The sequence below is a fragment of the Callionymus lyra genome, chromosome 4, assembly GCF_982586985.1.
Source record: "Callionymus lyra chromosome 4, fCalLyr1.hap1.1, whole genome shotgun sequence".
NCBI lineage: Eukaryota > Metazoa > Chordata > Actinopteri > Syngnathiformes > Callionymidae > Callionymus > Callionymus lyra.
In genome coordinates, this window is record NC_141821.1 from 36939599 (window position 1) to 37226901 (window position 287303).

At 38.8% G+C, this 287303-nt stretch overlaps 18 protein-coding genes and 1 long non-coding RNA gene across 35 annotated transcripts in view; 11 read left to right on the forward strand and 8 right to left on the reverse strand.

Annotated features, from left to right (window-relative positions):
- Positions 1-70, reverse strand: part of LOC148082841 (protein phosphatase Mn(2+)-dependent 1K-like) — a 4490-nt gene extending 4420 nt beyond the window's left edge. The window contains exon 1 of the mRNA XM_087788296.1: positions 45-70. The gene's annotated coding sequence lies outside the window, so the exon portion shown is untranslated. The remainder of the gene's footprint in view (positions 1-44) is intronic.
- A 5226-nt stretch (positions 71-5296) lies between these two features.
- LOC148082842 (protein phosphatase methylesterase 1-like) lies at positions 5297-8291 on the forward strand. Its single transcript, XM_087788297.1, has 13 exons — positions 5297-5325; positions 5406-5595; positions 5658-5715; positions 5799-5850; positions 5924-6078; positions 6152-6242; positions 6474-6539; positions 6603-6747; positions 6836-6953; positions 7369-7413; positions 7990-8054; positions 8129-8196; positions 8270-8291. The coding sequence occupies exons 1-13, from the start codon at positions 5297-5299 to the stop codon at positions 8289-8291; spliced, it is 1104 nt and encodes a 367-aa protein (XP_087644423.1).
- Positions 8292-9213: 922 nt separating this feature from the next.
- On the reverse strand, positions 9214-30256 carry rnf150b (ring finger protein 150b). 2 transcript variants are annotated; one of them, XM_087790110.1, is made up of 6 exons: positions 29319-30256; positions 14182-14432; positions 12711-12865; positions 12380-12476; positions 11544-11790; positions 9214-11443 (listed from the first exon to the last, which is right to left on the reverse strand). In XM_087790110.1, the coding sequence occupies exons 1-6, from the start codon at positions 29773-29775 to the stop codon at positions 11307-11309; spliced, it is 1344 nt and encodes a 447-aa protein (XP_087646236.1). In that variant the 5' UTR covers positions 29776-30256; the 3' UTR covers positions 9214-11306. The 2 variants fall into 2 exon arrangements, with proteins under 2 accessions (XP_087646236.1, XP_087646237.1); XM_087790111.1 differs by having other exon boundaries at positions 9214-11425; positions 29319-30255.
- Positions 30257-32010: 1754 nt separating this feature from the next.
- LOC148082844 (type II inositol 3,4-bisphosphate 4-phosphatase-like) lies at positions 32011-53154 on the reverse strand. 3 transcript variants are annotated; one of them, XM_087790108.1, is made up of 25 exons: positions 52884-53148; positions 47423-47481; positions 47266-47347; positions 46484-46702; positions 46343-46390; positions 46172-46278; positions 45981-46100; positions 44077-44156; positions 41900-41981; positions 41766-41835; positions 41268-41415; positions 41076-41206; positions 39723-39830; positions 39553-39661; positions 38280-38445; positions 38051-38224; positions 37848-37992; positions 37581-37789; positions 36034-36157; positions 35408-35534; positions 35205-35345; positions 34053-34150; positions 33295-33392; positions 33055-33209; positions 32011-32485 (listed from the first exon to the last, which is right to left on the reverse strand). In XM_087790108.1, the coding sequence occupies exons 1-25, from the start codon at positions 52981-52983 to the stop codon at positions 32365-32367; spliced, it is 3021 nt and encodes a 1006-aa protein (XP_087646234.1). In that variant the 5' UTR covers positions 52984-53148; the 3' UTR covers positions 32011-32364. The 3 variants fall into 3 exon arrangements, with proteins under 3 accessions (XP_087646234.1, XP_087646233.1, XP_087646235.1); XM_087790107.1 differs by lacking the exon at positions 32011-32485 and adding an exon at positions 32522-32860 and having other exon boundaries at positions 52887-53154; XM_087790109.1 differs by lacking the exons at positions 32011-32485; positions 33295-33392 and having other exon boundaries at positions 33066-33209; positions 52884-53154.
- Positions 53155-53412: 258 nt separating this feature from the next.
- LOC148082845 (Fc receptor-like protein 5) lies at positions 53413-56281 on the forward strand. 3 transcript variants are annotated; one of them, XM_087788300.1, is made up of 7 exons: positions 53413-53494; positions 53741-53773; positions 54633-54751; positions 54828-54948; positions 55379-55624; positions 55903-56034; positions 56144-56281. In XM_087788300.1, exons 1-7 carry the CDS (start codon positions 53464-53466, stop codon positions 56182-56184), a joined length of 723 nt encoding a protein of 240 aa, XP_087644426.1. In that variant the 5' UTR covers positions 53413-53463; the 3' UTR covers positions 56185-56281. The 3 variants fall into 3 exon arrangements, with proteins under 3 accessions (XP_087644426.1, XP_087644427.1, XP_087644424.1); XM_087788301.1 differs by lacking the exons at positions 53413-53494; positions 53741-53773 and adding an exon at positions 53782-54067; XM_087788298.1 differs by lacking the exons at positions 53413-53494; positions 53741-53773 and having other exon boundaries at positions 54294-54751.
- Positions 56282-58037: 1756 nt separating this feature from the next.
- LOC148082846 (arfaptin-1-like) lies at positions 58038-64285 on the forward strand. Of its 4 annotated transcripts, XM_087790113.1 has the most exons (9): positions 58038-58201; positions 59415-59495; positions 60683-60752; positions 60859-60977; positions 61980-62165; positions 62232-62389; positions 62454-62628; positions 62687-62866; positions 63766-64285. In XM_087790113.1, the coding sequence occupies exons 2-8, from the start codon at positions 59439-59441 to the stop codon at positions 62840-62842; spliced, it is 921 nt and encodes a 306-aa protein (XP_087646239.1). In that variant the 5' UTR covers positions 58038-58201; positions 59415-59438; the 3' UTR covers positions 62843-62866; positions 63766-64285. The 4 variants fall into 4 exon arrangements, with proteins under 4 accessions (XP_087646239.1, XP_087646238.1, XP_087646242.1 ...); XM_087790112.1 differs by having other exon boundaries at positions 62687-64285; XM_087790116.1 differs by having other exon boundaries at positions 60686-60752; positions 62687-64285.
- A 1819-nt stretch (positions 64286-66104) lies between these two features.
- LOC148082847 (uncharacterized) lies at positions 66105-90031 on the forward strand. Of its 4 annotated transcripts, XM_087790118.1 has the most exons (15): positions 66134-66228; positions 74813-74954; positions 75384-75744; positions 75824-75991; positions 76104-76165; positions 84710-84812; positions 84880-84965; positions 85145-85245; positions 85420-85490; positions 86320-86427; positions 86819-86889; positions 86994-87111; positions 87168-87332; positions 87823-87915; positions 87975-90031. In XM_087790118.1, exons 3-15 carry the CDS (start codon positions 75574-75576, stop codon positions 89919-89921), a joined length of 3264 nt encoding a protein of 1087 aa, XP_087646244.1. In that variant the 5' UTR covers positions 66134-66228; positions 74813-74954; positions 75384-75573; the 3' UTR covers positions 89922-90031. The 4 variants fall into 4 exon arrangements, with proteins under 4 accessions (XP_087646243.1, XP_087646244.1, XP_087646245.1 ...); XM_087790117.1 differs by lacking the exon at positions 74813-74954 and having other exon boundaries at positions 66105-66228; XM_087790119.1 differs by lacking the exon at positions 74813-74954 and having other exon boundaries at positions 66160-66247.
- A 445-nt stretch (positions 90032-90476) lies between these two features.
- Positions 90477-100263, reverse strand: txk (TXK tyrosine kinase). 2 transcript variants are annotated; one of them, XM_087790122.1, is made up of 16 exons: positions 100122-100263; positions 97549-97600; positions 97249-97327; positions 97067-97192; positions 95916-95980; positions 95782-95841; positions 95662-95716; positions 94838-94917; positions 94638-94762; positions 93574-93648; positions 93323-93494; positions 93049-93265; positions 92470-92534; positions 92075-92193; positions 91833-91990; positions 90477-91743 (listed from the first exon to the last, which is right to left on the reverse strand). In XM_087790122.1, exons 1-16 carry the CDS (start codon positions 100138-100140, stop codon positions 91669-91671), a joined length of 1542 nt encoding a protein of 513 aa, XP_087646248.1. In that variant the 5' UTR covers positions 100141-100263; the 3' UTR covers positions 90477-91668. The 2 variants fall into 2 exon arrangements, with proteins under 2 accessions (XP_087646248.1, XP_087646247.1); XM_087790121.1 differs by having other exon boundaries at positions 97549-97621.
- A 2282-nt stretch (positions 100264-102545) lies between these two features.
- cfi (complement factor I) lies at positions 102546-108287 on the reverse strand. Of its 2 annotated transcripts, XM_087788303.1 has the most exons (18): positions 108216-108287; positions 107997-108052; positions 107202-107355; positions 107047-107110; positions 106359-106521; positions 106047-106234; positions 105218-105325; positions 105024-105137; positions 104925-104960; positions 104790-104810; positions 104612-104730; positions 104435-104538; positions 104333-104377; positions 104155-104259; positions 103331-103514; positions 103155-103263; positions 102949-103097; positions 102546-102886 (listed from the first exon to the last, which is right to left on the reverse strand). In XM_087788303.1, the coding sequence occupies exons 1-18, from the start codon at positions 108261-108263 to the stop codon at positions 102818-102820; spliced, it is 1836 nt and encodes a 611-aa protein (XP_087644429.1). In that variant the 5' UTR covers positions 108264-108287; the 3' UTR covers positions 102546-102817. The 2 variants fall into 2 exon arrangements, with proteins under 2 accessions (XP_087644429.1, XP_087644428.1); XM_087788302.1 differs by lacking the exons at positions 102546-102886; positions 102949-103097 and having other exon boundaries at positions 103196-103263; positions 103339-103514.
- A 2603-nt stretch (positions 108288-110890) lies between these two features.
- Positions 110891-126871, reverse strand: ttc39b (tetratricopeptide repeat domain 39B). The gene is made up of 19 exons (XM_087790123.1): positions 126603-126871; positions 119844-119878; positions 119660-119764; positions 118414-118545; positions 118274-118344; positions 118129-118196; positions 117995-118059; positions 117340-117436; positions 117175-117240; positions 116840-116948; positions 116710-116777; positions 116576-116635; positions 115335-115496; positions 114248-114339; positions 114009-114129; positions 113827-113938; positions 113442-113559; positions 113107-113223; positions 110891-112690 (listed from the first exon to the last, which is right to left on the reverse strand). The coding sequence occupies exons 1-19, from the start codon at positions 126639-126641 to the stop codon at positions 112594-112596; spliced, it is 1734 nt and encodes a 577-aa protein (XP_087646249.1). The 5' UTR covers positions 126642-126871; the 3' UTR covers positions 110891-112593.
- Positions 126872-129751: 2880 nt separating this feature from the next.
- psip1b (PC4 and SFRS1 interacting protein 1b) lies at positions 129752-135917 on the reverse strand. Its single transcript, XM_087790124.1, has 10 exons — positions 135818-135917; positions 135396-135483; positions 135271-135335; positions 135048-135183; positions 132443-134347; positions 132099-132196; positions 131282-132032; positions 131103-131204; positions 130613-130921; positions 129752-130543 (listed from the first exon to the last, which is right to left on the reverse strand). Exons 2-9 carry the CDS (start codon positions 135477-135479, stop codon positions 130622-130624), a joined length of 3441 nt encoding a protein of 1146 aa, XP_087646250.1. The 5' UTR covers positions 135480-135483; positions 135818-135917; the 3' UTR covers positions 129752-130543; positions 130613-130621.
- A 1340-nt stretch (positions 135918-137257) lies between these two features.
- On the reverse strand, positions 137258-140030 carry wdr55 (WD repeat domain 55). The gene is made up of 4 exons (XM_087790125.1): positions 139473-140030; positions 139037-139143; positions 138669-138938; positions 137258-137876 (listed from the first exon to the last, which is right to left on the reverse strand). The coding sequence occupies exons 1-4, from the start codon at positions 140004-140006 to the stop codon at positions 137561-137563; spliced, it is 1227 nt and encodes a 408-aa protein (XP_087646251.1). The 5' UTR covers positions 140007-140030; the 3' UTR covers positions 137258-137560.
- Positions 140031-140425: 395 nt separating this feature from the next.
- ccdc171 (coiled-coil domain containing 171) lies at positions 140426-158630 on the forward strand. 3 transcript variants are annotated; one of them, XM_087790129.1, is made up of 24 exons: positions 140426-140500; positions 140884-141038; positions 141114-141306; positions 141406-141556; positions 141629-141798; positions 142430-142576; positions 142638-142730; positions 143133-143293; positions 143802-143928; positions 143997-144200; positions 146873-146962; positions 147028-147240; positions 147485-147640; positions 147708-147875; positions 149036-149495; positions 149560-149661; positions 154654-154784; positions 154863-155000; positions 155585-155752; positions 156504-156649; positions 157203-157257; positions 157333-157452; positions 157513-157656; positions 158325-158630. In XM_087790129.1, the coding sequence occupies exons 2-24, from the start codon at positions 140989-140991 to the stop codon at positions 158421-158423; spliced, it is 3486 nt and encodes a 1161-aa protein (XP_087646255.1). In that variant the 5' UTR covers positions 140426-140500; positions 140884-140988; the 3' UTR covers positions 158424-158630. The 3 variants fall into 3 exon arrangements, with proteins under 3 accessions (XP_087646255.1, XP_087646252.1, XP_087646253.1); XM_087790126.1 differs by lacking the exon at positions 158325-158630 and having other exon boundaries at positions 157513-157848; XM_087790127.1 differs by lacking the exon at positions 158325-158630 and having other exon boundaries at positions 142433-142576; positions 157513-157848.
- A 5749-nt stretch (positions 158631-164379) lies between these two features.
- Positions 164380-167158, forward strand: LOC148082854 (zinc finger protein basonuclin-1). The gene is made up of 7 exons (XM_087790247.1): positions 164380-164386; positions 165041-165210; positions 165272-165337; positions 165418-165548; positions 166280-166332; positions 166891-167056; positions 167122-167158. The coding sequence occupies exons 1-7, from the start codon at positions 164380-164382 to the stop codon at positions 167156-167158; spliced, it is 630 nt and encodes a 209-aa protein (XP_087646373.1).
- Positions 167159-168542: 1384 nt separating this feature from the next.
- On the forward strand, positions 168543-171613 carry LOC148082855 (uncharacterized). Of its 2 annotated transcripts, none has more exons than XM_087788304.1 (6): positions 168543-168778; positions 169096-169174; positions 169265-169377; positions 169573-169805; positions 169882-169958; positions 170164-171613. In XM_087788304.1, exons 1-6 carry the CDS (start codon positions 168586-168588, stop codon positions 171371-171373), a joined length of 1905 nt encoding a protein of 634 aa, XP_087644430.1. In that variant the 5' UTR covers positions 168543-168585; the 3' UTR covers positions 171374-171613. The 2 variants fall into 2 exon arrangements, with proteins under 2 accessions (XP_087644430.1, XP_087644431.1); XM_087788305.1 differs by having other exon boundaries at positions 170178-170352.
- A 4274-nt stretch (positions 171614-175887) lies between these two features.
- On the forward strand, positions 175888-186014 carry LOC148082856 (uncharacterized). The gene is made up of 3 exons (XR_015710948.1): positions 175888-176265; positions 181378-182098; positions 183412-186014. It is a non-coding gene; the product is annotated as an uncharacterized LOC148082856 (long non-coding RNA).
- A 39796-nt stretch (positions 186015-225810) lies between these two features.
- Positions 225811-242509, forward strand: LOC148082857 (uncharacterized). The gene is made up of 20 exons (XM_087790130.1): positions 225811-226135; positions 226456-226556; positions 227290-227359; positions 227442-227572; positions 227655-227740; positions 227817-227916; positions 228068-228111; positions 228262-228339; positions 228820-229016; positions 230928-230992; positions 231083-231189; positions 231329-231431; positions 234376-234475; positions 235307-235346; positions 235533-235584; positions 235815-235923; positions 236802-236885; positions 236973-237090; positions 241057-241147; positions 241903-242509. The coding sequence occupies exons 1-20, from the start codon at positions 225910-225912 to the stop codon at positions 241975-241977; spliced, it is 1977 nt and encodes a 658-aa protein (XP_087646256.1). The 5' UTR covers positions 225811-225909; the 3' UTR covers positions 241978-242509.
- A 4285-nt stretch (positions 242510-246794) lies between these two features.
- Positions 246795-249150, forward strand: LOC148082858 (lecithin retinol acyltransferase-like). The gene is made up of 2 exons (XM_087788306.1): positions 246795-247399; positions 248513-249150. The coding sequence occupies exons 1-2, from the start codon at positions 246839-246841 to the stop codon at positions 248663-248665; spliced, it is 714 nt and encodes a 237-aa protein (XP_087644432.1). The 5' UTR covers positions 246795-246838; the 3' UTR covers positions 248666-249150.
- Positions 249151-253360: 4210 nt separating this feature from the next.
- On the forward strand, positions 253361-265490 carry rbm46 (RNA binding motif protein 46). Its single transcript, XM_087790131.1, has 10 exons — positions 253361-253490; positions 254017-254199; positions 254355-254535; positions 254649-254805; positions 255134-255263; positions 256141-256238; positions 258194-258596; positions 260847-261046; positions 261880-261982; positions 264012-265490. Exons 1-10 carry the CDS (start codon positions 253478-253480, stop codon positions 264254-264256), a joined length of 1713 nt encoding a protein of 570 aa, XP_087646257.1. The 5' UTR covers positions 253361-253477; the 3' UTR covers positions 264257-265490.
- Positions 265491-287303: the final 21813 nt, after the last annotated feature.

Below are 287303 nucleotides of genomic sequence, written 5' to 3' on the forward strand. Positions count from 1 at the left end.
CTGAAAACAAAAGTCAAATACTTAAGACAGAGTTGAAGACTCACCTACTCTCACTTTTCCCGCTGCTGATGTCTGTGGCGACCACTGACGTGAGCTCGGGGCTCGTTTACAAACCTCCTCACGCCTCCCTACGGAGAGCTGCTCAGAACCTGTGGTGTCATGACGTCATCCCTGGAACGTTTCGGCGCTGAAGCCAAGTCAGAAATACACACTCCAACTTTCACGCGCAACAATAACACCATGAGTGAAAGAGTATAATAGCTATCATGGTTATTGATTTATTGAATTTCAAATACTAAAACTTATTTTATTTACATTTTATTAGCAATGCATTAAAAAAACAAAACATTTTTAATTAATTAAATAATTTCTATATTGAAAGGTTACGTTTTTTTTATTGAATAATATAATTCAATCATGTATACATGTTTTTGGTTTAATTAAATTATTATTATTTTTTTTAAATTATATTTGTTTATTATAATTCCAATAAACAAAAAAATCATCCCTTTTAAAAATATATATATAAGTTTAATATGAAAATGTTAACATCAGCCAATATTAAAGGATTAACAAGTTAAAAAATATTGAATTAGGAAAATATATTATTGAATTATGGTAATTAGAATATCAAAATCCATACCAATTCTCCTTATTTAATTGTTCAATTGTTCAATTGTTCAATTGTTCAATTGTTTAATTGTTTATTTGTTCAATTGTAAAATGTAGAAATGATTTAATCAAATTATTAAATTATGTAAAAAACAAAATGACAATACCAAGTTTCAGCATTTGGCACTGATATACTTACATTACACTATCTTTAATATTCAAGGTTCATATTCTTCCCTCATTTAGTTTACATTGATAAACCATGTAAAATGTTATATAATAATATAATATGGACTGTATTAAGCTGTATTTAACAATGTAAATTAATTTAAAATTCTATCACCCAATGGACAGGTTTACTATGGTTTATTGTGGTTTGTCAGGGGTTAAATAGTAGGGAATTTGTAATGATAAAGAAAAGTTTAAGAAGAAAAAAGAAAAGAATACAACAACATTTGTGATGATTTATTTAAGATGTATTACATTTCATGTCAAAACTTGATTAAATGACATATGAAACAGATTCTTTATTGTTTATTAGTGTAACTCATAGTTTATTTTTACTCTCCTCACTTTAAGAAGATTAATAAAGGATGTAAAGAATGCAAGACAACATTTATTTACATTGCAGTAACTACTAAACTACATACAAGAATAAAGGCAACAGTAACCCAACAGTAGAGGAAAGGAGTTAATTTATAAATTAAATAAAGCATCTTCTTTTTGCCGAATATTAAAAGAGTAAGGCTGTTTTTCACTTAAAATTGTTGAAAGTGAAATGAACAAATCACAATGGTCACTAATGGTGCTGTACTGGAGTGCTCTGTGCCAAAATTGAATTTGCTAAAATATTAAGCACCAAAGAAGATTTAAGAGCTGCTATATTTTCCTTGTCAGGGAGCTTAACTTGTTAACTAATTTAAAATGTGAAAATTAAAACGTATTTACTGGGACATATTAATTTTGTTACGTAAAAAGTACATGGAAATGGTATTTTTACTGCCACTACTGGAAGTAGTCAGCTTCTGTGGAAAGGATTGGTCCTATTGTCTAAACTAAAAGACTGTTCTATGGCTTTTCCACCCAAGGCTGTACTGAACAGTTAACATTTGTGATTTTATTTCTAAAATACACTAAGATACACTCCACAACAAGTAAGAGCCTTAACAGTAGTAGTTGTTGGTGCAAGAGTGAATCAACTTGACCTGATGATGTTAGTAAGAACCTCACCAGAGTACGTTGACATCTTAGTCTTCTAATGTAACTGCTTTTGAAAAACATCCCAGAAACCTTCCTTTTCTTTTCTTTTTTCTTTTCTGGTTATCTTTCGGACTGCTTGTTGAGCAGACGGACATCCTGAGATTACGGATATGTTTCTCCTGCTCGCGAATCTTGGACTCAAGGTGGGACTGTATGGCAGCCCCCAAAGACTCCAGGTCAACCGACGCCCCGTACACCTCCCAGGTCATTCCTTGCTCATCCCAGGCCACATCTTGTGGCCTTATCAACACCTGTGCTCCTTTTTCTTTGTTTCCATTTGGGACATTTTCCTCAAGCTTATTTTCTTTTAATTTGTTTTCTGAGCTCTGATTCTTTCCAAATTCGGCCTCTGGACTGCACAAACTATTTGGTATGCAGTTGGTATTGTGGGGTATAACAGCGGGTGGCACTGATTTTCCACACAGTTCAATGTCGATTTTGCCCGTGTGTTGTAAGGGTGGATTTCCTGATGGCACACAGCACAGTGATGGTAAATTTGGTAAGGTGACGTGACACAACGCCTTGCTTTGAAGTGGAACCAAAGGGAATTCTCTGCTCGGACTGGGACTTGTGGAAGTACAGCGATCCACAAACTCTATCTCCACCTGGACTCCAACTTCTCTCACCTCCACTTCTCTCCTCATGTTGTACGGCTGAGTGGCATAGGAATGATGGAATGATGAGGAGGAAGAAAAGCTCCTCTGACTCTTTGTGTGAGTTTCATCCATGTTGGTATTCACTTCTCCCTTGTGGTTTGTTTTATTTAGAAGAAGCATCTGCCCGTCTTCTGGCATCCAACCGACAAAACTCCCGCCTCTAATAGCCTCTGGAGGCCTAGTTAGCCCACCAACTGTTTTAGTCACAATAACTGCAGATTCCCCTGAAGCAGGATTTGGTAATTCCAATGCATCAGAATCAGGTGAGCATTTTAATGTTACTGATGGTTGTAGAGAATTAGAATCCATCAAGGTGGGATTTTGAAGATCCAATCCAGGACTTAAACCTTCTGACCCAGATCTATGTGAAGGAATCTCTCTGAGATTCATAAAATGTCTAGGCCCAAACTCTCCTCCGGCCTTTGAATCCAATCCTTCCATTTTAGGGTCATCTTTAGACTGATTGACGACAACTTCAAGTGCTTGTGCAGATCGAACAGACAACTCAGTGTCCTCTATGCCGTCGTTCTCAGATCTTCCCATGCATAACATCCTAGATGTAGAATCTGGACTGATTTCAGACCCAAGCAGAGATTTGGAGCTTGCTATCTTTGTCGAACTGCAAGTGGTTTGGTAAGGATTTGTTGGATCAAGGTCATTTGGTTCATTTGAATTCTGACCAGGGGAAGGTGGTCGGATGGTGCTTGTGTTGACCAGTGAAGATTCAAGCTTGACACAAGGATTAACACATGACTGTGAAGGGGTTGAGTACTCCTTGTTTTCTATTTTGTTTGGTTGCGAGTCACATGTCACAGTGAGAGAAAAAGAGGGTAATTTGGGACCTCTATCACGGGAATCGTGTTGGGTGTGGCTTAAAACCCGCACATTTTCTGGATCCCTAAGGCTCTCCTCAATGTTGAAGTCATCCTTTCTGTTCAAGTTCTTTTTGAGGCTAACAGTTATTTTGCTTGTTGTTTTCGTTGTCATCTCAGTCGTCCACAGAACATGGGGTTTAGTCTTTGATGTTCCATCTCTTGGCTGTTGGGCTCTGAAACCACGTATTTGCAAGTCATGTCGTTGACCTACTAGTTGTTTGCTCCAGTCCAGGTTTTCGTGTGACCGAAAAGTTGAATTGTATTTGGAGATAGGGGATTTTCTTCTATAGTCAATTGTGCTCATGGCTGATGTTGATCTTGGCGGGTAAGCCAAGATTGGGATTTTGCTATAGTTCTGTGAGAATTCCTCTCTGCCAACCAGGGACCTTCTTATGCTCAAAGATTTACTCCGATCATCTCTTTTCATACCCCCTGGATGGACGTGGGGGCTCCTCAGTGAGGTCTTGTTCACGTTAAGATTGAAGTTGGGCTCTGTCATGCATCTAGCCTTCGATGCGGTCCTTTGGGGGGAACATACGAAACCCCTTTCTGCAGACGCTCCTCCTTGAGCCTGTTCCCTGAGGCATCGTGAAACATTGGCGGTTTCCATGGTGACACTGACTTCCTTTAGGATCGGGGAATGAGGATCATGAAATTTGTCACTGAACCTGAGAAACACAAAATATCAATGCAGCTTTTTTCTTTGAGTAGGGTTAAGGTTTATATTAATTTTCACACAAAGAAAAAATCCTTGTATTCCAAAATTAAGCATCATTTTAAACAGGTTTTCAATTACGCTATGAAAAAGCGTCACACATTTAAATGTTGTATAAAAATCATACATCACCAATAACAAACAATAATATTTTTCTTTTTAAAGCATTGCAGAGAAAGAAAAGCACATCAGATATTATTAACTTTAAATTGTAACTGTAAAAACTTTTTTTTACCTCACTGTACAGTATATTCTTCCAGTTGTAGCTTAAATCTTCTTGCCCGACAAATAATAACCGGTGAGGAGTTGAAGCGCATCAGTGCTTCTGCATCATCTGACGTGGTCATGAAAAATAAAAGGGGAGAGAGAGAGGGAGAGGGAGAGAGGGAGAGGGAGAGAGAGGAAGTGAGAAATCTCCTCCTCCACATCACGTCATCGTGTACATGCAAGAAAAAAACTTTTTCAAAGCTAAAATAAAACCACATATGCTCACATATGATGATAATTGTTTGTAAATCAACAAGTTTGGATTGTAAAATGAGTTGTTTATTTTAACTAGTTGCACAACTCTGGTGATAAAAGTTTCTGATTCTGATAAAGTCAGAGTAATACTTGAATTTGTAGCACAGTAGTAGACTGAGTAATTGACTAGTTAATTACAATATTAATAACAAGTTACAAGTAATACCCATTATATTAAAGCGATCTCAAGAGCTGATGTGTCATCCGGGATCAGTAGTACGGTTAATTTCAGTGAGACTGAGAGAAACATCTCAATAGCCAACACAGATAAACAAGATAAAGAAAAAGTACCAGAATATACTCCTGACTTGCATGTCTGAAACTGGCAGGCAATTGATGACGTGATCAGAACCTGAGAGAACTTATGTCGACAGATTTCAAGAGTTGAAACACTTCACGGTGTCAAATTGTGGGGGTTTGATGCACACGTTGGTGGTCTCAGCCAATAGAGAGCCACCATGATAATGCTACCTGACAAACACAGCTGATGCCTTATTGTCCGATGGTTAGTTAACATAAGCAGTCGGCTGAGTCAGTAGAACAGACACGGACAGGAACTAGTACTGGTACTACGGCGTTGTGTTTTCTTTGAATTACACATATTTCTTATTTAGGTACAAGATTGAAGAGCACGTTGTGAGTGTGAACCTGCAGAGATGTGGGAGGAGAACTGTGAGACGGAGCAGTAAGTCAACTTAACACTTGTTTAGAGTGTATCTAGGGGTTTAATTGGTGTGTGGTTCTGTCCATCTACCTGCTGACCAGTGATGTGGGCCAGATGCTGGACTACTCACCAGTGTCATGGCAGGTGTACTTTGACCAAAGGGAGGATGTGAGCGTGGGGGCGGCCGAGACCGGGGACGTCTTCAGGGTCTATAAAGCTGGACATGAGGGGCCATTGCTGGTTCTTCTTCATGGAGGAGGACACTCTGCTCTGTCCTGGGCCGTCTTCACGGTCAGTTTTTTATGAAGCTAAGTTTATGAACGATTTCTTATGAGGATTTTTTGTATTCACAGACCGCTATTGCTAGCAAGGTGAAGTGCAGGGTGTTGGCCATGGACCTCAGGGGTCACGGTGAGGAAATAATACAACTTTACACTAATAGATGTGCATTTGTTGTGTGGTGTTAACTTTAAATGGTGTACTTTTTTTTGAAGGCTCCACTGTTGTCCGTGAGTCGGACGACTTCTCCACCATAACAATGTCCAGGTAAGAATGTAAAAGATTTTTTACTATTAATTGATTTCAGTCTTTAATCTTTGGTCTCTGCCTCTTGCACTAGTGACGTGGCTAACGTAGTACGAGCCTGCTATGGTGAGGCACCTCCTGACCTCGTTCTGATCGGCCATGGTGTTGGGGGTGCAATTGCAGTTCACACAGCCAGCAACAAGCTGCTGCCAACCACAGTGGGCCTGGTGGCCATCGACGTGGTGGAAGGTAAACAGGTTAGTCCCGGTCTCAGAGCCACCCATCCTGACTCAGTCTCTGCACTGGTCTACTCTTGGTGCAGGCAGTGCAACGGAGGCACTCCATAGCATACAGAACTTCCTGAAGGGAAGACCCAAGTCCTTCAAGTCAATGGACCACGCTATAGAGTGGAGGTGAGAGTTGATCAATAGCTCTTAATGCTTCGTCTCAAAACATCTCAGCAAATTCTTCACTTGTCCTGCGGCACAATCCATGGTTTGCATTCTTGGTCTTTACGTAATTTCCATAGAAATTCTCCTCAATCTTGAGTCAAATGAACAAGGAAACATTATTTCACAGATTATGTAAGATGACATAGATTGTGACCATTAAACATGATTTTCTTTGTTTTTGGATCAACTTAGTGTCAAGGGTGGACAAATCAGGAACCTGGAGTCAGCCAGAGTCTCAATAGTTGGTCAGATAAAAAGGTGAGATGTTAAAACTCGACCTCAAAAATGTCCTGGAAGGTCCTTAAGCTCTTGACTCAATAGGTGTGAGGTTGCGGAGGTGGACCCTCTAGAGCCGGCCAGTCCTGTTCCTGATGCCCTCGTGGAGCGTAACGAGGAGTCATATGATCAAAGCCACGTCAATGACAAAGAAAGCGATGAGTCGGAGGAGAACCTGAGCATCTCACAGGTCAGGAGCTCAGTAACGTGAACCACTTTTTGAGGGACATGTTGGACCTCACGCCTGTTCTGTTCTTCACTGTTATGCTCTTCCATAGAGCGTGTATAAATGGCGCATTGACCTTTCAAAATCAGACAAGTACTGGGATGGATGGTTTCGTGGAACCTCCCAACTCTTTCTGGCCTGCAAGCTCCCGAAACTTCTGCTGCTGGCAGGTATGTGCAACACTTTCCAGATGTGAGGGGCCAAAAGAAAGAAGGGACAAAGAAAAATGTGATAATAGGATGAGGGAAAATAAAGAAAGAGATGAACTGTTAAAACAACCATAATCACACTGTTAGATTAAAGACTAAAAAATATAAATTATTCATCAAGTTTAAATGGTAAAAGAAGTATGGGCAAAATTATAAAATAAAATATAAAATATAAATTCTATGTATGAGAGGAAGAAAGTCCTAAATTCTTTCTGAGAGTAAAGAATTTGGTTAAAGTGTGTCAAGGCCAACCATTCTCTCTCTGACATTTTTAAAACCATACAAAAGGTGAAATGAATCAGATCGAGCCTGTCGTTAACCAAACACTCTTTTAAATGTACATTCAATTTCTTGTCATTTTTCAACTGGTTTCCAGGAATCGACCGACTGGACAGAGATCTGTCCATTGGACAGATGCAAGGTGAGACTTGATTTATTTACAAGAATTTGATTGATTCTTGAATGTTTTTTTCCCAAGCTCTTACATTTCTGAGCTTGAATGTTGCTGCCGTCTGATAAAAGCCTCTTTGTTCTTTTGTTGTGTCTCCACTTGAAATGATAATCACAACCAGTTTCAGGAAAGAGCAGAGCAGCAACATGTGATACCAATATTCACATCATGAGACCTGCATGTGTAGGTCAAACTCCCCACAGTCTCCTAGTGTTTGGCCTAGTTTTGGAGTGTTTGGTTCTTGATAAATAACTTGGTTGATGTGGAGATCATTTGATTTGTTGCAGTTTCTGCAACGGGCGTTGTACCCCTCTCTCTCTCTCTCTCTCTCTCTCTCTCTTTCTCTCTCTCTTTCTCTCTCACACACACACACACACACACACACACACACACACACACACACACACACACACACACACACACACACACTGCTCTTCTTCTGAGGCATCTGCTTCTGTCATCAACTGTGCTGGAAGTGACAGCTCAAGCTGCGTGTTGAGGAATCAACGTCACAAATATTGAACGTGTCTTTTTGTCTTTAAATAGGTAAATTCATGATGCAGGTGCTGCCCCCGTGCGGTCATGCGGTGCAAGAAGACACACCAGACAGAGTAGGTGTGATTTCCTAATATATGTCATGTGAATGTGAAAAAGTAAGGAACACAAAAACATCATTTAAATACAGGTAGCTGAATCAGTGGCCTCCTTTCTGCTGAGACACAGGTTTGCTGAAGCCAGGAGGGAGACCAAGAGGTAGTACTGATGTTGTGTATCAGGAAGTATTCTTTTTTCAATTTTATTTGGACAATTTTTATTTTTCTTCCAGCTCAGACTCACCTACCGAATAACTTTTAAAGGTATGTTATAGATTCAGAGCACTGATTAATATACATTCTTCTTAGGTCCATCTATATCTTTAATGAGTTGCAAAATTTAAAAACACTTACTTGAAGTTACTTTACATAAAAAAGTAAATCCTAGAAAAGGACTATGGTTTACAGAGATGCTAAACCCAATGATAATGTGAAAAAAGGAAAACATTAAAAAAAAAAAAAAAATCAAAACTACCCAGAGCTAGCATTTTAACTTTCCTTTTTTGATCTGTATTAATAAACTGGGGATTGAAAAACAAACACATAATTAATAACTTGTTTTCATAAAAAAAAGATTAAATTAAAAAAACTTTTAACATATTTTTTTGTGTTCTCAACAGTTTTATACATGAATTAAGATTGTTATCTTGATAACTGTTGAATAATTAACCCTTGTTACATTTCAAATGAATGAAGTGATACTTATTATTGTTTTATCTCTTCTTTATTTATAGAACCATCAATCCTGGCTCTTTGACTGAAGGCCAACTGTTCTGTCCTCATCCAGTAATTGAACTTGTGTATTAGTTATTGTTTGTTTCTACATGTAATAAACTCTTGTCCAGCCAAATAATAATAAAGAGTTATTGTCCTGCATGCTGGTGAAAGATCTAATCATGAACAAACAATTAGCAAATTATTTAAATGAATCATTCAGTTAGCTACAGCGTGCTAGAAAAGTTGACGTGAAATAAACCCCAAAAAGTTGGTAAAAAAGTCAAAAATATAAATCTTGACACTAAACTCTTAATACTAAACTCTTTGGTTCCTGTGAATATTTATTTGCTCAGAATTATGATTTATCTGACGTTTTTGGTTGTTAGACCGTTAAGTAATGGCAAGTTTTACTTTGTGACAAGAAGAGAGATCATTCATTTACTCTGGACACAGGTTGTAGGATTTTGCTTTTATTTTGATGTCTGCAGAAAGAAAAATGTCGCACAACATTGAAAGTAATGAGCTCCACGTTGAAATAAAAAAAACAAAACAAAAAAAACAAACAGATTTATTGTATTTTGTCCTGAAATGGTGTCAAGAGATTAATTTAACTTAGAGACTGGCACAAAATAATTTCAGGACACAAGTGCAAAAAAGAAGAAAACAAAAACAATTATTGAATCTTTGTCAAACAACAATATTTGCTTGACACCAGACTACATCAACAATACCAAACTCCCAGTGTTTGGGTTCATGAGATCCAGGTCCTGTGCACACGATCTATATACAATTAATCAACATCGAAACGGGCCTGATCAGAACTCATTCGCACCGAGAATCAGCAGGCTGCAGGTCAGGGAGAAGGGATTCAGTCTTTACCGCTGAAGGCCATTGTTACAAAAATAAATGTCTTCTCTGGTATCAAAATAGACGACAATCTTTTATCCCTCTACTCCAGGAAACTCTTGTGTCAGTGACACCACATCACAGCTCAACATTATTTTTGCACCTCGGCAGACCGACACCGATGCCATGCAGTGGGACGTGAACTTGAGAAACTATTTACACGCAACTGTCACAAGCAGTTTGTCACGTTGCTTATTCTTTAACTAAATTCATTATATTCATGCCAACAATTTTAAAGTGGTTTCGTTTTAAACCACTTGGAATTTCTCTCCAGAACACTTGAGTGCTGATTGTTCGAAGGCATAAGAGGGCGACAAGTGGTCAAATTGTTAACAAGTTTAAAATGAAAAATCAAAATTCATAAGAATTTCCCCCCAAACTTAAAAAAGGTTTATTGTGGTTTAAATACTACATTTTGGAAGTCCCTTGAAGCATCTAATGATTGTCAAACATTGATAGAGTAACGTGGGCAGTCATTTTAAAATGGCCATATATCAGTTTCATCAGAATATTGAAGGGATGTATTTCAAATGTTGAACCTTTGGTTTAATTATTGAAACCTTTTTTTTGTTATTATCATCAATTTTAAATACAACCATTAAATAATTGAATGATTTAATCGAATTATTTGCATATTACAATTTAAACAAATTAAAGTTCTAACATATTCAAATTTTCTTTTCTTTTTACAAGGCGTTTGATATTTTCATTTTAAATTAAGTTTTTAATCAATGTCAAGCCAGGCAAATACATTTTTACATTGAATACATTTAAAGGTTACAGTTTATTGGAATTAGAATATAAGGCTTTGTGGTAAGATTAAATCCATTTATTGAACAGATTTTAAATTTTAATTATTCAATTATGCAAATACTACCTTTTGATAAACAAACTTCAAAAATATTCAAAATATAATTACTCAATTCTCAAAAAAACTAAACAAAGTTTAAATGAATCTATGTTAACATTTGAATTAAACTGTTGAATATTCTAATGGCACTGATATACCTTCACATTATTAAAAGTCAAATTAAAATATAAAATAAAAACTGTAAAAAATGTGAAAAACACCTAAAAAGTTTAATACTTTAGCAAGATTTAAAAAAAAAAAAAATGAACAAGGATCCATTTGAACTTTAAGTTTTGTTTGAAATATTCTTGGGCCTAGGAACGTCTTAAAGGGACCAAAACAAACCACTCTTCATCTAAAAACACACAGTGCTGTGAGATCAAATCTGGAATATTTTACACCTAAACAAGATCAAACCAACAGAAGAAAAAACTCTTCCAAAAGAGAAAAGATTTAAAAAAATAAAAAAAAATCAGATAATTTGAAATGTTTGTGAAACTGCATGTTGAGCACCAAACAAAAGAGATTAAATGAAGTAGAAGTGAAGTGAAGGAAGTCACTTCTGTGTAGAAGGTGTGAAGGTCGGAGCAGAAGACATGTCTAGACGGATCGTGCAAAATCAGCGGTTATTCAGGTCGCATTGGTGAGATCAGAGCTGCTGCCAAAGACGGTGGAAGAGCGACGAGGAGGAAGATCTGCATCCATGTTGACTCGCCATTCATCCACCGCCACAGTCGTCTGCTCTGCTGGATTCTAGCTACCCTGTTCCTGTCCAGATAAAGACGAGTCCACTTCTCTCAGGACTTCTCTCCCAAGCGAGAATGTTCAGTCGACCCCTCCTCGTCTGATAGACCCGTTTCCACGGCGATAACAAAAGAGGCCACAGATGCGCTGCCGGCCATTGGCTGGTGTTCGCCTGGAGTAAGAAGAGAGACTGTGAGAAGAGACAAGTCAATATTGGTGTAGTAACAACGGAAACCACTAGGTGTCGTCGTAACACTAGTTTGTGTTTGTGTCGAGTTAGTGCTGCTCACCCGTGTGTGTGTCAGTGGTGGCCGTCACAGGGCTGTCTCGGAGGGTGTCGGGGTCTTGATAGTCCTGTGGGAGCCCCACTCGTCTAACCCCTGGGTCAAGCACGACTGAAGACCCTCCCTCGCTGAGCGTGCCGTCACTGGACGCCCCGGACACCACGGCCTCCAAAGCCAAGGCCCCGACTCCCCCCACTCCTCCCAGAGCCAGGTCATAGTCCAGTGGCATGTCGTCCAGACAATCTGCATTGAGCTGAGGGACGACAAACCGTTTTAAATCAAAAAGGTAATTTGTCACACACAGCCTCAATTATATAAGTAAATAGGGTGTAAGAAAACATTAATATGCTTAAATGTTGTGATAGTTCTTTACATGATACTGTATCAATATTCAGCAGCATTGAATTGAAATATTTTTTCTTTAAATGATATCATGTTTTATTCTATTTTTTTTATCATAGTCCTTTTATGGTTAAAATAAAACTATTTTGTTCACAACTGAAGAGCGTTAGTTAATTTATCTGTTGCAATGAAACAGCACTCATCACCTCCACCGCCGCTTAGAAACAATCACGGCAATAACGGAGTGTATTATAATACTACAAATATATCCTTGTTCCTACAGTATCACAATATATCGTATCGTCGCCCCTGTATTGTGATATGCATCGCAGATACTAAGCCAGTACAATCCTCTCGTTAAGGTCGAGTTTAATAACATTCTCAATACTCTATTGTATTATGAAGAAGACAATGTTCAAACTAAAGAAAAAAAAAAATTGCACTTCATGTTTCATTTTAATCTACAACAGATTCCTGCTGAGGAACAAGCGGAGACTTACAGCAATGCCCAGAGCTTTCAGGATGTTCATCTTGCACATTGGGCATGTTCTGTGGTGGAGCAGCCAGGGATCCACGCAGCTCTTATGGAACAAATGTCTGCCGGAGGAAAAAGTGACGTTAATCCTCCATCGTGGTAGAGAGACCAAACATCTGCTTTTGTTTTGTGATGTTGCACAATGAGAGAAGTGATCAGAGTAAACAGGAATTTTCCTTCATTTACCATCCATTCCCAAAAAACCCTTCTTTTTTTTTTAAACCAAGACTTGCTCTCAAAAACCGACAACAATCTTTTCTAGTGACTTATATCCTCATGGTGATTATGGATCGCACCTGCAGGGAAGGATCCGGACCACATCGTTGGGTTTGTAACCTTCGATGCAGACGGCACAGTTGTCGAAGTCGGCCTCCGTCTCCTGGTCGCCCTTCCTGATGGTGCGGACCTGAAGCTTGCTGATCGCTTTTTTAGCTGCGTCACCAAGACGACGCTGCAGCGAGAAGATCAGATTTAGTCTCCCTGAGATAGAGAGGGCATGGATGAATATTTCATGTTCAAGTCGAAAACTTGTTGACCTGCCTGCCGAGATCCAAGATGTTGTTGGTTGGATTAAATGGATAACTAAAATCCTTTCTTTACAAACTCACAAAGTGTTTATAAGATATTCAATTCCATGGCATTTATTGGTTATTAAAGGTGATGTTTATAAATATAAAAATAATGATGTGCGAAAATGTTAAATCTATTTTTTTTAATGAGTAAGAATAGAATACATTCCGAGACACATGCCACATGTGACAATATGGTGCAAAAGGACAGGATTTATACGAAAATACATTTTTGGAAATATCTTATGCTCTGGATGACAAGGTCAGTGAACACAGCGGTATGTTTGACTTTAACATGAATTGTTAAAATTCTTTCTACTCTCTTTTCTTCTCGTCGTGCACAGACATGTAGGACTTCTTACAATGTCAGAACCTACCAAAGATCTGACCCCTTCACCTTTGACTCCAAACCTTTTGAAAAAAGCTCTTCCTGGGATTTATGATTGTGACTAATTATATTTTAGCTTTTTTTTTTTCTCCTTCCTGGTCTCTCCCAAAGAAAGCATCTTAACTCTTACTCTCCTAATAATGCATCAGAGCAACTTTCTATAAATCGGTCATGTTAAGTCTCATTTCTTTGCTAAAACTTTAGCTACTACTATTTTCAGAGAAGAACTCTGACAGTCCTCTCCATTCATTCCACCATGTCTGCACTCTTTTCTTCACCATTTTTTTTTTCTACTTATTAGCAGAATTAATCCCCCTCACTCTCACAATAAAATCACTATAGTATCTGCAAAACATCAAGGTCTGCTGTGATCCAAACACCTCATATCCTCACCTTGAAACCCTGTCACCCTTTAAGGCCCAGTTTTGTTGAGTCCTCATAGATGTCCTGTCCCTCACATACCCACCACAGATCTACAAACACCTCTGTGACATTCTTTGAATGGAATCAAGTTCGGACAGAGTACCACAGATTCAACATTTACTGTGAAGGTGTTGATAGGAAAATAGTTTTGAGTACAAATGGATGTTTAAAAAGTTGCAATCATGCGCCCATTTGAAAACAGAAAAATGTGATTAATAAGAGATATACTTCACACTTGTGTACTACTGTTGCGTACAATAACTAAAATTAAAAGTTCACTCATGTACCAAAGCAGAGGTCTCTTTGGACTTGGGATTTAAATACTAAATGGGATTGCAATCAGCGAACCGTGCATTAATGAAATTTAAAACAATAATCCTTTAATACCTGGTTTCGGTCTCGTGCGTTGGCGTATCGGAACCTCTGGATGTAGTAGAAGACGAGCCAGGCCAGGGAGATGATCATCAGCACAATGAAGGAGATGGACACAAACACCACCGACGTCCTGCTGACGTACTTCTGCAGGTTTCTGGTTCCGATCGTAATGGTCATGTTCACCGTCACGTTGCGCTCCAGCAGCGAGACCACCTCTCTGCCTTTTGGCTCGGGGATCATGATGGCGATCACTTCGCCTGTGCCTGGACCAGAACATTTAGAAATAGTTTAACAAAAACACGTTTCCTTTAAATTCCATTGTGAGCAGTGACATTTTGAAAACCTTTAGAACTTTGAAAAGAATTGTGATGACTTGCAGTTTACAGTCAAGATAACGGCTTAATGCATACGTGTTAAACTAAAGGGCTGGGGGCCAAATTTGGTCAGACAATTTAATGTGGCTTGCCGGGTGATTGGTGCACATAAATAAATATGTCAGTTTAAGATAATGGACAGATATAATGGATGTATACAAGATTTCCAATACTGAAAGACTGGCAGAAATGACAAGGAGACGCGGAAAATTCGGATTAAGCCTCTAAAATTGTTCAATAAAGAAATCCAGTGGCGGGCGGTCAGGGCCAGCAAGGCCTTCTCTGCTGGCCTAAACATAACCGGAAAACAAATTTAATTTTTTAATCAAAAAAAAAAAAAAAAATGTATACAAGTTTAAATTTGTTTTTTTTTACATGGATATTAAATTATTCCTCATATTTAAGCTGTCACGTATTGCCAGAACAAATCTGCCCGAGGCCTTCAGTCGTTTCAGAAGTAGCTCTTGTACATTGAAATCAACGGTGAATCTGACCCGCTTAATAAAACCAAGTAAAAATGTCAGTAGAAGAGCTATTAAAGAAAATCTAATTCAAATAAATCTAAATCAAATAAATACTACCATTGTAGAGGACAGGAGAATTAAGTGTGGATTGTTGAATATCCGATCCCTGTCCTCAAAAGCTGCACTAATTAATGAACTTATATCAGATAAAACCATTGACTTATTCTGCTTAACCAAAACCTGGCTGTCTATAGATGATTACGTATCCTTAAATTAATCAACACCACCCAGCCACACCAACTTTAACGCCCCTCGACGCTCTGGTCGAGGAGGTGGAGTCGCAGCCATCATCAACTCGTGTCTGTCAACCTTTACTAGACCACAATGTGATTTCAACTCTTTTGAAAGTATTATACTTAGCATATCTAATACAACCTTGAGATCAGGTCAGTCACTTCTCTTTGTTGGAGTCTATCGTCCCCCTGGACCTTATTCTGAATTCTTGTCTGAGTTCCCTGAGTTCTTGACCAGCCTGGTGCTTAAATCAGATAAAGTGATTATTGTTGGTGACTTTAACATCCATGTTGATATGGTCCAGGATAGCTTAGCTAACAGGTTGAACTCTATCCTGGAGTCATTTGGTTTCTCTCAGTACGTACATGAACCGACTCACTGTTTTAAGCACACATTAGATCTTGTCCTAGCGTACGGACTTGAAATTAAAAATGTTATTGTCTCTCCTCAGAATTCAGTTCTTTCTGACCATCAATTAATAACCTTTGACTTCATTTTAAATGACCCAAGTCTACAGAGCAGGAGCACTCTCAAAAGATGTCTGTCTGAAAGTGCCGTTACCAAGTTTATGGAAATAATTCCCTCAGTGCTCAGTAAAATGCCTACCCTCAGTGTGTCAAGAAACTCTACCCATAGTCACCCCGACATTGATAACTTTGTGGGCAGTTTTACAGACTCGTTGCACAATACGCTTGACTTAATCGCACCACTAACTCAAAAGACTGTTAACAGAAGTAGTCTTGCTCCCTGGTATACTCAGGAAACACGTAAATTAAAACAGGATTCTAGACGACTAGATAAGAAATGGCGTTCATCAAAACATAATGAATTCTACCAGGACTGGCAGGATAAGTTAAAAATATACAAGGCATCTCTTCGGAAAGCCAGAGCCAGCTACTACTCATCACTTATAGAAGCAAATAAGAATAACCCCAAGTTCTTATTCAGCACTGTAGCCAGGCTGACACGGAGCCATCAGTCCATTGAGCAGTCCATCCCTTCTCATCTTAGTAGCAGTGACTTCATGAACTTTTTTAATGAAAAAATTGTAACTATCAGAGGAAAGATTCAAGACCTCCTAGATTTTTCTAATACAACCAGTGCAGCCTCACCGGACACAGACACTATGACTGATACATATTTTGACTCCTTTCTACCAGTGAGTCCTCGACAGCTGTCCTTGTAAACAGGTAGGAGATGGACCAGACAGTGGTCAGCTCGTCCCAAAGGAGGAAGGGGGGGATGATAAATAAGCGTCTTTAGTGTTCGCATAGAAAAGGTCCAATGTGTTATTGTCTCTGATGGCACAAGTGACGTACTGTGTGAATTTGGGCAGACAGGAGGAAAGAGATGCGTGATTAAAATCACCGGAGATGATAAAGAGGGCCTGAGGGCTCTGAGTCTGTAACCCGTTCACTACTCCAGTGATGACGTCACATGCTGCCTCCGCGCTCGCCGACGGTGGAATGTACACAAGCACCGCGACAACATGTGAAAACTCCCGTGGCAAGTAGAAGGGTCTCAGACTCAGCGCCAAAAGTTCAATGTCAGGACAGCAGTGTTGATCCTTTAAAGTGACGTGCCTGGGAAGGCACCACTTCTCGTTGACGAACACTGCCAGTCCTCCGCCCTTTCTCATCTCCGTCCGGTCCGCGCGTAATAAGCAGAATCCATCCAGCGCAGCAATCGCGTCCGTGTGGTTCTGGTTCAGCCACGTCTCCGTGAGCATCAGCATGCTGCACCGTCGATATTCCGGGTCGAACCTGGTCGCCGCCGCGAGTTCGTCCATCTTGTTTGGCAGAGATCTCACGTTGCCCATGACGACGGACTGCAGCGCTGGTCGATAAGCTCTCCTCAGCTCCCGGCGTTTAACTCCGGCGCGGCATCCCCGTCTCCTCTTCATAATATCCCGGGGGATGATGGTTCGCTCCTCCGGCCGCACCGCGGAGAAACGCAGTGCCAGCAGCTGATCCCGACTGTAGACGATGGCCATTACGCGCGCAGGACGCCCGTTGCGCACCAGAAAAGGCGATGAAAAACTTTCCTTTTTCACTGAAAGTTTCCAATTTTTATAGAAAACTGTCCGCGAGTCTTAAAGAGACAGTATGATGAAAAGAAAAGTTTGAAAAGACAGAGGCAAACCTCGGAAAAAAGTAATAAACCCAAAAAACACTCGGAGCTGCTGTTAAAGTCGCCGTCCTGTCGGCGCCATCTTTAAAATCATTCTCACCTCTACACTTACCTTCTTCTCTCCCCCAAGCCTGTCCCTCACACCTCTCCAGGTGAGAAATCAGCTTAGGAGAACCAAGACAACAAAGGCCCCTGGACCAGACGGCATCGGTGGCAAAGTACTCAGGACGTGCTCTGACCAGTTAAGTGAAATTGTTGGACTTCTGTTCAACATAAGCTTGGGAAGAGTTCCACTACTGTGGAAGACGTCCTGTGTGGTACCGGTGCCGAAGACTCAGCACCCTAAGGATCCCAGCTGCTACAGACCTGTGGCCTTGACATCCCACCTTATGAAGGCTCTGGAGCGGCTGGTCCTTAGTTACCCGAGTCCTCTGGTGCGCTCCTCCATGGATCCGTTGCAGTTTGCCTACCAACCTGACATCGGCGTGGAGGACACCATCATCTTCCTTCTCCACCGAGCACTTTCTCACCTGGAGTCGCCTGGAAGCACTGTGAGGATCCTTTTCCTGGATCTAAGCAGTGCTTTCAATACCATCAGGTCAAACATCCTGAGGGACAAGCTGGAGCTGTCTGGAGCGGACACTCACCACTGGATTGTGGACTCCCTCACCAACCGTCCACAGTTCGTGAGGACCCGGGATGGTGTTTCGAGGACTGTACTGTGCAGTGTAGGGGTCCCCCAGGGAACAGTGTTAGCACCGTTCCTCTTTTCACTGTACACTGCAGACTTCCAACACCTGTCTCCCACCAGTCACCTGCAGAAGTTCTCGGACGACTCCGCCATCGTCGGCCTCATTAGGGACGGGGATGACGGGTCGTACCGGGGACTTGTCAACTTTGTTGACTGGTGCCTGGAAAACCACCTTCAGATCAACTCCAGCAAAACTAAGGAGTTGATTGTGGATTTCCGGCGGTGTCCCTCCATCTCCCCCTCACCACTGAACATCCAGGGACAGGACATTGAGATTGTCACGACTTACAAGTTCCTGGGTGTTCACCTCAACAACCGCCTGGACTGGGTGGATAACACTGCTGCTCTTTATAAAAAAGGGCGGAGTAGAATCGACCTGCTCCGGAGGTTGAGGTCGTTTGGTGTCCGGGGGCCACTCCTGAAGTCATTCTATGACTCAGTAGTGGCCTCTGCCATCTTCAACGGTGTGGTCTGCTGGGGGAGCAGCATGACAGCAAAGGATAGGGCTAAACTCGACAGCCTTATTAAGAAGGCCGGTTACGTCCTAGGGCGCCCCCTGGATCCTGTGGAGGAAGTGACTGGAGGGAGGATGCGGAGCAAGCTGGGCTCCATGATGAGGAACTTGTCTCACCCTCTCCAGCACACACTGAGGGCATTGAGGAGCTCCATCAGTGATAGGATGCTCCATCCCCGGTGTGTGAGGGAGAGGTACCGCAGGTCTTTCCTCCCTGCTGCCAGACTCCACAACAAGAACACACCAAGATAACTATTTAACTGCACCTCTTGTTATTTATGTAAATATGATTGTGTATATATTATATAGCGCAGATTTATCTTTTATTCTATTTAGATTTTCTTTCTCGTTTTTATTTCTGGGTGTTTTTATTTCTCTTGCTGTTGTTAAACCGAATTTCCCCTCGCGGGACTAATAAAGGTATTCTGATTCTGATTCAGGTTGTTTCCTCCTCAAAGTCCACAACATGTCTTCTCGATCCTATTCCCACATGGCTACTTAAAGAACTGTTCCCCTTACTTATCACTTTCATACTTGACATTATTAACTTGTCAATAACATCAGGCTATGTGCCTCAGATTTTTAAAGTTGCAGTAATTAAACCTCTGCTTAAAAAACCCACTCTTGATCCAGAGGTCCTCACTAACTATAGGCCTATCTCTAATCTTGTCTTCATTTCAAAACTTCTGGAGAAAGTGGTAACAAGTCAGCTCTGTGATTATCTCCAGGACAATGATCAATTTGAGGTGTTTCAGTCTGGTTTTAGGGAACACCACAGCACAGAGACCGCCCTGGTAAAAGTAAGTAACGACCTACTGATGGCCTCTGATCAGGGCCATGTTTCAGTTCTTGTTCTTCTAGATCTCAGTGCTGCATTTGACACTGTCGACCACCAAATCCTTCTACAAAGGCTAGAAAACCATATAGGCATTCGTGGAACTGCGCTTAACTGGTTTAAATCTTACCTGTCGGATAGAACGCACTATGTACATGTCAACCACCTCTCATCGACACACACTAAGGTCAGCTATGGTGTCCCACAAGGTTCTGTTCTTGGTCCAATACTATTCACAATCTATATGCTCCCACTAGGGGACTTGATTAGAAGACACTCTATAAACTTTCACTGTTATGCTGATGACACCCAACTTTACTTGTCCATGAAGCCAGATGAAAGAAATCAGCTAACACAACTACAGTCCTGTATTACAGATATCAAGTCCTGGATGACCAAAAACTTCCTCCTACTGAACTCGGAAAAGACTGAGGTTTTACTAGTTGGTCCACAAAATCTCAGACAATCATTAACTAATGATCTAGCTTTACAAAATGGACTTGCTCCTGCTACTAGCACCACTGTAAAGAATCTGGGTGTATGCTTTGACAAGGACTTATCATTTAACTCACACATAAAACAAATCTCACAGACTGCTTACTTCCACCTTCGTAACATTTCAAAAATCAGGCACTTCCTTCCTTTAGATGCTGCTGAGAAACTCATCCATGCTTTTGTAACCTCCAGGCTGGACTATTGTAACTCTCTTCTCTCAGGATGTTCTAAAAAGTCTCTCAGAACTCTTCAGCTCATTCAGAACTCTGCAGCTCGTGTCCTGACTAAGACTAAGAGGCGCGAACACATTTCCCCTGTACTGTCTTCCCTACATTGGCTTCCTGTAGAACTTATAATACAATTTAAAATCCTTCTCCTAACCTATAAAGCCTTACATGGTCTAGCACCAACATACATTAAAGATTTAATCCAAACTTACCAACCCTCAAGGACCTTACGATCCTTAAACTCTGATCTATTAGTTATACCACAAATCTCTAAATGTAGATTTGGAGCCAGGGCCTTCAGTTTTCAAGCCCCTCTGCTGTGGAACAAACTACCGGCTTCAGTCCGGAGGGCAGACACCCTCTCTATGTTTAAAAACAATCTTAAAACCTTACTTTTCGATAAAGCCTATAACTAACTTAACTGTTTATCTTAGCTGCTATAGGCTGAGTATGCTGGAGGAGTTTTAGACACTGAGCTCTGTATATCCTTCTTTTCTGCATTACATTCATCACCTGTGCAGTTTAAACCCACACCTTTTTATTTCTCTCCCGGAGCCCCAGGGCTCCACCTCCAGAGCTGCTGCTGATCCAGGATCTTCACCACGTCATCAGATCCCGAGTTCTCTCCAGCACCTCCATGGACTCTCCTACACTCTCCTCTTTTTTTTTTCTCACTATAATTTCCCTCACTCCTCTCCTTATCCATCTGTCTACCCCCCCATCCTTCCTCCCAGCCGGTCAAAGCGGCAGGCCGTCAACAATGAGTCTGGTTCCGCTCGAGGTTTCTGCCTTCTAAAATGAACTTTTTCCTCGCCATAGCTCACTGTACAGCTCACTGTACAGTGTTTTGTTTCTTGCTCTTTGTTGAATTGCTGGGATCTATTTTTCCTTAATCAACTATAGTCTTATTTCAACTGTATAGTGTCTTGAGATAACTTTGTTATGATAAGACACTTTAAATAAAATTGAATTGAACGGCAGCCGAAGGATTGTGTTAACAAATCATATTCGAGTTAGCAACACCTACGTCAACGTAGGTATATACGTTAATGTCCTCTGATTGGATAGCACTGAGACAAGTCACATGAAGCTGAAACGTTGATTTGATTTTCAACACAATGGCTGAAGAGCTAGATCTGGTTGTGGATATACTTGCAAAGACATTTTCAAGAAGGATATTTCAAGAAAAGCTGGACGTTGTAAAGAAAGTTATACTAACTCCGAGACAAGTCTTTCACAAGCTTCAAAGGATTTATCTGCCACATTTCCTCCATGAACTATGTGAGTAAATGCTAAATAATGTTGCACTTTATGAGATCAATAATGGTGCGTGTGTGCGTGTGTGACTTTAGTGTGTGTGTGTGTGTTTGTCTCTGAAGCGCGTAGTGTGTGTGGGGGGGAGGGGAGCGATGCAGAGCGTGTGTGTTGTGGCCATGGAAACCAAACAGACTGTAGTCGGAGTGATATTTTGATATAATGTACTGATGTTGTGTTCATCTGATGATGATCTAAACGTCTTATTGACCTATAACAGTACACTGTCAGATCCCTGTGGGGTATATATAGCCTTAAAGTAGTGATTGAGAGGTGGATTAATTCCAACGTGCGCCACTGAAGGCCTATGTGTGAAATGCACGGCCCGCCACTGTTGAAATCTCACAGATTACAGCCGGCAACAGAATAAGTTCAAGATTTTGGCCCCTGTGTTTGATACTCTCTGTAACCTTGGCAAGTTCTGTACCTTGTTGGTTTATTTTTCTTTTCGTTAAAAAGAAATCGAAGGAATATTGAAAATAAAAACATTTTTTAAATAAAGTGCTTTAATATCACGCATTCTCCCTGTACACCTTGTATAACAAGGACATTATACACACTTTTTTATAATGTCCTCGTATATTGAGAATAATCTAATAAAGTTCTTTCAAGGTTTAATCTCCTTTAAAGTTTTGTCCAGTTGAGGTGGTTCAGATATATTCCTCAGTTATTCAAAAATATGCTTCAATATTTTCCAAAGAAGACCAGGATCAGGTAAAAGTCGCTGCTGCGATAATTAAACAATCAATCTTACATCTTATTCTCACATAAACCTTCACCGGTTCATGCCAAATAACAGTCATACCTTCTTAATGGAGCTTGTGTTTACAACAGAACACAGTTGTCAACTGATAAATGTACAGCTATAAAGATCAATAAATACTTTGGATTCTTTTTTCTGTGAACACGAGTTCAGACTAGCAAGAAGTACCTGCAGCTCAGCACGGTTCAAAAACATTCCAAATAATTGGTGACCTGCAACTGTGAACTGTGTGCGAGTGTTTGTCAGACTGTGTCCTTTGATGACCCAGTTGACCTGTCCGAGCAGTTCCCCGTGTGTTGCTCAATGACGGCTAGGATTGGTTCCACTGCCTCCTGACCCCAGATTGAAAATAAATAAGTCCATTGCCTTCTTATTTGGTGAAATATTAAGGTGTGCCAACAATCATTAGTGCTGAAGTTTTGGTTGTGTGCTGTTCACAACCACAGAGCTGACTTTCAAAGCTGCCGATGATTGGAAAGAGATACAAAAACACACCACCTAGGAAGTGTGAGGACTTCAACTGTGAGGGTGTTCTTTTGGCTCAGTCAGTCGGGCTTGCATCCAAAGCATTTGTGTTTTTTTCCTTTGTGACTGAGGTCTGACTCGCACCCTCTCGCACTCCAGCGAGAACAGTGGAGGTCGGCTTGATGCCACAAAAGCACAACTTAAGTAACTTTGAAGTTTAGTTTACTGTTGTTTACGTGAATTGGATTTCCTAACAGCAGAATGTTTTGGAAATTCTGGTTTGAGGAAGAATGTATCACCACATTCACAAGTTATTATTGCAGCCATATTCTTTAACTGTATACGAGTCTCCATTTCAATCATTTTTGACATCTTAAAACTATTTGACAGTGTCTTATCTCAGACGGTGTACATAATCTCAAGCTAGCCATTCTTTTATGTGAATATTAATTCTTTTTTTTGGGGGGGGGACTGTGGAAATCAAATGCAGTTTAAAATTTTCCTAAAAGATTGAATTGATATGAATGTTCAGACCTGTTCAGGAGGTTAATTAACACAGGCATTGCTCTGTGAACTTTTTAAAACGAGCCCCGAGGTCTGCATTGAACTTCCAGAGGTTCCCTAACAATTAGCAGAGACTAAAAATCAATGCTTCTGAGCCTAAAATAAACCTGGATCAATAAATACAGCAAAAACACAACAGAGCACATACGTAAATACCAAATTCGACCTAACTAAATGAACACCTGGCTGTGTCGTTTATATCTTCGACTAAACCCAAGAGTATTTGATGCATTTCATAAAAAACACCTTGTGTACCCTTGAAGTCATTCTCACATTTTTCTTAGATCTCTCTTTTAGAAGGTAGATAAATATAACCTTATTGAAATTGTTTTTCCAATTAGCACCATTAGCGTGATCTCTCTGTAACTGTCACCAGTGAGTCCAGCTTCATGCCAACCACAGAGCCAGCCCCACCGAGGTACTTATAGTTGTCAACTATCTCCACCTCATCACCTCTGATGGACACTGGATGTGGCTTTGTCCTGGACCTCCCAAAGTCCAAGACCTTGGTACTTTCCCCAGCTGTAGACTGAGGTTGAAGACATGCTGGAGTGGCTCAGCTAGTTCAGCAGCGCAGGGATTTAGCAGTCAAACAGACACCATGTCAGGACCAGCAGCCTTCCCTGGACGAATCCCTCGAAGTACATTGTGCACCTGGAGTGAGGTAATGCTGGGAAGAGGTTGTGTGGAGCTGAGTGGGGCACAAAAAGGTGGGGCAGGTTCTGAAGCGGTCTTGTTTCCAGTGATGGTTTTAACACCATCCCAGACCTCACTCATTTCTTCCCCACTCAGCTTCTCATCCAATCTCCTCCTGTAGGTGTCTTTTGCCTCCCTCAAGCAACGCTTCACCTCCTGCTGTGCTGATCTCATGGCGTCCCTGTCCCTGCTCCTGAAAGCCACCTTCTTCCTGTAAAGGACATCCTTGACCTCCTTTGTTACCCACAGTTTATTATTAGGGTAACAGCCGAGAGTCTTAGCAGGGGCGACAACATCTAAGCAGAAGTTTAGATAATCCGTTAGACAGTGTGCCAACACAACACAAGACAGTCTTCATAGTAACATGTCCCGGGCTACACCAGCATTTATTAACATACATGATCAGATCTCCTCCTCTGCGCTTCCCACAAGTGCATGCGTCTATGTCCGCTCTTACGGTGGTGAAGCCCGGCAGGTCCACGTGAGCATCCAGAGTCAGCTCACGTGGCTGTGAAGATCAACAAGTTGCTCTCTCTGTAGATCCGCTGTTTTTTTGAGGGCAGTCAGCTCGTCAATCTTGTTGGTCAATGAATTGACGTTCCCCATCGTAATCGTGGGGAACGATTGTCTGTGACGTCTCCAATTGTCCTTTAGCTTAGCCTTTAGCCTCATGCCTGCTCTACCACCACGAAACTGGCGCTGATATCTTAAAACACTTCTAGTGTCAACAAGTAGGGGCCAACGATGCTATGTATTATTTCTAATAGTGAACAATCAAATATAACCAGCTGGTGAACAGATAGACTCAAGGATGCTCTTCTACAAGTCAGGAATATATTTGTAGTGTAAACGTTAGAGGTGAATGAATCTATGGTTTCACTGGTTTGAAAAGGACGAATGGTTAAAGTGCCATTAATAAATAGTGAATATAATCTAGAATTGTATGTGCTCTTAATCATGGATTGAGGGTAACATTTTATTGATCTTACAGATCAAGATATTAAAAAGCAAAATTACAAAACTGATTGACCACAGTATGTCAGGCTGAAGGACATCACGTCTGACACTGTGGTGTGCAGTACAGGAGCACCTCAGGGGACAGTACTGGCCCCTCTCCTCTTCACCATCTACACTTCAGACTTCTGCTACAACTCAGAGCTCAGTCTCGTCCATAAGTATGATGACGACACTGCCATTGTTGGATGCATCAGGGACAACAGTGAGGACAAGTACAGGAGTCTGATACGCGACTTTGTGAACTTTGTGAACACCTCAAAGACCAAGGAGCTGGTCTTGGACTTCCAGGACAAAGCCACGTCCAGTGTCCATCAGAGGCGAGTGGTGTGTGGCTGGACAGTAAACTGGACTGGTCCTGCAACACAGACCATGTGTGCAAGTTCAGAGCAGACTGTACTTTCTGAAGAGGCTTCGATCATTTAACATCTGCAGGAAACTCCTCTGCATGTTCCATCAGTCTGGGGTGGCTTGTTCTACCAGTCTGTGGTGGCCAGTGTCCTGTTCTATGCTGTGGTGTGTTGGGGTGGGAATGTGTCCAAGAGTGTCAACAGGTTGGACAGATTGATCAGAAAGGCTGGCTCTGTGGTTGGCATGAAGCTGGACTCACTGGTGACAGTTGCAGAGAGGAGATCACTGGACAAACTACTGTCAATCATGGATGACGACATCATCCTCTGAACACTGTCATCAGTGAGCAGAGAATCAGATGAAGAGCACAAATGTTCCTCATCAGATGAAACACTAGACTCAGGGACTCATTCGTTCCTCGTGCTATTAGGTAGGTAGGTAGAACTTTATTGATTGTTTAAATAGTTTTTCTCCAATTTGACAAAGCAATACAGCAATTATTCATAAAAATAAAAAAATAAAAATAAGAACAAGAACAAAGAGAAATAGAGAAAGAGGAAGATGATGCAATCTAAGTCTAAAGATAAAGAACATAGATAAAAATAACAAAGATGAAGAATACAAAGATTAACATAGAATAGAATGTCATGAAACTTTCGCTGCAGGAGCAGAGTCAAAATATGATTCTATTCTATGTTAATCTTTCCATCCATTTGTGTTATTTTTCTTTGATCTATGATCTTAATGCTTAAGATGCAAATTTTTGTCATTTGTCTTTTTGCTCCTTTATTGCACTTTTTTCTTGTTCTTGTTTAATGAATCTATCGTCTGTGTTGCTGTAGGCTGTACAATGAGATCTGAACACTACTAAAGACATACAATATCAATTCAACTTGCTGCTTTTAGTTAGAACCGACTCTGAGATTCTTCAGTGAAAAGGCCAAATGAGACTGTGCATCTAGATCCCAAAACATGAATCCCCTCTACACTGGAGTGAAGAAAGGGACAGTATTTCCAGCTGTGGGTCCGATTTGCTCACAATGCAGCTGAAGGAGAAAACTCACTGCTGCTGCTTGACGCTCAACATGTTACATAAGTGCACTCTGCCGATAACAGACGACGCAGTTCCTCTGTTTTAAATCTAATTAGTAAGAAAAAACGGTTTGTGGCATGTACAGATGCAGGAATGAATGTCATGACCTGCTTAAAGACAAACTCTGAAGTATCTGAGAGGTTGTTTACAACAACAACTGTCAGCTTTAAATTCTTGTTCAGTTAAAACAACAAGCCAGATGGACTTTCCTCTCCCTGAATGAACCAGTTTCCCCTTCCTACTGAGATAACACATCCCTTTGTGAAACTATATATATTACTGGCAACCTCAGAATTAAGTCATATCCATAGCTTGATCATTTCATTTTCGATATATGTTGCTACTCTGTGACTGGTTATGGTCAAAATGGGTGCTGGTGGTGCTTCAAGCTATGGCGCTGGTACTTTTGTAAGAAAAATAAATGAGGGATGCAGAACTGCAATGTTTTCCCAATTCTATTTATCAGTGAATCACATTTTTTAGGAACATTTATTCCAGAATTTGCTTAAAATTGCTGAATATCGATACAGTATCATTACAAAATAATTGCTTCTATGCATGCATGTATCAATATTATTTCTTGCACCATTATCACAAAAGGGAGTCTTGATTTAACCTTTAAAAATGAAATTAGTAGTGGTCAGAAAAAAAGGAAGTTATCATACCGCCTCAATCAGTTAGTACAAGTCTGAATGCGATATTGTATTCTCATTCACTGAGGCTCAATCCATCCTAATGAGCTTTCTGATCGTCAAACACTCATTGAATTCCCATCCTTCAACATAAGTCCTGGTATTTTATTTTTTACATTCAGAGGTCGCAATTCTAACATAAACATTACTCTAATTTTTATCCAACTATACAGTGGGCTACATGAAATGACTGGCCAGATTTGCCCCCAGACCTCCGGTTCATATGAACTTGTTTTGTTTGGTTACACAGCAGGAGACTGATCATCTTTCGCGTTTAGATGCATTATTAAAAAGAGAGAAACTGTCGGTTAGCAAAGCCCAAAGAGCGGAAAGAAAGTGTAAAGTGACTTTCTCAGAACAGGGTCACAAAGCGCTTAAACAATCAAAACAATACTAATTTAAAACACATACGTTAAAAGGCCATGACAACATAGAGACAAACACAACAGCCTGGAGAAAGTTAAGAAAAAGTCTGTACAAATAAGAATGTCTTCAGATGTTTCTTGAAGGAGTCAGTAGATCCATCAAACACAGAGAGAGAGGAAGATCCTCCCAAAGCTTAGGAGCAACAGCCTGGAAGGATTTCTCTCCTCTGGTCGGGTGCGGAACCATCAGCAGTAGTGATGGTTAAATTGAAAATGGGGTACAAACCTTTGCAAGAGCCAATGGTCATCCATTAAAAAACAGAATCATCTTTGGAAATTGACTATACCCCCCCCCCACACACTTCATATCATGACTCATGAGCTGAGTGACTAAGTGTATTGGGAATTTGCTGCCAAAATAGTCAGCCTTTGTGACCACATTGTCCATATGATATCAAAAAGGTTTGATTAGAGTTAATTGATTCAATAAGGAAAAGCTCCAGATGTGTTGACACCCAAAAAAGTATTGTTATAGGTATACTTACAGAAAATGTATACCAGACCAGTCAGACCGTTTATTACTTTTTTGTTTTTCTTGCTTTTAATGATGGCCCAGTTACTGTAAATGCCAACCTTAATTTAAGTCCAAATAAACTATTGAGTCTCCAAGTATATGGTGAACTTTCGGAAAAGCTAGATTCCACACTATACATTTCAGTCAATTTTTTTTGTTTAAATGCCAATAATTATGAATTTAAAAATAGTTTTTCTATGAAAGAGGTCCCACGAGGAAACATAAACCCTATAATCCTAGGTGGCAACCTTACTTTCAAAAACAGCAAATCAATTTTATAAAGTTGTGTGGAAATTTTTCTACTACTCTCCATCATGGATGATGACAGTCATCCTCTCAACACTGTCATCAGTGAGCAGAGAAGCAGAATGAGTGCACGAATGCTTCTTCCCAGATGCAAAACTAATAGACTCAAGGACTTATTCATTCCTCGGGCCAATTCTGCGATTGGGGGCAGGAGTGGAGTGAAAGTATCATGATGTTCTATTCTATGCAAGTCTTTGTATCCTTTGTCTTTGTTATTTTTCTTTAATCTATGTTCTTTATGTTTAGACTTAGAATGTATCATCTTGTTCTTTCTCTTTATTTACCTTTGTTCTTTATTTTTATGAATAATTGCTGTATGCCTGTGTCTAATTGGAAAAAAACAATTTCCCAAAGGAGACTTCCTGAGGGATCGATAAAGTTCTACCTACCTTACGTAACCTACTTGATTATTTGGCTCCTGTAAGACTTTGACTGATGTCATCTGCTTTCTGTGACGTCACACAGTCTTTATAACTTTACTGTTTAATTATTGAAACAAAAACATTGTCAATAATCTCAATTTGTAAAGGCATAACAGATCATAGGGCTCGGAATTATTTTAGGAAATTGTGAAACTCCAATTCTATGAGGGACATTTATGGACACGGATGAACTGACTTTTGTAAATATACTTCATGTCGCGCACATCTTTCAATGAGGTTGACAGATGTAGGATTCATTTTAAATAAAAAACAACTACATTCAGGAGTTTTGGCCCATTTCTTAAATACATTTTAAATCAATTTGGAAATAACGTAATGGACCAGAAACAAAGGGTACAGATATGTATTCTAGCCACCGCTGACCCATTTAGAGTGCAGGTACTTCGGAAAGGTACTGCAACAATCGCACGCGTGTCACACTGTACCTGGATGAGGCATGGTGATGGTGTCGTTGGCGTTGGCAGAGCCCACATTGAAGATGACCACGGCGGACGCGTTGTACTGTGCCGCGTGCAGGATCTTGTCCTTGTAGGTGCAGTTGCCCCGGGCGATCAGCGCGATCCAGGCCCCGGCCTGCGCGGGCACCAGGAACCGGGTGTTGGGGTCACAGGCCTGGCGGTCGTGAGGGGACGCAGGCAGGACGAGGACTCCCTTGGCGTCCCGCTTGGGCGAGTGCTCGCCGTAACGCCCACATTCGGTCTTCTCGGTGCGGAGGTCCGAGGTGGCGGGGTCCTCGTAGGTGATGTTGACGAAGGCGGTGTACCACTCCTCCCGCTCGGCCACCGTGAAGTCCAGGCACAGCAGGTGCACGAAGCAGAAGGAGAGCAGCCACGTCGAGAGGGCCAGGCTGCGGCAGGCCGCCACCAGCGAGCACGGAGCCATGACGAGGCTCCGCGCCGAGGATCAACCGTCGTCTGGAGATCGCAACACCGTCAGCACCGCCAGCTACTCCACCATGACTGCCGGCCCACCAGCGTTAACAGATCGAATCCTTTTTTGACACAAACGAGTCCCGTGTTCAGCCGCTCCCGAGCCGCAGACACCGAGCAGCCGTCTTCATCTCCAGCAGAGAGGCAGCAGAACACCCGCGGGTGACGACCTCAACCCACGCTACTGGCTAACATGCAGCTTCTGGTTAACAAAACAGGTTCTCTTGTCACATAAACGTGACTAGAAGTCAGCTGTGAGGCGGGTTCGTCTGGAGAGAAGAGTCGTTGTTTAGAGACGCGGCAGGACAGCTAAGCTGCATTGTTTTGACTGGGCCTGGACTTTAAAGCTAGCGTTCATGACCTCCAAACTTCCGCTTTTGCTACTAAAAGATAAAAGCTCGATAACGTGTTTACGCTAACATCGCAGCCTCGAATTAGTATACCGTTTATCAGCACACATTTAATAAGAATACATCAAATACATATTTTTACTGAACTAGGTTAAATAAAACGGTTTTCACTATTTTACCACTATTACTGCTTTTATTTTGAATGAACACATGACGGACTCGTTCTACCTAGTTTGACGCTCGTGTTGTGGCAGAAGCGTGAGACAGCGACCTCCAGCGGTCCGGCAGAAAAACGTTTTAAAATAATGTATTTTCAACGATTTCATAATTATGATTCTCCCGCCGTGTTTTATTTTAAACATTATTTCAAACAACGTACACATGGAAAAATAGAACTGCTTGTTACAATTCAGTTAGCTATGTTAGCTGTTAAGGTAAAAAAAACAGGAAGTGTTTATAAGATTCCGTTTAGACTAAAATATGTTTTTCTTTATTTCAAAGTAACGTATATTTCTTAAAGGTGACAAATTAATACTGTTCATCGATGATAAAAACTAAAACGACTCCGTCCTACTCCAACAATATCCTAGGTTTTCCTCATTTTTCCGGTTAATAGAAAACATGTGGGTTTGATGTTACAAGATAGATTCAACACAAGGAACTGACAATTCAGCTTTTATTTACAGTTGTAAAAATTGTGATCTTACACACAATTAAGCCCAGAAGAGATTTTGGTAGAATTTTGACTGACAGACAGACGAAGGGGCGGATGGATAGATAGTTTTTCCAGCCAGCACACAGACGATAGATTCATAAAACAAGACCAAAGTGGAATAAAAAGAAAGTCCAAGATGACACAATCTATGTTTTAAGATAAAGAGCATAGATCAAAGAAAATAAAAAAGACAAAGGATACAAAGATTAACATGGAATATCATCTTTTCACTCCACTCCTGCCCCAAAATTCAGAATTATACAATATAATAGCACGAGGAATGAATGAGTCCCTGAGTCTATAGTGTTGCATCTGGGAAGGAACCTTTCTGCACTCCATCTGCTTCTCTGCTCACTGATGACAGTGTTGAGAGGATGACTGTCGTCATCCATGATGGACAGTAGTTTGTTCAATGATCTCCTCTCAGCAACTGTCACCAGTGAGTCCAGCTTCATGCCGACCACAGAGCCAGCCCTTCTGATCAAATGATTTTAACTCCTCAGAAAGTACAGTCTACTCTGAACTTTCTTTTATACATGGTCTGTGTTGCAGGACCAGTCCAGTTTACTGTCCAGCCACACACCGAGGTACTTATAGTTGTCAACTATCTTCCCCTCGTCACCTCTGATGGACACTGGACGTGGCCTTGTCCACATCTGTTACCTAACCAAGATGCCAAAAATAATGTTATTATATTTTTATATTTTAAGTAATATAATATTAATGTCAATTTCTTCATCAAAAATCTTTGTTAGTTCCGCAAGGGGAAATCTAGTAATTTCATGGTGACAAACTAAATCTTGTCAGAGATAATAAAAACTGAAATGCTTTTGATAATAAAAAAAGGGAAATGCGTGTTAAAAATCAGATAGCAAACAGGAAGTGCTCATAAGATCCAGTTTTACAGATTCAATTAGTGTTTTTCATTTATTTACAAGTAACATAGGCTAGTTTTGTTTATTTTTTTATGGTGACAAACTAAATGTCATCATCGATTATAAGATTTGCTCTCCGCATCAACAATACAAGAACCGTAAGCAGGCACTTTATTTTTCAAGTTAAATTTAAGTTAAATTATGAAAATGTTGGTTTGATGTAATAAGACAGATTCAACACAAGAAACTGACACCTGAGCTTTTATTTATTTTCATGTTTTAACATTTGATCAGCCACAAAACTTAGCCCAGAAGATCTTTTGGCTGTGTTTTTTGGTCGTCAAAAAGTCTTCATGTTTATATTTATTTAGTCCATTAGACAAAGCATAATTCACTGGTCAGAAAATATAAAAAGTTGAACATTTTAAGTGGATGTTGAAATATATTTTATGACATTTGGAGAATGTAAAAAGTTCAACTTAAATCAGACATAAGAACTAATGCAAAATTAGTAAAACATACAGTACATTCCTGCATTATATATAGTTTTAAATTTACCGTTAAAAAATATATGTACAATTCTTCAGAAATGGTCAGTGTTTTCAGCCATAGCTGCCATCTGGAGGTCGGTACAGTTTTGGGAAGGTGAGGAGTTGGACACTGCTGAAGGCAAACTTCCTGTTTCCGATATTCTTCTGGACATTCTCCATCCTGCAGCCGTCCCTGCATCCAAAAACCCACACATAAAAACCTACATTATGAGGACGTCTAATGAGTGATGCAGCCTTTAAGTTATATTTTTTATCAAGTTCAACACAAGAGAAGATGATGATTCCCAATCAACATTCCGGTAAGAGGTCCTACTGGTATTTAGAAAGCAGAATAACCAGGCTGAGAATGAGCCAGAGGACCAGCAGGTGAGAGGTCACCAGCAGGAAGACCACTGGGTAAAGGTGTTGCCTAGGCGCTTTAGGGACAAAGCACTCTGGGACCCAAGAGCTCTGCAGAGCCAGGGGCGGCTCCATGTGGTCAAACCCACAGATGGTGGCCTGTGAATTGGGGTAACAGCCGAGCATCTGCCCCCAAGTCAGATGAGACCTGTGGTCGGGTAGGAGGTGGAAGTGTGTGAGAGGGAAACAGAATGAAGGACCATGCACAAAAAAAGAAGTTTGTAAGTAAAAGTAAAAAAACAAAAGCAGGAAAATGAGCTGGATGGATGAAAATAAAATATAAGTATGAAATAAAAGCTGTTGAATATTGCTACAGAGTCATGTCTCAAAATCAAGGTTCACCTCCTCATGCAGTCCAGTGCAGTGCTGAAGTGGTGCTGGCTGAGCGTGTGCTGCTCTCTCAGTAACACACACTGCTCCAGGGTCACCGACATCGCCGTACGGTCCTTCGCACTCTTGCAGCTGGTCAGACGCACGCCGTTGACTTTTCTACACACCTGCACATGAACACAATGTTGCAGAGATTATTTTTGAAAGCCAAAAATGCCACAGCCTGAAAGAACGTGTTAAAAGGGAAATTACCAAACAAGCAAGCCAAAGAACTTCAACGTTCTTCCTTTTTTTGGATTCTATGCTGCGATCAAGAGACGTCAACAAGTCAGACAGAGACTGTTCGTCAGCTATGAGGAGAGAGAGAGGATTAGTGAAGCTATGAGTTTATTATTCATCATTTGCATCTCAAAGAGTGAAAAGAGGACAAGACAAAAGGACATGAGATAAGAGCACAGACAGGCAAAAAAAATAGCTGAATCATCACAATAGCACCCACCTGACAAAATACTTTTTTATGATTCAAAACCATTTCATACACTTTAATTTGAATCCCATTTTACTTCTTCTATTACATTGTTATGTATATGTTTATATTCTGTACTATTATCCTTAATCCTCAATCCCCCCTAAAGTAATAAGATATTGAAGATCTTAAATCAAACTCATTTGGTGGGATATGTGTTTATGAAAAAAAAATCAATAAAAAGAAACACAAAATAACAGTTTATATGGAAAACCTTAACTGATCTAATGTTGCCTCCATCATTCATTTCTCATTTATTCTCTCTCTCTCCCTTTAATCTTCCATATACTATCATGAAATATCTTTTTCTAAAACATTTTAAAACACCATATTAAGTATACCCTTGCTACATATCAGCTACTATAACCAGCTGCTGAGGTTTCACATTTTGCAAGGTAAACTTTTATTTCATTAAACTTCCCTTGTCTGTCTCTATCTTGTTTATTATTGTGACGATAAATGCCAGCAAAGTGTGAAACATTACCGCCGCCAGGCAGCCGGTCTCTCAGCGTGTTGCAGTAAACCTTCAGACGCTCGCAGCTCAGGTGGTTCACTCGCTCCTGCAGGGAGCTGTCGCCGAACCTGAAGCACAAACATGACCTTTTCACAGACTGTGTTTCTGCAACAGATCTCTAACAGGGTTGCCAAAGTCATTAGAGACTCTGAGCTCATATTCTAGTGACATGAGTGTCACAAGCAGGAAGTGCTTGTCAAATATCTGAAAACTACTAAGCATGAGAAGTTTAGCTTGATGTTTGGTTATGTTAGCACCTCAAAGAGCAGTACACATGGTATGGAAGTACTTGAGTGCCATACAAATATTAAATTGAAATTCTTTAAATATTTTTATTAATATGTTGTTGTTAAATAATTGGATTTTTAAAATGTTTTAAACTAAATAATAGAATATAAAGGAAATTATTTTGTTTGCAAAGAAAACAAATGAATTCTAATATAAATAAAAAATAAACAACCTTTTTCTGAACACAGAGAAATTGAGAATGAAATTCCAATGATGCAAAAATTAAAATGTCTGAATTCATTGTTTTTTAATTTGTAACTTGGTCATCTCTGGTGCCACTATTATACTTACATTCTATTTTCATTTAAAATTCTACAAATAATAAAAACATTGAATTCATAAAATGCATTTTTGAATGATTGGAAATAAAATATGTAAAATATATATATATTTTTTAAATAATCAATAATGAATAATAATGAATAATAATTTAAATGGAATTAAAAAGAAACAACTGTTAAATATACTAATTATTGATTTCACAAACACATTAAAACTTTAAATATACAAATTAAGTTCAATTATAAAAAAAAAAAAAAAAAAAATGCTTAAAACATTTCAATACAAACTTGTCAAATATGACATTATAAATGAAATTCAACCATTCATGATTCAGAAGGCACTGATATACTAAATTACATTTAAAATGAATCAATGTGAATATGCCACTTTAAATGTATGTCTATGTATTTTGTATGTAAATAATAAATAAATAATTTAGACTTTTCTAATTAATTTTCTAGACCAGGGTCACAAAGCGCTTAAACAACCAAAACAATATTCAATAAAATACATACTTAAAAGGTCAAGATAACACCGAGAACAACTCAATACCTCTCAGCCAAACTCTGTTGTTGGTTGATACCAATGTTGAAGAAAACAGGATGAATTTGTATCAAACATCCATCTTTCAGTTTCTCTGGAAGCCTTTGGAATATTTCAGAGGGCACGGGAATGTGGACAACAAAAGATCCCCTGAAGAGAAGAGGAACGACTTTGAAGATTCTCCCTCCGGACATCCGTGGTGTCTCTCCTACCATGTTCCGGTGAGTGAAGGCAGCATGTCTTTGGGCTGCTCGCTTTTGGCCACTGTGATGACAAACGACACTCCTGTCAGGTCAGCGACGCCGACCTCCATATCCTCCAGCATCCCAAGTTCGTCCCCTGATTCACACAGACACACATTTGGATGTTCAAGTCTGCCCTGATATGGATGTTTTATGTTTTTTATGGAAGCACATCAGTGCCATCAGAATATTAAATTGTATAAATTATTGTTTATATTTTGTTATTTCATTTATTGTGTGATAAATGTGGTTTAAATTGAGTTTCTGAATGAATGAACTTAATAATAACTATATTGAAAGGGTTATCTGTTTGATTGGATTAAATTTAATAATTTGAAAAGACAAAGACTTTTTTCTTTCTAAATAAATTAATCAAAAATCGAATATTTTCAAAATGATAACCAATAGTTTCACACATAAAGTTTGATAGTCTAATTTCAATAATATTAATCATTATTAGAATTTTAAGTTAAATATAAAGTTTTTGGTATAACAGAGACACCAAGCAAAGTTTTTACATTTGAAGTGTTAAATTCAACCATTTAATATTCTCATGACACCAATGTACTTCCATAGATGTATCTGCTCTCTTCTACCGTAAGTGCTGAGCAGCCCCTCAAACTGCATGACGATCCCAACACTCTGCAGCTGCTGCAGGAAGTTTGAGTCGTCCAGGCTTCCGTACAGTTTCAGCAGGAAGCCACAGACGGCTGCAGGGAGCTGAAAGATAGACATAAGCACGTACAATACCAGGGCCAAAGATAGACTCCTGAGAACCCCTTGATCTCTGTCACAACAAAAACACATTGAATTGAAGAGGCTGCTTCACCACATCTGAGTGATCTTGTCTACTCATACAAGAAACTTCACACATCAAAATTTGATGACTAATTTGAGTCATTATTCTCGATTCTTGCTAAATCGTCTTGTTCATGAATCTTAGATTCTCAAGAAAACTCTGAAGACCTCAAGACAAGCACTAGCAACAGGAGGACTCACATATGTTCTCCTGGCAACAGATTATTCAAGTCACAGTTAAGAGTGAGTTGTACGTTCATTTCTAGGGTCACATTAGTTTATAATACTGTTGGCAGTAAGGCAGCGATAAATAACACGTGTGAAATTGCGGCCAAAGATAGCAACATTTCTAACCTTCAAGAGAAAGAGCATAAAAAGCTTGAGGGTAAATAACCCTATTAAGTCTGATCACTTAGCTTAGCATACACTTATTTATTATAAGATAAACATTGTTGGGGAAATATACAGCGTATTTTTTGTATTGTGTCTAACAGGGGGGGCAGACAAACAGTAAATTGACTCTAATGACAATCTAATAGACACTAGAGAAACTTAAGACTTAATCCAGACTTAAAGACTCCCTTTGCAAGTTCATTTCAAGTTTATTTTTTTAATTGTGTCTGTTTTTCTTTTTTCTACTTTAAGATATATGGGAAAGATTGGTTTTGTTTGCAAAAAACACAAGAATGAAAATAAGTGTGACCGAACTATGACACCATCAAAGTGTCTGTATGTATGACATGATTTAATAACTTTAAAGATCCTCAATATATGTCAATAAATAAGTATGTAAAGATCTTATTTTAAGAAGTACGATCTTATCTACAATCTAATTTATGAGAAAAGTTTTTTGTTTTAATGAATATATAAAATGGGAAAAAACAGCAGACAGGAATGTGTCTCCTACAAACACAAACATACGTACAAAGATTTGGACACACTCTTTCAAAGTTTTTGCATTATTTCGGACTGATCTTCATTTCCTAAAGTAATGATGGCCACTCATTTCTCTTAACTTAGATGATTAGTCTTTCTATAAAATCATTATAAGGTTGTCCAATAGGACTGAATCAAGATAATTTCACAACACAACTGATGGCCTCAAGTCCATTAATAAGAAAAACAATAAACACCTCATTTCAGGTGACTATAAGTTGAAGGTCATTTAATACACAGACAAACACAACCACGAAGTTAATGGGATGCACTTATTAACTTACTTATGGTACCAACAAAACAGGGAACTCCCATGATGCCTTTCTACACACGACTCTAGTTTGTGATGGTTGATTGGTCTCTACAATACTGTTCAACTAAACCAGCGATAAATTCAAAGCGCTCTTACCGCTTGGCTAAAGACGGTGTGTCGTCTCTGTGCGAGTAGCGCAGGTCCGTTGGCAACAGTGGCTGCCACTGCCCTCTGGAGCACAACAAAGGCCATAGCGGCCTTAGCCCTCGTCACTGCTTCACGCACACAATCCCGCAGCGTGACTACCAGGGGAAGCAGCTGCTCCTGCCAGGAGGCCGATGAGGTCAACGAAGACGCGGAGGAAGCTGTAGACATCAGGTTCTTAAGTTCTGAAAATAAATTCAAATAAAAGTAAGAACCTACGATCGTCGGGGTTGTCGGAGTCTTCTGTGGCCTCCTGATGTTTTGAGGGCGTTCTCGCCTGAGGTTGATTCTCCCGCTCGTGGATCCGATCGACCATAACAACGATGCAGTTGATGCTTTTGGCGACATTTGCCCAAACCCTGTCCTGCACAAACACACTTGTTACAACATGAATATTTCAAAGTTTCTCTTGCTGGACTTGCCCACTCTTCCTCGTCATAGTCATCCTCCAAGTGTCCGACTGGAATGATTCCCTCGTGATTGGCCGCCACGTTGTCACAATGGCCGTTTATTTGGACGTCGCATCGTTGGCTGTGCATCGCCATCAGAGCGCTCTTCACCAGCTCGTCTTTCAGCGCGTGGACAAACTGCTCCGTCTGGGGAAGAGTGTTTGATGCCATCGCTTCAGAATAGACGCTCCTGCCTCCTCACCTGTTGGACCAGGCTGTCCAGGACCTGCTGCAACTGAGCCACGTCGTGCTCCAGTGAGACTGCCAGCAGCTCCTCCGCATGTCCGAAGATGAGGGGCTGCAGGTGGGCCACACTGACCAGCAGCTCCCGAGCCCTGGAGTTTTCTTCCTGAGTGTAGTGGATCGAGCTTCACACAGAAGACGCAGAACTATGTGAGTGTATCAGTGCAATCAGAATAATTCATGCTTGAATTTGACATTTCAAATAGACATTTTCTGTATATTTTTATTGTATTTATATATTATAGAAATAATATAATATTTATTTATATATTTAAATCATATTAAAATAATATGTTTTCTTTTACACATAGAGTTTCATATTATAATTCCAATAATTCCAAGATACAATTTTCTAAATTCAATGTTTTTTATTTGTAGCCTTCAATTCAATATTTCAATTTTGGTAGAATAGTGTTACCAATAATTTATTTAATTGATTGAATAATGAAAAAAACAAACAAATTTCACATTTTAATTAAAAAATAATTTCATTCAAATATTCAATAAAATTATTGAATTGATTTATTCCAAAGAATACATTTTTTTTAAATTCTTCATGGCACTGATATACTTACATAAAGATTAATGTTATGTAATTCATGCTTATTATACTACAATGAAAATGTACAAAGAACTTAGACAGCAGCATCATCTTGATATTTTAATTTAAACTTCGTGTCACGTTAGGTGCCAGAGAACAAGCTGCGATGTATTCGTGTATTAATCTGCCCGGCAGCTTCACTAATCCCGAAAGAGCTGGGATTATAGAGATTACCATCATAGAAAACAATATATAAAGATGCTTGAGGGGGAGAGATTATGGAGGGAGTAAAACCTCAGATCAGTCAACCTGAATAAAAGGAATGAAGGCGAGCATGTAACCGTTGCTGGATGAACAATGTTGTCAGTTGAGAAGCCGTTTTACGAAGCCTCATGAAACAGCAGATGAGGTATCATAATATAAAGTCTTTATTTATTTTTCTTCAAGAATTAGGCATACGTTACTTATCACAATACAGTTTTAATTATACAATACTGTATACAATACTGATACTCTAGGAACAAGGATATAGTTGTAGTATTGTCCGAGTACTTGACTCTGGTGTTGTAAAATGTAACGGCTCGTCATCTGTTTCATGAGGCCTCATCAACCCATCACTTGTTATCACCCTTAGAAAACCCTCTGATCAGCGTTGATGTTCAGGTGCATGAGTTAATATCAATATCAATACCCGTCTGAAGGGTCCGAGCGTTTTCTGAGAAGTCTCTGGAGCCCTCCGTGCTTGAAACCATGGTGGTGATTGGCTGGTGCACCGAACGTTATGACATCATACCAAACCCCTGAAAGATGGAAGTTGAGATCAATTTCAAACTCAACAAGGAAAACAGTAGTGTGACACACCTGTGGTGTCTGGACAGGTGACCTCCATCCTCTGAGTGTGCAGGTTCGTCGGGATGAACTGGAGGTGTCGGTCAGACTTGCTGAGGCTTGACTTGAAGGAGGACGAAACTGTAAAGTCAAAAGTGGCAGACTCTTTTCATCTAAAGAACTTGATAAAGAAACTTTATTTTTCAGGTTTATCTTCCAGAAAAAAATGTAAGGAACACCATGTAACATTTGTCATTTTTTCATATATTCTGTGATGATTGGTTTAAACATTCATGACTACTTTAAAGATATTGGGTGTGACCCAAATCGCAGACTTCTGAACTTACACTTAATATTTTGAGTGCACAAGTGCGTTCACACTGTGTGGTGTGAAAATGTAGTGCGCTGTGCGTGCTCAATTGGCGTACTCAAAGAGCCAGAAAATTGAGTGTGGACCGATGGAGACTTTCTACCCTTAACGACCGCCATCTTAGTGACGTGGATGACCCTGAACAGAAGATATACATCACTGGCGATGTGACTTCGGAGCAACATGACAATGATCCTAAACACACATCTAAGGCCACTGTTGGATTTGGGAAAAAACAGGGTAAAAGTGACTGAGTGGCCAAGTATGTCTCCTGATCTGAACCCAATTGAACACCTATGGGGAATTCTGAAGAGAAAAGTTGAGGATCACTTCCATCCAGCATCCAGTCTCTAAAAGATATCATTCTTGAAGAATGGTGGATGTAGATAAATGTTTTCAACTTGTTCATTCCATGCCTAGAAGACTGTTATTAAAATCCATGATGGCCATACAAAGTACTAGATATAGTAGTTTTTGTTGTGCGGTGTACTCATTTTTTGCATCACCCTAATTTGAGGAAAACTAAAAATGCTGTTCTCTAAATTAGATTATTAACCTTATTTTCATGTTATAAGTTGAAAATATGTTAAATAAAACTTGTCTTAAGTTAACATTTTGGAAATTGTTTTTGTGTGCCTTGAGATAGTTTAAAATGGTACTTTTGGAAAGGGGTGTACTCATTTACACACAACCGCTTTCCCTCTTATTTTTCTAAGACGAGTGCATTCAAGGAACATCTGAATTTTTTGCCGAATTTGCTTAATTTTTTCTTAATCATCTCCATGTTTGTCGTATAAAATATCTTTATTGTTATTGGAAGTCTCTGACATCTCTACAGGACAATATATCAACATAATTATTTATTTCTGTTGAATTAGCAAAAGTGTGGAGCATTTAGGCTTGAGCACCCAAAGAACCTCTTCCTATAGAAAAATATACATATATTTAAAGCCAAATATTAAGCTGTTAATGAGGTCACATCCTAAGTATGTGCGGTTCTTAAGTCATGAGCTCACCGAAATGTTGTTCGAGCTCGCAGAGCGTTTCCTGATAACTGGTCACAAGGAGGTCACAGTGGTTGATGACGTCTTGCCGAAGCTCGTCCAGGTCAGGCAGCAAGTCTCCGAGTTCTGTGGTTTCCTGAATTCTTAATAAATAAAAAAAGAATCATGATTCAGATTTTAAGATGCAGGAGAGGCACCACTCACCTGCTCCGGTACTCTTGGATGAGTGTGTTCAGAAGCTGCTTGGGTAGAGAGAAAGATAGCGGCGACTCTGACATTTGTTCCCTGACCAAGAGCCACCGCTGGTTCTCAGTCTGAAACCTGTACAGCTTACACACCTGAGCACACAGCACTACACCCACACATGCACATGCACACACGCGCATACACATGCACACACACGCGCACACACATTCACACACGCACACACGCACACACAGAGACACCCACACAGACACACACACAGAAGTATGTCAGATCAGTGCTCAGCAAGACATTTGTTACTGGGCCATACAGTAAGACAAAATATTTCATAACACTCTGTTCTATTGATTATTATTGTCTTAAAGGTGTGAAAAAAATTCTATGAAGTAACATTTGTCAAGACGTTTCTTTCAATCAAGTTTTAACAGATTCCGTTCCTGTGAATAATTCTGACATTAAACTGGTCCACGATGCAAAACAAGATTGGTGTGATCATACCTGCTCTCATCATGGGACTGTTTTCTTTGTCATGGATGGAAGTGTGAAGACAGTCGCACAGAGCTGGACTCTACAGATAAGAAGCACACATGACAGATGCCGGTCTGAGAGAAACAAACAGACTTTTGCTCTACCTCTTGTTTACCGACACCTTCTCCCTCCATGTGGAGCAGGGTCAACTTCAGCTCTCCCACTTTGTTAACTCCATCCATGGACCTGTAGAGGACAAAACATGTGAGCAAAAACAATATGAGAGTTTGAACTTTTGGTTGGGATCTGCCTAGAAAACAACGACCAGAACATCAGCGTAAATAAGCAGATAAAACAACTGAAAAAACCTCATTGCAGACACTTGATGTACATTCAGAATCAGAATCCGAACCAAAAGTGGAAATTGAGTTAAAGTTACTTTGTTCTCAGCACTAGAAGACAGTGGGTAACGTAAAACATACATTATCTTTAAGATTACAAAAATATACAGTAGAAAAAGAATCTTAAAAATATCAAATATACAGTACATTCTAAAAACATATCTATAAAATAGTAAAATGCATTAAATATCTTGCATCAGTAGATGTAGATATGAATATAGATATGTATTCCTTATCTATTTTGCAAATGTGGTCATTTTACTCCGCATGTTTGAAGTAGGCCTTTGAAAATAATAAGAGTATAAACACACAGTGAAAAAAGTGAAATAGAGGAAACATTATCTGATCACATCCTCACATGAAAGAGAAAATGAAATAAATCAGGCAGGACATTAAAGATTATTCCTGTACAGGAAACATATTTAAGATAATATAGGGAAATCATTGTATAATTTAATATATAAACAAAACACAATATTAGTTCCTTGATTTGAATCTTCTGTTTCATGTGAATTTAAACCCTCACCCTGATAAAAAACAACTTCCTAAACCACTTTTAAAAGATTCTGCCTCACACAAACACACCACATTCACACAGAAAACAGGTCAACAAAAAGGAAAGGAAGATGATCACAACACGGTTTAAAACTAAAGTTAAGCATATCAAACACATCAACATCATTGGAAATAAAAAGCAAAAGAAACATCTGGAGGCTCAGGTATGTCTGCCTGAGACATACCTGATCACGACCTGCCGGCACAGGCCCACCTGCCGTTCGCTCCCTCTCTCTTTACTCGTCCCACCTCTTTGTCATCTTCTTTAACAACGCTGTGTTTGTGTCAACCCTTCCTCCATGCAGCGGTTTTTGAGTGAAAAGCAGGAAGAGGTTGAGGTTTGTACTTAAAGTGGAGGTGGAGCTACAGACGTCTTACTTCCCCACTGAGGTGACATGGTAACTCGGCAACAGCCAATCAGAACAAACCAAAACAAACATGAGTTTTACTTCAAAGAGTGTGTTTTACTTTAACCAAGAGTGCAGAGATGAAAGCTGTGCTGGACAATGGGAGAAAATAAAAGCATGTCCACAGACGTTGACTTCAAAATCATCAAACGATACAACAGAAATAGATCTGACGCTGAGTTTGGTTTTAGCTATTTTAATTAATAAAACTCTTCTTACATCACAATAATCCACGGTTTGGTTTTTGTTGTTTTGTTTTAAACAAAAACATCTGTTAAAAAAAGGTACTAAACGATGTTTATTTTTAAAAGTATATGGAAAAGGAAGTGTGATAACTGAGGATGATGAGGGGTAAATCGAGAAAAAGAATATCGTTGATGGTTATATTGCAAGTAAAATAGTAGGTAACCTTATAACATATTCATGAGTATATATGGATATTTGTGAATTATTATTGTGATATTTGTCAATTTGCTAAAAAATTAACGAATAATTAAAATGTATTTCTACTTCTTCCTACTCTTTTTTCAAACTACAGTATTTTTTTTAAATAATTTTTAATAGTTATTTGTCTCTTTTGTATATACAAATAATAACATATTTCCAACATGTTCAAAATAAATGCATTCACTCATTCATTTAATCAATTAAAAGGAAAACATAAATTAATTGAGTTTATACTACCTTTTCGGGTCATATAACAATTTTTATTTAGAATGTTTCAGAATTTATCTTTCAAGCAAGAGGGGGGGACAAACAAGGGCCAAGTAAAGGACCATTTACAACATCCCAAGGAACATTATGAAATGCATTTTAGGATATTTTAATGAATTCACTGTTTTTTAAGTGACTTTTAAAAGGTTTCAGTTTTCACTAAGCCACACCAGGGGAGTGTGGAAACTGTACAACAACAACAATTAAACGTAACTTTAAAGAGAAAGTTCAATCATTTTTATCTACATTGGAAAAATGATTTACCTGAAACTTGTGGAGACATGAGGCTCTTTGGTTTTAAACAAGTCTGCAATGGAGAAAGAGGTGAATCCAAGTATATTTCTCTGTTGAGGAAGAAGATATAGTTTCAATTAAACACAATAAAAAACATGATAAATCACATTTACAATCGTCATTTTTTTCCACTTAAGATTGTGGGATTTAAGTAAACTTAAATGCATCTTGGTTGTTGGTGTCGTGCAAAAGTATCTACTTGGATTTTCACAGATGAGATCAGCAGCAGCTTTTTGGGCTTATTTTGGCACCAACTTGTTGACGCATCACAGCTGATCAATGAGGACCTCAGGAGGAATCTGAATTCCCACGGTCTCCCTGATATAATGCTGACTTAAAGCAAACAAATGTATCCAACTGAGGGCAGAACATGTAGCCAAATCAGAAATGTGTGCTAGAAGTCGGACTGTTATGTGAGGCTGCCAAGCTAATGTGTTGGATGTCATTGAAGGAACCAGTGGGATTATTAATCCCCCCCTCTACCACAAAGATGAACACTTGTATAGAAGGATGTTGGATTAAAGATGATAATTTAAATTTGGTGTTTTAATAAGTGTATAATAGCAACATTGACCAACTTCATGTTACAGTTACTTGTATAAAATATCTGCTTAAATGTTCCTAAACAGCTTTAGGGATTTGCACAATTTATTGCGGATGTAAAAAAAAAGAAAATACGTCAACATGTCTGAACACAAAGTAAGCAACAAAAGGAAACGATTTGCAGACGAGATTCAAGAGGAAATTGGGACATTACCGCCACATTAACTCGTGGTTGCCACATTTCCTGATCTGCACTAGTGGCTTTAGACAATAACACATATAAACTCACTCAGAGCTAATCTCAATCAGTTCTTGGACAAACAGGAAGATTTGGAGATTACATTCTAATCCAAGTTAAAAAAAACAAAAAAAAACAACACACACTCTCTGATGCTGCCTGGACATGTTCAAGAATTCTATAATGTTTGTGTTCAGTGAGTGCGTGTTGACACAATTCCTTACCAATCCAGCGGAGGAGCCGTTTTCCTCCACTGAGTTCCAATACTCGGTGATCGTCAGCATAGCTCTACGCATCATTGTGTCCAGAGAAAGCTTCTAGTTCGAGGCTTCATTGATTCCATCATACTCCAGTTAAACATTATTTTAATTTCTCCAGTAGAAAAAAGAAAAGAACTAAAGAAAACTAGCTTACTAGTAACAGCATTGAGAATACAAAATGAACATTTGTTTCTTTAAAGCCTTTCCCACGAAAGAAAGAAATACTAACAAATCTGTGGAATTGAATCAAGACAAAATACAAAAGAGAAATAAAAGCTCAATAAAGAAACCCAAAATATACAACTAAAGAAATCTTTGTACCAAAATAAAACGAGGAACATGGAGAAAGCCTTGGTAGATCCAGAGGGATATTAAAAACAAGGAATCCGAAAAAATAAAGCAGAGGTTGAGGTTTTAGGTTTCAGCTGAGAAGCTGAACATGGCTACAGTATCTCTGCTCCCTCTCTAGCCTCCTTCCCTCCATCCTCCTCCTCTTTCGTCATGGCCGGCGGGATTAAAATCCCTCTGGCATCATGGGAAATATGCAGATTACAGAAACGCCTGGTTTGAATACCTCAGAATAGGAGCGTTTATCAAATCCTCAATGTATTTCTAAGGCTGCCCTCATTTCAACCTCACTATTTCCTGTGTGTGTTGCAAAGTGCAGTTATTTGTGTGTAAACATGAAAGGTCTGTTTCAGTGTGTGACAGATAAGTCTGACTTCAGAGAGGAATTGTCCGTTTGTCGACAGCCACCACTGGTCTCATTTCTTGCAGTAAACTAATCCTCTTTATTTAAACACGTCGACAAACACCAACACACACTCACTTACTGCAGTGTGTGCTGCTACTTCCTCCTTGTGGTAAATGCTGACTTCGATCCTGCTGTGATAGTTCAGTGAGTAGTCACCATGGCAACACAGCGTTGTTAGAAATGCATGACCGCCTGCAGTCTAATAAAAATACAAAAGAATGAATAAATATCAAACACAAATGTGTTTTCTCTGCATGTGTGTGTGTGTACCTCCACTTCTACAGCACAGCTGTGCTTCCCTACTGTGTTGGTGTTTGCGTCGGTGACACAAACTTGCAGTTCAACCTGAGCATCTGCAGAAGCAACACCTACGTATTCTGACAAAGACAGAAAGTGTGTGTTAAAAGTCTGAGGTCATATGTGCGTGTTCATCCTACAGACCTAGTTTCAGGCGTACACAGGAGTTTTCTGTAAATCGAATGGCTCCATCTAGCGGCAAAATGACATTATAATATTAAAAAATATATATATATTTTTTTAATCAATTACACAGATGATTGTGTAAATGTTATTAATACGCACCTGTCACATTAGCATCATCACCCTCTCTGGAGCAAGATACAGCAGTGTGTGTATGTTCTAGTGTGTGTATGGAAGTGTGTTTGTTTAAAAGCTTCTGTAGATATGCGATGCGATGACGTAGTGCTTCCGTGTTGGCGTCTCTCAAAACAGTAAGCCAGGACACACACTCCGCAGATGTTTTGAACTTTAGAAACAGGGGAGGGTCTTGGCTTTCAAAGTCTGGACAGACAAATACGCAAATATATTATCACACAAAATACAACAGACTGTGTTTCTATCTATCTGTACGATAATTAACAGCACTGTTTGACATTCTTTTTTGGGGGTTTTAGATTTTACCATATTTATTTCTGGTATAAAGTTCAGGTATGAATTTTAATATTAACAGCATTTGTTTATTTTTGTGTTGCGATTAGGCTTCTAATCGTTAAATGGCAGCAGATATTATGTCCTCCACAGCTAAAGAAACAATGAAATCCTGCTGGTGTGTTGCAAAGGACTGAGGACAAGAGGATACAGCTGCTACAGTAGCTTTTAAAGTTAATCTTTAAACATATTTTGTTTGAAAGCAGTTACGAGTCACAGCACAAGAAATAGATCAATAGTCATATATAATTGTTCTTAATATTAGATATTAAAGATATTCCTACAATATTGCAATATATCTCAATATATCAAATCCTTGTCCCTGTATTGTGATATGTATTACAGATTCTTGGCAATACATAACCCTACGGTCTGTCTGTCTGTCTTTTTTTATGTCTGTCTACGATGCTACGCACCAAGTTTCAGCTTTCTGTTGTTCTCCGGATGGCTCACAATCTTGCATCTCTCCAAAAGTAACACCTCTTCAAGTTCTCCCCCCTAGAATAACAAAACACATTTCATTATGTACTTTATTGTGCTGAGCTTCATGCTTTTGCTAAAAGTGAATCGCACCTTTTTTTTCTGGATGAACAGAAAGTTTCCCCTGACTCGACAAAACTTGTCGGTGAGAGCTGAAAAGTCACAAGCAGGCAACATGTAATAAAAACAATGTAGACTTTCTTAAGACCCTTTAATACATACATTATATAGGTAGATAGGTGGATAGGCGGACAGACAGACAGACAGACAGAGAGACAGACAGACTATTAGTGTTGCATCTGGGGAGGAGTATTCATGCATTCCATCTGCTTCTCTGCTCACTGATGACAGTGTTCAGAGGATGACTGTCATCATCCATGATGGACAGTAGTTTGTTCAGTGATCTCCTCTCAGCAACTGTCACCAGTGAGTCCAGCTTCATGCCAACCACAGAGCCAGCCCTCCTGATCAACCTGTCCAACCTGTTGACACTCCTCTTGGACACATTCCCACCCCAACACACCACAGCACAGAACAGGACACTGGCCACCACAGACTGGTAGAACCTGCAAATGTTAAATGATCGGAGCCTCCTCAGAAAGTACAGTCTACTCTGAACTTTCTTATATACATGGTCTGTTTTGCAGGACCAGTTTACTGTCCAGCCACACACCGAGGTACTTATAGTTGTCAACTATCTCCACCTCGTCGCCTCTGATGGACATGGCTTTGTCCTGGACCTCCCGAAGTCCAAGACCAGCTCCTTGGTCTTTGAGGTGTTCAGCTGCAAGTGGTTCCTCTCACTCCAGTCCACAAAGTCACATATAAGACTCCTGTACTCGTCCTCACTGTTTTCCCTGATGCATCAACAATGGCAGTGTCGTCAGCATACTTCTGGACGAGACTCAGCTCTGAGTTGTAGCAGAAGCTGTCCCGGGTTGTTTCCTCCTCAAAGTCCACAACATGTCTTCTCGATCCTATTCCCACATGGCTACTTAAAGAACTGTTCCCCTTACTTAGCACTTTCATACTTGCCATTATTAACTTGTCAATAACATCAGGCTATGTGCCTCAGATTTTTAAAGTTGCAGTAATCAAACCTCTGCTTAAAAAACCCACTCTTGATCCAGAGGTCCTCACTAACTATAGGCCTATCTCTAATCTTGTCTTCATTTCAAAACTTCTGGAGAAAGTGGTAACAAGTCAGCTCTGTGATTATCTCCAGGACAATGATCAATTTGAGGTGTTTTAGTCTGGTTTTAGGGAACACCACAGCACAGAGACCGCCCTGGTAAAAGTAAGTAACGACCTTCTGATGGCTTCTGATCAGGGCCATGTTTCAGTTCTTGTTCTTCTAGATCTCAGTGCTGCATTTGACACTGTCGACCACCAAATCCTTCTACAGAGGCTAGAAAACCATATAGGCATTCGTGGAAGTGCTCTTAACTGGTTTAAATCTTACCTGTCGGATAGAACGCACTATGTACATGTCAACCACCTCTCATCGACACACACTAAGGTCAGCTATGGTGTCCCACAAGGTTCTGTTCTTGGTCCAATACTATTCACAATCTATATGCTCCCACTAGGGGACTTGATCAGAAGACACTCTATAAACTTTCACTGTTATGCTGATGACAGCCAACTCTACTTGTCCATGAAGCCAGATGAAAGAAATCAGCTAACACAACTATAGTCCTGTATTACAGATATCAAGTCCTGGATGACCAAAAACGTCCTCCTACTGAACTCGGAAAAGACTGAGGTTTTACTAGTTGGTCCGCAACATCTCAGACAATCTTTAACTAATGATCTAGCTTTACATAATGGACTTGCTCCTGCTACTAGCACCACTGTAAAGAATCTGGGTGTATGCTTTGACGAGAACTTATCATTTAACTTACAAATAAAATAGATCTCACAGACTGCTTACTTCCACCTTCGTAACATTTCAAAAATCAGGCACTTCCTTCCTTTAGATGCTGCTGACAAACTCATCCATGCTTTTGTAACTTCCAGGCTGGACTATTGTAACTCTCTTCTGATTAAGATTTAATCCAAACCTACCAACCCTCTAGGACCTTACGATCCTTAAACTCTGATCTATTAGTTATACCACAAATCTCTAAATGTAGATTTGGAGCCAGGGCCTTCAGTTTTCAAGCCCCTCTGCTGTGGAACCAACTACCGGCTTCAGTCCGGAGGGCAGACACCCTCTCTATGTTTAAAAACAATCTTAAAACCTTACTTTTTGATAAAGCCTATAACTAACTTAACTGTTTATCTTTAGCTGCTATAACTAACTTAACTGTTTATGTTAGCTGCTATAGGCTGAGAATGCTGGAGGAGTTTTAGACACCGAGCTCTGTATATCCTTCTTTTCTGCATTACATTCATCACCTGTGCAGTTTAAACCCACACCTTTTTATTTCCCTCCCGGAGCCCCAGGGCTCCACCTCCAGAGCTGCTGCTGATCCAGGATCTTCACCACTTCATCGGATCCAGAGTTCTCTCCAGCACCTCCATGGACTCTCCTACACTCTCCTCTTTTTTTTCTCACTATAATTTCCCTCACTCCTCTCCTTATCCATCTGTCTACCCCCACATCCTTCCTCCCAGCCGGTCAAAGCGGCAGGCCGTCAACAATGAGTCTGGTTCCGCTCGAGGTTTCTGCCTTCTAAAAGGAAGTTTTTCCTCGCCATAGCTCACTGTACAGTGTTTCGCTTCTTGCTCTTTGTTGAATTGCTGGGATCTATTTTTCATTAATCAACTATAGTCTTATTTCAACTGTATAGTGTCTTGAGATAACTTTGTTATGATAAGACACTTTAAATAAAATTGAATTGAATTGAATTGAAGTCTGAAGTGTAGATGGTGAAGAGGAGAGGGGCCAGTACTGTCCCCTGAGGTGCTCCTGTACTGCACACCACAGTGTCAGACGTGATGTCCTTCAGCCTGACATACTGTGGTCAATCAGTGAGATAGTTTGAGATCCAGGAGACCAGGCCAGGGTCCACATGCATCTTTGTGAGTTTGTCCTTGCAGCAGAGTGGGCTGGATGATGTTATAGTCACTAGAAAAGTCCAGGAACAGGATCCTCACTGAGCCGCTTCCTTTATCCAGGTGGGAGTAGGTCTGATGCAGGAGGTGAAGGATGGCATCTTTTACACCAGGGGTCGGCAACCCGCGGCTCTGGACCCGCATGCGGCTCTTCCAGCCTCTGATGCAGCTCACTGAGTTTTTGGAAAATAAGTAATTATATTTTATTTAAATGTTTCGTATTGTTTTTCAATAATGCTTGAAAAACGAGCAAACCCCTCCTTCACTTTAACTTCTATTTAACCAAAACTGTTACTGTAAGACGTATTTTTGCTGATATAAGAACAACATTAGTTCTTCACGGTCGTCAGAACTCTGACTCCTGGCTCCCCCCTCACTCACCTGTCTCACTCTTAAAGGAACAGTAACAATGAAAAACATTGAGTGTTATAGTATTTTACTTCAGTTGTCAAATTTGTTCAGACCTAAAAAAAACTAATCTAATAATCTAAAATCTTGTCAACTAAATTTTCTTTCAGCCTACATAGAAACGGTTTGATATTTTTCAGAAAATCAGTTACAAACGTGTACATTAATTTAAGTTTGACATCAAATCATTTAGTTTTTAATGTCCTTTTATTTTGTATTCTGCATTGTTGAAATGATGGCAATAATAATACTATAATAATGAACAATGATGATACAATTATGATGAATATTAATGTATATATAAATAACCCTCAGTCACATAGAGCTTTACATAAGAGAAAAACAACCATGACTCAGTTAAACAACTGCAGTAAATATACAGTACAAAACATTGTTATGATAATGAATGCTTAAAGTGATAGTTCACCCAATATTCAAATTTCACATATGTTCCACTCCCCCTCATGTCAACTAAGGGTTGAGATTATTTTCAGAGTAATCTGTTCTTTTTAGAGTTATAGACAAAAATGTTTGTTCATTTCAATGTAGCAACTGGAGCTCAGTTGTTTTTTTCTTCCTCTTCGTCCAAAAATATCGTCGTTACAGACGAGCACCAAAGAGGTATTTGGATGTTTTTAAGTGTCTTTTTGGACGAAGATGAAGACAGAGACAACTGAGCTACAGTCGCTACATTAAAATAACTCAAAAAAACAATTACTCTGAAAACAATCCCAACCCTTAGTCAACATGAGAGTATAAAATGAAGTGATAAAAGTGTGAATTTTGTGAATTTTGAGTGAACGATCACTAACGTTTTATTTATATATAGTTTATTTATATATAGCATAAAGGCAAACAGAGAAAGTGAACATTACGGATTTTTTTAACACAGTCCCAGACCTCTTTTATTTGTTCCCCATTCAGATTCTCCTCCAACCTCCTCCTGTATTTGTGAACACACTTACAAAAAGTTCACCTAAAAAAGTACTGAATTGGATTATTTTAGGTTTTTGCTTGATAAAAAAAAATGTCATTTATATTTTTACATTTCTTCTCTTGGTACTGACACTGCTTTAAAAAAAACATTTTAACGAAGCAGACATTTAAAAACCTGTGAGGTTTGAATATCTCAAACGGATAATGATACCTGCTATTCAATAACAACAACCTTCTCTTCTGAGAACACAAATAAAATTGTCATGTTTCAGAGGACAGTAAAACTTTTCTGGTCGTCTAGAGTACAATGAAACCTAATGTGAAAATAAAGGACCTTTTTATAGCTTCTCTAGTCAAAACTATATTCAGTTTTCCAACATAGACGGACAAGGGTAATCATAAGCTTGACCATATGTCTCAGTCCCAGGGTTCACCTTCAGCCCGCCAAGTCATTTATATGTTTATAGTCATAAACACCTATTCAATAATAGTTCAATGTTCACAGTAACTCAACATCATTATACTGTATGTCAGCTAAATGACCCTTGATATACAACAGGCTACTTTTAAGAAAGTGATAGAGATTAAAAATGTCAATGATTCATTTGAGACATGCAAATGGTAGCGAATTTGTTAGAAGCGAAAGGATGTTTTTCCTTTTTTCCATCTGAGACAGCAATATTTGTATTTATTTTTATTGGACTGGGTTAATAAATGTGTCGCTGTTAAGCTTAATCTGATTTATTGAACATCAACTACATGGAAAACCAGTATCAGTGTGAGACCCGGTAGTGTTGAACATTTAAAGCTTCTTTTTTTATCTTTGCTAGGAAAAATTGAGCAAAATTTATCGGCCCATATTTGGATATGACAATAAAAAAGAAATCCCCTTATAAACGTTGATGAACTTTATTAGTTTAACTTTAACTAAGATTACTGCAGAATATTTAATCAATAAATCAAAGGTGCCAAAATCTCTATAAGTCTATGCTAAGGGATAGACAACATGTATACTCAACAATCTTAATGGCAATGGTAATAAAACGAATTCTGATTATTCTGACATTTTAAATAAATTAAGAGCGTTACTCAAAATAGCATGCCAATAGCATTAGTAAAAGACACACAATGGAAGTGAATGAAGATGGACTACCTTCCTGCTGTCGTCCTACACGCAGCTTTCCTTGGATCTGGAACTTCTCAGATGTTTCTCTTGAAAGAAAGATCACGTGTCTGTCGTTGCAATCCATCCTCCTCACATTTCTGCGAGCAGAACAGCATCAAGTTCAAGAACAACCAGCGAGGATCCAGATTCATTCCATGACACCTTCTCTACCGTGAACAGCAGACATAACGGCAGAAGTGAAAGTAATGACCGGAGGCTTCATCTGAACCCACTGCTTCATTGGTTAGATTATTTACGGCCAGGACAATAAAAAGGATAAATGACGTCCAAAATTAGCTGATTCTAAAGCATCAAATAAAAACTCCATTCTCGACGTTTTAAACATACTACATAGCTACTTGTTGTGTTTTAAAAACGTAGTCACATGGATAACCTTTGGACGAAGCTAATCTCGCGAGAGTTGACTGGAGTGTTCCGCGCGCTACAGTAGACGAACACAAGATGGCAGAAAAATGCTCGAGAAACAAGTAGAAATTGACTGTACTGTACCTCCTTTCTGTCTATTGTTCTCACCATTCTTCATTCCCTTTCAGTTCGGTTTATCATGAAGGGATCAACTCTTACTCTGCTCCACTGTAAGACCTGGTTGTATCTTTTGAAATCTTTTTTAATCTTTGATTTTGTACTTTATCTTTAGCCTAATAATCTAACACCACATGGTTTAAATAACAGTTTTGTTAAATAGGCGATGTTCCCACTATTTAAGCGTCTAGTGTTAAAGCAAATCGAATAATTGATCTTCTCTATTATTCTTATTTTGCGAGATAACTGTTTATTGTGAATGTGAAATTTTAAAAAAGTTCAAACTTTTTTTTTTTTAGTTATGTACTTTTTGGATGCTGTCCATACTAAAGGTAAGACACCTTTTTATTAAAGATATATCTTTGACGGGTAAATGAACAAAACAAACACACATTTTTTTACTTGACAAATATTTCACCTAAGCAGAGATTTTCTCCCGCAACCGCCAGTTCATTTACTTACTGCTCCATTTGCCAACTGATGGAGATCAAAGGTCTTACCTTTTTTTTCAGGAGTTGTTTTAGAACATTCTAGAAAATTACTCATAACTACTACAACTAATGTAAAAACACAACTCTCCAGACTCACTTACATGATTCAAAAGTCCAAGTCATATCCAAGATGCGGTAAGTCACTCGTCATGACCATGTTTTGAACTTATTACTTTATAAAGTTCTCATCCGTATGAAATCTCGGCGAACAAGAGGTTACGAAAGCAGAGTCATTATGATGTAATAATGTTCTTCCCTCCACCTTCGGCCAGCTGTAATCACACCCCGCTTTGTTTACACAATGATTCCCTGGGAGATGAAGACTTCCATGATTAATGATGTGCGCTGACAAACCTTGATGCTTTAAAATAAACTGAATTGAACTGAACCGAACCAGTCATAGTCGTGTGGTTATGACAAACAAGATTCAGTCTTCAGAAAACAAGTGTTTTCAGTGGCCAAAGCTTAAGCACATTTCTAGTGCGTATATTTCAATGAAAAGAGAGTTTTGTATAAACAGACTTAAATGTGCAATATCTATTAATAAGACACTTAAATCAACACATTAGTTGCCATTTTAAAAGACTAATCTGACAATGAACGGATGAAGATTTGTTTTTCATTTATATGAATCATGTTAATAATTGCTTTGAACTGTGTAAAATAACTGAAATAAGCACAAACATTTTTCCCATTTCAGCAGTGTCCCTGACTTTCCATCCCAACCGCAAGCAATTCTTTAAATATGAAGAAATCAAAGTAACCTGTGAAGGGAAATGGGCCTCGTGGCCTGTGAAGAAGAGAACTGACGATGGAAAGGTTGGTCTAATGAACATTTTATAGCATTGAATCCATTATTAAATAATGAACGTGTCTTTGGATTCTTGCTGTCCAGGTCCATCTTTGCTCAGCACCTTGTTCGATCGCTTCAGCCTTTCCTGCTACTGACAGCGGCGATTACTGGTGTGACACTGATGTGCAACAAACCAGTAGTTCGGTCAACATTGTCGTAACTCGTGAGCTTTTAACTAAATATCTCCTGGTAGTAGTCAATGACACCAAATAACTTGACTCTCGTATTGTTGTTCTGTTTTGTTCTGTTTCGTGTGAGATGTATGCACTGTCAAGTGGAAAACAATATAATTTTCGGACTAATAAATCTAATCTAATCCAACCCCCTTTAATGCTTTTGTTATCTTTGGGTCAATGTGTTGTCTCTGGGTCAGAGTGTACGACCTCCACCACTATTTCTGGAAGCTAGGGAGGTCGTTCACTCTGACCCAGAAGCAACAGGACTTCGGGTCATCTTGACCCTGAGATAACACAAGGGTTAATTGTACTTTTAACAACAAAACGTAATACTAAGTCAGATTTTTTCTTTTAATAATTCACATTTATCCAAAACAAAAATTGTAAAATACTAATGAACATGTATGTTTCACCCAGCGTTTAAAATTATCCTAGCCAGTCCAGCTAATCCGGTCTCTGAGGGGGACCATGTGATCCTGGGGTGTTTGGTCCTTAATACGAGAACAACTGGCACTGTGACCTTCTTCAAAGACAACCTGCAAATCTACAGCAGTGTATCTGCAAACCTGACCCTCAACAATGTCTCCAGATCGGATGAGGGCCTTTACAAATGTGAAATACCTGGATATGGCACATCTGCAGAGAGCAAGCTATTGGTCAGAGGTAGGTTGAGAATTTTTCGGTCTTAGAAAATCTTGAGAATGTAAAACATTTGAAAGAAGAAGGAGAACGAGAGCTATACTACTGACTGCTCTGACTTTAAACCTTCTCTCAAATCATGTGTCAAACATGTGCTTGGGGAACAAATAATAATAATTTTAGATTAAATACATTTAAAGAAAATATTAGTTAATTCAGAAACGATTAAAAAATGAGTAGCCCAAATACAATCAGAACATATTGATGCGAGTGCTCCACTTCTTTTGTTTTAATCTCATCAGGAACAGCACTGTGCCAGGATTCCTCGGTGTCAGTACCATTTTTGGCAATCATCATGCGCCGAGTACTTCTGATCGCTTTTTATTTCCTGTCCACTATTGTTATAGCCGTGAGGTTCCGACCAAGACAAAAAGGTGAGCATATCGAACAGTACTTCTCTAACCCAGGGGGGAATAAAAATTGCCTTTGCATTGCATTTATAGTCAATATTATAAAAAATGGAAACCCTTTCTTGCTTTGCAGAAGTACAACCTTCTGATGATGTCGTGGAAATAAGTTCATGAGTCGCCTCAACACTGATCTCAAGTCTTTAAGAAAGTTGATCTTGTTATATTATTCCGCTATTATCCTCTTTGAATGTATTAAAGCAGTTTGTCTGTCTGTCGTGAGTTTGTGTAACTCGATATGGAAAAGTCCACATGGTCAAGAACAAACGCTTTATGTTTCAGCAGGTTTGACAAGAAGTCAATGTGTCAGAGATGGCAGTTCAGATGGAGGTAAAAATAATGTGGTAAAGCATCTCAAGCAGAACAGGAAGCTGTATTTTAGATGTGATTTTTGACATTCTTAATGTGTAGCTCTATTTCAGCAGATTAGGTTTCAATCTATCATTTACATATACTGTTTATTGGGATTTTTCTTATCTAGTTAAGTAAAATAAATCACAAAAAAACAACCAATGGAATTATTAAAAGGTCATGTGAGAATAGAAACTGTTGACTTGTTCTCACCTCAGAGTACAGGACACTGCATGTGGTTTCAAGACACTCTTGCAGGAAAGTACACAAAACGGAAATAACTTTCTGTGAATATCATCGCACAAGGCATGACGGTTGTTCTTGTCTAGCATGTTCAACATGTTTTGATGTACCTTGAAAAAATATTTACTGTGACTGATTCATTTTTTAAGATACTATAAATATATACTGTATAGTATAATTATATTATACTATAGCGTAACTTTAATATTAAAATAAAGATAAGTTGTTTACAACAAGTGAACTGTGTTTTTTATTAAACTGAGTTATTGACAGTAGTATAATAATGAGAGTTATACTATAAGTATACTTAAATATAAGTAAGTATACTAAAGTATATATGTACTTTTAGTGTATATATAGTGAAAGTATACAAATTTGATACTTCTTTGCTCTAAATTGAAACAAGTTTACAGAAATTACTTTCAAGTATACTCATCTCTATACTACCAGGGTACTAGGTATACACTGCCAGTAGTTTAGTTCACAGTATATTCAATAGGTGTGTTAGTATTTATTTATTTTTTTAATCTTCAAATCATATTTAATTTCTTAACATAATTATTTAATGGTTAGCAGTAAAATAAAGTGTGTTTAAAATAAAATAATTTTATTTTTTATTCACAACATGCAAACACTCACACCGTGTATTCATGTTTGGGTTGCAATTAAACTTCTGGCCGCTAGATAGCATTACATCCACCGCAGCTAAAGGAACGACGGAATCCTGCAAGACATATTTTGGTTTCAAATCAAATTGAATCAGTAACGTTTTTTATTTAGATTAATAATGGAGGCAATACCTCAAAGCAAATGTGTATATGTAACAATAACACCAAAAGTCTATTTTATGCCATCCATTACCCTCTCCTATGATCGTTTGCACAGTTTATTTTCGGATCAGCACAATAATACAGTTGAAGAGAACGGTAGTATACTGTACTTGAAAAAATGTCATGAAGTACGTAAGTATTATCTAGTATAAAGTAGACACTCATTATTATTATTATTAAACATTTTCCCGAAGGAGACCTCAGTACAGTCCGTCCATCCATCCATTATTGTACACTTCAATATACTTATTTTTGCTGAGGGTATTACATTTTTATTTACCTACTATAGCCGTTTTGATAGCCCTCATGACTAAAGTACCTTCACAACACGAACTAATAACAAGGATAATACCAACAATCCCTATCCATTATAGTAGTAATGTAGTTCGAACGCCCACTTCTGTGTAACCTCTACGAAAACCTGGTGGTAGTTGTTTTCCTCACCGGATGAACCCGTATGCATTCCAGGTAACGTGTCTCACCCCTCCCCGCCTGTTTGTTCTGTTCACATGTTTAAAACGAACTAACACTAATGAAATAAACCGACACTTCCGGGGGGTGTTGGGACTTTTCTTCCTTTAACTTTTTACCAAGTTTAACTTTATTTTTTGTTTTGTTTTAAGAGATGACTATCTGACTAATAATTTCTCAGAGGCGGAGAGGAAAGTTGTAGGACAAAGAGGACGTTCGATTTTGATGCACACGAAGAGGTAAAACAAAGTGTCTCTTCTTGTTCGGTTTTGAGGCAAAAACGTCAAGATTAGGATTTTAAAGCTCGTACTTTCACATTAAGCGTGATGGCCAAGAAGTTACTAGGTTTCTATTATAATATAAGGAATTACGAACGACAATGGGTGACACGTCGCTGTCAGTCAATAAACAATTGGGCTGTTGAAAAAAACAAAAGCTTTTAAATGGTTGCAGCTGTATAAATGCACGTGACAATTCAAGATGTTTAAAGTTATTTGTCAAAATATAGTCTAGGATTGTTTAGATTGAATGTAAATGGGCCTTTTTTGTAATTCAAAAACTCTTCATCTTCCTTTCACTTCCTCCTCTGTACCTGTCAGGTCTGATTTAAAAAAATAAATAAAAATAAAACTCATAGCATTACAAGATTGAATATGAAAATAAATGTATCATTTCATGATATATTTATTTTCATATTCAATGAGTCGTTGGATAAATACTCTCTCTATTCAAGTGTCTTATCTTATTCAGGGTAAAGATTGACAATTTTACTGGTTCCCTTTGCACTTTGTGTTTGTGGTCATTTAATCTTTTACATGATATGAGTAGCTTCTCTGTCACATGCCTTTGACCATGTTGGTTTTTAATGCTGAATGAATAGTAAGAGTATGTTTAACTGATAAATTAAAGTAAAATGAATCAAAACCATTTTAATGCATAATAAAAACCATATAATAAACTATTGCTTACACGGCTTTCTCTTATAAATTGAGTATGTTCATATTTCTATACAATTCAGACAACTTATATATATAAATATTTAATTGCATTAGACAGCTTATCTATAAACATTAGAAGTAAAACTACAAGAAGAAAAACATATGCAGCTTTGAAATTGACAAATAGTTGACGGTTATGTCAAATTGAGTTAACTTGAATTTAAATTTTTATTTATTTATGTTCTATTACATTTCCAGCAATAAAAACTTATTTAAATGAATGGGTTCCCAACCCTAGAATCCCAGTTCCTAACCACTAGATGGCACTATACTGTAACTTATATTTGAATCGTTGTTGAAACGCCAAGTAAAAGTTACGCTGTAGAAGTTGATCCTCATTTTATGACTGAGTAAAGTGAGAATTTGATTTTTAAGACAAATATTAGTTTTCGTTTTTATAACGTGTTTTTATCTTGTTTAAACCTATGATAAATAATTATTTGTTTTTCACTAGTTATAGAGGAAGAAGAGAAAGAAGATGATGGAAGAAACCACTGAAGTTGCTTTAGATCCAGAGGAAAGAAGTCAACACAGAGTAAGTCAAGTAAACACATTATTCATTGACTGTTTCATGCGTGTATACTTACTCTGTTTCATTTAAAGGTAGAACTAGTGTATGAACTTGCCCTGATACATTTAAACAAACAAAGGAAAAATAAAAAAGATGCGATAGTCTGACTATAAATCCTTCTTGCTCAAACGTCTAAAGTTCATGTTTGCAGTAGAGCCACCGAAGAGAGCAAGTTAAGCAGTGTTACATTGTATTCAGAAAGTCACATTGTAACTTAATATCTGCTGTCAGTAGATGGCGCTGATTTGAGCTGAGACAGATCTAGACCTTGTAAAGTTGTCAAAACAGAAACGAAGTCAAAACACAGTTGACTGTTTAACAATTATTATTATTTAAAAATCGAAACGTAATCATGTTTTAGAAATGTATCTTAAATTACCTCATAGTATCATTCTTACATTATTTCGGATTTTCCACATATTTTTTAAAAACACACATTTTTCTTATTAGTCAGGCTCCATGTTTTCAAAATATTTCGGAGCAAATGTTTTAATCTGCCGAGTTGTCTAACCTTTAAAAAGAGCAGAGGTGAAGTGCGTCACTGGATGTCGCTTCAACTTAGAGCAGCTCTGACTCTAAACCCTGCTGCTGAACCAACCCTCTCTCTTCTCTGACTAGTCACTGAAACCTTGTGCTGTTATGACACACGTTTCCACGAAGTCTGCACACAAGTTTTGAATCTGTTAATAGAAGTCGACACTTCATTTGTGTGTCGTTACTGCTCATCTGCATCAGGTGACCATTTCTTGTCTGAACTGACCTGGTCACCTCTAACCCTACCATTCCTGATGGGGAGCTGTAGTCTCCCTGGTGATCCTATCCTTTTGAGATGTGGCCCCTCGATTGGCCACTGAAAGATCTATTTCCCATGGCGATTCCAGTTATGCTTTGATTTCTGACCTCTGACCTCCTAACTGGTGCTTCTGTAGTGATGCATTCAAGTACAGGGGAAAAGCTCAGTAAGCACAGAAGTATACCAAAAATCTCCTTTTGTTTATTTTTTTAAATAATTTCTCAGACCTTTTTACACTGTATTTGTTATTTAAGATTTTCTAATAAATCATATATTTCGTCAAAGGATAAACTGTATCAGAAATCTGAAAAACACTAAAATAAATATTAGTTCATAAATGTGTATATTTTTCCCTCAGCAGGACGTGCACAATGACAATCACACAGTCAGCGAGGTCACCTCATCTCCAGCTGCCACCGCTGAAACAGGTTACTGCTGTTTTTACTGAACTTTAGTTACACAAAAAAGTATAGGTTTACATATTCTGATATAGTGTTGCACATCTCATGTTTTACAAATGACCATAAACATCAGACCTTCCGGAGGCCCAGCAGGACCAAGAGCATGGACTTGTGGTCGTCCACGGCAAGAACAAGAACATCGCCAGCGAGGCACTGCAGAGGGTTCGGAAATGGAGCATCCACACGTACAAGGTAAGAGAGACCACCATGTTCATGTCAATATGGCCTAGAAAAAGGAAGGAGTAAAATTTGAATTTGCATGTTGAATGAAGGAGTAAAATTTGAATTTGCATGTTGAATGAAGGAGGACAAATAGAGTTTTTTTGTTGTTGTTGTTTTTATAAGCATACCTTCACCAGTTACAAACGGATATAATAATACAAAAAAACAAAACAATCACAGGGTATAATAGTATTGTGTTCATCCTGTGGTGAGCTATCATTGTCCAACAGCAGTTTTTCATAGATGGCAAATTAAAGCTTAGTTGTGGTTGTGGTTCATTAAATATTGGACCTGATGGGACCAGAGCTGCACAGGCTGCATTTATATGTTTATAAGTGAGTAATCTTTGTAATATTTACAAAGATTTAATCTGTGGATTCATGGTTTATTATTAACATTGTTAGTTTAAACTTGCTCTAAGACAAATAGTGATATTTAAGATAAATGGATCTCTCGAAAATGCAAAGACAATGTTAAAATCAGACTCTTATGTCCTATGTTTGGTAAATATAGAGACTTTTAGATGGATCAGAAATCATGCCGCTTTGTGTGATTTAGTTCCCCTCAGGCTCCCTCTAAATCAGGGGTGTCAAGCTGGTCCAGGGGGGGGGGGCAGGTTGGTGTAGGTTTTTGTTCCAACCAGTCAAGCACACATGAGTTAACCAATCAGGTGTCGGCTTAAACAGACCACACCTTACTGACATTTAATGGATTACTGTCTTCAGATGCCTGATTGGTTAACTCATGTGTGCTTGACTGGTTGGAACAAAAACCTACACCACCCTGGCCCTTTTCTGGACCAGTTTGACACCCCTGCTCTAAATGGTCCACAAATCAAACACTTATCACACTCTCAACAACTATTTCAGTAACGGTGACCTGAACAGCTCCCATAATGCTGCTAGTATACTGCAAAACATCCCCATTAGAGTTGGACTTCAGGACAGAGGTCATGGTGATAGCATTTCTTAGGGCTCTAGGACCGTCGACCTGGACCTGGAGCCTCGTGTCGATCTGCTCAAAGATGACCGGCAGCGCTACGAGCACGTGACCAAGCTAGCTCAGACATTAGCCGGTCAGCTGGCTCAGTTCTCAGTCACGCAGAAGACGCTCGGGGAGGCTTTCGCTGAGCTCAGCCTCAAGACCCCGTCCCTGCACGTGAGCGATGATGATGTCACTCATCATATGGATGAGGTCACTAACTACTTCCTGTGAATCCAACAGGTTGAATTTGGGATGAACGCTGAGGCTCAGATATTCCTGTCAAAAAGTGGGGAGACTCTAACAGAGTCCATAAACGCCTTCACGACAGACACGGACACGCTGGTGAACAAAACCATCGCGGACACGTTGATCAACGTCAAACAGTACGAGGACATCAGGTCAGAGAAGTGATGGAACAACAAGGAGCACACCAGGATGACCTTGTGATCTCTTCCCAACTAGAGTGGAATATGACGCATTCCGTGTCGACCTGGAGGAGCTCAACCTCGGACCTCGGGACGCGGTCACACTGCCCAAGCTTGAGCGGGCCCAGATTGAGTTTCAGGACCAAAAAGAGCGATACAAGAGCATCCGGGACGATCTGTCGGTCAAGCTGAAACTTCTAGAAGAGAACAAGGTGAGATGAGGACAGAGGAGTCAGATGATGTCAGAGGCTTGAATGTTTCCCTTTGCAGGTCAAAGTGCTTCACAAACATCTGTGGCTGCTGCACAACGCCGTGGCGTCGCACTGTATTTCATGCAAAGCATTCTTAGAGGAAAGCATCCAAAAATCGAGCCAAGAAATCCACAACAGTGGTTTGAACGCCCCCTCCTGGCTGGAGGACTCCTGACATGCGTTGTTGGGTTGATCTGAAGTAAGAGACTTACAGACATACGTCTTGATTTGGGATCCAAAGTTAATTTACACCAAATCGTGTTCTCTCTTTTTTCAATATTGCATAATAAACCTTTTTTTCATACGTGTGCTGCAATTTAAAGATTGAATTCAAAGACCAAAAACTGCTGAATATATATATATATATATATATATATATATATATAAATATGTCAGAGCTTTATTAGTTTCGTGTTTTTTCAACATGAGATTTATTCTGTGAAGGAGTTAATTGAATTTATTTTTGACATCAGAATTTAAGCTTTTTTTAAATAAAGTTTGCCAAACTAGAATGTGTTGTTTTGAGAAGAATATTCTAAACAGTATTCTGAAAATATGTAAAAAACAAACCAGTTGTGTCCCCAGGAAGTAATTTAAATGAATTAGCAAATTATTCACAATAGACTTAATAATGATAAACTCCAGAAAAATCCCAGGAGAAAGATATTTGTTCAACCATTACTTTCGAATATATTAAGAAGAACATGTAGAATGTAAAATCAATGGTTTAGTTCTTCTCCTTAGACTGATGTTTCCAGATGACTTTCAATATGACAATCATTTTTACATGGTCGTGATTCTGTTTTTGTTTTTTTTACCGTTCTCACTGTGTTGAGGAGAAAATCCATCTAATCCGTCAGAGACACTAAGCCTTTCTTTGAACTTGAGAAATCCTCCGCCACTGTAGTCAGGAACCAGCAAGAAGAAGTGCTTCTCCTGCACTGAACAAGACATGACAATAAAAGTTTAAATTTTTGCTTGTTTGATTCACGGCTAAAGACCATGATGACGTGGTTGTGGCACAGAATATGTTGTTGGCTTTAAATATTCTGCAACTGAGCCAAAATTACCTTTTATTTCATGTTTTTTTATTTATAGGTTAGTGCGGATGATTTGCTGTAGCGATCAGTAATGGGGATTGTCGAAGATGCACATTTAAACCATCTTATACCGCCAAAAAAAAACGTTTTTCCATTGTCATAAGAATGGCTGTTCAAATCAAATTCATGTCGGGAAATACTTTGTTTGGAAGTGTTTTTTCTATTTTACCCATCATCTTATTCAATGTGAAACAACCAGTGTAACAACTTTAGGGAAACAGAATAAGTGGTCGGTCTTAATGATATTTGTTCTTGAAGATATAGTGTCGCCTGTGATTTTCCACCAAGTTGTTCTTGGCTTTTCCAGCTGCAGCGGCACTTATCAAACATTTGGTTTCTTCCATTACACAGGATTTCCTTCATGATAGAATGTTTGTTTTAATCCTTCAAATGGAGACGCTGAAGTCACTCCACTTTTTATTTTTGCTATTTGTAATGTTGAAACTTGTGTACTTGTGGAGATGAATTCAAAATAAGAACGGCCTTATTTGTAACGTGTGCAATTAAAGTTGATTTATTTAAAAGTGTTGTTGGTTTCATGTTCATCCTACATTTGACTAAACATCTCCTTCTGGATTGCTCTGTGTTCGTAAATGCACCTTAAGTCTGTCATCTTAAGTCATCTTAAAGTCTGCTATAAGGAACTTTCATTTGTATTTATTTGTATGCATCCTTGCCTGATGTTTCCTACATTATTGTTGAATGAATTAATGCATATTTTGTGCCACAAATCTTTTTTTTACAGTTTAGATTTGCATTAATGTTTATCTATGAACTTCAATGGATTTTTGGAGAATCATTGCCATTTTTTCTCCAACACATTCTAGATTCTAAGATTCTCTGATTCAATTCAAGTTCTGAACACAATCCGTTCTTGACCACTGTTGAGTTAAACCGGATATGTTTCGTCTGTTGCTCGGAAGGTTTGTGATGACAATACTTATTCTCTGAGCAACAAGAACATAATCATGACTCTTTTGTCTTCCAAGATAACGTATCATGAACCGCAAATCTTATGTTTGAACATATGATTGTGGCTAACTCTGTTATAAAATGCTAAATAAAATAAAAAACTACACATTAAGCTTTTTTTGGAATCAAACAGACCTAGAACCATCAAAAAAATGTTCGGAATGCTCAGGAAGATTTGAACGAACCTTGAACCTTGATGTATGAATGAAGGAATTAATTTTATTTTCTAAAGATTTATAAACCAGAGTACAAATATAACAGAAAAAAAACCACTCTAGTTTAAAAAAGGTAAAGTAAAAATGCCCTCCTTTTTACTACAGTATTCTTCGGTTTGTATATATATTTCTAAATTGATATCCATAAAATACATAATATATAAACACAATGCATAACCTATATCTTATCTTGTCTCCCATTATCAATATTACACACTATAACAGTATATAGTGTAATGCATATACTAAGTGAAAATCCATTTAAATACATCATGTATACACATATATACTGCTATTTATTATGATTTTCTCCATACATCCATACCATTTACTAATTTAATTGCTTTAAACTCTACTTATGACACTTCCTATTTTATTTACCTATTTTATTTACTTATTTTATTATATATTTTTTGGGAGTAGGCATGCACACTTGCGCCAAGTTCACCATCAGGAGCAATCAGGGTGAAGTGTCTTGCTCAGGGACACAACGACACAAGCTTGTCTGGAGCTGGGATTGAACCTGCAACCTTTTTGGACTGCAGGCACCCACTCTACCATCTGAGCTATGTCGCCCCTTTCCTCTCACATATCCAATACATGCTAACTGATTGTTAAATTGATCACGAGTGTGTTTGCAATTCTATCCCCCATTTATTTGTGTGCCCTGCAATTGACAAACAACCTATTTCCCTGCCTCTAACCCTCTGTAGCTGGGACACGCCCCAGTCCTAAGTGGGCCCCAGAATAAAAAATAAAATCATGTCAGGCTAGTTTGTTGTTTGGTTGTTTTATTATGAAATAAAGTTTCATTGTTCTTGTCTTTTCCCCCACTTGATCAGTTAAGTTGCTGATAAAATAATCAACAAAACACCAATTCTATTGGTTTTATTTGATTTTATTTTATTGTTGATACAATGTTTATTTATTTCACCGTTTTAAAAATGTTTTGTCCTATTTTTGAAAATCATATCACAGGCCGTGGAAAGAATAAGATTGTGATGTAAAATGTAAACTGAAGGTGTGAGTCATCGCTGCACGTGAAGGGAGGGGCAGGTGTCTTATCACTCCCTAACAGAACACACACACACTCGCCCGCGCGCGCGCTCACAACGACGCGTGCATGTAATCGTATCCACCTGATGGATCGCGCATGCGCAGTGTCCCTCTGCTCCAGGCTCACTCGCAGCTCAGCAGCAGATGGACAACAAGACTGACTCTTCTGCATGAAAGTCACTCTTATTTACTCGGAATCCAGTGAAGATCCGTCCGGGGTAAGAAACCACCTTTTCCGTGAGTTTCAACAATGATACACTGTAATATCATGTTTATTAGCATCTGTGGCTGCTGGTGAGAAGAGTCATGCTAAATTCCACCACGATTTCTGCTCCTTTAAGAAAGTAAATTAAAAGAATATTGTAGGAAACAACGTGTTTTATTACACATGTTTCTGGTGATTAATGAAGGCTTAACTCTGTTTCGGCAATATTAAATATAATATTTAAAATGTAATTATTGACTCATATGTAAATAAAACAGACATTCACATCTCGATGGTTTATTTATTTACAGTTTACAAATATTTGCTTAATGTATTATATCATTCAAGTATCTGGAAACAGCTTTTTTGTCGCCTTATAGCCATCAGAAATTAATGATATATCGTTGTTCTCACGATGCAGGGGCAACAATATGATATATTGCGGTAAATTGTAATATATTGTAATATATTGCCGTTGTGTTGGAAAAGTATTTAGGATTGTAGACTCGACTCCTTTCTCTGGTGTTTCAGAATTTACAGAGCACGTGACTCCTGAAGAAAGTCGTAACATTTTCTTTTTTTTTTTAAACCAAAATTAGGAAAAATATATTTTTTTATTTTAAACACACATTATATAACTATAAAACATACAAACTATGGTTACATTTAAAAAAAAGATCTGCAAGCCAAAAAGGAAAAAAAAATGATACACATTTTTTGTTTTTCTTAATAATCCATCTTTGCTGTCAAATATCGATTCAGTATCGTGGAAAAAAAAAATCTTGATATATCACCATATCACCATATCGATATTTTCCAACACCCCTAAAATACAGTATAGTATTAAAGCAAGTATATCCAAATCGTGGGCTGGGGGCCACTTGTGCTTCTTGAGTAGATGTCATGCTGCCAATGGACCAGGATGAATAAGAATCTGCATGGACATGTTATTAACATTTTTAATTGTAAAAGTAAAACTTTTAAAAGGTCCCACAATTCATTTTAAAGTTTCCGTCCTACAAACGGAGTTGAGAAGTTCTCAATTTTGTGCTAAAGATATAAGGGCTATTATTTTGAAGTCCTGAAAAAGATATCTCTGGTTGTGATGTTATACATTTAACCCCTACTGTTTTTCATGTGGCCCTTTACTGAAAAACGGAGCTGCAAAACTCAACATTATTTTTAATTATTAATTGATTTCATACAGATATTTATACCATGAGTTCAAGACGCGGGATAAACTATAAACAACATTTACAAACTGGGAATATGTTAATAATAAAGCAATATTAACCTAAGTTATTCAAGCTTGGATTTTATTATTTATTATTTATTATTTATTATTTATTATTTATTATTTATTATTTATTATTTATTATTTATTATTTATTATTTATTATTTATTATAATTATTTTAACCTAGCAATGATGTTTTTGGATAAAGAGAGATTCATGTTAACTTACTTTTGCCACACAATACATTTTTATTGAACTTGCGAACAGTACCCACTTTTGTTATATTATAACATTAGTACTTTCTTGTCATTTTCTTTGGTCATATTTAACCCAAACACTAATGTCCAACGATGGGTATTCATTACCTGGTGCACCGGTATACAGTATAATACATAATAAAATATGCTACGCTTCCCGTTCTTGTCCTCTTTCTCTCTGGTAGACGTTATATGTGTGCAGGCTTGATGATTGAAACTGTAGCTTAAAAAATATTTTTTCGTGTTTTTTGAGGCTGTAGCTGTTTAATTTACATTTAACCCTCTATTGGCATCATTTGATTTCAACATATTTTCCTTGGCGATCATGAATGAGCAGAATCAAGTACAAATCAAATCAACAACAAGAAAATTGCCTTGTCTTTGTAATGCCGCACACTTAATTACAAAAACATTTACAACTTGTGGCTTATGGATTGGGTTGTCACTTACATTTAAACTTGACACTGATAGTCATGAAAATACTAGATTTTTTTTTTTATTAACAAGAAAAAATGCAAAACCAGCCTCTGTTTCAACATGTAACAATAAACTGACGCTCATGTTATATGTTAATAATAAAAAACAGTTGTTCAAAGAGAAACTTCAACTATAATGACAAGTTTAAGGTAAATAAATGAATAAGATAAACAATTTGATGATATCGATACCTTTTAAATTAAAAAAATTTAAACATTTTAGTATTACCAATATTTTTGTATTTTTTGTACTTTTCAAACCATAGCTCTGAATAAATTCAGAAGGAGAGTTGGAAAATGCGAAAGACTGTAGGTCACTAATTGAGGATTTTCTTACCTTAAAAAAAGAAAAGAATAGGCTTTGTCTGATTTATTTGGTTTCAAACATGCTAACTAAATCATGTTACAGTACCTCACATGTATTTCCTGCCAATCATGGAATCCAGTTCCAGGAAGTGGAGCAGCAAAAGTTCAGCACATTAATTCAATCAGAAAGTAAAAAGCAAGAGAGACTCTCAAGTCTAATGCAACCTTCTCACTGTCTAAATGTGTCTTCAGCACTGCACAGCGAGCTGTCAGGTTGTTAATCTGGTCCCTGTGAGCTCCAGAGGTGTAAATGAAGTCTTTGTTCAGTGCTGTCATGTCTTCTTCTTCTTTATCTGATGGCATGTAAATAACCCGCTACAATTGTATTATTGCTTATTTACATTTAACTCTTATTTAACCCAAACCATATTCTATCATTGAATAAAATGATGTTTGTTTTCTACATTGTAAGTCAACTGCAACACAACAGGAACACTCCCAGTGTTCTGATATTAACTGTGAAAGATCTTTCTAAGAAACATACTGTATCACGCACATACAGTAACATAAACCTCACATTGTGTACTATTTTTCTTTACGCTATGAATTGGGGAAGTATCATTTGTGAACAGGATTAAACTCTAACTCTTTTTAATATTCATTTTGTGAACAGTCCCATTCTTTTTATTAAGCCGCCAATAAATCTTGTACAGTAATGGTTCTACTACACGCCCTCTTATGAACTATCTTGACAATCTTGTAGAAATGAATCTGATTAAAATTCCTGGTACATTATATGGGAATTGTTTTTATTCGTAGAAAAAGAACGCTTTAGAGAGTGTAGGAAGTCCTAACCAATTGCACTCCCCTCAGCACAAAAAAGCGTAGTGGGGTTGACACAATACGACGGTTGTGGTGATCTTATGGAAAAGCTTAATCACCAGACGCTTCAGGTACCATGATACTTGAGTGTTTGTGTATGCTCACGTCTGTGAACGTGTTTGGAAAAGGTGTGTGTGTGCAGGGTTCACCTCTTCTCTCGTCCTTCGTTGGTTTGTGTGTGTGTGAGAGGCAGATGAGAGGTCAGATGAATTTGTACTGTAAATATTTGCAAGCTCATTAAATGTCTTACAGCTTCACAACGTTTTCTTAAAGCAGAGGCCATTGCAACAAGTACATTTCATTTTTAATGCAACAGTAACTAAATATTGTGTTTGTTTCATCTATTGTCTTCTTAAGGGAATTTGGCCAGTAATTTATTAATGAATTGTGTGTCCTGACATTTTACAAGCCCAAACGATTTAAATGTTTGTTCTGTTTTATTGGCGATAGAGTTAACAATCCAACAATCATGCCCAGTTGTTCTAATAGTAAAACTCCTTAGGTGGATGGGTGTTTGAGCAGCTCATCTGTTTCATGATTTAGTTTGATACAGTGTCTTCATTTTTTAATACGACACGCTCTACTCCATAATCTCTGGCTATTCACCACTTGTTCAATAAAGACTAGTATCATTTAAAACATTTGAAAACCACCTGGTGAGCTCTGAAAATTAGCGCTGTATCATGAAACCTCATGAAGCCTCAACACCAATATGAACATTTATTTTAACTTTAACTTGCAAGAATGGAAAGTAAACAATAACACACATATTGTATTTTATTTTGAACTTGTAATGGACTGATAATGCCTCATGAAACAGCTGATGAGGTATCATTATACAGGGTCTTCATTTTGAAAGACCGCTAGATGGCACTCGTTACTTAATAATCTTTTGCTCGGATCAACTAAACGACAAAACCTGACATGATTTCAAACTTACAGTGACATAGGTCATTGGCTGTAAATAAGGCCTCATCAACACATCACTACCTACAAATCTAAATGTACTTTTAAGCTTCATATGTGAGCATGATATCTAAGAAGCAAGTTAGTTCGGTTTACTTTGAGCAAGCTAAAGAGTAATGGTTAATTTTGTTGATCAGTGTTCGTCTTTTAATAATGATGAGCTGCTGAACTGTGCAGTTTCCTCTGCATTCATAGCACAGAAGGGCTGAGATTGCACAGTTCAACATATTTCAACGTAAAAAATGTCACAATCTTACAAAGTTATGCTTTAAATGAAAAGTGCACTTAGTCGTTTTCTTTATTCAATCCAATCTGTTTATGAAAATGAAGCCTATTTAGCGCTCTAATAGAAAAGGAACTAGATACAAAACCAGTCCAGCAAGCTCCTGTTATTTTCCCTAAACAAACTGTTCCCTAATGTTCCACCACGACAGTGACAGATTGCTTATAAATTAAAACAGCAGCTGGAGAGCAGAGAGATCATTAGATGGATCATTACAGGAGAAAAAGGGAGGAAATGAAGGGATGCTGCACTGTCGCTGTGAGTTACTCATTCAGTCTTTGTCCACTTATTTTCACCACTATTCGTTCACAAGTCCTCACTTTATTTTCTGTGCCTCTCTCACTCAGTATTGAGGTCACTGTTGTGGGAATGTGGAGGGAATAGATGGATGTATGGAGGGATAATAAATGGGTCGTCTGAGGGAAGCTAACTGGAGGTTTTTGTCAGCAGCTTACTTTCTGGAAGGCTCAGCTTCCTCATCTCAGCTCCACTGTCGGGTTTCTGGTTAAAAGTTCTTGCCAAGTAAACATTTGCAGAGGGATTAGTAAAGGTTAGCTTTAACAAAATAGGAAGGTTTCTGTGCCCTAGTGCTACCAAAAGCAAAGTTTGACCGCACCAAAACATTTTACACAATAATAGAATATTGATTGACAAAAACTGTAAATCCTAAACTCTTGATTGAACTTCATGACCTATGATGAAATCTGTTTGATTTATGTGTATAAATTGGTTGAAAGTTGTTATAATGCCGGGGTTGAAATTCCCCACAAGCACAACAATCTTATGACATTATTTTTTACGTTTGTATATAAAATAGAGATAGTTTCTTCTTGTGGATTTAGAAGCTGTAAGATTACAACACTCCAGTAGGAATTTAAACCTGTTACTTTAGTTCACCACATTACTTCTGAGCTGGTCATCTGTGATTATGGACAATTAGTCCGATGGTCAAACACACACACGCACACACATACACACACACAGTTACACACTTTCACTGTCACTGACCCCAATTTCTGTAAGCCAAGTAAACAAACCGTCATTGTTTATTACACAGTGATCAGTAACCTGCTGATCAGTTGCCATAGTGCCAATAGCAATGCCTGGAATCTGACCTCTCTTTTTCCTTCCATCTGTTTATCTTTGATGTATCTGACAATTCAACACTGACCTGTACCTGTAATTACATTTACAACAATGAATATTGAAGCACAAAACCAGCTAGAACAAGTCAGCAGTCTCCACAGTGCTATTGTTGCCAGTAATGTAGTAAATTGACCAGAGATCAAGGTTACATGCTCATCATTTATTCATTAGTTAGTTGTGTATACTTTGCTGATGTGCATTTATTTTATACAGATACACAGATTTCGGTTGACACTTTGTCCACTGGTGCAATTGAGTTGCAGTGGTTAAGTATGGTTGAGTATGCTATTATGATCACATTGTCTAATGAGAATATTATTATTATTTTGATTGATTTATTTTGTATCATTATGTTTTGCTGCAAATTGATAGTTCTAAATGAAACAAATGCTACTTATGGTTCCTCGCACACGGTTCAGGACCAGAGGAGAGAGATCCTTCTTATTCGTGCTGGCTTTTCCCTGATTTTCTGGAACTCCTGTGTTATTCTCTGAGTTATCTTGATCTTTTAAGTATATATTTTATAGAGTATTATTTTGATTGTTTAGACGCTTTGTGACCCTGGTCTAGAAAAGCGCTCTATAAATATAAATTACTTACTTACTATTTTATTTCTTTACATTATTTTCACTTTCATACTTTCTTATATTTGTTGCCCTTTATGTTAGAACAACAACTGTACCCAAATGCACAACCTGATACTATACAGTAACTGACTTAATTTAATAAATACATTATTAAATAAAAAAAGAAGACAGGACTCTTCTGAAGAAGATGCACAAAAAAGAAAAGTAAGGGGGAACAGATGGAAACCAGGCAAGCTAACAGAAAATTACAGTAATAGCGATTTCAAACTTTTAAACCTGAGAGATAATGAGATAATGAGAAAAATATCAGACAAAATCTCTGTACAAATGATATGTACACACACAGCATGTAAATAAAGAAATTCTTAACCATGGAGATGAAAGACAAGTACACTTTGCCATGATTATCAGATAAAACCTGATAAACAATAATACAATCAACAAATCCAAGTAACAACATACTCTTTGCATCAAATCTAAGAGTTCACACTTTCAGGTTTGCTTCAAGGCGTGCTTGTAAAGCTATAATTAGAGGTGAAATTCGTTAACATGGATCTGGCACTCGGCGTTGAAACTGTGAAGTCAGCGACCTGTGAAAGGCAAGAGATGAGGTGTTAATCTTAGATATCTTAGATAGATGTTGCCAACGCTTCTCCTGAAGGTGGCAGAATTAATTAGGATGGATTACAAATGTTTGAAGAATGGCTTGACAAAAAAAGTTGTAGCATTTAATACCATGAGTTAATTTAACTGATTTAAGACATATTTTTTTTGCCTTCTTTCTGAAGTGTGAGTTACAGGAGCTGTCACATCTTGAACCTGCAATGTTTGTTGACAACCTTAACCAGAACCCAAACATGGTACAACAATGTAGGCTGGCCCATTTGTGAGTGTTGAATGCTAGTATTTAAGAGCAGAAGTCATGTCTATGAGGCTCACTGAATTTAACTGTGCAAACACAATGACACCACCTGGCTTGATGTTTTATTATTTTAATATTAGGTACTTATTATGTTCTATGTGTAAGAGAAACTCAAAAGTTTGTCAGTTTCAAGTCTTAAACTTCATCAGTATGTAATTTAGTCAACCAAAATTGTTCATTCATTAAAAACTATTCTTTGAAAACCTACTTAGATTTAAAACATCTAACCAACCTTTGTTATTTACTTTACTTTTTATGTGAAATTAAGGGCAATTATTTTGTCTGTTTTATAAAGCAGCTGACAAAGGAATTTTCGGCAAACATTTACTGTGCACGTCTATGAGAAAACAGAAGCGCCCCAAAGCAAATTTCAAAATGAAAGAAGACTTGGGTTGAGAAGAAGAAGACAGTTGCTGTTTGATGAGCAAGATTGTACAAGATAGTATGTCGTCAATGTTTAACATTATGTGAGAGTTAAGAGTTATGAGAGGACGTCTTGTGCTCCTCTACGAATATGGTGGTTATTTGTATTTACTTATTGACATTTTCTATGAGAAAAGTGTTAGCTTAGTTTAATTTTTTAATTGCCATATTTTTACCTTTGTTTTTCTTGAATTATGAAAATGCCACTCACATCAGTGAATAGGGCAGGGTAAATCATTTATTTGATTTGGAATCAATTTCATTTACATTTTTGCATTAAAGATTATTAGAGTGTGTGATCCAATTCTTTGGACATTATTTGCAGCAGCGTTTTACGTCAGGTTGAAGCTTACAAGGCTGCATACCTTTCTGGGCACAGTTTTAGTGTATCTGCCAATCAAATGAGGTCTGATCGGCAGATCTGTTGAGTGAAGTCCCCCAAGGTTCTGTGTTCTGGGTCCTTTATTGTTTTTGCTGTACTTGATTCCCCTGGGTAAAATCATTCAGAGATTTCCTGATGTTTCTTATCACATTTTTGCTGATGACATCCAGCTCTACTGCTCTTTTGATCCAACTGAGCCCCAGAGGCTGAACAGCTTAGTCAATTGTTTGCTAGAAATCAAACAATGGCTGAGTGAAAACACTTTGCAGCTAAATGTGGACAAAACTGAAACTTTGGTTATTGCTCCTGATGATAAGGTTCCATGGTTTAGTCAGTACTTGGGAGACTTAGGTCGGTCTGTCAAACTGAGCCTGAGAAACCTGGGTGTTGTATTTGACAAAGACATGTCTCTTGTTCAACACTGCAGAAAACTGACCAAAAACTGTTTCCTTCAACAGAGAAAAATCTCTAAACTTAGGAAATTGTTGTCACAACATGATCTGGAGCTTGTAATCCATGCGTTTGTGTCTTTTCGCCTGGACTATTGCAACAGTTTGTTTTCAATGTCTTAACAAGAAGGAGCTGTCTCGCCTGCAGTTGATACACAACTCTGCAGTGAGAATTCTGACCCGCTCAAGTAGAAGAACTCACATTTCTCTGATCCTTAAAACTCTTCACTGGCTTCCAGTTTCTTTCAGGATCAACTTTAAAATTCTGGTTCTTAATTTCAGATCTATTCATGGTCAGGCTCCTCCTTATATCACCGATCTGATCCAGCCTTACACCCCAGCTCGGGCTCTGAGGTCTGTGGATCAGAATCTACTGATGGTTCCTCGCACACGGTTCAGGACCAGAGGAGAGAAATCCTTCCAGGTTGTTGCTCCTAAGCTTTGGAAAGATCTTCCTCTCTCTTTGCGCTTGATGGATCTACTGAGTCCTTCAAGAAACATCTTTACACTGACCTCAAACTAATTTTATACCCATCATTTATACTTGCAAGCATATATATATATATATATATATATATATATATATATATATATATATATATATATATATATATATATATATATATATATATAATGTTATGTGTGTAACTGTTTACTTTTAAGTATATATTTTATTGGGTGTCGTTTTAATTGTTTAAGCACTTTGTGGCCCTGGCCTAGAGAAGTGCTCTACAAATATGACTTACTTACTTGCACTACATGTGTTGACGTTGATTCCCCAAATAACACAGCCAATAAAAATTTCTGTTAAGCTAGCTGCCGAGTAAATTTCAATTTTCTTGTCCCCTTCCAGATGTTCTTCTATGGGTAGTCAATGCAGTGGAACAAGAGTCTCTCATAATGGAGGTAGACTCCATTAATGGTCATCAAACAATTTCACCTCCCTGCTCCTGTCAATTCTGCCGCTGGGATGGGCAGCACATCATAGTGTTTCCCATGAGGAGGGCGAAGTAACTTATAATCAAGTGGCTCCAATCGACAATATGGACGAAGACCAGAGAGTGCAACCCCCTCCTCCACCTCCACCACCACCTCCTATGGGTCCTCCTCCACCACTTCCACCCTTGCTTCCTGCGTTAGGAGACCTCATGGACAGTTTGAGGAAGAAGAAGAGAGTCAGGAGTTTCTACTGGAAAACTATTCCAGAGGATCAGGTGAGAAGAGTTAAATGTCTCATCAGGTCTGTGGTTGTGGGTCTAAAAAAGTCTTCCATCACTGAGAATCTTCCTTCAGGTGAAGGGCCGGACCAATCTGTGGACCCTGGATCGTGTCCAGGAGAAATACCAGATCGATGTCCAGACGATTGAGGAGCTGTTCGGGCAAACTGAATCTACTGAATCCACCCTGACGCTGAGCAGAGGAGGGAAGACCAGAGGCTCTTTCAGGGAAAACAAGGACGAGGTGTGTGATTGTGTGTGTTGCACTTTGATGCTTGTTGAAGGTGTATCACAAGCAAATAGTTCAGGGTGTGTAAGTCTTCCTTTCATTTTGTTTTCTTGTTTCTGTCAACCAGGTCTGCATTCTGGATTCAAAGAGGGGGATGAATGTTGGTATTTTCCTCAAACAATTTAAAAGGTAATCAACTCTGTGTCCCCAAAAAATAATAACACTAATGTCACTGCCCGGGTACAGCAGAGAGAAGAAAGAAATTCCTTGACCTTCTTAAATGAAAAAAGAATAACATACAACATCCCATTATGTTTCTAATTCTTGCCAAATATCAACGACTAATAAACATGTCACAATGTTGTTCCAATACCAACTGCAGTCACATGCATGTGAAGTCACTTGATGAATATCAAACTTATTTATTTAATCTGTTTGCCTCTCAGAGAAGTGTCATGCTACAAAAACAAAACTTTTATCAAGTTGGACACGCCCATCAAACATTCTCACAATATCTTTATTTGTTCACCGGCTTGGAGATGATCACTGCAGTATTGACTCGGTTCATTGCTAAATGCTAATGCAGCGCCGCTGGAAACTAGACTCCTGCTACGATAAATTATTATATTTATCAATATTATTACAATATTTTCTATTCATCATGTTGTTTTTGTCTATATTTATGTATTTTGACCCTTAGACTTAACACCAAAGATTTTTTAGCATTACCATGGTTGCTTACATTAGTTTACATAAGCTATGAAATTTGTTCACATGCTTTCAGCATTAATCTTATTTATAATAAAGAGATCAAACATTATCACAACGATTAGACTTTTTCTGCATCACTACATTTATTGTAATATATTATGTATATTGCGTTATTGAGATGGAGTACTTGATTATTGGTGTAATTTAGAATTTACAAAAATAAGTTATAAGAGTGTCGAAGTGTTATATAACCATTGGAAAAATATGTTGTGCAACTCGTGATGACGCCCTCATCTGTCATTGTTGTCACTAAACAGTGAAGTGTGCAAGGATGCAGACAAAGAACTGTCATGATCATCTTAAAAAAAACACCTGAGACTGAAGCTCAAATACACAATCACTGCAAACCATATTTGAACTTTAGAGTTTGTTAACTTATCAGTAAGTTCTACCCGTCTATCTCATACATGCAGTATTTTACAAAATATTCCAGATGGACACTAGAAATATACTTTTATTTCATAATAATAATAATAATAATAATAATAATAATAATACAAGTATATACGTTTCTATAGCCCTTTTCAAGGTACACAACGATTATTTACATAAACCAAAAAATAAAGATAACATACATACAGTACTAATAAAAGAACAGAGGTAAAAGAGAGATGGGGGGGAAATGAGTAAACAGCTGATGATGGTGGTAATAAAAAGATGGGTGTTGAGTTGATTTTTGAAAGATGTCCCCAATGTTTGGCTCTGATGATGTGGGTGAGGGTATTGGTCTCTGTAGAGCGTGTTCAGTGGGGGTGGGTGGGGCGCTGGATGAGATGGGTCAGGTACAGGGGGCAAGGTTGTTTATGGTTTTGTAGGTGGTGGGGAGGATCTTGAAATGTATTCGCTGTTTTACAGAAAGCCAGTGAAGTTGGCGGAGGACGGGCCTGATGTGTACTCTGGAGTTTGTGTGGGTGAGCAGTCTGGCAGCGGAGTTTTGGACATATTGCAATTTTTGAAGGGCCGTGGAGGGGAGACCATATAGGATGCCATTGCAATAGTCGAGTCTTGTGGTGATTAATGCATGAATTTGTTTTTCAGCTGCAGAAAAGGACAGAGTGGGTCGAAGGTTTGTTATGTTCCAGAAGTGAAGGAAGGATATTTTGGTTCTGGGAGGCGGGAAGGGTTGATTTTGGGCCAAAGATTATGATTTCGTTTTATTGCTGTTGAGTCTGAGAAAGTTGTTGTTCATCCAGGATGAGGTAGGAGTGATGGATTGGTGGTGATATAGGGTTGTCAGCTTTGTAGAGGAACTGAAGTCCATGGCGGCGATAACGTGACCAAGTGGGAGCATGTAGCGTTTGATTATAGCGATATAGTGGAAAAGGATGGTGGATAATCATAGCTAAATGCTAATAAAGCTCTGCAGGAAACTAGACTCATGGTCCGATAAATCATTTTATTTTACACTAGTATTCTTTAGGTTTCTTTCATTCCCTGCTGTTCATTCTTTTATATTTTATTACTATTTTAAGTGTTTAAAACCTATAACAAAACACCTAAGGGAAGTGGAATTGTTATAAGTGTTTTTGCATTAGCATTAATGATTAAGTATGAGGGGCCGTTTGAGACAAAATTCAGTTTTTCTCTCACACGTACTATCAAGACCTCTCACACTTACTATCAAGACCTCTCGCACTTACTACCAAGACCTCTCACACGTACTATCAAGACCTCTCACACTTACTATCAAGACCTCTCGCACTTACTATTAAACCCTCTCACACCTTCTATCAAACTCTTTATTAGAACTTAATAGTACATATGTCAGTACTTGATTTTACGTGTATGAGTATTTGATAGTGAGTGTAAGAGATCTTGTACATAAGTGCATGAGGACTTGATAGTACGTGTGAGAGATCTTAGTAGTGCGTGAGAGAACTTGATTACACCGGATGCCGCCCCTTTTTTAAGCAACTTCAAAATAAAGTTGTTCAATCAATACTTAATCTCCAGCAGTTTAATACAAATGTTTGGATTGTTATCATGTTATTTTTGACATGATCACTTTATTTAATGATATCGCAGCATTAATAACACAATTATTAGACGTTTCTGCTGATGTACATCATTTCCTCCTGAAGTCCGTCTAAGCGCCTGACTTTTTATAAACCAGTGGAGCCTGAAGAGTGAATTCAACGCTCAGAAGACGAGCATGTAAGTTGTTTTATAATTATCAGCTCTCGTTGTGCACATCAACGTTATATTGTCTCTTTTTAATATACTATTGCAGCAATATTATTGCTTTCGCTAGGAATCTTTTGCATGGTCCGGTAGGACCGTTACTTGTGTGAAAAACAGTTTAACACGCTTTAAAAGTTTGTTCCTCCAGTTAATGTTACACGGTTGGATCTGAATTCGTTCGTGAAGAAGTAAGTGTCATACAGTACCAGTGTGTGCTTGTAGAATGTTATCGAGGTTTTAATATTTAGACGAGTGTTTGTTTACGTTTGTTTAATATTTAGACGAGATTTTGTTTACGTTCGCTCCGGTGCATTAAGTCGAAGATATTTCCAAATGTATCTTTATTTTAACATCCATGTCTGTCTCTGACTTGTTTCTGATCATTTATCAACAATCTAAAATAGTATAAATAATAAAATATAAAGTCCTAGTTTGCAAATACAGTATTAAAACGTGACTTCAACACGGAAAACGAACTTCTCATCCTTTTTTCTTTTTTTCAGATTGATGTCATTCGAAAAGAAAGAAACCAAATCATTCATTAACTAAAGGAGGATATGAAAATGTAGAAAGTTTAGATCAGTCCTATTTCTCCTCAGGTGTGACACATGGTAATGTTGTTGTAAATATTAATACTTCAGGTACTCATCACAGTAGATGATATTAGGATCTGTATGAGAACACTGTGAAAAAAGGATCCTTTAAAAGTTGTATTATTTCTCCACAGATGACCAGGACATGCGACAGGAAGATCTGCAACATGTTCCTGATCCTGGGACCACAATGTAACTCATCTGGTGCTGGATCATCTCAAGAGTCTCTCAGGAAACAAGGAACAATTTCAAACACACACAGAGGCAGATGAAGCAGCAGAACTAATAAAGTAGCAGAGTTTATAAACTAAATTAACCATTTAAATGTTTAAACATCAGGTGATTATTGTGGTTCTCTCTGTTGAATTATCTTCAAAGTGTGGTCACTTCCAGAAGCTCATTTGACTTTATCTAAATACACTGAACAATAAATAACTTTCACTTCATGCACTTTTCACTTTTACAACTTGAGTTTTGTTCACAGACCTTTATACAAAAGAATGTTTTTTGAGTTGTGTTAAACATATATTTTGTAAGTACTGCAGTACTTTTGACAAGACAACTAGCGAACATCACTCATAGTACAGACATAGAAAAACATGACAAAATTGTTGCTGTAAATATTTTCTTCTACACAATGAAACATGAAATGTTTTGGAATTGATTTGTCCCAATAGTTTGACCCCTGACCCTTCAGAAGTGCTTCACCAGTGTGACATGATCCCGGTAAGTAGGAAAAGCCAGAGAATCAACCAGGAATGCGATGAACGTTGCGTCAATCTGGGGGAAAGAAGTAAATCTTTGTGTAGTATTTTCGTAATGTAAATGTAACATGCTCACCTTCCAAGCATTGAATTCATTCTTCAGAAACTTTTGTTAAAAGTGCATCTGTGATTTATCAGGTGTTTGTGCTATTTCTACTGAATCTAGACGCACTTCAGGCAGATGTACTTCATCAGAAGCGTAAACTACCTTAAAAAAATACCGTTTTAACGTTGATATCATTAAATAATGTGATAATATAAGAAATAACGTGATGCCAAACCAAACATTTGTATTACACTGCTGGCAGCTCTGAAATTCAGTAATGATTAAACAACTTTATTTTGAATTTATTTTTAAAAAGGGGGCAGCTTCCTGTGTAATCAAGATGGCTTCCTGTGTAATCAAGTTCTCTCACACTCACTACCAAGTTCTCTCACACGTACTACAAGTTCTCTCACACGTACTATCAAGACCTCTCACACGTACTACCAAGTTCTGTAACACGTACTATCAAGACCTCTTACACTTACTATCAAGACCTCTCACACTTACTATCAAGACCTCTCACACTTACTACCAAGACCTCTCACACTTACTACCAAGACTTCTCACATTACTATCAAGACCTCTCACTCTTACTGCCAAGACCTCTCACACTTACTATCAAGACATCTCACACTTACTATCAAGAGCTCTCACACTTACTACCAAGACCTCTCACACTATCAAGTCCTCATGCACTTATGTACAAGATCTCTTACACTCACTATAAAATACTCATACACGTACAATCAAGTACTTATACATGTACTATTAAGTGCTAATAAAGAGTTTGAAAGTATATGTGAGCAAGTTTGATAGAAGGTGTGAGAGGGTTTAATAGTAAGTGGGAGAGGTCTTGATAGTACGTGTGAGAGGTCTTGATAGTAAGTGCGAGAGGTCTTGGTAGTAAGTGGGAGAGGTCTTGATAGTAAGTGCGAGAGGTCTTGATAGTAAGTGCGAGGGGTCTTGATAGTAAGTGCGAGAGGTCTTGATAGTGAGTGTGAGAGGTCTTGATAGTAAGTGCGAGAGGTCTTGATAGTAAGTGCGAGAGGTCTTGGTAGTAAGTGTGAGAGGTCTTGATAGTAAGTGCGGGAGGTCTTGATAGTGAGTGGTCTTGATAATAAGTGCGAGAGGTCTTGATAGTGAGTGCGAGAGGTCTTGATAGTGAGTGCGAGAGGTCTTGATAGTGAGTGCGAGAGGTCTTGATAGTGAGTGTGAGAGGTCTTGATAGTGAGTTTGAGAGGTCTTGATAGTGAGTGTGAGAGGTCTTGATAGTGAGTGTGAGAGGTCTTGATAGTACGTGTGAGAGGTCTTGATAGTAAGTGCGGGAGGTCTTGATAGTGAGTGTGAGAGGTCTTGGTAGTAAGTGCGAGAGGTCTTGATAGTAAGTGCGGGAGGTCTTGATAGTGAGTGGTCTTGATAGTAAGTGCGAGAGGTCTTGATAGTGAGTGTGAGAGGTCTTGATAGTGAGTGTGAGAGGTCTTGATAGTGAGTGTGAGAGGTCTTGATAGTACGTGTGAGAGGTCTTGATAGTAAGTGCGGGAGGTCTTGATAGTGAGTGTGAGAGGTCTTGGTAGTAAGTGCGAGAGGTCTTGATAGTAAGTGCGGGAGGTCTTGATAGTGAGTGGTCTTGATAGTAAGTGCGAGAGGTCTTGATAGTGAGTGTGAGAGGTCTTGATAGTGAGTGTGAGAGTTATTTCTTATATTATCACATTATTTAATGATATCAACGTTAAAACGGTATTTTTTTTAAGGTAGTTTACGCTTCTGATGAAGTACATCTGCCTGAAGTGCATCTAGATTCAGTAGAAATAGCACGAACACCTGATAAATCACAGATGCACTTTTAACAAAAGTTTCTGAAGAATGAATTCAATGCTTGGAAGGTGAGCATGTTACATTTATTAAATCAGTCCCCGTTGTGCACATTAACATTATATCTTATTGATAATTCCACATTGTGCTTCACTTTTTATACACACATAACTGCCTATTTGAAATCTAAAGAATAAAAGCAATTAAGAACTTTTGAGTGTTGAACCTATTTGACCCTTATAGTAAGTACGAAAATACTACACAAAGATTTACTTCTTTCCCCCAGATTGACGCAACGTTCATCAAATTCCTGGTTGATTCTCTGGCTTTTCCTACTTACCGGGATCATGTCACACTGGTGAAGCACTTCTGAAGGGTCAGGGGTCAAACTATTGGGACAAATCAATTCCAAAACATTTCATGTTTCATTTTGTAGAAGAAAATATTTACAGCAACAATTTTGTCATGTTTTTCTATGTCTGTACTATGAGTGATGTTCGCTAGTTGTCTTGTCAAAAGTACTGCAGTACTTACAAAATATATGTTTAACACAACTCAAAAAACATTCTTTTGTATAAAGGTCTGTGAACAAAACTCAAGTTGTAAAAGTGAAAAGTGCATGAAGTGAAAGTTATTTATTGTTCAGTGTATTTAGATAAAGTCAAATGAGCTTCTGGAAGTGACCACACTTTGAAGATAATTCAACAGAGAGAACCACAATAATCACCTGATGTTTAAACATTTAAATGGTCAATTTAGTTTATAAACTCTGCTACTTTATTAGTTCTGCTGCTTCATCTGCCTCTGTGTGTGTTTGAAATTGTTCCTTGTTTCCTGAGAGACTCTTGAGATGATCCAGCACCAGATGAGTTACATTGTGGTCCCAGGATCAGGAACATGTTGCAGATCTTCCTGTCGCATGTCCTGGTCATCTGTGGAGAAATAATACAACTTTTAAAGGATCCTTTTTTCACAGTGTTCTCATACAGATCCTAATATCATCTACTGTGATGAGTACCTGAAGTATTAATATTTACAACAACATTACCATGTGTCACACCTGAGGAGAAATAGGACTGATCTAAACTTTCTACATTTTCATATCCTCCTTTAGTTAATGAATGATTTGGTTTCTTTCTTTTCGAATGACATCAATCTGAAAAAAAGAAAAAAGGATGAGAAGTTCGTTTTCCGTGTTGAAGTCACGTTTTAATACTGTATTTGCAAACTAGGACTTTATATTTTATTATTTATACTATTTTAGATTGTTGATAAATGATCAGAAACAAGTCAGAGACAGACATGGATGTTAAAATAAAGATACATTTGGAAATATCTTCGACTTAATGCACCGGAGCGAACGTAAACAAAATCTCGTCTAAATATTAAACAAACGTAAACAAACACTCGTCTAAATATTAAAACCTCGATAACATTCTACAAGCACACACTGGTACTGTATGACACTTACTTCTTCACGAACGAATTCAGATCCAACCGTGTAACATTAACTGGAGGAACAAACTTTTAAAGCGTGTTAAACTGTTTTTCACACAAGTAACGGTCCTACCGGACCATGCAAAAGATTCCTAGCGAAAGCAATAATATTGCTGCAATAGTATATTAAAAAGAGACAATATAACGTCGATGTGCACAACGAGAGCTGATAATTATAAAACAACTTACATGCTCGTCTTCTGAGCGTTGAATTCACTCTTCAGGCTCCACTGGTTTATAAAAAGTCAGGCGCTTAGACGGACTTCAGGAGGAAATGATGTACATCAGCAGAAACGTCTAATAATTGTGTTATTAATGCTGCGATATCATTAAATAAAGTGATCATGTCAAAAATAACATGATAACAATCCAAACATTTGTATTAAACTGCTGGAGATTAAGTATTGATTGAACAACTTTATTTTGAAGTTGCTTAAAAAAGGGGCGGCATCCGGTGTAATCAAGTTCTCTCACGCACTACTAAGATCTCTCACACGTACTATCAAGTCCTCATGCACTTATGTACAAGATCTCTTACACTCACTATCAAATACTCATACACGTACAATCAAGTACTCACACATGTACTATTAAGTTCTAATAAAGTTTGAGTTTGATAGAAGGTGTGAGAGGGTTTAATAGTAAGTGCGAGAGGTCTTGATAGTACGTGTGGGAGGTCTTGATAGTAAGTGTGAGAGGTCTTGATAGTACGTGTGAGAGGTCTTGATAGTAAGTGTGAGAGGTCTTGATAGTACGTGTGAGAGGTCTTGATAGTACGTGTGAGAGAAAAACTGAATTTTGTCTCAAACGGCCCCTCATAATTAAGTTTACATATGCTATGACACTAAAATATACATTTATTTTTAGACTAGATAAATTCTAAATAATTTTCTTGTACGATAGTATTGCTTCGTTTCCTGCTGTTTATTCTGATGTTTTTGTTGATGTTTATTTCTTCCTACCCAAAAACAAAACACCAAAGGAAAGTAGCATTACTTTTTAGCGTTTGCATGGTTGATAACATTGGCTTACATTTGCTATGAAACTAAAAACATACATTTACTTCCAGATCCTGTCAAACGATAGTAGACGATATTCGGAGTGGCAAAAGTGAGGTTTACGGTGCGGAGCCTCTTAAAGAGCTACTGAAGCTGCTTCCAGAAACAGATGAGGTGACATCACACACGCGTTAATGACCTCTTGAACGTGGCCTGACAGTTTACACTCAAACCATCACAGGTCACCAAGTTACAGGCATACAGGGGGGACGTCTCCAAGCTCTCTTTGGCCGACACTTTTGTATATCTGCTGATTCAACTTCCCAGGTGAGACTAACCTTTGACCACTTACTCAGTGTTGGCTAATGCTCAACTGAACTTTCTTTCTCCTGAGGGCTGAGCTAAACACATTTTTTATAATAAAGACTAAACTTAGTCATCACAAATGATCCTTCAAAGCAATATGGAAACGGTTTGTTAATTTTTACATGATTGTCATCCTCAAGCTACTCTGTGCGAATCAAGGCAATGTTGCTGAAAGAAGAATTTCCTGCGGCATGTGAAGCCATGAAACGAGACATCAGGATCCTTCGTTCTGCTACTGAAGGTAATAATGTGTGAGTTTTTGTTTCTCACCTCTTTCTTTCAACTAGTCATCTGCTTTTAAGGATCAAGAGATACACTTTATTGATCCCTCTGGAGGTCTCATTGGGAAATTGTTTAGGGGTCATGACGAGAACATGACAGAGGTTGATGTGTTCGTCCATGTTCTCTCTTCCAGAGGTGATGAGCTGCGAAGAGCTTCATGCTGTTCTCCATCTGGTGCTGCAGGCCGGAAACCTCCTCAACGCTGTGAGTAAAGCTAAAAAAAGGAAACTTACTCCACTTTTATTTTAGTGAAAAACAAAACCTGTCATTTTTTTTCCCTCGAATGTTATGATTAATACATGTATGTATGATTGATACATATAACAACGCAGGGACAATGATACAATATATTGTGATACTGTAGGAACAAGGATATATTTGTAGTATTGTCCGAGTACTTGACTCTGGTGTTGCAGAATTTACAGACCACATGACTTTTGACAAAGTCCAAACTGCTTTCATTTGATTTGAAACCTAAATATGTCCAAACATCAGCTTTAAAAGCTGCCAGAGTCAACTGTATCCTCTTAACCTCAGTCACCGCAGGAATATTACTGGATTTCATTGTTCCTTTGGAGGACAAAATGAGTGTTTAAGTACAAAAAAAAAGTATTCATATCATTAGTGATATTCCAGTCATGGCAAAATGCTATTGCTGACCATCGATCAAATAGATAAAAAAAACAAAAAAAAAACAATGCTATTTAATCATGATTATTCATTCAAATCAATCTTTTCATGGTATAAACCACAACCACTACAATCTTATCAATACTATACAGTAGGTGTGCATAATGGAACAGTGTTAAGAGCTACTGCCTCACAGCAAGAAGTTTGCAGGCTCTTCCAGCTTGGAGCAATCTCTAACTTTTCCCTTTGAATGTTTGTTTTAGTTACACAACATGTACATCTTAAATGTTTAATGAGATTTTATTTTATTTTTTTTGTGTCCCTGTTGGTGCGTTTTCTCCCAAACAATCCTGCTGCAATGGTTTCACCATATGTTCCTTAATACTGTGTTGTTGTGTTGCAGGGTGGATATGCAGGAAATGCTGTGGGCTTCAAACTTTCATCTCTTCTGTCTCTGGCCGACACCAAAGCCAACAAGCCCGGCATGAACCTGCTCCACTTCGTTGCTCTGGTCAGTTACACACGTGTACACACATCACAATACTTTTACTTGTATTTCTATAAGTACTACTTCACCACTACTTCTTTTTTCACTACTAGTTTGACTTCTACTTTGACTTCTATTTTTACTACCACTACTACACTTATACTTCTATGTGTACTACTACTACATCAATTCTACTACTCCACTTCTACCTCTACTACTACTCCACTTCTACTTCTACTACTACTCCACTTCTTCTTCTAGTACTACTTATGCTTCTATTCTTTATACTACTACTTCTATTCCTTCTCCTTAATATTCTACTTATACTACCACTATTACTAATAATAATGCCAATAATAATAATGATAATAATCCAAACAACAAAAATAATGAAAATGGTGACGGTTTTCTTCAGGAGGCAATGAAGAAAGATAAAACACTTCTGGAGTTTCCTCTAAAGTTAAATCACATTGAAGCTGCCTCCAGGTCAGTGTCAGTAGAACACACTTGTAATGTTGGTATGCAATAGCCTCTCTTGATGTGAATAAATAACTGCAGCTTGAGCTTCACATCTTTTATTTACCGACTAGAATCTCAGTGGAGACGCTGGACAACGAGCTGCAGAGTTGGATGTCACGCACCAGCTCAGTGGAGGAGAACGTTGAGAGCAACACGGAGTTGCTGCAGCAGCTGGAGGATTTCTTACAGGTAACAGACGTCAATACAATATCATCATCAAAGTACAAGAATTCTCTCTGCTTCAGAGCGCTTCGATGTCTCTTGGCTCGCTGCGAGATGCACGTCGGCGGCTGAACAACGAGGGCAACGCTATGATAGACTTCTTCTGTGAGGACAGAGACACAAGCAAACTGGACGACTGCTTTAGCATCTTCCACAGTTTCTGCTGCCGGTTCAGTGATGCCGTGAAGGTACGAGAAGATAAATCATGATCCTTCTGGATTATAAGCCTGCTAATTATAATGTGTAACACGTGCCACACAAGGCCTAGGGGTCAAATCTGGCCCACACAGGCATTGTATTTGGCTCGGTGGATGGTTGCCTGCAGTTAAAATCATAAATACACAGCGCTCAAAATTCAAAATGTATTGGTGTGCTACAAAGACTTTATTGCTTAGTATTACCCTGAAAAGGCTCTGTACTCCTTGAGGCATCGTAGGATCATTCTGCAAGACTTCATAGTATTACTCTATGATGAATCTTAATATTACTCCATGATGCATCGTAGTATTACTACATGATGCATCGTAGTATTACTACATAATGCATCGTAGTATTACTCCTCCTGCAAAAATCGAGTATGCATTTTTCACAAGAACCTAAAACTTTGGAAAGATTGTGGCCTTTTGAGCATGACAGCCCTAGAAGAAAGTATTTTATAATAGTTGCTGCTATTTTCAGGACAACAAACACAGGGAGGCTAAAGATTTAGCACGCCGTCGCCTGCAGGATCTGGAGGAGCAGAAGAGACATTCGTGGTCTGGTGTTGAGCAGGTACGACGGCCACATCTTTGACGTGACATTTAAAGTCTAAAGGAGTTCTCATGTTGTAGGTTGGAGGAATGTCCAAGACGCGCTGCAGCAGTGACACGGACATGACGGCCAACAAGGCCGGCCTGCTGATGGAGCTGTTGTCCAGCAAGACCAGGTCACCCTTGCCCAGATTCCACAGTCCGTTTGGGCGCACAGGGAGCACAGCGAGCACAGCAGGCACACGGAGACCCCGCAACTCGCCATCTATCTTGCAGGCGCTGAAGGCCGACCATGACCTCTCCATGCTTCTAGACATGGCGGAACAAGAGCAGCAAGTCAGTTCACGGCGTGGTCGTCGAGAGGAACGGACTGCGTCTTCACAAAGACATCAAAGTCCAAAGCAAAGAACAGACATCTTCCCAAAAAGCCCGAAGCTGGAAGTCCCTGAAGCCTCACTGGCCGGCATCATTCCTGAAGTAACAGTTACTACACCTCTGAACACGACAAGTGAAGACAAGCCTACCTCTTACATGGACCCGCAACCAGACCTCAACAACAACTGCAGCGAGGGACTCGAGCAGGAACCGAGCAGGAACTCTGACGAATGTTTGACGACACAACCTGAGCCCAACATGGTCTGGTATCGGGGTCACAGCGCCGCCAGCAACAACAACATCTCGGTGGTGTTGGAGCGACATAAACTAGTTCCAAAATTACAAGCCTTTGATCTCCTTTTCAGGACAAACAAACCTAGTCATCAACGCAACAGCCCACCGGAGGACGTTCAGGTCAGAGAGGAGGAAATCCAGAAAAAAGATGCTCAGTGTGAAGAGAAAGAGGAGGTGAAGGAAGAGGAGAAGAAGGAGGACAATGTTGCCGTCTGGTGTGTTACAGGAGTGTGTGAAGACACACAAGTCAAACAGACGGAGGGTGACAATCAAGACGTCTTCACCACAGCCAATCACACTCCGGCTATGACTCATCCGACCAATGAACAAGTGCCTTCTTTGCCAATCAGCAGTCAACCAGTGCCTGCGCCCCACTGCGAGGACTCCCCACTTCTGCTTTCATCTAGCCGGTGGGCAGTGCCAGCAGGTGAGTCGTCTTCAGATACCGTGTGTCAGGAGAAATCAGAGGATTCAGAGGCATCACCATCTGTTACGGTGACGGACAAAGCAGGTTCCTTGCCAGAAGACTCACTCCAGAACCCTCTTGATGTCTCTAAATCTGTTGGCAGCCTGGACCAGAAGCACAAACATGTCCGGACTCTCACCACCTCTGAGAACCAGGGCATGAGACGGGTCGTATCGATCAACAGAACCAGCAAACCCGCAGCCCCACAGGAGAGAAAAAAACTGTTGAACCCGCGTACGCTCCTGACGTCCGCCAATCTCAGACAAGTGGAGCGACCCTCCTCCGCTCCGTCCTCCCGCCGCTCCAGCCTCAATAACCCGGTGGATCCAAAAGACCCGGAGAAGAAGGAAGCTGTAACCAGAAATCAGAGCTTTCAAAGGAAGCAGTCCGTCCGGAAAGTTGTAGAAAGACCCAAACCTGAGGAGAAGATGTGCCGATCCACCCTCCGGGCGCTGGCTCGGGCTCGAGGGGCTGCTGGCGAAGGTGGAAGCGTCAGCGCTCCCGTCACACCCGTTCACAAACAGACGACTCTGTCCTCATGTCCTAGCTTCGCTCGGAATACTGCCTCCTCGTCCTTCCGAACCACCTCCTTGACGACAAACTCCCAACAAATTGTTTCCCCAAAATCCTCCTCTTCTTCATCCTCTTCTGGCACCACCCCAACTCCGACCCAAACATCCTCTAAGAAAGTTCCTTCATACGTCAGGCCTTCGGTGCGAGAACCTCTCACCTCTGCCTCCCTCAAGAGGACGGAGAGCACCAGAGCGTCTCCGCTGTCTTCACTCCTCAGCTTAGCTGCTCCTGTTAGAGGCGTGAAGCGTAATGAGAGCGGCAGTTTATCAGACAAGTCGGGTCACTCTCGGGACTTCAGTCCAAAACCTGTCTGGAGATAACATAGAGAGGTGGTATGAACTTCATCTATGGAAGTATATCAGTGGCATCACAAATATAATTGAATAAAACATTTAAAATGTTGCCTGTGGAATAAAATGTTTTATTGAAATTTTCTTTTCAAATCTTTTTTTAAAAAACCTTATTAAATAATTGTGTATATTAAAAGGGTACATTTTTTTTAATTAGTATTTTATGTAGAATATAAAATATTTTATGTTTTAATTTTAATTAATAGAATATTAAACTCAATGTAATTAGTTTTTAATATTTTCAATTATTAAAAAAAGGAATTTATACATGTTTTCTTAATAAGCAACTTAGTTCCAACCTTTGAATAAACTAATGATTTAATTCAATTATTCAATTAGAAAAAATTAAACCTTTCAATGTAGAAATGATTGAATCAAATTATTTAAAACAAATTACAACTCAATGCTTTAAAACCCAATGAAATAACGTTAAAAATGTTAAAATGAATATGCCGATGGATCTGATATGCTTCCATATTTAGCGCCCCCTAGTTTCTTGCAATGAATGAAATCCACACCACAATGCAACATTATATATTTTTATTGACCGAAGTACAGAACATTTTTTTGTCCGACTCTCATTCATTCACGTTTTCTGTTTCTGTTTGTGGGTCGCTGTAGCGCCCGACAGGAAAGCAAAAGTGTGTAAACATGCTGCATCAATTTGAATGTTTTGCTATTTTTATTCAACAAACAACAGCAATTTAGATCATTTTAATTAATGATACAAATATAATCCAAGTCATTCAGTTTAGAATATCAAAATATAGACACAGTTATACATTTTATTTTATTTTTTATTTTTGACCTGATTTCTGATCGGGACAAGAATCCTCTTGATTGAGGGAAAAATAAAAAAAATGAAATCACTCACAAATATGAAGATTCTGATTTGATGCCAGGTTTGTGATTATTAAACAATGTATATTTATCTGTGTAGTGGAAAGTGTGTGTATATGTAATATAAATTTGATCAAAGATTGCAATATTGTTTATACATGTATATTACAATTGTGACGATTAAAACCTATCAGTTTAAAAATCATTTATAAATCTCACTTTCAAATGTCATCTACCAAATGACATTTAATGTGATCTCAAACAATCCTGTCATTTGTGAAAAAACTTTTATGTAATCCACAGACAACAATGTATGGGTGTATTGGCAAAAATCTGGACATATACGTATCACGATACAGGGTCAACGATACAATATATTGTCATACTGTAGTAACAAGGATATATTTGTAGTATTGTCGAGTACTTGACTCTGGTGTTGCAGGATTTACAGACCACATGACTCTTGATGATGTTGTAACTGTTTATATTGTTTTGAAACATCAACTTGTGGGATTTCATTGTTCCTTTAGATTTGGAGGACGGATGGACAGCTGCCATCAAGCGGTTGGAAGTTTGAATCAGAAAAAATAAACACACTGACTTTATTTAAATGCAAACCATAAAAGTACTATGATAAAATAAAATATAATTTAAAAGCAAAAATAAGTGTTTATTTCAAAATCAATAAAGTGCTGCTGAATATCGATGCCGTATCATGGTAACATGTTTAATGTCGGATTTATTCTTACAACCCGAGAATTTTGTCTAATTATTCATATTTTATCTTATTAAAGAAAATTATGCTACAATTAAATTAAATACATTATTTTTAAAAAACAGGTATTATACGTTTTAAATTCTTTACTACAGTGATACTTCACGTATTTGGTTTCTCAGACAGTTTTCTGATGACATCCAGCATCTTGGAGAATGTGGGTCGACACTGTGGCCTCTTGAACGACAAGATAAAACAGGAAGTAGAAGGAGATGTGGTTAGCGACGTGAAGTTTTGTTTTCACTACAGAAGAAGCTATTGCTTACCTCGTGCCAGCAGTCGTACATAATAGTGTAAACCTGCATGTTTGCTTGCTGGGGTCGGTACAGACGAATCCCTCTGGTGACATCCTTGACCACGTCAGGGTTAGACTGGTTATCAAAGGGAACCAGACCCCCAGAGTAGATCTCCCACATCAGCACGCCTGCACACACAGAGCCCAGTTCTACATCCGGCTTGTGTCTGTCAAACGTTTACACTTTAGTAGCTACCACAAGACAAAACTTACCGAAAGACCAGACGTCTGACTTGCTGCTGTATTTACAGAAATGAAGAACTTCTGGAGGAGACCACTTGACCGGGAACTTGGCTCCAATGGAACTTGTGTACTGGTTATTCAGAATGTACCTAGTAGTGCCGAACAATGTCATGTTAAAAACTGTAGAGTTTTAGTGAAACAGCTGATGAGGTATCATGGTACAGTGTCATTGTTTTCTAAGGCCACTAGATGGCACTGTGAGTTTGAAAATGATGCCAAGTTTTTTTGAATTAGTAGATCAGAGGCAAAGATTATAAATCAGAGAGTGTTTTATAAAGACACCGTGTCATGATATCTCATCAGCTGTTTCATGAGGCTTTTTCTCCCATCACTACTAAACATGAATCTAGGCGTTACAGACTCACCTGGCCATACCAAAGTCGCCAACCTTCACCACATTGTGCTCACTGATCAGACAGTTCCGGGCTGCCTGGTGGATAAAAACATGAGGTAATTGTCTACAGTGTTATGATGTGACTTCTATTGACAAACATGGTTTTATATTAGTGAATATCAGTTTTACCAGAATATTTAACTGTTGAATTTAATGTTTCAAATGTTGAAAATGGATGTTTTTTAATTGAAATGTTTTTTAAGCATTGTTTTTTTTTCGTAATAATTAATTTTGTTTCATTCATTTTATCATTTTTTTTACCGCTTATTCCTTTATGAGGGTTTGCGGGGACTGTAGCCTATTCCAATAATCAAAACATTTTTCAATCAAAGTTTTTGAAATATTTGAATTAAAATATCAAACTCATTGTTTAAACAGAGCAAAATTGGTTTTGAAAATATTACAATTTTTAAAATGAAATTATTCCATGTTTCAATATAGAAATGATTGAATTACATTTTTTCCAATAAAAAAAGGTTTCAACATCTAAAACGTAAAATCCAATATTTTGATGGCACTTCTAGTGAGCACCTGTCATGTGGTCACTCACCAGGTCTCTGTGGATGAAGCTGTTGGCCTCCAAATATTCCATACCCTCGCAGATGTCCTGGCACATGGATAGAAGCCAGTTCTCACTCAGACTCCTCCCACTCTGCCTAAGGAAGCTCAGCAAGCAACCTTTCTCCACGAACTCGGTCACGATCAGCAGGGGGCGCTGTTTCAGGCAGACGCCATAGAGCTGCACCAGTTTCGGGTGGCAGAGTCTCCTGAGAAGAGAAACAGTGAGACTGTTGTGGTGGTGCTGGCCCTGTCCTGCCGCATACATCATGACCCTGGCCTCCTCGATGAAGTCCTCCTCGTTCATGGCCCCCTCTCTGATGGCCTTGATGGCAACCTTGGTGTCGCACCTCCAACTGCCCAGATTCACCAGACCAAACTCGCCGCTGCCGACCTCCTCCAGGATGGTTAGCTCCCCCGGGTCGATCTCCCATTTATCTGAAGACACAAGACACAGTTTGTTCTTGTCTGCCCTTTGGCTCAGCTCTTCTTTCACCAGGACATTTTTTTTATCTACCTGAGCTAAAGCCGGCTGTGGCAGGAACACACTCCAACGTTGATCCAACTGCACACCGTAGTCTGGTGACCAGTCCTGCACGTCAACATGAGACAACTGTTGCATCATGACAGCAACACTGTGGTCATCAGTAACAAGTAGTGATGGGTCGATGGGTTGATGAGGCCTCATGACACAGCTAGTGAGGTATCATGATACAGTGTCTCCATTTTGAAAGGTGGCACTCTACTTTATAACATTTGAATGGTCTACTCATTCAATGAAACATGGCATCATTTTTAAACACAGAGTGACATCTAGTGGTCTTTCAAAATGAAGACACTGTATCATGATACCTCATCAACTGTTTCATAAGGCATCAATTATATCTTTTTATATACTTTTCTTTTATTGAAATGTTGTTGTTTTTTTTTTTTTTTATATATTTTATTTCAACAGTTTATGTATTGAAGAATTTTGTTTTTGTATAAACTAAAATTGTTGTTTTTTTTAAACATAGAGTTTGATATTTTAATTTTACCAATGTAAAAATAAATGTTTTAAATAGAACATTCAATAGAACATCAATGGCCTTTTAAAATTCTATAGAAAATATTTGTATAATTGTGCCACCAGACAATACCACAAGTGTACCTATCTACTTGAACTTGAACTTTCAGCCAATTAAGGTGGAACTTCAATACCATCATTTTCATAATGAATTCAACATGCTACAAATGAAAAAATAGTACATTTAAAACATTTATTTTTGAATTATTGGAATTAGAATATCAAAATATATGCGTAGAAAATCTGTGATATCAATATTTGAATTTTCTATTTATCAATATTTGAATTTTCTATTTTTCTAATTTTCTATATACATAGAAATAAATAAAATGTAACATTTCAATATAGAAATGTTTGAATTAAAATATGAAATAAATACAAATTCAACCTTTTAATATAGAAATCATTGAACTAGAATATTCTAAAGAAATAACTAAAAGCCTAAAAATGAATATTTATTCAATACTTCAAAGACACTGAAATACTTTCATCATTAGCAACGAGATTTGACACACCTGCGGCGTTGTGTTCATGGTAGTGTATGACTTCAGGAATGCTGCTGAAGGTGTAGTTCTCTGCCAGGTAAAACTGACCGCTCTCGGTTTTTCGGATCAGATAGTGACGAACATGGCTATCTGTGCTACAAACCCACAGAAAGCATAGAAGAAGAGATTTAGATAAGTTGTTGAGAGATTCTAACGCGTCATTGAATCACCTCAACATCTTGGTGTAAACGGAGACGGTGTAGATTCCTTCCTGACTGGATTCTCGCACCACAAACCCTCCTTCTTTGTCCTGGAGACTCACACACATCATGAATCAATAGTGTACTACAACAAATTAAAAAATGTCGGGAAGGACTGAAGACATGTCTATGAACATACCAATGATTGTTTTTACCAAGACTCAAAGGGATTCAAAAAGTGCATGCCTCTGCCACGCGCTGAAATTTAAATTTCTATATGGAACAGGGCTAAATATGAAATCAACAAAACAACTTTTGAGTTTCATGATTTTTACTGGCTAATCGGGAATTAAACCCATGTCAATGATGTGCAAAATTGAATTTTGGAGTTTAGATGTGAAATAAATACAATATTGGCCTAAAATTGATTTATTTAGTGCTGTGCTTTATAGACTCATGTTTCTTTGTTTTTCTGTTCTGGTTGAAACCAGAGTGCATGCACAGCAGAAGTTACAAGCCATACAAGTGGATGACGCAACCTTCAAAAAATCTCCTGACCCAGATGGAATTTTAAAATACCCCACTGGTAAACCACCTGTTCCTTGATGAAAATAACCTTCTCTGGGGGAGAGACCTAACCTAGCAGTGATGGGCAGATGAGGTTTCATGACACAGTGTAGTAATTGTTAGAGTTCAGTAGATGGCGCTCTCAGAATAGAATATGATGTAAGGATTCATTGAATTGGTGTTTCAAAGGTTGTAAAGCAGAGAGTAAAATGTAGTGGCCTTTAAATTGATTACACTGTGTCATGAAACCCCACCACTATTTATCAGTCGATCATATGATGGATTACCGCTTGTCTGAGGAGCTGCTCGGCTTCTGTCCTGGTGATGTTCCTGCAGTACCATCTACGTCCAGCAGAAGATATTTTTAATAAAAGCCCACAGGGATGTGTGTACGATCTCTGACTCACGGGTTAGCTTCTATTTTGTTCTTCTCCGTCACATAGTTACTGGGGATGAAGCCGGCGTTCCTGAGGCAGAAACCAAAGTCAACATGTCTTCCACTAATGGTGCAAAAAATATTCTGGGAGCGGTCCACACTGACCCGTGTTGGTCCTGAGCCCTCCACCACTGCTGGTCCTGCTTATGGAGGACGATGTATTCTTCACCCTGAGGTCAGACCGAGAGAACATCTGTCATGTCTTTGACTGAAGGAATTTTGTGTATCTTTAAATTAACTAAAAAGTAATGAATATGTTTGATATAAATATGTAAAGGGTTAAAAAAGTTATAGGTCAAATCTCAACAATGTCATATTTGAGGATCGTGTGTGAACCTATACATTGATAAACCATCTAAGATAAGTTCTCTCTACATTCAAAGATGGCGGAAAGTGTGCTTTGAACCACAGGACATTTAATACATAAGTATTTTATGTTAAGAAAACTTTGTTTGCAATGTATTTTAACACTTTTATTATCTGTGTGTTTTAGATACAATACAAAAATAGAAATGCCCAGTAAAAAACAAAAAAGAAAGCCTTGAGTGCGGTGTTTTTTTTTTTTTTTTTAATAATTAGATTCAACAATTTCTAAATTGAAAAATTGAATTAGTTTATATTGAATGATTGAATTCAGTAATTTGTATATTGAAAGGTTACATTTTTTTTTAAATACTTTTTTTAATAATTGATTTTTTTAAACTATTTAAAAAAACAATTAATTTTTGCACATGGAGTTTGATTTGCTTATTCCATTTGTTATAAACAATATTTTGTTTACTATTTTTCAATTCGTATTATTAGTATTTTTACTTTATTAAGTTGTTTTAATTGTATATATACTGTACATGCCACCAGAAAATACCAAACTGAGGTACTGAGGTATCAAACTTTGAGCCAGTCATGGTGACACTATTATACCAACATTTCTATGTACTAAAAATGATAGATTTTAGAGAGATTATTTTGGAATTATTGGCATTAGAAAAACAAATTATATGTGTATATTTGAATCTTTAAAATCAATTGTTAAAACCAAAAACAAATTCAACCTTTTAATATATATATTATTGAAATTAGTTGTTTAATTAAGAAATTAAATGCTTAATTAAATGCTTCAAAATGTCAGTATTTTGCAATTGTTAAATTCAACTATTCAATATTCTGAATACTGATATATTTCCATAACAGAAAATGCTCCCATAAATTGTGGTAAAACAACCACAATGCACTGCGACTCCTCAACAGGACAGCACCTTGGTCAGCGTGAGGTCAGTGTCCTCCTTGGCGACGAAATCGTACATGGCGACGACACTCTGCCAGCTTTTACAAGCCCTATTCTCCGGAGGAGTCAGAGGAAGCTTCTTCATGGACCGGTCCACCTGACAGAGACATTCATGAGTGAACTGTGTGAAGGCATCTCAGCTGCGATTCTCACCCGACGGGCTTTTCCTGGATATCGCCTGGAGAAACACGACGTGCTTTCTCTCTCCAGCTGCAGGCTGGTGCTGATCTCCCTGGACATGGATGGTCCAATGTAGAATACAGACATGATTGAATAATTCAAAAATAATTCAATTCTTTAAAAAAGAAAAACTATATTATAAACCATAATATCTCCCTTGTTATCAGTCAAATAATTGTGATTCAAATTTCAAATATATTATTCTCAAACTAAATAAGTGCATCATAACATTAAAAGTGGTGAAGATGAAACTTGACAAAAGTGCGACTGTACCTGGTCTGGACGACGCAGCAGCAGCAGCAGAAGATGGAGTGTGTAAAGTAATCTGGTGAACGAGACACATGTCCTCAGACAGAACAGAAAACTTCCATTATGTGAGAATTTACCTCAATAATTTAATCAGATTATAATGTTGAAAAAAGTATATTGTTCAATGATAACATGCATCCAGATGTTTTTTTTAATACCAGAAAGAAACGTTAGTGACCATAAAAGCAGTGGGAAAATATAAAATAGGAAAACAACTTCAATGAACAATTTAAACAATGAATTAACATTACATTAGTTTCTTTGATTATCACGTAATTTTTTTGTTGAGAATGTAAAACAATTTCCCAAAGGAGACCTCCTGAGGGATCAATAAAGTTTTACCTTACCTTACCTTACCTTAAAAAGTAAATCTTTGAAGAGTTAAAAAAAATACAGACCACCACAAACTCACTTGCTGCAGAATAAGTAAGTAAGTAAGTAAGTAAGTAATATTTATTTATATAGCGCTTTTCTAGACCAGGGTCACAAAGCACTTAAACAATCAAAACCATACTCAAAAAAGTATATACTTTAAAGATCAAGATAATACTGAGAACAACACAGGAGTTCCAGAAAATCAAGGAAAAGCCTGAAGAAATAGAAACGTCTTAAGATGTTTCTTGAAGGAGTCAGTAGACTCCATCAAGCGCAGAGGGAGAGGAAGATCGTTCCAAAGCTTAGGAGGAACAGCCTGAAAAGATTTCTCTCCTCTGGTCCTGAGCCGTGTGCGTGGAACCATAAGCATAACATAATAACATAACATAAGAAGCATTTATATCATAATCAAACTTGTAACTTACTAGAACTCATTCAGCCACAGTCCAGCACCTTTGTATATTTTATTCAGCAATTTTAATCATTTTTATGACATTTCTTGAAAGGTTATTTTGAGAATAAGGCAGAGAGGGTAAGTTCAAGGATAGAAAAACAGTCTGTGTAGATTAACTCTGTTCCAAAAATAACCTTGCAGGATGTCAGTGGTGGAAAATAAAGTTGCTTCATATTAAAAAAAAAAGCTGATGCAAACAAGGGTTCAGACTGTCAGTTTTTTATGGAACTTGGCTGCGGGTAAAACTACTTCCGGTCTTTATCTGTGGCAGAACATACGTTTTCTAACGCAAAACTTGCTGTTTCTGAATAATTTCAACTAGAATAAATTATCAATTTCATTCTTTTAACTCTGTTTTCAACTACAATAACAATAATGTTAAATTAGCCAGCCTTAATCAATGCTATAAATAAACAATATCACAAATCAACATAAATCAAATTATGTAACCCAAATAAGTGACAACATCCTGAACTATTGTCTGTGAAAGTTGCTTCATTTAGAGACAATGGAAGTGATGGGTTTGTGAGGTTTGATGAAACAGCTGCTGACACATTGCAGCACATTTTAACACCAATTTTTTTGCATTTGTCTAACGATTCTATTTGATACGGTACACCTGTTTGGGTGCCTATTTTGCGGCAAAATATCATTTTTTCTAAACTTTGATTTTTTTGTGCCAACTTTGTGTCCTGGTAGCAGCAGCCTCGAACAACCAAATAACTTGTAACCTGACAAAGTCCAGACGACGATCTGTCATCTCCAAAAATCTCGGCGGTATAAAGTCTGCCCATTCGCAAAAATCGCAAACATTCGGTCTAGATAGCGACCGCTACCGACCTACTTTTTGGCCGTCTGATCCACCTACCACCACCATTTGGGGTCCAGATACATTTTCCCCACTTGACCCTAGGCCTCGACTCCTTTCCCCTCAAAATCGTGAGCCATCCCTCTGACCAACTCTGAAAACGCTGTGGGAGGCATTCTTCTGCGTGACAGACAGACAGACTTTGTTTTTATTAAAGCAAAGAAAAGGAAAGTCTGGTTCTGCTTAAGGTTTTGTCATTGTCACACACTGTGATTTAATATATGTTGATTCGATGGGACCTGCTATTCTTTTTCTCCCTTATAGTGTTATTGTGTCTGGAGATAACTTTGTTACGAATTGACACTTTAAATAAAGTTGAATTAAATGAATGCTGTCTTTTGTTATGGAAAACACAAAAATATCTTTCAAAAAATAAATGTTGTGGAACCTGTCTAATAAAGTAGAGTAATCCTAAAATTTCTTAAAGGGCAACTCATTTATTGTTTTGAGTATCTCTTAAATTAGTCTTGGTGTCACGATTTCTTGAAATTGTCTTTCATTTTTTTTTTTTTTTTCCTGTTTTGGTTCTTGTATTTCTTTTTTACCTTGTCAGGAGGAGGAAGTTGTGCTCGGCCGAGGTGGTTAGGGTAAAGGAGACCCAAATATCAGAAAAAAACGTGTTTATGGTATTCCTTGTGTTGTCTCTGGGTCAAGGTGAATTACGTTCTTTGTGCCTCTGACATTCATTTCAGTGGAATACTACAAGGTTTTTGTCTCTGTAGGAACAAAAGTATTTCCGTTCGCTAAATAGCAACAATGTGTTTACCATAATGATGTCATGGCAGTTCCTTAATAAAACTCTTAATAAAAGTTCAAATGAAAGAACGTAAAGTAACTTACTGGAGTGAAACATTCTCATCCAAGTCCTCCTGTTCTTCAGCTGAAGAGAAACCAGGTGGTCTACCAACCAGAGTGTTCTACAGCTTCAACCGTCCAACACAACATCAAGAGCGAGAAGAAGCAGGTGTAGGAAGTAATGAAGGTACAGGAACTTGTGAGCGAGAAAACCTTCAGGTGTCAGTCATCGACAAACTAAGGACAGGAAATGAGAGTCACAATCTCACTAAAAACCACAAGAGCCACATCCCCATGTGAGGAGTTTTAGGTAGGAGGACCAACACGTAGTTATGAAGCTTTTAACAACTTATTTGAATTATTCATTTTTAGACAAAATGGTCTCCATGAGATAAAGAACTCAAATGATTAAAAACAAAATACATTATTGGCTGCTATTAAGCATATATATATATATATATATATTTATGCAACTACTTATCCATAGGTATATCAACATTAATATTAATTCCATAATAATTGATGAACTTTGGACAATCATTTGGAGCTCCGTGTGGATTGTAGAAGGTTCGGAAGTCATACATGATCGGTAAAGAGCAGTTTCGCTTTCTTTGTTGGCTGTGTTTGCAAGCGAGCGCTAGTGCCACCAACCGTCCAATGGAGGTACTTCAGTTACATTAGAATGTTGAATGGTTGAGTTTAACATTTAGAATGTTAAAACTTTTTTCAAGCATTTATTTTAATGATTTGTTTATTGAAAGAAAAATGTCTTATTATTGTTTTTTAGAAATAAGAATATTTACGAAATATATTTTTTTTCACACATTATAATTTAAAGATAATGCAATGATTAAAAAACGCTTACAAGATGTCGATTAAAAAAAAAGTTTCCAAATTTGAAATGTAAAATCTAATCATTCAATATACTGATGGCACTCGTATACTTTCATGGTTGGAGCTCATTGCTTTCAATGATGTTTTAATTACTAGCTGAGCCACTCCAGCATGTCTTCAACCTCAGTCTACGGCTGGGGAAAGTACCAACTCTGTGGAAGACTTCCTGTATCGTTCCAGTCCCTAAAAAGATCCGACCGAGTGTGCTGAACGATTACAGACCGGTGGCACTGACTTCGCAGCTGATGAAGACACTGGAGCGGCTGGTCCTCAAACATCTCACGCCACAAGTCCAGCACGCGCAAGACCCCCTGCAGTTTGCCTACCAGCCAGCAGTTGGTGTGGAAGATGCCATCCTTCACCTCCTGCATCGGACCTACTCCCACTTGGATAAAGGAAGCGGTTCAGTGAGAATCCTGTTCCTGGACTTTTCTAGTGCCTTCAACACTATCCAACCCACTCTGCTGCAGGACAAACTGACTAAGATGCATGTGGACCCTGGTCTGGTCTCCTGGATTACGGACTATCTTACTGATCGACCACAGTATGTCAGGCTGAAGGACATCAAGTCTGACACTATGGTGTGCAGTACAGGAGCACCTCAGGGGACAGTACTGGCCCCTCTCCTCTTCACCATCTACACTTCAGACTTCTGCTACAACTCAGAGCTGAGTCTCGTCCAGAAGTATGCTGACGACACTGCCATTGTTGGATGCATCAGGGACAACAGCGAAGACGAGTACAGGAGTCTGATACGTGACTTTGTGGACTGGAGTGAGAGGAACCACTTGCAGCTGAACACCTCAAAAACCAAGGAGCTGGTCTTGGATTTCGGGAGGTCCAGGACAAAGCCACGTCCAGTGTCCATCAGAGGCGACGAGGTGGAGATAGTGGACAACTATAAGTACCTCGGTGTGTGGATGGACAGTAAACTGGACTGGTCCTGCAACACAGACCATGTGTATAAGAAGGTTCAGAGTAGACTGTACTTTCTGAGGAGGCTTCGATCATTTAACATCTGCAAGAAGCTCCTCTGCATGTTCTACCAGTCTGTGGTGGCCAGTGTCCTGTTCTATGCTGTGGTGTGTTGGGGTGGAAATGTGTCCAAGAGGAGTGTCAACAGGTTGGACAGGTTGATCAGGAGGGCTGGTTCTGTGGTTGGAATGAAGCTGGACTCACTGGTGACAGTTGCTGAGAGGATATCATTGAACAAACTACTGTCCATCATGGATGATGACAGTCATCCTCTGAACACTGTCATCAGTGAGCAGAGAAGCAGAATGAGTGCACGAATGCTCCTACCCAGGTGCAAAACAAATAGACTCAGGGACTCATTCATCCCTCGGGCTATTAAATTGTACAATTCTGAGTTCGGGGGCAGGAGTGGAGTGAAAGTATCTGGATGTTCTGTTCCATGTTAGTCTTTGTATCTTTGTCTTTGTTGTTTTCCTTTCCTTGACCTATGTCCTTTGTCTTTGTCTTTAGACTTAGATTGTGTCATCTTGTTCTTCCTCTTTATGTTCTTCTTATTTTATTTTTTATGTATTATTTTTTATTGTTTATGAAAAATTGCTGGCTATTGGTAAAAAACAATTTCCCAAAGGAGACCTCCTGAGGGATCAATAAAGTTTTACCTTACCTTACCTTAAGAGCTTGAAACTATATTAAATTATATAGATACAATGAATTTAGGGCAATGACATTGGGGTTGAAACAAAAATAAATCACTTATAAAGGGGTTTTGTAGTTATTGTTTTTATTTGACCTTAATTTAAACTTCTTTGATTCAACCTTTTCTATCCATTCATATACATGAAATAAGTGACTTAAATCGTGAAGTTGCTTAATCAGGAGTTGAACTTGGTGACTGCAGCCCAGCCAGTATGTCCTCTGATCCACTCGAAGAAGTGAGCGATCTGCAAAAACCACATTTGGATGATACAACGCAGCAAACATTTTCCCATCATGTTGGATTAACCTCTGTGTAAAGTCCAGGTGAATCCTGGTGTCCACATTTCCTCCCCCCGCTGACGATTCCCCACAAGTACGACACCCCCAGCTCATCTTGACAAACTAGAGGACCCCCGCTGTCGCCATGACAACTGTCCACCTGTCCTCCCAACTCACCTGTCCAAAACAAACGATGCATCACTACATGCTCCACTCACTTTATCGGCAGCTCACCTGCACAGGTCATGCCCGGCCTGAAGCTCTCGCCGTAGAATCTCTGACAGTCATGGATCAGAGTCACGTTTGCCCACTGAAGGACCGAAGAGGAACAATCAAGGACCACCTGATGAGCAGGTAAATTTTCATTGTCATCTCATCATCTCACATGCTCATTCTTCAAGAATAAAGACAGAGGTACCAGCAGTCTGTCCCCATCCAGAGATAGTGCAGGTGTGGTTAGGCTGGAAAAGTTTGGGCGACCAGGGCACGCAGATCGGGGTGATGGATGGATTATCTGAGAGACAAGCTCCACTGCTGTGGTACCTCCTCATCTGCACCAGGGCGATGTCATTCTGTAGGGTTTTTGGGTTGAAACTATTTTGTGGTTTAAAAAGGAATGAGAGGAAGAAATGTTTTTTTAGTGATATATAACTTAAAGGAGAGTTTTATTGGAAGGGGAAAGGCCAGTAGAAGATTATACGAACAGTTCTTCTATTAAAACAGAAGGAAAACTGGTTATGGACCCCATCCATCAATAGTCTGTGAGCACAGACTATTGATGGATGGGGTCCATAACCAGTTTTCTGGTTTCACTGGCCTTTACTTCTGTCTCTTTGGTTCCTAGAATCCTTTCATGTCAGTAAAGTAAGAATATACAGCACAAGAGGTATGGAAGTACAATACTTTCATCAGAATATTGAACAGAATTTAACATTCTAATGTTGTTTTTTTATTTTTTTATTCAATTGCTTTTTTCAGTATTGAATTATTTATTTGAATAATTTAATTCAAAATGTATGTACTAAAAGGTTGATTTTGTTTTTATTGAATTATAATTTTAAATATTTCAAAAGTTAAGACATTTGTCTTTCTTACATGAAGTTTAATATTCTAATTATTATATTCCAATAATTCCAATTTTTTTTTTAATTTCTTTTTGGGATGTTAGAATCAACCGTTGAACATTCTGATGGATCTCATATACTTCCATAAAATTCAAAAGTCTTGGACGTACTCCGGGTGGATGTGGACGTCTTCAACCAAGGCGATGTCAGTGGAGGCCTGAACTGAGTGTCTTCTCCAGAGGGAAAGTTTAACCTTCAACGTAGCCAGGTTTGGTCTGTGCGAGAAAAGCTCAAATCTTTACTGGATGGATCAAAAACATCTGAAAACAAGTGATGTCGAGAATCTACTTAGGTTGAGAATGAGGCTCTGCTGTGGTGGAATCGGAGGGAGGCCTGGCACAGAGATGGAAAGTATGATAACACGAACCAAGTGAATTCAATATCTCAGACCTAATGCAGTGTGCAGTGGTGATCACCCAGCAGTCGCCAAGATATGCTCCTCCACAGTAGAACCTTCCGCTCTTTGTGATGGCAACCTGCCACTGGATCTGAGTCTGCACACAAACCGGGACCATGTGAGGGCAGGTCTGCCATGTTGTCAGCAACCTGCTCGGACCTCAAACTCACCTTTCCTGCTGGAATCCCACCCACCACTCTTTTGACTCGACTTGACATCAAATCCTCTGCACTCGTTGACACTCCACATGAAAGCCGTGACTCCATCTTCACTCTACTCGCTCTCACTTCTGTTGTTCAAAGAATTACTCATTGAACTGAAATATGAACACAAGCTGATACTACATACCTTTCTTGGGAGAAATATACTCTGAAAGAAAACATGTTGGACTTTGAATGTTTCCAAACTACTCATGAGCATCAGTGTCTTCTTTGATGCATTTAAATTGTGGAATATAGTGATTCAATATAACAATAAACAAACCTGTACTCATTGGCAGAGAGTTTGATGTCTTAGTTGCTGAGGGAAATTCAAAATAAAAGTAAAAAATATAATAATGCTGCGGATCTGATGGTGTATTACCAGTATGTGTAGCTGCTTCATCAGCTCCATCCAAACAGTCCAGTACACCATCACCAACAGACTCTCTGTGCACACACACACCTGTGCTGCAGCGAAATGCATCGCCTCTGCATTCTCCATCGAAACATTGTCATTTTTAATTCAGAATCACTGATCAATATGCACCGTATTCTTGTGTCAGAGTCCAAACTCACTCTTGCAACACATCTCGTCGCTGCGGTCGCCACAGTCGTCAACACCATCACATGTCTGTGGCACAGACACGCACTTTCCATTCACACACCTGAAGTCGCACAAGTCGCCTGAAACAAATGAACACAGTGCCTTGAAATTTCCAAATATCTTGATGATTCAATTTTTGTTTAAATAAAAAACACAGAAAATAGAGAGCACTAAAACTGAAAAGAATTAGCACGATAATAGTACAGTAAAAAAAAGTAGTAAAATAGGGAAAGAAATTGTCCAAAAATACCAGTAGAATTAGTTAGCGAGTAACTGACAATAAATATTTTTGATTTTGAAAACCGTAAACAAAAGCAATGGAAAAATAATGAATATGTAAAACAGCACGTGAAACTGAAAAGAAGTATAATTAGCATGTAAAACTGAAAAGAAGTATAATAAGCATGTAAAAAAGAAAAAAGATAGCACGAAATACCGAACATAATAAGCAGATGAAAGAGAAAAGAATAGCAAGAAAACCATTAAACTAATTAACACATAAAAAAAAAACAATTAGCAAGAAAAACTGAAAGATAATTAGCAGCTATGACACAAACGTATGCACAAAAACAAAGAATCCAAGAAAACCAAAGAACCAAGAATTAGCCTGCAAAACTGAAAACAATTAGCACAAAAATCATAAAAATAATGAGCATGAAAAGAAACAATAATTAGAACATAAAACATAGCACAAAAACAAGAACGAATAATTAGCATGTACTTCACACATTAACTTCTTCAATGAAATGAAATAAAGGTGTGTATAAACCCTGTTAAAACTAATGTTATGTTTATGCTAACCTTTAGTTGGCCAGCAGGTTGCCGTGGCGACTCTCCTGTTGTTAGTGTCAGTCTTGTCAAAGATGGCGCATTCAGCCAGTGAGTTCTCATATCCCTGACATCGCACACTCACACACCTGCGTGGTGGTGTGTAGCCTTGTTGACTTGTCAGAGACGTGTGCGACACAGTTTCCGCTGTGAGTGCGCCACTGTGACGAAAACAACATGAAGTCAGAGGATTAACCTACACGTTTAGATAGAAGGTTTCTCTATCATTTACAGTGGACTGAAACTAAACAGAGGACTAAAGGAAATATAATATTCCGGTCTCACTGTGGGTGACCGGCCTCCCTGCAGACCACGTTGGCAGCAGCCATGTCCCACAGCTCCTCACACACCAGCAGCTCCTCGCCTTTGTTGTTGGCACCTCCTGGAACAAACACCTGCACCACTTCTACGTGTTTCTCGATCCAGGTTTTGAACTTGGTTTCTTCGCCTGCACACAAGAAAGTGGTTTCTCCTTGACCCTTGTTATCTCAGGGTCAAGGTAAACGATCTAACTGTCTTCCAGAAATACATATGCAGTGGTGGAGGTCATTGACCTTGACCCAGAGACAACACAAGGGTTTACTATGTGTATATACTGAATGTATTGATACAATTTCAACTAAATGAATTTCAAATTTACTTCTGTAGCCACTTCTTATCTTCTTCTAAGGTGTTTTTTGTTTGAAAATGGAATCTCATTCATTAGTAATATTTCTTGTTTCTGGGATATTTATTATATATCACTATTTTTCAAAAGACTCATTGATAATATATATATATATATAAAAATAATAGATAATATATAGCTATATTGTGTTTTAAACTATTTAATTGACCTTAAATTAAATGAATGTATTCATCTTTTGAACTAGGAAGATCAGATTATTCTGTACTCTAAAACAAACTACCAGCCTGTCGAATATGGTTTGCTTGAGTCTAATTATCTCACACACACCTTTTTAAGTTGAGTTACCTGTGCATGTGTCACTAAAATGAGACATTTCAGGAGCTTTTGTCCGACAGGAAAAGACCATTGCCTAAAATGTACATATAAAAAGACGGTCAATCTGTGTAACTTGTTAAAATACTAATATACATATTATCTTGTTATTTCACAATAATGGTTACCTGGCAATAAGATAAGAGTGTCCTGTTGCCATGACTACAAACTGGGGTCACCTGATCACTTGAACACAGGTAGGGGGGTTTACAAGAACACACGCCGTGAACGCAGTACTTCCATGGTGGACAAAACACCAGGTCACATGCTTCACGAGTCAACCTGACATTGTAGAGAAGCAGATTATATATATATATACAGTGCCTTGCGAAAGTATTCGGCCCCCTTGAACCTTTCAACATTTCACCACATTTCAGGCTTCAAACATAAAGATATAAAATTTTATTTTTTTGTCAAGAATCAACAACAAGTGGGACACAATCGTGAAGTGGAACGAAATTTATTGGATAATTTAAACTTTTTTAACAAATAAAAAACTGAAAAGTGGGGCGTGCAATATTATTCGGCCCCTTTACTATCAGTGCAGCAAACTCACTCCAGAAGTTCAGTGAGGATCTTTGAATGATCCAATGTTGTCCTAAATGACTGATGATGATAAATAGAAGGCACCTGTGTGTAATCAAGTCTCCGTATAAATGCACCTGCTCTTTGATAGTCTCAGGGTTCTGTTTAAAGCGCAGAGAGAACCATGAAGACAAAGGAACACACCAGGCAGGTCCGAGATACTGTTGTGGAGAAGTTTAAAGACGGATTTTATATCTTTATGTTTGAAGCCTGAAATGTGGCGAAATGTTGAAAGGTTCAAGGGGGTTCAAGGGGGCCGAATACTTTCGCAAGGCACTGTATATATATATATATATATATATATATATATATATATATACTCAATAACAAAAACAGACCTCTGTTCCAGACACTGGATTGGTCCCAGGAAGTCGTCTGTAGTGTGAGTATTAATCTGAAGATAAAAGTACAAAACAACAATTATGGTAAATATCCAGAGAGAGACTTGACATTGATATAACATGTAATGAAAGCGTTGTTGTTTTTTATTTTATCAGCACTTGAAAGTATGTTGTATTAATTACATTTATTTCAATAAATATCTTAAACAAACTCACCGAAACGGAACCAAACAGGAAGAAGAATGAAACTTTAATAAATCTCATCCTAAATCGAAAAGGAGTAACTTTTCAAAGGACTGGTCAGAATCATTTGATTTAATGACCGTTGCACCTCTGTTTTCTGTTTACTGATGATGTCAATCAATATTTAACTCCTCCTCAGTTCACGAGTCACAAGCTAACCAGAAGTTGTCGGTGAAAGTTTTTAAAAAAGGTTCCACTAACAGAATAATTGAACACAATTGAACAAGGTAACCGTTAAAAATGAATTGTTTTAATTACAAGTAGTAGCAGTAATCAGTAAAAACAACAGTATCAAAAGTGCATCCTAAAGTAAAGCGCAAAGTTCAATTTCAGAGTACACCACAAATATGTTTCAACCAGGAGAGACTTGGACACCAATCTAAGGAAAACAGGTCGCAGTCAATCACAAGAGCAACAGTGGCAAGGAAAAAACTGCCTCTGAGGCAGAAACCTCACACAGAACAAGACTCTTGCCTGACGTGGGACTTGAAGATGACTGCAGGCAGACTGGAGGTGCATGTGGAGGAGGAGGGATGTGTTGTGCATTTGCAAGATAGATTGACCTGCATATAGATCTATGTGCTAACTAAAGGCAAAGTCCTAATGTTTAAACCCAACTCTCACTCACATGTTTCAGTTGTCGAAGTCTTCCTCTCCAAGATGCAGTGACTGATCATGATGACACCCCCCAAAAAAGTTTAAAAAAAAATTCAAGATGCAAATAAAATATTTATAAACCATGCATTTTAATTATTATTATTTTTTAAATAATACCTGATCTCAATAAATAAATACAAATACACTTTTAGCTGTCAAAAACATTTTCTACATCTTCTTCTCTAAACTCATGAGGGCAGCATTAATATAGTGAGAGGGCCACGTTTGATCCAAGGGTTGATCTACATTTCGGTGAGCTTTTTTGCAGTGTAGCGTGTGTAGTGCTAGTGATGAGTTAAAGCAGGCCTCATGAACCAGCTGATGAGGTATCATGATACAGTGTCTTCATTTTGAAAGACCACTAGATGACACTCTCGAGTCTTGAAAATGACACCAGGTTTTATTGAAATCTGAAGATTGATAGACTTTAGTAGATCAGAGCCAAAGAAAACAAGTGCCATCTAGTGGTCATTTAAAATGCAGATACTGTATCATGATTCATCATCTGCTGTTTCATGAAGCCTCATGAAGTATTAATGTGTATTAATAATTCAATTCAATTCAATTTTATTTAAAGTGTCTTATCATAACAAAGTTATCTCAAGACACTATACAGTTGAAATAAGACTACAGTTGATTAAGGAAAAATAGATCCCAGCAATTCAACAAAGAGCAAGAAACAAAACACTGTACAGTGAGCTGTACAGTGAGCAATGGCGAGGAAAAACTTCCTTTTAGAAGGCAGAAACCTCGAGCGGAACCAGACTCATTGTTGACGGCCTGCCGCTTTGACCGGCTGGGAGGAAGGATGGGGGGGTAGACGGATGGATAAGGAGAGGAGTGAGGGAGGATATAGTGAGAGAAAAGAGGAGAGTGTAGGAGGGTCCATGGGGGTGCTGGAGAGAACTCGGGATCTGATGACGTGGTGAAGATCCTGGATCAGCAGCAGCTCTGGAGGTGGAGCCCTGGGGCTCCGGGAGAGAAAATAAAAAGGTGTGGGTTTGGGACAAATGTATACAATACACAGGTATACAGTCTCCGGTGACGGGTGAAGATATATAGAGGGGAGAGGGGGGGGGGGAGGTTGAAATAGCCAGGCCAGAGGGCACATACCTAGCACAGCAGATCCCCCCCCGGCAGGCGAGATAACCACCAGAGCCGACCCTAAACACCAGCGAGAAGGCGGACCACCACCGGGGGCGCGAGAGGGCAAGCACAGGCGAGGACGACCGAGGAAGCAGAGAGGGGGAGGCACCAGGCGCAGGCACCGGGGCAGAGGGGCAGCCAGAAGAACCAGTCAGGGGATAGGGCCCCGGGGCCAGGCCGGGCGACGGAGGACCCCCAGACCGTCAGGCTGCCACCAAGTCCATAGCAGGGGACCGAGTCAAGGAGATAGGGATCCACCACAACCACGGCGGCGGAGCCCCCCCCAATACCCTGCGGACACGGCCAGTAGCCGGGTCGAGTGCCACTGCATGAGCCCGGGGGAGCAATGGCCAGGCACCGGCCCAGGTCCCCCGGGTCACAGGGGGGCCACGGTTGTGCGGGCAGGGCGGGGGCAATGGGGCTGCAGCCGTCCGGGAACGGCCCCCAATCTTTGAACTGTAGACCGTCCCCAACAGCCGCAGCCCACCTCCCCCATGAGGGAAGTTTTAATAGTGTTTTCTTTCAGCTTGTGCCTTTAAAATTCCTCCCTAACTTCTGGCAACCATTGATGATGAGAAGGGCCAGTGATTGTGGAGGCAGGTCAACAGTTGGAAATGTCGGTCTGTTCCTTTAAAGGTTTATGTAAGCAGTAAATAAAAGATTACGTTTACTGCATAAATTGTCAATACCATCAATGTGAGCTAAAATGTATTATATTATCGTGACTATCAAAGAAATTTGGGCAGTGTGTGACTGTCTTTATTAAATGTATTCATTTGTTAAATAAACAACAATGTTCTCAATATTAAGTCATTCAAGAAAATGCCACCAGTAATATTCCTCAAACATGTTTTATTGCCTTTGTCAAGGAAAAAGTGTTCACACAAGCGACACATAAAACTGACACCATTAAAACACCACAAAAAATAAATAGAAATGATTTGGTCTTCAGTTCGATACATTCTTGATCAGAATCGTTTTGATCTTTGCTACTAGATTTTCCTTTAAATATATTTATAGCATATCCTTCTTCCTGCAATTTCTTTTTAACGATTTAATTTACATATTAAATGACTAGATGACGTCAGACAGTTCTGTAAGGGCTGGTGAAGCTGAAGTACTGTCCTTATTATCAGAGCCCAGAATGTGGCGCACTCAGCTTTCAAAGGATGTGAAGTTGTTAAAAGGCCAACAACATGGATCATAGCGTGTTAAATGGACAAAAAGAACTTAAAGTGCTTTTTTACCTCATCAATTTAATAGCTTAAAAAACATTTTGTGTTTTAATGTGAAAGTTGCTCATTTGATGCTATAATGTGCAACAAAATAAATGCAGGCAAGTTGCAATACAACGTTATCTGGAAAGAATAGTATTTAGGATATTCAAACCAACAAAAGAAAAAAAAAGAAAAACTTTTTTTTGTTTAAAATAACTGTTAATTGAAGCAAACGTGGGTAAATTAATGGTTCATTGCTATGTTTTAATACATTTGTCAGACTGATGGAACATTTAATTAGGGAACATTTTGATTAGTGCTGATGACTTCAAAAGGCTCAGGTAAAGAACCCTGATGAACTCCCTAACTGACATTTACACTGTGACACAAGATGAGCTATGAATTAATGATGCGTTTCCTGCATTGGTCTGAGATGACGTTTAAACATTGAACCCAATAGAAAGGAGGCAATAACGCTTCGCCTTTAAAATGATTGCTGTTTATCTGCAAGTATTTTTGTGATTCATATGTGATGCATATTTATATGTTTCGTGCTCACTTGCAGTGTGTCATACATGTATATCCTGGGTGTATAAGCCACTTTTGGTGTCAAGGCTTTAGCATGCATGTGAGACAGGCTGCATGTAACACCTGTTCAAAATTGTTTAACTTTAATCCTGTACAATGAACCTTCAATGACAAATAAAGACACAAAAGTTAAATAATAAATAAAGGCAGAGGTAGAATAATACAAATGCACAAAATTGAAAAGTAAAAAAAGTATACACATAAGGCTGCTTTTTCGTGTGGATGATTTATGATCATGGTAAAGTTTAAATTTTCATCTTAAAAAATGTCTTAGATGAATAAACTTTATTTGTCCCTCTGGATATCTCCTTTGGGAAATTGGGTACCGGTTTACCGGTCGTTTTTTCAGAGGGTCACTAGTCTGACTTTTAGTTTCTGTTTAAATGCACAAAAGGTTCAATGGCAGCAACAAATTAAATAAATAAGCAAATCAGATAATTGTTAGAAACCAATAGAAGCCTATTTTGTCATTGTAATTATTCCTGGTGTGTACTGACACTAACTGGTTTGTTCAGTTATCAAAACACAAATGTAGCGAGGAGGGGTCCTGGAATAGTGCAGGCAACTACAGGATACTTGCAAGAGGCACTGAGTGCAGCCGTGACATTGTATTTTCAAGTGTAGCTTGAGTCTAGCTTGAGTCTACACTGAAGCTATGATGGTCTTAGTTTAGCAATGACAAGCCACGAATAGATCTGGAAGATTTCCTAGTTTTCCAAAGAACAAGTATTTTCAAGTGTTCATTATGGCGTTCCCACTGGTGTTCCTTTGAGACTGCCAAGGGCGGCGTGGATCCTGAAGTGCAGCCGAGACTCCATGGAGTAGTCTTTGTAGTTCGTCCTGGGACAGAGAGGAAGGGGGTTTGAATCAGGTTTTATAGTTCAAGTAGTAAATGTTTTTATGTTGCTGAAAAGGAAAAATCTGCTTTTAAAAATAAAACATTGTCTAAAAAAAATATATCTCAGATATTTTCTGGTCTGTTGAGCTACAAATGATGGGGGCTCCTTGGCCAGACTTATGACATACCTTAGTACAGGAGTGTCAAACTCAATCCCACAGTGGGCTAAAATCATTAACTGTCCAAGTTGCAGGCGTCGGAGCTAAACATGTGTTTTGCTCAGTTGAGAATGAGGCCAAGACTTAAGTGGCTTCAAGAGTATCCAGCTAACTGTACAGTATTTATTTATTTGCATGTTAAGGGTTTGAACAACATTATCAATCTTCCTGACCAGTACGTGGCGACGAGGAACACTTACTTGGCTTTCTCTATGAAGGCGGCTGCTTTGGCAAAGTCTCCCTGCTGTTTGTAGAGCAGGCCCAGCTCATACAGAGTGAAGGGGATCAGGTAGTGGTCGTACTTGATGCGGCTGTCACTGTGACAAACAAAGAACCGGTTTGAATCAGGATGTGTAAATGACTGTGGTGAGTGTGTGTGTGTGTGTGTGTGTGTGTGTGTGTGTGTGTGTGTGTGTGTGTGTGTGTGTGTGTGTGTGTGTGTGTGTGTGTGTGTGTGTGTGTGTGTGTCTGTGTGTCTGTGTGTCTGTGTGTGTGTGTGTGTGTGTGTGTGACTGTGTGTGTGCGCGCTAGTTACCTTGATAGAACCTGTGTGAAGCACAACTCAGCCTGCAGTAACCTGCCCAGATGTTTCAGACACAGACCCTTCAACATCTGGAGCAAACAGCTGTCGTCCTGGTGAAACTCAGACGGATCTAAAGCACAGGGAAGACAAAACACTTACTCAACACATTCAAGGTGCAGTTGACACACACACATAGAAACACACAAAGAAAGAAACACACAGATAAACATGCACAAACACACACACTGGAAAATATTCACTAACACGTCACAACTACAAACACTGCCTACAGAAACCATATATATAGATATATATATATCTATATATATATAGATATATATATATATATATCTATATATATATATACAAAAATAAAAAAGCATGTGAGGAAACTTACTGGTGTCGATACGCAGCTTCTCCTCCGACGCCTCAATAGTGACCAGTAAAGACTCAGTAAAGTCTGATCTCTTCCCAAGGATGGTGAAACCATTCCAAACATACATCATCTCCTGCAGGGACATAAAGATCAGCATGTGCAGAGGCAGAATGTGGAAGAGAAGAAGTGTTGAGCTGCACTACCAGAGCTGGGACCACCAGAGGGACTGGGTTTGAGGACTTGTACCGTCTGGACTTTCTTACTGCAAACTTCTCTGTTGGAATGGACTTTCCTGCAAGTCGCTGTTTCAGACCTTCCACCTGCCTGTAGCACCACATCAAGGTTTTTTCATATTTTTAATCATCTTATTAGCAACAACAACAGCTAAAGATCATATTTTTCAAACATGTTTGTACATAAGTAGATCGTCACTAAAAAATACCTGAACAGCTCAGTGATGTTTTCTCCAGTCTTCTTCACCTCCTCCTCAGACATCATGCTGAGGATGGCTGCCTTCTGGAACACATAAATCGCCTGACAAGAAAATGACAATAAGATTGAAAACTAGAAAAAGCTCAATGGCTCAAAAACCTGGAACATGCATGCATAACACACTGATCATTCCATTACGGTTTTAATTGGTCGTATAGAAACCTAAACAAAAAAATAAATAAATGGACGTCTTTCTCGAGAGTCTTCAACTCAGTATATTGAATACAGGTTAAAATCATGTTACAAGAAAACAAATGATGCCTGTTACTCTATGTTACACCAGTTTTTAAGATCGATATATACCGGTTACAAAATACTATTTTGTTATTTTTGGTTGTGGGCAAAAGGCAAGCAACACTAAACAAAATTATAACAATTATGCACTGCTACTGTTAGTACTTCAGGCTTCAAATATAATGAAATTATATCAAAGAGGGAAACAAAAAGACCATGGGTGTGAGTAAAAAACGAAAAAAAAAAAAAAAAACACTTAAATATTGCAAAATATTTTTTCACAATACCGCAGCACTGAATCAATTTAAGAAAGGCTTTCAAATCCATTTTATATTTAATGGTTTATATTTCAACAATGGGTGTATAAAATTACTGTTTTGACAAATAACAACCAAATATTTTTACAATTTTGTGTTGCAATCAAACTTCCAGCCACTAGATAGCAGCAGTTATTACGGCCTCTGCAACTTAAGGAAGAATTAAACTCATGAGATACAGGCAATGCCTGAGGATGAGAGGATACAGGTTCACTCCAGCAGCTTTTGAAGCCGATGTTTGGACATATTTTTGTTTCAAAACAAATAGAAATCTCTTACGACTTTTTAAAGAATCATGTGGTCTTTAAACTCTGCAATACCAGAGTCAAGTACTCGAACAATACTACAAATATATCCGTGTTCTTGCAGTATTGCAATTTATCACGATATATCTTATCGTTGCCCCTGTATTGTGCTATGTTTCGATATTGGTGCCCCCAATAAAGACTCCGTCTACATCTGTGAATGAGCTTGTGCAGAAGGTACCTTGGACCAGCGGCTCTCCCTACAGAGCAGGTCTGCATAGCGGTACGCCTGCTGCCACTCCTGCTGGTATGAGTGAGTCCACATCAGCTCCCAGTAGCACAAGTGATGGATCTGCTTCCACTCCTGCTGGCTGCTGATACATTCCTCGTAACGGGCCCGGGCCTGACACACAGAAGAGAAGAGTTGATTTGTGTGTATGCAGATAAAGAGACAAATTAACTTTCTTTTAACTTTATAACGTCTAAATGGATTTATTGGCTGAACAAAAATGAGGCATCAACTGACTTCAAGTTTATAAATGATTCCAGGTTCCATCAATGTTTTCATAAATGATCAACTTATATAAGTTAAAAATGTATTTAAAAGTATCAAAACGGAAGTTTACTTAATGTGTGTTTCAATATCATTGTTAATATAAATCATGCAATTTTAGTAATTTCCACAAATGTCCCTCATGTTTAAGTCAATATTAATTCAAATTAACCTTAACCAAATTTGGGTCCATACTAATGTACTACTTCATATTACTTACATGTTCTTCTGACCATGTAAAACAATGTTTCTTTAGGTGAAATCAAAAGCTTCAACTTTCATCACTCAAACTCTCCAGAAGCCAAGGTCTCAAGCAGGCAGACTTTAATTAGATTTATTTGATTTCTTGGTAGTAAATAATGGTCAGTTTAATAAGTTTTCTGTCCTTTAAGGAACAGATAAAAGTACTGGTCTACTTGTATATTCTGAACATTAAATCTGCAAAAAAATGAAAATAAAAACTATAATTTCCAAAAGTTTTATTTTTTTTGTTGCAAAAAGAACACAAATAAGTGCATCCTCTTTTTCTTTTACTAACAATATAATTGCAAACTGAGCTTTTGGTGCTAGTTCCAATCACACAAAGGATAGGTTTAGATTTACCAGTAACACCTTGAGCATTTAAGAATGCAAATTTTGTAAATTAAATATGCACATTGTTTAAATAAATGTATATATATATACAAAAATGTAAACAATTTAAGCAATCAAGATTTTTTATGTTTTTTTTATTTTCATGAAGGGTCCTGGGTCTTGGTTGGGTCTTAAGTGTTTTGCATAAAGTGAATGTATTTAAATATTTAACAAAATGCAAACTATAAATGGCAGGGTTATGGTAGAGTTTAGTTAAATAAACCATCCCTTATTCCTCTTTATGAATGATGGAGGCACAACTTTTTATTTTAACACACACAGAAAGAGCACCCAACCTTCTCAAAGTTTCCTCGTAGTGCAGAGATTCGAGCAGAGTAGAAGAGAATGATGGAGCCCTGAAAAAAGCAAACAAATCATTGATACATTCGGGGAAAATGTCCATATTCATTTGTGTGTGTCATGTGCTCACTTTGGGATATTTGTGTTGGTATGGCTCCAGCAGAGCTTCTGCCTCCACCAGGTTTCCCTCCCCAGTCCCTGTTCAGACACAGTGTCTTTGTTAACTTTTAGTTTAAAACAAAAACAAGAAGTTATCCTACCAAGTATGAGTGAAACATAAGTGTGATAGAAGAGTAGAGTCAGAGCGCTGAGGATGGAGCGTAGACTCTGGCTGGAGGCTCCTTCCCGAAGCTGAGACAAACCAAACTCCTGCAAGATAACAAAGTGAAAACATTCATACGAGCTAACCATATAATCATTCCTTTCTTTCTCTTTAAATTGCTGATTTTTCATTCAACAATGGAAGTCTATTATTGACTTGAAAGTTTCAACATAAACGATGCAGAACAACTATCCCAGCCACTAGTACTGCAGGAAATAATCCCAAAAACAAAGAGTTTGAGGTTCTTCCTCATATTAACCGGGAGTTACGTACCCTGTTTCCTGAAAATCCAATGAACTCCAACAACCTAAGAATCCTCTGAGGGAGGAGGGACAACATCTGGAAGCACAAATTTGAATTGAATATTTTCTCTACTTGAGGTTTACAGTACAAAAAAAAAGTAGCTTATTTTCTAGTTCTTTGTTTTGCAAAACATACCAAGTTGAATGAGCCGATTCCAAGCTTGACGCCTCCCTCGAACTGTTGGAACGAATCAGTCAAGTTCTGAGGCACATTAAGAACGTTCTGACAGTCCCTGTGTTGCAAACAAAAATAATAAAGTGGAGTTAGCAAATACTGTGTGATCCATGCTCAAGAACAGGGGTCTCCAAACCGGTCCTCAAAGGGATGGTGCAGGTTTTTGTTCCAACCGATCAAGCATGTACAGTTTAACCAATGAGGTTTCGTCTTAAACAAGCAACACCAGACTGACAGCCAACCGATTACACTCTGCTCTGGATAGGTTGGAACAAAAATATGCACCACGCTGGCCCTTTGAGGACCGGTTTGGAGAACCCTGCTCAAGAACCAAGACAAGGGATGTCAAGCTCAATCACACATCAGGCCAAAATCGTTCAGCAGAAAAATGTATTCTTGTTGTGACATTATCTTTTCCTTTGAGGAGGCTAAATCAAACTTTAATTTATCTGAATTGTGTTTTTTCTCTATCATCAATAATCCCTCTATAATTGTTGATGACGACAAACTGTTCCTTATCTTAAACACTGGTATAGATACGATATCAACATTACATTTAATCTACTTTGATTATAAGCTAACACTTTGCCATTGAGCAATTCAATTGATCACCTACTTGTAAATTTGGTAGCTGGTGCGAATCTTGATGCCACCTTTGATGAAACTGATCATGTTCTCATCCTGGAACATAAACAAACATTATGACCACCTGTCGTAACTACAAGTAAAAATCATGATAAAAGTGATTACCTGCACAAATGTCAGAGTGGCTTTCTGCAGCAAACACTCGGCGTAGCAAATTTCTGCGTGCATCTCCACTGAAAACAATTAAACAATTCATTTGTTACTCCGCTTGAAAGGAACAAAACACACACACACACAATCAGACACACACCTTCTTGTAGGTTTGACTGCTTGTTGATGAGGCTGGACAGAGATCCTACCATAGAGTTCTTCTTCCGGAACCTGCAGAAACACGTTTCATTTCAGTCGTAACACATCTCATCCATCATTAAGGGACGGGAAGATCTTCACCTCTGACACGTGTTGAGTGCCTCCTTGATGGTTGCCATGGCGGCCAGGATGTCTTTATGTTCAAAGGTCATAGTTGCCTGCATCACCAGGATGCTGCTGTAACCCAGTGCGTGGTACATGCTGTCTTTCCACCTGCACACAAACATCGACACAATAATGAGCAGCGAAAGCATCAGGATCAATTAGAGGATTGGAATAAATAATTAATTAACACATTTTGAGTAAATATAGTGAGAAGTCACTTTTTTAAGCCCACAATATTAGCACCTGAAATTTTAATGTACCTGTATATCAATGTATTCTATTCTATGATAATCTTTGTATCCTTTTAAGATCATTGTGTTGTTCTTTGCACTTTGTTCTTTTTATTTGCATTCATGAAACTTCTGGACCTTCTATTGTCTGCTTTGAACAGGAAACCTAATTTCCCCAAGGAGATGTCCAGGGGGATTAATAAAGTCAATTAAATCTAATCTAATCCTAAATTATATATTTTTTAACACAGTGTACATTTATTATTATTCATATGATATTGTATTATTAAGAATCTATATTTCTATCTATACTTGGTAGTTTAGCCTGTCAATAACAGTTACAAACCTGTACCATGTTTAATGAAAATTAGCATCTACATTTTTTGAATATCCTATTAAATAACAAAAGGACTTCCATAAAAATGACACCCAACTCCAAAATAGAAAGGAAAATATTATTTCATCCCTGTGGTTGTTACATCATATTTGCCTTAGATGAAGTGAATGTCTTAAATATGCCTTCGTCTAAATAGCATGTGTAAAACTGCAGGCACAGGGGACTAAACCGACTGCTGAGTCACTTTATGTGGCCTGCCGATTGCTCAGAATCAAAGTAGATTATTCTTTATGTTTATTGTGAGCACAGAGTTTAAGATAAGATAAGGAAAATAAATTATCCAAGAGTAAAACTGATGATAAAGGAAAGGTATTGGTGAGAATGTTTGGTATAGGAGAACAAACATGGAAGTAATTAAGAAAGATCAAGCCTCAAAAGACCTTGAGTGCAAACATTGTTGGCCCCTTGTTTGATTGAGTTTGACACCCTGTCCTAAATGATAAACAAAAACAGCACTGGAGTCGTTGAACTACATGAAGAAACAACCTATAATCTGTCTTGAATCTGGAACACGCAGTGGTTAGTGCTCATTTTAGGTGTCCACAATGTATTGGGTGTTTCTGGCCTGTCTATGTAGCTCCTGGTATGAACTCACCATGGCTTTAGAAGGTCCAGGGCTTCGGAGAACTTGTTGTTGAGGACCAGATTGAGAGCACACTGGGTCTCCTGGATGGCTGTCTGCAGGTCCATCTGACAGGCCCTGAACAGAAACACACCACCAGGCGTCAGGTTGTGATGATTACTACTCACTTGTTGTGTTACTGTGCGGTGGGACTCACGCTGGTATCCGATCAAAGGCATCTTCAAAACAGTCCTAGAAGTGAGAAAAAGTTTAGATGAACGAGAAAGTTTGTGGCAAGAATAGTGACATTCCTCACATTCCTGCCCTCCAATCTAGCTGTGTTTTTTTTTATCCAAACCCTGAAAACTAGGGGTGAGAAAGAAATGGAATCACTATGACTTTTAAATGATCTTGGAGTCTGCCGAAGATGTCATGCCCTAGATTTTAGAGTGAAAATCCAATTTTGGGCCACATTCTGTTATTTATCTCCAAGCGGAAACAGGAAGTGAACTGGAGGGTAACAGTGCATTGATTTCACACACACAAGCACGCAGTGGAGACCCAGTAGCAGGCTAATAATAGCCCCACTAGATCCTTACATAATACAGTACAGCTGCCACAAACACACACAAAGCGCCTGCAGGCCATCGACCCACTGTAGCCACATCCAGAAAGCCACCCTGTTACACTCACTGGAAACTATGAAGCCCCCAGATTATCCAACAAGTCATGCATCTCAAAGAAAACCCGACATGTTAATGATAAACAAAAGGAGCCACAAAACCAATATTGCCTACAAAAAAGCCAACTCATTTTAAAATGCTGTCATGGATATGATGTCGGAGTTCTCTTTCATTCCAGGTAACGCCTAATCAGCTTGTTTTTGTCCCATCAAGAAGCTATTTCATGTAAACCAACGACAGCCTTCATGCACAAACTCCTCTGTCATTTTGGACAAATGCAGAAGAACCTGCTGGGTCAGCATTTTATCCTGCAGCACAATTGACTTTCTTAAATGCTGCTTCAACAGAAGAGAGTAGATGTTGTGTTTGCATTAAATCTTCTTTTAGTTTATTACATTAAAATATGATTGAAAACGATGATTCACAAACTTCATCTTTACAGGAAAGATAATTAGGCAAAAGGTCAAGTACATCTTTTTATTTCACGTGTTTAAGCTATTTTTTATTACTTATAGTTGCTTATAGTTTACATCTTCTTCTTAGCTCAGCCTGTGAGTTAAGACTTGTTTTTAAGATAATTTATTTTTTATACTATAGGTATGAAAAACAGATGAAAAGTAACTATGACAGTATAAAATTAGTATTTTAAGGAAAAGCACATTTAAATTTGGGTCTAAACAGGATATTAAAAAGAGGTATTTTAGATAGGGAAAATAACATGAACATAATACTTTTTTTTTACCATAAATGTGTGCTGAAAAAAAGCATATCAAAAAAAATATATATAAATATAAACAAAAAATAAAGAAAGAAGATAATTATTTTGCCTGTTTGTCCCAAGTATGACACATTAATGGACAAATGAATCAATAAAAGCTTTAAATTGTGCCTAAATATATTAAAATCAATTTAGCAATTCTATAAAAGGTTAAATTGATGTGATAGGGTGCTCTTTATCTTTATTTAAAGCTGGAATGATGTTTCTACGTTAATGTATGCCAGAGCAGATTTTTGAAAAGACCTTGTCTCATTCATTCCTTTTGATAGCAGTTTTTCTGACCTTACGCCGCCCAGTAACGATTAAAATTCCATTTAAATACATCTTGATGTGTCTTCTGAATGTCTTAAGTTACTCATAATGATCATAGATCTCGACAAAGTCGAACATTACATTGGCATTCCTACAATGAGCAGAAATAAAAACATGCATCTTGTTTTAAAAAAAACAACCTCTCTCCGTGGAAAAACCCCCATGATATGCTATTACACACACACAAGTCAGTGTCAGCCACCTCTCTCGTGACAGATCCTAATCAATTAGTCAGGCCTTCACGTTGTGTCTTGTTACCAGACGAACACCAACACCCATCCAGGACAGTCAGAACAACACAACAGCAAAACTCAATTCACACATAATCCAAGTCATGCCCTCGAGAGTATAAATAGATGTTTGAATCGTCAGTTTTTACAGCAGTGCAAGTAGAAATGAACGTAACTGAACCACACATAACTTAAACAACATTCCTATCGAACACCAGTTGAAATAGAAGGGCAGAAAAGTACCTGCATCTGAATTAAAAAATAAAAGTTTGTCTCACTGATGCAAAGCTCTCTGGAGCACTGCCAGGTGTTCAGTTATGGCTCTAGATTAAATTTCAGCCTGAGGAGTCTTAAAACTCTAAAACTCCTAAAGTCTAAAAAGTATTACCGTTCGACTGGCCAGCACTTACAACCAGGAAATGTATAATACACAAATCAAGTGGCAAACTGTAAGATGCTCATTTTGATGTATTCATTTGAATTGTTTTTGGGGTTACACAAGGGGCCAAAACCCTTTATATGTCTAACCTGTGGAATAACAAAATGTCAATTCACTAGGAAGTACGAGTCCGATTCCAAATAGTGATTGTCCTTCTCCAAACACTTAGTAAATGTATTTACCTTTCTTAAACATCAGCATCTTGATACAGTAGGTCACCATATTAATATCAACATTGTTTTACTTTTGAGCAATACCATCCAGCAGGCCCAATAAAATGATATGGTGGGCCAGATTTAGCCTCCTGGCCTTGATTTTGTACGTGCTATATATCATGTCAAAAACAATCATGAGAACCGGTCGGACAAGATTTTTAACCAAAACTGCCGCTGGGATTGTTTTTTGTTTTTTTTACTTTGCATTACAATTATGAGAGATTTTGTAGTTGGACTATTTTTCTAAGTTACAAAAGAGTGTCCAACAACAGGCAGCATAGATTTTATAAGTTACATGTCATTTAAGTTTTTTCACTCTTTTGGATTTCAACTGATTTTTCTGTTGATTTATATCTTTTATTTTGTCCATCCATGTTTTTCTGAACGTCTTTGTGTGTCGTTAGTTTCTTGTTTTTTATCATCATTATAATTATTTTTTGTTTCTGTCTGTCTGTCTATTTAAAGATTGGAAACTAAAAGTTTCAGTCTATAAATACTGGTGAGAAACGCAAAAAACATCATAGTCATCATGTTTAAAACCTGAAAAGCTGCCAAGTAGGTAGTTCATAGTTAAGAGAGTTCATTGCCAGGTGCTCTTTTTTATCATGTAGCAACCTTTGGTTCCACATTAAATGAGAGGGGAAGGGTGTGTTCTTTTGTTTCTCTTGCAGTCATGTCTCAGGTATGATTCAGCTACGTAAATCCAGACAAACCTTTAGATTTGTTGGATTTTGTCTAAAAGTAGAAATATTATTAGGCTTTGCATGATCTCCTGTTAATTAATGTTTCCAACAGGTCCTGTAATTTCCCATTTAAACCACAAGTATGAAAATGAATTGGGAAAAACAGTGACTTAAAAATAATTAACCAAAATACTACCAAAGCAGCTGAGACTACGAGCACAGAAGAGAAGCAACAACAGAGAACATAAAACAATAATAATACAACAATACTACAAAATGAACACACAATTTGTCGTTGCATCAATCAATCAATAATAATTTTTAAAGGAAATAGTAATTAGTAGACAAAACCCAGCAAAACAGGAGCGATCACATGGCGAGATAATTGAGCAAAACGTGACCCAGCAGGAGGACATTATCCACCACAGAGCAGAGATTAGACGTGTGGCAAATATGACAACGGTAGAAGGAAAAGACTTAGCAGGGGCAATGTTATCAAGGACCTGCTGCGTCTTCAACTTATTCCCTTCACTTGTGTGTGTCAGACTTAATGTGCTTGTTGTATTGTGACGTTAAAAAAGAAAGTGATCGATAGCTGTGATTGGTTGGTTGGGTGGCAAAGCATTCTAATAGCTGATCAGGGTCACCTTTACTGAGATGGTTGTTCAGAGTGATGGAACCTCTATTGCAATGTTTTCAAGTTAAAATAAGAGTTAATTACATTTTTTAGTTAAAACAAGTTAAGATTAAAAGGTCACTACTTTACAAGTTTTGTTTAGCCAACAATAAAGAGTACTTAAAGCTTTTGGTCTCCTGAGTGATTTATGTTAAGCAATAAGTAACTTTTTAAGACTCTTAAACAATTCCTCCTTCAGGAAGGACGGGAAAATGTTTACCGGTATTCAGCAAAAAGAGTAAGTAACTTGGTGGTACCATAAGTGGCTCCAAAACCAGATCTTTGTCCACGCATGAGGACGATGGAGAATAGAGCGATTATCATTGTGACACAAACAGTGGTTACAGAGCTAGAAACTCTGTCTCGGATCATTGCTGAGTTTATTGGTCCGAGGAGCCAAACTCACATCATCTCCTCAACATTCCTTGGATAATTTTGAGCGGCATTCCTCTCTAATAAGATAAGTGAGGTTGGATGTTGACAGAGGACTGTTGTGTTGGACAGGAGCTGGTGTGATGTGACGTGACATAGAGGACACCAAGCCTGTCCACCTCATTTACATGTAACCAAACTAACTCGCCACCAACACGACATCAGGCAACACTCTGCACAACTCCTACACATTCAAAAAACACTCAACAACTTTTCTACGACGTGTACTGTCTAGGGCTGTGTATTGGCCAGAATCTGGCGATAATATACAATAGGTATCATGATACATGTGTGACGATACAATATATTACAATACTGTAGGAACAACGATATTGTTTCTTTAAAATAAACAACAATTAGCAAATACTTTCTCTAATCAAATCCGAAACGCACAATATTTGAGTGTTCATTGTAAAATAAAATATTGAATGATTGTCTTTTAAACACACACTATTAAAAATAGAAACCATTAAATAACTTTGAATTAAAATAAATGTTACTTTGCCATTGAATATATTATATTCCATAATATATAATATATAATATATATTTATATTATAATATTGCCATATATCGTTATATCGATATTTTCTTACACATCTAGCCGTCACTGTCATGATTATTTAAAAATCAGAAGTATAAGAGAGGAACCTCGAGACAACCAATAAAGCCATGGATGAGGTAAAGGAGGATAGGAAGGCTGATTTGATCTGGCAACCCTTGATTGGGAATGACAAATAAAAAAAGAATGTAGAAAGATCAATTCTCTAGGCTAGAACAAATGTTCCTATTTTACTACAATAAACTTCCTGGAAAATAAAACGGCAATTAAAAACCACAACTTCAAATCCATAAACATTGAGGAAGCTCTCTAAACTCTCGAAGGCTCAGATTGACCATTAACCGCCACACCCAGCAACAGCCATATCAGATGCATGTGATCAGATTTTCAAAATGGAGAAAATCTGTACAGAGTCGCTAAGCAGCCCGCTAAAATCTGATATGTCCTTTGTGCACACAGAAAAACTACATTATCGCTTGATGCTGATCTTTACTTTAGGTGGGAATTATTTTTAAACACTTTGGCAAAAGCTTGTAGAGCGAGGATCACTCAAACAGGTTGGATTAGTATTTCAACACCAAGAAATGACCTGAACATTTTAGCAGTAAAGTTAATGTTTAATAGAAATTACACGTTAAAACCAGGAGAGAACCGTTTTTATAGTGTTTTAGTGCAGAAAGAGCATCATAAACGTGTTCCTTCCGTCAAAAGGTCCATCCAAATCCCCTCCCAATGTTGCTGCTTTTATCGAGCGAGAATAACAATGATTGCTGTGGTGTCAATATGTGTCTCTCTTTTGCATGGTGCGGTTGTTATGATACAGACGTCAAATAGACGTCTTATCTCTTCGCTTTCTCTGAAGAGTAAACTGTTTTTTAAACTGAATTTATTATGACACCTTTCATTTTATTTTTTTTATAATTAAAACATTTAAACTCCACCTAGAAGGGTAGCATGTTACCTCAAATTTGAAACAACCTGCAACCCAATACAAATTAAAAATAAGTTATATAAAAATGATTGTTTAAAATTTGTAAGAAATATTATCAATGTAAAAAAAACTCTAATGAGGCAGATTTTGCCTCCATTTGCTTAAACTGAGAGATAAATGGACTCAATAACATTTGATGCAGATGATAAGACATTGAATAGCGAATATAATGTAACATAAGAAGGAAGTATTCAAAGTATGACTGCAGGCCACATTAATAATTAATTCAGACATTCAACTTTTTCTATTTCATTAAGCTTAGAAGCTGGATTTAGAGTTTTTACAAACTGCTAGATGGTTTATCTGTACATACATAGTACAGTATTTACGTACACATGACAAAATGAGGAGTTAGTGAGGGCCTCTCGAGGGCATGACACATATCATCTAGCTAATAATGTTATTAAAAAAAACATGATTTTTGTGTATACAATTAAGTGCATTTTATATTACTATATATTTATTATTGTAAAAAAAAAGAAGCATTGCCTAATATAGTAATCTTACGCTACACTGGTGTGTCTTGTTTATGAACGCCTACCATGCTTTTATATTTAATGTTAAATGTTTTTTTTTCCCCCGAATTACGAACTGTATCAAGTGAGAAAAGCGTCACGACAGTTGTATCCAGCTGTGGCTCCTGGATAGAATCGCGTATCGTATCTTGATCCAAAAATAGTAATAATAATCTTATTTCGACCTAACTTGGAAGAAAACTGAAATGTTCTGCTATTATACACACAATATGACCTCATATAATTGAATTTGTTTGAAGACATTTTAAACATTAACATCATATCGATGTTATTTATTAATTGTTATGACTATATATTTAATATAAGGATGAAACAGTAGTAAACTGACCTACTAGCATAATTCCTTTGGTCGGTTTTGTGAACAAAAATCTAGGCATTTTAAATCTAGTTGCCGATGACATGGATGTCGGGACAATAGTGTAAAATAATGGACTCCCACCTCCTCCTCGACGGTGTCTCCGTTGCCGACGTGGGCCATGTCTGTCTGTCCCGGTCCGCCTCCTCCGTCAGCACCGGCTGGTTCGGGTTCAAGTCGGGATACTACCAGGAGAACCGCAGTCCCATTCACGTCCCCTCGTCCAGGTCACGAACCAACCGAAATCCCTCTCTATTTTCTGAGGCGACGTGAGCGTGTTGCCTCCAGCTTCGAGCCGGTTCCGGTGCTGAGTCCAGTGGACACCTTTCCTCCCCCAGTCTTCCGCGACGAGAACCCGGCCAGGCTGTGACGGAGCTGGAAACACACTGGAAACACACCTCCTTCCTTCTGCCCGCCCCTCCACTGCTGACACTCCAGATGTGCGAGGACACGTGGGAAGAAACGCTCTTTACTTGTCATAATAATAACAATTAAACAAATGTCATTGTGTCATGTATGTATATACATTTGAACAACACATGTCATTAAAAAACAAGTTTGCTTTTGGAAAGAAAAATACACCATCTCAAGCCTTATACTAACAGCAATTACAATTAAAAATGCTATTTGTCTATGGATAGTTCATATATAAAGCACATTTTATTGTGTTTAACAATTTGTGTATTTGCCTTGAAAGGTATTTTCAGCTTTGAGCCTGAATCAGCATCTGGGAAACAGCATCCAACATGTTCGAGGATGGCATCGATGCAAGGAGAAATGAAGGGAGGGTTCCACTGGTTGTCCATGAGAAGAACATTCCCGTTTGTTTACAATTGTTCTTTCCACTGAGTCAAGATACAACTGGAGTATGACAAGTGTGATATGTAGCATTTTGACAAACCATACACATTTTAAAACCTGATCTAGAACATCTAGAGCCAAACCTCTTCCTCCACTTGGTAGGTCCGATCGTAACCTGGTCCACCTTCAGTCACAGTACATTCCTCTAGTGCAGAGACAGACTGTGACCACTAAGACAATCAGAAAGTGGACACCAACTGTGGAGGACGCCATCAGAGACTGCTTTGAAACAACAGACTGGGATGTGCTGCTGAGGTCTCATGGTGAGGACAACGAGGGACAGACACACTGTCTAACGGATTATTTTAATTTTTGCTTGGACGTTGTCGCCCCTGCTAAGACTCTCTGCTGTTACCCCAATAATAAACCGTGGGTAACAAAGGAGGTCAAGGATGTCCTTAACAGGAAGAAAGTGGCTTTCAGGAGCAGGGACAGGGACACCATACGTCAGCACAACCGGAGGTGAAGCGATGCTTGAGGGAGGCAAAGGACACCTACAGGAGGAGGTTGGAGGAGAAGCTGAGCCGAGAAGAAATAAGAGAGGTCTGGGATGGTGTTAAAACCATCACTGGACACAAGACCAAGGCCTCTCTGACTGCAGTGGACACGGTGGAGGAGGCAAATGGACTGAACAACTTTTTCAACAGGTTTGAGCTGGTCACCTAACCCTCACTGCTGCCCGCCTCAGGACCTGCCCCACCTTCTTGTGCCCCCCCCAGCTCCACACAACCACTTCCCAGCTTCACCTCACTCCAGGTACAGGATGTACTTCGGAGGATTCGTCCAGGGAAGGCTGCTGGTCCTGATAAGGTGTCCCTAAAAAGATCAGACCGAGTGTGCTGAACGATTACATCTTCCACACCAGCAGTTGGTGTGGAAGATGCCATCCTTCACATCCTGCATCGAACCTACTCCCACCTGGATAAAGGAAGCGGTTCAGTGAGGATCCTGTTCCTGGACTTTTCTAGTGCCTTCAACACGATCCAGCCCACTCTGCTGCAGGACAAATTGACAAAGATGCATGTGGACCCTGGTCTGGTCTCCTGGATTACAGATTATCTTACTGATCGACTACAGTATGTCAGGCTGAAGGACATCACGTCTGACACTGTGGTGTGCAGTACAGGAGCACCTCAGGGGACAGTACTGGCCCCTCTCCACTTCACCACCTACACTTCAGACTTCTGCTACAACTCAGAGCCGAGTCTCGTCCAGAAGTATGATGACGACACTGCCATTGTTGATGCATCAGGGACAACAGCGAAGACGAGTACAGGAGTCTGATACGTGACTTTGTGGACTAGAGTGAGAGGAACAACTTGCAGCTGAACACCTCAAAGACCAAGGAGCTGGTCTTGGACTTCGGGAGGTCCAGGACAAAGCCACGGCCAGTGTCCATCAGAGGCGACGAGGTGGAGATAGTTGACAACTATAAGTACCTGTGTGTGGCTGGACAGTAAACTGGACTGGTCCTGCAACACAGACCATGTATATAAGAAGGTTCAGAGTAGATTGTACTTTCTGAGGAGGCTTCAATCATTTAACATCTGCAAGAAGCTCCTCTGCATGTTCTAACTGTCTGTGGTGGCCAGTGTCCTGTTCTATGCTGTGGTGTATTGGCGTGGGAATGTGTCCAAGAGGAGTGTCAACAGGTTGGACAGGAGGGCTGGCTCTGTGGTTGGCATGAAGCTGGACTCACTGGTGACAGTTGCAGAGGAGATCACTGGACAGACTATTGTCCATCATGGATGATGACAGTCATCCTCTGAACACTGTCATCAGTGAGCAGAGAAGCAGAATGAGTGCACGAATGCTCCTACCCAGGTGCAAAACAAATAGACTCAGGGACACATTCATTCCTCGGGCTATTAAATTGTTAAAATTAAAGGAGTGGAGTGAAAGTATAATGATGTTCTGTTCTAGGTTAGTCTTTGTATCCTTTGTCTTTGTTGTTTTTCTTTGACCTATGTTCTTTATCTTCATGTTCTTCTTCTTATTATATTTTTATTTATTTTTTATTGTTTATGAAAAATTGCTGGCTATTGGAAAAAAACAATTTCCCGAAGGAGACCTCCTGAGGGATCAATAAAGTTTTACCTTACCTTCAATTAAGAGGCCGATTAAAGTAAACTTCTGTTAAGTTTTCTTATTACATTCATCTTTAGTTCCTTCACTAATACATTAAACACTTTGAAAGCCAAGAAACAGAGTTCTGTACACCAGTGAAATCCACAGCTTATTGGTCTGTTGAGGTAAATAACTGGGTAGGATTTGTGCTCACGGTTTCGACAACATCACCCTTTTCTACTTTTCTTAAGACATTGTCATCTAGCAACTGGACAAACAATCAAGATAAAAAAAAACAATTAGAATACGTGATTTCGAACATTTATATTGTTGACCAAAAAAAAAAATGCACATAAAAACCACGCCATCAAACTGGACAAAAGAAGAAAAAAAAGACATGGTAGTACAAAACAGTTCGAATAAAATACTAATTAAAATACTATACTATACAATAGTGCATCTCTGGCAGCTCTCTGGCGCCGTCTAGTGGACAGCCACGTTAGACGCTAATGCTCCGTAGTTTAATAAAGCTGTAAAGTAGCTCTCAGAATAAACAAAATAGTGACAAAGGCCTTTGAGGAGCAAGTCAAGAGACTTCTCATTATTCCAGCTTGTGGTAGTTGCTTGGTACGAGCAGGTTTTTTTTCCTGTATATAATATGAACTTTTAAACACCTGGAATCTATTACCAAATTAATATTTCCGTACAATTGTCTCAGAAGGGAGAACATAAGGTTTTAGTTACTGTATTAAAAAATAAAAATAAACATCATCCCTGAGGTCTTAAAAACTATTTTGTAGCCAATTGAAAAACAACCTGCTGTGATATGCCATCATACTTGTGTGTTTTAGACAGTAGCAGTTGAAACCAGATAGATTTTCAATACTGCCTGCAACTCAAGGGAACAAAGCTCAGAATGCGTTAAATATTAATGCTATGTGGAGTTTCCAACAGCAGCTTAGCTATGTGAGAGAAAAAGAAAGTCAGTTAAATCTGCATCACAAATGAAGAATCTACTGGACCAGCAATGGACTGAGGTTGAGTGTGAATCTTCGCTCAGGATGAGGCAGAGAGTCTTGGACTGAAGGACTCTTGAGCTGCAGTTGAAAAACAAAAACTGATGAACATAACACTTAAACGACACAATACGTCTCCCAAATTCTTACCTTAATTTCCTACTCTTGAACCTCCACCAGCACTTGATTACACAGCCTTTCTTCCTCCATCCCTTTTTCAATCCCCTCCTCCTCCCCCTGCATCTTCAGCTCCGTCTCCTGACCCAAGACTGTCGTCTCTTTTTGCGGCAGGAGCTTGACCCGCTCGTCCTCCTCCCGCTCCTTCTCCTCGATCAGGGAGCGCAGGAAGGCAGCACTGACCACTTCCTCTCCTTCGCCCATCAGAAAGGCGTTTTTGAAGCGGTTGTAGAGCATCGAAGCCTTGTCCATGATGGTCTGGCTGGGCCGGTAGTGCCGCATCTGAACGAAACACCAAGGTGAGCATAGCAAGGAAAACATGAATAAAATGTAAAATCACATGAAAATAATTATTTTTCCTCAATATAGATGGATCAGTAATATAATTTTGTTTTGAAATGATTATGAAGTGTTTTTGGACAGGGTCAGGTTAGTCAGACGAGTCTTCATGTATTGTGCATACCTTCCTCAAGGTGGCGATGAGCTCGCTGTGTCTCTTAATGTGCTGAGACGTCACGTACACCAAGCTGAGCTGATCCAAAGCCTCCAGACATTTGTGGATGTCCTGGAGAGAAACATAAAGCTGTACTTATGTCTGAATTATGTTTGTTAATAATTCACTGAGATGAACAGGAACATTACTGGTTTGTCCGACTTGAGAGAGATCCGAATGTCTCCGTGGATTCGGTGAAGAGTTGAATCAGTGGGAGTGATGGGAGAGCTACTCTTGTCTTCCGTTATCATCCGTTCATCACTGGCTGTACTCGTGCCATATCCACTTTTATTCTCCTTCTTCACCTCCTGGACACCTTTCTGTGACTCCATCTCCGAGCTTATCTTCCCTTCCTCCTTGGCAGGTTTTTCCCGTCTTGTTGAAGGAACTGTCATCTTCCCTTGCTCTTTTGGTTTCTCCTCAAGTTGCTTTGTAGGCTTTTCTACTACTTTGGACTTTTCTTTCCCATCATGCATCAGCAATCTTCTCTTTCCATTAACATTTCTTTCCAGTTTTCCAATAATGTCTCTTTTCTCCACTTTTGCTTCAGTCATGTCTGACGTCATCTTCCCATCTTTCTTCTTCTCCGATAAGGCCATGATTCCACCCATCATGGTTTTTACCTGTATTTTGCCTCCATGTCCAGCTTTAACGATTTTCCCAATGATCTTTCTCTCCCCTAGCTTGGGTCCATCACTTTTTTCATTCATGGACTTGTGTCCTTCCTTTTGATCTACCTCAGGCTTTTCTTTCATCTGAACTTCAACTGGCTTTTCCTCTGTCTTTTCAGCTTCTACCTTTGCTTGTGGTGCTTTACCACCTTTGTTTCTCTCACTCTTTTCCCATTTTCTCTTGGAGCCCAGATTCTTCATAGATTTTTTCCTTGAAACTGCAGCTTTCCTGCATAAGAGAAAAGGCAGAATTCTGTCCATCAGGTCTAACAAACTGCTTGAGTGCAGAACTTACTGAAGGTTCTTTGCTGCTTCTCTTCTTCTGGATCCTCTCTTGGACTTCATCAGACCTTGGAGGGACTTTAGTAGGCGTTCCCTCTTAAGTGCTTGACGCTGTAATTCAGACACATACATTTCATTAATAAATATATCAAAGGAACAGCTCAGCTGAAGAAGAAGAAAAAAACACAATTATTTAGGAGCAGTAGGTTTTTTATGGAACTATATCAGTCACGGAAGAATATTTAATGGTTTATTTCAAATGTTGGAAAATGTTTTATTTAAATGTTATTATTGCATTATTAATGTAAATGGATATAAAGATAAACTGAAGATAAAGTGTGGTTTAAAACACCTCACCTCTTCATCTCGTGGTTTCTCAGGTTTTCCTCCAGCAGCAAGATTTTCCAAGAGATCTGCTTTTCGATTCCGTTTCTCTTTGACAGGTGTGGTCTTGTCAATGTCTTTACGTCTCCTCTTTTTGCCTTCAGTCTCTGATTTTGTTTCCTCCCTGCTCCCCTCATCCTGATCCTTCTTCGTGCTGCTCTTCTTTTCTGGTGCATCCTCTTTTTCTCTGGTTTTATAGAACTGTTCACTTTCAGAGCTTGTTCCGGCATCTTTCCTTCTTTTCTTTTGTGGCTTCGAGTCTTCACTTGTGGACCGACTTTCTCTCTTTGTCTTATTATCTTCCATTTTCTTTGGTTCCAATTTCTCTTCATCAACCTTGTTCTCCGGTTCCGAGTGTTTGTTTCGGTTCGGTGATGCTTCACTTTCGGATCTCATTTCTATTCTGCTTAGTTCATCCATCTCAGTTTTCTTTTCGCCCCCCTTTTCTGCATTTTTAGTTGTGGTTCGCCCTCTTTTTGATGGTTTTTCATCTGGAGTCACTTTTTTGTTTTCTGGTTCTCTGCGCCCAAGCTTGGTACTCTTTCTGCCATTATTCTCTTCCACTTGTCCATTCTCCTCATCCTTCTTCGACAACTCTTTCTCCACCATTTCCTCTTCTTTCTTCGTCTCGTCGTGATGTGATCTTGTGCCTCTTCTTGTCATTTGAACCTTTTCTGTTTTCTTTTCTTCCCCTTTTCCACCCCGTCTTTTTTTGGACGTGACACTTCCTGATGTTTTATTACCTACTTCAGTTTTTTCTGTCGTTCTACCTGACCTTGTCTTCCTTTTTTGCAAATCATGCTTTTCGCTTTCCCCTTCAAAGTTTTCGATTCTTTTTTCCTCTTTATGCTTCATTATATTTTCTACAGTACGCATCTTCCCTGACTCAATTTCTTCCCTGGCTCTTTGGTCGGTGTCTGGTTCAGTCTTGTCCAATGAACTGCTTGATTTTTCTTCTGCACTTACATGTAATATTTTCTCCTGTGGTGTCATTTCTTCTTTTGATTTGTTGATTTCATCCGAGCCATCCTCATTTTTCTTTTTCGCTGGCTCTTCCCTCTGTAACCTCCTCACTCTCTTTTTCTTGATGCCAGAATCCTGTCCTGCCTTCTGTGGCTCATCTTCGTCAGACCTCTGTGTTTTCTCTCCATCACTCTTCTGTGGAGTCTCCTTCTCAACCATTTCTTCCTTTTCTCCCTCAACCATATCTTCCTTTTTTCTCTTTGTTCCCTGGACCTGCACTTCTACGGAGACTGCCGTTTTCTCTGTCTCTTCACTTTCTAAATCAGTCTTTATCTTAACAACTTCTTCTGTTTTACCTCTCTCCTCCTCTAAAGTCTTTTGGGGCTTTTCTTTACCACCCTTTTCTTTATTCTGGATATGCTCTGGGGCATTTTCATCAACATAAACTTCGATCTTTCCTCTTCTTCTCCGCTTTGTTGGTTGAACCTCATCCGTGTTTAACTGATCACCATGAGACCGTGTCCTTCTGTTGTTGCCACCATCTTTGCCTTCCTCATTTTTTACAGCCTTTCTGGACTTTACCACTGGACTCTTCTCTTCTCCATCAGCAGTTGAGGTCTTCCCTCCCTCCTCTAAAGGCAGCGTGACACTCGTTTCCCGTTGCTGCTGTGGCCCCTTAGCAGTATCAGCAGCTTTGGTTTGGGTGCTCTTCTGATCGTCATCTGAAGGCCTTTCCTCGGCTGATCTTGATGCTCTGGATGGAGTTTTACTCAAAGAAGCAGTAACCCTAGAAATTGGGGCTTTGCGACTGGTTAGCTTTGGAGGAGCAGATTTAGTAAGAGCTGATTTGGCTGGAGGCTTGATAGGAGTCTTTTTAGCTGGAGTTTGTTTCCCAGGTGGTTGCTTCTCTGGTAGCTAGTAGGTAATAAGAGTTGGAAGTTATTGACACAAATTTGAAACTCTTCTAACAAGGGTCGTTAATTGGCGAGCATCTAGTGATATCATAAAATGTAACGGATCACGATACAGGGACAACAATATTATATATTATGATACTGTAAGGATACATTTGTAGTACTGTCCGGGTAAATGACTCTTGTGTTGCAGAATTTACAGACCGCACGACTCCTGATAAAGTTGTAAATTCTTAAATGTGTTCAAACATCAGCTTTAAAAGCTCCTGAAGTCGAGAGTAGGTGCTCATCCTCAGTCATCACTAAGATATCCCGTGATTTAATAGTAACTTAAGCTGCAAATAAAGTAATGACTGCCGCGATCTAGCGGGCGAAAGTTTAATTGCAACACAAACACACTGAATATTTGCATGTAAATAGTAAATAATTATTTTTATTTTAAACACACTTTCTTAACATTTAAACCATAAAAGAACTATGATAAAATAACACAGTGGTCCTTAAATGGGTGATGCTTCAGCCTGAAGTATGGCACAAACTAGATGACTAGTTTGTTGAGTTATTATTAAAAATAATTTTCATTATTTATTTACTACACATGATGTGATAGCTGGCAAGAAACATTGACACTATATTATTCTCTTCTGAGAGACAAACTTTCCCATGAAAATCTTACAGATGAAGTTCAATAACGCACTAACCTTGACTTTGCTACAGATTCCAGGTGTGTTCTGAATCTCCCACATGCCCTCACTGAAACCTTTGATACGAACGCCGCTGCCATATTTGGTCTTGTTGCCGTTGAAGGGAACAACATTTTCTGGAGGGACATTCCCACTAAAGAAAGACAGAGAGGGGGGTCATAATTAAAAAAAGACGACTACAACAGCATTACAAGTTATAGTTTTAAATTTGCATACTTACACCTGATGGGTCCCGAAATAGAAGATGGGTACTCTTTTCTTGTAGCCATTGTCTGACTTGCACACCTGAGCAAACAGAGACAGGGTTTAATAAAGACAAACAACTACATGAACTAGGTGTCGTACCCTGGCAGGCCAGTAAGGGAAGCCCTTCATCTTGGCGAAGACGAGGTCTCCCGTTTTAAACTTGCCGCCACTGTTCCCTGACATGGTTCTGTTTCGAAGGAAAAGGCCAATTTAACCAACACACGCTTTTGAGGGGTATGTCAAAACGTCAGTCCTAACTCGTGCTACAGCAACAAATGACACACAATGCCTTGAAGACGATCGTGGGGACCGTGCTATTAAACATTAAAGGCTGAGTCAATAAAGCAGTTTGTCGCCTTAGTTTCGTTTTTAGCAAGATGCATTTTCCTTTGTTTACAAATACACCCCCGTTAGCCTGGAAGCTAACCTGAGCTAGCAGACAATTACTTCACGCTTGCTCAGAACGTAGTCAACTATCGACGACGAACTCATGCAGTGTTTAAAGTGTATGCACTACTTACGGTAGACGTGAACTTGTGCAAATAAAAGCTATCAGCAGTTTGCGTGACACTGCTGCAGGAAAGAACAACCTCAGTTACCAAGCTACATATCACGTGTCCCATCGTGTCACGTGACCTTCCCGCCTGCTCCATGGCAGTAGAGGCGGAGCTGACGTTTTTCATTTATTTATGATCTTTTATTACTATTAAATTTATTTCAGTTTTAAAGCAAACAATCCCCACAAACCTTAGACATTCGGAAAACCCTTGATTAAGTTCCAAAAGAAGGGAAAGGTACGCCATACTATAATAATAATAATAATACCGTATTATTATTATTATCTTGTATTATTAATAAAATATAATTAATAATTATACAATATAATAATAACCCAGTTGCATGTTCACTGTTCTTTTTGGTCAATGGTAGATATCATTTACAGTGAAAAGCTGTTATAACAAAATTATAACAAATCAAATATCTTGTTCTTATCTATTGTATTTTATTTACTCTTCTGTTAAATTTTTTTCCGGTTTAAGTTTTTTATTATTAATAAGATTTTTTATTATTTAGTTAAGTCATATTTTTATGTACCATTTTCCTTTCATATTTTCAATTATGTTTTCCTCTTTTATTTCCAGACTTTTCCAGATCTCTTCTACTTGCTATGGATTTAGGTTCAATTCTAGCATTTGTTTTAACAACATTTTTTTTTTAGGTATGCGGTCAAGTTCAAGCCTGGATCAGGGAGTAGGAGTTTTGAAATCATTCACCCTGGACTCATCCGGTGACTGCCCTGAACAGAATAGTCGGCAACAAGTAAAAATCCATGTGGCTGCTGGAAAGACCGCTGGAGATAGACTCCACCTGGGGAAGGCTTGGGCTGGCTACCCATGTCAGCAGGATCTAGAACCATTTAGTATTTTGGAGACACCAGCTAATTTCTACGAATCAAACACAAGAGAAGTGATTGAAAGAGGGACAACAGGGACCTCATATTGATTCGTACTTCACTTAAAATCATGTCCTGTGTTTTCAAAATCATAGTTTTTGTACATTTTCCTTCTTCTCCTCCGCCTTACCATGTATTCATTCTCCCCTCTTCTTTGCCCATGTTGTGTTTTTCCCCTATAATTGTCCTATTAATAATGGCAAATCAATAATTTTGTTCAAATTGAAGAGAATTTTTTCGAATCTAAAGGGTGGATTCAAATCCTAATGGTGTTTCTTGTTTAAGACCAGTTCTATATAATAATATTCCACAAGCCTTTCAGTCTTTTGCAGGAGAGAAATGTTGATTCTGTTTGGGATAAAAAATACATTTTTTTTATTTATCTCTAAAATATTTATAATAATTTAGTTATTTTCACAAAACTACAAAAATACATGTATAAAAAATAAATTTCTGTTTCAGTATGAAAACAATTTTAACTTGAGTAGAATACACATTATAAAGAAGGTTCTTAGGTGATTATTTATTTGTATTGTCAAATTCTGAGTAGGTTATGGAAATATAGTTCAGTTAAACATTAAAGTTAAAAGGCAAAGCAAAAAGACTCAAGGTTTAGCGCCAAGCATTGTGAATATTTAGAGGTAATTTATTTTGTCAATAATATAATGTATTTCATCTTATGCTTTAGAAAGCTATCACGATAGAGTTGTATTTTATGGAAAAAAAACTCAATGTGTTCCAAGTTAAAGATAAAAAAAAAATGGACCTATTCCAAACAGTCAGTTGGGCACAACTTAGTTAAAAACACTCTTTAATCACTTCCACTATCACTATCGTCCTCTTCTTCATCCTTGTACGTCGTTTCCTCTACAAGTCCTGCAAAGAAATCATCGTGCCCGAGAGCTTTCTTAGACAATGACTTCATTCTTCCATCTTTCCTCTTTCTCTTGCGATATTCAGTGACCATCGTGTTTGGTAAACTGGAAATGTCCCAGAATTTGACGAGCTGGTCATGTCCCGTGCTGATGAGAAAGCGACTGTCCCAGGATTTGGCAAGCTCTTCAATGGGTTCACCAATGTGCTGACCAATGCAGCCAATGACTCTGTTCGGCAGGAGATTGACGGCTCTGGTTGGAGAAAACATTTAATTAACGAGTTTTATAAAAAATAATAGACTGAATGTTTGTTTTCAAGAACGTTTACAAGTACAGTCCAATGTCCGAATCGCACGGGATAAGTATTAATAATAAATATTTGTAATAATTACGGAAAATGTCTGAGTTTTAATCCCGTGTGAATGCGCCATGTCTGTGATTTGTAATGTAATAATTCTGCTGCAAATGACCAACTGTAATTCACCAAACACAGACGTCTGGTGATAATTCTAATCCCGTGTGAATCCCAATGTCCGTGTTTGTGATTCTGAATGGCGCATATATGCCACTGTAACGGACTTCCATGCACTCGCCATTGTGTTAATATTTACTTCCGCTGTTTTATTTTGAAGAGGTTGAAAAGGAAGTAGATCGAGTTTGCGGTTGATGGGGGTGGAGGGGGTGTTCCACATGACGAAAGTTAAAAAGACGTGCATAAAACTGCACAGTTTCCGCCGCAGCTTGGACCGACAGTGTCGGCGGTGGGCCCCTCCCCAGGCTCGCTACCGATTGCTGCGCTCTCCCTTGTCTTGAATGATACTTACAAAAGATATTAGATGATTCTCACATTCTTTGTGTTCACCCATTGTGTGTCGCCTTAGGAAACCGGGAAGATCGATAAATTTGACCGAAGAACCCCGGAAAAAGGGGTGTAAAAACCCTATTTCTGAAAATTAACAGGAGGGCGCTGGGATAAGGACATGATGGCATCCTTCAGGGAGATTTCTTAAACTTTACAGTGAATACAAGTTAGGAAATCCATACCTGATGTATCCATCCATGGAGCCTGTGCACATGATGTTTTCAGTGATTGGAAGTATGCAGTCGATTGACTCAGCCTTGATTGCAAAGCGGTCACTTGTCGCGCCAAAACCATTCCAGTTGAAGATGTAAACTTTGCCTTCACTGGAACCACAGACCACCTTCTTTCCACGCTTCATTATCTTCACTGACGATAGATCAGCACTCTGGGTCTCTGACAGGAACTCGAACCGCCGTCTCTTGATGTTGAACACACCCATAGTACAGTCACCACTGCAGAGCAAAAAGAGTTAATTATGTTACAAAGGATAATATATGCTTTGGGATTGTATTTTTGTTATGTTGTATTATTATTTTATATTATTTGTAACCTGGCAGTCAGAAGTGTCTTCTTTGCTTTGTCAATAGCAATGTCACTGATGTAATCCTCATGTTCTTTTATGTCCATGAATGACGTTCCTTTCCTCATGTCCCAAACCTGCAAAAGGGGAAACCTTTTTACTTTGTTAAAAAAATAAATAAACGAAGAATGAAATCCGACTGTATGACGACACTTAGAATGAAGTTTTAAAATAATAATAATAATAATCATCATCATCTTCTTCTTCCGGCTGCTGCCTTCAGGGGTCGCCACAGCGAATCAACCTTACGCCTAACGTTTATAAAAATGTGTTTTCAATGTTTTAATTTGACTGTTTTAACAATTTGTTTCTTGGTGCAGAAACTAAATATATATATATCGTATATAGATCGTATTATGACTCCGTTTTATCCTATTAAGTTAATCGAGACATCTGTATTTTGCACCTTCAAAGTTCCAGCGTCGTCCCCGGTCGCCAGGATGTTTTCATCCACCACCAGGAGGCTGTTGATGGCAGCATCGTGGGCCCCCCGGATCCTGCTGACCAGCTGACCTCGCTCCACGTCCAGCAGATGCACGGCCTTGTCTCTCGACACACTGTAGAGCTTCAGCCCGTCCTCAGAGAACCGGACCTGGCGACATGACTTAAGGTGATGCCCGGACGACCACACTTCCCGGTTCTCGCCCTCCGTGCACGAATACGAGTACGCATACAAGTCGCCGTCCACGTCCCCGCAGACCAGCAGGTCTCTGCTCGGGTGGACAGCCACGGTGTTGGCGATCGCTTCCAGTTTGATGTTTTGGGGAGTCTCTCTGATCTTCGGTCCAGTCGACTCAACTTCGTCATCATCCGAACCTTCTTCTGAAAGTCCCGCCGGTGCCAAAACTGAGCTTACGGTGTCTCCGGTGGTTTCTAATGGTTCATTTAGACTCGTTCCTTTAATGCTTGTGTTTGCAGCGTGTTCCGTGGACACCGCCATGTTGCACTTTTTCTTCTACTAAATTCAAAATATGTGACAAATAATCACACCACCCTCTGTGGTCACTTGTAGTATGGCACACGGTGAATGCTCGATGTGTCGTTAAACCTTTACATTTTAAGCTTCCCGGACACTTTTTTTCAACGATCAAAACATTTTTAGGTGAACATGTATTTTCAAAAGGTCTTAAGTTTAGCCGTAGCAAATTTAATTACGTTATATGAATGCATAAATATTATACCCTGTTGAATCAAAATTAGTAATACGTTTTTTAACCCTATTGTTGTTGTGTATTATATGGGTAATTATTGTTTGTTTTAAAATCCACGTTGGAAATGTGTATTTTCTATATACTAAGTAAAACATTTTTTACGACCATGTTTCTTACCAGGTGACCCGATCACACCGCCTGAACAGCCAATCCACAGTCAGTGTCGCGATGACGTCACACAACAACAAAGATGGCGTCAGATTCAAACGAAACAATTGTAGCAGTAAGTGTTTACAAAGTTTTTCCGAACATTTCTGTTCTCTTGTATGTATTTCTTTCACCAAACAAAAATGAAAATGTCGATTTGTATACCAATTTACCTTTTTAAGTTTATATTCAATCAATTATTTCGACTGTGAGTTCCGTCTTACTTTCTTCTAAATAAAAAGCAACAAAAAGGCGAATACAAAGTCTAGAATATTTTTTCTTACTCTTTCAAGGCTACATATTTTAAACATTGTAAAATTCCAAACAAACATCAGAGAGCGCGTCTGCTGGCAAGGGAACGGCTGCAACCCAGCAACAAGCCTGCGTCATTGAAACTGGACCACGGGCTGTGTTTTGCTTGAATTTCAGCCTTCATACTTTCCTTGCGTAATTCTTTAGCTCCATCGTACGACGTGTTAACGTGGCGCAAAGCAGAACAAACCATCGGAGCAGAGAGGGCGTCTAAGGCAGGAGAAGAACACAGAGATTGGGCAGGAGATACTGATGTTACAGCCTGGATCTTCATCCAGGAACCCAGAGCCAACAAAAGCAAGGTACAGACACTATGCTTTAATTGCAAAAGTAATCTATTTTATGCAATGGATAATGCCATTTAATTTATGTCACAGGTCAAAAAACGTCATGAACCAGAAAGGGATATGTGGAGGGGGGAGGTCCGATGTAGAAAAAAACAAGTGTACAAAGGGAAAGAGGACTGTATCAGAGGGGGAGGACATAAGCAAAGAGTCCATAAGACTGAGATGGAGAATTAATCAACTGGAGAAAGAGAAGTTGGATGTGATGTCTAAACACAACCAACAGGTATGTTTATATGTATGCATTTGGACACAATTTTGGTTTAAAACAAAGATTACTATGTAACTTTATTTAGGAAGGTATTAAATAAATATTTGTGTTCAGCTGCATCATCTACACCTGGAGGCGGCCAGACTCAGGTCATCTGTAGAGCGGGGAGGAGCTCAGCGGACAGAGCTTGAGTTACAGCTGACTGTGAGCAAGAGAGAAGCTGAGCGAGCCATCAAACTTGGCGAGGACAGACAAAACCTCCGGAGTAATTTAATAATCTGTCATTTTTTTTAAACGATGTCCACACATATGTTGATGATTTATGTGATTTCACAAGAACAAGTAGAAGAGCTTCAACAAAAAGTTCAGGAACTGCAGAAAGGGATCGATATTGCCAGACGGGCCAGGGAAGAGGACCAGCATTCCTTGCAGCAGGAAATTAATGAGCGTGACCTCCTTATTCAGAGTTGTACCTCAAAGAACCAGCAACTGCACAAGTTACTACAGGTAATCATTTTGCCTGAGCTTAATGTTGTTGTTTTTCAATATATATTTTTGAAAAGTCCCACATAAATATTTTCTAATGTTAGTTGCAAGATTGTGTTTGTTGTTTGATTGCTCTTAATAAATTAATTGGTTTAAGATAATAAAATACTTAATCTCACATTCACAGTTTTTATATAGTAGGTGATGTAGTGTAAATTTGGTCTTTTCATCTTACTTTGTATATTCATCCATCCTTTATCTTTTTTATCGATTAAAAATGGGCTATTTGGGGCCCTTGACATTATAAGTACATAGTACAGATCAAGCAACTTTATTTTTGTTCAATTTCAGATTGTTAAGGAATAAAGATAATCCCATCAAACATTATATTTTTTAGCTTTGATTATAAGATGGAACTGATTTCAGAAATAAAATAACTAAAATGTAGCCCTAATTCGCAGTAAAACCACAAAAAAATCCATAAACAAAAATATATGATGAAATGTGTCAAAGACATTAAAAATGCTTAAAGGCGACTGCCCAGATTCAACAATTTTTGACCTCTGGTGGCCTTCCAGTTGAGTTTGAAACCCCTGCTCTAACATTTTCCTTTTATGTTTCACTCGTTTTAACGGTTTTCTCTTAATTCTAGCAGCAAAATGAGGCCATTGAGGAGGCAGAGAGGAGGATGGCAGAGGTCCAGAAGAAGCGAGAGACGGAAGCTGAAGCAAACAGACAACAAGCTAATGACCTAAAATATGTGTCAGAACTAGAAGAAAGGAGCAGGAGTGAAAAAGAAGTGAGTGCGATGGATGGGAATCATGTTCAGGACAAAACTCTTACTTGTGTGTTCCTACCAGGCATCCATCCAGAAAGTGAAGACTCTGGAGTCAAAAATTGAGGCAGAGAGAGCTTCTCACCTGGAGTGGAAGTTTAATTTTGAGATCATGCAGGTGAATCATACAGTTTTTTTAGACAAATATCTAAAGGATGGCTGTCATACCCCACAATGACAAGTACCTAAAATGGAGGAAAGTTACATCATCAGTATTAACTCTGTTGCAACACAACAATGTCTGCTTTCTATCCTTATCAGCAAGAGCATTATACATTCATTAAGTTGTTTTGTTCCCAAAACTATTGTACATTTATACAGTATTGCCAACCGATAGCCTATCTACCACTGCGGAATCCTAAAAAGTTGTAGTCTTGACCTGCACCATTTTTGAAACATTCTTAGTGCTTATTTCTTACCTCCACTTCTGTTAATTGTAGAGCTACAGTTATTTTTAATCACCCTTTCTGATATGTTCAACCTGTACAATTGTATTAACTCAAATTAATGTCTTGTTTAGCTTCGTGTGCAGGACTTAGAAGCGGTTTTGGCAGCAGAGCACTCCGGCCAGAAGGATGCGCTGTACAACCTGGAGCTTTTGCAAACTCAGTTCAGGGAGTTGGAGCGGGTTTACAATCTGGAGCAGGAAAAGGCCAACACTGCAGAAAATGCTCTGGAGCTGTGAGTTTGTGATTTTATTTCACATTTTACTTTTGTTATCTCTGTTTTTACACTTTTACTCTATTTAAGTTGTGGCTTACTCAACATACTCAAATCTCTGTGCATAAAAATACATCTCACCCTAAAGCTCAATAGTTTGGAGTTCTGGACTGGTTTCTGGTCTCATATATATTTTGTGTTTTAATTATTTTCCCTACTTTACAGGTTCAACGTTTAAGTGAACTAAAATAATTTCCTAAAAAATCTGGTCTCTAAGAAATGAATGTTACTTACAAAAGATATTAGATGATTCTCACATTCTTTGTGTTCACCCTGGTGTCATATTTTAAATTTAACTACCCAGAGTCTCATGGATGCTAAAATTTTTAATAGGCAATCATACTAAAATCTCGATAGCAAGTCCAATATTTGTTTCAATGAGAGATTATATCCATCATTAAGGGACAATTTAACTTAAAATGAATATCGATTTGTGTTGTTTTTTTTAAAAATGATCCTTCTTCTGTAGGCTGCAGAAACGACAAGAGCAGAGTATGACTGACTTGGAAAAGGTGCAAAAGATCACGGCTGAATTCACACAAAACCTGGAAAAAGAAAAACAAGAGCATTGTAACACGCAACTGATTCTGGAAGAGGTAAATTAATTAAATCTAAAATAGATTATTTTTTTTATGTATAACTGGTATTCTATGTATGTGTGTAGACCACCAACAAGCTGTGTGAATCTGAAGATTTGCTCTTGAACTTCTTGAGAGAAATCAGAAAAACTCTTCAGCGGCACAATGTTACGGGAAAAGTCTCATCCAAGGAGCCCGAAAGTGGAAACTCGAGTCCCCCTGAAATCCTGAAGATGCTAAATACAACACTGTATGCATTCAATACTAAAGTGGAAGTTGCTGAAAAACGGGTGAATATACAATCGTCAAACATACATTACACATATTCAGAATTTAAAAAAAAAAAAAAAAAAACAGAATAATAAAAACTAAATATATTTCAACACCAACCATTACTGTAAGAAAATTAAAATATAGACACTACATACGTTTAAGTTGGAGGGAGTTAAACATAATTTAAACATTATATATTAAATAATTTTTCAAACTCTGCCTTGTGATGTCAAATAATTAGATGACTTTCAGTTAACCATTTAATATGTAAAAAAAAGTTTGAAAAAGTTATTTTCCCTCCATAGTTTCTGTATTTTGTCCATCTTATTCCATTTTTTAAATTTTTACACAGGATTTAATTGACAAAGTGGGTACGGGAAGTAATCGGACATCTTTCTATTTTTCACTCTTTGTTTCATTTCAGCCATTCGCTAAAACCAGTTCATTTTTTCCCTCATTAATGTACACTCGGCACCCCATCTTGACAGAAAGAAACTGATTTCTGCAAATTTATCAAAAAAGGAAAACTGAAATGTCACATGTTCATAAGTATTCATTATGGAGGCCACTGTGCGCTTAGGAACCTTGAGTGCTGCAGAAATTCTTCTGTAAACTTGGCCAGATCTGTGCCACAATTCTGTCTCTGAGCTCTTCAGGCAATTCCTTCGACCTCATGATTCTTATTTACTCTGACATGCATTGTGAACTCAAAGGTCTCATATAGACAGGTGTGTGCCTTTCCTAATCAAGTCCAGTCAGTTGAATTAAACACAGCTGGACTCCACTGAAGGGTTAGAACCGTAGTATGTATATGTACCATGTATACAATAGACACCGCATTGACTGCAGACGGATGTGTATACAGCGTCACCATCTTGGTACAGTCTCACCAGAGGCAGCTGCGCATTAAGAGCTGAAGGGAAAGAGGTACTTCTCAATCTTAAAATACAATTATTCGCTGAATTCTGGACCGATTTTCAAACGGTTTGGTCCATTCAAATCGTCCTACATGTAGCTTTGATACAGGGTGCTTGGATATTTAAAATAAATGCTGGTTTTACTCCTAACTTTGTCAGCAGACAAGCAACTGTCAGAAGATGACGGACTTCTGTGCCGCTTATGGATGCTCTGATGAGAGGAATATATGAACTAGATCTCGTGGAATTCACAGGTAAAATGTAATTAAGGGATAACATAGTACAGGCAGGTTGTTATTAAATTATTGATTATTATTAATGTTTAGCTCTTTTGTAATAAATTATTTTTGTAAATCTATTGTCCCAAGTCCAGTTGCATCAAAAGTAACTTCTGTCAAATGATCTATTACTGAGGTAGTATCAACAATCTGTCTGAAACAATAAAACTGTCATTTGCACGCTGCACTTCTTATTACATTGCAGTGATCCTAATCATAATTTGATCCTATATTTTCTCAATAGAATATTTCCTTTTAAAAAATTATTTCATATTGTGACATTATCTTCAGCATACCTTTCATTTGTTTCATCTATCACTTCAAAATGGATCTGTACCAAGATGGCCGCCCTGTATACACACCGCTCTAGTGGGCGGCAGCAGTCGATGCGGCGTCTATGTATATATGTCTATGAGTAGAACCATCTCAAGGAGGATCAGAATAAATGGACAACACATGAGTTATATATAAGTATCACAGCAAAGGGTCTGAATACGTATGACCATGTGAGTCAGTTTTCACTTTTTAATAAATTAGCATTTCTGTATTTTTTCAGTCAAGTTGGGATGGGTTGCTGAGTGTACATTAATGAGTAAATAAAATTAACTTAAATGACTTTAGCAAATTGCTGTAATGAAACAAAGAGTGAAAAATAGAAGGGGATCTGATTACTTTCTGAACCCACTGTATGCGTCAGTTTATACAATTAATAAATGAAAATATAAAAACCTATCTATATGGAGTTAAAATTGTCCAATTCCAAGTCCATGGTTCTCAGAACAAGGTGGCAAGCCTTCTCCCGTTTGGAGATGAGAACCTGCCCCAAATAGAGAAGTTTAAGTACCTTGTGGTCTTGTTTACCAGTGAAAGAAGAATGGAGTGTGAGATTGACAGTCGGATTGGGGCGGCATCTGCAGTTATCGACCGGTATACAGAGAGCTAAGCCAAAAGGCAGAGCTCTCTGTCACTATAACCCTACCCTCAACTATTTACATGAACGGTGGGTAATGACTGAAAGAACAAGATCGCAGAAAACACTTTCCTCCATAAGGGGTTCGGCTCAATCTTAGAGATACTGTAGGTAGAGAAGCAAGGCCATCTGGGAGAGGCTTGGAGTAGAACCTATGCTCCACCGCTTTAAAAGGAGTCGGTTAAGGTGGCTTGGCCATCTGACTAGGATGCCTCTCTGGTGAGGTGGTCGGGGCATGTCTCGCCATTGGAGACCAGGGAGCAGACCCAGGACACGCTGAACAGAATATATCTCTCAGCTGGTCTGGGAATGCCTTCGGGTCCCCCCGGGAAGAGCTGGGCGATGTACCTGGGGTGAGGAAAGTCTGGTCCTCCCTGCTTAAGATGTTGCCCCCCTGACCCGAACCCGTAAAAGTGGGAGAAGACGAGATGAAGTTAAAAATGTTCTTTTAATTTCAAATCTCTTGCTTTATCTGACTATATTTTTTCAAAATCTTTCTTGTAATTTGGCACTTTTCGTGGCAGGTCCAAGATCTGCTGTTTGCTTCAGAGAGACTGAATGAGGAGAACAACAAGCTCCAACAGCTGGCATCAGCCCAGAAACAACAAATTGAAGTAAACACAAACATTTACTCTTCTTTATTTAAAGAAGGTCTTGAAATATACTATTGTTTCGTCAGAAGTGTCATCAGGACATCAGATCGCTGCATAAGGAGCGCTCGAGATGGCTGGGTCTTCAGGAAAGTCTGCAGGTGGAACTGGACAAGGAGAGGAAAAAGAAGCTGGACGAGAAGCAGGAGTGGGAGAAGCGGCTGGACGAGAGAGAGAAAGAGTGTCAGGAGAAGTTGGCATGTGTCCAGAAGAGGAGTGATCTACACCAAGTGGAATCAGAGGTGCTTCGATAAATCTAGAATTCCGATGATTTCTACATTTATTTCCCCCTTGAATACAACAACTTAAACATAATTCCTTTATCTTCTTTTGTATAGTTTTATATTTACTTCTCAACCTATTGTGTGCACTCCAGTTTTCTCATCAGGCATCCCATAATGTTGCAACAAGAGAAGAGTTTAATTCAATGTATGCTGGGTTAACCCGATTTAACTCGGTGTCACACGGTGTCTGTGCATGTGTTAGGAGCGTCTGTCCTTCCTCGAGTCTCTTCACCAACGTCTCCCGGCTGGTCGTCACCACCAGAGTTCAGAGGTACATTTAACCTGGAAAGAGCTGTGCAATGTCATTGACGAGCAAGTTGAGCAGCTGACCTCTGACCTGCTGAAAGCCAACAACAAGGTGAATGTCCCCTTATAAGAGCAGTGTGTCCGGGAGTGTCCCACAGTTTACATCTTCTTGTTTGCAGGTTTCTGTGCTTCAGAGCGCCTGCACAAAGAAAAGTGTGTGCGTGAGGGAGCTGCAGCACAGACAGCAAAGTTTGTTGTCGCGGTTACAGGAGAGACAGCGGAGGAGGGACGACGCCTGGAGCAGCAAGCACACACTCACTGTCACGCAACTCCAGAAAGAGCTGGAGGTAAAACACAGTAACTGAGTCAGCAGATTTGCATCGACGTGAGGGAGGTTTTTTTCTCGTTCGCTGTCCCAAGTGCCATATTTCCCACTAGTGGATTGATGTCAGGAACGGAATACTCCCTGTGGATTTCCTCTTGAGTGTTTACCTTCAATAGTAGTTGTATTATATTTGTTGCTTGATAAGCTCAAAATCTGGTTTGGAGTGATGCTACTTGGAAATCCAGGGATTTTATATTCAAATGATTTATAAAAATATAAGACAAATAAACCTAAACTCCATCAGGTTAATCCTGAAGTTCTTTTATTACATGTTTTACATTCAGCAAAGCCCATTTATAATAGCACTAGCAAACCTCAATAACAGTAAAATAGAGTTAAAATATTTTTAAAACTAATTAACAATCTTAAAGAGATGAAAGCAGAAATACCATCCATCCATCTTCTAGCGCTTATCCAAGCTCAGGAAGCAAAACATGAAATAATAATATTGTTCTAAGTGAATTATCTGAGGGAAACAATAAAGGCCATTTTGTCAGCACATTAAATAAAGAACTGACTTGTGATCATTATTTTATTTGGTTTATGTCCAAGATAAATTGTTTGAATTCAGTTATTCCTTTTTCAATTTGCCTTTTTCTGCATAGCAAAAAACTTGCATAACTTTATGTCATGTTGAAAGTTGCTAATAATTAATTGCCATAAGCAAATGATCCAAATCCGTTTATCAGAAATGTGAGGCAAATATATAAATCTTTGTTTTTGCATTATTTTAGTATCAACAATTAATAATTTGTGAATAAAGGTTATTTTACCCAGAAAAGTCCCATTGAGATCCACAGATCCCCAGTCACATTCCACATTACGGTACATTCTAAAATAAATATCTAAAAACCAAGAATAAACTGTCAATTTTTCATATATTTTTAAAACATTTAGATGTTGATGTTGATGTGTTTAGTGTAAATAATCTAAGAATAAAAATTATTTCTCTTATGGCTAATCCAAAAATATAAATAATGCTTCAATCATTGAATGTGGATGGTAAATCCAGTGAACAATGCTTGTGATTGGGTGGCAGGGCCGCAAAGTATGAGGGAACGCTTCTAAACAACTATAAAAACCGTTATCAAGGAAAATTCTCTCTTTTCTCTCTTTCCTCAGTGCTGTCGCTCAAAGTGTGACTCCCTCAACATCCATGTTGTCTCTCTGACCGCGGACCTCACACATGCTCAAAACCTTTTATCCAAAAGCCACACAGAGTCCGACTCCTTCCTCTTGGCTTTTGCACTGCTCCTTGGGACTCTGACACACACTCAGCGGCGTCTGCAGACGCTGTGCAAACAGAAACGTTTTCTGTCGTGGCGTCTGGAGGAAGAAGAGAGGTTGGCTCAGGAGGTGAGGACGCTGGCGTGTGCTCTGGAGCAGGAAGAGGAGAAGGACGGCGGAACAAAGAGACTACGGCGGTGGAGGAGGGTCGTTTTTGTGGTGTTGGCTGTCAGGAGGTGGCGCTCTATCGCTCAAATGACTCCAGCAGTTTTTCGTTTGAAAATATTTTATCCATCGCTAAGCCTTCAGGTCCGCTCAGAGTTTGACTTTGGGATACATAAAAGACAGAGTGGAGGTCGGTAGTTGTGACTTATTTATTCAATTCTTTCAAACACCTAACTCATGCAATATCTCTTCAGATGCTGGTGAAGACGTGTGTGTTCAGTTGCTTCGATCCAAACATCTCGCTTCATCCATTCTGTCGTCTGTTGCTGACCTACAGAGGACGCTGACACATACAGGTACACTTATGAAAGTACATCAGTGTCATCAGAATATTGGAAGGATAAACTTAAATTTCAATTTTTTTTTAAATATATTTTATTTATACAATTTTTATAACAAAGTGCAAACATGTTCAAGAGTACAAAAGAAAACCAGGTTATTAAAGCACAGGAAACAAAGAAAATTAAAATAACAAGAAAAAAGAATACACTGTACCGAATAAAGTAGACAAGAGTAGAAATATAAGAGAAAAAATAAATAAAAAATACTAAAAAGAAAAAGAAAATAAATAAAATAAAACAACTGTCAGGCAAAAGCTTAATGATAATAAACACTCTTGTAGTACGTCAAGGGGTTCAAAGGACCTCGGTGTCCAGGAGAAAAGTCCAGCTCAAGGATAATTTATAAATGTCTCTCTTAATGAATTGAATGAAAGGATCCCAGATTTTTTTGTACTTTCCTGCATTCCCAGAAAGGGAAAATCGAATCTCCTCCAGATAGAGGCATGAGGCCATGTCGTTCATCCAGACTTTGTATGATGGAGGAGAAGCTGACTTCCACTCCCGAAGAATAGTCTTCTTTGCCACAACCAAACCGAAGGCGAGGGCCTGCTGAAATGCTTTGGGAAGCTTTTTTGTATCGTTGGTACAACCCATAATAACCAATGATCCATCTGGTACAAGAGTCTGATTGTATGCAACACAAAGACTATTAAAAACATTGGACCAAAAAGAAGTGAGACTTGGACAGGACCAGAACAGGTGTGCAAGAGTACCATCACATTGTTTACATTTATCACATATTGACGAAATATTTGGGAAAATTCAATTCAATTTTGTCTTAGAGTAATGGAGCCGATGAACAACCTTAAACTGAATGAGCTGTAGTCGTACATTTATGGAACAAGATGTTATTGTGGACAAAGAGTCGTTCCACACCTCCTCAGGAATGCTCACATTCAGATCCCTTTCCCATGCATCGTGAATGTGATTTGACGACGGCTTAGTTTCAAATAGTTTGACAAGATGGCTGATAAGATGTTTACAGGTGGGAGACTTCGAGACAATGGTAAAAAAGTTGTGGTCTATCGGGAGCGATTCAAAATTAAGAAAAGACTTACTGACAAAGTTCCTCACTTGAAAATATCTAAAAAGATGGTTGTTTGGCAACTCAAATTTTTCCTTTAACTGCCCGAATGAAGCAAAGGTGCCATCTATATACAGGTCTTTAATTGTTGTAAGGCCTCTCTTAGCCCAGTCGATGAACACCGGGTCTGTTTGGCCTGGTTTGAAGGCAGGATTGTTACATAACGGACTTAAGACTGATTGCTCTGTTATGTTGAGCGTCTTCTTTATCTGTGCCAAGATTTTAAAGGAATTTTGAAGTACGAAATCATGGATATTTTTTGTTTGAAGCTTAACGTTTGAGAGTAAGACAGCAGATGGCGACAAACCCTGACTTGTTATTAATTTGTTGGTCTGAATTACAGGCCAAAGTGGGGAAAGAGAGTCAGATTCAGTTTTTACATGTTTTAGTGGATTCCAAAAAATAAAATTTCTCGCATTACATGACCAATAATAATGACGGAAGACAGGGAGACCAAAGCCCCCATCAACTTTGGATTTTTGTAGGTGATCCTTGGATATTCGGGGGTGCTTGTAGGACCAAATAAAGGGCATGATAATTGAGTCAATGTTTTTGAAAAATGATGTTTTTAATAATATAGGGAGATTTTGAAACAGATAAGTTAGTTTAGGAAGTATCGTCATCTTAACAGCATTGATACGTCCAACAAGAGAAAGAGGTAATAACTTCCATCTCTCAACCAGTGTTTTAATTTTATCAGTGATGATCAAGTAGTTTTTCTTAAATAGGTATTTGGGATTTCTAGTGATATTTATGCCCAGGTAAGTAAAGTAATCGATTGAAAGCTTAAAGGGAAGATTTGAAAGGAAGTTTTGGTCAAGGTCATTGTTTAGCGGCATGAGGACACTTTTGTTCCAGTTTATAGTAAAACCAGAAAGTTGGCCGAATGTTTTCATAAATTCAAGGAGTGGTGGAAGGGAGCTTTGAATGTTTGATAGAGTAAGAATCAGGTCATCTGCATACAGACTGATCTTAGAGGTAATCATGCCACATTTGATGCCCTCAATATTTACATTGTCCCGAATTGCAATGGCGAGAGGCTCAATCACCAAAGCAAAAAGCATTGGTGACAAACAACAGCCCTGTCGAGTGCCTCTGTTCAAGCTAAGAGGGGGGGATTTGTCAAAGTTTGTTAGTATAGAGGATTTAGGATCCCTATAAAGAAGTTTAACAAATGAAATAAATGTGTCGCAAAAACCAAACCTACGGAGAGCTAAAAACATGAATTTCCATTCGACTTGGTCAAATGCTTGTTGCGCATCTAAAGATATAATTGCAGAATGAGGATGCGTTGTGGAATTAACAATGTTTAGAATACGTTGTGTATTTGAAAGTGGAAACCTGTTTGGTATGAAACCTGTTTGATCAGAGTGGATTAAACTATGTATATGTTTGGACAGTCTGTTTGTAAGAACTTTAGCTATTATTTTTTGATCACAATTTAGAAGGCTTAAGGGTCGGTATGATGTAACTTCTGCACCATCACAGTCTTTTTTCAAAAGCAGACAGACATTAGCTTCGTATAATGTATTGGGAAGTGAATTTTCTTTTAATGAGCAGATTATCATGCGAAGTAATAAAGGGGAAAGTAAGTCAATATGTGATTTATAAAATTCTATACCGTATCCGTCTGGGCCACAAGCTTTACCGCTAGGGAATTGCCGAATAGCTAATTTGATCTCATCCAAGGTGATCTCTGCATCTATTTCGTCTCTGGCTTTAGCTGGAAGAGTGGGTGAATTGATCATATTAAGAAATGTGTTTATGTCTGCTTCTGTCGCTTTGGATTTTGAGGCGTACACATCAGTATAGAAATCCAAAAATCTACCATTGATCGATTTGGGATCTGTTATCAACTGTCCATCTGGAGAGAGTATCTTGTTGATAGCGGTGGCGGATCTGATGCCCTTAAGCTGGTGGCAAGTAGTGTGTGTGGTTTATCTCCTAACTCAAAATGTTTTTGTTTTAATCGCAATATGTAGTTTTTTACCTGATCGCAGAGCAAGTGGTTGTATTCATATTTAAGCTTTAGCATGGACTGTAGTGTATCATCCGAATTTGTATTTTGGTAGTCAGTTTCTAGTTTCGTTAATTCTGTTTCAATCTCCTGGAATCTCTGGCGTCTGAGCTTTTTTTGCCGTGATTGGTATGATTTAATGTAACCTCTGATCACCACTTTTAGTGTCTCCCATAGTGTATTGTCTGAAACGGTCCCATTGTCGTTGCACAGAGTGAAGTCTGTTATCTTATTTGCGATATATTGTGTGAATGTATGATCTTGGCACAGATAAGGGTTATACTTCCAATTATATGGCCGGGTGGGGATGTTAAAATTTATTTTCATTGAGATGGGGGCATGGTCTGATACAATAATATTATGGTAGGTCGAGTGAGTAACATTTGAAATTAGCTTTGAGTCCAAACTAAAGTAATCAATCCTAGTAAAGGTATGATGTACGGGGGGAAAAAAAGAATATTGTCTATTAGATGAGTTCGGGGATGAGCTGGGAGACGAACCGGGTGGGGTTACCTGCCTCTTCGCCCTCCGCGATGCCCACAATCCGGATGTTGAGTCGTCGGGAGCGCCCCTCCAAGTCGTTTAGCTTAGCTTTTAGCATACCGTTAGCCGACTTTAGGCCCTCACAAACGGACTCCAGCGCAGCGATGCGGCTATCGGACGCCGATAAGGCCTCTTCCGCGCCGTCCAGGCGCTGGTGTACGTCCAGGTTATCCTTCTGAAGGGCCGAAGGGTTACCTTCGATGGTGTCCAAACGACCCTCAATAGAAGTTTTAAGGGAATTCACCAATTCACACACTTTGGCCAGTTCGTCACCTGGTTTAGCGATAGCAGCTAGTATGTCCTCGTTGCTAACACAGACTCGTGTACTGGCATTTGCCGCTCTGGAGTTTTTCTCGCTATCGTCCTTCTTGGGCATCCTGTTTAAATTATGTATTCCAGACGACTAAAGTTGGGATTTCTTTGGTGCCAGAAAGTTTTTTTGTTTTAAAAGTATAACTTCTTCACGGAGCACAAGGCTAACACGTCTACTCCATTACACGGCCAAGCTCTGCCCCCCTTCAATTGTTTTTTTTAACCATTTAAATTTTTTTTTAATAGTTGACAAAATTAACATTTTAATTATAAATTAATTTTCTTTTACACAGTTTAATATTCCAATTCCAATAATTCAAAACACTTTCTAAATTAATTTAAAAAATGTCAACATTTCTAACATTTCAAATTCAATATAAAAAGTGTTGGTATAATAGTACCATAAGGTATCTCTGTACAGTATTGTCTGGTGGCACTATTATACCAATATATTAATTTTGAATTTAAATAGACATGACTTAAAATTTTCTAAATAAAATATGAATTCATTCATTCATCCATTTTCTGTCGCTTTTTCCCTTAAGAGGGTTGCAGGGGGGAGTACATCCTTGTTTTTTTGGGTGAGATGCGGGGAACCCCCTGGACAGGAGGCCAGTCTGTCGCAGGGCACAGAAAGACATACAACCATTCACACGAACGCATACATGCACACACACGCTCAATATATATTTTAAATGATTGAAATTGGAATGTCCAACTCTATGTGTAAAAAAAACAAACAAACATCAATCTCAAACTTCAAATATACTGTATAAATTATTAATTTAAATAGTTGATAAAAAGAAAATCCATCAATGCCCAAAATCAATGCTTTAACATATCAATAAAAAAAGAACAGTTTTAACTTGTGAAATGTCAAATTCAACAATTCAATATTCGATGACATATATAGATGACACTGATATACTTTCCTATACACACATTGGTCCACTTAACTGTCAATCATGAGGCGCATTCTTTTTTTCTTAAGACTCGTCTCCTGAAGATATAACGTCAGCCGCTCGCTCGGGGTTGACCTGCCTTTTCGACCTCCTCTTCTGTCAATCACAGTCAGACTCAGACTCACACAGTCATGGACTGAGCCGACAGTGTAGCATGAAGGTGATTCAAAACTGTGTCATGGATGCACAGCTTTTACTTTAGCAAGATCTCCAGTTCTACATGTAATCATCTGTTCAGACTCAGACCCTGGTGTCCAGCCTGCAGCAGCACTTCCTGCTCTACAGCCAACGACTGCACTCAGCTGAAGTGGAGAGGCGGAGTCTGAGGCAGGAGGTGGCCGCGCTGAAGAGAACCGGTCGGCCAGAGAAAAAAGAGGTGCGTGTGGAGTCGACAACCTGAATTTGTTAATTGTGAAGGACAATAAATAAGAAATTACTTAATTATAAATTAATAAATACATTAATTAATGCAGAAATACATAACAAAATGTGTAAATACAGTAAATATGAAAAATGTCAAAATAACTAAATGAATACAATAGAGATTTATTTATACATTCAAACTTTTATTGATTTGTTAATTTAATTAGATTTTAGTTTTTTTTAATTATTCCATCATTTATTCTTTCATTTATTTATATTTTTCGCTTTTGATTCATTTCTGTTCTTCTACCTTTTGTCTTTTATTTATTTTGACATTTTGCATCTTGAGGAGGAATGTTAATATAAGTCGGCGTTGGTTAAAAGGAGCAAAGCAATCAATGTGTCCCGAACACAAGCAAGCTTTAATGACAAGATTATCATATTATAGTTCTTAAACAATAATATAATCAGTTTGTGTACACTTTCTGCTAATTTTCAACATATTTATGTATTATACATTTAGTTGTGTATTTAGACTTTTATTTATAGTGATCTCATCTATTGTTTGCCATAGTCATTTTTTTCTTGTGGGTGCAGTACTTTGACAGAGTCTGTGAGCAGCTCCAGCAGGCGCTAATGCGAGAACAGGAAGCTCAGACTCTCATCCAGGAACAATCCCAGCTGCTACAATCACTGCAGCACCGAGTCAACGCTCAGTCGACCCAGCAGCACAACACTCAGAACTCACTGAAGGCAACAACAAAGGTACACATAGTCTTCTAAACCAGGGGTGTCAAACTCAATCAAAAGGTTTTAGCAAAAGAGCGCCTAACAAAAAGTATACTAACTTTACTCTCTGTAAACAGAAGTGATATATATGTATGTGAGGGGTTGATTTTTTTGGTTTGGTTTGATTTTCAAAATGATTTTATTTACATATAGAGTTTTATATTCTATTCCAATAACGCCATATTTCTTTTTAAATTCATCCCATTTTCATTCATAGCCTTTTAAATGTAATCTTAAATGCTTAGTTCAGCCAAAAAACAAAAACTTCCTTTTAGAGGTATAGACATAAATGTATATCAATTTGAATGTAGCGACTGGAGCCCAGTTGTCATGACTTTATCTTCCTCCAAAAAAATGCTTAAATCATCCAAATACCTACATGGTACTCGTCTCTAATTTCCATCTTGTAATGAAGCCTGGACGAGAAGAAATGTTGCGTTAAAAAATATAATATGTGCTATATGAACTGGAAGTACCCTGGGTAAATATCTCGAGCCGGTCCAGTGTAGACTGTTCGGCTCTGATGGCACTGATATACCTATAGATCTTGTTTTATTAATTTGTTTAACATTAATCTACGCTTGACCTTTAACCAACCATCTGACGAACCACATTAAATGATTTAACGAACCAGATTTGGCCGTAGACCTTGAGTTTGACATATGTGTGCTGAATTTATGATTAGAGGGATTATTTTCATAATTTCTTGTCCGTATTTCTCCTTCAGTCTCTTTCTAAGGTTGAGCAGCAAGTGAGAAAGAAGGAGTGCTCCCTGAGGATCCTGGCTAAACATCTGTCAGGCGTCCACAAGGAGAGGAGAAGGCTGGAGGAGAGGATACAGCAGTCGGAGGAGGAACTGAGAGAAGCTGCCAGGTAGAATCAAATTTCAAATCTCGTAAAAGTAAATAAAACTGTTTCAATGAAAACTTAAAATCAGGATATCGGGTAAGATTTATTTATCTATTTAAAAACAACTATTTACAGATTGACACACAATCACAACAGCGAGTAACAAAGCATAATGAAGCTGCTGCAGCCGTGACCCGCGGTGCTGCTTCAACACTGTTCTTAAAGCAAACCTCTTTCTGGCGTTTGCTGTGCCCTGCATGGGAAAGTGACAATTTAATGACAATTGGCTCTCAAACCATACATTTTTCATGGCAGCGATACCAAAACACGTGTATAAAACAGGTGTATATTGTGCAAGAACATTTTCAAAATATGTGAAATAACAATACATCAATAATTGATGTGATGTTTTCTATCCAAATTATTTTTCAATATATGTTAAGGAAAAAGGTCAGGATTTAAAGGCATTATGGGTTGTATTAATAACATCATTACAATTTAAAGCATTTAAACATCATCAGATGTATTGTTTTTGATCAAATTAGTTACTTTCATCATGATCTTTCTCGTCTTTTAGATGCAAAGATCGTCTGGTGAGCTACATGAAGGCTGCAGAGCAGAGCTACAAGGAGGTGATCATACACACACACATGCACACACACAAACTGTTAAGACATCTTTATGACTCATCAATATTTGACCTGCAGGTCAAAGACAGTTTTGACCAACAACATCATTCAAAAGAGCCACGCCCACTCCCATCACTCAGATTACCTGCGGAACCAGAAGAGGGCGTCAGGGCAGCACCTGAAATAATAGCATGCCAGGTGACCATGTTTGCCCTTTTTCACCTCATCCACATGTCTTCATCTCTCTTTTGTTTTCAGTCTCTGTTGGTGTCGGTGACTCAGCTCTTCCAAACCTTTAGCCGCAGAATTGACTGGCTTCAGCAGGAAGTCTCCACATATCAAAGTCATGTGACGGCTCTGCGCAGTGAACTTCAAGAAAACTGCATTCTACCTCAAATCCCTGTGAGATTGGACATATTTTTAAACAATATTTTAAATCAACACGCTTTTATGATGAACATCTTATGCAACCAGCTTAAAAGAATAAATGTAAAAAGAGAGCTATTTTTATCTTTCATTGTGTAATAACATCAATGATTAGAAAATTAAATGAAAATGTAATCATTTTTTCCTTTTTTCCAGCAACAAATTGAGTTAAACTTGTATTTCTCCCATAATGGTGAAATGTGTAGTATTCAATATCAGCTGCACAGATCACACAATTATTCACACAAAGTTTACTTGAAGAAAAGTGTAGTGTGTCCTGCATTATAAATCATAAATAAAAAGAGAAATCTGAAGAACTTGATTAAAATTGTTTTAATAATAATAAGCAAAGAGAAGAAAAGTAGAAGTGGAAATATATAATATTTATTTTTTATATATATTTTGAATTGATATGTGGAAGAAACGAATGTGTTTGTCACACATCAATAAAGAAAAAGCCTATGATGGTATTATACTCAGAAAAATAAATCTTTTTTTTGTTCAGGACTTACTACTTTTAAAATACAATTCAAATTATTTAAATTAAGTTAAATATCAATAAACAGCTGTGAATAAACAATCAAATTTGAGAAGCATTTTAAATATTAGTTTTTTATTTATATCAATGTATTTATGTGTTTAAGGTCATGGAGATACCTCAGTATTTCTTTCCGTCAGAGACCAACACATCCAGAGTGGAGCCTACGGTCTCCTCCTCAGTTTTTATCCCCATCGTTCCTTAAACAACACTGAGAAGAGAGTCCAACTGAAGCGTGGAGGCAGAAGATGATGTCTGGAAAAGTCCTCCCTGCTGGATGGCAACACATGAGTTAGATGGCAATATGGTCGTCATAACGACAGTGTCAGATGTGCAGCTGGATGCTGTCAAAATAAAATCTGTTCCCTCCTCGTCAAAGTCTAGACTTTTATCAGCTTTGAATGCATGATTTGAACTTCAGCAGAGACCACGAATGACAAACCTTTAACTGTGTTTTTATTTGAGAGAGAAAACTTTGATAACAGAACAGAAATCATAGAACGTCTCTGTGTTGTTTTTTTATTTATTTATTTTAAAAAGTGTCATGATAACTCAAACGATCGTGTTTACCGACACAGTATTAGTGCATGTGAAGTTTGATGGCTGTAAATTGCAGTTTCTCACACCAAAGTTAAGTTTTCAATCAACTAGTAAAAAGGAAAAAAATGTCTTGTAAGCATAGTTGCGTGGAGGCCTCTGGCAGTCGTACTTTCTATCTCATGGGAATTCCCTGAAACATACAGAATCCTCCAGGCTCTGTTGAGCGTCTCAAAAACTCACAGCCGCTGTCGTACACTTTTTGCTGATTTCGCTAAATTGATGTCATCGTTATTCTCCTTTTTATCCCCTTGGAGAAGCCAAAAACTCCTTCAATCTCTAGTGATACATAATAACATTTTAAGTTGTGACACCGACTAACTACACCATACAAAACATCTTCAAACTGAATTTATTGCATGTTTTATGATAAGCTAATGAAATCGTTATGCCCGATGTCACTTAGCAGCGATGCTTTTGAGTAAATAGTCTTGCTTTAATTTTTATTACATGAGCTTAAATAAAACATGGAAATGTCTGCATACATTTTAGTCTAAGCCAAATGCTTCACACGACCTTTAGTGAAGGTTTTTACACTGAGTGGGGCATTCATCCAGTTAGCTTAGCTTAGCATGGCAGCCTTGGCGGGAGCTGAGTGTGGTGAATTCTTTCAGTCCCCTGACTAAACCACGACTTGTTCAGTCAGCAGGGAACGTCCACTGTTGCTGCCCGAATTTGTCCCAGATGACAGATTAAGTTCATGAAAGTGACAAAATGTGAGGCAGGCTGAGTAGCCGTGAATGTCCTTCGGGATAAATCGGATTATCCTGAGACAAAAGCAGGATCAAGTTGTCGCGGACAACAAGATCCTGGAATAACTGTCACACTGCTGGCCCCTCAAAAATGGCCAGAATAAATTAAATATATTCCATTATGTCTAATGATAGGACATCAAACCTATTTATGAAAATGTAATAATCTATCTTAACCAAACCACAAATTGCTTTTTCAGTGCTTGGAACAAAATCGAAACAAGAAAAATCAACCTCCATTTTTATTATGCCTACGATCCCTTTTACACAAGAAGACACAATTCCAATATTTCTACAGCCTTTTTCATTTAGACAAAATTTTAATCTCATTTAACAAGCTGCCATATTTGAGAACGCTATGGATGTGTCATCGAAACCTGGATCATAGTTTTTTGTCAAAACTCATCATAAAACCTTTCCATCAGTGTGTGATTTTGTGTGTACTGTGAATGGGTGAATGTGTAACTTAGTGTAAAGTGCTTTGGGGCCTGAATAAGCCTAGAAAAGCACTATATAAGTAAGAGCCATTTACCATTTACCATTTAGAAACACAGACACCATCATGCAAAGAAGCAAGACAAATAATAATAATAATAATCTTCTTTTATGTATTGCACTTTACATTTGGTCAAGAAATCTCAAAGTACTACAGTTTAAAAGCAGGATAGAGACATTAGAACAAGATATAGACATTAAAAAAACAAAAAAACAAAACATTACAATATTAAAAGTATGCTTTTAAAAAAATGTTTCTTTTGAGTCCTTTTTTAAAAGCATCCACCGTCTGTGGAGCCCAAGGGTGGTCAGGAAGGCAGCCACAAATGGGTCAGAAAATCAGCAGACAAATCATTCTTAACCGAACTTTGGCAATTTGTGATCACCATCTTCAATGATGGATTGATTGCTTGATATTCCTCTATTCTTCGCTCATTAAGCATATTTGAATAGTTTTTTTTTAGTTACTATCAAAAGCAATAGCAAGTGATCAGGACTGAAATATGGTAGATATTTGGTATGAAGTTCAGAAATACTTTAGAAATAAAGAGTTTCCTTTTCTTTATATGCATGTATGCTTTGTGTGTCCTGTGACGGACTGGTGTCCTGTCCAGGGTGTCCCCCGCCTCTTGCCCAAGGAAACTGGGATAGGCTCCAGCCCCCCCACAACCCCAGTTAGGGATAATGTGGTGACGAAAATGAATGGATAAATAATTTCAGACATATTAAATAGCTTAAACCCCTCTCACATGCATTTAAGTCTAATATAAAAGCTGGAATGCAGATTTGCAATGAAAGTATCAACAGAAAGTTATAGGAAAAAAAACATCGTAACACTTACAAACCATCAGCTAATAATCCTATGGGAAATATGCAATGCAAGTTGATAATGAGAATATGCATCAGACACCAGAAAAACTTCTTACATTTAATCCAAACATACCAGATGTCTGCTATAGGTGTCAAGAAGAAATGGGCTAGTTTATTTTTGGAAATGTGCAAAATTCCACTTTGCAGTAAAGTGTAGTGACTCTCCTCATTGTGGTGGTAAAACCGTCTTTCAACTTCTTCATCAAAGATTTAACCATCATCAGAAAAGAGGAAAACATGAGTACAAATAGAATTCATTAAATAATGTCAATGTCCTGTTTTTGTTCTGAGTCTCCCTTGTGATTATCCGGGGCGGTTTTAATTTCCCCAACTTTATTTTCATCTCTGCAGGTCCCTGAACCTCCCAGCCTGCTGTCCTAGTTGTACCTGTGACAACACACACACTTAAACACACACTTTCCCATCTCTGCGACTGTGGCGGAGCCAAGTTGGAGCTGCTACAAAGACCAGTCCTCGCGAGCAAACGCTCGCCGGGGTGGAGCAATGACACAGTTATAAAGGAGGGTGGGAGCGCTCACGCTCGCAGAGCTGGAGACAAGGGACCTGGAAACGCTAATGATGGGAAGAGTGATGCGGCGGAGAGAGAAGACCATATGTCAGTAAAGAGCCTTAATATGTCCCTCTTATACAAAACCTTCAACACACACAGATAAAATTCATGTAAAATTCACAGTGGGAGCCTCTGAAGCCTGAGATAATGTGGTGACTAATGACAGAAAAGTGACAGAGGGGGATCCCGCCAGCTGGGCCTGATGAGGATGTCACTTTGGTATAAAAAAGTGTACCTTGAAAATACAATAAAATAAGCAGATTGTCAATGATGTGCTCCGTGATGGAACAGGATCAGATGCATTTAAGAGGAAGTATTATATTTACGTATTTATTTTTATACCTGGGCAACGTCAGGTATTATTATATAATACATTATCTGTTATCTTAAAATTCTTGACTGCTAGTTTTGAGCATTGTAATGCCTTTATTTCTGCAGCCAGAATAAGCTCAGACTGAAACAATACACGGGTGATGTATTGCCTTTATATCTTGACATTGTTCCACTAAATATAAACATATATATATATATATAGAATATTTTGGAATAAATAACATTTATATTATACACTATTGTCGTCTCATAGTTCATTTAACGATATTGACATTAATATTGAAATTTCTAAAATCAAAGCCTAAAAAAATATAATAAATATATACTTTATATTCTACTTTCTATTCCCTTTGTTGTTTCTTTTTCCAGGTTTCCCAATCAAATTAAAGCTTCTTTTTTTTCCTAACTTATAACATCCAAAGTATGAAATGTGTAATACCCACCCCTGTCCTATACCAGTGTTTTAGTGGGTTGTAAGTTTCTGGTTTGTCTCTAATGACCAACAGGAACTCGAAAAGAAATGAAGGTTTATATTTTAATTTATCATCATTGCTAAATGATCATCAGAAAATCATTCCAACTTTGGTCAAGTTGTGATTAATACTTTCATCCAAATTCTTCCTGACTAAACAATACGACCTGTTTCAGCGAGAAAGACTTTGCCAAGAACGCAGGACGCACAGGACGGCGAGGAGGTGGTACCACACGATACGTCTTCAAGCACGACCCCTCTGAGAGGTTCTGGTTGGGAAGTGTGTCAAAAACGGTGGTGATGATATCATCTGATATTCTAATTAGCATGACATCAAATAAAATAAGGTCCGCTGAATCCCCCCCCCCAGGCGCTCATCCTGTCCAACAACCTTCACTCTGCACCAGCACCAACAACTATAGCGAATAAACTTCACCAGGACAACATGTTTGTTTGTTCACAGTCACACAGTTGAAAGGACAAACACAAATGGATCAGTTTATCTTGAAGCCACAATATTTAGTTGAAGATGGCAATGAGGAAAGGACTTTCTTCTACTTGAGTTTCAAACAATTTGATAGAGAGTGGGATCCTGTGTGTGTTCTAAAGTACAACAAGATTTAATAACTCACAGTGTCTTTCTCCTAAAAGTAAATCTTGGCCATTGAGATTCATTTAACCTTGTGCTGTAGCAGCGGCAGGCCAAGTGCCCTACTGACACCCTGATTCAATCTCAACCCTGTGTGGGAGGGGGCCAGTCGGCGGCACCAGGGGTGTTTCTCACTGGACACAGAACACAGAAGTCAGAAGAAGGACATGTTAGCCAGTATTTAACACCATAATCACATGACTGGCATCTGCAAACACTCAAAGAAAAAACACATTTTCATGTAGATCATCACAAATGTTTGATAAAACATCATAAATATGTCAAACCAACTTTCAATGAGATCATACACAGAGAATTGATCTATTGAAGTACAATACGACCACAAAACCTTAAATGAATGACTTTCTTATTTCTTTATGTTTCCTGTAAAGATAAAACAGGGCAATGAAATGAAAAAAACGGAAAAAAAAGTGTAATAGATGCGTTTTTAAATAAAAATAAAAGTGGAACAAAATTCATATCATCCACATCTGCATCTAGCCACACTGCATTGTCCAATCACGGCACGGCAGGGCAGCTGGAGGAGGGGAGACGATCACTTCATAAATGTGGAGAAATTAGAAAAAAGTGGAAGAGTCAGGAAGAAACACAAGCAGTGAAGGATCCTAATGAGGAGATTGGAAACAACAATTAGAAACGAAGAAAGATAAAAATAAAAACGTCATCGCCGGAGACTTTGACTGACAGGTATGTTTCTTTTTCTTTTTCTTTATTATATATTCAACATTATAGTTTTTCATGAATATACTGATCAAGTGATATATTGAATATTTTTTTGAGGCAAATACCAAAGCATATGATTGAAAATTGTATAATGTAAATAATATGAATGAATATTTCTTGATTTTTTAAATATTTTTAATAAACAAAAATAGTTGTTAACTATGCGCCACTGATTTCTTTATTTTTATTTATATTTCAATTTTGGAATCATGTGAATATTTGATCTTTTGTTGGCCTAGTAATCTGTATTGACCTCTTTTTTAAATATGTTTTAAGAATCCAGCACTTGACATTTGGAGGACAAACCTCTTTTTTCTTTAACGACTTTGAGCTTCTTCATGAGGATGACTCCAGTTTGTGATAAGGTACATATTATGTCCACAAATACTGTTCTTACAAATAAAAAAAAGTTTAGTTTAAATGGCAATTTATACAAGCTATTTCCAAACAATGTTGTTTTTGTGTCGGTGAATTTTACCTAAAACTTTTCTATAACTGCTTTTTATTAAACCTCTAACTCGTTGTGAATTGTGAATACTTGTTTCTGACGTTCACTTCATTGAGTAAGAAGATGTCTTTCAGTCCATCAGGTGTACGGTGTCAACCTGCAGCTGTGTGAGCTTCAAACCAGGAAGTGATCAACTTCGGTCATGTGATTGTTGCAGTCACAGCTGGGTGATGCATGGTGAGAGATGCAACTTAGTTGCAACCCCTGTTAGCGAAAGACAATCAGATCAACTTTTTTTCAGTCAATGGTAGGAAATAGCTTATTAATATGGGGGGCCCGCAAATTGCGGCCCGCAGGTCATTTATGGTCCGTGAGTTTTAGTGAATATGGGCTAAGCAAAGGACTATATCTTTGAACAATGAATATAAAATTAAATGCTTTCTGTAATATTCATTTAATATAACTTTTATTATAAAGAACAGAATTATTAGCCAAAATTCAGTGTGGAGTGAAACCATGTAAAAAAATATTTTTAAGACAAAAACTCACTGTACTCACACACAACACTTTCATGCATGGTGAATTAAATTTCTTCTACAAAACTGGAACAGCAAAAAAACTGAGAAATAATAATAATAATAAAAATATTCAATAATAAGTATGTAACAACAAGATGCTCATGAAGCTTGGGTGAGAAGAAGTCAGGTGTCTGCCGTCATCCCATCATTATAGCATCTGGAGTGTGCATCTGCAAACACACACACAAACACAACCCCCCCCCCCCACACACACACACACACCTACACACACCACATACGCATACACAACTATTATCTTTTTCATTTCCGTGTTTCATTCAGGCTTGTTGTCTGACACAACTTTTCTTTGAAGCCCTGGACAAGCTCCGCACACCACCTTTGTTTGGCAGCAGCCCAGTGGAGGTGGTTCTTCCAGGGCTGGTGTTTGACCTGAGTTCCCTGGTTCTGTATGGAGCTCAGGCCATTCCAGTGAGATTAAAAATTGTGTTGGATCGCCTCTTCAGTGTTCTGACAACTGAGCTGGTACAAACAAAAGTTTCTAAAAGGTTGAAAAGATTATATTCTAAACCAATATCTCCTTCAGGTGGTTCAAATTCTTGAGATGCTTGGCTGGAGTTTAAGTGATTACATTAGAGGATACACGCTTCAGGTAAAGCAGAACCTTATACTAGAATTTTTTTCAACCCATGTCTCCGTTTTGATCTATCAAAATGTTTTATTTATTGTTAGTATCCCAGTGGGAAGGTGTTGGAGAGCTGGCCGATGTTGAATGAAAACGAAGAACTTCTGGTCCTGCAACAGTTTCTTCGGTTCGGGGAGACACGTGACATTGTTGAAATGATGAAGATGCAGCGTCTAACGTCGAGCAACATCAACAACTGCTCCAAAATCTGCACCACTATTGAGCGAAATTGTTGCATTCATGAGTCGATCAGGAATGCTGCAACACAGTCTCACTTTGCAGACGCTCACCTTCTTAGAAAAAGTCATTCAAACTTGACTGACTCTTTATGTCATTTTGAAAATATTCCTGGAGGTCTGTCTCTGCTCCTCCCATTTCACTTTTCCACTTCCACAGTCAGCTGTTTATCCAACAAGGTAACCAAAGACTATTTTCTCTGAAATGTAATACGATCATAAGGTCTTTTTTTTTTTTTTTTTAGGACGTTGCTCCTCACAGTGAGTTGGAGTGTCATAGAGAACCGAAGCAACTTATAGAAAAGCTACAAGGCAAAGAAGAGAAAGCTGTTTACCAATCCAAAGGAGTTACAATAAAGGAAGACCCAGACAAATCAAACTATCTAAATGTGCACGAGTCCACATTGACTCGGGGCCAAGGAACAAAAAGATCCTCAACGTTCACATCGACCGCCAGACCGACTGTGTTTCCAACATCAACTTCTCCATTCCAGGCCTCACTTTCAGCTTTGAAGAATTCTCAGAAATTGGAAGGATCTCCGTCTTCCTCTCTTAGCCCACTGCCTTCCTTCTCTTCCTTCCTCTCTCCTATTTCCATGTCCTCATTTTCACCTTCTATGCATCCACTACCCTCTTCGCTATGTTCCATTCCTTTCCTTTCTGGTACTGGAAGTCGGAAAGGAAGGGTCTGTTGCGGTGTTTGTGGGAAAAGCTTCTACGACAAAGGTAAGCAAACAACTTTGAAAATAATGTCCATACTTAGCGGTCAACTAATGTGTTGATTTGAGTGTCTATTGAATAGATCTTGGGCCTCTATTGTACTCATCAGTATTTTTCTGTTATATTATAATATTTACACTACAAAATGTACTTAAGCCCCGCCCACCGAAAACACTTTGTTTTTCTGGAGATAAAATCTGGTTTACCATAACCACACCCACTCTGTTAATCATCAATCCTGGAAGTCTCTACCTCCAAGGGACTTCTTGTATAAACAAAGCAAGGCATGATTACAGCTGGCTGGGGGAGTGAAGCCATTATTATGTCAAAATGGATTGCGCTCTCGTAACCTCTCATTCGCTAAGATTTCAGACATAAAGTAATAAAAAAATTCAAGACTTCAGGAGAGTTGAATTTTAACATGATATATTTTCATAGGATACACACTTAAGTTACTACTTGATTGCATACAGTAACCATTGTTTGAAGACAAAAAAAAGTGTAATCTTCTATGATTGTATTGTTATTTCAGTTGCATCTATTTTTTAAATATTTTTGTTTTAGGAACTTTGAAGATTCACTACAACGCTGTCCACCTGAAGATCAAGCATTGTTGCACGGTTGCAGGCTGCTCTATGGTGTTTAGCTCCCTGCGAAGCCGAAATCGTCACAGTGCAAATCCAAACCCACGACTTCACACGGGCACTAGTAGAGACAACCACACCCAAAAGTTAGTCAGTCAGCAAAGTGGAAGACACAGCCAAGATAACCTCATAAGTATATGGAGACACTCAGAAATGGACAAGAAGTGCTGGGGAAAAGAACCAGCTGAGCAAACTAAATCCAAACTTCTGCCTTCTCTTTTTACAATCCACCGTAATTCAAGCCCAGAGTCACACCTTCCCATTATTCCTTCTCTTGCTTATGACTCCTTAAACAGTTTATTCAACCAAAGTTCACCCCAAATGCAAGACTTTTCTCCCGCATGTGACCCTTCAAACCTCAAGGCTGTTAACACCAGTCTATGTTTGTTGAAGAAAAAGTCCAGAAAGTCCAGCATGCCTCTGAAAATAGACAGAGAGGTATTTATGAGTGTCAACAAATAAAGCAAGAGAAATGTTGAGAAAGTGACTGAAACAGGAAACATATTAAATTGCTGACTCATTGTATAGCATTTGTTAGCTGTGGACATTTGTGTGATCACATCTTTATTCCTGTTGTATAATTTAGCCATCAGGTGCTGTCATGTATATGTATTTGTATCCACGAATAAAAATGTAAAATAAATCACAATTTTTCTCATGTGATATTTTATCTTTGAAATATTAATAGTATACTAGTAGATGTGTACTACAGTGTAATACTACGACATCAATAAATTATGACCTTTATTTTTGTCTTGTTTGAATGAAATTAATACAAATAAAATAAATTGAGATGGATACAATACAAAACAATTAAATGGAAATAATATACATTACCTTAAAGTGGCATATACTGTGACTTCCTCCTCCTCTTCAAATAAAAACTCAAAACCAACCTGTTCGGCACTGCATACCCCTTATAAACCTTTTACCTTGTTTTATTATTTTGTTATACTATACCTCCTGATTGCATTGTAAGCTGTGGTTTAATTGTATTGTGCTATTTTTGGTTGGTTTCTGTGAAGAAACCTTAAATAGTTTGAAAGGCGCTTTTGAATTCAATGTATTATTATTAGTATTGTTATTATTATTTCTTACTATTATCGTCATTACCATTATTTATTATACAATTAAATCATTTATAATTAAAACGAAAGTGAAATGAAAAGCATTACATTAGATTCTCACAATTTGACGTGTTAAAAATTGGGTTGACTAAAATTTGATACAACAGATACAAATATAAATATGATCTTATAGAAAACAAAGTAAACAATATTATGATTATAATATGATTATCTTTAAAAAGGTGGAACATTTGAGTAACTACTGATTCTAGAGAACTGGATTTCTATCATTTTTACCCGTGATAACGTTCCCCAAAGAAAAAAGATTAAATCTATTGAACCAAACAGTGAAATGATAAGAATTATTTAAACCACAGTAAATATCTTATCACTTTACAAATTACTTACTTACTCTTTTAAATGATCGGAACTATATTGCTGAATTTTGATTCAACACGGACGTAAATAGAAACGCAAGCGGAAGTCAACAAACCAACAAGGAAGCGTTATAGTAAATAGCAGAACTGTCTGCAACCAGATAGAACGATATGTCTGAAGTTTGCCTTCTGAGAGTTCTTATTGCCGACAGTCTCGCTGCTACCTCTCAGAAAATCCTCGCGGCGGTTGACAAAATCGTAGCCGGATATGAAGAGGAGTCTTTGGGCTTCAGGCGCGAGATCGACCGTCAGAGGGAACAGCTGGAGCTGCTGCAGCTGCTGAAGACACCCAACTTAACTCTCCGTACGTTTAAATAACTCATATCATTTTTTTCAAATGTTTATAGTACTATTTTCAGAACGTACACCAACACTTACCTGTTACATTAAATATGTTTTTCTTTTAATCGTTTAAATTATTATTATTATTTTTTAGTCAACAGTGTAAGGTAAGTAATTAACAATAGTGTATTGAACAATTTAGTTTTGTAATTGATTTTTAAATAAAATAGAAAAGTTCTGGAAAATATATTACCATCGGTTGTTTTTGTCTTTAATTCCGCTGTACTCTGTTGTTACATTAATTTAGTTGGATTAACGTTATTTCTTCTATTTTTTCAGATGGTGAAAGCGTTACTGTAAATCGAAAAGATGACGATGTTAGAAGGGAAAATCTGACAGAACTTGGCGGAAATATTAGGTATCTTACTAGATAATATAATAATAATAAATAATAAAATAAGAATGTGATTGAAGGTCCTGTCCTTTTATACACTGATGATTGTTTTAGGTGTTTGGACTCGAATAGAAAGGGTAACAGACCTCTCAGTGAAACAGAGAAATGTGTGAATTTGAGGATTCGAATCATGGAGGACTTGATGATCGATGTGTTGTCAAACAATGGTAACCCTTTTTTTATTCAAGTTTGCCTGTAAATGACTAAAAAAGAACTAAAATGAAATGCTTTGGAAACAAAAAAGTAAAAAAATTACCATTTATCAATAATATGTCTAATTACGTGTTAAAACATTAATTTCAGATATTTTAGAAATGTATGTTTTTAAATGATTATTTAATTTTATTCATGTCAACCTGCAGTGCTCAAGAAGTGTCCAGTACTGAACCTGCAGTCTCCTTGTGGCCTGTCGGAGTCAGAATTCCTGGGTCTCCTACGGTCTAAGCTCCCTCAACTAGATGGACACAAAGAGTTAGAATTTTTTACATCTGACAGGAGGAGAAGACTGCTTCCTCTACACCTTAAAAAACTGACAGCGGAGGAGATAACTGGAAAAATCGGCTCAGAAAAGTCGATGGTCTTCATCAGGCCGAAGGTAGAACAGTCTTCTCTATCAACAATATATCAAGAACTTCTGGTGAAATTATAATTTTGTTAATTATTCTTTTCAGAAAAATGACAATCAAACATCTAAATTGGTTGAAGACTCCACCACACTTGTTTTGCGGATGCCCTTGAGCAACAACAGGTGAACAATAATTTAAGACAGTGAAACTGTATTAGAATTCTGAACAAAAAAAAATTTGCAATATGATAATCACTGGTTAATTTAGCTATGATCTTTTATAAAAGGCAAAAAGCAAATTAATGTGTGCAGCTTATTTACTAATTTTCCTACTGATTGCGTATTTCTTGATTTCGATCTTAATTTTTTGGTTACCTGGTTTCTCCAGGTACCCTGTTGAAGAAATGAAACATGTGTTGGTCAGCAGGAGCGCTTTGATGGGTGAAGTGGAAGACAATTCCATAGAAAAAAGAGAAGGATGTGTCAATAATGAGCAAGAATTACAAAAGAAAGTAAGGGTCGGGACTGATAGTGGTGCTGAGTGGGAACCTGCAAGTAAAATGCAACAAGTAAGAGTGCTGACAAAGAAAACAAAAAAACGAGGGAAGATGGTGGACAATGCTTTGTTTTGTAAAGTCTGTAACTCTTTACAAAATTCCATGGTTAAGTTGATCCAACATGCGCTTGGTCATGCTGACGATCTAGGCGGCATGTGTGGCGTATGTGGAGAAACCACTGAGCTGCTTCTTGACCATCTTCACAGTGTCCATCAAAATACGGATCACCACATTTGTGGAGACTCCTTACTTTTCAAACACAGCTTGAATGAACACGAGGCTTCCCACTCTGAAGAGAAACCAGTAATGTGCCACGAATCGCTGGCCTTGGAAGAGTCACCGAAGAATCACCAAAGACTTCATGAGGTGGGCAGTGTGCACAAGACATATCAGGACGTATTTGTGCAAAAGGAGGATTTGACACATGCCACTACCAAGTCACATGAGTGTGGAGTTTGTGGTAAGTCCCTGAGCGACTACAGATCTTTGTCACGCCACAAGTTGACCCACACAGAAGAGCGACCTCACAGTTGCGGTATGTGCGGTCGCTGTTTTAAACTAATTGGAACTCTAAGGACACATGAAAAGATTCATACAGATCGAGAACGATCTTTTCTCTGTGACGTCTGCTGCAAAATGTTCCTGACCAGCAAGCAGCTTCAGATCCACATGAGGCAACACACCGATGAAAAACCCTACCATTGCAGCAAGTGTGGTAAGGACTTCACAACAAGGGGGACTTTGACTGTTCACATGCGCGTCCACACAGGAGAGAAACCATACCCCTGCCCACACTGCAGCTGTGCCTTTAAACGTAAATGTAACTTGGACGAACACATGACTGTTCATTCGGGCGTCAAGGCGTTTGTGTGTGGGACCTGTGGAAAGGCGTGTGCACGGAAGACGCACTTGACTGTGCACATGAGAACTCATAACGGAGAGAAGCCGTACAAGTGCAATGTTTGTGGGAAAGGGTTCACTCAGAGTCACTGTCTGAAGACACACAAGAAGACCCACCAGATGAACGAGTCAACAAGCTGAACCTGAGCTCTGCCACATGTAGAGATGAATAGTGAAGAAAAAGTCATTTCACCTAGTAATTGTTTTTCATGCTGCGCTTTATCCAGGTTTTTCTGTTACAAATAAGATGATTTTGTTAGTACGATCTGATTATTTTCCCAACTCATTGTTTCAGTTTAATAATGTTCAGTTGAATTCAGTAACTTGAAATATTGGTATTTATTTTTTAAATAAAAAGTGCATGTCCTGTTTTCAATTCTTCCAGATGTTTGTTTTGCATTTGTCGTATCTCAACCAGGACTCATCCACCAGCTGATGATCTATCTTGGTACAGTGTCCTTATTTGGAAATGCTACGAGTGCTAACTTCTATCTAAAGTTCTAAAGCGATGGCAAACTCAGTTTGGATACCAGGTTTCGCTAATTAGTAGATCAGTACCAAAGGTTATAAAGCAAAGAGTGACATCTAGTGGCCTTTAAAAAAAAGTATGATACTCGTCAGCTTTTTCATGAAAACCATCACTACTTCATTTGATTTGAAATGCAAGTATACAAAGGTATATTGTAAAACTAAAGCTAAAATCGTCATCTTGTATATTCATTTTAATTTTCTATACATTTTATTCAAATGTCTTCCTTTGACATACAAAAGTATTATTTTAAGGAGTGTATCATACTGTTTCATAAAACTTGACAGCTCAACCCAATGACCCCTAGAAACATATAGTTTGGTATCATTTTTTGGTTCGCTTTGGTGCCCCCTGGCACAACCTTCTGTCAAAATTTGATTGATGAACCCGTCTCCTATGGCCCTGGCACTCAGGAATGTCGACCTTTTCCGGAAACTTTATGTCAAATTTTTGTGAGTTGTAGTTTGTAGAGTTGCAAAGAAAATTATCTTAACATTGTATCCTCTTAACACATCAATCTTCGATCAGGTCTCTACTGGAAGTGAAGAACCGAGGAAACCACCCTTCTTTATCAGATTGTTTAGAGCATCCTTTAAAACTGACTTTGACTAAGATAGTGTTTTTACCAAAGTGTTTCTACATGATCTGTACTTACAGAGTACAACTCTGTGTGTTTATTTTTAAAGGCTGAACTACCAAATTGAAGTTGTGGTGCACTCCAAGTTCTAGGACGAATCAACTTTCCAACGTTTTGAAAAAGTGTTTAAAACAGATGTTCCACCATTTTTGTCACCTTCTTAAAATATTGTAACAACTGTTTCCAACTTTCTTATTCACAAAGACTAAACACAAATCATCAGTACATGATCCCTTGGAATCTTTTTTCTATTCTAAAACTCTATGTCAAACTTGTCATTCACACATTTATCCCACGGTTCTGAGAGGACAGTCAAGGTTTGACTGGATGCGCAACTCCCTAAATTTCCTATCTTTCCCCTGAAGCGGTTGGAAACTAGCAGTCATCTTTATATTCATACCTCCAGCTGGTAGAGTTGTTGACTCAGTTTGTTCGCAATCGCTTCGACAGAGGATTCAAATCTGACCGCTTATACAGAAGAGGAAAAGACTCACCATGTCTGAACAAACGCTCAAGGTTAACGGTTTCATAACGGAGAAGCCAGTCTTATATAATATTATATTAATATATTTTCTTAGAACAGTTCAATGTGCTGTGTTATGTTTATACTTTTCTGTTGTTTTACTACAAAAGTGCTCTTATACGTTTTCTTCTACAAACTGACCAATAATCTTGAATAATGCAGACTTTAAAGTTAAAGGTATATTAACATTGTTTTTATCGTAATGACAAACGTCTAAAGAAAAACACAACAACAGGTTAAGAAAAGTTCTCAATAAAATTCTCAACTTTTAAAAGTAGATTTTATTTTTTCTTCTTTTTTCTAGAATAGTGTCAAGACAAGTGTCAAGTGCCAAGACACACACATCTGTCTCTTCTAGTTTAAGTTTTTATCCTTCAAGGTCACAGGTGCCGTGTTCCTCTTACAAATCCCCTCTGAGAGTCAACTCCCTCATTTCTTGTCTTGCACATGAAGCAGACAAACGCACTGAAGTCATTAAGTTCAATGTGGTTCATGCGTTTAACATACTTTGGTTCATCATTTTCCCAACATCATCACATTATTTCAAACCCTAGTTTCTTAGTTTAGTCGTTGTTGTTATCTTATTTATTTTTGTATTTTAAACTTTTAAACTTACTCTGACTTTTTAGGTCTCAGTTAGTCATTCAAAGTGAATGTCAATGTTTAAGATAGAAATGAGTTTAAACTTCAGAGAAAATGTTAACGTTACCGGTGATTTAGTTTTATTTTGTAGAAATAAAGACAACTATCAATTTGTTAACCTAAGGTAACTTTAGAGAAGCCATGCAAAAGCAACATAGTTTTAACTTTACTTTAAACAATGTATGTCAAAAACAGAAAACCATACCTAATCACTCACAACAACAAACTGGTGGTCACAAAATGAGGTCGAAAAAATACACACAACAATATCAGAACAAGTTAAATGGTAAACATCATCCAGAGTCTTAAGGGCTTGTCCTTGACAAAGACTGAGGTGTAGGGTCCACTTTTGTGCACAACCTCTTAGTATGAGCTCTCGAGCCAGTAGCGCCACACAGTGGGCACACATAACTTCGCAGGTAGGGGCAAAGTATATCCCCGTCTAGGTTTTTGAGCCAGGAGGAGTGGTAGATGATGGAATATTCACCATTTTTTTGGCAGAAACTGCACGTCATCATGTTCGCCGTTCAAACTGAAGAGAAGTATCCATATTGGACCCCTCTGGTGGTGAGGGGTCGTCGATGGTTTGTCCATGTGCCAAACCAAATTCACACCCTGCTCAATGGTGGAGTGACCTCCAGGAGTCACTAGTGGTTGTTGGACAACCAAGTTGTGCACCTGCTCCTCCAGAGTCTTGATGCCCCCCCTCCGTGGTCTCGTTTAGCGTTGACGGTTCTCCAGCCCGAAATATCTCTGATGGCACGTGATAACCCCATAGAGTCTCTCCAGGGTTGCAAACTTGGGATTCTACTTTTACGATCCATTATCGAAAGATGTCTTACTCTTTAAAAGTTTTGCTTCACTTGCTCTGTTAAAGCTCTCTAGTTACAACAAACTAGTTCATGAACCACATTGAACCTGGAACATGAACCTGGGTGTTGTATTTGATAAAGACATGTCTCTTGTTCAACACTGCAGAAAACTGACCAGAAACTGTTTCCTTCAACTGAGAAAAAATCTCTAAACTTAGGAAAATGTTGTCGGAACATGATCTGGAGCTTGTAATCCATGCGTTTGTTTCTTCTCGCCTGGACTATTGCAACAGTTTGTTTTCATGTCTTAACAAGAAGGAGCTGTCTCGCCTGCAGTTGATTCAGAACTCTGCAGCAAGGATTCTGACCCGCTCAAGTAGAAGAACTCACATTTCTCCGATCTTTAAAACTCTTAACTGGCTGCCAGTTTCTTTCAGGATCAACTTTAAAATTCTGGTTCTTACTTTCAGAGCTATTCATGGTCAGGCTCCTCCTTACATCACTGATTTGATCCAGCCTTACACCCCACCTCGGGCTCTGAGGTCTGTGGATCAGAATCTACTGATAGTTCCTCGCACACGGTTCAGGACCAGAGGAGAGAAATCTTTTCAGGCTGTTGCTCATAAGCTTTGGAACCATCTTCCTCTCTCTGTTTGGTTGATGGATCTACTGACTCCTTTAAGAAACATCTTAAGACGTTTCTATTTGTTCAGGCTTTTCCTTGATTTTCTGGAACTCCTGTTGTGTTATCAGTTTTATCTTGATCTTTAAAATATATACTTTATTGAATATCGTTTTGATTGTTTAAGCGCTTTGTGACCCTGGTCTGGAAAAGCGCTATACAAATAAAAATGACTTACTTACTTACTTACTTCTTCTGAGGATGTCAATGTAACAATAAAGATGTTACATTTTAAAACATGGCATCGATGTGCTGTCTTTCCTGGTTTAATGCAAATGTAACACCGCTTGCCACACTTTTCGCAATTTTTGACTATCACATTTGCTGAAACCCTTGCCTCCTTGTTCTTTGTGTTTTTTGAAACAAGTCTGTGATCTGCCAGTTCTACGACAATCTGTACATACAACAGTGTGAAAGAAATATTGCTTTATTACAATATTAATGTGTTTTAAACTGCTTACTACGTTATCACAATATTAATGTGTTCGCTTCTTTGCCACAAAATGCATTTGTGTTCGGGGTCAGCAAGGGCAAGTGAAGGAACAGGGAACGAGTTGGGAGGGGGTAGGTGAGAAAGAGCAGATAACTGTGGGATGCTCCCTTACCTTGAGTGTTATCTGTAAGACTGTTTTGAACTGCTGATGCCGATGCTGTGATGTAACCTGCAATGAATCTCACTAGGGACAAAGTAATTGGGGAGGGGGGGGGGGGGTGAGCAGGATCTCGTCATGAGAAGATGCACAACGACCTTGGCTGTTATCCGAAAGGTACCGTGAGGTACCATGCTTTTGATGTAACCACTCCAAAATGTGTTTTGCTTTGAACAAACTGAATAAAAAGGGGGGGACGCTGGAACTCTGCGGACAGTCGGTGTGAACTAACTTCCGCGTTGGTTCTGGCTGTCTCCTCTCGAGTGAAGAACAATCTCTTACTGGTGTGAGTCTGAATCTTTTGCTATTGAACTGATTTGTCTGTGAAACATTGTGAACAGTTTTTCTGACATTTAACTTGGTCCTTCGAGCCGGATGCCAACGCCCTTTCTTCGGTGGATGATCGACGACGCCTGAACCACACGGTGCACCGGCCAGTGGGTCTTACAAACCCCTGGGAGACCTCCTTTCCACGAGGCCAGGAGTTGGACATCATCTACCGGGGAGAACGCCGACGGCATCCAAGACCAGATCAACTCCACCAGCGAAAAGATTGAGGTCAGTTACGCTTCTCTGACTAAGTTGTATCATTGTGATATAAAGCATCATTGTATCAAATGAAGAAGCCGTGGAAATAAGGGGACAACGTAGAAGTCCGTCCATGGGATCACTGAGTGATCAAAAGCCGTATTGTTGTAAAACAATAGAGTATCATTGTGAGTATCACGGTGACACAAGGTACAAGTAAATAGAAAAGGGTAAAATCTTCTCTGTTTAAGGCCGTATTTGCAGTACGGGGTGTTACTGTAACACCAGGGCCATTTTCTCACTGAGAGGTTGTTGGGATTCTTGTCTGTCGAAACCTAACGGTGACAACGCAAAACTGACCAAGAATTTACAAAACCATCATAGAAATTGGAGTCTTGAGTAAAAGAAATAATCTAAAACTGGTGAAACGACTGTGAGTATAAACACCCAGGGGAGCCCGCCTCTTTTGAGGTAGAAGTTTGGTTCCCGGTCGCCACCAGGCATTTAGCATTTTCTTTCGAAAAAACTCGACAAGACACATACCAGAACGACATGAAGAAGGAAAATAAGACTTTTGCGGATGCAGAAGCAATTAATAAAAAGAGAGAAAAAGAAGAACGAGTGCGTAAAGTTGAGTCGGCAGATTTAGACAATAAAGGTTGTTGCAGATTTGTGAAAAAGTGGCAGAAAAAATATAGGTTTTCAGGAGATGTTGATAATGAGACAGAATTGAGTAAGTTGTTGAGTAAATTGTCTTTGAAAGATAGAGAAAAGGGAAAGTTGAACGGAGTACATGGAAAGCAGTGGTACGCATGTAAGACTCTGTATGACAGAGCAAGGGAAAAGAATCAGAAAATAAAAAATAAAAAACAAATGAAAGTGTGTTTAGTATCAGTAAATTGTGCTACCAAAAATTAAATAAAGATTTAAATTGAAATTACTGATCCAATAACAAAACCATCATGAACATAGTTGCTTTTAGAATCACGCAGTGGTCAGTACCTGACATGAATGAAGTGAGCATAAGTGACTGATACAGGAAAGTGTTTTAGGCTACAATAACTACATACCTGAAGTAATAATGATACAGCTAAGTTTAAACTAACTGTTAAAGATAAAAATGAATTTGAACAAATTGACGATGACACAGGAGCGAGTTTAACTGTGGCTCCGATCACTGATAATGTGCAAAGGGGAAACGCCCCTAGAGCAGAACAGTTGGGGTTCCCTCCCCCCGATTTGCACGGGCGGGCGCCAATTCCAACTCCAACACCGCGGGTTCACCAGGCGGGAGGGGCCGGAGTGAGGGAAACACCTAAGATATATCCGTGCCTGCCCGAGACACCTCCGTTATACTCACCAACAATGACGACATCAAACTCATCAGCGGCAAACCCCCCTGAAAAGAGAGTTTTGTCAGCCCTGACTCCATCTCAGGGAGAAGCGATCATAACTCAGCAGCAGCCTCCTCTACAAGTTGGAATGCTGCCAGCCCTGACCTTAGCTCAGGGAGTTGTGATTCTAACTCAAACAATCCAGTTGGATCTGGAACTTTTGAGAAACAGGTGACAAGAAGTATGGGGGGGTCGGTGATTGGGAAAAACAAATGAATCCACAGCATCCACTACAAGTAAAATCAGAGCTGAAGCTACATGATATTAACGAACAGACTACAGGAGCATTTCCTATGATTCAAATGCCGAATAATGATGCTAATGCACCATTCTTTGTTTTTAGACCATGGACACCCGCAGAATTTAAAGAAATAATACAATCTATTGCAACACCTGCTGCAAACATAAAGACAGTTCATCAGAGATATTAGAGATCTCGTTGATGGTCACAGGTTAAACGGTCACGAGATAGCTAAATTAATGGCACTATCTACAGGAGCTAGATACGGAAATGTAATGGAGGGGTGGGCAGGGTTGAACGATCAAGGTAATGTCATACCACATGCACAAGTCGTGTTACCCCTGAATGACATTTTGGAAAGATGTGAACGGATCTATGCACAGAGACCTGATCCTAATCAAATAAGAGCCTGTACACAGAATGAAGACGAAAAAATAGACGACTTTAAAATCAGATTAATGGATGTTTTTAACAAACATGGTAGGATTCCGGAAGATCATCCAGCTCTATGGGAATCACATTTAAAAATAATTTATTGAACAGGACATCTTGCCAGAGATTGCACTGAGAAAAACAAGCGCAGAGATAAACCCAGACGAAAACACTACTCTGATGATTCGTCTGAGGATGAAGAATGACTAGGCCAACAACAGGTGGCAGCATCAAGGTCACGACTGAGTGCACCGCCATGTGAAACTGATGAATCAGAAGAAGAAATGAACCTCTCACATACACCAAGTGCAGCTTCATGTTGAGAAAAAAAAAATCCTTCAAATAAGGAAGATTATTTTTTATTTCAAAAGAGGCATGTCATATTCTAGAGTGTTTTCTTACAAATATCTGTATGTTTAGTTTAGCGCAACGTCACTGAACTGTTCAAGTTAGCATGTAGAGAAAAATGGTTTGCTTTTCTACGGAGCATTCATGTTAATTACTTTTTAAATTTGTTAAGCCATTTTCCATGCAAAAATTGTTATTTGTGCTGAAGATGTATTTAAAAAATGTTTTAAAACATCTTTTGTTAGCCGAAATGCTGTATGCTATTGTAAAGTGTACATACAGTTACATTGAATTTCTGAAACAAAGTTTTAATGTTAAGTCTTTTTGTGATCAAGTTGTTCATCAGCAGGTGGTTTTCAAATTGTTGAAACAAGTTTGGGTTAAGTTGTATTAAATACAAATGTTTTCTTTTCCAATGAAACCTTTTGGCAGAAAATTGTTTGCCTGATTCAAACATGTGACGTATGTTTGTGAACAAAATAAAGGGTGATAAACAGAAACAGGCTGTTTCTAAAGCACCGAAACCACAGACAAAGAAACAAATTCTATGATGGAAAAGGTAAAATCTTAGGAAACCAATTTTTCATTTTTTTAATAAGTATTATAGACTTTATTGAGGTTAATTCTATGTAAAAGAAGAATATGTTGTTTGAGTTGATAAGTTGCAATTTGAAATTAATTTGTCTTTGTCGGAATAATGATACTGAATTGGTCGAAGAATTTCTAACTACTAGTTTTTAAATCTAGTTGGTTTTATAGTTGTTGAATTAATGTTCTGTGAATTCTATATTTTGGACTATGGAAGTATTTGTCTTGGTGGATAAGAGTAATTGTCCCATCTTTGAGCAAACAGTAACAGCAAAAGGAGGATTCATGTCATCGGTCCTGATGCAGAAACATGGTAGCAAGATGAGACCAGTTCCATATTATTCACAACAGTTGGATCCAGTGGCACGAGCAACGCCAGAATGTGTACAAGCCGTGCTCTCTGCGGCGCTCGCTGTGCAAGCATCCGCTGAGGTCGTCCTGTTTCACGCGTTTACTCTGAAAGTACCACACGCAGTATCAGTCTTACTGTTGGAAACGAAAATGCAGTTCTTATCACCTGCTCGACATCTACATTGCACTGCTGTATTGTTATCTCAGGGACACATTAACATTGTCAGGTGTGGAGCACTCAATCCAGCGTCATTAGTACCCACACCACTAGATGGCACTCCACATGACTGTGGAAGCCAAGTCCAAATTTTAACTAAACCACGACCAGACTTAACGGATACACCTTTAAGGACAGGAACCGTAGAGTTTGTTGACGGTTCAGCGAGTAAAGATGAAAAAGTAAAAAACAAAGTGGGGTACGCGGTGACGACCGCAGATAAAGTACTTTATCAAGGGAAATTAAAATCAACTAGTTCAGCTCAGGCAGCTGAGCTGGCAGCCCTTATAAAGGCATGTGACATTTTTGAAGGTGATGATGTAACTATCTGGACAGATAGTCAATATGGATACGGTTCTGTGCACGTGTTTTGTCAACAGTGGGCGAGAAGAGGGTTTAAAACAACAACAGGAAAAGAAGTAGCTCACAAAGAGTTACTCGTAAAATTGTTGCATGCCATCCAACTACCAAAGAAGTTGTCAATATGTAAATGTGAAGCACATTTAACAGGAAATGATCCAGTCACTATTGGAAATAGACTGGCTGATCAGGCTGCAAAAGATGCAGCACATAAAAGCCCACAAGTTGGAACAATGCTTGCACAGAAGACCACATCCTCACAAGAAACACCTGTAAAAGAAAATGAAGTGTTAATAAGCAGACAACAAAACGCACCTCACACAGAGAAGACATATTGGGGAAAACAAGGTGCTGAAACAAACTCAAAAGGTCCGAGTACACTATCAGATGGGAAACCGTGGTTACCAAAATCTATGATTGAATGGGCAGCAAAATTGAGTCATGGTTTGAGCCATGTCTCAACAGGAGGGATGGTAGCCCAAGTAAAACAGCATTACCACGTTCAAGGGTTCACTTTATATTCATTTTCTTTTTGTCACAAGTGCCTTATTTGCATAAAGAACAATGCACAAGGGTATTTAAGACCCAAACGAGGAAAGTTCCCAGAACCACCAGAACCATTTCACACCATACACATGGATTACATTGAACTAAACAAAGCACAAGGTAAACAATATTGTTTGGTAATCATTGATGTGTTTTCAAAATGGGTAGAAATTTTTCCAACAGCACATGCTGATGCAAAGACAGTTGTTAAAGCACTGTGTGGTTGAATTATTCCTACATTTGGTATTCCATCGCTCATTCGAAGCGACAATGGTTCACATTTTCTTAACAAAGCTGTAACCAAAGTTGGTGAACTCCTGAACATTGATTTGAAATGACATTGTGTATACCACCCCCAGTCCGCAGGACTGGTTGAAAGAACCAATGGTACTGTGAAATCGAGACTTGTGAAAACAATGAGAGAAACAAAAAGACAATGGCCAGATTGTGTTGGTCTCGTTGAAATTGGTATGAGAATTGTACCCGCTGAAGGGAAAACATTGTCTCCATTTGAAATCATACACGGTAGACCTTATACTTTACCTGATCTTGCACCGAAAGGTCAGAGTATAACAGGAGGGTCAATTCCAGCACACATGAAAAGACTGTATGAACAGAGAAACGTTCGTAAGCACGATGATCTGCCAGTTTGTTCTGACCCACAGACTTTCCAGGTGCAAATTGGAGACTTGGTGTTTCTAAAAGTGCTGCGACGACTCAAGTGGGACAGCGAACGGTGGGACGGTCCTCACGAGGTGGTGGCTGTCAGTCCAACAGCGGTAAAGGTCGACGGCCGGACCGGTTGGATTCATCAATCCCAGTGCAAACTTCAACGACTGCCTCCTGGTCCTGACGGTTCCAGAGCCCCTACCACATCTCAACAAGCCAAAAAGACAGAGTGATAAAGGTCCTCTGCTGAGCCCGGCAGCCCTGTCACTCCGACGAAAGACCACAGCGCCCCATCCTCAATTACACGTGTCAAAAAGACGGACGAGTGAGGGCAGCCTTGCCCTTCACTCCAACGCATCGGACGAGAGTTTATCCGCGGTAAACGCACGCTCTCGAGGGTTCAGAAGAAACCCCAACGAATGGAACGAGAGTTCTTCCGCGGCGAACGCACACTCTCGAGAAGAATGATGAACCAACCACAAAGACTTCTCCGTTCCAGATGGGTGAGAAACTTTGGACAATGTATGTTGTATGTACTATGATTATGGGAACGGTACTGGTCTTTTTGTGGGCATTGTACATCTTAGAGTGGGGTCCACCTAATTCTAAGGTAGTAGAACGAAACTTCAATCAAACTAAAAACCTGACTAGAAGCAAACGAGACAAGGAATTTGATGACAGATGTCTTTGCGGAGGGTCAAGCCTTTGTCTAGCCCAGTGCTTCTCAATTATTTGCTGTTAGGCCCCCCCTAAGAAGAAGTAAAAATTTTGCGCCCCCCCCAAATATACAAATATACGCTGCCACCGGAAATAATATCATTTGTCAATAAAATTGCACCTCTGCATAACATTATATTCTTATTAACATTAAAGAAGACTAAATAAAGAAATATGGATCAATTTAACAAATAATTACTTTATTAACACAGTAGAAAAAACTTAAAGAGCATAAATTTAGTGCAAACATTTTCTGAGCATTGGATACTGAAAGAAAACTTATCAATAAATAATAATTAAATGAAATTGACCAGCAACATTAACTCAGGAGCACAATATATAAAACAATTTGAACCAGCTGATACTGAAAAATAAAGACTATAATCAATAAATAATACATTCAAATTGCTCAGAAAAATCAACTCAGGAGCACAATATATAAAACTATTTGAACCAGCAATATATAAAACACTATGATACTGAATACTTATACATTGTAATTGATCCGCAACATCAACTCAGGAGCATACAATATTAAACTCTTAAAAACCGAAAATGAATAAGACAATGTGTGCTGATTTGTTTCTTTTATCAAAATGAGGAAGTGAGGAAGCTTAATCTCAAGGTCTCAAGGTCTCGAAAAGCGCTATATAAATAAATATTACTTACTTACTTACTTACTTAATGGCTACAATTAGCACGTTTTGCAGAGCACAGCTTCTTTAGCACTCAAAAAACGGGACGACTGTTGATGATACTCAGCACGTTTTCGCTGGAAAAACTCAAGCGGCTTATCAGCGTGATTGGGGTGTGTAGTATGAACGTGGCGCCTTAATTTACATGGCTTCATGCTGTCCGCTGCCAATGTTTTCAGACACAGCAAACAGACCGGTCTTTCCTCTTCTCCCACCGTATTAACAGTGAAGCCAAGCGCTACATACGCCTCGTCATACTTCCTCGTCTTGGCTTTCGGGACACTTGCCTCGGTATCTCCGTCTTTGTCCGCTACTCTTTTCCTCCCCGTTAGATACTTATCCATGCTATTCACTGCACTTCCACTGTTCGTTTACTCCACACACTCCTGCTCTGCTCTGTGCTACGGGCTCTTCTTTGGTGCAAAAAGACCCACTCCCTGCGTACACTGACAACGAGAGCGCCACTGCCACTTACCTTAGTGGATGCGCAATTACACTTTATTCTTATACGACACGTAAAAAAAAAAGCATGTTCCCCAGGGTCACTCGCGCCCCCCCTGGCATCGCTCCGCGCGCCCCCCTATTTGAGAAACACTGGTCTAGCCCAATGCAATGAAGGTGTTTACTTAGGGAGGGGACCACCAGGTTATGTCACACACAAAGACATAGGAGATATTAGTCGGCTACAACAATATACAGGCACCTTTATCAATCTTACACAACTAGCTAATGACACGGTTTTAACAATTCCGTTAGCTAACTTCCACACTGAATCAACCGATAAAAAACTCAAGGCTGTACGGTTTAATGAATGGTCAACATATTGGTTCTATCTCATGTCCCAAGAAACCTCGGCTAAGAGAAATGCATGGTGGGGATGGGATAATTATGTAACAACAGAAAGCGGTGATTATTGGCCAAAAGCCAAACGAAATAATGGCGCAAAAAATTGGAACGATAAAGTGTACATGACGCACAGCGGAATGAATCTGATATTCACTTTTAAAGCCATGACAGAACTCCCAAACAAAGATAAAACAGATTGTAGCGTTTTGACACTATGGGCCTGGTATGCAAATGGTGAAGATCCATTCGTCCTAATAAAAGTATGCTACAGACCAATCTTAGAAACCAAGACACACCTCCTCCCAAAAGCCACAGTAACTGTATCCCGAAAAGGCGAAGTTACACCTGCCCAAGGTATTGTAGTTCATACCTACGGAGAAACCATCGAAGAATTTTTGGCAGTTGACACAGGACTCACTATTGATAACAATCTCTACCTTGAGCGTGTTGTAAACATTGCCAGATCCATCAGAAAGGATTGTGCAGTTTGCATGAGACCGAGGGCAGCAGTAACACTGGTTGAGCCGATTGGAAACTTGTCATGCGTGATGAACATGACACAGGGTTTCAAAGTGACAAGTTACTGCATGCTGTATGCTCAAAGGTACCCTATAATCGGAGCAACGTCCAAACCCTTCTTGTTCCATCCACCGACAGGGGGCAAATTTGTTTGCTACGCCCGAACATCCTGTGGTAATGCCGTCTGCAGGGATTATGGGAGGTTGAATGCATCGTTCTGTGCTCATACTGTTAACTTATGAAAGAAGGCCTTGAAACACGTCATTCGATCTCAGTTGTGGTGGTGGTGTGGAGGTGGGGTTTTGAGAAACAGATTGGTGGAAGAATGGACGGGTAAATGTGCTTATGTAACAGGAGTACAAGAGACAAAGACTTATGTGTTGGATGATGATGACCAAAGTGTAGACATGAATTTAACTGACGCGAGAGCAAAAAGAAGCATTCCTGATTCACCAATGGTTAGTAATACACCTGTGTACTTTGATGCCATTGGTCAGCCCCGAAATATTCCCGACCGAGACAAACCTTTAGACGAAGCAAACGCGGCTGCGTCTCAGCTTCCGTTCTTTGGAGGGTGGTTTCCGGTCACCACTTATAAACACACAGAACTCATTAATTACCTGAATCACAAAATCAACACTCTGACTAACTTCACTGAAGTTCTCCAAACACATGTGGCCTCCCAACTACATGCAACCTCTCTCATGGTTGTACAGAACCGTCAGGCATTAGATATGATCCTGGCAGAAAAAGGAGGTGTTTGTAAGTACATTGAGAGTACAGGAGAATGCTGTACATACATCCCGCTCCATACGCTTCAAAATGGAACAATTAGCCAGACACTAACCCTGTTAAGAGCCTACCGTAAAAAAAACTCAAAGCATGGAAGGTGTGGTCCCCAATCCAGTCTTACAATGGTTAAACGACACATTCGGTAGCTGGAAAAATGTAATCCTAACTATTGCCAGTATAATTATGGCTATTATCTCAATTTTAATTTTTATAGTAGCATGTGGTATTCCTTGTTTGCGTATAATGATGGCTAAAATGATGGACGCAGTTAGCGTCAAGGTAGCCGCTCATGTCACTATAGCCATGGCACAATACGAGTTGGTGCCAGTTGAAGATGACTCAGAATGCGAAGTCTAAAATGTATAGATGATATTCCAGTTTATTTTGACGCTGTAACTTAAAAGTCTACCAAGCAGAGGTTATGAGCCAAGTGTTTTACAAATTGGAAATGTCGGGAATGTATATATATGTAATGTAAATGTTGGCTTCTTGCTGGGAAAGGGTTTCTATCTTCTTTTTGACCCCAGAAAGGGTTTTTGGGGATAGTTTTCTTCCCATTTCAGCAATAAGTCTTTTAAAAACACTGTTTAATATTGATAAACAGGAGGGAAATGTGAAAGAAATATTTCTTTATTACAATATTAATGTGTTTTAAACGGCTTACTACGTTATCACAATATTAATGTGTTCGCTTCTTTGCCACAAAATGCATTTGTGTTCGGGGTCAGCAAGGGCAAGTGAAGGAACAGGGAACGAGTTGGGAGGGGGTAGGTGAGAAAGAGCAGATAACTGTGGGATGCTCCCTTACCTTGAGTGTTATCTGTAAGACTGTTTTGAACTGCTGATGCCGATGCTGTGATGTAACCTGCAATGAATCTCACTAGGGACAAACTAATTGGGGAGGGGGGGGGGGGTGAGCAGGATCTCGTCATGAGAAGATGCACAACGACCTTGGCTGTTATCCGAAAGGTACCATGAGGTACCATGCTTTTGATGTAACCACTCCAAAATATGTTTTGCTTTGAACAAACTGAATAAAAAGGGGGGGACGCTGGAACTCTGCGGACAGTCGGTGTGAACTAACTTCCGCGTTGGTTCTGGCTGTCTCCTCTCGAGTGAAGAACAATCTCTTACTGGTGTGAGTCTGAATCTTTTGCTATTTGTCATGTTTTGGTGCTTTCCTGTTTTATTTTGAAGTCGGTTTCCTGTTTTGGTACGTGTCTATGCTTTTGTCTTGACAGACGCGGGCAGGTGCGCGGCTGGGGGTGATTGAATGGCGGGTTCTTCCCACAGAAAAGGAGCGTCGCGGACCTGAAGAACTCGCCAGAGAATTGAGTTTCCAGACTAGGTTGGCATCGCAGATTCTCTATGCTCGTGTTCCGTATGAACTTTTTCCCGAAGACCCCTGACGTTGTCAGCGCCTTGTTTTGCTCACGTGAGTCTTTTCCTCTTTTTGTTTTAGTTCCGGATCTGAGATCCCGATCTCCAGCCGCATCCTGCCTTCGTCCCGAGTTCCTGATTTGTTTTTTTTGTTTCGGTCCTTTCCGACCGCTTGGAGTATTAAAAGACTTTGCTTGAACATTTGCTCCGAGGATATTTGTCCACTTCCGCTTCTGGGTCTCCTGCCGAGTTCCACCCGTGACAGAATTCTCTGGCCACCCAGCGGAAGTGAAGGAGCTCCGCCGAGCCCTCGGTTCTCAAGGAACCAGACTTTGTTCGCTCGAGGAGATGACACGGGAGAGTCACGCAGCGCTGGTCCAGCTGTCAGCCGCCGTGGGTGAGTTGACTCTCCGTGTGGCCCCTCCCGCACCTGTTGCAGCCGCTGCAGCCTCTGTACGCGCGCCGACTGTCTCTGCTCCTGCTCAACCTGAGAGACTGTCGGTTCTACGCGAACCCACGATACCCACGCCGGGATATTATAGTGGAGAAGTGGGTGGTTGTTCACGCTTTTTGCTCCAAGTTCAGTTAGTTTTTAGCCAGCAGCCCTCCTCGTTTTCTGCGGGTCTAACTCTCCGGCTCTAGCTAATTTTGACTGTTTCTCTGACGAGATGCGCCGGGTTTTTGACCTACCACATCGCTCTCCCGCGGTGTCCTCTCGCAAACTACTCAGGTTACGACAGGGCGAGGAGTCTGTGGGGCATTACTCGGTAGATTTCCGAATTTTAGCTGCTGAGAGTGGTTGGAATGAGCCCGCACTGATCACCGCGTTTACCCAGGGGTTAGGTAGCGCAGTCAGGGATCAACTCTCCACACGGGAGGAACCAGAGGGGTTGGAGGCTCTTATCAGCCTAGCCACCAGGATTGATAATAGGTTGAGGGAGCGCCGCAGGGACGTTTTCTCTCCTTCTTTTCCCCCTTTTGACCAACCAGCTCCTCTGTTGACTCCTGAGACTCCGACGCCGCCACCCGATGAGCCGATGCAGCTGGGTCGGACGCGTTTGTCTCCGGAACAGCGCTCCCACAGGCTCACGAAGGGACTGTGTCTGTACTGCGGCGAGCCTGGTCATCGACTACGTGTCTGCCCCAGTCGACCTAAGGTTAGTGCTCGGGTGGGACACACTCGTTCGTCTCATGACCCGACTCACCGGATCACCCTACCTGGTCTATTGACGGTTGACTTGACTTCGACTGCGCCAGGCCCTCGACACTTATATCGGGGAGTCACTGACCGCCGGTTTAATTCGCCCCTCTTCTTCGCCTCTTGGTGCAGGGTTCTATTTTGTTAGTAAGAAGGACAAGTCCCTGAGACCTTGCATAGACTACCGGGGGTTAAACAGCATAACCGTTAAGAATCGGTATCCCCTCCCACTCATAGACCCGTCGTTTGATCCTCTGAACAAGGCCATGATATTCACTAAACTGGACCTTAGAAGTGCTTATCACTTGGTCCGTGTTAGAGAGGGCAATGAGTGGAAGACGGCTTTTAAGACCCCCTTAGGACACTTCGAGTACCTGGTCATGCCGTTTGGCCTGACCAATGCGCCAGCGGTGTTCCAGAGACTTATCAATGAGGTCTTAGGGGACTTCTTGAGTGATTTTGTGTACGTTTATCTTGACGACATTCTGATCTTTTCCAGTTCTCCTGAGGAACACGTCAGCCACGTCCGCCGCGTTCTCCAACGATTATTAGAGAACAGACTGTTTGTCAAGGCAGAGAAGTGCGAGTTCGGAGTCCCCACAGTGAGTTTATTGGGTTTTATTCTAGGGCAGGGTCAGCTGCGGCCAGATCCCATGAAGGTGGAGGCAGTTGCTCAATGGCCGGTGCCTGTTAGCCGCAAGGAATTGCAGCGATTCTTGGGTTTCGCTAATTTTTATCGCAGGTTCATCCGGGGTTATAGCCAGGTTGCCGCTCCATTAACCCAGCTTACCTCCACCAAGAGTGCTTTCACCCGGTCCTCCAAGGCGGACGACTCCTTCAACCGGCTGCGCTCGCTGTTCTCCTCCGCGCCTATCCTACGACACCCCGACCAAGCCCGTCAGTTCATCGTGGAGGTGGACGCTTCGGACACCGGCATAGGGGCAGTGCTGTCCCAGAGGTGCGCCAGGGACAACAAGGTGCATCCCTGTGCTTTCTATTCCCGGAAGCTGTCCCCAGCGGAGCAGAACTATGACATTGGCAACCGGGAGCTCCTGGCGGTGGTGGCGGCACTTCAGGAGTGGAGGCATTGGCTGGAAGGCTCAGAGGTACCCTTTCTGGTTTTAACGGATCATCGGAACTTACTCTACCTACAGGAGGCCAGGCGCCTGAACTCCCGCCAGGCCCGTTGGGCCCTGTTTTTGGGTCGTTTCGACTTTTCCCTGACGTACCGCCCGGGAGGTAAGAACGTTAAGCCTGATGCCTTATCCCGTCAGTTTGCTCCTTCCCAGGAGGGTCTGGCAGAGGAGACCATCCTTCCGAAGCGGTGCTTTATCAGGGCGGCCAGCTGGGATATAGAGAGGGTTGTTCAGGAGGCCCAGGAGAGTGACCCAGGACCTAGCTCTGGACCGCCTGATAGACTGTTTGTTCCGCAGCCAGCTCGTGCCCAGGTCCTTCAGTGGGGGCACACCCACAAGGTAGCGTGTCACCCGGGCGTTTCAAGGACACTCTCGTTTCTCAGGCAGAGATTATGGTGGCCGGAGATGGCACGCGACGTCCTGGAGTTTGTGGCTGCATGTACCACGTGTGCTCGCGGAAAGTCCTCTCGTCGCCCCCCCGCTGGACTCCTTCGACCCTTACCTGTGCCGAGTCGCCCCTGGTCGCACATCTCTGTGGACTTCGTCACCGGTCTCCCTCCTTCCATGGGTAGGACAGTAATCCTGACAGTAGTGGACCGCTTCTCCAAGATGGTTCATTTTATCCCCCTGATAAAGTTACCGTCAGCCTTGGAGACAGCGGACCTGCTGGTCCTACATGTTTTTAGACTCCATGGAATCCCGGTAGACATTGTCTCGGATCGGGGACCCCAGTTCTCCTCGCAGGTATGGAGAGCTTTCTGTAGATCCCTGGGGGCTAAGGCTAGCCTTTCGTCGGGGTACCATCCGCAGAGCAACGGCCAGACGGAACGGGCCAACCAGGACCTGGAATCAGCTCTACGCTGCGTGTCGGCTCGTCACCCTGCCTCCTGGTGTCAGCACATCCCCTGGGTGGAGTATTCTCACAACTCCCTAACTTCATCTGCCACTGGGAGGTCACCATTCATGGCAGCGTACGGTTATCAACCACCTCTCTTCCCCTCTCAGGAGAGGGAGGCAGCGGTTCCCTCAGTTCGGGCCCACCTACGACGTTGTCGATCTGTCTGGCACCAGACCAGGGCGGCCTTATCCCGCACCGCCACAAGAAATCAACGCCTCGCTGACAAGCACCGTGTGCCAGCCCCGAGGTACTCACCTGGCCAGAAGGTCTGGCTATCCACCCGGGACCTTCCCCTTCCAGTGGAATCACGCAAACTGGCTCTTAGGTTCGTGGGGCCGTTCGAGATCGAAAGGATCATTAATCCCACTGCCATGCGCCTCAAGCTCCCTCCGTCGCTCAAGGTCCATCCCACCTTCCACGTCTCTCTCCTGAAGCCCTTCTCAACCAGTCCTCTCAGTGCGCCAGCCGAGCCTCCACCTCCTCCACTCATCATTGACAATCACCCTGCCTACAAGGTCCACAAGATCCTGGAGGTTCGCCGCAGAGGTCGGGGCTTCCAGTACCTAGTGGACTGGGAGGGCTACGGTCCAGAGGAGCGCTCCTGGATCTCCCGCTCACTCATCCTGGACCTCTCCCACCTCCGAGACTTTTACCGGGAGCACCCGGAAAGACCGGGTAGAACGCCTGGAGGCGCTACCTAGAGGGGGGGGTACTGTCATGTTTTGGTGCTTTCCTGTTTTATTTTGAAGTCGGTTTCCTGTTTTGGTACGTGTCTATGCTTTTGTCTTGACAGACGCGGGCAGGTGCGCGGCTGGGGGTTATTGAATGGCGGGTTCTTCCCACAGAAAAGGAGCGTCGCGGACCTGAAGAACTCGCCAGAGAATTGAGTTTCCAGACTAGGTTGGCATCGCAGATTCTCTATGCTCGTGTTCCGTATGAACTTTTTCCCGAAGACCCCTGACGTTGTCAGCGCCTTGTTTTGCTCACGTGAGTCTTTTCCTCTTTGTTTTAGTTCCGGATCTGAGATCCCGATCTCCAGCCGCATCCTGCCTTCGTCCCGAGTTCCTGATTTGTTTTTTTTGTTTCGGTCCTTTCCGACCGCTTGGAGTATTAAAAGACTTTGCTTGAACATTTGCTCCGAGGATATTTGTCCACTTCCGCTTCTGGGTCTCCTGCCGAGTTCCACCCGTGACACTATTGAACTGATTTGTCTGTGAAACATTGTGAACAGTTTTTCTGACAAACAGGGTTCAAAACATCTTGAAAACAGTCAAGTTCCTGGCAGACATAGGAGTGTGGTTTTTCATAACCTTTGAAGCAAAAGTTACATAAATGTCTGTTTCCTAAGAACCCTTTAGGGTTAAGGATGCCGTAATAATGCTCTTAAAGCAAAGAGGTACAGAGGATCTGTGAAATCTGTAGCGAAATGACTTTTGATTGAATTCAGCTCTGTAAAATACAACGATTTTACGCTTGACAACCTCTTTGAAACGTTTGATATCTGTAAATGTGACAGATGTCTGATCATCTAAACCTGCTTTGGAGATCTTTTCCCTGTTTGATGCACTCTTCATATGAACCTTTTGGGTCTAATAGATGTGCCAGGCTTATGCCAAAACATAGTTGATCTGCTTTTCCACCCACCATGATGAGATGTTGTTTTTGTTTTGAATCAAGAGTCTTTTTCTAGTTTTCGTTTCAGTCCTGATCCTCCTCGGGGGCTCTTTACGATCTCAACCGTAAATTCAATCTTTTCGCTCATAGCCAGGGTCCTAACAGATTGTTCTGTGTTATTTAGGATGTTTTCAAAACCTGGAAAGCTTCGATGTGTTTCTGCATTTCCTATTCCTTCTTGAGTATCGATGGTGTTTTTGGATGGTTTTAGGTTTGCAGTCAATGCCGCATCTTCCAACCAATTCAATATGTTGTGCTAAATCCACACGAAAATTATCGCTTCTTTTATCTTTAAAGACACTGTAACTGGTGTTGGAGGGGAGAGTTATGTAAAACCCATTGTTCTTTAGCGAGTTCATGGATCTTAGGTTCTTCCTCTTTGCTGATGGAGACAAGGAAGGTGTAGTTGCCTCAGGTGTGGCCTGCTCAGGCTTCAAACATACTGAACTTTGTGACTGGGGGTTCATAGGCTTTGCGTAAAGCCCATCCTCTGCCTGTAACTCTGAATTTGTTTCTACAGACTTGGACACAGTGGAGTCAAATTCTGGCTTCCAAGTGGTGTAAGTAATAACAGTAGGAGTCGTTCTTACCAAAAACAGTTGCTAGATGGATGCTCGTTTGTCAAATATATGAAGTCCCAAGCATCTTGATAAGACGTCCTCATCGACTACACTTTTTCTACATACATTTTGATACAAGAGGAACAGAGCGTGCGTGACCTTGAGGGAGAACTCTTTGAAAGTGAAAAGTGTCTTTGTCAAATATTCTGCACTGAATTTAGTTTTAGAGGGTGAAAATGACTAAAAGATGTGTGTTGATGGGAAAATGATGAACACAAATTAACCACAACTTGATGATGACTGGAAGTAGTTTCCCTCCACTTCAGGTGCAAGACAAGAATTGAGGGAGTTGCGCATCCAGTCTAACCTTGATTGTCCTCTCCGAAGCATGGGATAAATGTGTGAATGACAAGTTTGACATAAAGTTTTAGAATAGAAAAAAGATTCCAAGGGATCATGTACTGATGATTTTCTGTTTAGTCTGTGTAAATAAGAAAGTTGGAAACAGTTGTTACAATATTTTAAGAAGGTGACAAAAATGGTGGAGCATCTGTTTTAAACACTTTTTTGATCTGCCCAGAACTTGGAGCGCACCACTACTTCAATTCGGTTGTTCAGCCAAGGTCATCAATCAAATTTTGACATTTACTGGTGTAGTGCTTCTCTCTAACATGCTCTGTTCACCCAGTTTAACAGAAAACTGATAACTTCTTTATACTGACTGGATGAAACACATCGTGGTGATTTAATTTGAGAGATCTTGTCATTTGTCTGGTGCCTAGTTAGAGGTGAAAATGTGAATCTTATATTCCATGGTGGTAAAATACATTTACCAAAAACTGCACCAGGGCCATACTTAGGGCCAAACATAGAAAATAGTTTTTTTATGCCCCACTGACAAAATAATTAACGGTCTATATTTTTAATGGAAGGTTCATTTTAACAGTGAGAGACAAACATCAAAAAGAAAATCCAGGAAATAACTAAGTAATTTGCATTTTATTGAGTGAAATTGTCATGAGTCTACATGTTCCTCCTTGTGTTTCCGGTTATTTTTGTGAAATCCGCTCCCTTCTGTGTCTGTGCTAGTCTTACTTCCCCCTGTCTGAGTAATAATTGTTCCCAGCCGTGTCTCGTTAGTCCCACCCCCAGCTGCTGCTGATTGCTCCCCTGTCTTCTTAAGCCCTCACTCTCTGTCACGCCCTTGTCTTGTCATCACCATTTTCTAGAACCCGTATCCTGCCTCTAAGTATTCCTGCTCTTACCCTGTCCCGTACCTTGTCCCAACCAAGACTCTCTCCTGCCTGTTTTGTATTTATTCGACCATTTTCTGCCCCTTGACGCTGAGTTTGCCTTACCCTTGCTATTGTCTTTCGTTGCCGATTACTGGACTGTTGACTACGCCTCTGCCTTCCCCATGGAATAAACCAAGTCTATGCAAATACCTCTGCGCCTGGGTTTCTCCGTTCTGCACCGTGACAAAAATAAATATTTGATCCACTTACCAACACATAAGTTATTACTTCGTGGAGAAACCCTTGTTTCTTGTAGTTGATCGATCCTCTTCAATTCAAATTGATACCAAAGAGCTTGATTTTGGTTTTATCTGACCACATCAACTTCGCCTAATCAATCTCTGAATCATTCAGATGTTCATTGGCAAACTTCAGACATACATGTACATGTGCCGTCTTGAGCAGGGGGACCGAACAGGCGCTACAGGATTTGGTTCCATTATGGTGTAGTGTGTTACCAATGGTTTTCTTGGTGACTGTGGTCGCAGCTACCTTGAGCTCATGAACAAATTGCTTCCATGTTGTTCTAGCTTGAACCCTCCCTTTCTCATGATCATTGATATCCCACAAGGTTAGATGTTGCATGGAGCCCAAGACCCAGGGAGATTGACGGTTCTTCCATCTTGGAATTATCACACCAACAGTTATCTCCTCACTCACTTTTTTGTCAATTCCATTCCAGCCTTGCGCAGCTCAAACTCTTTTCCCTGATATCCTTAGACAGCTCTTTGGTCTTGCCCATGATGGATAGGTTAGTGTTGTGTAGTGTGATTGATTCAGTGGACAGGCTTCTTTTATACAGGTAACAAATCAAAATTTTCTTAAAGTAAAGGACTAATGTGTGGGACCCAGTGTGGAGTTTGGAGAATGTATGGAGAATTATGTGGGAGCCAGAATTCTTGATGGTTAGTAGGGGATCAAATACTTATTTTCTCCACTGTACCTGATCTTAATGCCTATGTCCTAAAAAGTGTAAGTAATTGCAACTACTCGCTTGTATAAGTCAAATGATTTAATAAAGACTTCAAACCTTACAACACACAGGAACATGTTGGCCATACATGAGTGTCACAGATCAGTTTTAAGGAAACACAAAACACACAGCAAAAAATGCTTTTAAAGGAATAAACTGGAAGGTTTAATAACTTTCTTCAAAAATGTATCAAGTCTTGGCTCAGGATTTGGATCTTGACTTGAGACAGGGCAGTTTACCAGCTCGGAGCAGGAACAGAAGAGGCAACACCAGATTTCCCGGCAACACTAAAAACATGCAAACCATGTAAGCATTACATTTAGTGGTTATACTTAATGTCAAATTAAAAAGAAGGGCTACTATAAGATTTCCGAAAAATTTGATTGTCAGTGCTGCCATAATTGTTGCAATAGTGTGGAAAGCCCTCTGCTTTAACTGAGGGTGTCTCCCCTGGTTTCCTCCTGCTTCTCCAGGTCTGGGTCTCTTCAGAGCACACAGCACAGAGGTGCAGCAGAAGGTGATTATGGATAAATTCAAACTCATCCAGCATACAAAAAAGAGGTTATTCTCTGTATAAACCATTTCAGAAACAACAAAAATACAGCTGACGAAGGCACTAATCCATCCTATGGAACCGCTACAAGCCTGAGCTTTGGAGCTCTGCTTCAGTTGTAGGTAGTGGACAGGATGAACGACCGCCATGTAGTGCAGCAAACACACCACCAGGTCAGTGACATCCACGCCGATGTACGTGACTAATACAAGAGTAAAGCCTCCTAGGACGGCGTCAATGGTCGCATGGATACTTCCCCAGAAGAAGATGAAGATTCCCAGGGTGCTGCAGAGCTGCAAGAAGACGGAGTTAAAGGTCAGGATGTCACTCGGGTTCGTGTGTGCTGCAGGAAGCAGGTGTTTCTCTTTCCACTGCTGGTATCCCAAGTAGAGGATATAGAAGAGGAAAGGCAGCAGAAAGAGGTGCACGGCGGTGAAGACAGTTAAGGCGTTGATGTGGTTTTTAGTGTTGAGGCATTGATTCCAGAAATTCCTCACAGCGTTGAATGGAATGAAGTTTGAACTGTTGGAGGCCATGGATGTTTTTATGGAGGTCTGAGAAGAGGACAGTTTTTTTATTCCATGTATAAAATTCATAAAATTCCATTTTTAATCACACTATGTTGACTAAGGGCTGGGATTATTTCAGTTTTTTTATGGAGTTACAAGAGCTTCAAAGTCAGCTTCAAACAGGCTGGTGTTCTAAATGAGAAACATCCTGATTTAAAAAATGATCCAAAATATTAGGAATGCTGCAGAAAGCTGGGCTTTTTAATAAAGGGAGTTAAAAACAACAAAATCTGAATCATTAGTGAAGGGGATAGATTTGTTTTTTTACTCTTAAGATGTAAATAAAAACCACTTCAAACATACCTTTTTTAACTTTTTATAAAAACTGAAAAAATACTTTTATCTGTTAGGCAGTTAACCGTTTGTGTTTTAAATTTTGTTCAAAAGACTGGTCTGGTCAAAATTGAAGCTTTATGAGATAAGCTTTTTGCTCCAGTGCCAACATTACATCCCATCAACGTCTTTGACAACATGTATTTAAAACAAAGAAAAAACATGTTGCAGATTGCATTAAATACATAAAATGAACAAAAACATTGAAAGATGACCCACCATGAGTTGACGTTCGCCTGGTGCCTGAGTCTGAACAATGCTGACAAATATCTGCTGATGATCTCATACAGCAGGCAAATGTTATTGATATAAATATTTGAGTTTATTATTTGAATGTCAGTCAACCTTTAAGAGGTTTTTGATTGGATCTTTTAGAACCAACATTTTAAAATATCTTTCAGTCGTGAGGTTTTCTTTTTATGTACAGACAATGTTGATATAAACTCACTCGAAACATGAAGTTTATATTGTATTTTTTATCCTTACTATACCTCTAGAGTGAAACAACAACTAGATTATTGTTTTTGTTTGATTTAGTTGTATTATTTTCCTAAACATTTGCATACACATATTAAGTCCCTGTTGCAGACCTCTCGTATGAATTCATAGAATGTATGCTATTTGTCATAGTTCTGTCCTCAGTTTCTTAATTTAAGTGTTATTGACTTTTTCTGTTTTTTTTATTGACAGGGGGGTTGCAGCAGCTGTGGACATTCTGGCAATCATTGACCATTGTCAGTGGATCTCGTGAAATGACCTGGTCATCGACTATGTTCTGGATTTAAGACTGTTTATGAACTTTTCCCTGTGGATCTATTTTGTTTATTAAAGAATTGGACTTTCTACGGAATTGCTGCCTGTATCGCTTTTGGGTCCACCGCTTCAGCATTCCTGACACTATTTGCATTTTATATCAAATATTTTCTTCTCATTTGATTCTTCTGATGTATTATTCAAATAAAATGTCCAATGACTGAAGTTATGGGAATTACATTTTAGTTATGGGAATAGTATTTATCATATGTTGAAGTGAGCTAAATTCTTAGACCAGGCAATAAGCAAAATACTTAAGTCTAGGAGGAACCATGTTCTGTTGATAGTTCTCTGACACATATGGGAGATAGAGTGAAGTCTGACCTCAAGCAAACAAATTAGAAATGTAAAAAATGAATTCCCACCTGTATGCTTTTATTCTTTTCCTGTTTTTTATCATCACTGAAAAAAAAGTTGAATGTATTCAAATAAAATAAAATAGACATTTTTAAATCCAACATGATCATTATCTTAACCTCTAAGTCTATTTACCGAGACTAAAATAATTTAAAATGGCCTCCATCCTCCATCACAATAGAAAAAAGGTGTTTTTATCTCCATTGGAAAACTATGAACATATGTTGTTGTCACTAGGAGTGCATGTGAATATAGGTTAAGAATGAGTGAGTGAGTGTTTATAATTGTAACCACTGACATAAACAAGCAGATGTTTATTACCAGGACACAAGAAGGTCAAATCTAGTGTTGTTTCAATGGAGACCTCTGATCCAACCTGACGGATGCAGCAGATGATGGCATCAATCTGACTACCATCGGAACAAGTAACTTTCACCATGTTCATGATTAATGATGAGGTTTTAGAATACAGAGGATAAAGACATTCAAGACATTTACGTTATGTCAAATATTTTTAAAAATGTTCTTCTTTGTTTTTCTTGTTTCTTCATTTTGTTTTGTTAGGGAACTATACATTTCCCGTATCCCCCCTAAAAATGTAGAACAATCACTGTCTATAATTTAACTTTACCTTTACCCCAGGAACATTTCATTATTAAATTAAGTTATTTTGGGTTGGGTGATTTTCACAAATATGACATCACAGTTTGCTTGAACCCATCCTGCTACATCTGAATACCACTGATCTCATGATCACTAAAAAACAAAACAACATTTATGCCCCTGTTTGGAGTGCTGCTGATTTATTCTTTAATGTTGAAATTTAAAGCTGAACATTAACTCTATCCATAACAACCAATGTCTTTGCCTGGAAGTTGAAATAGTTTTATTTAAAATGATATAAAAATATATAGCGCCTACATGTCGTGACCAAGTGTAAAGTGTCCAGGATTAAAATCACCGGCTCCAAACCGAGTCCAAGGATTTCATCATTATCTCTGGTAGGGATGAGATCCTTCCCAAATTGGAGAAGTATATTGGGGTCTTGTTCATGAGGAAAGGAAGAATGAAGCATGAGATCGATAGACAGATTTTAGATAATGCACCAAATTGGTGGTAAAAAGAGATTAAAGCCAAAAGGCCACTCTCTTTGTATACAGGTAGATCTACATGGGGGCCTCAAACTTGCAATGGTTGAACCATTTGCAGCCTGATATGATATTCTGTGTCCCTTCATTTATTGTTCGAATCTATATTCGTGTGAGCGGAGAAAGGGACTTCATTTTTGTTCAACGGCAGATTGTAATAGAATGAATATCATCACAACAAATGTTATCATTTGTACGGCTTTCATTATTTAGTTCAGATGGAGCAGATTTCTAAAAATAACACACATAAAATTAGACAGAAATATCCTAAATTCACAGTTTAACTTTCAGTTCAGGAAAGATGAATGTTTTTTTTTATTTTGAAGCCCTCTGCTCAGAGTTCAGGGTTTGAATGAAAACAAGGCAGTTTTCAAGCTTCCACAGAAGAAGCAACACAAGGTTGTTTTGCAATATCAGACACGCTGAAGCCAGGAATAAGGCACATTTCTCAATTGAAGAAACTGATACAAAATAAAAAAAATAGAGAACAAAACAATTTCCAAACAAATTCAATCAGCAGATCTCCCATGATAATATAAATAAGAGAATAATTAGGAGAATAAAATAAACTGAAAAGCCCTCTGCTTTAATAGGGAATTCCACTTCTGGTGTCCTCCTGCTTCTCCAGGTCTGGGTCTCTTCAGAGCACACTGCACAGAGATGCAGCAGAAAACGATGACAAAGTAAACAGAAGATTCACAAGGCCAAATGCGTCGCCCAATATGGTGCCAACCCATGCAACGACGTTGGTGAAGGTCCGAGCTGTGGATCCCTGTTTCAGAGCCAGGTAGTGGACGGGATGAATGACAGCCCTGTAGTGTAGCACACACACCATTAGGTTTGTGAAGTCCATTCCTAGAGATTTGACTGACCAGAGGACCAGGCATCCTAGGATCACATTGAGATCTTGAGGAAGGCTTTCAACAAAGTAGATGAAGATTCCCAGGGTGCTCCAGAGCTGCATGATGATGCTGTTATAAGTCTGGATGGTCAGGTTTATGAGTGGAGCAGCAGGGAGATGGTGTTGTTCCCTCAACTGATGGAATCCTTGGTGGAGGACGTAGAAACGGACAGGCAGCAAGAGCATGTGGGTGATAACTGTAACAATGCCAACATTAAAATATACTGCATTTTTTCAAGTATTTCCTCTTCCTTGTCATTGAGAATGTTCTTTGTTAGTTGTTTTAAACCAACCTAACTCTCGACTCACTTTTGCGCATCAAACTGATACTTAAATCTCACCCATTAAAGAAAATAAAGTTTTGATCTGCTGAAACTGTCAAGTCAATAATTACAAAAAGGTTCACAGATTACCCAGAATGACTTCTGTTTGGTCACCTGGCCAGTTCATCTGCAAGTGAAAATGTCAGTAGGGAATATATCAATGTCTTTCCTGTAGGCAAATACAATTGTTGGCTATTTTCATCATTTACAGTGGGGCAAAAAAGTATTTAGTCAGCCACCAATTGTGCAAGTTCTCCCACTTAAAATATTGACTCTCGAGAGCAGTGATGTTTTGGGGCTGTCGCCGAGCAACACGGACTTTCAACTCCCTCCACAGATTTTCTATGGGGTTGAGGTCTGGAGACTGGCTAGGTCACTCCAGGACTTTCAAATGCTTCTTACGGAGCCACTCCTTCGTTGCCCGGGCGGTGTGTTTGGGATCATTGTCATGCTGGAAGACCCAGCCACGTTTCATCTTCAAAGCTCTCACTGATGGAAGGAGGTTTTGGCTCAAAATCTCACGATACATGGCCCCATTCATTCTTTCCTTAACACGGATCAGTTGTCCTGTCCCCTTAGCAGAAAAACAGCCCCAAAACATGATGTTTCCACCCCCATGCTTCACAGTAGGTATGGTGTTCTTGGGATGCAACTCAGTATTCTTCATCCTCCAAACACGACGAGTTGAGTTTATACCAAAAAGTTCTACTTTGGTTTCATCTGACCACATGACATTCTCCCAATCCTCTGCTGTATCATCCATGTGCCCTCTGGCAAACTTCAGACGGGCCTGGACATGCACTGGCTTAAGCAGGGGGACACGTCTGGCACTGCAGGATTTGATTCCCTGTCGTTGTAGTGTGTTACTGATGGTAAACTTTGTTACTTTGGTCCCAGCTCTCTGCAGGTCATTCACCAGGTCCCCCCGTGTGGTTCTGGGATTTTTGCTCACCGTTCTCATGATCATTTTGACCCCACGGGATGAGATCTTGCGTGGAGCCCCAGATCGAGGGAGATTATCAGTGGTCTTGTATGTCTTCCATTTTCTGATAATTGCTCCCACAGTTGATTTTTTCACACAAAGCTGCTTGCCTATTGTAGATTCACTCTTCCCAGTCTGGTGCAGGTCTACAATTCTTTTCCTGGTGTCCTTCGACAGCTCTTTGGTCTTGGCCATAGTGGAGTTTGGAGTCTGACTGTTTGAGGCTGTGGACAGGTGTCTTTTATACAGATAACGACTTCAAACAGGTGCCATTAATACAGGTAAGGAGTGGAGGACAGAAGAGCTTCTTAAAGAAGAAGTTACAGGTCTGTGAGAGCCAGAGATCTTCCTTGTTTGAAGTGACCAAATACTTATTTTCCACCATAATTTACAAATAAATTCTTTAAAAATCCTACAATTTGGATTCCTCGATTTTTTCACATTCTGTCTCTCACAGTTGAAGTGTACCTATGATGAAAATTACAGACCTCTGTCATCATTTTAAGTGGGAGAACTTGCACAATTGGTGGCTGACTAAATACTTTTTTGCCCCACTGTAAATGTCATTCAACCTTAAACAAATCAAAATCCCATGTGGACAAAACAAACCACACACCTTTAAGAAGGTGTTTCCGTTTTCTATATACTTTGGGATCACAATTATATCAACACTTTGCTATTGTCAGAATACAGTTACATTTATTCAGAACATTTCCCTACATATTTTGCATATGGATATAATGATGAAGCGCATCACAAACACATGAGCATCCATTGTTATTTGTTTGACCCTCATATCATGACTAACTATTTAAAATATAAATTTGAATGTGTGTGTTTTGTTGCTTGAGTCGGAAAATATGTACTAGGAGAGTGTTTGTTTAATTAAATTAATGTTTTTTTGAGCCACCCTTGTGTTGTTTCAGCTTTAGATTAAAGTAAATACCTTATTTCAACAAGGATATCATTGTTTATAAATAATGGAAAGTGTTAAAGTGTCTATTCAGAAAATAACAACATTTCAATATAATGTGATTTCTAAAAGCAAACTATAATTAACGAGGCAGTCCTTTTACTCTTCCCTGTGTGGAGTTGACCTTCCTTTTATGGTCTTATTTGGGTTCAAATTGGCACTGTACCTTTATTGGGTAACATAAAATACCCTGTTTCACGATGATCAGGGCCCGATACTGGTCCATCTGGCACACAAAACATAAAGGGTTGTTTATGTTTGTTTATTTGTTTCAATCCCATCTTCTCCTTTACCTCAGGTTTAGTAAAAATTAAAGATTTTAAACAACTCAAAGTCATACGCACTTTTGCTTTGTATACATAATTCATCGCAGATTTTTCAGCCTTAGTCAACCATGGCTTAATATCTAAGCTTATATATATATTTAATTTTGCTTAATGCTTTCTTTATTTATGTTTCATGATCATTTATGTTATCATTAGCCTTAGGTATGTCACATGATCATTTATTTACATCAAGTGTTCATTTGAACAGTTTTGAACAGTTTTTAGCCAAGTAATTGGCACATAATATGTGTCATATGGTCATTTAAGTGTCTCATGTGTGCAGTATATTTACAAATTAATAAACTTTTTCAGAACATATCTTACATTTAAAAACCAAAAAAAGCAATCTTCTGTTAAGTAACATTGACCCATCACTGTTGACTTGTCACGGTGCTTGTTTCGATCAGGTTAACTGAAATAAATATTCTGTGAACTAGAAAAACTGTGAGCTTCAAACCTTCTCTGGCCAAATTACTTTTTCTGGTTTGTTTGGGAAACAGAATGTGTGACTCCTACCTACTCAACATGCAGCACTGGTGAGTTCAAACCTGGATTGTAACATAAAGAGAAGATATTGTTATTGAATAAATCCAAATAGCTATTTATATCTCAAAGCTATATTTGACATATTTCTTCAAACCTTCATTTTCATTTCTTGGGTTGAAGTTACATTTATCTGTCAATAAATAAAAATACCAACAAAAACACTTTTTAAGTACTTTTTTATTGAACTATAACAAATGTGCCTCAAAAAGAACAAACTCAATAAACGGAAACTCAGCTAGCTTTGGAAATAAACTATGATTCAGAGTTTGAGCTGAGACCGAGCAGGATTCAGGCTCGGTGCAGGTACAGTAGAGGCAACACAAGGCTACTTGGTATCACAAACAATATGGTCGAGGCGAAGACAGGACACCTCCTATCATCTCCATCTGGTAATGCAAAATAAAAAAGATATGTCACGAGCAAAGTGGCTACAAACTTGAGCAACATTGCTGCCATTACAGCGGTGATAGTTTGGAAAGCCCTCTTCTTACACCGAGAATCCCTCTCATGGTCTCCTCCTGCTTCACCGGGTCTGGGTCTCTTCAGAGCACACAGCACAGAGATGCTGCAGAAGGCAACGATCAAACAGAACAAACCCATCAAGCACAGCAGAAACGTGTTTTGTGCTGAAGAAAGCAAAAGACTGCAAAGCAGATATATGGTGTAAAATAAAATTCCCACCCAACCTGAGAGGTTGGTGCAGGTCCGAGCTATGGATCTCTGTTTCAGAGCAAGGTAGTGGACAGGATGAATGACAGCCATGTAGTGCAGAACACACACCATCACATTAGTGAAGTCCAGTCCGACAGATGTAATTAACAAAAAGCAAAAACCTGTGATAACCACATCGAGATGTTGAAGAAGGCTTCCACTAAAGTAGATGAACATTCCCAGGGTGCTGCTGAGCAGCAGGATGATTGAGTTATAAGTCTGGATGTCGATCAGGTTCATCAGTGTAGCTGCAGGAAGCTGGTGTTTCTCTTTCCACTGCTGGTATGCCTGGTGGAGGATCTGGACGATGACGGGCAGCATGAGGAGATGAAAGACAAACAAGGCCATGTAGATAGCCGTGTGGTTTTTGGTCTTGATGCATTTGCACCAAAAAGACCTGATGTACCAAAAACTGTAAAGGGAGGAGTTGTAGGCCAACGAGGATAAATTAAAGCAGACCTGGAGGGAGAGAAAGTCTCAAATCAAGATCAAGTCACGACTTTACAATAGACATAAAGACACCTGACGTAAACTGTCTTGTACGTTTTAAGTGTGTTGTTGAAGTGGTACATTCAATATTGTAACTGATAGAGCCAGATTCATTTTTTGTTTTGTTTAATTGAGAACTTATATAGTACTATATACACTTATATAGTAAAGACCAAGTTTAAACTATCAATACAAATATAACCTATGAATCCTCAGATAAAATCTTCCTAAAAAGAATACAATGGTAACGTAATACCCTCAAGCATTTCATTTAAAAATATGTTACATCTGACATTTCTATGTCTCAACCTTCCCTTTTCTAATATTCATTAGGTTAAGTGAAAACCAGATAACGCACACCTCTGTTAGCTTCTGTCTAACATTTTACGAAGTTCGTTCTCATCCACAAAGATTACCCACCATGGTTTCAGTGTCGCCGCCGTTGAGAACCTTGGCAAACTAAATGATGCTAAGTATTTGCTGCTCTACACCACTGTGTTTCAGTACACAAATACAATTGAAGGGTTCATCAGACTTTATCATTTGAATGTTTGTCAACTGTGGTGATGATTACCAATTCAAATAAGATGGGTAATGTCTTGACAATACTTTGGCATTCAGGATATTTAGTTATGAAACCTACTGCCAAACCAAGTGTGGTTTTACTTTTTTCACTCAGCAAAATACAGACTGCTGTGAAAATGAAGATGTGTGTTCTTGAGTACTTGACTGTGACATGCATTTATTTACAATAGTCTTCTAAAAATAGTATAAATTGAATACACAGTTTTCCCACTCATTTTTGTTGGGGGTTTTTTCCAGTTACATAACTTCCTGCATCTAGGTGAAGATTAAAGGATTAAAGTTTCAAAACATCTCAACATCTGTTCTTATGTACCACTTTTATTTCCAAAGACGTTCAGATGACATTGTATCAGAGAGAGGGTTTCTTTGACCAATGTACCAATTTACTAATGGGCGTGATAACATTTGGCTGGAGGAGTGAAGACCATGACATCTGATAATAGACACTCTCGTAACCTCTCGTTTGTCAATATTTCAGAAAGGGGATATCTTTATAAAGTAATAACTTCAGAACATCGTCATGATGAGGGACTTACTGCATCTTGGAGAGAAAAACTTCAACATTTGAAACATAGGAGGGAGTCAGGAAAGTTGGGTCTAGACCAGACATTGGTAAAGTGCTGCCCGGGGGCCACAAGCGGCCCTTTGACTGTATTTTTGTGGTTCTGTAAGGTCAAAGTATGATTATGTACAAATACTTCTAATAGCTTACTAACATTAGTTTTTTTGTATTTATTATTAATTTACATTTCCATGTAACACTTTTTATTTTTTTCCCTTCTTTTTTGTTTTCATTTTTCTAAGGAAGTGTAAATTAATTCCTCAAAACTTGTTTTTAGTAAATTGAAGAAAACTCATATGTTAATGAAAAAAATATCAGCTTATTTAGCTTCATAAATGTCATGGCCTAATGATGAATGACTCTATTTTGTCCTTTTTAACTGTTTTTTTTCCCGTCTTCCTTTTTGCTTGACGGCCCCTAACAACATAATTTAATGTGACCCCTTAATGAATTTTAAATGCCCACACCTAGTCTAGACATTTGTCAATAATAACTACAATAACATTGGATATAACTGTAGGTAGGACTGACAATAAATATGGACTGCCTTTATCAACATTTTAATTTTATATAGAATATATCAATATCTATTGTTCTTCTTATTGTGAAGCACCTTTTTCTAGTTGTACTGTCACTGTTACATCTTAGTAAAGACATAGAAGCAAAGATGCTTTAAGGCAGTAAATTGACATAATTGGATTGTTTTCACCTCAACATCCATACTAATTTGTACACTATAATAAATGCACCAGTGTTACTTCAATTAATAAAAAGTGAACTAAAACACAGTTAGATATGAAATAGTCAATTACAGTAAATTTCCCAATATTCAGTTGGAATTATTTGAGTTGATACAGGACAGATTTCAATCTGGCTGCAGGTAAATCAGCGGCAATACAAAGTTGCCTGGCAACATAAACAACAAGGAAGAGATTTAAATAGTACATTTGCTTGTATAACTTAACAATACTGAAACAATTGTAACTATAAGTAAGTAAGTAAGTAATATTTATTTATATAGCGCTTTTCGAGACCAGGGTCACAAAGCGCTTTTAACAATCAAAACAATACTCAAAACAGTACGTACTTCAAATATTATGACCATGTGGAAAGCCCCCTGCTTTAAGTAAGAATCCCTCTCCTGGTGGTGGACTGCAGAGACGTTCGAAAACATGGTGGAATTAACACAGAAGTAAGAACAGTTATGAGTTAATAATAAGAAAAGCTGCCAAAGTCAAATACCTTTTTTAATTCCTCAGCCTTGTTTTTGCATCAGAATGTGAGTGTTCATTCACATTCTAAAAACGGCTGCTTTCTCATGTTCCGTTTCTCTCAATTTCCAGATTGAAACATCCACAAACAATCAAGAGAGATTAACTTCAAATGAAAACTTTTGCAGTGTTTGAGGATTGTCTATTTAAATTAAATTAAACTTCTTAATGTTTAATTAGTTTAGAGAGAAGCAATAGAACACAAAATTAAGACAGTTTATGCAGACAAATTGGATTTAACGAACATTCACCGTCACTATATATATACAATGTTGTCGTGCAGGAAAGAAACAATTAAAACATGGTCAGATCAATACAGAGTTGATCGTAAAAATTATATTTCTTGATCGTAATTAAATCCAAATAATAAATTGAAACGAGGATAAAAGCGCCTCCAGTCTAGTCAAAGTCAGTCCAACTAAAATCAAATACAAAATCAAATAATACTACATTTACAACTATTAAAATAAATGATTCACTTTTTTTTTTGAGTGTACATCTGCTTGGGTCTTCAGCAAACTTTTAAAAAAATGTTTTGTCATCCATCGTATCTAACTCAGGTAGAACGAGTCTGATTTTAATATTGTCTTAAAATTAAATTAATTTTTGGAGCTGAAAATATCGTTGTGTTTGTTCTCAAAAAACAGAACTCTTATTGGAAGACTCTTTTTAATTGATGCAATCCATAATCTGTGTTCCTTGTTTCATTTTAAAAACACTGTTATAGCGAACACTCTTGGTGCAACTTAGACACATCATCAGTGTTGTATCCTGGGTTCATGGGGTGTTTCGGGTCTCATAACAGACACTCTTGCCCAGGTGACCCAGCCAGGGTTGATCAGACCCCGGCTTGTGTCTAAGTAGCTTGTTTAGCCCACGGATCTCCCCGCTTGATCCAAAGCCACCTTGACGCTTTTTCTGCTGAGCTGGTGATGTCTCTGGTAGCTTTCCTTATGTGCAGTCCCTTCACTCCCAACATTTTGAGTGCCCTAATGAGAGACTGGCCAACGAACCCTCTGCACCCGACCTCGATTGGGTTGCATCGTGTCCTCCATCCCCTGCTTCAGCATTCGCCTGCCAACTCCTCATACTTGGCCCTCTTCCTCTCAAAGGCCTCCTCCATCCGGTCTTCCCAGGGGACAGTCAGCTCCAGCAGGACCACTTGCTTGGTTGTTTCGGACACCAGGACTATGTCTGGCCTGAGTTTGGTCGCCGCGATGTTATCAGGGAACTTGAGCTGTCTTCCTAGGTCCACCTTCAGGTGCCAGTCCCGAGCTGTTGCCAGCAGCCCCCCTGCTTGAGTCCTGCGCTGCTGTGGCTTCTCCCCAGCTCTTACAAAGGCGATGGACTGCCTTGTTGGTTGTTGGTTTTTGCTGGTGGAGATCCCTGTGATTATGACTTCTGCAATGACCCGCAGCACCTGGTCATGGCGCCAACGGTAACGCCCATCTCCAAGTGCACATGGGCAGCAGCTTAAGATGTGCTCCAACGATCCGGCTTTCTGGCAGAGAGAGCACAGTGGAGTCTCGGCTAAGCCCCAGCGGAAGAGGTTGAATGGGGGTGGGAGTACATCATACACCGACTGTATAAGGAACTTGATCCGATGTGGCTCAGATCTCCATAGCTCTGACCATGAGATCTTCCGGTCAGCTGCCTCTTCCCATCGGGTCCATGCGCCCTGCTGCCGCATCCCTACTATCCTACTACAGCGGTTTTCCTCCACCCCTGCTCGGACCTCCTCCTGGATCAGCTGCCGCTTCTCCTTTCCCTGGAACTTGTTGTAGCAAGGTCTTGGGTTAATTCCAAGAACTGCCCGTCCAGATGCTACTGTTCCCACCAGCTCACTGTGTCGCAACCGTGCCTCAGCCTTGTAGACAGCCTCCTGAGCCTTCCACTTCCTTCCTTCCTTCGTCGGACTACTGAAGGGCAGTTTTAGTTTGTTGTTTTTCCCGTACAGGGCAATGCTGCTGAGGCTTCGTGGTAGGCCCAACCACTTCCTGAGGAAACAGCTGACTTTCCTCTCGAAGCACTCAACGGTGGTCATTGGCCAGAGGAGTCGTGGCAAGATGCCGTGCTGGTAGATCCAGGCTTTAAACTTGACTGGAAGCCCCGACTTATCCACCCCTGTGAGCCAGGTTCCCAACTCCTCTGTTGTTGATCGGAGTGCTGCAGTGTCTTTTAAGGTGCAGTCTTAGATCTTGCCCAGACTCTATACTGGCTTCTCTCTCACAGTTGGGATCCGGACACCTCCTATCGTGAAGGTAAACTTGTCTGTTACCTTCCCCCTTATCACCACCAGTGACCTGGACTTGGCTGGCTTGAAGTCCATCCGTGCCCAGCTAATAGGACGCTCTAGGCCTTGCAGGATCCATCTACAGCCCAGGGTTGATGTTGTAGTCACTGTCAGGTCATCCATAAAAGCTCTGATGGGGGGCTGCTGCATGACAGAATTGGTGAGTGGGCCTCTGCACTCTACTTCTGCTGACTTCACTACCATATTCATGGCCAAGGCAAACAATATCACAGAAATAGTGCATCAGGTGATAATTCCCATCTCAAGCCGATGAAATGTCGACGTTACTGTTCCAGAGGTGACTCTCAAGCTGAAGCAGCTGTAGTAGTCCAGTATGAGGTCCCTGATCTTGCCTGGAACGTGGTGTCATTGTAGTGAGGTTTCCACCAGTTTGTGTGGGATAGACCCATAGGCATTCGCAAGATCCAGCCAAAGGACTGCCAGGTTTCCTTTGCCTTGACGTGCCTCCCAGATCAGCTGAGTAACAACTCCTGTATGCTCGATGCATCCTGGAACCTTTGGGATCCCACCCTTCTGCACAGAGGTATCAATGTAGTTGTTTCTCAGGAGGAACTCCGTCATGCGTTTGGCAACGATACTGAAGAATATCTTGCCCTCAACACTGAGGAGTGAGATGACCCTAAACTGCTCGATGGAGCTCTCCTCCTTTGTAATCCAGACCCCTCTGCATGTCTCCAGTGATGTGCTACCTTCCCTCTTCTCAAGATGACTTTGAGGGTTGTCCACAGTCGCTTCAAGAATCTGGGGCATCTTTTGTATACAACATATGGGACTCCACTTGGACCTGGGGCTGAACTGTTTCTAGCAGCTTTGATAATTTCCCCAACTTCTTTCAAAGTTGGCTCCTTGATTTTAAATGCCGAGATGGGTTCTGGCGGAGTTATCAAAGTCCTGCATGGTATTTGTTAACCTCATCTTCAGAACAGTCAAGGCAGCCACTTTTTCTTTGCCCAAGGATCTTTTTGGTGAAGCCAAAGGGATTTACGATGAAGGCCGCACGTTTCCTGGCTCTTTCCCTAGCCCTCCTCCTATGCCACTCAGCTCGACGGAGGGTGGTGAGTTTCTTCCTCAGGATGCTGCAAAGCTCTAACAGCCCGGCCTTCTCCTCGTCCCTAGCCCGCTTAAACTGCTGTCCAAGCAGTCTAAGCTCCTGCCAAAGATGGCTAATCTTCAACTCCCTTCTGTCTGGCTCCCCTCGACCTCCGGTTGGCTGTTCTTCCTTTATGCCAAACCTTTCCGCACCGATGCTGATGATCATTGCAGCCATCGTCCGCAACTTCTGGTCTACATCTCCCTTTGCAGTCGCTTCAAGGACTTGATCCAGATCCTCATCAAACTGGAGCCACTCTCTTTCCTTGTTGGCAGCAGGCCAATTGACACGGCGGTGTTCTGAAAGCCTGGCATGGGGTGGGGCTTGTGGAGCATGGAGGGTCTGGGCACTGTGGGTTGCCTCCTGGCCAGGCTCCTCCTGCGTGTCACCAGGTACTGGACCTGTGCGTTGCTCCACCTGCTTCCCCGTCAGACATTTCATTTTGGTCTGGTGGATCTTCAGGCCATGCTGGTTTTTGCAGACTTTGCCACATTAACAGACTGCACTCGTTGTCGTTTTTCCGTTAGTAATGTTCGTAACCTGTTTATCCGTCCTGTTAGGGTGCTCATCCTCCCCCCCTCTCGGGCACCCCTGGGGGTATAATATAATAGGGTTTTGTACACTACACTGTAGGTCACTGTATTATGAGTCAACTGTCCGACAGGCTGCATACAAGGATGTGGTGGTCCAGATTTGGCCCACAGGCCCTGAGTTTGACATGCAGAACATATACAATTACATCACGAGGGACCTTCTATAACACAGCATACAACCAAATAAATGTTGTTGTTCACTTGATATGAGCCAAAATCTCATTTTTCTTTAAATCCAGCAAACAATTGAGGCAAGAAAGGGGAACAATATCCCGTCAGAATGACAGTTAATAATCTAACTCAGCTTCAATAAATGCTTTGGGTAATAAATTCAAAACATCCAAATACCTCAGCGGCACTCATCTCCAATGAACATCTTGTATTAAAGCATCAACATTAAGAATTGTTCTCATTCAAACACAACAACCAAACACCTCCACACTGCTCGTCTGTAATTTCCATATTTTATTAAAGCCCCGACATGAGCAATTGTGACATGAAAATCAAACAAGTCTATATTTTAAGATTGCTTTTAGACGAAGATCCAAGGCTATTAGCGTAAATCTTGCACAAGTATAAAGTGTCCAGGATTAAAATCACCGGCTCCAAACCGAGTCCAAGGATTTCATCATTATCTCTGGTAGGGATGAGATCCTTCCCAAATTGGAGGAGTTAAGTATCTTGGGGTCTTGTTCACGAGGAAAGCTAGAATGAAGCATGAGATCGATAGACAGATTTTAGATAATGCACCAAATTGGTGGTAAAAAGAGATTTAAGCCAAAAGGCCACTCTCTTTGTATACAGGTAGATCTACATGGGGGCCTCAAACTTGCAATGGTTGAACCATTTGCAGCCTGATATGATATTCTGCGTCCCTTCATTTATTGTTCGAATCTATATTCGTGTGAGCGGAGAAAGGGACTTCATTTTTGTTCAACGGCAGATTGTAATAGAATGAATATCATCACAACAAATGTTATCATTTGTACGGCTTTCATTATTTAGTTCAGATGGAGCATATTTCTAAAAAAACATACAATTAGACAGAAATATCCTAAATTCACAGTTTAACTTTCAGTTCAGGAAAGATGAATGTTTTTTTTTATTTTGAAGCCCTCTGCTCAGAGTTCAGGGTTTGAATGAAAACAAGGCAGTTTTCCAACTTCCTCAGAAGAGGCGACACAAGGTTGCTCTGCAATATCAGACACACTGAAGCCAGGAATAAGGCACATTTCTCAATTGAAGAAACTGATACAAAATAAAAAAAAATAGAGAACAAAACAATCTCCAAACAAATTCAATCAGCAGATCTCCCATGATAATAGAAATAAGACAATAATTAGGAGAATAAAATAAACTGAAAAGCCCTCTGCTTTAATAGGGAATTCCACTTCTGGTGTCCTCCTGCTTCTCCAGGTCTGGGTCTCTTCAGAGCACACTGCACAGAGATGCAGCAGAAAACGATGACAAAGTAAACAGAAGATTCACAAGGCCAAATGCGTCGCCCATTATGGTGCCAACCCATGCAACGACGTTGGTGCAGGTCCTAGCTGTGGATCCCTGTTTCAGAGCCAGATAGTGGACGGGATGAATGACAGCCCTGTAGTGTAGCACACACACCATTAGGTTTGTGAAGTCCATTCCTAGAGATTTGACTGACCAGAGGACCAGGCATCCTAGGATCATATTGAGATCTTGAAGAAGGCTTTCAACAAAGTAGATGAAGATTCCCAGGGTGCTCCAGAGCTGCAGGATGATGCTGTTATCAGTCTGGATGGTCAGGTTTATGAGTGGAGCAGCAGGGAGATGGTGTTGTTCCCTCAACTGATGGAATCCTTGGTGGAGGACGTAGAAACGGACAGGCAGCAAGAGCATGTGGGTGATAACTGTAACAATGCCAACATTAAAATATACTGCATTTTTTCAAGTATTTCCTCTTCCTTGTCATTGAGAATGTTCTTTGTTAGTTGTTTTAAACCAACCTAACTCTCGACTCACTTTTGCGCATCAAACTGATACTTACATCTCACCCATTCAAGAAAATAAAGCTGCTGAAACTGTCAAGTCTATAATTACAAAAAGGTTCACAGATTACCCAGAATGACTTCTGTTTGGCCACCTGGCCAGTTTATCTGCAAGTGAAAATGTCAGTAGGGAATATATCAATGTCTTTCCTGTAGGCAAATACAATTGTTGGCTATTTTCATCATTTAAATGTCATTCAACCTTAAACAAATCAAAATCCCATGTGGACAAAACAAACCACACACCTTTTAGAAGGTGTTTCCGTTTTCTATATACTTTGGGATCACAATTATATCAACACTTTGCTATTGTCAGAATACAGTTACTGTCAATAAAAATGTGCTAAAATTGAAAAACAAATCATTCATGGTGCTGATTTATTCAGAACATTTCCCTACATATTTTGCATATGGATATAATGATGAAGCGCATCACAAACACATGAGTATCCATTGTTATTTGTTTGACCCTCATATCATGACTAACTATTTAAAATATAAATTTGAATGTGTGTGTTTTGTTGCTTGAGTTGGAAAATATGTACTAGGAGAGTGTTTGTTTAATTCAATTAATGTTTTTTTGAGCCACCCTTGTGTTGTTTCAGCTTTAGATTAAAGTAAATACCTTATTTCAACAAGGATATCATTGTTTATAAATAATGGAAAGTGTTAAAGTGTCTATTCAGAAAATAACAACATTTCAATATAATGTGATTTCTAAAAGCAAATTATAATTAACGAGGCAGTCCTTTAACTCTTCCCTGTGTGGAGTTGACCTTCCTTTTATGGTCTATCTTATTTGGGTTCAAATTGGCACTGTACCTTTATTGGGTAACATAAAATACCCTGTTTCACGATGATCAGGGCCCGATACTGGTCCATCTGGCACACAGAACATAAAGGTTTTTTTTTATGTTTGTTTATTTGTTTCAATCCCATCTTCTCCTTTACCTCAGGTTTAGTAAAAATGAAAGATTTTAAACAACTCAAAAGTCATACGCACTTTTGCTTTGTATACATAATTCATCGCAGATTTTTCAGCCTTAGTCAACCATGGCTTAATATCTAAGTTTATATATATATATTTAATTTTGCTTAATGCTTTCTTTATTCATGTTTCATGATCACTTATGTTATCATTAGCCTTATGTATGTCATATGATCATTTATTTACATCAAGTGTTCATTTTTGAACAGTTTGAAGTAATTGGCACATAATATGTGTCATATGGTAATTTAAGTGTCTCATGTGTGCAGTATATTTACAAATTAAAAAACTTTTTCAGAACATATATAATTTCTCTTACATTTAAAAACCAAAAAAAGCAATCTTCTCTTTAGTACCATTGACCCATCACTGTTGACTTGTCACGGTGCTTGTTTCGATCAGGTTAACTGAAATAAATATTCTGTAAACTAGCAAAACTGTGAGCTTCAAACCTTCTCTGGCCAAATTACTTTTTCTGGTTTGTTTGGGAAACAGAATGTGTGACTCCTACCTACTCAACATGCAGCACTGGTGAGTTCAAACCTGGATTGTAACATAAAGAGAAGATATTGTTATTGAATAAATCCAAATAGCTATTTATATCTCAAAGCTATATTTGACATATTTCTTCAAACCTTCATTTTCATTTCTTGGGTTGAAGTTACATTTATCTGTCATTAAATAAAAATACCAACAAAAACACTTTTTAAGTACTTTTTTATTGAACTATAACAAATGTGCCTCAAAAAGAACAAACTCAATAAACGGAAACTCAGCTAGCTTTGGAAATAAACTATGATTCAGAGTTTGAGCTGAGACCGAGCAGGATTCAGGCTCGGTGCAGGTACAGTAGAGGCAACACAAGGCTACTTGGTATCACAAACAATATGGTCGAGGCGAAGACAGGACACCTCCTATCATCTCCATCTGGTAATGCAAAATAAAAAAGATATGTCACGAGCAAAGTGGCTACAAACTTGAGCAACATTGCTGCCATTACAGCGGTGATAGTTTGGAAAGCCCTCTTCTTACACCGAGAATCCCTCTCATGGTCTCCTCCTGCTTCACCGGGTCTGGGTCTCTTCAGAGCACACAGCACAGAGATGCTGCAGAAGGCAACGATCAAACAGAACAAACCCATCAAGCACAGCAGAAACGTGTTTTGTGCTGAAGAAAGCAAAAGACTGCAAAGCAGATATATGGTGTAAAATAAAATTCCCACCCAACCTGAGAGGTTGGTGCAGGTCCGAGCTATGGATCTCTGTTTCAGAGCAAGGTAGAGGACAGGATGAATGACAGCCATGTAGTGCAGAACACACACCATCACATTAGTGAAGTCCAGTCCGACAGATGTGATTAACAAAAAGCAAAAACCTGTGATAACCACATCGAGATGTTGAAGAAGGCTTCCACTAAAGTAGATGAACATTCCCAGGGTGCTGCTGAGCAGCAGGATGATTGAGTTATAAGTCTGGATGTCGATCAGATTCATCAGTGTAGCTGCAGGAAGCTGGTGTTTCTCTTTCCACTGCTGGTATGCCTGGTGGAGGATCTGGACGATGACGGGCAGCATGAGGAGATGAAAGACAAACAAGGCCATGTAGATAGCCGTGTGGTTTTTGGTCTTGATGCATTTGCACCAAAAAGACCTGATGTACCAAAAACTGTAAAGGGAGGAGTTGTAGGCCAACGAGGATAAATTAAAGCAGACCTGGAGGGAGAGAAAGTCTCAAATCAAGATCAAGTCACGACTTTACAATAGACATAAAGACACCTGACGTAAACTGTCTTGTACGTTTTAAGTGTGTTGTTGAAGTGGTACATTCAATATTGTAACTGATAGAGCCAGATTTATTTTTTTGTTTTGTTTAATTGAGAACTTGTATAGTACTATATATATACTTATATAGTAAAGACCAAGTTTAAGCTATCAATACAAATATAACCTATGAATCCTCAGATAAAATCTTCCTAAAAATAATACAATGGTAACGTAATACCCTCAAGCATTTCATTTAAAAATATGTTACATCCGACATTTCTATGTCTTAACCTTCCCTTTTCTAATATTCATTAGGTTAAGTGAAAACCAGAAAACTCACACCTCTGTTAGCTTCTGTCTAACATTTTACGAAGTTCGTTCTCATCCACAAAGATTACCCACCATGGTTTCAGTGTCGCCGCCGTTGAGAACCTTGGCAAACTAAATGATGCTAAGTATTTGCTGCTCTACACCATTGTGTTTCAGTACACAAATACAATTGAAGGGTTCATCAGACTTTATCATTTGAATGTTTGTCAACTGTGATGATGATTACCAATTCAAATAAGACGGGTAATGTCTTGACAATACTTTGGCAGTCAGGATATTTAGTTATGAAACCTACTGCCAAACCAAGTGTGGTTTTATTTTTTTCACTCAGCAAAATACAGACTGCTGTGAAAATGAAGATGTGTGTTCTTGAGTACTTGACTGTGACGTGCATTTATTTATAATAGTCTTCTAAAAATAGTATAAATTGAATACACAGTTTTCCCACTCATTTTTGTTGGGTTTTTTTCCAGTTACATAACTTCCTGCATCTAGGTGAAGATTAAAGGATTAAAGTTTCAAAACATCTCAACATCTGTTCTTATGTACCACTTTTATTTCCAAAGACGTTCAGATGACATTGTATCAGAAAGAGGGTTTCTTTGACCAATGTACCAATTTACTAATGGGCGTGATAACATTTGGCTGGAGGAGTGAAGACCATGACATCTTATAATAGACACTCTCGTAACCTCTCGTTTGTCAATATTTCAGAAAGGGGATATCTTTATAAAGTAATAACTTCAGAACATCGTCATGATGAGGGACTTACTGCATCTTGGAGAGAAAAACTTCAACATTTGAAACATAGGAGGGAGTCAGGAAAGTTGGGTCTAGACCAGACATTGTTAAAGTGCTGGCCGGGGGCCACAAGCGGCCCTTTGACTGTATTTCTGTGGCCCTTGTAAGGTCAAAGTATGATTATGTACAAATACTTCTAATAGCTTGCTAACAAATGTTTTTTTGTATTATTATTGTTTTTTTCCCGTCTTCCTTTTTGCTTGACGGCCCCTAACAACATAATTTAATTTAGTGACCCCTTAATGAATTTTAATTGCCCACACCTGGTCTAGACATTTGTCCATTATAACTACAGTAACATTGGATATAAGTGTAGGTAGGACTGACAATAAATATGGATTGCCTTTATCAAAATTTTAATTTTATATAGAATATATCAATATCTATTGTTCTTCTTATTAAGAAGCACCTTTTTCTAGTTGTACTGTCACTGTTACATCTTAGTAAAGACATAGAAGCAAAGAAGCTTTAAGGCAGGAATTAGACATACTGTAACTGGATTGTTTTCACCTCAACATCCATACTAATTTGTACACTATAATAAATGCACCAGTTTAATTTCTACTTAAAAAAAGTGAACTAAAACACAGTTAGAAATGAAATAGTCAATTAAAGTAAATTTCCCAATATTCAGTAAAAATTATTTGAATTGATACAGGACAGATTTCAATCTGGCTGCAGGTAAATCAGCGGCAATACAAAGTTGCCTGGCAACATAAACAACAAGGAAGAGATTTAAATAGTAAATTTGCTTGTATAACTTAACAATACTGAAAAACAATAATAACTACCGTGTGGAAAGCCCTCTGCTTTAAGTAAGAATCCCTCACCTGGTGGTGGACTGCAGAGACGTTCGAAAACATGGTGGAATTAACACAGAAGTAAGAACAGTTATGAGTTAATAATAAGAAAAGCTGCTAAAGTCAAAGACCTTTTTTAATTCCTCAGCCTTGTTTTTGCATCAGAATGTGAGTGTTCATTCACATTTTAACAACGGCTGCTTTCTCATGTTCCGTTTCTCTCAATTTCCAGATTGAAACATTCACAAACATCAAGAGAGATAACTTTAAATGAAAACTTTTGCAGTGTTTGAGGATTGTCTTTTTAAATTAAATTAAACTTCTTAATGTTTAATTAGTTTATAGAGAAGCAATAGAACACAAAATTATATTTCTTGATCGTAATTAAATCCAAATAATAAATTGAAACGAGGATAAAAGCGCCTACACTCTAGTCAAATTCAGTCTAACTAAAATCAAATATAAAATCAAATAATACTACATTTACAACTATTAAAATTAAATAAATAAATAATATAAAATGATTCACAATTTTTTTGTGTGTACATCTGCTTGGGTCTTCAGCAAACTTTTTTTTTTAATGTTTTGTCATCCATCGTATCTAACTGAGGTAGAACGAGTCTGATTTGAATATTGTCTTAAAATTAAATTAATTATTGGAGCTGAAAATATCGTTGTGAAAACTCTGTTTAATTGATGCAATCCATAATCTGTGTTCCTTGTTTTATTTTAAACACACTGTATTTTGAGTCAACCGTCCGACAGGCTGCATACAAGGATGTGGTGGTCCAGATTTGGCCCACAGGCCTTGAGTTTGACATGCAGAACATATACAATTACATCACGAGGGACCTTCTATAACACAGCATACAACCAAATAAATGTTGTTGTTCACTTGATATGAGCCAAAATCTCATTTTTCTTTAAATCCAGCAAATAATTGAGGCAAAAAAGGGGAACAATAACCCGTCAGAATGACAGTTAATAATCTAACTCAGCTTCAATAAATGCTTTGGGTAATGAATTCAAAACATCCAAATACCTCAGCGGCACTCATCTCCAATGAACATCTTGTATTAAAGCATCAACATTAAGAATTGTTCTCATTCAATCACAACAACCAAACACCTCCACACTGCTCGTCTGTAATGTCCATATTTTATTAAAGCCCCGACATGAGCAATTGTGACATGAAAATCAAACAAGTCTATATTTTAAGATTGCTTTTAGACCAAGATCCAAGATCTTGCACATGCGCCCTGATGCCCAGAGACACTGTGATATTCTGCTGCAACAATATCACATGTTGGGGTTTCAATATAAGATGGACATTACAGATGAGCAGTATGGAGGTATTTGAATGTGTATAAGTGTGTATCTTTTGGAAAAGGAGGACAAAGAGAAGTTAGCACCCTTCGTCGTCATATAGACATGTATGTTACTCCAGAAAAGACTTGAACTACTCCGAAAACTATCCCAACCCTTTGTCGACCCAAGTTTGAGTAGAATATAACCAATCATATGGACAGGTTGACAAAGACATGTAAAGACAAGGTCATTCCAAAATTCAGTTTGTAAGATGCCTGCAATTGTTGAGGAGAAACCTTCTTGTCTTCTTCAAACCAGAGATATCAGTTAGTCTTATATTCTTCAAGAAGAGATTTCTGGGCAAAGATAACTGGTCTCTTTAACGATCACAGATAAACAATGAAAAAAAAGAATGAAGTTTATATATTTCATTCTATTTTCATAACCCCCCCTGTTCTTTCTGCTGTGCATTAATGTGCTTTGCATGGATTGGGAATGTGATGCATGCAAAACCTCCTGTCATCTAGAAACATTTGTCACACAGATAACGATGCTTGGACTTTCACTCTTCATCTGACTGCCAGAACTTGAAGGTGAGTGGCAACTTTACTAATTCACTAATTACTAAAGTTAAGTTATCTGGGACAACTTCGACAATAATATTCACAATAAATGTATGTATGTGTAAAATCTATATCTATGGCACACATGTCAAACTCAAATCTTGCCTGCAAAGTCATTTTATGCCAGCTGGATGATTGGTTCAACAAAGAGCCAAAATCTAAATAGATTATTGTTCCTCATAATACAGCTACCTGGAAAGACATCAGTGTTTAAGCTAAGATAAGGAACAGAGGTTATGGTTGTCAACTTTTATACAGAGAATTCCAATAAGAGCAACACTTATGTAGAAGGAATTTGATGTGAGGAAAATAAACACAGAAATAATTTAGAAGTTTTAGCCTCCATGAATGAAAAGACAATATCTCAAGCCTGTTTGAGATAGTTAGAGATAGATGGTAACTAGGAATTTGATTTGGCCTGCAAGACAGCTCAAGATTTTTTCTGGTGTGATTGAGTTTGACACCACTGTGTAGCTTTACTAGCAATAGTAGCTTTTGAGGGCATCAATAAGGCTCCAGAGATAGAAGCTCCACCTGAACTTCTTTGGTGATGACATAGATATCCAACGTTTCCATTCAAACGCATGTTTTCTTGATTTGACCTTTAAACCTAAATATCTAAAACTGAACTGGATTTTCTCTTTTCAGGATTTGGAAGATGGAGAACATTTCACTGAACTCTACAGACCACTTTTGCAGTTTGAACACAACCTACGCGGTGCACACGGCCAAAGCCTGCCTGGTTCTCCCGCTCTGCTTCACAGTCATCTATTCTGGTTACCAACAATGGCGAGAGCGCAGCTCCTTGACCGGGATAAGCTCTTTAGACTGCTTCACCTATAATATGGTCGCCATGGATCTGATCTGGTTCGTTGGCTCCTCCTGCCGAATAATTGGAGCCCCACTTCACAAAGGGGCCATACTGAATGTTGGAATTCATATTGTTGCATTTTCTTACTATGGCGAGTGCTTCTTCCATGTCCTGGCCAGTGTTGAGCGTTACCTGGCTGTTGTTCATCCAATTAACTACATGAGGTTTGTGAAAGTCAAGGGCCAACTCTACCGCAACATTTGCATCACTTGTGTTTGGTTATTCATTTCCATAATAGTTTTTACTGTACCTCACATCCCTAATATACCACTTGAGGCAATCTTTAGTTTTCTAATCCTCTCATTGGCCGTTAACTCTTTCTGTGGTCTTTCTATTATCGCAGTGCTAATCCGTCCCAGGCCAGGCAGCGTGAGCTCTGAGAAGCAGAAGATTGACCAAAAAAAGAAAAGAGCGTTGCTCAATGTTTTAGCCATCATGTTTGTTTTGTGGTTCTGGCTGTTTGGTTTTCTTTTCACATACTATCTTCCATACTTTAAGTTGACGAGCGGATATTCTTCATGTGTCCTTAAAGATTTGGCATACGTTTTTAGTATACCCAGTAGTACAGTATTGCTCCTCATTTACTTGTACGGTAAAGGGCGACATGTAGTTAAATGTTTTTATTGCAAATTTTAAATGGCGAAATGCTGTTGGGCATATATATTCTTATTGTTTTTATACATCCAAGTGAATGTAATAAAAAATGTGAATTAAACCACCACCAACACCCTCTACCTCAGCCTTTTGTCGTTACTTTTTCTTTTCCAAAAGCCCTAAAGGTTTGCAGCCTAAAGCTACACAGTGATGGAAGAACAGATGGCAGCTTTATCATAGTAGATCTGTTGTGTAATTTGGATGAAAAAGTTTTGAAATAACCTGCCCATTTACTGTATATAGGAAAATAAAGTGTTCATGTGTTAAATTGTTCAAGTTTTTTCCCCATTGAAGCCATTTCTAGGGCTTTCAGAGACAGAATGTAAGAGATAACAACCTTTGTGTGTTGTAAAACCTGGGTGTTGTATTTGATAAAGACATGTCTCTTGTTCAACACTGTAGAAAACTGACCAGAAACTGTTTCCTTCAACTGAGAAAAATCTCTAAACTTAGGAAAATGCTGTCACAACATGATCTGGAGCTTGTAATCCATGCGTTTGTTTCTTCTCGTCTGGACTATTGTAACAGTTTGTTTTCATGTCTTAACAAGAAGGAGCTGTCTCGCCTGCAGTTGATTCAGAACTCTGCAGCGAGAATTCTGACCCGCTCTAGTAGAAGAACTCACATTTCTCCGGTCCTTAAAACTCTTCACTGGCTTCCAGTTTCTTTCAGGATCAACTTTAAAATTCTGGTTCTTACTTTCAGAGCTATTCATGGTCAGGCTCCTCCTTACATCACTGATCTGATCCAGCCTTACACCCCAGCTCGGGCTCTGAGGTCTGTGGATCAGAATCTACTGATGGTTCCACGCACACGGCTCAGGACCAGAGGAGAGAAATCTTTTCAGGCTGTTGCTCCTAAGCTTTGGAACAATCTTCCTCTCTCTTTGCGCTTGATGGAGTCTACTGACTCCTTTAAGAAACATCTTAAGACGTTTCTATTTGTGCAGGCTTTTCCTTGAATTTCTCGAACTCCTGTGTTGTTCTCGGTGTTGTCTTGATCTTTGAAGTATGTACTGTTTTGAGTATTGTTTTGATTGTTAAAGCGCTTTGTGACCCTGGTCTCGAAAAGCGCTATATAAATATATATTACTTACTTACTTACTTACTTACTTTGGCCTCTATCATGCAGTGAAACAATCTAAATAAACACCAGAAAATGAAGCACACATCTGCAACATCAGCAACACTTGACAATAGTTACTTATATCTTTACCGGCCTTCATTGTTTTCCGTAAGCACAATATAAAAATAATTACATTTATTTTTTTCCAAGTACATTTTAAATGATCTACAGCAGTGGTTCTTAACCTGGGTTCGATCGAACCCTAGGGGTTCGGTGAGTCGGTCTCAGGGGTTCGGCAGAGCCTCCACTGTGGAGGTCCAGACACACCCGAATTATCGTATAAATTTGTGATGACACACCGCGCTTGGCCATCACTGGCTTCAGATGATCATGCTACACTGTTTGGACAATCCCTGCTGCGGTGAATTTGGTGCGCTCAGTAGTCAACGTGCAACTGTCGTGGTAGTACGTCGTGTGATTTCTTTGTTAATACTTTAATCCATACTAACTATGTCGGGAAAAAGAAGAAATTGGTCGGACGAATATGTACAACATGGATTCATATGTATACGGAATGCGATTGGAGTGAGCGTAATATCTGCATGACTACAAAACTAAAGGAACACTTTAGACAGGGAATACAGAAACATATCATATACATCTATGTCTTGAATTTAAAAAAAAAATCACATTTTATTTTTCACTAAAGAGGGGTTGGGTGAATGCGCATATGAAACTGGTGGGGTTCGGTACTTCCAACAAGGTTAAGAACCACTGATCTACAGTTACATTTCATTTGGTTTTAGATTGGAAAGGTTAGTAATACATAAAAACTATTTCATCAGAGTTATATGACTTTTTGCTTTGTGTAATATATTTTAGCACACTAAACTAGATAATTTTCCGTCTCATCAATAGCATTTTGCATTTTTATAGCTCTATTTGATTCTCAGTCGAAGTGAATTAATGTCTAATCGTTATTCTTCTCAGGTGGACATCATCAGAAACAAATGCAAAACAATGGTGGTGCTTTTTCCAACATGGTGATTTTTTCACACCCATGCAAATGATCAGGGTTAGCGTTGACAGAGCTCATATGATACAAACAGATTGGTGTCTGGTGCTGCTAATATAACAATCCATTTTAAAGTGAAAATGAAATGGTGAGCAGAAGACATTATTTTATTTCAAACAAAATTATGGTCAATTATTCCAGCAAAAATGAGTGAAAGTATGATCAAACCAACTTCCTTTTATGTTTCCCAATAACACTATCCTAATGTAACTATTGCATTACGTATATTTTCAAAGAGGTAACTACACACTAAGTCGGCATACATTTGTTATAAACTGAGGAAAAACAAACCTAACACGTAACACCTAAACAGAAATTCATCACTACAAACAAAAGTATCAAAAGATATAACTGTTATTGGAGCTTCAACCTTTTCTTATTTAACTACTGATAAGAATCATGGTTTAAGATCAAAAATAAATAATCATAGCGGATGGACTCGTGATCCAAAAGGTGGTTATGATATCAACCAAAAGCCATCATTAATATATAACATAATAGTAATAATAATAATATTATTTATATATTTATATATATCCAGGCCATTTATGAACAGCATTTATATTCTCTTGATGTTTTTCTTATATGAGATCTGAAAATCGAAACAAAAAATGATATAAAGAAAATTAGGAAATTCATATTAATATTGAAGCATCTCAATGCACTGTTATTAAAAAAAGGTTTATTGACTAACATGAGACTTCACTAAATATAATTTTATGATGAAAATGTAAAAGTATTTTAGTAAATTAAATTTTGTTTCCGGGGCTTCGGGTCACTTTGACCCTGACATAACACAAGGGTTAAAGGTCAACTAATGTGTTGATTTAAGAGTCTCTTAAATAGATCTTGGACCTCTATTGTACTCATCGGTATGTGTCTGTTTGTTCAAATCTCCCTTTTATTTAAATAATTACATTAGAAAATGCGCTGTAGCCCCACCCACTGAAAACACCTTGTTTTTTTAAGATGAAATCTCGTTCACCATTAACAAACCCACTCAGCTGGGATTGGTAAAGCATTGAGGCTTGGCACTGTACATTACTGTACGTCATCAATCCCGTAGGTCTCCACCTCAAAGGAACGCTTTGTATAAATGTGATTACAGCTGGCTGGAGGAGGAGTGAAGCCCATTATTACGAACGTCATAATTTGAAACATTTACACAAGTGAGTAGGTCAGGAGAGTTGTGTTTTGGCATTAGTTGCTCTTTAAGACACTTACTGATGAAAATTCTTGAGGCAAAACTTGATCTTTCCTTCTTTGTGCAGATACAAAATTGGCAAAACCAAAGAGCTGGGAATAGTGAATAAAACTACAAGGTCCACTAAGCCACAGAAAAGAAAGGAATCCATATTATTTTCAAACGTGATCACCAGGACATTGCTGAGATTCCTTAGCAGAAGCACTCCAGTGATGCACATCATGATCTGTAGAGCCCTCAGCTTCTTCTGGTCAACCCTTGCCTTGCTTGGTCCCGCCTCCCCTGGACCGGAGCGTCTGAGAACGTAGACAACTGTACCTCCGCAGATCACAATCACCCCTATGATGATGGCTGTTACAATGCCCAAAGGGATGGTGGCATAGCCAGGCATGCACTTTATGGTTATTCCGATCCATCCAAAACCACACAGCCAAACCAATGTGATACAAACGTTTCTGATCATGACACCACATTTGTCACGATGGAGAGTGTATTGAATAGGAAAAACAACAGCCAGGTAGAGGTCAACACAGATCAACATCTCTGTGAGTGGCTCACTTGGTAACCCAATGGCACAAACGTACACCCCCAACATGGTCCACACTCCGCTCTTATTAAAGGTACCGATTGTGTAGCAAATCGCCCCAACAACAGAAATGAGTTGTATGACAGCCGAGTGGTAGGTTACAATGTCAGCATGCATGAATTTCTTCCGGGCAGAGGCGCCTCCTTGATTTAACCATTTCCAGTATCCCGTGCAGAGGATGAAGATGGAGAGTGGTAAGAAGCATAAGACGCAGATAATCGTGTAGATGCTGTAGAAGACAGTGCTAGCGACGTTGGTCTGGCAGTTGAGGAAGAAGTTACTTCCAGTTTCGTTTCCATGAGTTTTGTAGAACATATTCTGTAAAACACAGTAAATATGTGAAAAAATGTGTTGCTGTTGAATGTTATAATTTATCAATTTAAACAGCCAAGATTTTAGTGTCCATTACATTGTTGGTATTGTATAATACACTCATTATGCAGATTGTCTCACTAATTATTTTGTCATTGGAAAAGAGATGAGATGGAACAAAATTGTTTCATGCTTTAAGAGTTGTCCACGTTATAGTCACCATAAAGTAGAATAGGATTTAAGTAAGTAAGTAAGTAACTTATATTTATATACTATACTTATATATTTCCAGACTAGGGTCTATCAAAACAATACTCAATAAAATATATATTAAAAAAAAAGTTAATTTCTGGGCTATGTCTTCAGTGTTTGATTCAAAACACAGATTTTTGTCATCCATACATGACGTGTTGCTCTTTCTAATTATGTTAAAGAAAACTTTGCAGTAAGAAACATGCGTTACCATAGTGAAAGGTGAATCAGTTACAGTATATTTAATCATTACAATCATTGTCATGTATTAAAGGTTTTGTTAAACAAATCTCTTAATTCTTTAGAAGTCAATATAATCATTGAAACAGGAACATACTCAGAATCCACTTTTTTGTGATTTTTGGCAATTATACTTGAAACCTTAATATAACTTTACATATACAAATATAAACAAAGGCTATTTGATGAACAACTGCTATTTAAACGAAACATTGTAAATTCTGCAATCAAGTTTTTTAACAAAGGTAAACAGATAAATAATATGATGCACACCCTCATTACTGTTATCAATGTGGTAAAGTTTGTATATACTTTTAACAGACAAACCTTGTCGCTGTGAAGTTCAAAAGTCTCGCTGTCTTGAATCCAACAGTGATGAAATGGATAATAGCCAGCCCTTTTCTAACTATTTTGCATGTTGCTAACCCTCAAATATCAATCTTTCTAAGAGGTACTTTTCTGTGATGACCAGTGGCGCCACAAATTCTGCTCCTATAATTCTACTTCAGTTTGTCAAATGATATAAATATAAAATACATTTGTCAAGTCAACACATCAGACCGTTGTAGATTTATTTTTAAAATACCTTTTTAATTTTCAAATGGGAAACAGGTCTTGTTTAAAAAACAAAACTAAATTAAAAACTAAAACCTACACAATAAATATTACAAGTCAGAAAAAAACACAAAACAGGAATGCATCCAAAGATTGCAAAGGATTTAATGGAAACATGATTTTAAGGTTCTAAAAGTCTTCGAAGTAAATTTGCCAGAACAACTCTTTTGAAAAAAAATTCAAACTCCATTCATCTATCTTTAAGTCCTTTCTTTAACAGACCGTGAGATAGATAGACTTGAATTGAATAGTGCTGCAGTGAGCAAGAGTTTTATCCAAGTTACATTGAACGGAGGCGGAGAAACATCCTGGACACACAATGAAACATACACACACACATACAATTTTACATGTGATAAAATGATAGCATTAATTGAATGTTTAGTTCACATTATTTATTTATTAGTGTGTGACAGTGAATGAGAAATCAAGAAAAGTAATAAATACTAATGTTTTATATTTTCAACAAATGATGGAACATTTGTATAATTAATATATATATATTATATTATTATATATATATATATAATTGTGAAGCCACAAACAAATGTATTTAAAATTCAAAGGTCATTGTTGTTTTTCAGATATTGACTTAAAACCGTAAAACACATCAAGACATAAAAAATCAGCAAGGAAAAGTTAATTGATTAACAGAACAGTAGGAGAAAATAAAAATAATAAAAATAAACTTCGCCTCGAACCATGAGAAGCCTGTAATACAATCTGATTCCAACAGGGGGCGGTAATCAGCTGCTTATGCTGAACCGTTTACTATTGTAAATCTAGTAGAAGAAGAACTGGAGTTGTTTACTGACGGCTGGGGTTATTGAGGCACCAAATAATGCCCCGAACTTGAGAAACTAGTATTTAACGTTTTATCAGCGAATGCGTTCATAATGTTGTCACTGCGTTCCTCTCGCACGGTCGTTCTTCGTTCTTCGTGCAGCAGGGTAGTTGAGACATGTTTCACTTCTCGCTTTGACCACTTCAGCTCGTCAGCTAGCGCCTCTCAAATAAATGTCTGGAACAAAACCAGTGCCAGATGTTTCACAAGTACGGCCAAAACAAAACCGGTTCGAATCGGCTGCGCCTCTGGTTTCTGGGGGGACACCGCGACCTCAGGTACACGTCATTCAAATAAACCAGTCACTCACCTGTGGATTCGTGATCTTGATCGTGACCTCTGTGACCTCCACTGCAGTTCACGACAGTGATAAAAAAAACTTCATTAAAGTGTCAAACTTCAAATATATTTCCATTTACAACCCTATTAATTGTTTTTGTCTGTCTGTTTGTTTGGATTGAAACATTGTTCTGGTCCCAGGTGAGTCCAGAAAGTTTCAGCTTTGACAATGTTTAGCAGTTATACTGACAAGCTAGGATAACTCCTTATAAAATGACATTTTTGACATTGTATTCATACAGCCTTTGTTCTTGTTCAGTGCCTCAGTTGGTCCATGGTGGGAAGCTGGACTTTCTGGTGTTCGATTACCTCAGTGAGATCACCATGTCCCTACTTACAGCTGCCAAAGCCAAGAAGCCTGTGAGTAAACCCCTTCTTTCATTTGCTGTCCTAAATTTTAATCCAAAATTGTTGCCAGGTCTCAATCTGAATTTGTAATTACTCAAGTAAAGATTTCACTAGAATATAATGAATATATAATTTAACCGAAATTCAAGAAGACTGATAAGTGATTAATATGGGTGGTAAACGCAATATAAAATATACTATGTGATGTGACATTGTTTCACTTACCTTCGTCTTTAACAAACTCTGGGGAAACTTCTATTTTAAACCTTAGAGCAGCATCTGGTGTGTCGATTACTGACTCGTATTAGTTCACAAAAGAGAAAGGAGGGCAAAAGGAATTTTTTCAGGAGCACCGACCGTTGCTGGGCACCTGTCCAATTGCCCATATGGATAATTTGGCCCTGATTAAACTTTCTTAAATCCTATTTTCAAAAGTCTTAAAAACATGAACACAAAAATAAGATTTATGTTACTTTCAAGCCCCAAAATATCTGGTAACATTCATACATTTTTAATTAATTACACATTTGTGCACAATTATGTATGTATTAAAACAGTAATCATGATGGTGGTAGTTGACAAGCAGAATAACCGGAGAAGAAGTAGATGAAAAATTCTATAATTAGCACTTTAGAAAGTAGCTGCATAATGATGTAAGAGAATAATCTATGTAATGCTTTTCTGGGAAACAGGAGGCCACACTGTGGTCACAACATAGTAATAACCCTTTTTTGTCTTGTTGTAGAAAATGGGATACGCTCCAGATTTTGTCGAGGTAGCACTCGCACCATTTATTCATGACATTCACAAAAAAGGCAAGCAAGTAATCCTAGAGTTGTACTTGGTACCTAATCCTCCTGAAAAATAACAATTAATCTATTGATTTGGTCCATGTAGGTGTTCGTGTGATCAGTAATGCAGGGGGTGTGAATCCTCTTGCCTGTGCGGAAGCCATTGAGGAGGTCATCAAGAAGGCTGGTCTGGACATGAAGGTTGCCGTGGTGACAGGTGATGACCTCATTCACCACGTGAGGCTGCAACACGAAACTTCTTGTGTCATCTTTGGCGCATTCATTTTTTTTTAATGAAAAGCTTTTTTTCTTCTAACAGAAAAACAACCTTACTGAGGTAAGAATGTCTGACAACAGCAAACAACATTTGCCCAAAACACTTCACAGTATGAACGCTTATCTCGGGTATGAACACATGAAGAGGGTTGGATTTTATTTTTCCTTTTAAAAAGTTTTTGTAAATATTCTTTTATGTTTTCAGTGCACTTCCAATCCGTAAATGTTTAGATCTGGGTGCAGATATCGTAGTAACTGGTCGCTGTGTGGACAGCGCTGTCGTCCTGGGGCCTCTCATGCATTCAGTGAGTTTCTTTTTGCCTCATTGTTTCTTTTGAATCCCAAGTTCTAGCATATTAGTGGATTCTATAAAGTAAAACTCAAATTTTTGCCTGATACAAATGCCCAGCAGGTGGCACTGAGTTACAGATTACTTATAACATTTATCTATTGCAGTTTGGATGGAAGAAAGAAGACTTTGACTTGCTTGCAGCTGGAAGGTATGTAGGCACGCACGCAAGCACGCAAACACACATTATAATGACCATATGAAAATGTTATATTTAATTTATTTTGGTATTATTTATTGAGATTAAATTGAGGCTATCTCTATAATTTGCCTCCCAAATAATTTGATGTTTTTGTGTCAGTCTTGCCGGACATGTGATTGAGTGCGGGGCTCAGTGTACAGGAGGAATCTTTACAGACTGGCATAAAGTCCCAGATTGGTAAGTACAGTTATCTTTATTTAAAAACAACGTCAAAGATATATTTTTTTGTTTAGTATTGAGTTATTATTAAATTCTATCTTAGTTGGCAGTATCTATGTTACATTTCTTTTTGTATATCAACTATTCTGCAGATATTCTTTTCGGCTTACAAGGGAATTATCTGGTATATAATCTGAATATTTGTCTGTTGTTTATTTTTATTTTCTCATTTTCTTTTTTTTTTCCTCCGTATAAGTTTATCTTCTCTCAGCTTGAACTTGTATTCCTTATTATCCGTTATATACTTTTTCACTATTTCACCATCGACATCTGATTGTGGAATTACATTAGAGAAATACCAATGTGTGAAATAATTTGATTTATATTTTTTAAAAATCAAAACCCATTAAGACACATAAGCTATCACATGACAGTAAAACATTATCATTGATTTTCATGAAAATTTATAAAACACAAAATAATAGTAGTTTTCCACAGGCACAACATGGGCTTCCCGGTGGCCGAATGTTCGAGCGACGGCTCTTTCATTCTCACCAAACCACCCAAAACTGGGGGCCTGGTTTCATTCGGCACGGTTGCTGAGCAGTTGGTATACGAGATTGGCGACCCTCAGCGCTACCTGCTGCCCGACGTCACCTGTGACTTCAGTCGCGTGACCATCAAGGAGCTGCCGGGTAACAAACACACAGTCAAACACTGAAGATGTGACCGGTTGCTCAACTATATTACATAATTCTTCTTCACCTAAAACAAACACATCCGGATGTCTGCTCTGACCCCTGCTTGAACCATTCACTTTCCACCGAACCATCTAATTAGCTATTTTTATTCACACATCAAAACATAGATCCATCAAAAACTGCCATGGAACAGACAACCTCCTCTGCTGAACTTTTCTTCACTGATAAGTGAATTAGTTGTTGACATTTACTTGTGCTTTTATGTTTGGATCTGTAATCCAAATGAGGAGGTGTAAATGCTCCAATCTAAAAAAAACCCAATAAACTCCAATGGCCTACAAAGCCATGTTTCAGAGCCTCCTGGGATGTTGACCCTGAAAAGTTGCGCTTAAGGAAGAAATATTTGGCTCTTACTTATCAAATGTTTTTCATTTATTAAAGGTTTTATATAAACCCACTTTTATAACTATAGTTAGGATAAACTTTTAAAGACAATCACGTCATAACTATACGATAGTAGATTAATGTTCATGTTGATATATTGTGAGATGTTTTTGTTTTAGATAAGATAAGGAACAGACATTATATATGTTGACAATTAGACCAGGGCTTTAAGTATGAGTAGAACTTATGTCAAACTAAGGATGGGAATTCGATGGAAGCATTTGATTGACACAAAGAAAATCAAGATGGATTGAGCCTCAGAATAAATCCTTGCAATCACACTAATATATCCTACTAAAGACATTTTTCTAAATATGCGTTTTTGGCCACCATGTAGACTGTTTTAAAGATTCTGGCCCCATTAATGATTTTGTTTTACATCCCTGGTTTAGCTATTAGGCATTCTATGGTTTTATTTTAGAATTTGTAGGTCAAGGCAAATTTTGGGTTTGTGTTAAATTGTTGTTGAGGCTATTCTCAAATTTACAGTTTCAAACTCCTCGTGCAACAAGTTACCATTTTTCCTTACATTTGTAGTATTATAGCCTTAAGATAATTCAATGTAAAATTGACTTATTGTCTTTGTCTCTTATTGATATATTACTTAAAGCTGCTGCTCAACCTTTGTCTTTACTTAATTACTTATTCAATAGTGTTAAACTTTCAGATCCAACAGTCTGATCTCATTTTGAGTAAAAAAAACAACTAATTTTCCATTATCCACAATATTTTACCTTTTAACGTTTCACTTTGATGCTAAAATGTCAGGAAACACTGCTGAATTAAACGATATGTAGTTTATCAGCCTTTAAGTTATGCCTTTTTTTTCAACTATGACAATGTGGGTGTTTTGGATCAGATCTGGAACAGTATCCATCTTGAAAAGGGTCATGAACTTTTTGCTCTTGTTGCAGCTCAGAAAAATGTAAATATTTCAGTCTAATTGAAGTATTTGGGCTGCTCAATACTGCCTGACCGTTCCCTGACCCACATATTTCTCATCTGTAGCCTGGTGGAGTCTGGTTCATGCTGAGGTGAAAGAAATTGCTGTGTAATGTTTCATTCTAAAGGAGCTGTGAGAAAGTGCAAAAAGGAGCTGGTGGCAGACTAGTAATAGGTTTACAAATACTGACAGATCTTTGGAGAGTTTTATAAAGATAAAATATTGTTTTTATATTTATGAAGCTACGGGTTTTAAAGAAAAAAAAACTGAACCCTGGTATGTTTTTTGTTTATATAGTAAACAACTAAAATATCTTTTCCCCTTTTCTTTGTTATTAGACTATTTATTGAGCTAAAAGACACAAGAAACGTCGCCTATGATTTTGTTTGTTAACATATTGTTCACTATAACTGTGATTGAGTTTCACATATTCTTTCACCCACTCCGAAAGAAACTGAAAGCTGCTATTTTTAAAAGACAAAGAAAAAGATTGATGTCTTAAAATTGTTTGATTTCAGGTGTGGATGGAGGAGCAGTCAGTGTCACTGGTGCCAAAGGATTTCCACCATCACCTGACTACAAGGTTTGACTCTACGTTTATTTACAGCACAGGAATGTGTTAAGTGTGCTTTTTTAGAAAATAAGCTTTTAGCTAAATATATTATTCTTGTAGGTGTGTGCAACATACATGGACGGTTTCAGAGTGACAGCTGTTTGTCTAGTTGGAGGACCAAGATCGGAGGAAAAGGCTAGACGAACTGCGGAGAGCGTCATCAAACGGTGTGTTGTCTGTGTACAGGAATGTAAACTTTAGCAAAATTGACAAAGGGTTTAAAGATAAATTAACCAAAATTAAATAGAGTTGTATTCAACAATGTATTATTTATTGTATTAATGCCCAGTGTGTGTCTGTGTGCAGGGCAAAGCGCATCTTTAAGCAGTTGGGGCTTCAAGATTTTTGTGCTGTCAACATCCAGGTCCTCGGAGCTGAAGATACGTACGGTGCTCATGCACAAAAAAAGGTGACAATAACAGCATTTGTTATCGTAGTAGGTAACTGAGCCTCAGAAACCTTGGTTTTGTATTTGACAGAGACAAATCTCTAGTACAACACTGAAAGAAAACTGACCAAAAACTGTTTTCTTTAACTGAAAAAAATCTCTACAATCTGGAGTTTATAATCCATGCGCTTGTGTCTTCACCTCAGGGATCTGATGTCCTCATTCAATGAGATTATGAATTCTGCCAGGCCTGATTACATTCGGAAACTTGTAACAGTAAATAAAAACCCCAGAGTGTTGTTTGACACGATCAATTCTCTCGTGTGTGCTGCTGCTACAATCACCCCTGTCCTCTGTGAAGCTGACAGCAATGCATTGTTGAGATTTTTCATTGACAAAATTAAATTGATCAAAGAGAAAATCCCTCCCCTTTTGTGTGGAACCTTCTGTGTAGGCTCTTATTAAAGTGTGTTGTAATGAAATTGCCCCCCTGGGTTACCAAAATAGTAAACCTCTCCCTTTCCGCAGGGGTTTTTCCCAATGCATTTAAACATGCCATTGTGGAGCCTTTACTCAAAAAGGTAGGATTAGACCCGACTGACCTCAGTAATTTATAATAATAATAATAATAATAATAATAATTAATAATAATACATTTTATTTAAAAGCGCCATTCATAAGACTCAAGGTGGCTGCACAATAAAATCATAAATACAATAAAATACATAATACAATAGAAGCACACAGTACAATAATAACGCGATGCTGAAGGATAAAAACAACATTATAGAACAAAGTGCTAGCAGTAGATGAAAGGGGTTATGAGGAGTAAGCAGTGCGGAACAGGTGAGTTTTGAGTTGGGTATTAAAGAGGGGGAGAGAGTCACAGTTGCATAGGTCAGGTGGGAGAGAGTTGCAGAGTTTGGAAGCAGAGTGACTGAATGCTCTGCTTTTCACGGTGCTAAAGGGGGACAGATGGCACAGAGAGGTGTGTTGAGGAGGAGGAACAGCGGGAGTGAGTCGGGGTTTTGGTGGATATGAGGTCAGACAGGTAGGGAGGGGTGAGGTTGTGGATGGACTTGAAGGTGTACAGGAGGAGTTTGTTGATGATTCTTTGGTTAATGGGGAGCCAGTGATGCTGCTGGAGGATGGGGGTAATATGGTGGGATGTAGGGGTTTCAGTGATGATGCGGCAGAGTTTTGAATGAGTTGGAGTTTGTGGAGGGACTTTTGAGGGGAGGGGCGGAGCCTGTTGATATTGCCGAGGTGAAAATATGCAGACCGGGTGACGTTGTTAATTTGAGATTGTAAGAAAAGTGTACTGTCGAGGATTTCACCTAGACTCTTGACCTGAGGGGAGGAGGAAACTCAACTTTGGAGAGTGTGGATTTGGATGAGGAGGATTTCTGTTTTGTCTGAATTTAATTTTAGGAGGGTTGAAGTGAACCATTAGTTGGTTTTGTGTAGAAAGGAAGTGAGGAGGGGGGGCCGAATTGACGAGTAGGGTTTGCAAGAAAGGTAGAGCTGGGTGTCATCCGCGAAGAAGTCGAAATTGATGTTGAATTTTGTGATAAGTAGTGATGGTGATAAGTGATGAAGAGGAGGGGTCCCAGGACAAAGCCCTGGTGCACACCTGCGGTGACTGAGGAGAGGGTGGATCTGGAAGATTTTAGCTAGAGGAACTGGGTGCAGTCAGTGAGGTAGGAGTGGAACCATTTGAGGGAACTTTGGGAGATGCAGAGTGAGGAGACTCTACTGCGGAGAATGAGGTGTGAGATGGTATCAGAGGCAGCGATGAGGTCGAGGAGAATGAGGATGAAGAGTGGACCAGAGTCAGCGGCAGTGAGGAGGTTATTAGTAATTTTGACGAGGGTTGTTTCCTTGCTGTGGTGGTGGTGGAAACCGGACTGAAAGGGCTCATAGAGGTTGTTTTGTGAGAGGTGGGAGTGGAGTTGAGAGGCGACAGTTTTTAGTATTTTAGAGACAAATGGCAGGTTTGAGATGGGGCGGAGATTATTGTAAATGTTGGGGTCTAGACCAAGTTTTTTCAAAATTGGGGTGACCGCTTCATTTTTAAAGGATTAGGGGACAGATCCAAGATCTTAGAGAAGGTGGTGTCTGAGAAGCTATAGTTGTTCCTGGATCAGAGCGATATCCATGAGAAGTTTCAGTCTGGCTCCTACTGAAAGTGTCCAGTGACATCATGATGTCGGCTGATTCGGGTAAATCACTCACTTACTTACTTACTTTATAATCTTTGGCTTTCAAACTTATACTGCCATCTATTGGACTTCCAAAATGAAGACACATGACACCCATCAGCTGTTTCATTAGGCCTTGTCAACCCATCACTACAACTGTAAAAGGGTAACCAAAATGTCTTATTTATGCTGCTACCTTTGGTTTCAAGTCTTTTTTCATTGTTCCTTGGGCAGTATTTCTTGTTTTCCTGTTTCATTAACAGAGTGCTAAAAACTGCTGAACAACGTTTTTCTTGGCATTTAATCTCATCTGAACTGTCTTTTTAAATTCCCAAATGCTGTCACATGACTTGGTAACCATGTGGAAAAGACCCCCTTCATGTCACCACAAATGGAAAGTAAATTAGAGAGAAACTGTGGGTCAATTATTCTCACTGCCAGTTTTTCTCTCATGGAAAATGTACCCTCATGTTACTCCATGAAAGCTAATTAGCTGCTGAAGAGGTGCTCTGGATTTCGATGATGATTTGGTTAAATATTAAAAAAGTAATTCAACAGTAAATGCTTTCAGGATTCAGGAACTGCACTCAGTTTTCTATCTTGTAAATGTTTCACCCAAAGACGTCTTTAGGTCCTGCTGACTGAATGAGGGTCCTTAAAGGAAAAAAGACAGACAATACAAGTGAATTTTTTAAAGGCCTTAAAAATAGTTTGGAGCATTGTGAACACAATCAAAGCACTAATAAGGAGAACTTTTCCTCCAGGGCTCCAGAGAAGCAGTGATCTGGATGGCCGTCCACCACAAACAGAAACAGGCTTTGGAACTCTTCTCTAGAGAAATCGCTGCTGCAGGGACTGGCATGGGTAAGAAAAGCTTTCCCCTTTCTTACCATACAAAGAAGGGTTATATTCTCTTTATATATTTTACTAACTCTCGCTTTATATATAGTAAATCTGTCTGTGTGTGGGTGTGTCTGATCATTATGCCTTTTGGACTCCCAAACCGCTCAACAAAATATGTTTTCGAAAATAAGCAACTGACCTCTCAGTGTAGGTTAAGGGGGAGGGCAACTCGATGTTCCTTCTTCCCAGCCGGTCACAGCAGGGGACTATTCACACTGTATCTGGCTCTGCTCAAGGTTTCTACCTGTCAGAGGGAAGTTTTTCCTCACCACTGTCGCTCATTGTGATTCGCTTGGACCTGTATTTTTCTCTCTTATATAGTGTTGGTTAAAGTGGGAAGTGTCATAAGATAACTTGGTTATGATTTCATCCTTTTAATAAAATTGAATCGATCAGGTTTGAAATCCATAATGTATGAATTAAATATGTTTTTTTTTTTCAAGTCTCAAACCTACAATTCTCACCATTCTCATTATTGCCTTTAGCAGTCAAGCTCCAAATAGAGACTCCGCTTCTAGCAGAATGCGTAGATAAGGAGGGTAGTGACCAGGGTGAGTTTTGGGACATGTTTATGGGTAATGAGTTCAACTAAAGGACAACAAAATTGATTACCATACTTGTTTCTTATGCATAAAGATAGATTCAAATTTACTTGGCTGAGGAGACAAAGCAGCTGGTCAACCTGTTAACCTGTGTACTGGAGATTATTTTAATTGACCAACAGTTCATGATATTTTTTCATTTAAAATAGGTGACTATTTTTAAAATTTGAAATGTGTTTACTTTTTAAAGCACCTGGACTGACGGGCATTGTTGGTGGACGCCCCAGAGTGTAAGAGAAAACACTTTTTTAAATTCCATCTTCATGATTAATTGATGGTTAATTGTATGTTTTTTTATATATGGATTATTCATATTCACCTTGGGTCCTATAAAAAAATTTTTTTAAAATACTTTGATAACAGTTATTTCTCTGACCAGCTGCTTTTTTTTGTTTTCGTTTTTTTGTTTACCAAAGTTCTCCAGTGTTGAAGCCATTTTTCTTCATGCACCCCAAGACTGAGCTACAGGTTGGTTGTCTATGGAATTATTTTATTCTATTATCCAGTCATGTCATGTTCTTTTTTACTTTGTGTATCCTACCAAAATGTTTATTTCAAATAATTGTGATTATTTGGGTTAACAACTGTGTGTGCCTTTAATAATTTGTTATTATATCAGAAAAGTGCTTTTGTTTAGTATAAAACAGATGCATGGTGATTCATATTTTTATTTAATATGTGGATCAATTATTTTGCAGGTTGAGGTTCACATGGGTGGACAGCTCATTGAGTCCCTTTTGACCTCAGAGCCAGACAAATCTCAACAGGAAGCTCTTCCGGCTTCATCTGATGAGCTTCCTGATGCTGGTGAGAAGTTTTCAAGTTTTCACACTACATTTTTAACGAGTCTGGAAACTCATATTTGGAAATCACCAGAGTGTAAATAACTTAGATAGATCAATAAAGATCAATTAATTGAGCATTGAAGTGGCAAACATGATTTTAAATCATTGTAAACAAAAATTATCTTAAATAGCAGCATCAAAATCAAGGCTGGACCCAAGTGGTGAGACAAGACAACTGTCATAAATATCACCTGGCTTAAATACAAAAATGTAGAACAAAGTATACCGATAGAGGCTAGGTTAACGATGTCCATTAGGCCTCACACAGACCCATCCCAAATTCAAATATTATAATTATGATAAGATAAGCCAGGTGAAAAGCTAAATGAAAGGTAGACAACATTTAAATTGACAAGATTAAAATGAAAAGGGATCAAAATTCGTTTTTAAGGCCTGGGAATTATCTCATTACAACCACACATCAAACATGAGCAGCTACTAGGTGTAGAATGGAAGTAGTCCTGAAAGTCCAAATGAGGAATAAAAGCACTGGACAAGGCATGTAGGCAGGTAAAAGATTATCATATGGAGGCCTTTACTAAACATGGCAGCTGTGGTCCTCCATGTTGGCAATGGTGATTGAAGTTTGAATGTGGTCACATCCCCAAATTAACTTAGGGCCTTTATAAGTTTTTCTTTGGGTGGAACGTTTGAAATTATGGATTTTTGCCCCCGATTAATTTCTGTTCATTTAAAAAAGAATTACGCATAATATAAAAATGTTTTCCTTCTCACTTTTTGATATTTGTCCTCTTACAGAAAGGTTTTAAGCTTCATAATGAATTAAGATTTCTGACTTGACATTAGAAAATGAGCAATATTTCTCTTGTTTCTTTCGAGATCTCCCATGTGGAAAACACAGCTACCGGCTGGAGGAGTTGGCTTACACAAGAAGTGGAGACAAAGGAGACAGCGCCAATATTGGTGAGAACTACACGGTAGCTTTGTCTTCGAAATATATATCTAGTACAATGTTTTGTAATAACTCAAAGCATCTCCTCCTCTTACCAGGCGTAGTTGCCCGTCATCCCCTCTTCTATCCATACTTGAAGAAACACCTAACATCCTCTGTGGTAAAAGAGTACTTCTCTCATCTTATTCAACCTGATGTTCACGATACTGTGAAACGGTAAGTTTTTTAAGAATCAATCTTCACTCTTCTCTGCTGGACTGTAAACCTGTAACAACATTTAAAATCATGCAGGTGCTGGAAAGCTAGGGACGGGGAATGGCTAAACAAAGATCATGAATTACATTTAAATAGTGTAAATAATGAACTAATGAACATTCCTGCTGTTAAACATGTTAATTTCCTTAAAGAGGATTACAAAGACTCCTAATCTGTATTTGGCCCTGACCTCTATTTGGACCCATGAAGGACTCCAAGGGGTCCCTTACACCCCCTAAGGAATGACTCTCCTTCACGTGAAATGCATGTCGAAAAACATTTGATTTCCTCCTGGAATCATTTTTTCCTGGTTGAAATTTGAATCTATTCAGCGTTTTACCCGTTATGACATGGACGACACAGAGCCACTTTATTTTTCTGACCTCGACTCAGAGATCTGCAAGCAGCAAGTTAATTGATTGTGAAATTGACCTTGGAATTCCCCCTGGTGGTTGTTACAGAACATAAGCCAACCTCAGAATATCTCCCTAACCCAGGACTAAAAATCTGAGCCTGCAGATGATTAAGCTCTATTCTTTGTAAAATGTCCATGAAGAAGACTGAAGGAGACGATTGTTCATAACTGCTGCAGGCTCTTGACTTCAGTTCCTTCTTTCAATAACGAGAAAACCCTTCCAGTCAAAGTGGTTCAAGTATTCATTTATATTTTTGTCAAGGTAAATTTGCTGTTTCATCGACCCTTTTCAATGTCACTGATGATGTAACTAGTTCTTCTATAGTCGGATGAACCAAAACACAGAAGTCGTGTTCACTCATATTTCTTAGCCATTAATTCAGAAAGTTATCCAGGCGAGCATTACATTGCAGTTTCGAATATACCAGTATAAAAAAAAATACAATTAAGGATGTAAGAATTGGGTATTGTTTGAATTTGAATGATTCTAATTCTGATTTTTTTGGTTGCAGTTTTTAAAGACTCGAATTTAAAAAGTCGGACAGAAATTTTACTTTCACCGACGGATAATATCTATTTCTGACTCATTGTATAATGAAAACACTTACTCCCAGTTCCAATCAATTCCCAACCCTACTTAAACAATGCAATAGTACTGTATTCTGTTTTTCGATTGACAGTTGGTAAGATAAAGCATTAATACCTGTAGCAAGAAATTTTTAAGGTGAAAGAAGTCCCGGTTCATCCATGCAAAACTTTGGCTTTTAATTTAATTGACTGTGGTCAAAGTTGGTCCATAGCATTGTGATTTCTGCGAGTTTTCTTTAAATGACCAGCATGATATGAGATATTTCTCAAAGAGATAAAAGGGGTACTGGGGCAATTTTTTGGAAGGTAGTCAACAAAATATATTTCAAACCATAACATGACCGCTATCAGTGCACATAAATGTGTGCCAGTGTATCTGGTTGTGTGTATATATAGTATTTAAAAAATAAAGTCTATATTTAAAAGGTTTATTTTCCTACAATAACTCTCAACAGAAGTAGTAGTAGGTTATGTAAGGTTTCAACGGCATGATTAAGAGAGATCAAGAACATTCCGGAAGAAAAGTTGAGATTGACCTTTGCAACACTTATGCTGAGTGGAGGTAAGAACTTTGCTGAGAATTATCTCTAAAATATGGTCAACACAGTCTGGAGACATTGGTGGTAAACACCTACTTGTGATATTAACAGTGTACAGAGAAACTACACAAATAAATACATTGTTAAGTGCATGTTACCTCTCCAAATATCCATGACCAGTTTGGCCGACCTCATGAAATTCACTTGAGCATGTCTAAAGTCTGACCCAGGAGCCATTTGTGGCCTTTCGTTAGAGTTAATATGATTTTTTTTGTGGCTCACCATCTCTGTTCACATAAAATACATTTATTTAACTCAAAAGTATATTTGACAAGATTGTGTGAATAAAAATAAATACTTATTGTGATAGTTTTACCTGTTGATCGAGTAAAGACAATTTTTATTGTTTTAAACTTCAGAATCGAATAACTCTTTGTATGATCTTCCTTATCATCAGTTTGCCTCAGTATGTACCTATTTTACATCTTTAAAACCATGTCAGGTACATCAATTGCCCTCTCCACACAATGAAAAAACTAAAACAAAACGTATATTTTTCATGTAAACATGTGCATTTTAAAAAGACATTATAAACTATCATCCTCCATGCTAATGTCCTCACTAACTCATCAAGTTAGTATTGTTAAATTACCCTCAACAATCTAAGCTAACGATTAGCTAACGACATAATACAATAAAACCAGGAGGTAGAGGATTAAAACAACATAATAAAACGAGGAGGTAACAGCAGATGAAAGAGGTTCTGAGAGGTATACAAGTCGAAACTGGTGTTTTTTGAGTTGTGATTTGAATAGTGGGAGATGGTCACAATTGAGGAGGGTAGGTGGGAGAGAGTTCTGCTCTCCACGGTGCTGGGGTTGGCAGAGGGCACAGAGAGGTGAGTGGTGGAGGAGGAGCGGAGAGAGTGAGTCAGGGTTGATTGTAATCAGGTCAGACAGGTAGAGAGGGGTGAGGTTATGGACGGACTTGAAGGTGTGCAGGAGGAGTTTGTAGATGATTCAGCCAGTGAGCCAGTGAAGATGCTGGAGGATGGGGGTAATGTGGTAGGATGTGGGGGTTTGGGTAGTTATGCGGGCGTCCGAGTTTTGAACCAGTTTGAGTTTGTGGAGTGACTTTTGAGGGAGACCAAAAAGATCCAATAGGGAGTTACAATAGTCGATGCGGGAGGTGACGACGCTGTGGACAAGGATGGCGGCAGTATGGGGGGTGAGGGAGGGGCGGAGTCTGTTGGTTCTGCGGAGGTGAAAATATGCAGACAGGATGATGTTGTTTATGTGGGAATGAAAAGAAAGTGTACTGTCGAGGATGACACCCAGACTTTAACACAATGTATTTAGGCAAAAATAAAATATTTGTGTCACAATCAAAAAATGTACAAACAACATACTGTCTGCGTAGGTCAAGTTTATTTGTCTAGCGAGCACAAGGCAAATTACATTTCCTCAAGGACCACATTCTAAACATATAAGCGGGGCGAAGAAACTATTAAATGAAAAAAACAACGAAGAACAAAGAACTTGAGAAAGTTGTATTCAGAGTTAATACAATAATAAATATAAAGCTGTTATCCGTCAGACATTTCCCACTCTTTTTGCCCCCAAGTCTAGTCTAGTATAATTCATTTAGCAACTTGCTAAACTAAAAATGTATTAAAGTTTACCTGATGTTTAATTGTATTTTGTTAGCAAACAGGAATTTGGCAACAGTGAAATGATGAGAAGTTATGTGAAGTGTATTGAGTCCAATATACTTAGAAATGGCAGACTTGCACACTAGCGCCTGTGTTTGCCTATTTAACACATTCCTGGTGGAAGGCAAAAGTGCATGTGTGGGACCCCCGCAGAGGCCTAAACATGGTTGCGACGTGACTCAGGTTGCGGTGTGTTTGCAATTACTGTAATAAGGAGGTGGAGGCTGTAAAATTCTCTGACCTGCATCCCGACTCACACCCTAAAAAAATGCTCGTTCAACCCGCAGACGGTTCATTAGTGCCCCTCCAGCTCTCGTAAAGCACCACATATGCTTGTGTGTTCCACACCAAACACTCGTTTAAGCACAGACACTGCCTTTACACTTGAACTGATGGAGTTTTCTAAGTTACTTTGTTTGTTTTGGTTTAAGCCAATTTTGCTCTCTAATCACAGGCGGTTTTCATTTGCTAGCTATAAAATGTAATTTAAAGGTATGAATAAGGCTCGACTCACACATACACAATAAACCCTCCAGAAATCGAACAAGCAGCACAACATTTTTTCCCCTTTAAACACACTCGGCTTTGTAAAGAGTGAAGAGCTGCGAGTGAAACGCCAGCTGTGTATCGGTGTTTAACGTCTCTTGGTTTCCCTTTGTTTCTTGACCTTGTAGATACACTCTTCCGGGGATCCACGGCCTAAACTTTGTTCTGGAGAGTTCTCTCGGCGGGGGAGGGGTGGCCTCACTGCGCAGTGACCCCCAGGTAAAACATTTTTACGTCATGGATAGGAAGGTGGTCACACGGGCTGCTTCGTTTAACAAGCAATTTTGGATTGACTAAAACCAAAGCATTTTAAGATGTTCACAGCTTTTCCACCTTTTCGCCGCATTTCTTACTCAGATGCTCTTGTAAAAGTTTTATACTGCCTTGCTGGAATCCACAGCGACATCAAAGAGGCACACAAACCCACCGTTGCCTCGCCATGTGTGATCACACACACTCTCACACTAGAAACGGCCTCAAACACACACACATACGTATCCATTTGGGACACCTACATGTGTGGGGTCCTGTGATGGTTTAAAGAGCGGCTGGAACTTTCAATAGATATATAAAAAGAGGATTGTGATTTCAAAAATAATTTATTTTTCAATTAAAGGTACATTGTCGTATCTAACGATGACAAACTTTTGTAAGATATTATAGCCACATTTGGGGCATTGCAGGATGCAGTACCTCCGACTTAGGCTAGAGGTTGAGTTTAAGCTTATACACAGACAGATTGGGGGGTCACACACACACAATGTCACTTATGTGGACATCAGCGATTTTTGTCAGAGCATGTTCAATGCTTTTCTAATGCGATCTTAACAGGGATGCCAAATGTTGTCCCCAACTGGAAAGCTTTCCCAAATAATTGGAGTATATTGTGTAAAAGGCAAACACACACAAAACCACACACACCGGGTTAAAACGCGTTTGCATGATGTTAAAGTGTTTCGTCCTGCTCCTGACAGGGTAAGGCTTATGGTCAAATGCTGTTGGACTTAAAGCTGAAGGGGCTTCCTGACCTGAAGTCACTGGTGGACTGAGACGAGGACGAACGAAGGAAACATGAAGATGCTGATCCATGTCAATTACCTGTTTACTAACGTTAACAATTATAGAACAACCCACTAATGATGCTTAATCTTTAGAATTATTTTTTACGGATCGAAATGTGTATGTTCTCTTGGCCAAATGCTACAGTAATAGCTCAAGTCAGTTTTGATTTAACTGTAATATAGCCCAAAAACATGTACCTCAGCTTCACTGTGCAGGATTGTATCAACCACAGATGATTTGGATGTGTCAGGCAGGTGTGAGAGAGGCTTTAGTCGCCAAACTACAAAATAAGAATCTTAAGGGTCCATCAACTCAAGTTACACTTTTCTTCAGATTTCTATACATTTACATCAAGATATTTTTTCAAGTTTTATCTGGAGATTCAAAAACAGTTTGTGCCATTTTCGTTTCATTTCCAAGTCTAGCCCAAATCTACTACCAGGGCTTTGTTTGCCTTAACAAACTGTTCCTTTGGATTACTAATCTGGAATTCAAATGAATGAAGTACATTTAAAACCATTTGTTGTTGTTCTTATCTGAGTCCTTCTGTGATGACAACTTGTATTATAGACTATTTACTTGAGGTTTTGTTCAAGTGTTCACATCAGATTTCTACTTTCCAAGGATTCAGTAATTATTCACCATCCTTAGAGGTGGACAGTCAACATTTATTGGATTTGTATAACAAGTAAAAATAAATTCTTGATTCTAGTGTAAGTAAAAATGGGCTGTGAACTAGTTTAGCAGGTAACTGATATGGTTTGTCTGAGAGGTGTTCGCGGCTCTGCATCCTCCCCGATCATCATCGTATCATCAGGTTTGTTAAAGCTTTGCCATTCCGTGACCTCTGATCCCCACACCCTCCAAACCCCCCAAACCTCCGGGGTAAAGGTTCCGGTTTCAAAGTATCCTGTGCTGGAGCTCAACGGTCCAATCAAAAGCCTGTGGCAACGCACCTAAATCGCAAAGCACCGGTGCCATTTGCTGCAGGAATGCCAGTTTCCGAGTTTCCCTCTGTTTTCCCATAATTGCAACCAGACTGATCCTTGATGCTGCTTAGGTCACGGATGAGAGCTTCTCTGAATCATTCCCAAATCAGTCTCTGTGCTCTCAGCAGGCTGGAGACACACGTGCAGAATAAAACATACACGTTTTAAATTGCTTTCAGGACACCAAGAGAAAGTCAACTTCCTGTCGGCATATACAAAACAAAAGTGCTTTACTGTCCTTTCGATATGCACCATCACCAACTAGAAAAAAACACATAGAATTAGGGACATACATATAGATTTTGGATAATTAAGTAAAAAAATAAATAATTTCATAATTTGAAATTTACCCTGGATGCTACAACGTAAGAATTTCTTTCATTCGTATTTTTTATAAAAGTACAGTTTACTTTAGAGAAAAATAATGATTCACCCTGCGACACAGTTTCTTTAAGTGACATTACATTCAACAGATACTCAAACACTTGCAGGAGGAAAAAAGTGTGATTAGATTTAATATGAAAAGACCCCTGGGTCAGGCTCTGTTGAGCTTAACTTTACTAGAAACGCATTATGGTTAGGGAAACAAAATAATTTCTCTTTACATTCACAAAATAAAAAGGATAGTTTTCTTTTTTTTTAACGTTGGAAAGCACTATTTATATGATACCAATTTGTATGTAGAATGTTATGACATGAATAGTTACCGTTCTATTACATAATTTTTAAACGAAGCGCACCACCTTTTAATCTCTTAAAATTCCGAATCTGTATTATAAAACTTCTACCTTTATTTCACTAGACACATTTTTCCATCGTTTGCCAACACAAACTGCAAGTTAAATGCCGATAAATCAAATTTGAAATGCTTGGAAAGTATCCTGCCATTTTTTATTGTCATTATGCACCATATCAGGAATTGTTTAGAAAGATTATAGATGTTTTGATGACTTCACAAGTGTCTTTGGTGCCTGCAGTGTGACCCCGTCTGTCATGACGTTCACCGACATCTAAAGTCACAGGAAGCAGCACAGCAGCAAAGGTGTTGACAGCAGAACCTTAGTGAGGCCAACACATGTATTTGTAGAAACATCTGTTTCACTGAAGCGCTGGTCAAATTTCAATTTGAATTCCAGCATTTGTTTTTTAATGATAATGACTCAATAAAGCATTTTGACTATTTTTTTGTCTCTATTATTTGTAGTTTGGTTAATTAAGACAAATCAGATCCACATTAAGACATAGTCGACAAAGCTTTTTTATTTCTTCATCAGTCTTTACTCATGGACTTCTGACTGATTTAATTCCACGTTCAAAGTAAAACATTCATCACAAGTCGTGACATGAGAATCTCCTGCTCCTTTCTTGTGTGTCTTTGTGCATTTCACGCGAGGGGCGACGAGCTATCGCTTCATTCACTCTAATCGTAGTGGATAAAAGGAGAGATAAATGAGCTCTCTGCTGACAACTGATGCTGGTACAGAACTGACATGTTCGTCCATTTTTTTATCAGCCCATTGGTCACAAACAATCATGAGACAGTGGGTGGACTTTCTTGAGTGTGACCTTGGATGTGTTTATTCTATTCCTTTCACTTTTGTCAAATTATCAAGAATTTCCTTTTTTTGCATATGTGGCCATTATTTGTAGGAATATTTATAAAAATCATGATTTATTCCCATCCTGTATTTGCACATCCCAAATAAAAAACACATCACTCACTCAAATGCTTGAAGGAGCCAATTGTTATTGTTGGTAGTGAGGTAGTGTCTGTGAAGCATAACCTTATCTACCACAAAACTCAACCCAACTCACCAACAATAACACTAGTTAGAACCTGAATGACAGAACACTTGAACAATATGGCTAAATAAATGGTTGTAATAGAATATATACATTGTTGTGTTACCTTATCACTGTTATTATTAGTGTGACATTGATGACTCCCTGCATCATGATATCTCCTTTAGAATAAGTTCAAAAGCACAATGGGGGCTGAGATGCGGCCCATGCAGTCAAAACCATTTTCAGCCTCATCTCCTAATCCTTCCAATTGTTAAAAACACACTAAACATGATTCTCTCTCCTCCCCAAGCAGTCAGAAATCATTAGCATATTTCAAAGAAGACCCCATTAGGAGGAAGGTGGGGGTCCATAATCCTCCTTAAATCCTCTATGAGATGAATGATAGTGTGGCAGGAAAAGGTAGTCATCACATGTCAGTCTCTGCTGAATTACCCACCATGCTTTGGGGTGAGTGTGTGGGTGGCGTTTCTCCAGGCGCTTACAAACTTTGAACACAAGTCCTGGCCTCTTTCTGAGAAGCTTCATTTAGATTCTGGAAACGTGTTGTCAGACTTACAAGTCACTTCAAACAACACAATATATTTATTTTTAATTCTTCACAAATCATATTATGTGAGACAAATAGATCAAAACATTGTCCTTTTAAAAATGGGAACAATACAATGAAGCAAAAGTCACATATTTTTCATCAAACAAATGAAATGAAAAATGCATTGAGCGTGAATCAGTGTGCGGCGTCCACTGAACAAATAAAGAGCACAAACTGTCTGAGGTTCTCACTGCTGCGTCTGCACATCTTGAAGCGGATTAGCAGACTAGAGAGTCTTTGTTCTTTGTTGAAGTCTGGGCCATTTGGTGGTTTTTGGAGGCTGAACTGCAGTGACCTCACCATTCAGTCCAGAGCAAACTCCAGCCCAAGTGGCTACAGAAGTTTGTTTAACATTTAGAGGAATGGAAAAAGTGATCACTGTAAACTTCTTCGGTTTCCTGCTCTCAGTGAAGGAATTCTAGACTGACTGACCCGCATGTACAGCTAGGATTTGCCATATTGCCGCAGAACCGACCAAAACAAAAATGACAACAACAAGAGTGGGTCTTATACGACAAGGTCCAATAATTCATTATGGGATCATCAAATTGGACAATATCATTTTGTAATGGATCCCATGGTTTCTTGGGACCGAAGATTATTGCACCGGTTCATTTTTACCAAGACAATTACTTTATTTCTGTTGTTTTTTGTTATTTGTTGTTGATTAATACTGTCCGGCTTTTTTATTTTGAGAGAGAAAAGAAAATCTCCATTAAAAGTCATATGAGTCAAAAGGCTTATAGTCACATTAACTAGTGAAAAAGGGTTGAACACAAACTTCATATGGAACCATCTTGTTGCAGAGAAACCAGTCAGGGGCTCCTGATAATTCATCGTTATGACGGGTTATGCCATTTTACTTTTTGCTGTTTTAATCCAAAGGCTGGGCTTTTAAAAATAATTCTGGGATTAAACCAATTATTTTAATTAGTGTATAAACAAAGAAATTACAATCAATTTCAACAAAAGACAATGAATTAAATTAGTGGTGTTTTGGACAAGGAAAGATTGTCTATACCTTTTAAAAAAACAAACAAACCCCAGCCCCCCCCCCCCCAAAAAAATATATAGATAGATATCATATTTTCAACAGGGTTTCTGCAAAGGCCTAAAAGACAAGATCTGTGATCTCTAAAAATTAACTGACATGTCTTGAATAAATATGAAAAACCCTTAAAATATGAACAGATGTAGTATTTAACGCTCAACTTCCCTTTTGGTGCAGCCGATTCGCCTTCTGTCATACCTGCACTTTGATATTTCTTTGTTTTCTAGGGTTCCTTTTCAGGGCACCTTAGACTCGTTGGAGATGTAGGAAGAGGCGCAAACTCTGCCTCTCTGACGTCACGAGCTCGCTCTTCACTTCGCCCCCAAAATCTCCCAGAAGGAGACCTCGCCTCCACAGGCAGCAGGAGGGCGCACAGAGACACTTCACATCGCTCGTCCACGTCCTTCCCTGCCATGTTGGATACGTTGACTTTCCTCCTGGAGAAGCTCTTCCTCCTGGCGCACCTCAGGCTCCCCAGCCTGCTGCCGCCTCTCTCCCGCCGCTGTGAGCGGGACGATGCTCCTCCACAGCCCGCCTCCTCCGCCACCGCCGGGACCCCCATCAGGCTCCAGCGGGGAGACCTCCTGGAGGTCCCGCGGACTCTCTTCACGCACTTCGGCATCTACCTGGGAGACAACCGGGTGGCGCATCTGATCCCGGACATCCTGCCGGTGTTCACCTCAGACGAGCGCTTCATCCAGGCGATGGTGACCAACACCCGGCTGCTGCTGGGGGTTCTGTCCAAGCGGGCCAGCATCCGGACGGACTCCGTGGAGGACTTCGCGTACGGCGCCAGGATCCTGCTCAACCACATGGACCGGCGGGTTCAGCGGAGCCCGCTGGCGGGGGAGGAGGTGGCGCGGCGGGCGGAGAGGCTGGTGGGCGCAGTGGCCTACAGTTTACTGTGGAACAACTGCGAGCACTTTGTCACCTTCTGCCGCTACGACGAGGCGCGCTGCCTGCAGACGGACAAGGTGAGAAGTCCGGTGACGCCTCTTAAGCACCGGGTCAACCTTCATGTTGTTTATCAACTTTTACATTTTCACTTCACGCAATTACGCGCAGCACGCCCCCAAACATACTCATGCGCCCGAGTGGATGAATGAACAAAGTCTGCATTGTTTATTTAGTCCTGTCTGGATCTGTGTCCGTTTGCAGCTGATGTTTTTTTATTTTTGTATTTCAAAGTTGATGGGATAGTGGAAATCCTAGTTGGAATGGCGGAAGAGTAATGATTTAAATGCAAAAAACTAAATAAAACATACTGGGTGTGTTTAAGAACGTCAATAAACAGAATTGAATTGCTGGGATCTATTTTTCCTTAATCAACTATAGTCTTATTTCAACTGTATAGTGTCTTGAGATAACTTTGTTATGATAAGACACTTTAAATAAAATTGAATTGAATTGAGTTGAATTGATAAGGACGACTACAAGTCACCAACGGCGTTTTCCCCCTTTGAAAAAATCACATTCAAACAACTTCAATTATTTACCAAAAAAGTTCAATAGTTCATTTTTCTTGTCTTCTTTGCAAATATTAAATCAAACGTATGTTTGTCCACAAACAAGCATGATTTATGTATACTTTTAACTTTATGAAAGAGTTTTCACCATTTTTTGCTGGCTACTTCTCAAGGGTCATAAAAACATTTAAGCAAAAACAAATATATCAAGTTCAAATTTGACCAATGGAACAATAAGGACACACATTTTAAATCATTTGAATCGATTTAAGGTAATTGTAAAATGTCCTTTTTGTCATTTGTGCTTAAGGAATCTTGCAGAAGTGTTATTTTACTTTTGAAAAATCTATGTAAATCCATGCAGCTTAAAACAATATTCATTTTCAAAGTATTGTAATTTAAGTTCATGAGTATATTAGATTATTTTTAAAAACATTTTATATATTATAATTTCTTCAATCCTTTTCCTAGTGTGTCAAAATGTCTCTATAAATCATTTTGGTATTGATGGCACTATTTCAGGGGGCCTAGTTGGCATGGTTGGATACTTCTCATTTTAAATTACACCTTTTCTGTGTTTTTGCTATCATTATTAATAGTTTTCTGTCTCTATTTTTCCAGTTCTGTGAATGGCTGAAGTCGCTGATCCGGGATCAGAGAAATGTGGCGCTGTCTGCATTGCTGGGAATTTTGTCAGTGTTGTTTTCGGGGCTATCCTTCAGTGCCACCATGCCTGCTGTTATCGTTCCGTTCACCCTGTGGATGGCCAGCTAAAAGCCTTTTTTGATCTTTAATCATCAAGTGCGAACATTTTTGAACAAGTGCTGTTACTGCAACAAATACACAGTTTTGTTTAGACATATTTCCACATGGACCAAAGATATAAATGTTTCTGTTTGTTTCAACATGCATTTGGATGTTACCCCTAGAAATGATTCTGCTTAACAGGTCAACCCCACCTCACTGATGCGCTTCTGTAAATAGATGTAAATAACTTAAGATTGTTGTAAAAAGTCGACATGGCTGGACATATTTTTATGGGTCTGATATAACTCACTTTCTAAATGAATAAAGTGAAAATGAGGAAAAAAATAAATTCTCTGGTCATATTTATTTTAGCTTGGCTTTGGCTTGAAGACCACTCTAACATCATGTTTTCTTTGGTGAATTTAGCAGTGTCATTAAATTTATTGAACTGAAATTAGGTTTGCTTTTCCCCTCATCTTTTATAGCAGGGAAAAATATGTACACAAGGACGGGCAATGTCAACAAACTTAAACTAACAAATACAATAATAACTAAGAATACAATTTAGTGGCTTTAATAATGCACGTTTTTTCTTAAGCAGAACACATAATATTTTCGATTAAATAGTTACTATTACACTTTCAAATTAACATGGTTTAAAACATATGTTTCCTTCTTTGCCTTTCACATGATTTATGTTAAATGTTCAAATGTTTAAATACAGTACAGGCCAAACGGTTGGACGGACCTTCTGGGCTCTTTCAAAGTTTTTACAATATTCTGGACTGATCTTAATTCCTTGAAGTAGTGATGGCCAATAATTTCTTAAAAAGCTAATTTTAACTTAAATTATATTAAAACCAAAGAGTTTAATAAATAACTTCACAGCATGTTAAATAACCATGACATATACTTACATTGTAGTAGAAATGTGCAAGCCTTTAGCTCTGAGTCGTCTTCTTCTTTACATTTGCCCTCCTTCGTCTTCCTTAAATATTTGTAAATCACAGCCCTTAGTAGTGTTGGCAGTAGCTGAATCTGATGATTTACATCTTTTCAATTGCCCAAAATTCCTAATAGTAAAACTATTGGGAGCTGGTTCTAGGTGCCGTGATGAAGGTACCAGAGATTTCAACCTGACCTCATGTTTGCCTCGCACTTTACGAATGACTAATGAACAGGAACAGTGCTGTCTCTGGTCTTGATGTAATCTGGAAATGCTGATTGAAGGCTATTATAACTAGATTTTTACAATAGTTCAAATATTTTAAATAAATATATATTACTTTATATACAAGAGCTACAATAATAATTATTATTATTTCTTCATTCTACATTTGATCTTCAGCGTGGCAGCGTGAGGGTGGACTCTGTAGACAACTTCGCTAAGGGAGCCGCCAATTCATATCAGCACACTGGATAAGGTAATTATGATATTAAAATAATAACATTAATCATTTGTCCATATTGTAACATTATATATTAACACCTATAATGTATATTTACTTTTGATTAAATAAAGATTTCCTTGCTATCTTTACGAACCGTCCCGTAGCACTATAGTAAAATGGTAGTTAAACACCTGGATAAAAACAAACAAACAAACAGTACATTTGCTTTTATTGGCTTTTGTCATCTTTTTTCATTGAGTCAGTTCTCAAAATCTGCTTTAATTTTCAAGTTTATCTTTTTTCTTTGTTAATCAAACAATAATAGTATTTCTTATTGTTGTTTTCCGGAAACAGCCGTCTTCCTTTTCCAGCTGTTCGTCTCGGTGTAGCTTTTCCTGCTACAGCGCCTCGTGCAGGCCGAAAAATGAATAGAGGCCTTATCGCTGCAGAAAATCTTAATATTTACATTGGTTGGCTGATGTCGCACGTTTTAATCTCAATTCTCAGTTTTTTGTTTGTCAATCTGTCCTTGTGTAGGTGTTCAGTCGTTCACCACTGCAGGGTGATGACGTTGTGCAGAGAGCAACGTGTCTGATAGGAGATGGAAGCTACAGTTTGCTGTGGTACAACTGTGAACATTACATCATGTACTGTCGCTATGGCAATCAATGAGCTTCCAACCTGTGATGTTATAAGTCAGTGATGTGCGTCGCCATGCGGGAAGTACGAGTATGTTTTCATATATGCAGAAGTAAAGTTCGTTGACCAACTATCACACCCTGTCTGTTTATTAAAATAAGACAAGACAATACATGGTGTCAGAAGTGGGATAAGGATGAAAGTACCGGCTGTGGAAACAGCGCCGACGTACAGGCATATGTGGACATGATTGTGACGTCTTTGCCAATAACTGCAGACAGAACTGAACGAATAAGGAAAGAGACTAATGCCGATGAAAACTTTGATGTGAACTTTGTCGCACCTACAGGCCAAAACAACAAGCTGAGCCGCTGATGATACATCCAGTGCCCCACAGACCCTACTACACTGACCTGTTTGACTGTGATGGTAAGAGTTACATAGTAGTCACCGACTACTTCTCAAACTATCCTTAATTGGGAGCACTGCAGTCAACCTTGAGCAAAGCAGTCATCAGCTACCTAAATACTGTCTTTGCTAGACATGGTGTCCCATGTGAACTGTTTTCTGATATTGGGCCCCCGTTTTCAAGCTCTGAGGTTGCTGCCTTTGCCAAAGAATGGGGGTTTCAACACTCTACATCAAGTCCAACCTATCCAAAGTCCAACGGCTTGGCAGAAAGCTCTGTAAAGATTGTAAAAAACATGATGAAGAAAGCCCAGGAGAGAGATGACTTTCAGAAAAGTTTTTGATCTACCGGAGTGCACCTTTGCAGAATGGACTGATAGGTAGGCGCATTCGCTCCAACCTACCAGTAAATGAGGACCTGCTGACTCTGCACAGAAAGTCGGAATTGCAAAGGAGGTACAAAAAGTGAAACAAAAACAGCTGCATGACAGAGAGGCAAAACACCTAACTATGCTAAAGCCTGGAGACATGGTGCGTCTCAGAGATATCTCTACAGGCACATGGAGACAAAAAGGTCAAGTGGAGGAGGAAGTTGCCCCACGCTCCTACAGGATCCAGACCGAGAGTGGATTGTCGATGATAAGGAACCACACAGATCTTCAACTGCAGCTGACTGAAAAGGACTCTACAGCTCAGGAGATGGTTCAGCAGGGCCCGGCTGAATCTGCAAATTAAACTAACAGTGCGACTGACCACACTGACTGTAGTCTGACAGCAACGTCTGCGTGACCAGCTGCTGTGAGACTGTCCAGAATGTCGCCAGCTGTTGAAAGACTGTCCAGACCTAAGACATGTTAATGCACCAAGGAGGCTGATCGAAAGTTGCTAAGGACTTTTGTTTACAACTTGCTGAACAAAGAAGCAACATGGTTCTTTAAGTTCATCAGAAATGAATAAACGAATGTAGAAAAAAAAGAAAAAAGAATGTTGATGTAAAAGAAGATTAATCCAATTAAAAGTCGTGCTAATCAAACTAATCTGCAATTTTGCTGCCAATGTTGAGTCCACTGTTTTTTATTCTGTATTTGATAGATGGATGTTGTCTGGACCTCCTATAATGTCCCTTTGAATCCCTCTCATTTTCATCAGTTTTGCAGAACAATCAGGAAGATGCTGCTGAACTCGTGTGTTAACTCTTTTATCATCTGGTTTACCTCTTAAGGCACAAAGAGACTATCAGAGACTTTGATTTAGATTGTGTAGACTTTAAATAAAGATTTGTGTTAGCAGTAATGACATTTAAGTATTTGTCATGTTCTGTATAAAAATATTTTTTCCACATTGGGTAAAATGTTTGTTTTGTTGCAGAATTAAGTTTTGAATCTTCAAGGTATTTATTGCATAATATACCGATGGCTAAGGCTACTTTCAGGGCTATTCATGGTCAGGCTTTTCCTTACATCACTGATCTGATCCAGCCTTACACCCCAGCTCGGGCTCTGAGGTCTGTGGATCAGAATCTACTGATGGTTCCTCGAACACGGTTCAGGACCAGAGGAGAGAAATCCTTCCAGGCTGTTGCTCCTAAGCTTTGGAACGATCTTCCTCTCTTTGCAATTGATGGATCTACTGACTCCATCAAGAAACATATAAAGACATTTTTTTTTTTGCAGGCTTTTCCTAAACTTCTGGAACTCCTGAGTTGTTCTCTGTGTTGTCTTGACCTTTTTAATATATATTTTATTGAGTATTGTTTTGATTGTTTAAGCGCTTTGTGACCCTGGTCTGGAAAAGCTCTCTATAAATATAAATTACTTACTTACTAGGACCACTGTCAACAATCTAAGCTAACAAGTAAATAGATAGATAGATATTACTTTATTGATCGATTAATCCATTTTTGGGGAAATTAGTAAAACAGAAAACAAAAATATTTTATAATAAAATTGATTCAATTTTCAGTTTTTATTGGTCATTTCTTATAATAATGTCATCTTGTAATTCATACCAGTATAAAGTATATCTGCGATAAATATCAAATGACAACACTTACATTTTAGATAAAATATTTACAATAGTATTTCTACGTGAGAACCTGGAGAAATCGTAGAAAAAAAAACATTTATTTTATTATTTTAACGTATTAATTACGTTTAAATAAGCCTAAAATATTTAAAATTCAGTTAATTAACAATTTATTTTCCGCGTCAATATTTTCGTAATTACTTTGAAGAGACTCGCGACTAAACAAGAAACACTGTAACAGGTCACGTGACTCGCGTCTCCGCCATTACATGACATTAAAAATAAGGTTTACAGCACCTCTAGTGTAAACCCCATTTAACGAAGTTTTTTGTTTATCTTATTCATTTGTATTGAGTTACAGTAAGTTGGACGCGTAATGGATGAGAATGGTGAGTCTAAATCAAGGTTCATTGAAGAAACAATGCATTTGTCAGCCGTTGGATAAAACGGCTGAAACAAGCTAACGAAGTGTAGCAACTAAACTTGCTAAGTTAAAAGTTAACAACGAAAATAACTATTCGATAGTATGATGATGTTTTCCTCTTGCCGATTGAAATATTAAAACGTACTACTGTTATGCTGTTATTAATATCAGACACACCAGTTTGGTATGTTTGCATAGTTTGTTTTCAACCATTTCTTTAACGTCTGTTGACTGTATAACTTCGCATTAACTATATTTAATGTATAACTTTAATAGCTCATTACGATTTCTTTAATCCTTTATTTTATTAACATAAAACCAACCCCTTAAGAGCCTTGTAAAGAGTAATAAGTCATATTTGTTTTATACTGTAAATGGCATCGGGAGAAATCAATGCAGGAATAAATCAAATATGGCCGGAAATACAATGTTTTAGGTTATTTCAGTTTGTCAATTAAGTGAACCATGTTGAATTTTAATTTGTTTGACAGGAAATAACTGCCAGTCTGATGGAAACACAGCTGGAACTTCATCTTCAGAAAGCCTGCTAGCTGGTGAGGAAGTCTTCAAGCAATCGTGCACGAAAGAGTTGGCCCTTCTAGCTCTAATTGAAAGAACAGGATACAACATCATGCAAGATAATGGTCAGAGGAAGTATGGGGGCCCCCCTCCTGGTAGGTTAAATGCTTCTTTTTTTTTTTAAACAAAATGATAATGAATCTCAAATAAAATAATACATAAGTGTTCATTTATCCATCTATATGAGTTATTTTCCATTATGCGTGACATGTCACAGCCACACAATAATCAATGGATGTTTTTCCTCTAGGTTGGGAGGGTCCGCCACCCCCACGGGGCTGTGAGATTTTTGTCGGAAAGATTCCAAGAGACATGTATGAAGACGAACTGGTACCTTTGTTTGAAAGAGCTGGTCAGATCTATGAGTTCAGACTGATGATGCAGTTCAGCGGAGACAACCGTGGCTATGGCTTTGTCATGTACACTAAAAGGTAAGGACGTTTTCTTAAAAACAAGTTTTAAATCCCTAAGTATTACCAATGGCATTGACACTTACAATTATCTAAACTAATGTTGGTAACAAGTTGGTATCAATGTGTTCCAGAGAAGCAGCTCAGAGAGCAATCTTGATGTTTGACAACTTCGAAATTCATCGAGGGAAATACATTGGTGTTTGTTTGAGTCTGGATAACTGTAGACTGTTCATTGGCTCCATCCCCAGAGATATAAAAAGGGAGGAAATATTGGAGGAGATGAGAAAGGTCAGTCATGCTCCTCACGAACTTGGATAGAAATTTATGATCAAGGTCAAAGATGGTTCAGTTGTCATAGATTAAGGTGGTGTAAAAGTTAAAACACTGCGGTTTGAAGGGTTATTCTGTAGTTCCAGTTAGTTGGATTTCAATACAGTTCTTGTCCGCCCTCTAGTGGCAGTTTGAAGTACTTTTTGTTAATTAAAATAACAACTACTGCTTTGTGAAACAAACCTACAACAATCCCCCAAAACAAATGTGATAATAAATGTCTAAGATGCTGCTCTCCAGGTTTTATCTCCTCATGACTTATGTTAATTGTGTATGCTTCACTCAGGTGACCGATGGCGTGGTTGATGTGATTGCTTTCCCCAGTTATAACGACAAGAGCAGGAAGCGCCATTTTGCTTTTGTTGAGTATGAATCTCATAAAGCAGCAGCCATGGCTCGGAGGAAGCTGATTCCTGGTATGTCACTTAAAATGGTTACCATTTGTGTTTTTTGTTTTACATTTACCAAAAGTTCAATTCTGTCAATCATGTCAACTTAATGCAAAATATTGTAAAAGAAGTAAAGTAGGGTTTTTTTTCCCCCATTAACAGTTCAGCTTATTTACAACCAGTGTCTATGTCTGCCACTGTTCTGATTGTATGCTGAGCTTCTTTAAATCATATTTTTACTTTTGGGCTATTCAGCTAAATCTCTGTCCAGCAGATGGCGCGATACACTAGAACAGCTGTTATAAATTGTATTACGCAGACTTCTGAAGCTATAGCGTTAAACAATCTACCTTTTTTTTAATTCAGTCCGGTTACCATCACTAGTTCACATCAGAATACCTGTGCAACTATATCTTCAATTACTATTCACTCTTGGCTGACGGTGACAGCTAAGTATTCATTTAAATCATTGTTTATAACAAAATAATTAATTGACCAAAAGGCAGCATCAACAAGATTGAAATAATTTAGCATGCACTCAAATAAAGATTAATTAATAATGTTTGTGTGCCACACATTTGAACAGCTGCAGCTGCAACATCTGTATAAGGATAGATTGTAAAATGAATAAAATGACTCTATCATAATTTCTAGCACAAATATTAATATTTTTTACAGGTGAAACACTATGTTGAATAGGTGTCTATTTTTATACACATTAAACACGACATATTTCAACTGATCTTATTCAGAAGCAATGTTTATAAAGTCATTGCTATAAAAGCTCTGCAATAGCAAGACTGTGAATAATAGTTATATCGATTTAAAGTTTTCTCAGGGTTCATTTTCAAACCTGTATATTCATGTAGCTATATCAGTCATGTTTCAAATCTGGATTTGACAGGAACCTTCCAGTTGTGGGGAAGCAATATTCAGGTGGACTGGGCCAAGCCTGGTAGGCCTGTGGACACAGAGGGGCTGCAACAGGTCAAATCCCTATATGTAAGTCTGAAAAAGAATGATTATAGTAGATCAGAGGTGTCAAATTTAATCACATAAGGGGCCAAAATCTTTAAGCAGAACAGGTCGTGGACCATCAAAATCTATATTTATACAATAGAAAGTCTAATTACAATTACGAACAATTGCATATAAATATATAGTTGGAATTCAATTAGTTCCTTTTGCTCCCAAATAGTTAAAATCTTAAAATGTTATATTTCTGGATATTTCTCAGCTTAAACAACTCTTTAGAAAATAAAGTAAATAAAGTGTATTTGGACTCTGGCTCTCTGTGACTTGATCAGGAGATCTCCACGTAGCCTTGTGGAGCCGCTTGTGAGGGAAGATGATTCCTCCAATCACAAGCTCGTTGTGGGAGCACAGGTCTGCAAACCTCTCACCATTCTCATTCATCTGCCCCAGCCCGTCCGTGCCCATTACTTCCATGTAGCCGGTGTTGTCAGCTCCAATCTTGGCGTTTAGTCCCCTATCCCTATGAGTACTGTTATGTCTTTCTTACAAGATTTGTCAAGGACTGCTCGGAGTTGTAGGTAGCGTCTCTCCGATAGACAGCCTCGGTTGTCCCGCCTGTAGCCACCTCATCTCACTAAGCCCTAGCAGACAATTGAGGTTGGTCTTCATCTCCTTTGCTACTAGTGCTGTTCTTCCTGCATCATACATGGTACGGATGTTCCAAGTAGCGATCTTGGCGGGTTTCCTGGGAGTCAGAAGGGGGGTCGGCCCTACAGCTTCCTTCTGGCTTTTTACAGCACATCATAGTCCTCCTTGCATAAGGCCCTTCCTGGCCCAGGTCATGTAGATTTTGGTTTGTCAACGATGCTTCTGTAACATACTATATTTTCTAGGTAGAGTTGTTGGCCCTACGCAAACCCCTGTTGACCCTGAGGAGTTTCCTTCTTATCCTTCCTTCCATCCCCGGATATTGAGCGCAGTCTGCCCCTTGGTCTAGTGTTACATAAGTGTTTTCCTTCACCTAGCTGGGATCACTTGTAAGGCCCCTATCCTTTGATCTGTCCGGCATGGGTGGCCCTACCAGGAGTACAAGACTCCAGCTGGCATAGCTCTCTGGGCCGTTGGGACACGCAACCATCACTGCTCTCTGCTTTAAGTTACGGATAAACAGTTATATTATGATTAAACTCCATTTTGAAATGTTTTAAACAAGCCCCAGATGGTCTCTTTAAATGCAGTATTCTTGTTAATTTCTTGTTAATTTGGATGTAAAGGAAAAGTGCTTGGATTCGTGTCTACCACAGAATCAATTATCTGAACATTTCTGTTTACCTTTTTCCGGGTTTGAGTGTCAGACTAGTTAAGTTGGAACTCAATGCAATTCTTAGTACATGAGGTCTACAACATGTCTCAAGATTAGGGCTCATGGAAACTTTTGGAAGTTACTTACAGAGGAAAAGTGTCCAAATATGAAAAAATATTCTCCTTTCTTGACTTCAATATCCGACTCTTCTTATTTATGCAAGTCATGAAGTTGATTAAATCCACACATCCTTCCATCATGATTGATTATCAGTCCTTTCAGTGCAAGTCATCCGAGTAAAGTATGTACTTATGTCGAGCATATTTGAGGAAGGTAGATCTTCTGGACTCATATTAAAGTAGCTCACAAGCGGAAAAAGTGTGGCACCCCTGAACTACAGAGTATAGAGTATATTTCCCCTTAAGACCAATAATTTAAAGTCCCAACAGTGACTTTCACTTTAATAAAGATGAAACTGTTATTTCCCCCTGTGATAGGGCACACACCCTCTCATGTTTGCGACAAACAAAACAAGTGATTTCAAGGCTAAAATTCTTCTTTCATGTCAAGGAAATTATTCTTTTGATGTCTTGTTTTAAATGATGTTTAATACATTTATTTTTTTAATGTCACAACAAGAACAAAGTCTATCTTAAAAACACTCTTCTTTGTCTTTCAGGTGCGTAACATAAGTGGGAGAACCACTGAAGAAACTCTGTATCAGGAGTTTTCCCACTTTAAGCCAGGAGCTGTAGATCGGGTCAAAATGTTCAGTGACCACGCCTTTGTGCACTATAGTTGTCATGAGGACGCATTGACTGCACTGAATCTCATGGATGGAACCTTGATTGATAATTCAAAAGTAGATGTGACACTGGCCAGACCTGCAAAGAACAAAGAGATGAACATGTTCAGAAAGAGAAACGACATAAGGGGGCACAACCAGGAAAATAACAACTTTGGAGAAGATCTTCACTCTAGCATTTTCTCTGAGGTTCGAGGGGATACTTGTGGTACATTGTCTCCCAGGCCCATACCACACTCATCTGACAGAAGGTCATGCATCAGCATATGCCCGGCAGGTGAGGACTTAGACCTGCTCACTAAACCATGAGATCTCAGCTATTAAACTTTATGTTTATTGCGAATCAAGCATGAGTCCATCATAACACCATTAAAAAATAAATAAATGCTTTACAAGCTCATAGATGGCCCACTGGCAACATTTTCACAAGTTATACTACAAAAAAACTCTAAAGAAAAGTTGTGTTGTCAATAAAACATAAGGCAGTTTGGGGTTTGGAGACCTGCTGCTACAATACATTATACATTTATAGTGCAGCAGAAAAACTGAAACGGTGTATGAATAATTTCTCTTTATGGTATTATTCATGTCATCTTTTTTCAGGTTTATTTTTTGGCAGCTTGCAGGTAGTACATTACTAATGAAAATGCTATACAAATAAAATGACTTACTTACTTACTTAATAAGTTAATCTTTGCTATGGTAGCGTTTTAGTGAGCATTATATGATTCGACCTATTAAATGGCCACGTTGGCAGTCTTACTATAATAAATTACATAGCAGTGTAAGTGTGAACTAACATGAGCTAAAAAGGATTGATAAAGTTGTGTCTGTTGTATTGGTACATCTAAAGAACATTTTGTGTTAAATTTATTATTATTTTGTGGTAAATGCTTTTGGTTCTTCACCTCCCAGACTCTAAGACTGAAGCATGAATAATGGAATTTGATAGGCTCATGATTGTTGCCTCACTGTTAAAACGTGTTAGTTGAATCTAACAATATTGTCACTTCTTATCTTGTGGTTGTGAATTAATTTTTTGTTATCAATTTCAACATCCATTCTTCATTGGTGAATTGATACTGAGTCCATAAATCTGATGACAAAGCACAAACACACTAATTCTAGTGCAACTAGAAGAAGCCTCAAATTTAAGCCTCCCTCAAATGCACTGTGAAATATTTATGGGATGCCTTCTTCCTTCCAACCAAAGTAACAGTATGTGGAGTGATGGGTGGATTTAAGGTGAGATGGATTGGAGTAAATGGAAAGAATGATTTGTTAGTTTAACATGAAGGAAAGCTGCTTTCAGAGGAGTAGATTGAAAATGGGGACAGATAAAAGAGAATATCTTTTACACTGTGGTGACTGTGTTTTGCTTATGAGGAAAAAGCAATATTCTTGACAGGTTCATGTACCACAGTGGATAAAATTATACACAAATGTTGTTTTGGGGATTCTTTATCTAAATTAATATTAAAATTGAAATAATAATCTTAGTGTAACTTTAGATGATTGGTCGTTTTCAGCATCTTGTCTCCTAATATGGTGGGTAACTTTTTCAACAAGGTGGAGCAGTGACACACAAGCCTCACAGCAAGAATTTTGCTGGTTCGCTTTTAGGTCGAGAGGGAGGCAATGTGACTATAAGGGATTATTTGGTAAAGATAAAAGAAGATCCAGACTGGTAAATCAAAAAAGGCAAGAGTTGTTAATATGAATGTAATGGTTCTGCTTTTCTTCTTAGATATGTTATAGTTGATGAAGCACACTGATTGACAAACACATGCAATGACACCTATTCTTCATCAATCATCAAATTCTGCTAAAGTATTTTGTCATAAATAGGGTATTGTGTCAGTTTCTTTTTTATGACGCCTTTAAATGTATGTACTATACTTCTGTAGTTTGGAACACTATCCTTGACTTGCCCTGTCTGCTTCTTTTCTTCGGACCTAGCGCCTGGATTCCAGTGGACAGAGTTAAATTTGTCTTGGTTTTTGTCTTTTGTTTCTGTTCTTCAAAAGCCTAAATATGCCTGTGAGACTTTGTGGAAGGCTTTTGATTTTACCCAGCAGTCCCCAACAGTCCACCAAAAACTCTACTGAGAGAACTTAACACTGCTTGTTTCAATAAGAAATAAATAGCAAGTATTTGAACTTCAAAACTTGTGAATCCAACACTTAATTTAGAATAACAAGAAAACATACAGATTGAATCTAGGGTATATATTTTTTTCACGCCTAACTAACAAATCAGTAAAAATATCTTACTGATCCAAGTGACCATTCTCACAGGTTGTTGGTGCAAATGAATTGCTTTCTTTGTTTCTCTGGGTGTCCAAAGTTATACAGAACTTGATGTGTATCTGCTGGTTATTGAGTATGAGATATTTCTAATTCGATTCATTATTCATTACATAGACTTAGAGACTAAATGTTAATCTCACACTGGTGCCAATAATAGACCTTGCTCATTCTGATCCATGTTTCTCATGTTTCTAATATGGATGCCTGTTTGTTCTCAGACAATGCCAACATGGTTACTGTTCCTCTTTATGCCGGAACGCCACTCACCCCAATCAGCCCTCTGGCTTTGAAACAAAGTCAGATCTGCTCAGCCGTCACCCTGCTTGACATTTACTGCTACAAAAATTCATGGTTGCCACCTGAGTACCTCCTTTTTTCATCCCCGGGGCGAAACGAAAAATTGCTGCTTCTATACAAGGTTTGTTTTCCATGGTAATCACACAGGAAGGTTTATACATTTGATAGGTCAAGCCAAATGATCAAATTGTATTCCAGGTCATTTAAGTTCATGGCTCTCAAACTTGGCTTGTGGGATGATATTCTTCAGACCTCCTTTAAATGTGTAATCTTACTATGAGTCGATCCCTGATTTCTTTTTTTCCCCCCCACTGTCAGATAGTTACAGAAATTAAATCAATAACTATAGCAAATGTAACCATTTTTTCAGCTTTGATTATATAATTTCTCAATGCATACATTATTAGAACGTTTTCAATAGTTCACAGTAAACAAAAACAAAAACTAACAAAACAGAAAAAAATACAAATACATTTTTTTTATCATTGATGTCCAAAAAACACAATTGAAACCAGGAAACATATTTTGAACCTGCTTCAACCTAATTACATTTAAAAAGCAAATGGTTGCACGTTTGCTCCTAGCTTGAGGCAACCTGCGTATGTTCTCCTCGTGTTTGCATGGATTTACTGCAACATTAAAAAAACATACAGTGGTTGAATTGTCTGTTTTAATGCAACCGACCCACAAGAGCCCCCTGCCTCTTGAATTAGGTATCTGAGATAGTCTCCTGGCCCCTGTAACTCCGCTAAAGGAATCAGCGGTAGATCAGCTTTAAATAGACAAAACTGTGTTGGACAATGTTTGCCGCCGTGTTATACTTGTGAGTCTCGACCTTTAGGTGGTCTGCTCTCCATCAAAGCTTTAGAAATCTATTTCATGGTTTTGCTCAGATGTATTTCAAGGGTTTGAAAATGTCAGAGATCCATCTGTGGTTTTTGTGTATGTTTGTAGATTGTGATTTCGTCAACACAAAACACCTACATGCCAGACAGGCTGTGTTTGCTGCTGGACGATGCCAAAGAACTTGCTGCACGAACTGCACTGTTAAGTATAGGTAATATAACTCTCACGTATACACACATCCAGATGACATTGATTTTTTGAGATGATTTAATACAACAGGGATTATATCAGGTGAATTTATCAATGTATATATATTTTTTCCATCCTGTTCTTTTTCTCATTTCTTTCCACAACATAATACTAAATTAATTATAAAGCTGTCCTCATTTGCAGGCAATTATCATTGGCCTTAGAGTTAATATGCAGTTTCGGCCATTTGCAGGGGCTGAACAGCAAGAGGGAAACTAGCGACGAGACGATGTACAACTAGTGGCAAACACCAGGGATAAAATTTCAATGCTCTAAAAAGAAAATTGTTCTGCAACCTCCCCCAAAGTGCTGAAAATGTATTAATCAAACAAGACAGCTTGATAGTGCTTTCTTTGACAGGCATGTTGTGATCTCCAAACACGATCAAAGCCCCTCAGCCTATACCTAACCCCCTGCCTGTGCATTCTTTAGTTAAACAAAACTGTTTTAATGGATGTACAAAATTAAGCTCTTGGGAGCACCTGCTGAGACTGTAGAGGTAGAGAGTAAATCTAGCAAGATGGGAGAAGATGTTTGTTTGAATTTGGAGATACCATGTGTTCTATAATGCTTTGGTAGAAATTTATTTTAGAAATCTATCTTTGCTGTTGAAGACAGGTTTATTTTACAAGATTTTTTTCTACTTGTATAGTCGAGGCTTGTGATTCAACTCCATTCAAACACCTCCTAATTCTTTTACAACAAAGACCTTCAGCAGCTATAAAATAAATAAAAAATCTTTATCTGGGTGACCTCATTAGTCAAAAGCAGCTCCACGTCACTTGCAGGCATGTTTATATTGGTAAGTATATATGGACTGAACATGGAGGAAGAGAGATTAAAAAAATGCTTAAAAGGTTATTGATTTTTCTAAATTGGTTATGATTTTGCTATCCGTGTTACCGTTTACGTGTTGACACTCCTACTTTGTAATCTAACCCTGTTTGACAATGACAGTGATCAAATGCCTCCTGTAGGTGTTCCAACAGGTGTGTGCACACTGTAGTTGTCATTTTTCTTCCATGCAGATCTTGTTAGGAAGCAATGATGTTTTCATGACACTGTGGAACACACTTTCCACCCCTTCTTATCTATTGAATTAATGACATCCATCATTGCATAAACACTCAGCATTCTTTCGAATCCTAACACGACTACGTGTTTATACTGGGATTTACTGAAATTTTAACATTCTTTCTCTCACAGTTGGTCAACCTATGATGAACATAACAGACTCCTTTTATAAATTAGAGCGTCGGTGGTTGCCAAATACTTCTTTGCTCTACTGTATATAAATACCAATGATCATGTATGTAATTCAGATAGTTATTTATATAATTATCTAGAAATATGACCTAATAGTTTAAATGAAGGGTTAGAGAGCGAAAGAAACGTTGGCTGTGTGGTCCAAAGTTTAACTCAGAATTAATGCCACACATTTTTAATCCTCTGCAGCCGATCATCTGTAGTTCAATTTATTTTATTTTTATTCCTGCCTGCCTTATGTATGAGCTGACTGATGTTTCTGTACATTTCTTATGAATAATGATAGAATTTATGATATGAAGAATTTATTTAGCTGTCTGTTTTTTATTCCTGGACACAAATTTGGTTGACCTAGACTTTTACTTTATGTTAAGTACAAGGCTCACCCTTGCCTCACTTTTCCTCTCTTTAAACTCGTATCCTCACATTTGATTGCCAAGCTTTTCATGCACATCATAGAAATTCAATCAAATTCCCTTTAATCGTAATCTTACTGTGGCTTCGGTCATTCACAGAGGATTGCTCTGGACAAGCTTCATCAAACGGTGGAATCAAACGCGAATAGAATCAAAGCATTTTCAGCTGCAAGTCCACTGTGATCGCACATGAAATGACTGATCTGTATCTGACATTTTGTTTTCCAGTGTACAATGTTAGATCACCTTCCTGTAGAGACCAGTATGACCATGTGTCATCCCATCCAGACTTCCTCTTATCTCTTTCAGAGTCGTCATGTGTGGCATCCTGTTACCCCTCCAGATGCCCCTCCCCCGGTAACTCTCCAACAGCCACTGGCAGTCAGGGTTTTCCAAACTACGGTGGAAGAACTTTGACCCCCGCCTGCTGCCCACTACTTCCTCCCTCTCTGTATCCCCCACCACCACCTCCCGTCTCTCCCTCCTATCCCATGTCCACTTCAACACCCCAGTCGCAGAGGGTCTATATGAGCCCCTTACTCCCATTCTACTAATGGTGAGTCATGTTATTTACTCCAGGTACACTTTTGGGGGTATACATAACATCTGGAGTGAGATAGAAGTTCGGGCAGTTTGGTTATTTTTCAAGGTTTCATTTAACTTGTGCCCGCTGGCGGATGATTCATTGAAGAGCTTTCACAAAGTTTGTAGAATCTGTTTGTTTCATCCCTCTTCCTCTCCGTCTCCGCCAAAATTAGACTTTACTTCAGATCAGCGTCTGAGCCTCTTTTCTCCGTCACCTCGAATTCAACCGGAAAACCCAACAAAGATAGTGGCTGTTTAGATTAAACGAATCCAGCAGATACCGGATTATCTCGACCTGTGCTTAATGCCGCCCCCGTCTGCTCACCTCGCATTACCCAAAATTCCACAGCCAGCATTCCTCTCTGCCAGCGTCATGATTGGCTCAACTAAAATTCTGTGGAGTAAAATTCCGCCTGGTTGGTTAAGCACTGGTTGTCAGTGAGAGTATTCAAAAAGCACCTTTTGAGCAGTCTTTCATCTTCCACGGTGAGCTGTAATCTCGAGAGAGAAAGAGAGGGATCCAATGAGAGGAACAGGAGTTCAACTATTTGTAGCTACACTTCCCTTTGATGTTATCTGTAAGGGTAGATATATTCCAAGCTAAAATCAGTCACTGCCTTTTTGTGTGCAAAGAGATGCCTCTTTTCTCATGTTCCTTAATTGGCTTATTATTGTAGCAGGACAGTGTCAGGTCATAAGACACAATTTCACAGTCACATTACTGAAGCTTTGATGTAAGGTGATGCAGATTTGAATGCTTATTGGAATTCTAGGAGCGTTGGAAAGAAAAAAAGAAGCGTGAAGAGGATGACTTTTTGAGCAGTTTTGTATTAACAGTCCCTGTTACTTACTGAGTTTGTTCAGCAGAGCTACTCATTGTTCAAGCTCAACGTTTAAAAGTTATTTCTTTTATTTTTCTGGTTTGGCATTGACTTATTTAAAAGTTGCGTGACTGTATATGTGTCTAATTTCAAATATAGAATCATTTGATATAGTCTCAAACACACCAAACCTCTACTTGTCTTTATACCTTTGAGAAATAATTGAAATATAACATTTATAAAAAGAAAATGTACTTTAATAGTATTCAATTACTCCTTCACTGTCATTTCTTCCGTTTTGTTTAATACAGATAAGATTTGTTAGCTGCTGTCAGTGTCACATTTTCACACATTTTAAATAAAAATGTAAGAAACTTTGAAACGATTTATTTTATTTGCATGGGTTTCTCTGCCGTATGTCCTTGGTGTATGTATTACAATTTTCTCACCTTATTTAATTTAACATCACTGTGAGTAAGAAAATCGATTTACTAAACCTGGCATTTCAAAAATAACAAAGATGGGTTAATGATAACACGATTCATAATTAAACACTATCTCTAAGCCAGCATGTAAGATTGTGTAATATTTTAAACGTATTATTGGGTGATTGTTTTAAAATGAGCCAAAAGGGAACTTGAAGTTTTCTGCAACTGAATGTATCAAAGGTTTGAAAATAATCAATAATATTACCAACAAGTTTCTGATACAATCATGTTTTGCATTTTCACTAAAAAGTAGCATTTTTATAATGGTTTTGTTACAGCTAGATTCCAGCTTGAGGCGACCCTCACTCTTGCTTCTGAGTTTGTTTTCTCTGCAAGCGCATGCCAAACTTTAGATCCTTGGGGCCAAATTTGACCTGCCAAATCATTTCATGTGGCCTGCAAGAACTTGAAATTTGTATTTTTTAGTGCATAATACATTTAGTAGTAACCTAACCACCAAAAAACCAGGTCACTATAGTGCATGTTGATTTTTGTCACCCTCAGAGATGACAGCATCGTGGGAAACGATGGTGCTTCATTATCGTCTGGCTTTGAAGACTTTCCGAAACACAACCAACAACTATTTGGCCGCTGGGAGTGTAGCGATCCACTAATCTCTTCATACATTTTGGTACTATTTATTCAGCTCACGATTCCATACAGTATATTTTGATAAATTTGTCTCATTTTGTCAACAATTTTAGGGTACACTAAATTTTAGTGAAATCTTGTTCCAGTATCTTTTAAATAATAGATCTAAAGGTGAAAACATGTCCAAAAATTAAAAATCAGCCAGAAGTTGACTATCCTGTTGTCCTCAGTCATCGTACGTAAAAAATCAAATTATTAAAATTTTAAACATCTTATCTATGAAAATATATCAGTGTACTTTTTCCCCAAACACCTTGGTCAGTAGCATTGGGAAAAATTGAATAATTTTGCGATGCATTCATTTTTGGCTCCAGAGTAAAAGGATAGTAAATGGTTGAAGCTAGTGGATAAAAAATCAACGTAGACATTGAACATGTTTTTATTGCATGAGGTGCATTAGGTTTGTATTTAACTTTTTTTTTCTGGCAAAACAACTCATTATTCATTTTTGCATTTTTTAAAACAGTAACACATTAAAATGACCTAATTTCATTGCATTTTATTACTGTATATATAAGCTGGAATTATTCAGCCTGTTCTTTGGCAATGTCTTCAAGTGAAACCTTTTTGCACCAGAACTCTTTCTATTGCTAATCCTTCTTGCTTAAAGCCTCACTTGTAAAGCTCCTGTTCTCTCATCATTTTTCCATTTGATTTATGGCTAAAATTCCACATCAGTTTGAAAAGATTGTGAATAACCGAGGAAGAAAAAAAGGAAAAAGGAGGAGATATCCACTGAAACAAACTATACACAGTAAAGGGAACGGGAGGGAAGGATGCCAAGACAGCAGGGAATTACATTTGGTTGAGAGAAGAAATGACAGGCACGGGATTAGGAAAACGAGAAACGCAGCAGGAGGAGGACAAGTCAATTATTTATGTTGTGGTTTATGGTAGTTATTGAAAAAAAGTGTTTGACGCTATTTTCTGAATTACCAAATGCCATAAACATTAGTAGAATACTCTTGTGTTATTTCTAACTTTCGAATCATCTCCAAACTTTGTTTTGTCTTCACCGGAACCTATTTTCTTCTTTTTCTTCTACTGCACCGTTTTTTGTTCTGCACTCGCTTGAGCTCTGGGAGTTGACGTTCCAGTCATGCGTCTCAGTGGACGCCTCCCCTCCCTGTGCTTCACTTCTGATCCTAACAGTCAGAAGCTTTATGCCTTGTTTGAAAAAATTATTAACAAGCTATAAATATCACTCTCCCATGCTTCCCGGATTTCTCCTCTGCAGAAGGAATAATGGAACGGAATATTTGGCAGGTAGTGTGGCGTTTCTGTAAACCAGCCAGTGAAATGAATAATCTAAGTTATTGATTTTCTGGGGATGAATTGCCAAATATCTGAGTCAGTGCAATGTTTAGATAAATCATGTTAAAAGTGAGCTATAACACTGTGATGTGGTGATCTAGTGCCAGTGTTTTTATGAATGCTACTCCATTTCAAGAGAACGGAATGACAATAAAATATCCTTGGATCGTTGAACGTATCAAACTCAACGCTCAGGGCCATACTTGCCATGTCCAGGGCTGCAATTAAACTTCCGGACTCTAGATGGCAGCGGTCATATCACTGAGAATGAGAGGATACAGTCGACTCCAGCAGCTTTTGAAGCTGTTTGTTCATATTTTGGAACAGATGTCACTAAATATGAGTTTAGAAATATATCATATCGAAAGTTTTTTCAATCCTTATTTAATCACTAAAAAATTCCAGTAATAAATCTACATTGTGTTCAAACGTTGACAACCACTTCCTCATTGTTGGATTTTAATTAATAATTAAATTCAGTTCCTTATTGTTAAAGTAAGTACAATTATTCAAGCTGTATCATCTGAATAGATTATTTTTTAATGTCTGTGCCCAACACATGTCCTAAGGTGTATATTTCACCTTAAAAAGCATCTTCAAATATAGGTTTAGATAAATTAAATATTTATAATTGAGAGATTAAAAAGGGATGAATAAATAAGGTTCTGTAACTAGATATATAGGTAGATAGATGGATAGATAGATGGATGGATAGATAGATAGAAAGATAGATAAACTTATGAATCTAATATGTGACTTTCATCTCACCTATAATACTGGGAAAAGCCTTTAACTTGAGTTTTTTTTCCAATTATATGATTTAATCTGACTAATTAAAAGAATGATATATAAGAAAAGAGTCTTGAACAGATGCATTTCTTCCTTCAATTTTAACTTCCACCAGCAGGACGTGATATTGCTGTGTTCTTTTGTCTTAACTTTTTGAAGATAAAAATATAACATCAGGTCCTTAAAATGTGCTGGAAGGGCTGCGCGCAGCTGCATGTATCCGTCTAAGAAAATGATGGTTCTCTCCGTCTTCATCCTGGCAATAAGAAAGGCGGTCTGGATTTGAAATTGGAGAAATTAGTTTTGTCGTCATTGTGTTTCATGAAAATTCTGCGAAACAAATGTGCTCATTATGGGATATTAGTTGCCCTCTTTCACAGTGTAGGCAGGAGGAGACAAACGTCAGCAGTTTAACTTGTCATCATTCTTTTCCAGGAACACTTTTTGTATCATTAAACAGCAAAACTGGAGGCCAAGCCATAATGGATGTTGCCTTGAATGTTCACTGACCTCAATTCCTGCTTTCCACACTCTGGCTGACCTGAGACAGTGATAAATATCTTCATTTTTATGTCATAAATCTCTAAATTTTCACGGAATGATTGGCAGATTCGGACCAAGGTTTCAGTGGCAGAATGCAGCATTTTATTCCAGCTGTTTGTGAATTAATGAAACATGGGATATGAAATGAGGTTCCGTACCTTCAGGCGTCTTCAAATGGATTCAAGATATTCAGTGTTGTTTCATAGCTGGAACCAGCGACGGTAAGAGAAGCTCCCGAAAGCTCTTGGCCTTTCTCTGTGTTTTAATGCTGATTCGCTTGTCATGACCTCTTAAGTTAGAGCAGCAGGGGTAAGATTCCCAGCAGGAAGCAGATGTACGGCTCTTCTCCACAACTCAAGCAAGAAGATTGTGTATCTTGGGATCTTGTTAGCTTTGAATTTGCATTTAAAGCTTTAAAGTGTTTCGGGCACATCGGCCAGCTGCAGACCCAAGACCACATCTCCACTGAGGCTTGGGATCCATTCCAAGCGCTAAGTCTCTTGAAAGTTTGCTGAAGTTTACCTGAAAAAACTCAAAACTAAAACAGCGCAGTAACCCTGCAGGAAAAAGGTGAGTCATAATAATTGTACTCGATCATCTCTTCATCCATTTGCTCTGTGTTTGAAGTGGGTCTCATCCTCCTGGTCTTTAACACAACTGGTGTCACAGTTCCTGTATTTCTTATTAAAGCAAGTATATGTAACATTTTGCCTTTTATTTTCCACATTTTCCAGGTGTGATTTAGGCAGAACTCTCAAACCATTATTTTAACAATGCTCTTTACCATGTAACAAATTTACTAACAGAAAATTAGAAACAAAATGCGATTTCCCTGTTCTGACAGGAGGTGGAGTCAGAAACAATATTTTCAATCGTATATTTCATTTATCAGTTGACATAAATTTTCAGTTCATACATTTTTTTTTCTTTTGGAGGACGTAAGAACTAACGATGAGTTATCATGATACAGTGCCTTTATTTCACAAGAACTCTGGGCGCCACTCTCATAATCTTTGGCTCTGAGCTATTCCAATGAAACCTCACATTGTTTTCAAACTTAAAGTGACATCTAGTAGTTTTCAAAATGAAGACACTGTATCATGATGCCTCATCAGCTGTTTCTTGTGTGCTTCGGTGTGCTCTGTATAACCAAAGAAGAATATTTGAACACATAAATAAGTAGTTCATTAATAATTCATGTCAAGAACACTAGATTGTTACCACTCAAATAGGATTTATGGAACTTCATTACTACAAAAATCCATGAACTGGAATTAATCTGAACAGAAGCTTTATGAGCTGCCTGATGGTGAGGATGAAGTAGAATCAAATTTTGCATTTATTTTTGTAATGCACCTCATACATCAGACGACTAGTCGTATACTGTGATTCTAACTTTTTAATGAAGTCAGATGTTTTGAAAATAAAAACATTCATCCCTTTGATGAATTATAATTTATGTTTCACGAGGCTTTAATTGTGCTGATTTAGCTGGTTCATGTTGTAAGGAAATGACAACTTTACTGTAATCAATCATCTAGATTTAACACACATTTCAAATAGTCACTTGATTAACTGATAATCTTTCATATTTAAGGCCGAGGTCACAAAGCCTCATACACACAGAAAGACTAAACAATCCCAGATTCCAAGAAGTCAGTGTGAACCTGTTCGAGAATTCACACTGAAGGACACAAGTCGCTGGGAAGAGACAGATTCTAGAAAACAACAACCTTCAGTAAGTTTCCACTACGATCACGTGCGACGGCCATTTTAGAATCAAGTGTTTACATTCACTGACCAATCCTACATTCACATTTTACTAGAGGCGTTAACCTGAATATTCTACTATAAAGATCCACCATTTTGTCTGATCTTTCCGTTCTGGCATTCGAAGACGTCTGCGATAGATCTCTCTGCTTGCTAGCGCCCGTGTTCACGTAAGTTTGTCTCTGACTTTTGCATAATTCACTAAACGAGCATTTTTCTTAAACTCATCCATGTGTCTGTCCTTCATTCCACCACCACGTACGAGGCTGGGGAGGGGTCGGTTCATCGGAACACAAAAAACCCTAACAACTTGGTGCACGTGACCCTTGGCGTGGACTGGTGGTTTGAAGGCCTTTTCGATTCTGAGACGAACTCTGAGCTGATTGTTCTCCAGGCAACCAGGCATGCCACTATACCTTACTTCAAGAATCAGGTGAGAAAGATTTTATCTTATTTTCTACATAGATTTTATAATCTATAATCTAAAATTAAGTTTATATTTTTGGTTAGGAAAGATTATATATATATTTTATATTAGTTTTAGTTGCCTGGAAGAATAAACGTAAGTCTCTGGTTCTGTCACAAATTTAGATTATATATTTCTAGTGCTTTCTCAAGCTGATGCTCGTTTTTTGGGGTATTGCATGGTCAGTTGTTGTTTGTTGTTGTTTTAAGTGTAGACGACATTATCGTGTCCCAGGAAGAAGAAGCATCGTTGAAAAAAGGAAAAAAACGTTGATTAGAATTTAAGTTGAATTGATAGGCAGAGGAGACAGTTACACGACCTGGTAACCCTTGGGAATTCTGAGTAGGGGTGGAGTATAACCGGCTCCCTCTACGGGGCGTCTGACATTTTAAATTTCAGAATCCTATACTAGTTAGGATGCTTGGCCAATGGGTGTTTATGGTAGACATACTTTTTCAGTAAGCCAAGTAGCTATCATAAATTTGGGGATAGGTGGGATTTGAGAGGCTCTCCCAGTATCCTGGTCTGAAGACTCTGCCAGCTGTGGGTGTGTAGGCCAGTTAGATCTCATTGTGTTCTGTGTTGAGAGGCTCCACAAAAATTTGTCAGTATAGTTAGGGCTAGTTATTTTTCCGAACAATCACGGTGATGGACAAAGTCTCATTGGTGATTAGTTTAGAGTTAGTTCGACAGGGGTTGAAATAGAATGGAATAGTTGAGAGGCTCCTATCCAGGGTGTTTGGAAGCTAATTGAGCGGTCGAGAGGCTCCCACCATTATGACTTCAACACTTTAGACACGACAGGCTGGTAAGAGTCTCGTTCCACGTAGCATAGTCTCTCTGACCTGTTTTGGTAAAATACTGTTGTCGTCGTATTGTCATGACATGTTGTTTGTTTAAATTGTCTGTGTCTGTATATTTTTATCTTTTGAATATTTTTTTCTCGCTGCGGTACTTTAGTAACGTTGGTAAAATTAGCATTCTTTTGTGTGAGATCTCTGACTTTCTGTGACTCAGCTGAGAGTCCAGGTTCGTCTTTGGACACTATCTCTTGCTGATAAGAACACTGCTTCTTGGCAGACGTTGTCTTTTCAGCTACTGCAAGGCAACTGAGCTCCAAATCCTAGTTTCCTTGTTGGGGGGAGTGGTTTCGCTTGGAGGTTGAACTTTTAAGACTTCCTTCTTTTCCTCACCGACCCTCCCGTTGTATTCATGTCTTCTCTTAACGCACACACATTCTTACTTCATCTTGAATTCTATTCACTATTGGGTTCGATATAATTATCTTTTCTCTTTATTAAGAAACATTCTTTGTTGACGATAGTTATTTTACTATTATTCCTGTTTCTTAATTCGTAATTTCTAAATTGAGGTATATATAAATATACAGTTAATTAGTGGTATAATTGGTTTAAGAAGAAAAACAAAAACAACTCACATTTCAATTTTCTCCTTCTTCTGCTGTGTTCAATAACAATAACACAATTAACATTGATTTTTGGCACACGTATTAATGATCTTGACCATCCTCTCTTCCTATTTCACATTGTCAATTGATCAACTCACAATTGGTCACATTGCGTGTAACTTTGTTGTTTTGTCTAAAGCTAATACTGCTTATCTGAAACAAGTGTGTCATTGACTGCTTGCACGTGTGTACGTTTGTTATATCTAGTTCCTGTTTTCTCTTCTGCTACTCTCAATTTCTGATCTTTGGTGTTGTATTTGCTATGCTGCCCCCTGCTGGTTTGCTCTTTGTTTACTTCCTAATTGACTATTGCTCTGACTCAATTGGTGTAGGTATTTAATTATTATTTAATTGAATCAATTGCAGCAATATTCTGTTTTCTTAGTTTTTCAATTATTACTTTAAATACATTTTATTATTTTAACAATTAGTCATAAATTTACTATTTTATTATTTTTAGTAAATTGGGGTTTGGATTTTTTAATTATTGGAGGAATATTAAGTTATATGTTGTATTTGGTCTTTAGACAGTCACTCTTATTCCTCTTTGTCAATTGTGCTATATATATATATGCAACTAATTAGGAAGTTAAATAAATAATAATAAATACATAATAAGTTGTTAATTGACAATTGTTTTGACTTGAATACTTTTAATTAATTAGTATATATGTGATTAGATCTAATTGCATTTATTTTCAAATTATTCCATTAATTTTAATTTTATCATTTTTATTATTAATATCTTAATTTACTTTTTTGTTTTATTTATCTCGGATTTTATAATGGATTTTAAGTTTAATTAAAGTTTTGGTTCTTAATTTAGATTTTTCCTCTTTTATATTTTCATTTAATTGTTTATTTTGATAATTGCTTCATTACCTATTATTATTACTATTATTATTTTTAGCATTATTATTAATATTATTATTAATTTGTTCTATTCATTTATTGACCTCCTCTTTCAAGACAAAAGTAACTATTACTACAGGTCCCTGCTCCTGACAGGGAAGAAAAATAAGAAACGTTACTCTGTTTTTTAAATTTAATGGTAAATCTTATGAGTAGGTTACTCACATCAATGATTTCTGAGAATTCATAATAAATAGAACAGTTCAACAAAATGCTCTTATTGAGCTCCAGATACAGCTAATTAGGATTCAACTTAAAGACTTGAAAGAGCTTCTCTTAAAATAGAGATGATGATAGTTCTAGGGTCCTATCATAGCTCCCTATAGGTCACTGGCTGGAGTGCATGGGTGTGGCAGGAGAAGAGGACGAGGGTATGGAAACAAACAAAGAATTTTGGTCAACGATGGCGAATCTTTGGCTTTTAGTCCAGGAACTTTGGTCCAGTTCCCTATTGGTGATACCTACGATTGAAGCAATTTTCTGAGCTGTACAAACAAGAACTCAACCTCGCCCAACTCTCCACCAAGAACGAACTTCTGCTCCAGAGAGGGAGGCAGCTGTACTGGTTCAACGTGATTGAACATCTAATTTCCCTGATCTTGAAAAGACTTTTGAGACTTCATTCCTATGATCCACCTTTGGACCCCCCACACTGCACTATCAACTATGTCTGGGATGATGATGAACGTGATGATGACGACAAATGGCACGATCTGGTCGCAAACATGAACTTGACTCTTGTCTGCGGTGACATTTTTTGTGGGTCCTGATGGTGTGGCTGCAGAACTAACTACTGAACAAGGTGTTCTCTATGCTCTCTCTGACACTTCTGTCCCTCGTGTTGCTCTTGCTTTGGTTGCTGGTGGAGAAGCTAGGGCCCTGAGACAAATGATTAAGAAATGCAAAGTTGTTTGTGATTTGACGAAAAAGTAGACAAATCTAGCCTGTTAGAAACATGATAACTTCCTGAGTCTAAAATGTAACAGTAAACAGTTAATCCCAGAAAACCATACTCTGATTGCTCCACTCAGAGCTATGATGAAAGCAGCCATAAGAAAACTAAACAAAACTTTTGTGGTCATCAACTGATGCAGAATTTTATTTTAACTAATTATAAGTCACTCTGTCTAGAGATGCTGACTTGTCACCTCCAGAAACTAGACTATAGAGACTAGACAATAAAGAATATACTATAGAGACTAGACTATACTATACTAAACCATTCCATCTTGATGTGAGTGAAATTGATGATATATTGTTCTTTGAAATTAGACTTAAATAGTGAAAATGGTAAAAATAGAGACTAAAATACTGTAAGAGGAAAGGTCAAACAAAAAAGAATAGATTAAGAGATAAATTAAAAGAAACACTGAGAAATAAATATGATATTCTTCTCTCTAGTTGAATAAACCAAACACCTATAGACCAAGAGGAAATCTCCTTGAAGTGAATATTAATTAAAGAGAACTAGTTAAGAATAAGCAAAATAGTAATCTAGAATAGATACTGTATTTCTGTTGTGGGAAGATAATTAAAGAGGAATGACTTACACCTGATAAAATTAACCATTACATTCATAAAACACATTTGAACTCACACAACACTCTCAGACATTCACACAATTCTTACAAATAACACAATGATCTCAGAGATAAACAAACAAAAACATGATGTCTTAAATTTTAAATTGAATAAGATAAAAAAGTGTCATTGTTACAAACTGCTCCCTGTGTGTGAGAGAGAATGAAAGAATTCCCTCGAAACCCCCGCCTCTGTTTCCCTCTTCACCATGAAGTCAAAACATACTGATAATTTGAACTCTGCTAACTTCAAGGTTTATTCAAATAAAACACATGACAAACTTTAACTGACATCCACAGATCTACAAAGTTTGGAATACACAACTCATGAGACAAACAAATTATCCTCATCACCACCTGAATAGATGCATAACTGACCTTCTCATAACTTCTGATCTTATCCTGTTAGAGGTGGTGTTGAGAAGCCCTCCAGTGAGGGAGAAATAAGAAGCCACTGTCCACTGCAGACTTTTAAATATATCAAAAGATCTCCTTGTTAGAAGGTGAAACATGAGCCAACATGGGTAAAGATAAAAACTTGACTAGCATACTTTTAAATATATGTATGAAAACATGTAGTTTAAGGAAACTACTCTTTGGACATGTGGTGAAATAGTTAAGATGTGTAAATTACCAAACACAAGAAATCATGATTTGAGAAAAATCCAACTTCCCTCAAACTAATAAGACTTTACTTAATGCTAAAAGAAGGAACATATTGGTATTATATATTTATATATATATTTAAAAGGACAATTAAATGGGCTGGAAGTTATCCAAACATTGAGGAAGTTTCAAATAACAGATAATATCTTGTTATGATTAAAACACATTTTCAGAATTAATCATTAATCAATTTAAGAACATGTATTTTTTAATAAATTAAAATAGAATAATTTTATTTACATCAATACGGCCAATGATACAATACACAAATATGAAAAGTGAAACTTGAAATTAAATTGATTTATTGAAAAAGTTAAATAAAAAATGGAAATATGTTTCTAAAGCTGCTTCTAACATTCTAAGACAACTATAAACATTAAACAAAATATAAAGCAGGGAAAGGAATTTACTCTTGAAAAAATGTAAGAAAAAGATAATAATAATAATAAATTATGCCTTCAGGAAAGAAAGCAATAATCTATTTAGAAACTATAGAATCATATCAGTCTCTAAATTACCTTTGTTAAAGATAAATATAACTTAAATCTAACTTGATCAAAAAATAAGAACTAAAGCAAGAGATTGATGGAAAATAAACAAGTTGAGTTCTAAATTAAAATATGGACTAGCAAGTGTAATATATTGAAGGAATTGAATTACATAAGCATTGAAAATTACTAGTCTTCATCCACATGACAAAATGAACCTGAATAAACCTAAAATAAATACCAATTTGAAATACTAGTGTTTAACAGTTCTTTGGGGAACTTCAATATAAAGATGAAAAATTGGTTAATAATGGCAAATAAGGTTCTCAAACTTTTAGTGGAGTTCTATATCTAACAAAGGACAAGAAAATAAAATAAAAGAATGAATCATTATAATTATAATATAATATATTTATAATAATATAAAAAAAACGGATGCAGAAAGGGTCACTTCTGACAGTCACTTTTTTCTATTTTGATAATATTCATTTACACTAGCAATAGACTTTGAAACCAAATCTAAGAGGAATAATAATGATTAAACAAAGCTTAGAATGTTTTTGTAGCTAATAATGTCATATAATTGAACACATTTATTCATAAATAAATTTAAGAGAATTAATACAAAGAGTATTATGATTAATTAAATGATTTGACAATAGATTTGGATATAAAGTTATTGAAGAAAACATTTTTTAAATACAAATAAATAAGGTTCTTTATTTGTCCCTCAGGGGGAGGACTTAGATAGATACTTAGCTGGATAATAGGTTTGTTACATGTTTGGTGATTCTTGTTGCACGGTTCTGTCGATCAACACTGCTGAAGGGAGCTCTGTCCAGATTGCATTCAATTAGTTTAAATTTTTGGTGTAGAAAACAGCTCGAGAATAAGGTACGACTGTGTTTGACTATCTCTGTGACTTAGGTAGTAAATAGGAAGGGGTTAATTTTGTCTACATGAATTAGTATGAGTAAATTCTAAATAAAAAGCATGATTTAAAGATGTATTGTTTCTCATTTGCCCAAAGAATGCGATGCTGTTCATGTCTTTCCTATGTTGCAGGACGAGCTCAATGATGCACTGTTGACGGGGGAGTACGTCAACAACACCTCACACGAAGAGCCCACATCCAAGTCGCCGAAAACGGGGCTGCTTCTTTCTTTTTACCTCGTTAAAGAGGTTTTTCAAAGCAGTGGATACTGGCTCCATATCAATATATATTTTATCAAAATCTCTACTTCAAAATAGACTTATTAGATTTGAGTTCATCGGAACACAAAAACCCCTAACAATGTTGTATAATAATGATCAAGTGAGCGCTCGTGCAACAACATGCCACAACTACCCCAGCTCTCAAATTTTACATAAGAATACCTCCCAATTCTTAGAGAAAATGGTTGTTTTTTTTAAAAACAATACTTGAGTCATCAAAACCAGAGAAATAAACCTTATTAATAGGTTTGTAATCTTCGTTCTTAAGTAAGAGCTGTACAAAGAGCGTCGAAAGACACAATCATAAACCTAAGAATCTGAAGATATAATCAGGGTCTGTTGTATGTTCAGGGCAAAAGAGTTTATTTTATATTATATTAAATTCCATTCTTCCCTTCCTTTCCCATTTTTTGAGGCGCCTCCAGCCTCGACCCCCACTTTGAAAACCCCTGCTTTAGCACATCAGGACCCTCCCTCAGTTCATCTAGTACATAGCAAAAGGACCAGTGAGTCTGCATCACTTTTCACCAGGATTTAAGGCCAAAGAGAACTGAGGGAATAAGGGTTTGCATCAGACCTGGACACCAGGCATCCTTCACCCTTTAAATGTTGCTAAACATTTTTCCTGATGCTGCTCCTTCATCCGAGGATTAAACCCCTGATGACTAAGCAGACACATAATGAAAATGGAAGTGACACACCAGCTGCTTTACAGTCCCAGTAATCCCTGAGCTGCCCAAACCCCTGACTCGTTCTGTTTGTTCTTCTGTGTGGATTTACTGACAGAGATTGAGGCTGGACAGCAGGACTCTTTACTGGCTCAGTGATGTCGCCCATCATTCTGGATTCCAGGGCAGATCATGACACGCGGAAGACTTGAGGACCTTCTTGTCGGACGATTGACCGTCACAAATCTGCGACTGTTCGACTAATATAGTTGATTTAAACAATGTTATAAAATTGAAAGGTTATTAACATTGTATTGAATAATATCATTTTATTATTTATATTTGGAAAGTTTTTTTTAATTAATATTTTTTTATTATATGTAATTAAGCTTGATATTCTTATTCCAATAATTCAAAAATACATTTTTTAAATTAAATGTTTTTTTTGTTTTTTTTTTAAATGTATAGCCTTTTAAACATTTTGTTATCTCAAGGTAACAGGGAGGCAAGAAAACAAATGTGTTTGTGGTATCCCTTGTGTTGTCTCTGGGTCAAGGTGATCAACCTCCGCCACTGCACATGTATCTATGGAAGCCAGAGAGATCGTTCACCTTGAACCAGAGACAACACAGGAGATAAATTCAACATTAAATGAATATTCTCAGGACTCAAATTCAAATGCAGAGGCAGGAAACCGGAAAAGAAGGTCCAACAAAAAGAGCAGGCAAAGGGCAGTGACAATGAATAACAAAACATTGGCCAACTGAACTGAAAATGTACTATACTTTGAGCCTTACGACAAAGACTGTCAGACAAAAGAGGTTTTTTCAACATGAAGGTGAACAGGAAGCAGTATTTTAGCTTTCTTCTCATTCACTTTATTGTACTGTAGATGTTCAAAGACTGCAGTTTAGGACACATTTGATTTTTTGCTTTTTTCTGGGAGAAAAAAAATCGATAATGGAACACTAAATAAATGACATGGCTGTATTTTCATTGGAAAAGCCTACTGTTCTAAAATCTAAAATCCTACACAGTGAAAAAAGAAAGAGTTTCTAAATGGAAAATAATAGAATCGAACAGATGGTACACAGACCACTTCTGAACCAACATGTTTATATTCAATTTAAAAGGTTACAAATGAGGTTACAAATGACAACTGTTGAATAACGTCTGCGTCAGATGTGCCCCGCTGGCCTTAAAGTTGACACCAGTGATCGACTGCATTATTGATCCACGGATGGAACTCAACAGATAGATGGGAGTCAATTAATGAGGGTCAGGAGCCGAAGATGATTTGTGTCTTACGGTTGAGTAAGGAGAAGAGGAAGGTCGGCATCAGTCTAAATGTCTTCAGTTCAAGGATGGAAGTGGAAGTGGAACGATAAAGTGCTTAAGGTTGTAAAAAAGACCTTCAGTAGCTGATAGTCAACAGGAAGCATCGCTTTGAAAAGAAGAAGTTTAGAGAAAAAGAACATTGTGATTAAATCGATGCCAATTGAGCCGAGATGAGTTCCAGATCTTCCCTTGTTGATGCAGCAGTATTATGCTTGAAGGTCTCGCGTCATCCTCCTCGTTCTTCACTCCTCCATCAAACCCTGGGACTGCACAGTTTATCAGTCAGGCTGTAAAAACAGTCCCTCGGTGACTCTGACCTGCCCGGCCAAGATTACAGCGCCACATCAGTAAACACTGAAACCATGTTTACGGAAACTTTCACAAATCTTATCAGCACCTTAAGCCGAGACAGAAACCTGCTGTGACCCAAATACCGCCATGAGTCTCGGGGACACAAACACGCCACAGGTTGTTCTTATCACGACTCTCGTATTTATTTATCACTCGTACCACAGGCGTTTGACTCACTCGTGTCGGATGTGTCAAGTATTTATAAAAGAAACAAAGTGTTTAAAAAGGTATTTGTGAGATTTACATTCACCCCTTTATCATCTCTGAGGGTTTGATCAAGGACTTGGTTATCAGAGAAGTGCAGGAATCAAAGAAGCCTGGAATGAAAGAGCGTGGCACATCAACATTTTAATAATATAAACAGGTCTTCTCCATTTATTCTGAATCACTTATCTACTGCGGGTGTCAGTTTTTGGCTTAAAGGTTCAGCACACCAGACACGTCCAGAGTCCGTCTAGTGGCGCATATTTGTTTGATCGGATTTTAAAAAGCTGTGTCACAAAAAAAGCAAGATGGCTTTGACTGCTGCACTAATGCTTGTAAATCACACGTCAGACTAAAGGCAAAATGGTGCAAAATGCAATATAAAAGGTTTCCAAAAGTACAGAACTACTATAAATATAAAATAATATATTCTTGAAAATTGTTTGATTATAGTTGCAAATTGTTTGATAGTCAAAAAGCATTTGATTGAAATTCTATGATTACATTTCTTTTATTGGAGCTACAATCCTTTTTGGCAGCAGAAGAGATGAAACATCCTGGAAGTGTTAAAACGTCAATGTCAGGTCAAAAAAACTGGCTTGTTTAAAACAGTGTTTTAGAGCTTGTGAAGAAACATTCAGTGGAATGGCCCCCATTGCTAGAATGTAGATAAAACGTGTTCAGGGTGTGTAAAATATGTCTCATTCAAACTTTTTCCCAAAGTCTATCTCAAGTTTACAGAAGAATTTGACAAAAAAAAGGAAAGCGGTTCATACTGATCACGAAGTATTCAAATCCATTCTTCACATCTGTCCATCACAGCTCGCTCTTCATAAACCAAAAACTCTTTCGTTGTAGTGTTGCTGATAGATTTTCTAACAATTGTGCAAATGAGGAGAAAGCATACAATTACCGGAGCCGTGAGAAAAAGCTCGCAAAAGAGACAGAAACTCAAACAAAGCGCTTTCTTGTCCACACTGAAGCAATAGAAGCCTTTTACTGTCCTCATTTTCTCATACACAATGCGAGCTTTAAACACCAAACAAACAAGCTTGTGTGAAAATTGCAAGATGAAACTAGGCTGGCTAGGTTGTACTCTGAACTTCGAATAGTATGAATATAAGTAGAAGCCTTCTGTTGGTCAATAAAAAACTCTCAGAGCGGAGATTGTGATAAAGGTTGTGCCGGTAGAAGCCGGAGAGGCTTGAGGGTCAAACTCAGTTTCACTTGGTAGTCTTTGAAGATCCTTCACTTTATTTAACCTTCTGGAAATTGTTTAAAAATGAAAATGAAAAATTAAATTGAGTGAAATATTTGCATTGACTTTGGAAAACAAAAGCTTCTTTCAGAGGCTTAAAATCCAATTTGGACTTTCATCACAGTCTTTTTCAATCCATATAGCTGTTTGTTAGAGAGAGATTTATTTGCCGGATAGCTGACACTCAAAGAGCGTTCTTTTCCAAAAATGTGTTGTTAATCAAGGTGGGTGGAGGTTGGTGGAGCGTTATTTGACTTGTAGTGTCCTAACTTATGTCGTAGTGCTAGATATATATTTCTTACACTTCAAAATCTATGAATTTTTGATGCCGAAATGAATTAATGAGGCCTCATGACACAGTGGATGAGGTATCATGATACAGTGTCATGTATCATGATACCTCATGAGCTGTTTCATATGAGGGGACAAAATTCAGTTTTTCTCTCAAACCTTCGATCAAACTCGCACATATCTACTATCAAACTCACTCACATCTACCATCAAACTCTCTCACAACTACTATTAAACCCTCTCACATCTACTATCAAATGCTTTCACATCTACTATCAAACTCTCTCACATCTACCATCAAACTCTCTCACATCTACTATCAAACCCCCTCACATCTACTATCAAATGCTTTCACATCTATTCAATTAAATTAAATTAAATTTTATTTAAAGTGTCTTATCATAACAAAGTTATCTCAACACACTATACAGTTGAAATACGACTACAGTTGATTAGGGAAAAATAGATCCCAGCAATTCAACAAAGAGCAAGAAACAAAACACTGTACAGTGAGCTGTACAGTGAGCAATGGCGAGGAAAAACTTCCTTTTAGAAGGCAGAAACCTCGAGCGGAACCAGACTCATTGTTGACGGCCTGCCGCTTTGACCGGCTGGGAGGAAGGATGGGGGGGTAGACAGATGGATAAGGAGAGGAGTGAGGGAGGATATAGTGAGAGAGAAGAGGAGAGTGTAGGAGGGTCCATGGGGGTGCTGGAGAGAACTCGGGATCTGATGACGTGGTGAAGATCCTGGATCAGCAGCAGCTCTGGAGGTGGATCCCTGGATCAGCAGCAGCTCTGGAGGTGGATCCCTGGATCAGCAGCAGCTCTGGAGGTGGATCCCTGGGGCTCCGGGAGAGAAATAAAAAGGTGTGGGTTTGGGACAAATGTATACAATACACAGGTATACAGACTCCGGTGACGGGTGAAGATATATAGAGGGGAGAGGGGGGGGGGGAGGTTGAAATAGCCAGGCCAGAGGGCACATACCAGCGAGAATGCGGACCACCACCTGGGGCGCGAGAGGGCAAGCACAGGCGAGGACGACCGAGGAAGCAGAGAGGGGGAGGCACCAGGCGCAGGCACCGGGGCAGAGGGGCAGCCAGAAGAACCAGTCAGGGGATAGAGCCCCGGGGCCAGGCCGGGCCACGGAGGACCCCCAGACCGTCAGGCTGCCACCAAGTCCATAGCAGGGGACCGAGTCAAGGAGATAGGGATCCACCACAGCAGTGGCGGCGGAGCCCCCCCCAATACCCTGCGGACACGGCCAGTAGCCGGGTCGAGTGCCACCGCATGAGCCCGGGGGAGCAATGGCCAGGCACTGGCCCAGGTCCCCCGGGTCATAGGGGGGCCACGGTTGTGCGGGCAGGGCGGGGGCAATGGGGCTGCAGCCGTCCGGGAACGGCCCCCAATCTTTGAACTGTAGACCGTCCCCAACTGCCACAGCCCACCTCCCCCATGTCATGAGGGAAGTTTGGGGGCCAGCAGTATTTCATGGGCGGTCCACGGTCTCTAAGGTGCAAAGGCCCCGCCCATCACACGTACTGACCCCCAGCCCCCGCCCCCACCCACCATGCAGCACCCAGGGGGACAGCATCACTTGCATGGGCGGTACATGGTCTCTACAGTAACATGGGTCCGCCCAATGCCTCCGCCGTCCCCCCAACATGGCCCCGCCCAGTGTGGCCCCCCCCACCCGGGAAGCCCCCGAAAGACCGACCAACCCGGCCACGCACCCCCAGGACTAAGGGCGACAGACTCCCCGACCACAGCACATGCCACACAGGGCGGGTAGAGGACCACAGCCACCGCTGCAGCAGACACCCACCCCAAGACAGGCCCCCACAGCCCCCCACCACAGACCACCAGGTGAAGCCATCGGGGCCGGATGGCCATCCAGAACACCCGGCCAGCCCCAGCCCCACCCCTAACGGTTCACCCGCCAACCCCGTCAGCCGGACCAGCAACCCCCCAGCCCCAGCACCGCCCCCAACGCAACCCCCCGTCCACCGCCCCAACCACCCCCGCCAGCACCAACCCCCGCACACCACCAAAGACCCCCCGGAAGCGGGCCACCCCCACGCCGGCACACGGGGCCATCGCGGCACCAGCCACCAGGCCCAAGGCCCCACAGGCCCCACCCGCCGGGCCCCTCACACCCGAATCGGCCAAGCCAGAACGGCCCCGGCGAGAAAAGAAGGATATACAGAGCTTGGTGTCTAAAACTCCTCCAGCATTCTCAGCCTATAGCAGCTAAGATAAACAGTTTTGTTAGTTATAACAGCTAAAGATAAACAGTCAAGTTAGTTATAGGCTTTATCGAAAAGTAAGGTTTTAAGATTGTTTTTAAACATAGAGAGGGTGTCTGCCCTCCGGACTGAAGCCGGTAGTTTGTTCCACAGCAGAGGGGCTTGAAAATTGAAGGCCCTGGCTCCGAATCTACATTTAGAGATTTGTGGTATAACTAATAGATCAGAGTTTAAGGATCGTGAGGTCCTTGAGGGTTGGTAAGTTTGGATTAAATCTTTAATGTATGTTGGTGCTAGACCATGTAAGGCTTTATAGGTTAGGAGAAGGATTTTAAATTGTATTCTAAATTCTACAGGAAGCCAATGTAGGGAAGACAGTACAGGGGAAATGTGTTCGCGCCTCTTAGTCTTAGTCAGGACACGAGCTGCAGAGTTCTGAATGAGCTGAAGAGTTCTGAGAGATTTTTTAGAACATCCTGAGAGAAGAGAGTTACAATAGTCCAGCCTGGAGGTTACAAAAGCATGGATGAGCTTCTCAGCAGCATCTAAAGGAAGGAAGTGCCTGATTTTTGAAATGTTACGAAGGTGGAAGTAAGCAGTCCGTGAGATTTGTTTTATGTGTGAGTTAAATGATAAGTCCTCGTCAAAGCATACACCCAGATTCTTTACAGTGGTGCTAGTAGCAGGAGCAAGTCCATTTTGTAAAGCTAGATCATTAGTTAATGATTGTCTGAGATGTTGCGGACCAATTAGTAAAACCTCAGTCTTTTCCGAGTTCAGTAGGAGGAAGTTTTTGGTCATCCATGACTTGATATCTGTAATACTGTAACACAGTTAGCTGATTTCTTTCATCTGGCTTCATGGACAAGTAAAGTTGGGTGTCATCAGCATAACAGTGAAAGTTTATAGAGTGTCTTCTAATGAAGTCCCCTTGTGGGAGCATATAGATTGTGAATAGTATTGGACCAAGAACAGAACCTTGTGGGACACCAAAGCTGACCTTAGTGTGTGTCGATGAGAGGTGGTTGACATGTACATAGTGCGTTCTATCCGACAGGTAATATTTAAACCAGTTAAGAGCAGTTCCACGAATGCCTATATGGTTTTCTAGCCTCTGTAGAAGGATTTGGTGGTCGACAGTGTCAAATGCAGCACTGAGATCTAGAAGAACAAGAACTGAAACATGGCCCTGATCAGAGGCCATCAGTAGGTCGTTATTTACTTTTACCAGGGTGGTCTCTGTGCTGTGGTGTTCCCTAAAACCAGACTGAAACACCTCAAATTGATCATTGTCCTGGAGATAATCACAGAGCTGACTTGTTACCACTTTCTCCAGAAGTTTTGAAATGAAGACTAGATTAGAGATAGGCCTATAGTTAGTGAGGACCTCTGGATCGAGAGTGGGTTTTTTAAGCAGAGGTTTAATTACTGCAACTTTAAAAATCTGAGGCACATAGCCTGATGTTATTGACAAGTTAATAATGTCAAGTATGAAAGTGCTAAGTAAGGGGAACAGTTCTTTAAGTAGCCATGTGGGAATAGGATCGAGAAGACATGTTGTGGACTTTGAGGAGGAAACAACCTGGGACAGCTGTCGAGGACTCACTGGTAGAAAGGAGTCAAAATATGTATCAGTCATAGTGTCTGTGTCCGGTGAGGCTGCACTGGTTGTATTAGAAGAATCTAGCAGGTCTTGAATCTTTCCTCTAATAGTTACAATTTTTTCATTAAAAAAGTTCATGAAGTCACTGCTACTAAGATGAGAAGGGATGGACTGCTCAATGGACTGATGGCTCCGTGTCAGCCTGGCTACAGTACTAAATAAGAACTTGGGGTTATTCTTATTTGCTTCTATAAGTGATGAGTAGTAGCTGGCTCTGGCTTTCCGAAGAGATGCCTTGTATATTTTTAACTTATCCTGCCAGTCCTGGTAGAATTCATTATGTTTTGATGAACACCATTTCTTCTTTTTTTTTCTTTCAATTGTGATAATGTTAGTAAAACCTACAATTAAGTTACTGGGTTGTCAGACCACAATTTAACCCTGGTCTCAAGGCAACTTTCAAAAACTCAATACAGAAATCTAAATAGAGAAAAGATCTATATTTAATTTATTCCAAAGTGTGACATTAAATTCACCAAAACACAGTTTTTTGCAAAACTTCAAAAGCAAAAAATCCTTTAAAGGCTTTAAATGAAGGAAAGAGATGCTGCCCTAAAAAAGTATTTCAAATCTAGGTTGCGGACTGATCGGCTGATTTTCAAAAGCCTGATATAAAGTCACTGGGCAGCTGAGAAAAGCTAAAGCAGACTTTTTCTTAGAAATAATAAAACAAGCTAAAGGAAACAGTAAAATGAAATGGAAGTCAACTGACAAATTATCGGGAAAGGAACGGACTAGAAATAAAGCTATAGAACTTAACATAAATTCTATTAATAGTATGTCTTCTCCTGGAACTCAAGCCACTGTCAAAGACAGCTCAAAAGTTGCCAATCTCTTCAGTGACTTTTTTATCAAGTCAATTACACAACTGAGCAGCCACTCAAACCTAAAGCTGCCTTCAATGCCACTGGACGCCTTTGGCCATTACATCCTCCCCCTTTGAATCTGTGAGTGAGGACAGGGTGAAAAAAATGATCTCATCACTCTCAAATTCCAGAGCCAAAGACTCATGGGGACTAGATTCGTGTTTCCTAAAGAAATACAAAATGTTGCTGTAGCACCCATCACACACATAATCCATCATTCATTGATTGATGTGTGGTTCCGTCTGCTTTTAAAACTGCAATTGTAACACCTATTTTCAAATCAGGAAACAGAGAAGATATTAAGAACTACAGACCCATCAGCATACTCCCAGCTGTCTCTAAAGTCATTGAAAAGGTTGTAGCTGAACAGTTGATTGAGCACCTTGATAACAGAAACATGTTGCATCCTATGCAATTCAGCTTCCGGTCAAAACATTCCACTGACACAGCTGTTACTTTCTTGAGGTCATCAAATCCAAGTTGGACAAGGGAGGGGTGGTTTGGGCCGTGTTCCTCTAGCTTCGTTTGGTATTTGACACCGTCAACCACTCAGTGCTGCTGAAAAAACGTGTTTAATTTCAATCTTTCTGCAAACTCTATCAGTTGGTTTTAGTCATACCTCGATAACCTTTTGAACGTCACCTTTCAAACCCTGTACAACGGGTGTCTCACAAGATTCTATTCTAGTGCCGTTACTATTCAGCTTGTACATCAACGATCTACCCTCCATCTGTGACGATGTGTAGGTCTTGATGTACGCTGATGATACGGTCTTCTTTACACACAGGACAACGCAAATTCTGTAGCAGCTAGGCCCTCTACAGCAATGAAGAAAGAAAGTGAGTGGCTTGACAGGTCCTGCCTTGCACTGAACAAGGACAAAACGTTCTTAATGTTTTTCAAGAACAGACAAATCCAAAGTGTCCAAATATCTATGTGGATAATTTCACAATCAAAA

Coding starts and splice junctions, on each gene's coding strand:
- LOC148082842 (XM_087788297.1), top strand. CDS start 5,297: ATGTGGGAGGAGAACTGTGAGACGGAGCA. Junction 5,326..5,405: donor GAGAACTGTGAGACGGAGCA/GTAAGTCAACTT, acceptor CCTGCTGACCAG/TGATGTGGGCCAGATGCTGG. Junction 7,414..7,989: donor GTCCATTGGACAGATGCAAG/GTGAGACTTGAT, acceptor GTCTTTAAATAG/GTAAATTCATGATGCAGGTG.
- rnf150b (XM_087790110.1), bottom strand. CDS start 29,775: ATGGCTCCGTGCTCGCTGGTGGCGGCCTGCCGCAGCCTGGCCCTCTCG. Junction 14,433..29,318: donor CATCACCATGCCTCATCCAG/GTACAGTGTGAC, acceptor GTTCTGGTCCAG/GCACAGGCGAAGTGATCGCC. Junction 11,791..12,379: donor TGAAAGCTCTGGGCATTGCT/GTAAGTCTCCGC, acceptor GTCGTCCCTCAG/CTCAATGCAGATTGTCTGGA.
- LOC148082844 (XM_087790107.1), bottom strand. CDS start 52,983: ATGGATTGCAACGACAGACACGTGATCTTTCTTTCAAGAGAAACATCT. Junction 41,416..41,765: donor CAGTCCCATGATGAGAGCAG/GTATGATCACAC, acceptor GTGTGGGTGTAG/TGCTGTGTGCTCAGGTGTGT. Junction 36,158..37,580: donor ACACCGTCTTTAGCCAAGCG/GTAAGAGCGCTT, acceptor TCTATCTTTCAG/CTCCCTGCAGCCGTCTGTGG.
- LOC148082845 (XM_087788298.1), top strand. CDS start 54,560: ATGAATCATGTTAATAATTGCTTTGAACTGTGTAAAATAACTGAAATA. Junction 54,752..54,827: donor AGAGAACTGACGATGGAAAG/GTTGGTCTAATG, acceptor CTTGCTGTCCAG/GTCCATCTTTGCTCAGCACC. Junction 56,035..56,143: donor GTTCCGACCAAGACAAAAAG/GTGAGCATATCG, acceptor CTTGCTTTGCAG/AAGTACAACCTTCTGATGAT.
- LOC148082846 (XM_087790112.1), top strand. CDS start 59,439: ATGATGGAAGAAACCACTGAAGTTGCTTTAGATCCAGAGGAAAGAAGT. Junction 62,166..62,231: donor TCAAGACCCCGTCCCTGCAC/GTGAGCGATGAT, acceptor TGAATCCAACAG/GTTGAATTTGGGATGAACGC. Junction 62,390..62,453: donor AAACAGTACGAGGACATCAG/GTCAGAGAAGTG, acceptor CTTCCCAACTAG/AGTGGAATATGACGCATTCC.
- LOC148082847 (XM_087790117.1), top strand. CDS start 75,574: ATGGACGAAGACCAGAGAGTGCAACCCCCTCCTCCACCTCCACCACCA. Junction 75,992..76,103: donor TCAGGGAAAACAAGGACGAG/GTGTGTGATTGT, acceptor TCTGTCAACCAG/GTCTGCATTCTGGATTCAAA. Junction 87,333..87,822: donor GGTTCAGTGATGCCGTGAAG/GTACGAGAAGAT, acceptor TGCTATTTTCAG/GACAACAAACACAGGGAGGC.
- txk (XM_087790121.1), bottom strand. Junction 94,918..95,661: donor AGCAGCTCCTCAGACAAGCG/GTAATCCATCAT, acceptor GTGAGTCTCCAG/GACAAAGAAGGAGGGTTTGT. Junction 91,744..91,832: donor TGTACGACTGCTGGCACGAG/GTAAGCAATAGC, acceptor TTGTCGTTCAAG/AGGCCACAGTGTCGACCCAC.
- cfi (XM_087788303.1), bottom strand. CDS start 108,263: ATGAGATTTATTAAAGTTTCATTCTTCTTCCTGTTTGGTTCCGTTTCG. Junction 105,326..106,046: donor AACCTGCTGGCCAACTAAAG/GTTAGCATAAAC, acceptor CATTTGTTTCAG/GCGACTTGTGCGACTTCAGG. Junction 103,515..104,154: donor GACGTCCACATCCACCCGGA/GTACGTCCAAGA, acceptor ACCACAAAATAG/TTTCAACCCAAAAACCCTAC.
- ttc39b (XM_087790123.1), bottom strand. CDS start 126,641: ATGGCCCACGTCGGCAACGGAGACACCGTCGAGGAGGAG. Junction 119,765..119,843: donor GCCTTTGATCGGATACCAGC/GTGAGTCCCACC, acceptor GTTTCTGTTCAG/GGCCTGTCAGATGGACCTGC. Junction 117,241..117,339: donor GAATCGGCTCATTCAACTTG/GTATGTTTTGCA, acceptor TTGTGCTTCCAG/ATGTTGTCCCTCCTCCCTCA.
- psip1b (XM_087790124.1), bottom strand. CDS start 135,479: ATGTCAGGGAACAGTGGCGGCAAGTTTAAAACGGGAGACCTCGTCTTC. Junction 135,336..135,395: donor TCCCTTACTGGCCTGCCAGG/GTACGACACCTA, acceptor CTGTTTGCTCAG/GTGTGCAAGTCAGACAATGG. Junction 134,348..135,047: donor GAATCTGTAGCAAAGTCAAG/GTTAGTGCGTTA, acceptor ATTACCTACTAG/CTACCAGAGAAGCAACCACC.
- wdr55 (XM_087790125.1), bottom strand. CDS start 140,006: ATGGCGGTGTCCACGGAACACGCTGCAAACACAAGCATTAAAGGAACG. Junction 138,939..139,036: donor AAGACACTTCTGACTGCCAG/GTTACAAATAAT, acceptor TTTGCTCTGCAG/TGGTGACTGTACTATGGGTG. Junction 137,877..138,668: donor TCCATGGATGGATACATCAG/GTATGGATTTCC, acceptor TTCTCCAACCAG/AGCCGTCAATCTCCTGCCGA.
- ccdc171 (XM_087790126.1), top strand. CDS start 140,989: ATGTTACAGCCTGGATCTTCATCCAGGAACCCAGAGCCAACAAAAGCA. Junction 141,039..141,113: donor CCAGAGCCAACAAAAGCAAG/GTACAGACACTA, acceptor TTTATGTCACAG/GTCAAAAAACGTCATGAACC. Junction 144,201..146,872: donor TGGAAGTTGCTGAAAAACGG/GTGAATATACAA, acceptor TTTTCGTGGCAG/GTCCAAGATCTGCTGTTTGC.
- LOC148082854 (XM_087790247.1), top strand. Junction 166,333..166,890: donor GAAAAGCTTCTACGACAAAG/GTAAGCAAACAA, acceptor TTTTTGTTTTAG/GAACTTTGAAGATTCACTAC. Junction 167,057..167,121: donor AGAGACAACCACACCCAAAA/GTTAGTCAGTCA, acceptor GGAGACACTCAG/AAATGGACAAGAAGTGCTGG.
- LOC148082855 (XM_087788304.1), top strand. CDS start 168,586: ATGTCTGAAGTTTGCCTTCTGAGAGTTCTTATTGCCGACAGTCTCGCT. Junction 169,175..169,264: donor GAACTTGGCGGAAATATTAG/GTATCTTACTAG, acceptor TGATTGTTTTAG/GTGTTTGGACTCGAATAGAA. Junction 169,959..170,163: donor ATGCCCTTGAGCAACAACAG/GTGAACAATAAT, acceptor TGGTTTCTCCAG/GTACCCTGTTGAAGAAATGA.
- LOC148082857 (XM_087790130.1), top strand. CDS start 225,910: ATGTTGTCACTGCGTTCCTCTCGCACGGTCGTTCTTCGTTCTTCGTGC. Junction 231,432..234,375: donor GTGCTCATGCACAAAAAAAG/GTGACAATAACA, acceptor CTTTTCCTCCAG/GGCTCCAGAGAAGCAGTGAT. Junction 235,347..235,532: donor GTTGGTGGACGCCCCAGAGT/GTAAGAGAAAAC, acceptor TGTTTACCAAAG/TTCTCCAGTGTTGAAGCCAT.
- LOC148082858 (XM_087788306.1), top strand. CDS start 246,839: ATGTTGGATACGTTGACTTTCCTCCTGGAGAAGCTCTTCCTCCTGGCG. Junction 247,400..248,512: donor GCTGCCTGCAGACGGACAAG/GTGAGAAGTCCG, acceptor CTATTTTTCCAG/TTCTGTGAATGGCTGAAGTC.
- rbm46 (XM_087790131.1), top strand. Junction 254,200..254,354: donor GTATGGGGGCCCCCCTCCTG/GTAGGTTAAATG, acceptor TTTTTCCTCTAG/GTTGGGAGGGTCCGCCACCC. Junction 254,536..254,648: donor TTTGTCATGTACACTAAAAG/GTAAGGACGTTT, acceptor AATGTGTTCCAG/AGAAGCAGCTCAGAGAGCAA.